The 288,358-nt window shown below is 35.7% G+C and overlaps 3 protein-coding genes across 10 annotated transcripts; all 3 read left to right on the forward strand.

The window, feature by feature from the left end:
• Window positions 1-109,130: 109,130 nt before the first annotated feature.
• On the forward strand, window positions 109,131-235,250 carry LOC149570526 (Biotin/lipoate A/B protein ligase family). 8 transcript variants are annotated; one of them, XR_016362946.1, is made up of 6 exons: window positions 109,230-109,672; window positions 109,744-109,982; window positions 163,776-163,924; window positions 201,246-201,325; window positions 203,862-204,104; window positions 234,428-235,250. XR_016362946.1 is itself a non-coding variant. In XM_089823122.1 (5 exons), exons 1-4 carry the CDS (start codon window positions 109,521-109,523, stop codon window positions 204,060-204,062), a joined length of 741 nt encoding a protein of 246 aa, XP_089679248.1. In that variant the 5' UTR covers window positions 109,131-109,520; the 3' UTR covers window positions 204,063-204,104; window positions 234,428-235,250. The 8 variants fall into 8 exon arrangements, 4 of the variants coding, with proteins under 4 accessions (XP_089679248.1, XP_089679250.1, XP_089679251.1 ...); XR_016362947.1 differs by lacking the exon at window positions 203,862-204,104 and having other exon boundaries at window positions 234,428-234,754; window positions 234,838-235,250; XR_016362945.1 differs by lacking the exon at window positions 201,246-201,325 and having other exon boundaries at window positions 109,231-109,672; window positions 234,428-234,754; window positions 234,838-235,250.
• Window positions 180,258-182,498, forward strand: LOC149570527 (uncharacterized). Its single transcript, XM_089823442.1, has 3 exons — window positions 180,258-180,470; window positions 180,748-181,289; window positions 182,424-182,498. The coding sequence occupies exons 2-3, from the start codon at window positions 180,771-180,773 to the stop codon at window positions 182,496-182,498; spliced, it is 594 nt and encodes a 197-aa protein (XP_089679568.1). The 5' UTR covers window positions 180,258-180,470; window positions 180,748-180,770.
• On the forward strand, window positions 183,061-183,778 carry LOC149570528 (uncharacterized). Its single transcript, XM_089817904.1, has 2 exons — window positions 183,061-183,117; window positions 183,212-183,778. The coding sequence occupies exons 1-2, from the start codon at window positions 183,081-183,083 to the stop codon at window positions 183,718-183,720; spliced, it is 546 nt and encodes a 181-aa protein (XP_089674030.1). The 5' UTR covers window positions 183,061-183,080; the 3' UTR covers window positions 183,721-183,778.
• Window positions 235,251-288,358: the final 53,108 nt, after the last annotated feature.

The raw sequence follows: 288,358 nt of genomic DNA on the forward strand, positions 1-288,358 counted from the left end.
CCATGACCTTTCACTCACATTATAAACTATCTGACTAGCCATTGAAATTCAACTATATGCACTGAAAAACTTAGTTTTAGCTTCGTAAAATACCTTAAAATCATGTTTTAGAACTTCTACAAATTTTCACTTCAAGAACTTCTTTTTGTACTTGAAATCACTCTTCAATTTGCTCAAGACACTTCGCATGAACAAATTCTACTCACAATATTGTCTGCAATCCTTAAATCATTTCAAATCAAATTGTTTATTAAATGTGTATCTACCACAAATTCAAATACTATCTTTCTTCACCAGTAAACTTGTTTTGTATTCTTGCTTACTATGATCATATCTAGACTTGCGCATTTGACCATATCTTCCACTCTATCTCCTCTACCTTTTGTTAACTGCACAACTTCCAACTCGCTCTCTAACATCACTTCTGACCAACCGAAGCTTAGCCTCTTTTGAAACTACTTAATTTAGGTAGGATGAGTCACAAATAATTACTAAATTCAATGTCTCCTCAAGTGCATTGAAATATTGTTCCTCCAAAATTGTATAAGAGCTTTCAAGATCTTTAGCTTTCATAAATGCTTCTTTGAATTCATCAACATGTTCCTTGATTGCTTCCTTCTAACTATTATCACTATCATTTCTATTCCTTCTATAATTTCTATTGTTGTTCCTTTTGTAGTTAGGATACCTATTGAATTTTATTTTGTCCATTCTACAATATCTCATTGTGTGTCCAAAGTTATTACATAGCTAATGTACATGTGCATTTCTTCTCTAATTGGTTCTATTCTGACTTTTAGGTGCTCTACAATTTCTTGCAATGTGTCCAGGTTTGCTACACTTGTAACAGAAAAACTAGTTATTATCTCTATTAGGTCTCTCCCCATCATTGGATATGCTCTATGATTTCCCCCTTTCATTACCTATAGGGTAAGTGTTCCTAAACATTCTACTATTTTCATTATTACCATCAAACTTAGGTTTCTTACAATCTACTACTTTATGTCCATAACCATGATAATTATAACAATAGAAAATAGTAATAGGTTTAAAAAACTTACCTCTGCAATCTCTTTTTATGTGACCAACTTCATTGCATATGAAACATCTACCTCTAAACTCGTGTCTTACTTCCTTAGGTGGTTCATCTTTCTTAGGTTTATCAATTTGCTCTATTTTCTTAGGTTCATCATGTTTCACTAATAAATCAACTAATTCAATCTCTTTTGATACTTCAGTAGTTGTGCTTGATTATACCTTACTCAAATAATATTCTTTATGGGATTTAACAACTAGATCTGGTTCTTTTCTAATTTCAACTTTCTTGGCTGATTTCTCTCCAATAAGATATCCAAGTCCTATCTTATCATAAGGTCTCTAGTGAGATATTTGTTCATCAATCTTCTAACTACTAAAATAAAGTTTCTCTAACTGTTTCTTAGCTTGTGTTAGTTCTCCTTTCATAATGATATTGTACTTTTTTAAATCTACATGCTCAATCTTGATAGTATCTAATTTAGATATAACTTGACTCGACTGGGATCTAAGATCTACATTCTCAGTTTTCAATTCAGGTTCAATCTTACTACCATCTTTCTTAAGACTCAACTTAAGTTCAACAATTTTCAATTCATGTTTCAAGATCTTATTTTCTTTCTTAAGATTTCCTAATTCATCATTGTCACTAGTCTGCACAATTGATTCCTTACTAGATTTTAGATCATCAATCTTGTCGTTCAGTTTTCCAATGTAGAATTTTGCATCTTCATACCTATCTTTTAAGTTATCTCTTTCTTTTGTAAGAAGGTCAATCTATTCAAGAGCTTCTTCAAGGTTTTTCTTTAACTATTCCATATTCATAGGGATCTTACTCAAGGTATTAAACTTCTTCAAAGTAACTATGCTTTGATCCCAATTGTTAGAAATAGATAATACTAAGAGGTGGGTTGAATCAATATTCTACAAACTTTTGTGCACAACTATATGTTGTTAATTACTTTATAACTTACATATGAAATTAAACCAACAATTCTTAATAGTAAATATAACCATGCATATAGAGAACTCATAACACCATTATTTTTTAACTAGGGAAACCTTGGCTAAGGTATAATCTCAATGGGGATGATATGCACTAGATGATCCACTAAACAAAAGAATCCTATTAAGGATATTGACTCTATTAGGAGTCTATGAAATACATATAGTGTCTTGAGTCTTTGTGAGAGGACTAGGCCTTTTTAGAAGCCTCAACCCTAGTAGGAGTTGCTTCAACCCTGTTAAGGATTTGGTAGATCAAATACAATGTATGCAAGAAGAGCCCATTGCCTTAACATGAATTTATACAATAAAGTTCTTCACAAGAATAGATATACATACAATACTTTATGACTATTGTAATTCACACTTTCTCTGATCATACATCAAATCTTGCATCACATAGTTCACATATCATCTCATCGACTTCACATCAATCACAAATATCACATGGATCACACATTTATCTGCACAAGATAAGATCTCTACTTATACTTCAAAAATTAGTAAATCTTTGCTTGGTCGGCCTTCATGTCTTCATACGTTTGACATAATATAAAATAACTTATGGAGTAACATCCACAAAGTCATCTCATCATGACTTAGTAACTATTTTTTTACCAAAATAATTCCTTTAGTCATACAACTCAATTCTCTACTATGCTTTGTTTTGCTCTATCAAATACTTGTACTAGTATTTCAATCATTACTTGCCTTGTACTATTAGTATACATCTATTCATCAGAACACATCGTCGTGACACTACCATAGAGCTTTCCTCAACTACACATAAGCTAACTCTCAATGAGTCATCCATACACATCACATATGTCTCTATACTGTTGCAAACTGTCTAATACTTAGACAATTTTGTAACTCTAAATGCATAAATGAAATGATGAATACATGTTGCCATAAATGACAACTCTCAAGATATCTATTTGACCATATTTGCAATACTTTATGTACTAAATGATTCTCTTTTTCTTTCCCTTTTATGGATTTGTTCTTAGTGCATATTTACTTACGCAAATATGAACTTTTAGCACATATATGTTAGGAAATGATGTAAAATATATCATTAAATATACAATTCTTATATATCTTCTTCATTTAGTTGGATGTATTGTGATCACCTAATCCAGTGGATTGGGTGATCTCAGCTTCATTTTCTCCACTGCTTCTACCTTTCACTATCTCTATCCATGTTTGCTTTCCCTCAACGTTTGTTTTTTCATTCCTTGGTGTTGGCACTCTGGTTCTATAGTTTTTACTGATATGTCCAACTTTGAAACAACTAAAATATACTATTTATCCATTCAACCACTTCTTGTAATTTTCTCTGAAATGTGTTTATACAATTCTCTGGTTTGTGACCATACTCTCCACAATAGTGAAAATAATACCATGTGTGTAATCCTAATTATTGGAGTTACCTTTTCTTGGTCCATGTGTTTGTTTCTCAAGTGTCCAATTGAATTTTTTCTTGAATATGTACTCATGAGCACTATGTTCATATTTCTTACAGTTATAGCAATGTACTTTAAATATAGTGAATGGATCACTTTTCTTTGATCTACATTCATGTGCTTGATGTCATATCTTCTTGCATTTAGAACAATTACCAATAGAATTAGGTTTAATATTTTGAATATCATTCTTGCTTTTGCAAATGTTTTCTATTGTCCAAGTTTTCCATAATAATGACATGTAGTTTTTCCTTTAGGTTTAGCATTTCTTTGTTCTCCACACTTTGATGACTCTCTTTCTTCACTAGCTGAAAAGTGCTTTTTGTATCCCAGTCTAGAGGTGTCTTTTGTTGATCTAGGTGATCTCATTAGCTCTTCAAATTATTTGACAACCTTACTTGCTTTATTCATTCTTTCCATAAGTTCCTTTTCATGCCTTAACTCACTTCTCAGTTGCTCATTTAGTGACCTTATGTTTGTGATGTCCAAGTCCTTTATGTTTTCTTCCTGAGTAGAAACTATCAATTGATTTATCATACCCAACTAATTGTTTGTGAGCTTTTGTACTTCAAATGATCTCTCTTCAAGTATGGTTGTCATCTCTCTTTTGTCTTCTTCAACCATGTCTTTTGTTGAAAAAATATTGATACAAGTATGATAAATGTGTTTCAATCATTGTTGTATCACTAATGTCAAACCTACTATTTTGCTACTAAGACAACTGCTTATATGATTTGAGTATTATCACTTATTTGATTGATGAAGAGGATTTTATCAAATGATGTAATAATAGCACCTAGAGGAAAGGTTGAGTTATGATATGAAAAGCAGTACAAGAATCAGTTGAGACAGTGATATCATAGTGCATTGATAATCTACTTAAGGTTGCAAAGGTTGGTTACACTAAGAAAGTTCAGAAGAACAAGTTAAGCAAAGTTTCTCTGCCAAGCTTGACCAAATGGACAGTAGGTGCCGAGAAAATTTAGTGCAAGCCGAGAAAAAAAATAGTTGGAGCCAATTAAAAGTCTATTTTAGTGTATGCCAAGAAAAACAAAGCATTATGAGTAAATTTTAGTTGATGTCGAGCATTAGTAAACTTTAGTTCGTGCTGAGTAATTTTTTAGAGGATGTCAAGCAACACAGTTTGTGTTGAGCATCAAAAGCATTTTAATTCCTAGTGTTAACATTATTAGAAAGATCATGAATTCCTTGGATTTGAGCCAACAAGTTTGTTTTCTTGGATTGTGTGAACTAGGTGGAAGATAAGATTGATGAGTTGGTGGCACAGAATTCATGGTAAACCATTTTGAGGTAAATTCAAAGAGGATTGAAGGAGAAGTTTCTAGAATTAAATGGAATGAGGGGTAGATTCATTTAATCCTACCTAATCTATCCTAACCATAAATTAGATGATGGAGAATAAACACAAAAAAATTTAATTCTCTATTTATAGGTATGGCTAGTCAAAAGCAAGGGTTGTCATGTGCGAGAACCTAAGGAAGACAAGGAGTCTAGGGTATTGCTTCATTAAGTGACCTAAGTGAAGAGTCTACATTGGAAAGTTAAGCAAGAAGGATTGAGGGTATGGATGTTTGAAGGGCGAACAAGCTATTAGACCTAAAGTGTGTAAAAGTCAAGTAGAATGGAGGACTAAAATAGAGATCTGTAATTTGCAAATGGAGTTGTACATTGTTATTAGATCAAGCCTTACTATTACTCTCAAATAATTATATCAGTCTAGGGTAAATCCTTTGGATTAAGGTTGACCTAACAGTCATTTGTATATCCTTTAACAGGCTGACATTACAAATGAATGGTCTAAAGTCCTCTAACAAGGCTCACTCCTAACAAGGTGATTGGAATCCTTTAACCGGGTTACATTTAACAGTGTACATTATAACCTTTAATAGGGTTGGCCTTTCACAAGGCATCATTTTAGAAGAGTGAGAAAGAGTAGCATGTTACTAGTGGTTTTTCCCAAATTGGGTTTCCACATAAATCATTGTGTCAGGTGTGTTTTTGAATCTGTTATGTTTCATGTTTACATTTCTGCAATTTAATTTGACAATAACCTACAAGTTTTTAAGTGATTGCATAATCTTATGGATGCATGCATGATAATAAATATTTTATGGGTTCACTAAGCTATAAAAAATTTTATTTATACATCTAGACCTTGGATAACTAATTTTCCCACACCCCTCTCTAAGTTATTCTAAAGAATTCCAATAATTGGTATCATAGCCATCTGCTTAAGAGGACTAGTTTGACGAGACTAGAAGCACAAAGATCAAGATGTCAAAAAGAAAAGTACCCAAGCTTAATAGAGATAAATTTCCTACATGGAAAATTCTAATGAAGCTACACCTTAGAGGACTTAGAGATGATGCACAATTTACCATTACTATTGAGCATGTTGATCTTGTTGGAGCCCTAATTGTCGAGGATCTGAAAAACAAGAAAGAACACAACCAAAAAATGTTGGAGATTACCTTTGCCCTAAGCTATGCTAAGTTTGATGATATCAAAAGTCTTGAAAATGAAAATAAAATGTGGGATGGTTTACACACCATCTATGGAGGAGACAAGAATGTTCTAAGAGCCAAATCTGAGAGTCTCGAAGGTAAGTTTGATGATATGAGAATTCAAGAAGGTAAAAATATTGCTCAATATTGTTCGAGGATAAAAGATGTTGTTAATGCAATAATATGATATACTAGTACAATAGATGATGATACTCTACTAAGCAAAGTTTTAAGAACACTATTGCCTATATATGCTATTAGATTTTTTGCTATACAAGAACTGAGATGAAGGTCTGGTAGGTAGACTTGCTACTTTGATAATTAAAAACTTGAAAATATTGAATCTGCTTTCAAAGCTATGCTATCATTGAAAGAACCTAGTGTTAAGAAGAAAAAGATAAAATATGTGTCTAGTGATAGTGATACAAATGAGGAAGATGTGGATCAACTTGAAGCACTACTAGCAAGGAGATTTCACAGAGGTAAAGGCAAGTTTAAAGGTAAACTACCTATCAGTTGTTTCAATTGCAATGAGGTTGCTCATATTGTTGCAAGATGTCTAGATAAGAAGAACTACAAAGGTCATGAAAAGTACAATGTAGAAGAGACAAACACAATAAAGATTACAAACACAAAGGCAAGAAGTCTTGCTACATTGCTAAAGAGGAAATAAGAGATGAATCTAATGAACATGATGATGAAGTGGTGTATGTTGCAATGAAGGATGAATCTAATGAAGATGAGGTAACTACACTTATTTCTTGTGTGAACAAGAATGACAAATGGATCATTGACAGTGGATGTTCACATCACATGACTGGAGATAAAAGTAAGTTCATTACCTTGAATTTTTATGATGGAAATAGTGTAAGATTTGGTAATGATGCACCATGTTTGATAAAAGTAAAAAGTTCTATCAAACTCATAGAAATATTTTATGTGACAATGCTTACTATGTTGAAGGACTTAACTATAATATGTTGAGTGTGTCACAATTGAATAATTCAGGATGTAAGGTTGAGTTTGAAAACAAGATTGCTAAGATATATGATATTGATGGAAAACTAATTAGAAAGGGTGATCAAACTAGGAGTAATCTATTCTACCTTGATATAGAGGATGCTACTTGTATATTTGTAAAATTTGATGATGTGTGGCTGTGGAACAAGAGGTTATGTCATGTTAATTTTGATAACTTGGTCAGTATCAGTAACATGAGAACAGTTAGAGGTTTGCCTAACTTAAGAATCTTGATAATATAATGTGCAAACAATGTCAGTTAGGCAAAATGACAAAGTCAAGTTTTAAGAGCAAAACTCATACCTTTAAAGGAATACTAGAGATTGTTCATATTGACTTGTGTAGACCAATTGAAGTGCAAAGCTGCAAAGGAGACAAGTACATTATGTTGCTTATTGATGATTATTCTAGAATGATGATAGTTATGTTTCTAAAATAGAAATTTAATGCTTTCCAAATGTTTAAGTGGTACTTAGCAAGAGTTGAAAAGGAAATAGGTAAAAGTCTAAAATGTTTGAGATCTAACAAAAGAGGAAAATTTACATCAAACAAGTTTGAGATGTTCTATAATGATAGAGGAATCAAAAGACAAACATATAGTCATAGAACGCCTCCACAAAATGGAATTGTTGACAGGAGGAACAGGTCTATAATGGATTGTGTTACGATACTCATGATGGAGAAAAATGTTTCTTTAAAATACTGGAGAGAAGTTGTATGTATAGCTATTTATACCTTGAACCATGTACAAGTCAAGAAAGGTACTCATTCAACATCTTTTGAACTATGGTATGGATACTCACCCAATGTAAAATATTTTAAGGTATTTGGAAGCAAATGTTTTTTTCTCAGAGATTTTAGGAATGGAAAACTAGATGTTAGTGCAAGAGCACCCTTCCAAGGCTCCCACCATTTCATTTTTGGTGTGATGAACTTCTTTTAATAAGTATGTGAATACAATAAGAGCATATAGCTCATGCTTATGTGTCTAAGCTAGGATAGGTTGTAGAGATTCCTCTTTGGTCTTTGATGGGAATGGTATCTTGACCTTAGGTTGGTACCATTCTAAGATCTTTATGTTTTCATGTTGGCAAAAAGGTTAAGTTAGGAGTTTTTATTACATTGTGGTCCTATTTTGGGCCTATGTGTGCATTATAAGGCCTTCCAAGGTGGATTATGTGCTTGAAAGGCCAAAATGCTTAAACAATACAATGTTTTACAAAAATTGTCACAATATGCTATAGATGACATTAAGAGCTTGGAGATCTTATATGAGGTAATTTGATGGAGTTTTAAATCCCAATAATTCCTTTGGAAGATCTATCAATGGTCTTAATACTATAGGTGCAAAACTTGTTCGAGCAGCTAAAAGTTGCTCCAAAGTTGTTAGCAACTTTCAAAGTTGCTAAGCTATTTTTTCTTTGCAAATGCCTAACTTGTTAAGTGGACTAAATAAAGCCTTAAACCCATTAGAAAACCTAAGGGGAGATTATATAATTCTGGAAAAACCCTAAGCCAAGGGTTGGTTATTGTCATGATACTGCTGCAGTATGGATTTAGCAGTCTGTGCATGTTTTTTCAGCAATAATACTGATTTTTGCTTTGTTTGGGAACAATTTTGCATTCTGACTGCACTTTGGTTGGATGATATAGTTTTCATATTGTTTTTTCTTCATTATCCATGCATTAGATCAGATCTATAACCAATTTTTATAAGGTTTTTGTAAATTTCTTTAAAGTTGACTGTGTGATGTCCATTTTGGAGTTCTCTACGATGAAAGGGTTGTAGCTCTTGTTTTCGTCGTGGGATTTTCATGACCTCTTGGATTCAAATACTATAGACCCAAAGGTGTAACATAATGCAAGCAAGTGCCTAGAAAAAAAGTGCAGCTAATTCTTTGACAAAGCCCTAGGCGAGCTAGGCAATGCTCGGCTAGGAAAAGTCAGCAAAGAAAGAGCTCTCAAGAGCAAAGAAAGAAGAATCATGACTAGCCCTTTTGAGGGAAGGAATAATATTATTTAAAGGTGTTATCTTGAATAGGATAAGTTTTTGTGAGTTTTTGAAGGTGTTTTAAAAGTGGGGACAACATGCAGCCCTTGAAACCCTCCAAAACCCACATTTTTACCATTATTGTTGTATGACTTTTTGGCATCCTAAAACCTCAAAAATATTTGAGTATGGATTGTATGGAACAAATAATCTTAAGGCTAGATATGTTGAATCTCTAAGGCAAAGGAGTTATTATCCCTATAAATTCAAGTGGAGGCCTAATTAGGGGCTCTTCTAGTAGCCTTTTTGTGAAGAAACCAAGAAATCGAGTATGAATCCATTGGTACCATCCATTCAAACATACTAAAAGTGTTCTAATAACATCTTTAAACTCATCAAAACCTTGGTTGGACTAGGTAGTTCTATAGAACCCTAGTAGACCTACATATGCCTTTTTGGAAGATAAGTGAGTCATGGAGCAAGATTTGATCATTTCACCAAGTGGGAAGGTTAGGGTAGGTTGGGGGATGTTCTAAGTAGTAGTAGGTTAGGGGATGTTCTAAGGATTAGGAGATCCTATAGACCAAGTTAGGTGTTAGTAGAACACCAAGATCCTAGTGTGGATTAGTGGCATAGACTGGTTAGTCTATCCTTAACTCTCCCCATCAGATTGGTATCAGAGCCTACAAAGGAGTGGGACAAAGCAAGGGCAAAGCAAGGTGAATGCAGTCACCTAGTGAATCCAGTGATTCCAACACAATGGTAACCAATGTTGAATTGGATAAGAAGGTAGAACAACAAGAAGAAGTGATATGATTAGGATGTAGGACTATTACAGAGGAATGTTAACTAATTACATAAAGTAAATTTTAAAGCTTTAAATGAAGCAATTAATGTAATTGAAATAAAGTAACAACAAAAATTAAACTACCAAAAGGGAAATTGAGATATAGAAGACACAAAACAATTTGATCTAAGAGTTCATCCATATGGACTACGTCTCCAGGTCTTGCTCCAATAGGGGGACTAATCCAATTAACTCCAAAATCAAGTACAAGTGTTTACAAAATCACTCCCTTCAAGTACAACATCATCACACTATTCCAGAGTATAGGATTGATCACACCTTCATAATTTGTCTCTCCTTCTCAACACTTGGACGTTCTCTCCATTTCACAATGAATCCTAAGAGCCTCCTAAACCTCCACTTTTTATACATGAAATTAGCCAAAATAAGTACATAACAAAATTTTACAAGTTTAGACACTTCAATTAATTCCACTCGCAAATTAACCCCTTAGCCATTTTTAAAAGATTTGGCTCATTTTATTTTTGTGGTTAAAAATTAGCAAATAACCTTAATTTGCTAAGGTTGGCGGATTATGGTTAAAGGTTAAATAAAATACTAGCCATATCCATTTTAAGCAGTGTTGATGGCAGAGTGGTGGCCAACATTTTGTTGGGCCAGCTAGTTGGGGATTCAAACCCTATTAGCGGCCTCCCTTCTACCACATTTGGTGGTAGTCAAGTATGACACCTTTAGTGTTCAAATAGCGACCGACAATGCAATGGCCACAAACTAGGTTTTGAGGGTTGGTGGTCAAGGGTTCGACCCCCACCAACCATCAAGCTTTCCCACCATTTTTTAAAACATTTTGTTCCCTTGCCACGTGGACTCCTGATGATGTCATCAGTCAATTAACTTTGACTATGCATAACTTTTGCATCCAGGCTCAGATTCTAACAAAATGAACATCATTGGAAAGCTCTCGACAAGACCTTTGACTTTGTGTCAACTTTGACCAATTTTGGAGAGTTCAAAATTTTTCCTTTCTAATAGCTTCTTAACTAAGGTTTGACCAACCTTTGACTAGCCATAACTTGAGCATACAAACTCCATTTTCATCTGTTCGAGTTGCATTGGATTCAAAATTTTGAGAACTTTAACATGGTGCTAAATTTTGGAGTTTTCAAGATACTTCAAATTTTGGTGAAAATATCCTCCAGATCAATCCTCCCCACTGAAGAGCTTTTAAACCTCTAAAAAATTGGATTACTTGGAAAGTAGGTGAGGGTATAGTTCCCTCATTTTTCCAATCTCCATCCATCTTGCCTTGCTTGGATGCATCCCCTTTAATCCCATTCGGAGGTATTAAACTGGTACTCTTCATAAAATTCTAAAATTCATGTCTAGGATAACATCTTCTAGAAATTGTAACATAGACTCTGGTAAAAGATCATCAATTGATGGAATCTAAATACTAATGTCTTCATCCAAGATCATTGGAGGCTCATACAACTTCATATTCTCAACATTGACAACTGAGTAAATTTTCATGTATGGAGGAAGATCAAGGTAGCAAACATCGGTACCAATCTTTTCCAAGATCTCAAAAGGACCATACCTGATAGGCTTCAGCTTCCTTCCTTCACCTTGCATTCTTTCCTTGTTGATATGTAACCAAACTCTATCACCAACTTGGAAATGGTGATTGATGTGATGCTTATCATGGTCAGCCTTGTATTTTGCTTGGCTCTACTCCAACTATGCTTCTACTACCTGGTGGATTGCTTAGACTTCTAGATGAACTTCAAAGCCCTTTCTGCATCATGGCATCCATCAATAATGTCATCCTTCCCAAAAGAAAAATCCATTGGCATCTTAGGCAAGTAACCAAAGCAAGTCTCAAAAGGATGGAAGGTTGTACTCTTCTTTAGCTTGGTATCCATGAGGCCCTACAATTTTGACCAAAATTCCCTTAAGAATTGAGAATCTCAATCTGATATAATAGAAGTGGGTAACCCAAAATGAACCCATACAAATTGAAAGTACAAATAAGCTATCAGTTTAGTAGTGACCTTCTTTTTGCAAGGATTAGAATACACATTTTGCTAAACCAATCAACGACTACATAAAAATAATCATGACCCTTCCTAGATATAGGCAAACCTCTCATAAAGTCCATAGACACACTTTCCCATGGACGGGATGGTATAGGTAATGGTGTGTACAAACCCAATTTCCTATTACTTGGTTTGTTAGTTGCACACATTACACATCCTTTTATATACTTAGTGACAGTTTCTTGCATCTGAGGCCAATAACAATATTTTTGCAATTGAGCCAATGTTTTACTTACCCTAAAATGTTCTGCAATCAAAGAGGTGTGTGCTTGTCAGATTACATGTTTGTGTTCTTACCAAGTGATACAACAAATTATCTTGCACATAGTAATTTTTCTCTTCTACATGTTTACCCTGGATTAATGCTGCATAGATATCCTTAAAGTTCTCATCATTGGCATACTATTCTTGAAAACTTTCATGAACCATAGAACTATCCTGAAGGATTATCAAAGCATTCTTAATAGGAGGCCTAGAGAGCATATCTGTGACTTTGTTATGGACACCTTTCTTGTACTTAATTACCAAATGAAACTGTTGTAGAACCCCATCCACCTAAAGTGCCTACTTTGTTGCAACTTAGATTGTGAGTGCAAATATTGAAGTGGCTAGTAATTAGTGTGGATTACAATTTCCTTTCCCATTAAGTAGGGTTTCCATTTTTTAACACTCTGAACTAAAGCATATAGTTCTTTATCATAAATGGGATAGTTACTTACTGCTCCTGAAAAAGTTTCAGAGTGATAGTAGACTAGTTTACCTCCTTGCATGAATACAGCTTCCATGGAAAACCCACTTGCATCTATCTTAATCTCAAATGGTCAATGTAAATCTGGTAAAACCAAAATTGTTGTACTGCTCAAATTTTCCTTCAAAGTGTCAAAAGCCTTTTGTTTTAGACCTCCCCACTAAAAATTTGTCTTGGTACTAGTTAATGCATGCAATGACAATGAAACATAAGAGAAGTTTGCAATGAACTTTCTCTAGTACTGAACTGCACCTAAAAAACTTCTAACTTCTATAATTGTACTTGGCTTAGGCCATTTTACAATACATTCAACCTTTGCAAGGTCTACTTTCAATTTACCACCTCCTATGACATAGCCTAAGTACACTAAGGATGTCTTAGCAAATTCACATTTTACTTCTTTACAAAAAGTTTTTCTTTTCTTAGTATATCAAATATTTTCTTTACATTAATTACATGATCATCCCAAGTCTTACTAAATACAAGAATATCATATAAATAGACTATGATAAAATCATCAATAAAAGGACGAAAGACATCATTCATGGCTCTCATGAATGTAGCTGGTACATTACAAAGCCCAAATGGCATAACCAACCACTCATAACATCCTTGTTTTTTCTTAAAATTAGTTTTCCAAATACCATTTTCTAGAATTCTTATTTGATGATATCCACTACGTAAGTCTAGCATAGTGAAATAAATTGCATTTTTCAACTAATCAAGTCAATCATCAATTCTAAGAAGAGGGTACCTATTCTTTACTGTTATCTTGTTTAGAGCCTTGTAGTCAATGCACATTCTCCTTTACCGTGAAATAAATTGCATTTTTCAACAAATCAAGTAAATCATCAATTCTAGGAAGAGGGTACCTATTCTTTACCGTTATCTTGTTTAGAGCCTTGTAGTCAATGCACATTCCATATTTCTTTGGAACCAACAAAATAGGAGAAGTACTAGGACAAATAACTCCTTTCTCAACCAGCTCCTAAACCTGCTTTTTGATCTCTTCATTTTGCAAAAGTAACAAATGATACATACCAATATTAGGAAGTGGCACATCCTGTTGTAACTAAATTTCATGTTGAATCTCTCTCTTAGGAGGTAACCCTTTTGATTCTTGAAACAAGTCATCATAAGTGGAAATAATCTTGACCATTTTAGATTTATGATTAGGATCATACCCCTTGAATGCCTTAGATGTCTCATCTTCTTTGGCTTTTGCAAGCATTAATACAAATTTCTTACTATAATTGATTAACCTTTTCATCTGACCAACATTAACTAATGCAATATTAATCTTTATCTTATGTGCTCATACAATATATTCAACCTTATCTTTAAAAGATGATATTTGTTCTCCCCCCTATAAAATATAGCTTGTTGATCATACAAATAGGGACTCCTAAGTACAAGACCGAAAATATTTAAAGGGACTACATCAGCTTCTACCTCATCTACAAAGTTTGCAGTGATAGCAAATCTTAACTTACATTGCTTAGTTACCTATAACTATGCATCATCGCAAACCCATCCAAGAGGATATGGTTTTGGATGAGGTGTTGTAGTCAAATTAAGCTTTTTAATAACTTCCTCAGATATCAAATTAACTTGAGAACCTATATCAAACAAAGTATCAACCTTAGTATGTTTAATAACAACTCGAATATGAAATAATTCATTCCTTTGCTTATCATTCTTAGAAGTAGATTCTTTACTTGTACTTGCACTTATGCTAGAAGAAGTTGTAGCTGATGAAAGAAATATACCTTTTCTTTCACCTTGGATTTTGGTAGCAACAATCTGTGTCTCATCTCCAGAGTTAGATCCAAGATCATGTTGAATTATAGTATCTATCTTTTGTTAGCATTTGTTTCCATCATATCTCTTTGGTCTTTTTTCTGGGCGCAACTTCCAACACTTAGAATCATCATGCGCTTCTTTCTTGCAATGTGAGCATGTGGGTTTTTCACCCTCTTTCTTTACTGTAGCTATCTTTTTCCCCTTCCCTTTTTCTTTGGATTTACCTTCAAATTTAGATGGTTTCTTTTCAATCCTATCAATGAAAGTACCCTTACCCCTTGACTCTAAGTGTGTCACCTATACACTTATGTCATCCAAATTACATGGATACAAAACCAAAATAGAATGTCTAAGGTAAGAATAAAGACTACCTATGTACTTGAGTAAAGTATCCTAGGAATATAATGGAACATTTAATCAGATAGCCATTTTTCAAAATTCATGGGTGTACTCCTAGATAGACTGACCTTTTCCTTGCCTAAAATGTTGCCAATTCATCATCAACTATTGCATATGGACTAGGAGATTGAATTGCTTCTTTAAAGCACTAAAAAAATTTGACCAAGACAATTTTAACTTACCATGCTGTGAAGTTTCATCTCGAGTCCTACTCTCCCACCAGGTTAGAGCTACGCCACCTAACCTAAGAGTGGCTAACTAAATTCTATCAACATCATCTACAAGGTTTTAAACTCTATAGTACACTTTTACTTGTTGAATTTAGTCATCTAATTTCTCAGCATTTAACTCCCCATAATACTTTGGCAAGTCAAACTTTACATCCAACTTGATTTGAGGCTTATGTCCACCCTTAAAAATGTTAGAAGACTCAGAATGGGTAGAAGAAGGAGAAGAGGGGGAAGAAGGAGAAGAGGGAGGTGTGTTTGGAGGATCATGATCATCTCCTTTCTTTTTCCCTTTGTCCTTTTGAGTTGCACGTCTTTGCATCTTTTCTTTTCTTTCCTATACTAAAAATTCTACCATTGTCTAAAATTTTTGAAGAGTCTTATGGATACTCTTATCTTGAAAAACTTGTCCACCACCTTTGTCTGCCATTTGTGATGATGGTTTAGTCCTTCATTTTCTGATCTCAAGATTGTATTCCTTGAGCTTTCCTTTCACCTTTCTTGATCCTAGATCTTGTTAGCATTCAAATCTGCAATACTAGTCACACAATAGCTCTGATACCAAATTTGATCTGATTAGAATCTAAGACTATTACAGAGGAATGCTAACTAATTACATAAAGTAAATTTTAAAGCTTTAAATGAATCAATTAATGTAATTCAAATAAAGGAACAACACAAATTAAACTACCAAAAGGGAAATTGAGAGATAGAAGACACAAAACAATTTGATCTCAGAGTTCATCCATATGGACTACATCTCTGGGTCCTGCTCCAATATGGGGACCAATTTGATTAACTCCAAAATTAGGTACAAGTGTTTACAAAATCACTCCCTTCAAGTACAACAACATCATGTTGTTCCAAAGTACAATACTAATCACACCTTCATAATTTCTCTCTCCTTCTTAGCACTTGGATGTTCTCTCCATTTTAGAATGAATCCTAAGAGCCTCCTATAACCCCCCTTTTTATACATAAAATTAGCCAAAATAAGGCTATAACAAAATTTTACAAGTTTAGACCCTTCAATTAATTCCCCTCCCAAATTAACCCCTTAGGCCATTTTTAAAAGATCTAGCTCATGTTATTTTTGGGGTTAAAAATTAGCAAATAAACTTAATTTGCTAAGGTTGGTAGAATATGGTTAAAGGTTAAATAAAATATTAGCCATATCCATTTTAAGTGGCACTAATGGCACAGTGATGGACAAAATTTTAAGTAGTCGAGGGTTCAAACCCCATCGGTGGCCTCCCATCTGCCACATTTGGCAATAGTCAAGCTTAAATAGGATATGACACCTTTAGTGTTCAAATAGCGACCAACAGTACAACGACCACTGGCTAGGTGTTAGGGATTGGTGGTTAGGGGTTCGACCCCCACTGACCACCAAGCTTTCCCACCATTTTTTAAAACAATTTTTTTCTTTTTCCCCCCACCACGTGGACTCCTAATGATGTCATCAATCAACTGACTTTGATTGTGCATAACATTTACATTTGGGCTCTAATTTTGACAAAACGAACATTGTTGGAAAGCTCTTGATGAGACCTTCAAGTTGGTGCTGACTTCAACCAATTTTGGAGAGTTCAAAATTTTTCCTTTTTGATGGCTTCTAAACTAGGGTTTGACCAACCTTTGATTGACCATAACATGAGCATATAGACTCTATTTTCATCCATTCAAGTTGCATTGGATTCAAATTTTTGAGAACTTTAACATGGTGCTGAATTTTGGAGTTTTCAAGATGCTTCAAATTTTGGTAAAAATATCCTTCGAATCAAGAAGACAACAGGTCTTTAAGAGAAAGATTGGCACAACTAGAATAGTTGTTGAGTGAGGTCCAAGACACTACACATAAATTCAAGGACAAGATGGAGGGCAAAGAAGAGAAGGAAGCTAAAGAGAAAGACATTGATTTGGAAGGAGAAACTCCAACACCAAACCCTTTGTTACCAGAAGAGCCTTTCCTGAAGGCAATCATAGCAATAAATAGTACAGCTTTGGAAGGCATTCCTCTATTCAGTGGCAAGATGGATCCTAATCTCATCATAGATGGATTGAAGGAATGGAGAATCATTTTGAATGTGATGGTGTCTCTGATGCTTAGAAGGTTAAGGTGGCTAGGTCAAGGTTGAGAGGCACTACTCTCACCTGGTGGAAATTTGTGCAAATAGAGAGGGAAAAAGAAGGCAAAGGTCTTATTACTTCCTGGAAAGAAATGGTGCATTCTTATACTAAAGAATTCCAAAAGCTATGCTTGAGGTCTAAAGTGGTGGAAGATGAAAGTATCAAATTAGCAAGATATATAAATGGACTCAAATGGTCTATTCAAGAAGCAATGAGCCTTGTCACTCCTAAAATATTTCATTGGTGCTATCAAATGGCCCTAAAGGTGGAAGAGAAATGAAAAAGAAATCAGGACTGTACTTCCAACAATAGAGGAAGAGGTAGAGATTCTAGAGGTGGTTCTAGCAAAGGTGGTGAACCAAGAAACCAAGGGGAAAGTAGACTCTTGGAACAAAGTTCTAAAATTAGCATAAGGGGATCTTTTGGTAGAGGAAGAGGATCTCAAGGAAATAGAGGAAAAGGAGTAGGAAGGAGCAGCTCCTACTTTTCCACCATGAAGTGTTATCAATGTGGATAGCTTGGGCATCCTGCCTATAGGTGTCCTGATAAACCATCAACCTCTAGTAATGAGAAAAGAGTGGCTTATAATCAAGAATATGGTGGTAGCTCAAACACTAATGAAGTCAGAAAACTAGAATTAGAAATGGGTGAGAACTTGATGATTAGAAAGATACTCATAAGGCAATCCAATGAGAGTGAACCTAAGCAAAGGAGGGCTCTTTTTAGAGTCAACTACAAGATTCAAGGCAAAGTTTGTAATTTTATAGTGGATTTAGGGTCTATAGATAACATTATATCAGAGGAGGAAACAAAGAAGCTGAAACTTACAAAGGTTCCCCATGCAAATCCCTACAAGGTGACTTGGTTGAATCAAGTGTAAAGTGTACTTGTTAATGAGCAGACTATTGGAGCTCATAAAGACAAAGTACTTTGTGATGTCTTACCCATGGATGCATGCTATTTTCTATTGGGAAGGCCATGGCAATTTGATAGGAAGGTGATCTATGACGGAGAAGAAAATGTGATTTCTTTCAAGAAAGATGGAAGGACTTTTAAAATTCAGTCCTTAATAGAGAATGAAGGGGAAACCTCTAAGAAACCTAGTGTGTTACTTAGTAGAGGCAAAGAGTTATTGCAAGCTTTACAAGATGAGGAGACCACAAGATATACCATTATGGTGAAACCAAAGGAGGAAGAGGTAAAATTGTAGCCAATACATCTTGAAGTGCAGCAAATTCTTGATGATTTCAAGGATATTATTTTAGATTGTACACTAGTAATACTACCACCTAAAAGATCAATTAGCCATCAAATTAATTTTGTGCCTGGTGCTTCTTTGCCTAACAAAGCATCCTATAAGCTTACTCCATATTAGAATAAAGAAGTGGTAAGACAAGTGCATGAATTGTTGGATCAAGGGTTGATTAAGAAGATCATTAGTTTATGTCTTGTCCCAGTGGTCTTAGTAGCAAAGAAAGGAGGAAAATGTAGGCTTTGTATAGATTCAAGGGCTATTAACTAGATCACCATCAGGTATAGATTCCCTATTCCAAGAATAGAAGACTAGATGGATTGTTTAGGAGGTGCTATGTACTTTACTAAGATAGATTTAAAGAGTGATTATCACCAAATTAGAATCAAGGAGGGTGATGAATGGAAGACCGCTTTTAAACCATAGATGGATTGTATGAATGGCTTGTAATGCCATATGGGCTTACAAATGCCCCAAGCACTTTCATGAGATTAATGAATGAGGTTTTGAAGGACTTCATAGGTAGATTTGTGGTAGTGTATCTACATGATATACTCATCTATAACGAGACAAAACAAGAGCACTTGGAACATGTAAGGTTGGTCCTAAAGAGACTCTAGGAAGAGCAACTAACTATTAATCTAGAAAATGGTGTATTCATGCAGCAAGAATTGGTTTATTTGGGCTTTGTAGTGTCCAAGGTTAATCTGAAAATGGATCCAAGCAAAGTGGAGGCAATCTTGGATTAGCCTACTCCTAGAATAGGGACTGAAGAAAGAAGTTTTCATGGCTTGGCAAAATTTTATTGAAAGTTTGTGAGGAATTTCAGTGTGATTTATGCACCAATACTAGACACCATTAAAGGAGGGCTGAAAACAAAGTTCAAATGGACTGAGGCAATAGAGAAGGCATTTCAAAAATTGAAACAAGAGGTAGCTACAAAACCCATTTTAATCTTACCTACTTTTGATAAATTATTCTCTCTTAAATGTGATGCAAGTAATGTAGTAGTAGGGGGTGTATTGAGTCAAGAAGGAAGACTATTGGAATTATTTAGTGAGAAACTCAATGAGGCAAAGAAGAAATATTCATCTTATTCAACTTGGAGTTGTATACATTAGTACAATCTCTCAAGAAGTGGAGACATTACATCCTACCCAAAGAATTTTTTGTCTTTACAAATAATCAGGCTTTGAGTTACATAAACACTCAAGAGAAGCTTAGTAATAGGCATTTGAAGTGGATGGAGTATCTACAATCTTTCACATTCACAATCAAACATGAGAAGGGGTAGATCAGCAAAGTAGCAGACGCCTTGAGTAGAAAGCTTTTGACTATCCAAGAAGTGCAGCTACAAAGAATTGGAATAGAAGGTTTCAAAGATTTGTATGAAGAGGATGAAGACTTCTCCCAAGCCTACAAGGTATGCCTAGAGTTTGAGAATCATTTTCATAGTGTGTTTGTAGATTATACCCTTCAAAATGGATTGTTATTTAAAGGTAATCAGCTATGTGTACCTAAGGGATCCATGAGGGAAAATCTAATTCAAGAGAAGCATAATGGAAACTTGAGTGGACATTTTGGCATAAACAAGTCATTGAGGTTAGTAAAGAGATACTACTTTTGGCCTAAGTTACCAAGGGATATATGAAGATATGTTGAGCAATGTGGAATATGTCAAAGAGCTAAAGGAGGTTCAAGAAATGTAGGACTCTATCAACCCTTGCCAATTCCAAATAGGCCTTGGGAATGTGTAAGTATGGACTTTGAGGTTGGACTCCCTAAAACCAAATCAGTTATGGACAACATTTATGTTGTAGTAGATAGGTTCTCTAAAATGAGTCATTTTATTCCATGTAAAACTACTCATGATGCAAGTTATATAGCACATCTCTTCTTCAAGGAGATAGTTTGGATTCATGGAATCCCTTTAAGTATTGTGTCTAATAGGGACAGCAAGTTCATGGGTCATTTTTGGAAAACCTTATGGAAGAGGCTAGGAAATAATCTCTCTTTCAGTTTAGCATACCATCCTCAAACTGATGGTCAAACTAAGGTCATCAATAGGGTGCTTGGGAACTTGTTAAGGTGCTTAAAAAAGGAGTATGGGCAGACTTAGGATCTTGCTATATCTTAGGCTGAATATGCTTATAATGATAGTGTTAATGGGACCACAGGATGAAGTCCTTTTCAGACAGTATATGGCAAACACCCTAGAGGAGTGAGTGAGTTAAGAGACTTAGGTCCTATGGAGTTAAAGAGTGAACAAGCTGAAGATTTTACTCAAACTAGCAAAGAGGTTCAAGAACAAGTGAAGAAAACTATGTTGGAATCCACTCAAAGACTCAAGACCAAAATGGATGAGAAGAGGAAAGAAGTATATTTTTAGATTGGGGACTATGTCATGGTCCACCTTAACAAACTAAGAATGCAGCAAGGTATACCCACTAAGCTCCAAATGAGAAGAGTTGGCCCATGCAAGATCCTAGCTAAATATAGAGAGAATACCTAAAAAGTGGACTTGCCATCAGACCTAGCCATCTCACTAATGTTTAATGTTGCAGACCTAGTTAGATTTAAGGGAGAAATTAGTCTGCAAAGTGTAGCTCCACCAAGGGTCCTACAAGACCTTGACACCAATGCAATGCCCAAGAAGAAGCCAGCCAAAGTAGAGAAGGTATTAGAATCCAAGGTGAAGAAAACTACAAGGGATCAATTTTATATGTAACATCTAATTAAATGGAAGGATCAACCTGAATTTGAAGCCACCTGGGTTGAGGAAGGACATTCAAGAAGTTTGGCATTGGTCTAGCTCTTCTTAACCCCAAAGTGCCTTAGTTTGTGTTAAGGGGGGAAGTATGGTGTAGGAGCACCCTTCCAAGGCTCCCACCATTTAATTTTTGGTGTGATGAACTTCTTTTAAGAATTATGTGACTACAATAAGAGCACATAGATCATGCTTGTGTGTCTAAGCTAGGATAGGTTTTAGAGATTCCTCTTTGGTCTTTGATGGGAATGGTATCTTGACCTTAGGTTGGTACCATTCGAAGATCTTTGTGTTTTCATGTTGGTGAAAGGTTAATTTAGTAGTTTTTATTACATTTTGGGCCTATTTTGGGCATATGCGTGCATTATAAGACCTTCTAAGGTGGATTGTGTACTTGAAAGGCCAAAATTCTTAGACAATACAATGTTTTGCAAAAATTGTCACCATATGCTATAGATGGAATTAAGATCTTGGAGTTCTTAGATGAGGTAATTTTATGGAGTTTTAAAGCCCAATAATTCCTTTGGAATACCTAGCAATGGTCTTAATACTATAGGAGCAAAACTTGTTTGGGCAACAAAAAGTTGCTCTAAAGTTGTTAGCAACTTTCAAAGTTACCAAGCATTTTTTTCTTTGCAAATACCTAACTTTTTAAATGGCTTAAATAAAACCTTAAAAAATTTAAAACACTGAAGGGGAGATTATATAAGGCTGGAAAAAACCTAAGCTAAGAGTTGGTTATTGTCTTGATACTGCTGCAGTACGGATTCAATAGTATGTGCATGTTTTTTCAGCAATATACTGCTTTAACCTCTTTTGGGAACAATTTTGCATTGTGAATATAATTTATTTGGATGATGTAGTTTGTATATTTTTTATTCTTCATTATCCATGCTTTAAATCAAATCTATAACCAAGTTTAACAAGGTCTTTGTAAATTTCTTTAAAGTTGACTGTGTGTTGTCCATTTTGGAGTTCTCTACAATGAAAGGGTTGTAGCTCTTGTTTTCACTGTGATATTTCCATGGACTCTTGTATTCCAATACTATAGACCCTAAGGTGTAACATAATGCAAGCAAGGTCCCAAAAAAAAATTGCAACTAATTCTTTGACAAAGCCCTAGGCGAGCTAGGCAATGCCCAGCTAGGAAAAGTTAGCAAAGAAAGAGCTCTCAGGAACAAAGAAAAAATAATCATGACTAGCCCTTTTGAGAGAAGGAATAATAGAATATAAAGGTTTTATATTAAATAGGATAATTTTTTTTTAGTTGGGGAAGGTGTGTTAAAAGTGGGGATAGCAGGTAGCCCTTGAAACCCTCCAAAACCCTCATTTTTACCATTATTGTTGTACAACCTTTTGGCATCCTAAAACCTCAAAAATATTTGAGTATGGACTATATGGCACAAATTATCTTAAGGCTAGATGTGTTGAATCTCTAAGGAAAAAGAGTTATGAACCCTATAAATCTGGGTGGAGACCTAATTAGGGTCTCTTCCAGTAGCCTATTTGTGAAGAAACCAAGAAATTAGGTATGAACTCATTGTTACCATCCATTCAAGAATACTAAAAGTGTTCCAATAACATCTTAAAACTCATTAAAACATCAGTTAGACTAGGGAGTACTATAGAACCCTGGTAGACCTACATATTCCTTTTTGGATGATTTGCATTCCTAGGAAGATAAGTGAATCATGAACCAAGATTTGATCATTTCACCTAGTAGGAAGGTTAGGGCAAGCCAAGGGATGTTCTAAGGAGTAGGAGATCCTATAGAAAAAGTTAGGCGTTAGTATAACACCAAGATCCTAGTGTGGATTAGTGGCATAGACTGGTTAGTCTATCCTTAACTCTCCTTATTAGATTCAAAAAGTGAAGAAGGTATATTCCTAGGTTATTCCATAAGAAGTAAAAATATAAGTGTTTAAATACTAACACTAACAAAGTTATGGAAAGAGAAAATGTGAAATTTGATGAATATACAAAAGTATATGAGGCTGAATTCATGAAGGAACCAAAATAATATAAATCATTTGTATACTTTTATGAAGGTATGACTGTTGAAGAAGATGTTGCAAATCAAGTTATAAACCAACAACAAGTTTTAGTGATTGTTGAGTCACATACTATGAATGTCAAGTTGCATTCAGGAACCAAGCTACATTCAGATGTCAAGTTACAAAATGAAGTTGAGGCACATTTTGATTATGAGATTAGTGTACATGAGAGAGATGTTGAACTACCTAACAAGGATGTACATAGTGACTCATAATTTCAAAGACCAAATGAAGAAACCAGAGCTGAACCAAGATTGTCCAAATATGTCAAGAGACATCATCCTACTGCACAAATCATTGGAGATAAAGATGCTAGATCAATAATGAGGAACAAGTTGAGAAATGATACATGTTTGTTGACCATGAAAGAACCCAAAATAGTGAAAGATCTCTTACAAGATGTGGACTGGAGTAAAGCCATGAAAGAAAAGATTTAACAAAATGAGAAAAAAAAAATAGACTCTAGTTCCTAGATCAGAAGATTAAAATGTGATTGGCACCAAGTGGGTATACAAAAACAAGCTAGATGAAAATGGTGAAGTTACAAGGAACAAGGAAAGATTAGTCTACAAAGGATATGCATAAGAAGAAGTAATTGACTATAGAGAAACATTTTCCCATGTTGCTAGATTGGAAGGAGTAAAATCTATAGTTTCTTATTCTGCATACAAAGGTTTCAAAGTGTATCAAATGGATGTTAAATCTACATTTCTGAATGGCATATTAGAGGAAGAAGTTTACATAGAATAGCCAGAAGGATTGATGTTAATAACAAAAACATGGTATGTAAATTACACAAAAATTTATAGTTTGAAGCAAGCACCAAGAGCATGGTATAAGAGACTTCATAATTATCTTGTGAAGATTAGATTTGAGAGGACTGATGATAACAACAATCTATACTTGAAGATAGAGAAAGGAAAAGGTATTTTGTTATCTAAAATTTTTGTTGTTGATATCATATTTGGAGGTAAAGATGCTTTATGTAAGGCTTTTACAAATGAAATGAAGCAATAATTTGAGATGTCTATGTTTGGAGAGATTAAGTTCTTTGTGGGTTTGAAAGTACACCAAATGAATTATGGTATATACATCATTCAAGCAAAGTATGTCGAGGAGAACTTTAGGATTGGAGGATTCTAAACCAGTAAGTACACCTATGGTGACAAGACATAAATTGTCAAAGAATGATGATTTAGCTAAGGTGAATCCAACATTATACAGGTCTATGATTGGAAAATTACATTATGTAGTACATAGTAGACCTAAATTGCATTATTAGTAGGGATAGTTGCAAGATTTTCTACTAATCCCAAGGAGAATCATTTGATGGTTGTAAAGAGAATAATGAGATATCTAAAAGGAACAAAGGAATATGGTATATACTACAAGAAAAATGAGAAATTTTAATTAATAGCCTATACTGATGTTGATTGGGCTAGAAAAATTGATGACAAAAAGAGCACCAATGGAGGAGTATTTTTCTTAGGCAAGAGGCTAGTCACATGGACTAGCAAGAAACAAAAGTGCAATTCACAATCTACTATTGAAGCTGAATATGTTGTTGCTATAGTAAATTATACAAACATTGTATGGATCAAAACCCTACTCAAAGGAATGAAGGAAGAGATCACTGAACTAATGATACTTTATTGTGATAATACAAGTGTTATAAATATATCAAAGAATCCTATGATGCACACAAAGTCTAAGCGCATTGCAATCAAGTATCATTACTTGAGAGAATTAGTTCAAGATAAAGAGGTGAAGATGGAATATGTTAACACAAAAGAACAAATGATCGATATCTTCACAAAAGCATTACCTAAGGTGATCATGAGTATCTAAGAGGTAAACTAGGGGTGATACCCCTATCAAGGGCTATCTAAGAAAAAAAGGAGTGCCCTGCATCAAACAAGTTGATTGAGATATGTAACACATTAATGCAGTGGATCTCACTTCAGGTGCTGCCTAAAGTAATCAAAATGTTGAAATTAAAAATTAGTCACAAGCAAGGTGACAAAGGGAGAAACTAAAGAAGTTCATATCTACATATAAAGATGACAAGTATTTGGCATTATTATCAAAGAGGGAGACTGGAATTGATCAAGAGAGACATATAACTCAAGGGAGATATATATATATATATATATATATAGGATAAGGGAGATTGGAACTAATCAAAAGAGATATTGAAGATAGACATAAAGGAACTAAACAAAGAGGGGGAAATCCTACAGCACAGTATGAGGGAGAAATTCTGACTATTAAGAAAGAAAGTGTATCTACCAATTACATCTACCTAGTAAGAGGAAGATAATGTAAAGGGAGATATAAGAAGTAATTCAGAGGGAGTCATAAGGATGAGTTGATTGTCTGTTGATCATAACAGAACAAACTTTCGTAACCTATCCAAAAGATGAAATTTGCTAATAGAGGGAGAGATTTAAATACAAGGAATTATTTTCTTTTTGGTATTGTGTTGTTCTTACTATTTAAATCAAGTCATTTCGGTTGATCAATTTGGTTTGTTATCAATGCCAAAGAGAGAGATTCTTGAAAATAGATTGATACAAGTATGATAAATGTGTTTCAATCATTGTTTTGTCATTGATGTCAAACTTGCTTTTTTTTTTCTGGTAAGACAACTTCTTATATGATTTGAGTACTATCACTTATTTGATTGATGAAGAGGATTTGATCAAATGATGTAACAATAGCACCTAGAGGAAAGGTTGAGTTATGATATGAAAAGCAGTACAAGAATTAGCTAAGACAATGATATCATAGCGCATTAATAATCTACTTAAGGTTGCAAAGGTTGGGTACACTAAGAAAGTTCAAAAGAACAAGTTAAATAAAATTTGTCTAGCAAGCTTGATTGAATGGACAATAGGTGCCAAAAAAAGTTAGTGCAAGCTGAGCAGAAAATTAGTTGGAGCCGAGTAAAAGTCTATTTTAGTGTATGCCAAGAAAAATAGAGGATGTTGAGTAAAGTTTAGTTGATGCTAAGCACCTATAAACTTTAGTTCATGCCGAGTGATTTATCAAAGGATGTTGAGCAATGCAGTTTGTGTCGAGCATAAGAAGCAAGTTAATGCCAAGTGTCAACATTATTAGAAATATCTTAAACTCAATGGATCTGAGCTGACAAGTTTGTTTTCTTTGATTGTGTGAACTAGGTGGAAGATAAGATTGATGAGCTGGTGGCACAAAATTCATGGTAAACCATTTTGAGGAAAATTCAAAGAGGATTGAAGTAGAAGTTTCTAGAAATGAAATGAAATGAGGGGTAGATTAATTGAATCCTACCTAATCTATCCTAATCCTAAATTGGATGATGGAGAATGGACGGAAAAATATCTTAATCCTCTATTTAAAGGGATTGCTAGTCAGAAGCAAGGGTTGCCATGTGTGAGAACCTAAGGAAGACAAGGAGTCTAGGATATTGCTTCATTAAGTGACTTAAGTGAAGAGTCTACATTGGCATGTTAAGCAAGAAGGCTTAAGGATTTGGATGCTTTAAGGTTGAAAAAGCTATCAGAGCTGAAGTGTGTGAAAGCCAAGCAGAATGGAGGATTGAAACAGAGATCTATAATCTGCAAATGGAGTTGTAATTTGTTATCAAATCAAGCCTTATTGTTAATCTTTCACAATTATATCAGTCTAGGGTAAATCCTTTGGATTAAGGTTGACCAAACAATCATTTATAAATCCTTTAACTAGGTGACATTCCAAGTGAATGGTCTAAAGTCCTCTAACAAGGCTCACTCCTAACAGGTGATTAAAATCCTTTAACTGGGTCACATTTAACAATGTGCATTGTAACCTTTAATGTTAGTTTGTGGTGATTGATAAGGAAAGTACAAAAAAAAAAGTGGGCCCTATCTTATCAAGATTTTGTGTGACATGTAATTATTAATTATAAACCTAAAGTGGTAAAAATCCTTGTATAAAAGGGCTTATAGTTAGGGATTGTTTCATAAGGTGATGTGAAAATTGGTTCTTGTTGTGGTATTGAGCTATAAGGGATTAGTGATTGTAATCAAGTTGTAATTATCGGATCATAATAATATCAGACTTGTTGTTTGGTGGATGTAGTCCAGAGATTGGGTGAACCACATTAAATCTTGGTGTCTTGTGTTCTTTCCTTTGTATTAAACTCATTTAAATGATTTGCAATAGATCCACCTTTTGCCATTTTCATATTAAATAAACACTTCATGAGAAATACCTTGTTTGAAGTGGAGGGCTTTTCATACAATGTCGCTAGAGTTTTCAACAATTCTTCTATCGTCTTCGCTTTTGTAATATTAAATGCCACTGATGGTGCCAGGTATAATCAAATGTTTCCAAATGCCTTTCTATCTAATAGATCTCATTCGTCATTTGACATAGATCCCTGATTCTTGGCTTTGGCTTCCAACGACTTTCATAAATCCTTCTAATATAGATAGTCTTCCATTTGCATCTTCCATAACTGAAAGTTCTGCTCATTGAATCTATCAACCCTCAGCTTACCCTTGTTTTCCATCACTCCCACTCAACTGTGAGACTCCCACTCAACAGTGACACTTTCCTACAGAGGATAATTGAAAAACAACCTCGCTCTAATACCAATTGTTAGGATTAAACCACAAATAGAAATAACTATTACATGTAAATATAACCAATATCATAAAATAATCATTTATTTTGATACATCATTTAAGGGAGACATAATCATAGGAATAAGACTTAGATAGATTTAGGTAAACAAGAAAGGGGACACCTTGGACCCTTTTACTTTGTGAGTTCAATGGGGGTAGAAACTGCAGAGAAACTATCAGGGGTATTAAACCTAGAAAAGGGTTGCATACCCACTATATAGTTTACACCAAACCTATTTAGAAAACAAAACCACATAGAGGCCTTAGTCCAATTCAAAAGTGATGTATGTAAGAAGTCCAAAGGCAAGGTTTCCCCTAGTATGCAATCCATCATGGATGTTGCTTTAGTAAAGTAATGTGTTAATTAAATAAAAATCTAAAATCTAAAATAAATTGATAGTGACTGGAAATAAATTATCTAATAAAAGATTACTTGATAAACCATATTCTTGGTATACTTAGAAGGAATCCTAGATGGATTGGCCTACTTCCTCAAGACTTAAGGACAAGTTATAAGGTGGGGCTCAAACTCTTTATATACATACACCTAAAGAAAATGACCTTGGTGCACTCCCCTTAGGGAGTGTAGTCTAGAGGAGCTTAAGGTGATGAACTATCCCTAAGTTTAAGTCCCTAGCCCAAGTAACGAGCTACATATCTAAGTTAAAGGGTGGTTGTCCATTGCATTGGCAACTAGAATTCATTTTTATTGATGTCAACATATTTGTAGAGGTGGTTGTGGGATGCCAACATATTTGTCTATTCGTCGTGTAATATTCTTAGTGTGATGGTGTTGAAGATTGGTGGTTTTGGATGTTAGAAAGTGAAGCTTAGTAGTTTTGGACATTTGAGATGTTGAAGTTAATTTGAAGCTTTTTTGTTAAGATATAGAGTTCTGCACAATGAATTGGAGGTCTACATGATGAGGTGTAGTGATTGGTTCTCACATTGTTCGTTAGTGCTTCCAATATTGTTAAATTATGGTGAGTATTGCTCTACACGGTGAGATTATTATTTTTGGATGTGCAAATGTGATTTGAACATTGTGATGTATTCTAAGTTTCTTTGGTTCATGGTCTACAGGGTCCAAAAGCTCTTTCTCAGGTGTATTAGTGGATGTTAACAATGTTCTTAAGGTCTAACATGAGAGATATTAGTGAATCTGAAAATTTTAATGAATTTTTGTTATTCATGATGCTTATGGATGTTCTTGGATTGTATGGTTTCTAAGTTGGTAGTCCATAACAATTAAGGTGATCAGATATGAGGGATTTCTTAGTTAGTGGTGGTTTTTCTTATGTTCTTGACCAAATTGATCTATAAAACTTGTTGCAAATGTTTGAGACATGATTTGTGGTTGTGATGTGCTTGAGGTTAATGATAATAATCCTTGTTTAGGTTGACACAAATTGATGTTTTATATTATTTTTTATTCAAGGAAATGCATTTTGAACTTGGGGTTGAGTCAACCTTTCTTATTTTTCAAGGTTGGTGAATTATATAGATTAAGAGCACTATTTTATATTTTGAAGGAGATTGTTGTGAGCGAAAGTGTGTTGGATCTATTAAGGGTTGAATCACTCATCTTTAGGAGGCGGAGGGGGTTTTAATAGAGACTTGGATTTGATTTGAATTTATAAATGGGGAAGCAACAATATCTGGTGTGAATCAACAACTTGTGATATTCATGTTCAATTTGTAAAAACTTGCAAATTTGAAAGAGATAAATGCAATCCAATATCCATCTTCTTATTCAAAATTATAATAATATATACAATCACAGACCATCAAAAGTTGTCACAACTATAAGAATTCAAACTAAATAAATTGATTCTAATAAAATAACCTTGAAAATTATTTAAATAAATTTAAAACTAGGAATTTATTTACCCAACTTGGTTAGGTCACAACTTTTGACTTGGTTCTCAAAAATCAAAACCATTTGTATCATTGGAAAGAAAAATGAGAAATCTAGTTTTAGTCTCTTAAATGGCTTTCCTTTGACAGCCCAATTTTATCATAATTTTGGGCCGACATGTAATTATCAATTATAACCCTAAAGTAGTAAAAATACTTGTATAAAAGGGCTTAGGGTTAGGGATTATATCAAACTTATTGTTTGGTGGATGTAGCCCATGGATTGGGTGAACCACATTGAATCTTGGTGTCTTGTGTTCTTTTCTGTGTGATCTTTTATTTTATGATATTGGTTATATTTGTATGTAATAGTTATTTTTGTTTATGGTTTAATCCTAACATTTAACAAGGTTGGCCTTTCACAGGGCATCACTTCAGAAGAGTGAGAAAGAGTAGCATGTTACTGGTGGTTTTTCCCAAATTGGGTTTCCACATAAATCATTGTGTCAAGTGTGTTGTTGAATCTATTATGTTTTATGTTTTCATTTCTATAAATTGATTTGATAGTAACCTACAAGTTTTTAAGTGATTGCATAATCTTATGGATGCATAAATGATGATAAATGTTTTATGGGTTCGCTAAGCTATGAAGAGTTTTATTTATACATCTGGACCTTGGATAACTGATTCACAACCCCCCCCCTACTCTTAGTTATTCTAAAGAATTCTAATAGTCTTTGTATTCTTCAAATTTATTTTTTTCTATATTACTTCACATAGTAGTATTGATTGAGTTTCCTATTCTATCTTAAGTTCTTATGCCTCTTTGCCTAGAATATTATTCTTCTCCAGTAGTTTTTTTTATCACTTCACTGCTATCACTGGTCTTTCCATTGTCAATTAGTCCTTACATGTCTACTTCCTTCTATAGAGTATCATTTTTTTGTATTTCTATCTCTTTCCTTTTTGTCAGTGATTTCCTTAACTCTTCTCTTGCTCCTTCAAGTTGTTTCAATTTGATATAGATTTCTATCATTTGGTTCTCAATGATTTTTCCCAACATGTATTCCTCCATCTCCATTACCTTATCCTCTTAAGCTCTTAGGCTTTTTTCAAGAGAAATGAGCTATGATACCAATTATTGGAAGGATTATTGGGAAACAAGATACTGAGAGAGGGGAAGGGGGGTGAATCAATACCTTAAACTTTTACTTGCAAAACCGAATTATCGAATTCATACCTAGTTCATCTCATATCTTAAATCTAACATTAAAATTGTAATGTTGAATGGTAAATGTATTCATCACATCCATGAAAGATTAAACACATAACAAAAATGATTTGGTTACCCAAAAACACTTTAATATGAAGGTAAAACTGAGGTGGGGATGAAACACACAAATCTTCATTATCGCAACAATAAAGTTAACTTGTTAGGGCTACAATGTTTGATCATTATATATGATCTACCCTATGAGGGGTCTACCTAATTAAAAGCTTTAAGACTATTAAGTACTACCCTATTAAAGGATTTCAAACTTACAATTAAGTAAGGAATCTTTTAGGAGGTTTAAATAAACCTATTAGGATCACTCGGTTAGAAGATTTTCCCTAATTCAACCTTGCTAAAAATGATTTAGTACCTAACCCTCAGTTTGCTATGCAAGCTAATTTTTTATCTCCTTTGTATGATGTCTTATCTGATATCTCCTTTTAGTCCTTCACTACTTCAATTTCCCTTGTCTGATCTTATTTGAGACTTAGCATTTTTGTTCTTCTCCTTGATTGTTTATTTACACATGCATTTTTTTACATGTGAAAATCATCTCTCTTTGTTCTCATCCTTATCTTCTCATCACACACTGATTCTAGGGTTAGGATCCTCCTTAAATAGATGTTCTTCAAAAGTTCTAGTACTCAATTAGTGGTTTATAATTCATCTTCTTTTTCCATTTATTTCTAATTTTTTGATTGGTTGAACTACATTTCTTGTGATCATTACCTTCTATAATGATGTGTAATCTCCATCCTAACTATCTCTACAAACATCAAATATCATATGAAAGTTGGCCAAAAGATTTACATAATGTTTTGTGTAATTACAAACTCATATGACAAAATTGAACTACTCAGCATCTGAATGTGTTGACACTCGATCATTGTTGACATTTATACTAGCACTCAAATTCTATATGCACATGCTTCTTTGTTTGCTCAGAAAAATTGTTATTTCAATTTACTTAGTCTCTACAAAAATAACTTGGCTTACATATGGGCTCAAACTCAACTAGGGTGCTTGACATTCATTAACTTGTTCGACATGTAATACAAAATAAATAAGTCCTTCATTATGCTCGACCTTTACTAGATGACTCGGTCGTAGTGATGACCGTTCATCTTTTCCTGGTAAATAACCAAGTGTTTGGACAATAATAAACAACATAGGCTTGGAGATCAGCAATTTACCCTGACTTAATCTATTAAAAATGATTCAGTTCATGATCCTCGATCTACATTGGTAAGCTTTTCTTGGATCTATTCTTTCCAATTTGATTTGATCTCTTGATCTTATATAGTTTTTTTGTCCTTCACTGTTTGACTAGGTTGCTTGCTCTATTCTTGAATAACATAACTCTTCTCCTCTTCTACAATGTTCAAACATTCACTTGAATCATGTGTATACCCTATTCTCTCCTTCATACCACCATACACTTCACCATACAAAACTAGGTCAAGCTTTGCCCTATTTAAATATTTCATAAAGAGTTTTCAAGATGCTTCCTTGTTTCACCTCTCTATCTGATTCATTCATCATTAAACATAGGGATCTATGATCCACATCACAAAATGCATAAAAATCTCTATAAAAAACTCTATAAGTATTAAGTATCATGTCTATGTTAGCCTTAAACAATTTACGTCAAAGTTTGTATCATTCTTGACTTGAATGTTAATTTTGCATTGCTCGACACTTACTATTTTTTATACTTCACATTCATTGTATATGTTGCTTACACTCAATCTCTACTATGCTCAGCACCTTCTGTGTAACTCAGCTTCAATGTGCTCAAACTACTTGGTTAACATTAGACTTGGCTTACATTGAAAATACTCAGCAACCATATACTTGCTCAGCTCCTATAGAGCTCTTTATATATATGTATATAGAGTAGCTTGGTCATAGTGATGACCATTTGACTCTATCCAGTACATGACTAAGTATTTGACACTAACAAACAACAACAGGTAAAGATACCAACAATCTCCCCCTTTGAAATTAGTGGAAAAAATACTTTGTCATGATTACATCATTACAATGCTAATATGAGTACTTCCCCTAAGCCTCTGACTTAGTTCATATAGAACTAAAAAAGTTTGACTTATGCCAAATAAACAAATAATGAACAATATAAATACGACTCTAAGTAGTCTGATTGTTTTAGTGCCATATCATATTTTCCTTTTGCATTATGATTGCCTTCTGACTGTGAAATCTTCTGATCATCATTACATTCCCCTTGTTCTTTTCTTGTTTTCTCCATTCAAAATATTTAATCATCATTACAATTACATTACGTTCCCCCTTATTTTTGTCACTTATTTCTGCTCTTGGGGTTGAATGGGTGGAATCAAACCATGTTGGAATTTACAATAGGAAAGGTAAACTTCTTTGGTAGGGGGGGTGAAATAGTGCTTTAAACTTTAACCCATAAAATATTCACCACTCATCCATTTCTCATATTCAATAAGTAAAGTGAAATACCATGTAAATAACATACATCTAAAGCATGTAAATAAGTAAACATTCACACATATATGACACAAGATATGATTACCCATAAATCCTCCAATGAGAACATAAAATTGGGGTGGGAATGACACCCACAAATCTTCACTACTGCAGGTAATAAAGTGTATCTAATGATGGTTACAATTTTTTATCATGAACCATGATCTACCCTGTGAAAGGTTTGCCCTGTTAAAGGCTTACAAAGACTATGAGGTCTCATCTTGTTAGAGGATTTCAACATCCCATTAGAAGTGTGCCTGGAAAAAGGACTTCAACTCACAACTAAGTAAGCACCTTGTTAAAGGATTTTAATACAGCCTGTTAGGACAAGTCTATTAAGAGATTTAACTAATTCACCTATTAGAATGTCACAGCAATGGTCCTATGATTAGCACTCTGATGCTTGATTACAGATCACCTTTAATCTATTGTGTCTTGATCCTTCTTGATCAGATGTCTCTCTATTATTCATTGCTTCCTACCTTTGTTCTCCTTTAACTGATTCTACAATTCAGATCATAATACCTTGATCACCATGAATGTTTTGTTTTCGCATGAAAAACTCTCCTTGATCATTCATTCATTCTCTTTCACTCTCCTTGGAAGTTTTATGGTTTGTCCTCCTTAAGAATACCTAGGTGACTTAGGGTTAGGTATGAATCAATGGCTATGATTCATCTATATTTCCACTTAAACCTTCCCTTTACCTGATTGGGTGCATGTTATACATAGGATTCCAACTTAAGATTCATCCTTATCACTAAAATATTGTATTTCAATCTCTAGGTTGGCTCAAAAATGGTTTACATAGTAGTTTGTGCCTATACAAAAAACTATGTCAAAACTATATTACTCGACATCTGAAGTCCCTGATGCTTGACATATACTGTGACTTCAATTTTTTCAATTAACATCTAAATGACTCGGCATGTACTACTTGCTCAACTCCTAAATCACTTGACATATATTGTTTTGCTCGGCACTTGAGTGACTTAGCACATGAATAATTTGGCACTCACTATTTACTGAGCATGCACTAAATTTACATGTTGTCTTCACCATATGTTATTTGTTTGGAATGAACTAAGTAAATTACTTAAGTGTAAGGACACTCACTTGGAAAAACTAAATTTAAGATTAACAATATCCCCCATTGACATGAGTGTCAAAAACACTTGGTCATACATTAATACTCTTATTCTTACGAGCATAACATAAACTCTTATTTGGCTTCTATACAAAATTTCAAGATATCAAAATTTTGCAACATGACTTATACCTCAAAATCTTATAACTCCCCTTGAGTTGTTTGATCTATTTTGTACTTTATTCTATATCAAAATCCATTTCTCCTACTGAGTAGGTTTGCCTCAACTGATACTATTTCTCTATTTTATGCTTGCTTTGTTTTCTCTTACTGCCCCATTCTTGCTTTTGTACTTGCTCCTTCTTAGCTCTTAGTCCCCCTTTTTGACACTAATTCCAATGGGTTATACACTAATAGTGTATTTTCCCAAAAGATATTTATGGACCTCAAGAATAATCTTAAGAGCTACATCCCAATTATCACATGCTACCTCCAAAGACTTATTTTGGATGGCCATCTTGGCAGCAAGGTGTACTAAGCCATCTAATGTAGAAAGGTTGGAGTCTCTCTTCATAAGTGTTTTTGCATAGCCTAGCTCCTTGTGTAGAATCTCCATATGAGGAGTCAATGTAGATTGGATGCTAATTAGTTTAGCCCTTATATTGGCTTAATCTACTCGTAAAGTTGCTAACTGACTTTGGGATTGCAAGATGGTCCTAAAATGTTTCTTACTTTTAGATGGATTCATGGACAATTTAGCTTTAGATGTCTGTATTTGACTTTCCAAGCTTAGGATGTGATTCCTTATCTCCTATGTGAAGAGTGTAGGGTTACACAATTTGGTGTACAAAAAGAAAATGTTCTCTAGTAGTTTCTTCACACTGTCTATCTTAGTTGCCAATGCAACTTGTGTGAGTGAAATTTTTCTAGATATCTTCTCATTTACTCTAGTTTGAAGTTTCTTCTCAAACCATTCTAACAATTTGACATTAGTATCTAGGTCTATAGTACTTACTTTTTCCACTATGTTGGTCAATTATTCAATGATTGGCTTTGATTCATCTGGAGTAGGCAAATTGAATGCATCTAAGAAAAATTATTTGATCTCAATCAAAGCTTGCTTCTGCCCATGCTTCCTTCTGAGTAGTTCTTGATGTTTCTTTCTTGTTAGGACCTCTTGAATTATATCCATCTACTCAATTTTTATTGCTACATAATCAAACTTAGGCAATACAATTTCTTCGCATAGGCTAACATTTACATAAGTTATTACTTCTTCTACCTTTTATGAACTAGGACTTGACACTGAGAATTACAAAGGTGTTGCATATGTGCTCGGCCTCTAAAGAGTTTGAATGGAAGGAGTTCCTAATATTGGTAATGTTACCAATACTTGAATTTCTTCTAGCTCCTTTGACATGGTTATCAAAGGTGTCTCTTCAGGCTTGTCCTTTTCTACCTCTTTGATTTCATTTGCACCTTGGTCTTGTGTTGGACATGCAGGTACATCTACCTGACCTATTTGACTTGGTGTCTCCATCTTATCTGCTCCAACTATCTCAACCTTGTCATTTTTAGGTTCTTGCACATTTTTTGAGACTAGAGTACTATCCATGGGTGTACTAATAGTGCATCATGTTATCTCCTTCCTTTGATAAACAACTAAATGTGGTGAAGGTTGTACACTTGTGACTTGAGGAGTGATTCTAGATGTTTCTTATATTTTCACTTCCTCCCCTGTTATCATAGACTCTACCTTCTAAATTTCATCAACACTTACCAATACAAGGTTGTTACATAATTTGGCCTGAAGTGTGGATTGGTCAAGTATTATTTTCAAATCATCCTCTATTAGGGGGTTGATGTTCTGATTAGCAGGATCAAAAAAATCCTTTACTATGATAGTTTTAGTACTTGTACTTATTACTTATGGAGGACTGATACTTGACATTTGTGTATCTTGTACACTCTAATTTGGTTGCTTGTCTTCCTCAGCTATTGCTTGATTATTAATATCCATACCAATACCTCCCTCAATTGTTTCTTTTGCATTGTCATCTTCCTCATCATCTTTCACCTCAATAGGCTCTTGTTCACCTTCTTTGGTTATGGCTAGTCCATATGTAATCTTCCACATTACTTTGGACTTTAGTACAACATTCTCTATGTTGTTTTGTAATATGTTGAATGCCCTATGTTTAAGTACAAATCTTGCAACATATTTCTTTATGGATTTAGACATTTGTGCCTTGCTAAGTTCTGTTATAACTTGAGCAAGGTTTGTCTCCCTAATTTTCTTCTTTGTGTCTAACCAATAGTGTCATTTCTACTCAACTCTATCATATAAACTCTTAGTATGGAGTTCACAATTTCTAGAGGAGTTTTCTTGAAAGTAGCCATCATGGCATATATTTCCCCCTCTAATCTATTCTTCTCAATCTTTCCAAGGTTATCAAATTCAATGTGAGAGATACTTAACAAGTCAGCATTGTTTCTAATATTCTCACATAAGTTATCTAAGTCTAAGGAGGGACTATGACTCACCACTTGGAATTGGCTCAAATTCAGTCTTCTCCTCATTAGATTTAGCCTGAGCAACATCCTTTCTTCTTAGTCTTTTCTATGGTCCACCTTCTTGCTCTTTAGGCTTGGCTACCTCTTTAGCCTTCTATGCAATGACTCTTGTACTATCCCTTGTGGTAGGTGTTGTTGGTTTAGGTTGACTTGGTTTTGCAACCTTCTTTAGTTTTGTCACTGTAGGTGTCTTTGCCTTCCTCTTCTTCTTGTTAGTAGGAGTAGGTGCTTCCTTAGCTTCTTCTCCCTTAGCACCTTTTGCAATTTCTATCTCCTCCTCTTGTTGATCCTTTCCTTGACCTTGTGTCAATGTTAGTGGTGCTTGAGCCTGTGTTTCTTCTTCTTCTTCTTCATCTTCTTCTTCTTCTTCCTCTTCCTTAGCTCCTTCACCGAATTTATCTTTCAATTTCTTCAATAATATTTTCTTCTTTTTTATTACAAAAGCAGTCTTCAACTCCATAGTAATTTTAGATTTGGCCAATTCATAGTTACTAAATGCTTTGTCTTCTTTGTCCAATTCTTCTACAACTAATGTTGTGATTGTTGCAGAGGCCTCATCAACATTTATCTCATATTCTAATGGCCTTAGCCATCTCACTCTAGGAATTGATGCTTGTACATATGTATAATCAGTGTCAACTAGGAAGTAAACATCATCATAATGTTTCACTACTAGTGAGACTAGTGTTGATATTTTGAAAAACTACTAAGCAACAAAATGCTCAATACCAAGATGATATCACTCACACAATCTAAGGATCAGCCAATTCCTATTAACAATTATGTGTGCAAACCATTTGGACCCAACTTCAACAAAACCAAAGATGGTTTTCTACTCTTAAGGCTCTGCAAAACCAAGGTGGGTATACCCAGGGATGATTCAAGACTGGGAAACATTGTATGAGAATTATTTTAGTTTCATTATGATTCTCATGTCAAATCCTCAAATACATGCATAATTCCTGACAATTTGATAAACACATCCCATATAACAGATCTGGCAAAAATTCTTCTATAGATTTGCACGTGTTCTCAGCAATAGTGGCTAATTGAAGCTAAAACATTCCATGCAAACAAGTACAGGCCAACTTTGAAAATCTTCAGGAAATAAAAGTAAAATTGCTTATAATTCTGCATTTGAAAACCATTTATGACACATTTCTCTTCTAGCTTAATCAATTTGGCCAGTGCCTAATCCATTGGGGTTCAGAGTCTACTACAAATCTTTAGATCCAATTTTTTGCCTTACAAAAAATATTATCAACAATTCTTATCAGAAATCATCTTTCAAAAATCTGTTCCACTACTACAGCAACCTTATCAAATTCATCAAAGCTTTTACTTAATCCATTGAACTAATAGCAGTGATGAACAGATATACAACCTAACTGGATTGCATTCAATTGCATAAGCCTTTACTCATACAATATCAAGATAACCAAGTAATCAAAAGGAGACAAAATTTAGAAAGAACTGATATGGGGACAGCTCATAATGTGTATTCATTTTCTTTGAAAATTGTATACATTTATAGTAAACTTAGAATGACCTTAGGAAGAAACACATATATCATTCTATTATTCATGTATTCTCTTAAACTAATAGAGAAAATACATCATAAGCTTGCTCCAAAAATTGGACCAAAAACAAACTAAGTAAATCACTTAGAAAAATAGAATTTGGACCCTTTCTCTAGCCCTGGAATCTCACTTATATAGTGTGAGATGCAACAAGCTTTAGGCTGAGAGAAATTGACATGCGTCCTTCAAAATTTTTTACATACACCCATCACAACAAGACAAAATTGCGAATAACAGAAAGACTGGTACATCGAACATTCCTTTGTGGGCCCATTTCTGTTATTCTCTTTGGAAAGAAAACATATTATGATCAGATTCCTTTAGTACTATGGTTCCTTGGGATAGGTGGTCATCAAATGTGACAGTGATGAGTCATCTCTTGCTACCTAAGGATCCTCTTTGTCTTTATCTTTAGTAGCAGAGGTGGCTTCTACTTTTGTACCCTCTTTTTTATCATCATCCTCCACCTTATCACCTCCTTGTATCTATTCTGTAGACATAAAATCTTCCTTCCACTTATTATAGGTAGTGTCCTCTAGCCAATCAAAATTCAGGGCTTCTCTTTGTACAGTTATTAGGGAATTTGCAAATGCCTCCGTATCAACCAATTCTTTTCTGATGGAGTTATAGAATATCTGCACTTTAACCAACTCCTCATTTTTCATAGCCCATAACAAGTGTCCAATTTGATTTATAACTTTATTTATCCTTTCACAAAAAATCTCATCTAACTCCCTTTTCCAATCATCTTTTTCCTTTACTTTATCAATAGTCTTTAATGCACAAGGGAATAAATCAAACATTTCTGCAATATACTTGGAAAAAAAAATAGTTAATCTTTTTTGAAAAGAATTTTGTTTATCATTGAATCCTTGCAATTTATTCAATAAGTCAAAGATTTTTTCTATTTGACGACAGGGCAGCTGGATGATAGATATACACATAGTAGTGATATCTTCATTTCTTTATGTCCACTTCTACACAAGGGATCTAAATACAACTTCATCTCTCTTTAGTTCATCCCTAATGGATGCAATCTTTTCCAATAAATCAAAACATGATGACCACTCAATTCTATCTACTAGATACATTATACCCTACCTTATTTTCTCCTCGAACTAATTATTTAGTTCTACATGCAATGCATACAACTTATTCTTTTCTTCTTCAAAATATTCTACAATGTAGAACTGTGGCCTTTCAGGAGTATCTGGTACCTCAATAATTGGAGTGGACTTGAAAGGTTCAATAGGTGGCCTAGGAGGGTATACAATCCTGGGTCTGCTAGATTCTCCTACTTTTCTTTTCCCAAGGATCTTCTCCATTTGAGATACTTTATTTTCCAATGACTGTATTTGCATACCCCTTTCCTCATATGCTTTCAAAACTTCTTCAAACCTAGCATTGAGTTGGGCAAATCTATCTTCTTCCTGGCCAGATACAACACTGCCAAATTTTAACATTTCTGAGGCCATTCCTATTATCTACTTACTGCCTACCTCACCAACCCTGAAAATTTTCAATGCACCAGTATGCTCTGTAGTGGAGATTTTGTACATTTTGGTCTTGTCTCTTTCTTCAATTGACCAAATAACAAGGGCTTGGTATTCATTACTAAATTTGACTCCTCTATGAGCTTGTAATACCTCTTCTTTAGTTTTAAATTGGATGTCCTTTTGCTTCCTAACTAAATCAAAAACCATGGCATCCACTATATCCCATTCTGGCAAAATAAGGACTCTTGAGTGTTTAATTACTTGGCTACCGGCCTTAGGGGTAAATTGAGCAAAATATTTCAAAAATTTAGACTTTACCTCCTCCTTAATAGCAGAATCTGATTTATCATGTTGTTCTGCCTTTATTTTTTCACAAGTCTTCTCAAAATTTCCTATTTTTAGTCTCCATAAAAATTGTGCAAATCTCTAGACTTCACAAAATTTTCATCATTAATAAACCTCTCAGAGGCTTGGGCAACTATAAGGTCGATTTCCCTACCTTGGTAATTAGAAATAGTTAAATCCAAGGAAGGTGTAGGTGGCTCTTGAGGCTCTCCAATCTCCAAATCTGTGGAGGCAATAATCACATCCCCTTCTCCACCAATTTGTCTAAGCTATTCTCTCAAAGATGTTTCATCATCAATTCTGATTGGAGACTGGCTTGCGGAATATTGTTTCAATTGGGAAGAAGACCCTTGCTCTAACTTTTTTCTTTTTGGAGCACTGGTTGCAGATGGGCTTCTTAGCCTTGGTCTCTGCTGAGGGGGAGCCTATTGTACATTCTAGACCATTACATATCCTACCCTTTTCTGCAAAGTGTACTGACCAGGAGCCACCACATTTCTACTGCTTATCCTTCTTTGTACCTCTACAGCCTTGTTTGGATATGTCTCAACATATATGGCTTTCTTTTCATTCATGGTTTGGATTATTATAGCAAAATTATTCATTAATTCTTGCATCTTAGCTTCCCAGTATTTCTTATCTTTCAATGGGTCATACTGGGGGTCAAAAGCATTAATGAATTCTAAAGTCTTACTGAACACTATCCATTTTTCTTTCCTCAATTCCTGTTCTTGCAAAGTAAAAACATTTCTGATTATATCCTTTGGATAATAAACTTGTTGTACCATGCGAGAAGCTTTCACCCTCTCTCTTAAGAGGTCATAGAATCCTTCAGGATCAGTAAATCTGGCATGGGATTCTACCATGTCATATCTATCTAAAAACAAATTAAGGCGCTTCCACCCTTTCCTGACAAAAACAAAATCATGCACTACAGTAACAATTGGAAAGAAGCTACCCTTCTTGGACAATTCCCTCTCATCTATAGTGCTTATCTACCATAGGAGCTCAGCTATCCCTATCTTCAAGGGCACATCGAAAGGTATCACATGAGGCTTTCCCAAAAAGCCATATACTCTTATTACTGTTGAGACATTGTAAGGGATTATATCCCCCCAGTTATGACTAACCAACAGTCCTTGTGCATGGTCCTTGGGTCTGACCAATTCTATCAATGCTTGTGGAATTTTGGGGTTGTCCCCTTTTTAAAGTAGCCTAAGCTTTGATGCAAAGTATCTATCAAATCTCACATAGCTGGCATCTGTAGCTTCTGAAGTCATATCTACACTCCACAACTACACTGGATTCCTGTCTCCATCCCTGGTTGTTTCCAACTCCATACCCTTGGAGAAGAAGGTGAATCCCTTGTACAAGCATACATGCATAAGCAATGAATACCAACATAATGATTTATTCACTTTTCCCCTTGCTATTCCCACCAAACCATTGTGAATCTCCTTTGCAAGGAAAGTAGCAAAATCTAGAATAGTACTCATTCCAAATTGAAGAGTTTGAGCCATTATGAGAACAATTGAGCCTAGAATCTGCTCAACTTCGTCCATCCTAAAAAATTTACAAAGAGAAGTATATAATGCCTAAGCCCTGGGGTTAAAATGTCTTTTTAATAATAGCTCGGGTGTGTTAGCAGTAATCACAGACAAGGTTCCAACTTTAGTAGCATGCTCCTGTAATGGCCCTATCCTCAAGTATATTCTTTGTGCATCACATCTCGCTTGTAAATCATCCATATCAATGGTTTCATGTACAGTGTGGTTAGGGTTAAGGTTGAAAACTTTACTAAACAGCTCAAGGAAAACCCTAAAAAGATTGACTCTAGAATGATTTTTCACCCATCCCTAATAGGATCATATTTCTTTGCCAAGTCAGTCAATAGATCACTATCAAAGAAAACTAAAGGGACTGTTAATTCCCCAATGTCGAATTCCCAGACATTGCTCATGGGAGTATCTAAATTTCATTCTAAGAACCATTTCTTGAACAATTGCAAACCCCCGATAGAGACTTGGGCGTGTCTTACCCTGTTTGCCCTATCATAGAAGCCCTCAACCACAACTACCCTAGGGTTCTTAGGAATGAGTTCCCTCCCTTCAGTTATTTCATTTACTGATAAGAGAAATTGTTCTAGGAAATCATAATGCACAGCCCTTTTTAAATAATCAGTTTTCCCAAAAAATTCCTTTCGTGGAGGCATTTTAAAATTTCACACTCTTACAATAACAAATTCTTGATTTTTATAGGTTACAGATTACTTACCTGCTAAATTTTCCCTTCTTTCTCTGTAATTTTCTATGCAAATTCACTGAAACCCTTGAGAAATTCTATGCCCTTGCTCTGGAAATCCTTTTCACTCTGAGAAAATCCGCGATTGTATGCTTTATTAATTGTGATTTTTCATATTATACTAGTGCATTGAGGTCACACAAAGGAAACTTTGAGTCATATTAATTCCTGTAACCGTTAGTTTCATGTTATATTTCAAATTTGAATCTGACCCGTCAATCTCTCAAAGATCAGACGGCTTCATTTCAAAAGAAAAATGCCTTTAAAATTTTCAATCCACAAGCCATGTGTCAAAAGGGCGCATGCCCGCATTACTTAAAATTCTTGCAACTTCTTATTACAGGCATGCGCTATCTGTCGATCTTTCTAGATCAATAGTGGGCCAAAACCATTTTCTCTGATAGCCCACTTGGCTGACTTAACCAATAAAATATCATCCTTTTACAATGTGCTCTGACAGATTTGACTATGGCATTTAAACTTTCAATGCCCATGACATCACTACTTTCAACTTGGCATACCTGTCTCATTCCACCAATAAGAGCACTTTACTCCATCTAACCTTCCAGTATGGCATGACTCATCATTCCCTTTAAGTCTTGGTCCCACTGTGCCCACTTGCCAGCATTATTTAACTGTCAAGCAAGTCCATATTCTGGGGAAGCACTAACCTTGGATCTTATTCAGATCAATGGCGATCACAAATCTTCTATGACTGTAACATCTAGTCAGCTAGTCAGACCGATGAGATGCTTTCTTTATACTCCAGCTCATTTAACAAGTACCACATAAGACAAGTTGTTATTACCTTCTGAGCAAGGCGGGCCCATGATGTCATACTATGCCACGCATTGCATTTACGCTTCTCCACATTACTTAAAATTCATGTACTTTAGAATTGTGGGGAAGCACGGCTTGTTGATCAAGACAAGATCAACGATCAGATCAATTCACATTTGAAAAAAAGTCCAATAAGCTATACTGACCAATAGGAAACCCTCATATGAGTTTGCATCTCTTGACAATATTCCACTCCAGCGAGTCCCATATCTTCTTCTGAGTGAGCAGGTACTTGATGTCATCTTTTCCACGTGTTAAGCTGGTGCATTCCCAATTTTCTTATCTGATGAGCATCTTCAAATTGTGGGCTTGTGCCAGTTGTCGATCTTCAAAAGATCAACGGTGGTAGTACTTATACCCTGCAAAGCTTCTAAGTAAAAATTTTAGACGTCACCATGGACACGTGTCCGCATGGTGCATTCTCGCTTTGTTTAAACTTCACTCAAGTTCTTAATGCAAGCAAGCACCCCTCGTTGATCAAGGAAAGATCGACGGTGTGAAATAATTATGCATTTTATACTTGCATCATCCACTTGGGCCAATGAAGTGACTGCTTTCAATCCGTGTGCTCTGACTCATCTGACCATTGCATTAATTTCTGAAACTTTCTATGCGCACATCATAAGTGTTTCTAGCTAAGCACAAGTGGTAGACCATATGGCATGACTAAGCATTCTCCCATACAGTGGCCCCACTCTGACACGCGTCGCAAAGGCGCATACTCGCATTTCTTATCTAACTAGTAGCTTCATAATGTGGGATTGCACTAACCCTCGATCTTTGAAAGATCTATGGCTGACAAGGCTTCACTTCCATTTGGAAAACAAACCTCTATAGTGGCACATCTGGCAGCACATGTCAGTGATCATTTTACAGTGTGGCACCTCACAGTATATAGTTAGAAATTCTCGACCCCACCTTGCCATATGTCAAAAAACTGCTTGCCCACATTATTTATCTCTCATGCAACTTCAAAATGCAGGCATGTGCTAGCCTTTGATCCTTAATAGATCAATGGTTATAAAATCATACGTTTCAAATACCATGTTAGCTAAAGTGACAAATAAAAATCTCCATCCATTCCAACTTGTCTGACACTTGCCATGAAAGACATCTCAACATCATCCTTAAGAACAGCAGGCCCATCTTGTCAGACTATGCCACTTGTCCAATTTTTGCTTCCTCGCATTATTTAATATTCGTGCATCTTATTATTGCAGGCATGCGCAAGCCTTTGATTCTTTGCAAGATCAACAATCAGGAACCCTGAGCTATAAAATAATACATTTACTAAAGAATGGGCCAATGATATCACAGGGATTTTAAAACATGCACAGGGAACACTAACAGTTTTGCAAAAGTTCTGACTAACTCTAACAGCCACGAACTTTTTTTAGCACACTGAAGTTGAAACTTCATTAGGAGCTATGTGTTGAAAAGGCGCTTCCCTGCAATGTTTAAAGACCTTGCAGCTCTGAATTGCAGGAATGTGATGGTCATTGATCTGATTAAGATCAACAGTCGCACAAGGTTTGCTGTTACATAGGACTTTTTCAAAATAAAATAATGTAGTTTAGGAAAACTTTATAGGGTTTAACAAAAGATTAAAAGGTCACTCTTTCATAAATAAACCTTTAGGATAAAAAAATTCTCGCCAAAATTTATTTGAAATAATATTCTCTAAAGTTTTCAAAGGCTAGGGCCAAACAAGGCAAAGCACAAGGTTATTTGGTGAATTTTTTGCCTAAGGTTTTTTTAACCAAATTTCAAATTTCTTGGATTGCACATTTAGGGTTTTTCACTGTTGAATACAACAAAACAAGGGTGGTGAAAAAGTAAGCCAACAACTGGTATCCTTAATCTCTTCTTCATAGATTGCTTGAAATCCGCAAAATAACTAGTCATTATTGACTTAATGTTATTTCCTAACTATTCAATAAACTCTCCTATCTATATTGCAATTGATCTATTTGTCTTCCATGCAACCTTACCAAATGTAGGAAATGTATTCTACACATAGAAGAAAATAGATCCAAATTTGCATTGAGCACTCTTTATTTTCCTTATTGCTGCTAGATTTTTAATCAATTGTTGCAACTGCAACTCGGCAAGATCATATGTATGATTCATTCTTCACAATTTTATAGCCCATGTCTATTGCAATGTAAGGTACATTTTTTAGTCTACTTGATTGATAAAACTTATGTGCTATTACCCTCACTACAAAGGCAATTAGAGGATTTTTTATTGTATCAATTGTCATTCCCCTTTTGTTTCACATAGGCCGTATATTATTTTCACTGACTTCCTTTGACTCACTTCTCATAGTCTTTGGTTGATCTAGGGTTGGATACCTTGTTACCCTATGAAAGATTTTCTTTGTAATTTTAACCGGCCCATTCTCTAGTCATACTGAGCTATCGTGAATTTTGCTTAAAACAATCCTTATCCACTCAGTTTTGAAAATATTTTTGAAATCTAGGGTACGATTTAACCTTTTCTTCTCAACAATGTTGTATTGATCCTTCAAAGATCCATTCTCACAAAGTCTTCCATACTCTTCTCTTATTTCCATGTCACCAATACTCCCAATCTTACAAGTATAATGATTTCTAACATCTTGAATCATTAAAACTCGTAGTGGTATCATAGATAACACACCAGAGGGATCCTATTTATATGCTCTATTTGGAATAGCCTTGAAGATAGGTTGCCTAATCTCATTGTTGATTAACTAAACATTTAAAACCTCCTTTCCTCTACTGCTTTCCCTTTGGAAGAACTAGACACCATCACATAAATCAAGGATTTGCAAATATGAAACAACATAGCTCGACACACGATGAATACCTTACAAATCATGATGAAATGGTATTGAACGCCCATTCAAATCTTCTACAAACTCTTCAAATGGTAATCTCTAGATCGCCTTTATCTCTTCACTTTCTTTATCAAATTTGAATGATGTTAAATGAGCAAAAATCAATCAAATAGTCTTTAAAACATTGCAATTAATTTGAAGTGCTTACATAGCTGTAAGCTCGCCATCAACTAATTTTAGTCTAACTCAGCATCCATATATCTTTCCATTCACTTGGTAATCATTATGAGCTTGGCCCAAACTAATCAATATGATTAGCTCGACATCCATAAGAGAATTTTAATGCTCAACGGTAACATGAAAAATTGACAAAGTTTAAGGATTTTTCTTTGATTTCTAATAACACTTTGCATCTCTTTTCACGCACATGTAATCTTTTCAAAACTAAATCCTTAGAACTGATGTATAGTATCTCTTTTGAATATCAGTCCCACATACCTTTTGATTGCTTAGTTTTATGAAGTGTGATCACCTAACCCATTGGGTGAAGTGATCCCTTCTGTAATCCTCCTTTCTCTTCCATATCTTGTTCATCTCATCTCTTACATTTTCAATGTCTACATTGCCTTTGCCTTTGTTGAACTCACCATTTGGTGCCTTTGACCTTGTTAGAAAATATCGACTGATGTGAGAAGTCTTCAAATAGCTAAAACATGTGGTTTGACTCAACTACCTTTTGTAGTCACTCCTAAAGTGTGTCCTCATATAGTTTTCAAGAACATGTCCATACTCTTGATAGTAGTGAAAACTATACCTTGTGTTAGAATCCTAATTATAAGCGTTGCCATTGTGCTTTAGCTTTGTCTACTTATTTGATGACCACATGGGTTTGGATTTGCACTCAAAATCTCTATGTCCATACTTCTAATAGTTATAACAATATCTTTCAAATCTTTGAGTGTGCAAGGTCTTGGTTCTGCATTCATGTGCTTGATGACCTTGTTTGTTATAGTCTTACTCCTACACACATTAGTAGTATGTCCTTTCTTACCACAATTATGGCAAGTAAGTTTTGAGTTCTCACCTTCGTTACTTATGTTAGGATTAAATCTCAGACAGAAATAACAATTACTTGCAAATATTTCCAATAATAGAAAATAATAGATCACACAGAAAAGAACACAAGACACCAAGATTTAACGTGGTTCACCCAATCCCTGGGCTACATCCACCAAATAACAAGTCCAATATTATTATGATCCAGTGATTACAACCTGATTATAATCTGTAATCCCTTACAGCTCAATACTGCTGCAAGAACCAATTTTTACATCACCTGCAATGAAATAATCCCTAACCCTAAGCCATTTTATACAAGTATTTTATGCTACTTTAGGGTTACAACATATCGGCCATATTTCAGCCATACATTGGCCACAACGTCGGCCACAGCCCAAATTTTTTTATTAGTCACCAGAAATTAACAATCTCCCACTTGGGGACTGATCAGACTCCACACTAGACAACAATCTCCCACTTGGAGGCTAATCCTATAGCAATATCGCTACTACATGGGGCTCGCACTAGATCAAACCACCCTGAACTATGTTGTTCTTTTATTCATGTGCAGTCTAGAAGACCAACCAAAGCTGAAGAGGAATGCAACTTCTCCCTTGTCCCTACTTTTGTAAACATATTTGTTGGATTATCATCTATATGTATCTTGTCTAGCTTTAATTGTCCATAATCCAAAACTGACCGAATGAAATGGTACCATAATTGTATGTGTTTGGTCTTTAAATGCAGAGCTGAATTCTTTGTAAGATGAATGGCACTCTGACTATCTATAAACAAATAATTATCCCTCTAAGGGTGTCCCAATTCTTCCAAGAAGAATTGAAGCCATATTATCTCCTTGGCTACCTCTGTAGTAGATAAAGCATTAACCTTCTATAACCTAGAAACCTAGCTCACAGCTGCCCCACTAACAGTAAAGACATAACCTATAGTACTCCACCTGGTATCGATATCCCCTGCCAAATCTAAGTCAACATCACCCTATAAGTTAGTAGTAGAGCCCCCAAAGTGTAAACACTTATAGGATGTTCCTCTCAAATATTTGAGAATCCATTTAACTGCATTCCAATGCTCAATTCTTGGATGATGCATATACCTACTAATGACTCCCACTACATATGCAATATCTAGCCTTATACATACCATAGCATACATCAAGCTTCCTATAGCTAAAGCATAGGGTACCTTGGACATCTTATCCTTCTCTTCTTATTTCTTGGGACACATCTCCTTAGTCAACTTCAAATGACCAGGTAAAGGTGTGCTAACATCTTTAACATTCTCCATAGAGAAACATTGCAATACCTTCTCAACATAATCAGCCTGAGATAGCATTAATTTCCTACTCTTCCTATCTCTACAAATCTTCATGCCAAGGATTTTTTTCTGTCCCCAAATCTTTTATAGCAAATACATATGCTAATTGGTTACCCTTTAATGTGATCCATGTTGGACCCAATTATAAGCATATCATCAACATATAAACATAAAATAATGTATCTATCATCATCCAACCTCTTAAAGTAAACACAATGATCTGAATGACACCTATTGTAGCCATGCTCATGCATAAAACTATCAAATTTTAGATACCATTGCCGAGGTGCTTGCTTCAAGCCATATACATTTTTCTTCAATCTGCACACTAAGTTCTCCTTACCTTTGACCTCAAAACCTTGTGGTTGAGAAATATATATCTCTTCATCCAAATTACCATCAAGGAAGGATATTTTAACATTAAGTTGATCTAAATACAAATCTTTAGTAGCCACAATACTTAAAATAGTATGGATAGAAATCATCTTAACAACGGGAGAAAATATCTCATCAAAATCAATGCCCTTTTTCTATGTAAATCCTTTGACAACTAACCTAGCTTTAAATCTTTTCTTACCTCCATCCTCTTCTTTTAACCTGTAAACCCACTTATTCTATAAAGCTCTTTTACCTATAGGCAACTTGCATAAATCCCATGTCTTATTCTTCAGCAAAGAGTCTGTTTTATCTTTTATTATAGACTTCCACTCAATCTTAGTATCCACCTACACAGCTTCATCATAACATTCAGGTTCACTAGCATCTGTTAATAAAATAGAATACAAAGAGGGAGAAAATCTTTCTAGAGGTCTAATTTGCCTTGTTTATTGTCTAACATTTACTGGTGTGTGTAGTATTTTTTGTTGTGGTTGTTGCACATCATGAGGAATGGTTGGAACGTCATCTTTTGGAGTATAATCTAGCACTACATAATCATCTTCTTTCTTCTCATGTTGCTTCAACAGATCTTTGTACAAAACTTTCTCATTGAATATGACATCCCTACTTCTTACAATTTTATGATTTTAAAAATTCCAAAGCCTATAACCAAATTTTTTAATGCCACATCCAACAAATACACATTTCTTTGACTTAGCTTCCAGCTTGGTTCTATTTTTAGAATCTATATGAGCAAAAACTTCACATCCGAAGGTCCTGAGAAAAGAATAACTCACCTTCTTACCAGTCCATGCTTCCTCTGGAATACCACAGCCCAAAAGAGTAGAGGAACCTCTATTAATCAAATATATAGTAGTATTGATAGCCTTTGTCCACATGTGTAAGGGCAACCTAGCATGCAACCTCATGCTTCTTGCACACTCCATTATAGTCCTATTCATAAATTCAGCCACTCAATTTTCTTGTGGAGTCCTTGGAATAGTTTTCTATCTACGAATGCCATTAGTGGAGCAATAATCTTCAAATTCATGACTGCAATACTCACCACCATTATTAGATCTGAGACATTTTAATTTCTTACCAGTCTCATTTTCAACCAAGCATTTCCATTTCTTAAAAGTTTGAAATACATCAAATTTCTATCTAAGAAAGTAAACCCAGACTTTTCCAGTTGCATCATCAATAAATGTAACATAATAATGAGAGCCACCAAGGGAAGATACCTAAGCTAGTCCCCATACATCAGTATGCACAAGCTCTAATTTCTCCTTTTTGTTTTCCTTCCTAGTCTTCACAAAACTCACTCTCTTTTGTTTTCCATACACACAACTTTCACAAAAATCCATATTAACACATTTCAAACCTGGTAAAACATTCTTTGAATGAAGTACTTTTATACCTTTCTCACTCATGTACCCAATTATATTGTGCCACAGTGTTGTATCAGAATTTACAGCAGCTATTTGTTCTCCCTGCTCAACTCTAGCAACTGTTCCTAAACATTCACTTTTCTCTGAAATAATTAAAGTAGAAGGAACAATATGACTTGTACAAAGATATAAGGTGCCTACTTTCACACCTTTTTCTACTACAAGGAAACCTTTTGAAACCTTCCAATTTTTATCATTAAAAATAACTACACAACCCTCATCACCAAGTTACCCTACTAAAATTAAATTTCTACTCAGCCTTGGAACATGTCTTACCTCATGTAGTAGCCAATGATTCCCATTCTACAACTTAATCTTAACTTTTTCCTTTCCAACAATCTAATAGGGTTCATTATCCCCCAAATAAACAAGCCCAAAATCCCCTTGGACATAATCAATGAAATAACCCCTATGAGGTGTAGCATGAAATGAAGCACCTAAATCTAAAACCCATGAATCATCAACAATTTCTAAATATAGAAGCAAAGCATCCTCTTCAGATTTGTTACCACATTTGCCTCCTTGTCTCCATCTATTTTATCTCCTTTATTTTTCTTTTGACTCCAACAATCTTTCTTTTTATGCCCTAGTTTCCCATAGTACTAGCCATCGTTTAGTCCTCTTGATTGAGACCTCCTCCCCTTTGACTTTCCTCTTGATTTTCGACAATTTCTAGAATTATTTCTTTTTTTAGTCATTTTGCCTTTGCTTTGTGCATTCAAAGCACTTCTAGATGTAGATTCACTTGAGGATTTCCTACAAGTCTCATCACTCAAAATAACACCAATCACATCATCATATTTTAGGGTACTAGATCTAGGAATAGAATTACTCACAGCCATTACCAAGCCATTCCAACTTTTAGGCAAAGAACACAAAATCAAGAGAGCTCTAATTTCTTCATCAAAGTTGATACCCACAAAAGATAACTGACTAGTAATAGTATTAAACTCATTTAAATGATCTGCAATAGATCCACCTTCTATCATTTTCATATTAAATAAACACTTCATGAGAAATACCTTGTTTGAAGTGGAGGGCTTTTCATACAGTTTCACTAGGGTTTGCGTCAACTCTTCTGTTGTCTTCACTTTTGTAATATTAAATGCCACTGATGGTGCCAGGCATAATCGAATACTTCAAAGTGACTTTCTATCCAAAAGATCCTAGTCATCATTTGACATAGATCCTTGATTCTTGGTTTTGCCTTCCAACAACTTCCATAAACCCTTTTGATAAAGATAGTCTTCCATTTGCATCTTCCATAACTGAAAGTTCTGCCCATTAAACCTATCAACCCTCAGTTTACCCTCATCTGCCATCACTCTCACTCAACCATGAGACTTTTATATAGAGGATAACTATAAAAAAACCTCACTCTGATACCACTTGTTAAGATTAAACCTCAAACAGAAATAACAATTACATGCAAATATTTCCAATAACAGAAAATAATAGATCACGGAGAAAAGAACACAAGACACCAAGATTTAATGTGATTCACCCAATACCTAGGCTACATCCACCAAATAGTAAGTCCAATATTATTATGATCCAGTGATTACAACCTAATTACAATCTATAATCCCTTATAGCTCAATATCGCCACACGAACCAATTTTTGCATCACTTACAATGAAACAATCCCTAACCTTTTATACAAGTATTTTATGCCACATTAGGGTTATAATATGTCAGCCATATGAGAATTTATGAAGTATTTATAGTACTTCCATGATCAGTCACCACAAACTAACAACTTATTTCTTCAACACTTTTGGATGATTCTCCTTCTTTAGTACTTATGCATCCTAGACCAGGTGTATCATTGTTAGATCTTGGAGACCTTATCAATTGTTTAAAGTAATTGATAGCTTCATTTGGTTTATTGAGACTTTCAAGAAACTTCATTTCCCTTTTTAGTTCATTGCTTAACTATTCATTCTACAACTTTAGTGTTGAACTATCTCAATGTCCTTGGCATTCAGTTCATGGTTTGCATTCATCATTTGACCCAAAGTTTCTAATTGCATGTTAGCAATCTTAGTTACCTCTGATGATTTCTCTTCTAGTCACCTAGTCAAAACTCTTTTGTCATCTTCAACCATGACTTTGTCTTCCATAGCTTTCTTTTTTTGTTTGGTCACCTCACATAGTAATATGGATTGTGATTCTTGCTCTATTTTAAGATTTCCAATTTCTTCAACTAGGGTTCTATTCTTTTCCATTAGATCTACAACTACTACATCAAATTCATTATAGTCTCCATTTTCATTTAGCTTAGTAGTGTCCATCTCTCAACATTGTGTGTCATTCTCCTCAATAACAATTTCCTTCCTTCTCTTCAATGATTTCTTTAAATCATCTCTTGCTTTATACAACTAATGTAGAATGAGTTGTATTTCAATTCCCTGATTCTCAATTTTTTTTTCAACTTGTAAACTTTCATTTCCAAGATCTTTCCTCAAAGTTTCAAAGCTTCACTTTCAGAGAACTGTGCTCTAATACCAATTGTTGGAATTTACATTAGGAAAGGTAAACTTCTGAAGGGGGGGGGGGGGGGGGGGGGGGGGGTGTGGGGGTGAATCAGTGCTTTAAACTTTGACCCATAAAATATTTGTCACTCATCCATTTCTCATATTCAATAAATAAATTGAAATACCATGTAAATCATATACATCTAAAGCATGTAAATACGTAAGCATTCACACATATATGACACCAAATATGATTACCCAAAAACCCTCCAATGAGAAGGTAAAACTGGGGTGGGAATGACACCTAAAAATCTTCACTACTATAGTAATAAAGTGTATCTAATGAAGGTTACAATGTTTGATCATGAACCATGATCTACCTTGTAAAATTTTTGCCCTATTAAAGGCTTACAAAGACTATTAGGTCTCACCTTGTTAGAGGATTTCAAGACCCTGTTAGAAGTGTGCCTGGTAAAAGGACTTCAACTCACAATTAAGTAAGCACCTTGTTAGAGGATTTCAATATAGCCTATTAGGACTACTCTATTAAGAGATTTATGTAATTCACCTATTAGAATGTCTTAGCAATGATCCTACAATTAGTATTCTAATACTTGATGATAGATCACCTCTAATCTGTTGTGTACTTGATCCTTCTTGATTAGATGTCTCTATGTTGTTCACTGCTTCCTTCCTTTGTTCTCCTTTAAGTGATTTTGCAATTCAGATCATAATACCTTAATCACCATGAATGTCCTAGTTTTCACGTGCAAAACTCTCCTTGATCATTCATTCATTCCCTTTCACTCTCCTTGGAAGTTTTAGGATTTTTCCTTCTTAAGAAGGCCTAGGTGACTAAGGGTTAGGTATGCATCAATGGCTATGATTCATCCATATTGCCACTTAAACCTTCCCTTTACCTAATTAGGTGCATGTTATACATAGGGATTCCAACTTAATATTTGTCCTTATCACCAAAATATCATATTTCAATCTCTAAGTGGGCTCAAAAATGGTTTACATAGTAGTTTGTACCAATACAAACAACTATGTCAAAACTGTGTTACTTGGCATCTAAAGTCCCTAATGCTCAGCACATATTGTGACTTTAATATTGTCACTCAGCATTTGAATGACTCGGTATGCACTACTTTCTTGGCTTTTGAATCACTTGACATATACTATCTTGCTCAGCACTTGAGTGACTTGGAACTCACTATTTACTCGGCATGCACTAAATTTACATGTTTTTCTTGACTAAGTAAATGACTCAAGTGTAAGGACACTCACTTGGAAAAACTAAATTTGACATTATAATTTTTAATAAAATATTTGTGTACTTGGTTGATCATAGCAAGTGCATGATCCCAAGTGGTTCTTGTTGATTCCAAAATGTGATTTTGCAACTGTAATGTAGCTACCAAATCAATCAAAGTGTCAACCATCAAAAAATTATGATCTTCATTGATAAGATCTTGTAGAATTTCTTTCTACATAACCTACAAATGAGGTATCAATTTTGATTGAATGGAGATCAATTGTGATCTCATGTTGCTATTAGTTACCTAAAGCTCAACCAATCTACCTTGAGCATTCAGTTACTTGTTATAGTGTTGGGAGCTAGATTTGACTGACTACAAAATATTGTTTCTTGCTATCTTCATTTCAGCCTAAATCTGTTGGATGTTTGCCTAAAGATAACTAGTAAATCTTAGCACATCATATTAAATATTGTACAAATGTTATACTTTCTAAATTAGTTCTATTGTGTTTTGTACAGGTTCCTGCAGGCAAACATTCTACTTGGCAATAGTTGTTAAAACTTTATCTACAACCTTATTCTCAAATTTATTTGCTAACCAATCCATCAAATTTTCATTGGATTCAATATCTCAACCATTTATTTCCTCAATAGTATTTACAAGTTGGAAAATGATTAGGGCTTGACCATGCAATACCTGCTTCTATTGATGTTCTCTTCTTATCTCTTCCTACTTTTTCTTCTTAACCACAATTTCTTGCAACAAAATTATTTGTTCAAGAGTGAGATTTTTCAAATCCAATTGTGGCTTCTCAGTAGCTTCATTTAGACTAACTTCAATATATGGAGAGAAGTCCTTTATTTATTTCCTTGTACAAGGTGTAGAAGTGTTGTTGCTCTCTACTGCTTTGGGAGATGGTGAGGGGGTATCACCACTCGGTCGTGTTTGTTCATTAGTGTTATAGACAACAATAGTAGCCCTTGGAAACACTTTTATTTTCCTCTTTATTTACCTCAATGTAAGGTTCCAATAAATTTGATCCTTCTTGACCTTTGGTAGGAATGTCTATACTAGTACCCTTATTAGTTTCTTTTACCTCTTGCTCCTCCTTATCTGCATCTAAGGGCTTCTCTGGAGTATCAGGGGTGTTGGCATGAATTGGTGACATGTTTTCTTATAGACTTGACACACCTAAACTCATTTCATCACTCTCATAATATCGAACAGTAACTGTCTCAATATCCTTTGCTTTAGTTGTGAGACCAAAAATACTTTTCTAGAGTAACTCATTTTGTTAGATTAAAACATCAGTCTTGTTTTACAATATCATATAGATTCTAAATTTAGGAAAAAATATTTTCCCATATCTCTCCAAAAATGTATCATTCTATTCTTGTGATAGATCAAGCATAACCTTGGCTAATGTGTTAGTTCTAATGTTTTTCTATTCTTCTGATGTATGTTGCCACCTTCTAACAAGTCTATTGTACAAATATATAGGTATATTCTTCTCTACTTAATTTGGATCTAACTTATGATTTTCCATCATATCTATCATGTCCTCCTCAACTTTTTTTCTATTAGTATTATCCAATGTGTCATATTTCACAAATCTAAAATTGGATAAGCCTAAAGATTTTTTTAGGTCAGCTCATACCTCATCAATAGCCTTTTTTCTCCTTGTGGGTGGTCCTATAACCAATCTTCTTCTCTTTGGTTTTGATCCACTCAACTCAATGGTCTTCACTACTCTTTGTTTTGTAGATTTCTTGGCACTAGTTGCTTCTCTGGTCCTTGGTTTGGTAGGTGGTGGAGGAGAGGGGGGTGTCACCACTAGCTTCTTTGTAGTTCCTTTAGCCTTCTTTCTAGGTGTTGTGACAAAAACTATGCCTCAATATTAACTCCTTCTTCTTCCCCTTCCTCATCACCACTACCATTTTCTTTATCTTCTCCAAGACCTTGTGTAATATAAAGGTTCCTTACTCTTGCCTTGGATGCCTAGCATTGCCTCTAGGTCTTCAATCATTTTCTTCCTTTTCTTTTACTTGGAATCTATCTTGATATCTATAATTCTTGTCTTAACTTCTTCATATTTCCCAATTATTCATCTTTAGTGTCAATATCTTCTTTCACTAATGTAACAATGTTTGCATTAACTGTATCACTATCAACCTCATAATCAAATGTTGTTAGTCATGTCTTCCTTGGCTTAACTACCTGTACAAATGTGTTATCTATGTCTAGAAAGAAACATACATTATTATAATGTTTCATTACCAATTCTTCTGGTATCCTTTGTGGAACTCAATATTTTGCAAATATTTCTTCACTTTTTTACTTTTTTTAATCATTATGCATTACTAATAATTATTTACCATTTTCATGCTTTAGGTAGATTATATGATTATGATCAAATAAAAGAATCACTTACTGTAATTGTTTGTGTTTGGTAGAATATTACAAATTACCATCTAAAGCCAAAGGTTCCTATTTCAAATTACACTCCTAGGGATTACTCATCACATGGAAATCCCAATCAACCAATCTTGGTTCTGATCTTATTTGAATTCTAAAAGATATCCTCATTTTTGTGCATATCACTATAGCTACAACAATGGAGCATTTGGTGTCGCTATATCATATAGCGATAACAACAGGGTCAGTTTCAAAAGCTTAGAAGGATATTGCTATATCATATAGCAATTAAGGTTCATTGTAATGCAGAGAAGACATAACACCAACATAATAATGAGTGATAAAATAAGGATATCACTATGATTTGCAATGATTATTGCTAATTAAAATAACAAGGTTTCGGTCTTTCTGATTAGTGATAAGATGGAGGTTATCGCTATAAGATATAGAAATTATTATTATCGAGGATCAAAGGATGACAAGTTCCATTATGGCAATGAGAGATGAAGTCAAATGATCAATGTAGTTTACAATAATGAATAGATGAATTGTTGAGAAGGCATCATTGTATATTACAATGATAGGATAAAAATGATCGTAGAACACATTTTGAGTAATGGAGATATAGCGATTACCGATGAGTTTTTTCATATCATTTTATGGTATAGCAATAAGGTAATTCTTGTATCAATGATTAAGATTCTTGATCACCATACCTAATAGTGAGAACATCTATCAAAGATCGTAGATAGAGGACTTTCAGTATAGCAATGAGTAATGGAATTATCACCATTGCTATAGCAATAAATATTAAAATAAAATCAGCTCACTATTTGTAGAATTGAGGTATAGCAATCAAAGATACACATATATTTATCACTAAGAGCTACAACGATCGAATGTTTCAATGCATTTTATAAGGTGTGGAGATGATTACACAAAGTGACTTCTAAAAGTCAGTGTAGTGTTACAATGATCAAAAAAGGCTTTATGATTTTGATTTGTGTGGAAAAATAAATGTATGAATGTTGGATGTTTTGTAATAAAAGGGTAATCATTCCTAGTTTTGTATACAAATTTGTAGAAGAAAGTTGTGAGATTTTCTATTAAACATATGAACTTTGCAGAAAATCATTGAAGAGAGAATTACAGAGAAGAGAACATGGAGAGCTCTGGTTCAACACAAAAAAGGAAAGATGAGAAGGTAAAAAAGGAAAAAGTAGAAAAGAAATAGAAGACAGATGATGAAGTCCCATCTAGGAAATTAAATGGAGATCTAATTGACCAAATGGATTTTTTTGGTCCAAAGTCTAGAAGAAGCAAGTTTGATTCTCCAGACAAAATAGAAGATAAATACAGCAAAGTTGGATATATTTGGACTAGGACTAGGGGATATGCGATTTTCCTTTATCATTATGTTAGAACAAATCATAAGGCATCTATCTATCATTCTTGGGAGATAAATTTAGGGAAGTTGACAGTGGCTAATGTATTTGTGAATGTGGAGTTTCTTAAAGTCATCATCAATAAATGCAATGCTAATGATAGATGTATATATGATAATGTCAAGGAGAAACTCATCAAGATATCAATTGAGTCTCTAAATGAGGTGTTTAGACTTATAGATGGTCTTACTAAGAAGTTATCACTCATAGAATTGAAGAATGAATATGATAGGTGAAGTATCCCATATATGTAGTGGAAACTAATGTTGCACAAAATAGTCAAAGAGCCCTTAATTGCATGGACCTCCGTTCAACATCAATATGTTTAAAAAATATTTGGACATGACATATTAATCTTTCCAACAAGTAGGAGGAATTGAAGTTCCTAATTTGATGGGGATTAGACCTATGGTGTTGGCATTTGGAATTCAAATGCTAGAGCTAAGACCTTATGATTATGCAGAGTATGTTTTTGATAACATTCATACTTCTTTTGTCAAATCTAATGATGTTGAATATCCCAATTTCAGGCATTATTCTCTTCTTATGCACATGATTTTGTACTATGGTCAATTAAAAGGATTGTGGAGTGAGAATATGAAATTAAATATGAGGGAAACTAATGGGAGAGAGAAGCCAATTCAAATGTGGACATTAATGTGGGATTATAGGTACAGTGCCTCCTGTTACCTCACCTTTGAAGATCACTTTATTCAGCCTTTGTACACTCTTTTTGGACACCAATCTTTCCCATCTCTTAGCCCTGATATGAAGAGATTTTTTAGACCAAAAGGCAATGGGCTAGGCGAGAAAATCAATAATAATTGGGGAGATTGGTATGCATATGATTACTTCACTTACTTTAGGGTTTTAAGGGAAACCATTTAGATTGACAACATCAATGCCTGACAGGGTTGCATATTTAGAGATTGTAAGGTAGATGTTTGAGTCCAATAAACAACATTTTGGAGGGAAGTAGAGAAAACAAACCTTTCTCCCAACCACTCTATCTTTTGGAGATTTTACTATCCGTGCTACCAAATATTATGATAAGATTGGAGAGAAATTTCAATATGAATATCACATGTATACTACGGATTCTTGGAGTCATGATCCAGAGGGATACATTCATCCATCTAGGAAATCACAAAAATTAGGTGATTATGTTCACTAGGGAATTGAATATGAAGAAAGTTTGAAAAAGATGGAAAGGTTGGAGGTACAACAAAGGATTCAAGATTAGAATAGAGAATTGGAAGTGAAAAGACATCAAGCTAAGAAACAATTTAAAGATGATATTCAAAAGATACCAGACTCCCCTGTTCCATTAACAAGGATTATGGATAGGCCAATACTTTAGGCCTTGGAACATGATGTTCAAGTACTTGATAGAGTGGATGTTGAAAAGGATGAGAGACTCCTTAAATCAAGTAAATTCATGAGTGATGATACTTGTATTAAGTCTATGGAATTCTTTTTTTTTTTGTATAATTATAGAGGGAAGATATTGAGGTAGAGTATCCAGAATATCTCTGTAGAAAATAAACAAGAGTTGACGGAAAATTTCAAGGGGCATATAAAGAGAGAAGTAGAGCACATGAATCTAGCTAGAGGGAGACAATTGTTGAATGAAATAGGGAATATGGTTTTTCCCAGTTAGGATTTGAGTGCTTCTTACATCTTTTATAGTTTGATTAAATCTAGGAAATAGGACATGAAGTTAGATGTGCAAGGGGTCAAAGATATAATTACTGCCCCAAGGTTTGTAGAAAATGAAAGATCAATATTACTATGGGATTTATACCCTCCACACAAAAGCCCACATATTATTGATGCGGATAAGGCTTTTGGACATCTGATGACACTAAAAGTAGGGGTGATAGACCCTAATAAAGTCACAAGTATGTAAGCTAACATGGCTTTGTTTAATCAAGCCACTATGAAGCAAGTAAAATTTGACAGAGATAATTGGAAGGTATTGTACGAGAACATGCTAACATCAGGAAACTCATAGGTAAAACCTATTATCCATTCATCTAATGATACTTTGAGGGTTGAATTGAAAAGGTTTTAAGAAGAAAATTCAAAGTTGAAGGATATGTCCTTGATTTGGAGAGAAGTGTCTCGTATGATGTTGACAAATCATTTCAAGAAATTGCTAATCAAACTAGGGTAGGTTTGGGATATATATAGTGCATATAAACCTATTGCCTCGAGACATTATGAGATAAACAGGAAGTTGGTTGAGGAGAAGACTGAACTTGAAGAAGATGAAGAAATATAAGATGCAAAAAGATTGATCAAAGATCATACTGTTTATTCACAAGAGTTCAAGGCCACTTTTCAATTGATTGAAGAATTGGTGATAGTACATGGGGATTTTTCCTAGCATGATGAAAATGGAGATACAATTGACCAAGAGAGATGGATGGGTATGTGTCATGTGATACAAGATAAAGCCCTAGGAGAAGCACAAAATGACAACCTAGAGATATCAAAGACAATCCAACAGATGGAGCAAATGTTCGAGATTGAAGTGAAAACCTAAGAGGTGATCAACGATGCATATTTTCTCAAAGATGATAAATATCAGGAACACATCAAGAAATGCAATGATTTTATTGAGAAATTATCATCAGATTCAACAAAATGAATCTCTTTTTTACAAACTTGTTTTGTCTACTTGACAGTTACCTATTAGTTAGTCAATTAGTTTAAATTTTGTAAACAAAGGGTCATAACCTTTCATTTTGTAACCAATTCGATGTCTATAATTATAAGGACCAAATTTGGAACATATATAGATTTCATTACCAAGACATTGTTCATACAGTTATATAGAGAGAATTTGATTTTGTTGTCTACTATGGATTTTGTTATCTATATGCACCAACAACACATGTAATTTGTGGTAAAATTATTTTAAGTTCAAAACAAGGATTCATGTGCTCAATTGATCTTTTAGTGATATCATTTCTATCTCTTTCATTTTGTTTCCTCTGATCAAATTTACATAGGTTTACTTTAATTGACTGTCCAATTGAGTGAATGCAATAAGGGATTTCAATATTTTGTAAATAGTAGTGTTGTATTGACTGATCAATCTACACTATTGTCTTGTTGGGCTCTTGTGGGGAGTTAAATTCAATAAGATTAAGTATTGGAATTTTCTTAAGCATTTCAAGTAGTCCATACACACATTAAGGTGATAAAAAAAATCTCAAATGGATTTATTGCTTGTCTCTGAGGGTTACACTAAATATTGTGAATGATTAATAGAAGAACGATAAGAATCCATCAGTTAAGGCATTGGTCTATTGATTATTGTTTTGAGTCTTCATGTTGATTGCCAAAAGGACATACATATAAGAGACAAAGGTCAACAAATCATATATATATATATATATATATATATATATATATATATATATATATATATATATATATATCCTATTATTACAACCACAAAAAATTTACCAACTTTTAGAGTCTTTTAAAACACTTAGATCCTCAAATTATCTACTCTAAAATGCCTCTAGGGTGTGAGGTATAGGCCTACCAGCCTTGGTTCTGCAGAGCCAAAATTGCAGAGGTTCACATTCATTTGAGTGGAACCTATCAGTTGGAAAATTTCTAGTAGGAGTTCCCATAATTGGATCATCATTCCATAGGAAACCTAATTTACTAATTTGGGAACCAACAAATTGGTGGCTCTATTGGGGAGTTGTCTACACAATCAAGGATTGTGAAGTAACCCAGAAGTTATTTGGTTCCTCAAAGTCAGAGATATTGAGCAAGGATTTTTTATGCACTCTAATGGAGAGAGAGAACCCATAAGAACAAATCTTAATTTTTCCTCTATAATAGAGGTGGTGACTCTACAATTAAAACGTATATGAATAATCATCTAGTGGTATTTAGAAAGCAGGATACTTTTAGAAGTGTGTCATTCAAGTTTATATGGGGAAGAAGATCTAAACATACCGGTGAAAACCAAGAATATACTCCTAAAGAGCGCAATAGAAGAGTAGTGAACGTATCAGACATGATATTGGGAAGTTATGAAAAAGTGGTTGAGAAATTGAGAGACCTTTATCCTCATGATAGATTTAATGGGACTCAAGCTCAAGAAGGAAATAATCTTCAGAATGAAACTCAATTTCAATAAAATGTCCCTTTTCAAAGGAGGACTAATTTCTTTCAAAGTCATGAAACTCCCTTAGAAAATCAGTCTTCAAGTGATGAATTTGAAGTTGATGAAGAAGGTGATGCTAGAGCAAGTGAAAAGATTAAAGAATTTGCAAAGTTCATGAGGACTAAGAGAGGAACAAGAGATTTAAAAAGGAAACCTAGTGAGGTCTTAGAATTGATTGGAATAACTAGGGATCAATGTGTTACTCCATCACCAGAGAGAATTAGGCTAGAGAGAGAAGAAGGAAGATTTGGAATAGGTAGGAATGGTGTCCATAGATTCCCTGATATCAACCTAGACAAAGAACACAAAATGATATGGACAATAGCGTAGATAATCATCCACATATGGCTGAAAGAAGAAGAGATGTTGATAGAAGTTTAAGACATCATACAAATAATCAAAATAACAATAATGCATACCGTAATAACAATGCATACAATGGAAATAATATGCAAAATAAAAGGCAACCTAGGGGAAGAAATATGAACCATAATCAGAACATGAAAATAAATAATAGACAACAAAATATGTTCAATCTAAATGTTAAGGCTCTTATCCCATTAAAATGATATAGACAGTTGGATTTATATGACATATTTGGATTTCCTAATCCCATATCAAATGATCTAAGAATTGCAATGCCCAAGTACTCTGGGAATGGGGTTATATCAGCAGAAACTCACTATATAAATTTGAAGGTAGTAATTGAGGAATTGAGTTAGGCTCATGAAGATGTCCTAATGAAGTTATTTGTCCAATCTTTAACTGAAGATGCAATAGAATGGTACATAAGTCTACCTAATGAGTCTTTACAAAGTTGGTAGGAATGTGTTGGTCAAGTCATTGAACACTTTGGTGACCATAATGATCCATCTTTTGCTTCACATGAATTAACCAATATAAAGAAAAATCAGAATGAAACTATACTTGAATTTAATAGGAGATTTAACAAAGTGTTAAATAAGGTCCCAAGAGATACTAGGCCACTTGACATGTTTCTTAAGGATTTTTACATATATTCTCTTGATCACAAAATGAACTATGAAATTGGGAAAGAAAAACCTGCTACATTGCAGCAAGCCTTCAAGATTTCTTTGTCCTTGGAAAACATTAGAATGGTAGCAGGCAAAGCATTGAAAGGGGATGATCCTAAGTTGTTCAATCCTAAGGCTCCTAAGAAAAATAAAGAAGAAAACAAGATTGATAAAATTCTTAACATGATGAAAGAAATGTATGTGGGTAACAGGAGGAATAATTTCCCTCCAAAGAGAAACAATCACCCTTTTATCAAAAATGAAAAATATAGGTTGCAAGACATGCCTTATAACACTAATTGGAAAGATGGTAAACTAGTGGACACCAAGGAGACTCCTGGCCCTCTCAAAAGGACTAATCACTTTGCTAATAATAGGCCTTAGTGTGATGTTTTTTTGCTACCTCATATGGCAAAGGAATGTGTCATTGCTCAAAATATTTGGGATGAGTAGAATAATAACAATAATGAAAAGCCTACGTGTAATGTTGTATCTAATGGACCATGTTGGGTTGAGGAATCATCAGAGGGTGATTGTACAACAAATTATATAGATAGAAGATATCAAATAAGTCAAGAGGTGTTTTTAGATAGTGAAGAATTCCCACGAATTAGAAAATTGTCTGAGGGAGAGAAAGAAGCTTATACAATTGCAGCAATGGAGCAGGTGAGAAGCTTCTACAAGTTGAGCAACCAAGAGGTAAATGAAGAATAGAGTAAAGGGGCAAGGATGATTTCCAAAATAGGGGCTAAACAAATCAAAAGTAAGGATCAAAATATTAATAAACAGGATGAGCAACCAAAGTTTGCAAAGACAACAAATGACAAGCAACCTATTAGTAAGAACTTTCTTGACTATAACTCCTTCATAGCTCAAGCTTTATCTTAGGTGAAATTTTTTGTTCCCGTAATTGAAATTATGAAATTCCCACATTATAGGAAAGAAGCTTTAAAATTGATATCTAAACTAGAAAGTCATAAGGAAGAAAAAGAAGATTCTCAAAAGATACCTAAAATATATCTAGGAACTATTGTTAATAAAGATCCTACTCAAATCAATCCATTTTATTTTACTCTACTCATAAATGATAAATTGGTAAAAAATTGCAAGATTGATTCAAGAGTAGCTATGAATATTATGACTATTGATGTGATGAAAAGTTTAAATATGGATGTTGATATTCCTTATGGTAAATGTTATGCAATGGATAATAGATCTATCCCTATTGTAGGAGTTATAAAAGTTATTGATTTCAAATTTTCTTCTTGTCCTTAAAAGGTTTATAAAATTGATATTATAGTAGTGGAGGTTCCTGCTATGTATGGTATGCTTTTGTCTAGACAATGGTCTAATTTAGTAGGAGGAAATATTCAATTAGATTTATCTTATGCAACTATCCCAGTGAATGGTAGGAATGTTAGGATAGAGAGGAAAACCAGGTCAAAACATTTGGTGGGAGACATCAATCCTGATCAAACGACTTGTTTTTGCCATATAGATATAGACAATTTTCAAGTAAGTACCACTAAGGAAGCTTTACAAAAGGTGGATCCCATTTATGAATGTATTTCTATAAATCATGAAAAGGTATGGAGGATGAATTTTGATGGTTCATGTTCCAAAGAAGGAAATGATGTAGGTATAGTATTTGTTTCTCTTAAAGGTAAAACTTTCAAGTATTCATTCTTATTATCTATCAAGTTTATAGCAGAATACGAGGCCTTGTTATTAGGATTAAGGATAGAAAATAAATGTGGTATTAAAATCTTCAATATCTTTAGTGATTCTGACTTAATTATATCTCAAGTCAAAAATAAATTTGCTATAAAAAAGGATAAAATGAAGCAATAAAAAAATAAGTGTGGGATACTATTGAAAAATTTTATGCATTTAATATAACTTGGATAGATAGATCTGACAATGTTTTGGCATATTTTATGGCTAATTTGGTAGTTAGACAAGGTAATATTCCTTACAAAGATATTACGCAGATAGAAGTAAAGAATAGACCGTTAGTTCCTGATAATGTGCATAATTGAAAAGTTTTTGAAGATGGCAGAGACATTATCAATTTTCTTGCATGTGAAGGAAGCTATGGAAACCAAATCATAGACTTTAATAATCTTATAGAAGAAGTTGATGGGAAAGAAATGCTATTTGGTAAAGGAGTCTTTCAGTTGAAAATCAACAAAATTCCTAAAGGATTTGTAGCATTAGAAAGGGTATTTGACAATAAAGATGTTAAGGAAAAAGATAATATTACTGTTAAGGATGAAAAGGATGTTAAAAGAATTAATTTAGGAACTAAATGCTCTCCTGAGGAAGTATTTATAGAGAAGAAACAGAGCTTTAAAATCAAGCAAGATATTACTAATTTATTGAGGAAGTATAGACATGTGTTTTCATGATCATATGATGACCTCAAAGCTTATAGAGAAGACCTCTTCCAGCATGAAGTATCATTAAAATCTGATGCTAAGCCTTTTAAGAAAGACAAAGATCTATAAACAATACCCTTGCTCCCAAGATGAAGGAGGAGCTGATCAAAATGAGGGATGTTGGGATAATTAAACCAATTAGAAACTCAACAAGGGTTTCTAATTTGGTCCTAGTAAGAAAAAAGAATGGGGATATCAGATTGTTTGTGGACTTTAGAAACCTAAATATTTCATCCCTCAAAGATAACTATACTTTCCCTAATATAGAAGCATTATTGCAAGAGGTTACATGGAATGAATTGTTATCCATGATGGATGGATTCTCAGGATACAATCAGGTCAAGGTGAAGGAGGAACAATACAAGACAACATTTACTACACCATGGGGAACCTATGTGTATGCAAGAATGCCTTTTGGATTAACAAATGCAGGAGCTACTTTCCAAAGAGCTATGGATGTGGCTTTTGATTGTTTGATTCATTTTATCATGGTAGTGTACCAAGATGATCCCACAACTTAAAAAGAAGAGGGTCATTGTAAACATTTGGAAAAAATCTTTAAAAGAGCTTTGGAATAGGGAGTGCCTCTGAACCCTAAAAAATGTCATTTTGTTGTTACAGGAGGAAAGTTGCTTGGTCATATTGTGTCCAAAGTAAGGGTAAGGATTTTCTCGGAGAGAGTTGTTGCAATAGATGAGATACAAGTTCCAAAAACTCTAAAGGAAATTCAATCATTCTTTGGAAAAATTAATTTTGTTAGGAGATTTGTTTCAAATTTTTAAGAACTAGTCAAGCCTATTTCCAAAATAACGAAGAAAAATGCAAAGATTTCCTAGAATGATGAAACTACAAAAGCATTTGGAGATATAAAGAAGGCTATTAAAGAAGCTCCTATATTAAGCTCCCCTGATTTTCCTAAACCTTTCCAATTATTTTTCTTTGCATCCTTTTATACTATAGCAGTTGTCCTATAACAAAAAAATGAGGATGGTCATGAACAACCCATTGTATTTTTTAGCAAAAGCTTACAAGCATCTGAGTTAAACTATGATATTACTGAAAAACAAGCATATGCCCTAGTAAAGGCTATAAAGTCTTTGAGGCCATACTTGGTAGGTGCTCAAATAGTAGCATATGTTCCTAATGCTAATGTTAAAGATATTTTCAATCAATCAGAAGTTACTGGTAAAAGATGTAGATGGATTAACCAAGTACAAGAATTTAATATAGATATACAAGTTACTAAACTAGTTAAATGATAGGGACTAGCTAGACTAATGGCATAATCAAACTTAGAAGCTAATTAAGTCAATCAAACATAAGTAAATCATAGTGAAAAAAGTATTGAAAGATTTCCTTGGTGTACTGATGTGGTTTTCTTCCTAAGAACTATGAGTCTTAAAGAAGGAAAAACTGATAGTCAGAAAAGAACTATAAAATTGCAATCTGAAAAATATGTTCTTGCTAAGGGTGACATTTATTGGAAAAATAGAGAGGGTATATTACTTTTTTGTGTGGATCCATATCAGTCCAAAAACATATTGTCAAAAATGCATAAAGGGGTGTGTGGAGGCCATTTCTCTGCTAAAACAGTTGCACTTAAAATTCTCTGGAAAATTAAAGTTTAATGGCTTCTTACCCATGAGACCTATGTAGTCAAAAGAACCATTTCAAATATGGGGAATTTATTTCATAGGTGAAATTACAAAAAAAATCAAGTGGAGGACATAGATGGATTCTGGTTGCAATAGATTTTTTTCAAAATGGGTTGAAGCTATTCTAGTAAGACAGTCTACTCATAAGGTAGTCATGAAATTTTTGATGGAGAATATTATTTGTAGGTTTGGAGTACCTCACAAAATTATTCTTGACAATGCTATGTGTTTTAGAGAAAAAGAACCTACTAAATTATGTAAAACCTATGGTATGACTATATCTTACTCTTCTCCTTATCATCCACAAGGGAATGGGCAGACATAATCTAGCAATAAGAACATACTTAAAATTGTCAAGAGACTTTTGGATAAGAATAAAAAGGCATGGGACTCCAAGTTGAGTTTGGCTATATGGGCAAATAGAATAATAGTTAAGAGATCTACTGGTTTTCTTCCTTTTGAAATGGAATATGGCAAGTAAGAAAGAATGGCATTACATAACTTACTACCTATTTATAATTTCATAAATCAAGAAGGTATGGAAGAATTGGATCCATTGGATGACAAATTGAATGCATTAGCTGAACTTGAAGAGAATAGGAGAACAACTCATGAACAAAATATCAGGCAACAATAGAAAGTGAAGATATTACATGATAAAAGAACAAAATGCAAAAAAATTCAAGGAGACTAGGTCTAAAAATGGAATGAAAAAGACCAAGACAAAGGAAAACATGGAAAATTTGTGGCCTTATGGCTTGGACCATATGTTATCACTGGTACGAATGGCAAGGATTCTTATTACTTGCAGGACATTGATGAATATGATCAAGAATTATCTAATCATGGTCAATACTTAAAAAGTTTTCTCTTTGAAATTTGAAAATCAGGTGTACTCCTGAACCTTTCTTCTCCATTTTGTTGTTTTGTTTTGTTTTGTTTATGTTTATGTTTTTTCTCTTTTAGTCTAATTTTTGGTCTGCTTATTCCAGAGATAATTGAACTCTCACTACACCCACAAGGGGTGCATGTCCCCAATTAGAGCCACTAGTGGAACTCAATATTTTGCAAATATTTCTTCACCTTTTACATGTTTTAATCATTCTACATTACTATTAATTATTTACCATTTTCATGCTTTAGGAAGATTATATGATTGTGATCAAACAAAAGAATCACTTACTGCATTTCTTTGTGTTTGGCAAAAAAATTACAAATTACCATCTAAAGTCGAAGGTTCCTATTTCAAATTTCACTCCTAGGGCTTACTCATCACATGGCAATCCCAATCAATCAATCTTGGTTCTGATTTTATTTGAATTCTAAAAGATATTGTCATTTTTGTGCATATTGCTATAGCTACATCAATGGAGCATTTGGTGTCGCTATATCATCTAGCGATGAAAGTGGGGTCAGTTTCAAAAGCTTAGTAGGATATCACTATATCATATAGTGATCCAAGTTCATCTCTATGTGGGGAAGACATAATGCCAATATAGCGATGTGCGATAAAAGAAAGATATCTCTATGATCTGCAATGATTATTTCTAATTGAAATAACAAGGTTTCAATCTTGATAATTAGCAATAAGATGGAGGTTATCATTGTAAGATGTAATGATTATTGTTATCAAGTATCGAAGGATGACAAGCTCCATTGTGGCAATGAGTGATGAAGTTAAATGGTCGCTGTAGTTTATAGCGAAGAATAAATGATTTTTTCAGAAGGCATCACTATATGTTACAGCGATAGGTTAAAAATGACTGCAAGTCACATTTTGATTCATGGAGATATAGTGATTACTTATGGGTTTTGGAAAATCATTGTATGTTATAGCGATAAGGTAACGCTTGTATGAATGATTAAGATTCTTGATCGCGATACCTAATAGCGAGAACATCTATTGGAGACCACAGATAGAGGACTTTCAGTATAGCAATGAGTGATGAAATTATTGCCATCACTATAGCGATAAATATTAAAATGAAAGTAGTTTGCTATTTGTAGAATTGAGGTATAGCGATCAAAGATATACATATATTTATCACTAGGAGCTACAATGATCAAATGTTTGAATGCATTTAATAAGGCACAGAGATGATTACACGAAGTGACTTCTAATAGTTAGTGTAGTGTTACAATGGTAAAAACAAGCTTTATGATTTTAATTCATGTGGGAGAGTAAATACAGGAATGTTGGATATTTTTTAATAAAAGGGTAATCATTCCTAGTTTTATATACAAATTTGTAGAAGAAAGACATGAGATTTTCTATTAAACATATGAACTTTGTAGAAAATCATTGAAGAGGAATTTCAAGGAAGAGAACCTAAAGAGCTCTAGTTCAACACAAAAGAGGAAAGATGAGAAGGTGGAAAAGAGAAAAGTAGAAAAGAAACAAAAGACGTATGATGAAGTCTCCTCCAGGAAATTTGATAAAGATCTAATTGAGAAAATGGATTTTACCAATTCAAAGTCTAGAAGAACCAAGTTTTCTACTCCAGAAAAAATAGTAGACAAATACAATGAAGTTGGAGATATTTGGACTAGGACTAGGGGATATGAGCTTTTCCTTTACCATTATGTCAAAATAAATCATAAGATGTCTATCTGTCATCCTTGGGAGATGAATTTAGGGAAGCTGACAATGGCTAATGTATTTGTGAATGTGGAGTTTCTTAAGGTCGTCATCAAAAAATACAATGCTAATGACAGGTGTATTTATGATAATGCGAAGGAGAAATTCATGGAGATATCAATTGAGTTTCTAAATGAGGTGTTCAGACTAATGTTGCAGTGGAAACTAGTGTTGCACAAAATAGTCAAAGAGCCCTTAACTATAGTAGATGGACCTCCATTCAATATCAATATGTTTAAAACACATTTGGACATGACATATCAATCTTGCGGACAAGCAGGAGGAATGGAAGTTCTTGATTTGATGGGGATTAGACCTATGGTGTTGGCATATGACATTAAAATGCTGGAGCCTAGACCTTGTGATTATGCAGAGTATGTTGTTGATAACATTCATACTTCTATCCTCAATTTTAATGATGTTGAATATCCTACTTTTAGGCATTATTCTCTGCTTATGCACATGATTTTGTACTATGGTCAATTAAGAGGATTGCAGGATGAGAATTCAAAATCAAATATGAGGGAAACAAATGGGGAAGAGAGGCCAATTCAAATGTGGACATTAGTGTGGGATTAAAGGTACAGTAGCTCCTGCTACCTCGCCTTTGAAGATCACTTTGTTCAGCCTTTGTACATTCTTTTTGTACACCAATATTTTTCATCTATTAGCCTTGATATTAAGAGATTTTTGAGACCTAAAGATAATGGGCTAGGAGAGAAAATTAAGCATAATTGGGGAGATTGGTATGCATATGATTACTTCACTTGCTTTAGGGTTTTAGGGTTTGAAGGGAAACCATTCAGATTGCTAGCATCATTGCCTGATAGGATTGCATATTAAGAGATTTTAAGGTAGATATCTGAGTCCAATAAACAACATTTTGGGATGAAGTAGAGAAAAAAAAACCTTTCTCCCAACCACTCTGTCTTTTGGAGATTTTACTATGTATGCTACCAAATCTTATGATAAGATTGGAGAGATATTGGAAAATGAATATAACATGTATATTGTGGATTCTTGGAGTCATTATGATCGAGAGGGATATATTCATGCATGTAGGAAATCAAAAAACTTAGGTGATTACATTCACCAGGGTATTGAATATGAAGAAAGTTTCAAAAACATGGAATGATTAGAGGTAACAAAAAAAGATTCAAGATCACAATAGAGAATTGGAAGAGCACAAACAACAAGCTAAGGAGAAATTTAAAGATGATATTCAAAAGATACCAAACTCCCCTATTCTAATAACAAGGACTATGGATAGGCCAATACTTCAAGCCTTGGAACATGATGTTCAAGTACTTGACAGAGTAGATGTTGAAAAGGATGAGAGATTCCTTGAATCAAGTAAATTTGTGAGTGATGATGCTTTTTATTAAATCTAAGGAATTCATTGATGTTTTGTGCAATTACAAATGGAAGATATTGAGGTAGAGTAACCAAAATACCTCTCCAAAAAATGAACAAGAGCCTATGGCAAATTTGAAGGATGATATAAAGAGAGAAGTAGAGCACATGATTCTGGTTAGAGGGAGAATATTGTCAAATGAAACAGGGATTATGGTTTTTCTTTATTGGGATATGAATGCTTCATACATTTTTAATAGTCTAATTAAATCCAGGAAACAAGACATGAAGTTAGATGTGCAAAGGGTCAAAGATGTAATTATTGGCTCAAGGTTTGTAGAAGATGAAAGATCAATGTTAGTATGGCATGTATACCCTCCACACAAAAGGCTACATATTATTGATGTGGATCGGACTTTTGGACATCTGACGACACTAAAAGTAGGGGTGATAGATCCTACTAAAGCCACATGTATGCAAGTTGACATGGATTTGTTTAATCAAGCCACTATGAAGCAAGTAACATTTGAGAGAGATAATTGGAAGGCATTATACAAGAACATGCTAAAATCAAGAAAGTCATAGGTGCAACCTATGTTCCAATCATCTAATGATTCTTTGAGGGTTGAATTGAAAAGTTTGCAAGAAGAAATTTCAAAGTTGAAGGATATGTCCATGATTCAGAGTGAAGTGTTTGGTACAATGTTGAGGAATCATTTTAGGAAATTGCTAATCAAATTAGGGTAGGTTTGGGATATATATAATGCATATAAACCTATGGCCTTACAGCATAATGAGATATATAGGAAGTTGGTTGAGGGTAAGAATGAACTTGAAGAAGATGAAGACATATAGGATGCAAAAAGATTGATCAAATATCATATTGTTTATTCACAAGAGTTCAAGGCCACTTTTCAATTGATGAAAGAATTGGTGATATACGTGAGGTTTTTTCCTAGCATGATAAAAATAGAGATACAATTAACTAGGAGAGATGGATGGGTATGTGTCATGAATTGCAGAATCAAGCCTTAGGAGCAACACAAAATGACAACATGGAGACGTGGAAGACAAGCCAATAGACGGAGTAAATATTCAAGATTGAAGTTAAAGCCCGAGAGGTGATCAACGATGAAAATTTTCTCATAGATGATAAATATCAGGAATATATAAATAAATGCAATGATTTTATTGAGGAATTATCATTAGATTTGACAAAATGAATCTCTCTTTTATAAATTTGTTTTGTCTACTTGACAGTTAACTATTAGTTTGTTGATTAGTTTAAATATGGTAAACAAATGGTCATACCCTTTCATTTTGTAACCAATTTGTTATTTATAATTATAAAGACCAAATTTAGAACATATATAGATTTCATTATTAAGAAATTGTTCATACAGTTATATAAAGAGAAGTCGATTTTGTTGTCTACTCTGGATTTTGTCATATGCATGCACTAGCAACACATGTAATTTGTGGTGAAAGTATTTCAAGTTCAATACAAGGAATCATGTGCTCAATTGGTCTTTTGGTGATATCATTTATGTCTCTTTCATTTTATTTCCTCTTATCAAATTTACATAAGTTTTCTTTAATTGACTATCCAATTGAGTGAATGCAATAAGGGATTTCAATATTTTGAAAATAGTAGTGTTGTATTGAAATTTTCTTAAGCATTTCAAGCAATTCATACATCGTTAAGGTGATAAAAAATTATTTGAATGGGATTTATTTCTTGTTTCTGAGGGTTACACTAAACATTGTGAATGATTGATAAAGAATACATTGGTTAAGGCACTGGTCTATTGATTATTGTTTTGAGTCCTCGTGTTGATTGCAGAAAGGACATACATCCAAGAGAAAAATGTCAACAAATCATATATATATATATATATATATATATATATATATATATAAAACTTTTATCAACTTTTAAAGTCTTTTAAAACACCTAGATCCTCAAATTATCTACTCTAAAAAGCCTCTAGGGTGTGAGGTATAGGCCTACTAGCCTTGGTTCTGTAGAGCTAGAATTGTAGAGGTTTGCATTCATTTGAGTGGAACCTGTCAGTTGGCAAATTTCTATTAGGAGTTCCCATAATTGATCATCATTCCATAGGAAACCTAATCTACTCATTTGGGCACCAACGATCCTCATCCTCATTCTCATTCTCTGTCTGAATTCTTCAAAATATGTATCCATGACATTTTCAAAATTCTTTCCTAATTGAGTTATATACTCATTGATTTGTCTTATTACTTATTTTCCTTGTTCCCAAAAAATGTTTCGAATACCAAGAAAATACTTTTGAATGTAAAAGAAAATACACATGATAAGTGATCTGAACTTACATATTGAGTTATTTCCCTTCTTGATGGATCTCACATTTTTTTGCTAATTGCAATCTCTAGGACTCGACAAGATCATCTTCATGATCTTTCATGATTACCTTCCATGCTTGATCCACTGCCATACATGGCACATTATTTAATCAACTAGATTGATAGAATTTGTGAGAAATAACTCTCACTACAAATTCAATCAATGGATTAGGAATGTTTGTGATGGACAACCCTCATCCATTCCACTTGGCTCCTATATTGGCTTCAACTTCTTCTTGACTCGGACTTTGTATGGCCTTCTTCTTGTCTAGTGTAGGATAACCAGTAACCTTCTTAATCATCTTCTTGGTTATTTCACCTGGTCTATTTCTATAGCCAAAACTTCATGTCATTGATCTTGCTTAGCACAACCTTGATCCATTAAATCTTAGAATTTATTGGGAACACTAGCACATGGTTTAACCCTTTCCTATCAACAATTTTGAATTCCTCCTTCAAAATTCCTTTGTGACATAATTTCTCATAAGCCTCTTGAATTTTGTAATCATCCACTTCTCCAATCTTACACATGTAACAACTTCACACATCATGTATCATGATTACCTTGGGTGGTATCAAAGATAATGCACGCATTGAGTCACCTTTCATTGTGATCTCAGGAATATCATGAAATTTGGGTGGAGGACAAGCATCACTCCTCACCAATTGAATCTTACTAACCTCTACTCCTTGAATATTTCCCATGGATGATGAAGCTACCATTTTTCTCTTTGTTAGGGTTTGTAAACTTTCTTCCTCTAGATCAATCGACACTACTCAGATCTTCACTCGATCAATCTTCTTGTCTTAGATTTTCTCTTAAATCACCATAGGATCTCTTTGTCACTCAAATCACTTTGTGCTCTCAATTTTTATATGCAATGTATGAAATAATGCCTTCAAGTTTCAATATATACTTTATTTTTCTCAATTTAGGGTCTCCATTAATGTTGTATACTCAAGTAGGTGGAAGCTAGTTGTCTTGGTCAACATTGTGCCTTTGAACTAGGTCTTCACTATATAGCTCGGTCTCTTCCATCTAACTCGGCCTATACACTAGTTTAGCTTCTGAAGTACTTGGTCCATATTACAATGCTCAGTCAATATAGACATTTTACTAATGTTCAACACTTCCTATATAAATGATTCTTTTGCATTGGTCCTTTCATAGATATGTTCTTATGCATATTTACTTATGAAAATATAAACTTTAGCATATTTTATGTTAGGAACTGATATAAGATGTTTTTTTAAATATACAGTTTCTTACATACCTTTATTGCTTAGTTTGAGATGATATGATTTCCTTCTCCATTAGATTGGCTGATCTTAACTTCATTTGTTCCACTACTTCCATCTTCTTCCTTTTTCTTCTATTTTTTATTCATCTCCTTCCTTGTTTGACTAATGTCGACTTTGCCTTTACCCTTGGTGTTTTTGTGATTTTTTGATGGTACTTGAGTCCTACAGTATTTGCTTGAGTGTCCAAACTTGTAACATTTGGAACATACATTGTTAGGTGCATGGTTTTACCTTTGATTAGTCCAATAGGGTTTTGTTTATGATATGCATTCATATGCTCTATGTCCATACTTTTGACAGTTGTAACAATAGCCTTAAAATATAGGTGTAGTAGATGCATTTTTCATTTTTGATCTACACTCATGTAGTTGATGTCCTTGCTTCTTGCAGTAAAAGAAATAATCAGCAAACTTAAGTTTAGGATTTTGCATACCATTTTTGCTTCTGCAAATGTTTGCAGTATGACCAAGTTTTCCATAGTGATAACATGTGGGTTTTCTTTTTGACTTTGAATTTCTTAGTTCTCCATTCTTGGATGATTCTCCTTGTTTAGTAGATGAATGTCCTAATCCAAAAGTACTGCTAGATGACCTCGTTATTTCTTCAAAGTATTTCATTGCTTCATTACGCTTGTTGAATCTTTCCACATATTCTTTTTTAGTTTTTAGTTCATTCTTCAATAGATCCTTTTGTGATATCATATGTGTCATATCCTTTATGTTTAACTCCTGATTTGCAAGCATTAGTTGATTCATCATGTCAAGTTGAGTGTCTGTGAGCTTATGTACATGAGATATCCTTTCTTCAAGTCTAGTTTCCATTAGTGTTTTGTCTTCCTTAATGACAACCTTGTCTTCCTCAACTTTCTTCTTTTTCTTAGTTACTTCACATATCCTTTGTGATTGAATCTCATGTTCCCTTTTTAATCCTTTAACTTCTTCACTCAAGAGTATGTTCTTATCTAGTAGTTCTACAGATGTTGTGTCATTTGAATTTATTATTTCAAATAGTCCTTCAGTTTAAACTTCTTCATAATGAAATTGTTTATCCTGAATAGCCAATTCCTTTCTCCTTTTTAGGGATTTCTTCAGTTCTTGTTTGGTTGTCTCAAGTTGTTGTAGTATGTGTTGGATGTCAATCACCTGCTTGTTAATAAATTTGTCCAATTTAATTGCCTCCATCTCCACATTTTTAAACTCCTCCAAGAGAACTTAGCTCTGATACCGATTGTTGCAAGTCTTAATTGAAAACCAAGATACTAGGGGGGTGAATCATGATCTTTAACACTTTAACCTTTTCAATAATTCTATAATACATTCATCATATTTACCATATCATATCCAATTACTTATGCATGCATAACTTATATAATCAAATTGTAATAGCGTATAAATATAATCTATTGTTCACATGCATGAAAAGTAGTCACATGACACAAAGATTTTGGTTACCTAGAAAAACTTCAAGGTGAAGGTAAAACTGGGGTGGGGATGACACCCACAAATCTTCACTACTATAGTAATAAAGTTAAATTGTTAGGGTTACAACAATTGACCATATCCAGTGATCTACCCTATGAGGGGTCTGCCTTTTTAAAATCTTTGAGACTATTAGATCTCACCCTGTTAGAGGATTTTTCATATATAACAAAGTAAGGACTCTATTATAAGATTTACAAAGTCTATTAAGACCACTCTATTAAGAGATTTACCCTAACTCAACCTATTAAAAATGATTTAGTACTTGATCCTTGATCTACTCTGATAGGTTATTCTTGGATATCATCTTTCCAATATGATTTGATCTCTCAAACTAATATAACTTTTTTGTCCTTCACTGCTTGACTAGGTCGCTTGCTATATTTTGGAATACTAGAACTCTTGCCTCTTCTACAATGTTCACACCTTCACACTTGAATCACATGAATAGCCTATTCACTCCTTCATATTACCATACACTTCACCATACAAAACTATTCAAATTTTTCCCTATTTAAATATTTCATTAAGATTTTTCTAGATGCTTCCTTCTTTCACCTCTCCATCTGATTTGTTCATCATAGAACATAGGGATCTATGATTGACGTTATAAAATATACAAAAATCTTTGTAACAAACTCTACATGTATTAAATATTGTGTGTATGTTGGCCTGAAATGGTTTACCTAAAATTTTGTATCATTCTTGACTTGAATGTTAATTCTGTGTTGCTTGACACTTATTGTTTCTGATACTCGACACTCACTGTATATACTGCTAACACTAGGTCTCTACTATGCTTGGCACCTTCTATGTAAGTTGGCTTCAATGTGATCGAACTGCTTGATTAACATTACACTCATCTTACATTGAAAATACTTGATGACCATATACTTTCTCGGCTCCTATAGAGCTCAACATATACATGTGTGTGTGTGTGTGTGTGTGTGTATATATATATATAATTTTATCTCATAACTCAATCTATATAGAGTAGCTCGATTGCAGTGATGATCGTCTGACTCTGCCTAGTATATGACTAAGTGTTTGACACTAATAGACAACAATAGTTAGAGATACCAAAAATTTATTCTCCTATTTGACCTAATTTTCTTTGGATTTATCTCTTGTACTTTTCCTATACCAATCACTTATGTTTCCTCAACACTTTCACCTTCTTCACAACTTTAGGTTGCTTCAAACTATCTTCAAAGGAGGTCCTTTTACAAGTCATTGGAGAGGAGTTATCTTACATTCAAAGGGATTTCAAAGAGCTTCAAGAATTTCATTTGGGGGCATCATCATCTCTTCATCATTTATTTTTGTACTTGATCCATTCAATTGGTAAAGTGAACTCATTGCATTTGATTTGAGAAATCCTACTATTGTAAGGTGAATTCGTGCATTTACTTTACATTTCAATTATTTAAATTTCAAAGTTAATTCATAAACTATGGTATGAACAAGGAAAACCCCCCCCCCATAAACAAAAACAAAAACCCTTTTCACAAGTTGCATATCGCAGAAGGAAAAATAGACACTACCAAGCAGGGACACACTTCGTCCCTACCAAGTTTCCCCTACTACCTAAATTCATCCTTGTTTCCTTAGGTTAACTTTGTCAGATAACCAAAAGATTTATGGGTTTCAAATATCTCAATGTTTCATGTTTAGATCCAGATTTTCTCAACTATTAGAGTTGCACAGACATCATAAAATTAAATCTAATTTCCTCTTCATTTTGAAGGTAAATCAATTTATTTCTCCATTTTAGTGCATCTACTTTCTATATCTTTAGTCTTAATTTCACTTCATAACTCTTGCTACATTTTTTTGTAATTGTATAACTATTAGATCTTTGTTTGCATTAGTGCCCCTTCACCATTCAATTGAAATTAATAATCTTAGATCTAATTACCTTAGAGTTTGAATTGAGAGGATAACTTTCCTTAACTTCCCTTCAAGGTACAAGGTTAATCTTGAAATGTGGAGTATTTGAGCTCTTTAATGATTGTTTCACACACACACACACACACACACACACAAACACACACACACAGAGAAAGAGTAATGATAATACATTGAGAAAATACCATTTTATGTTAAAATAATAACAAATGTGAGTTAACATATTAACTTTATATCATATTCATATTTATTTAAAGAGTAAATTGAAACACACAGAAATAAATAAGTGTTATTATTGTTAGAAATAGGATATACTGAGAGGGGGGGTGTGTGAATTGGTATTCTACAAACTTTTTCCCAATACTAAATATTGTTAATTACTTTATAACATGCATATGAAAGTAAGATAACTATGTTGAATACTAATAATAACCATACATAGAGAGAACTCATAACACCATATTTTGTTAACTAGGGAAACCCTTGCGAAGGGAAAACCTTGGTGGGGATGGTACCTCCAAAATAATCCACTAAACGAAAGTATCTTGTTAAGGAAGTTGACCCTATTGGGAGTCTATAAAGTACATATAGTGTCTTGGTCCTTGTAAGAGGACTAGGCCTTGTTAAAATCCTCAACCTTGTTAGGACTTGTTATATAAAATAACAAAATGTATGCAAGATGAACACACTACCCAAACATGCAATTATACAATACAATTCCTCTATACAAAAGAGATTGACACAAAAACCTATTTACTGTGGATATCTTTAATATTCAATCTTTGCTTCTCTTCGCATACCTCTGATCATACATCAGAATTTACATCAATATAGTTCACGTATACACTAAAACTTGCATATTACTTGACATGATACAATATTTCCTTTATACCTTTACATTTTATCAAAATTGCCCAATTGACCTTCAAGCTTTTACATGCTTGGAAAAATATAAAACTAACTCTTTCTCTCTTGGGGTTAACATCTAGGATGTTGTCCTTAATTAGTTAAATAATTATTTTGTACACAGAATAATTCTTTAACCTATAATTACCTAATTACTAATATGTTATGTTATGCTTTGTTCACTTCCTTTACTGGTGTTTATTCTATAACTCCTTTCATACTGTCTGTATTGACTTGCACACTTACATACATCATCCTGACATACTGTACTATATTTTTTTAATTGCACATGTGCCAATAATCACTTTGTCATCCATACACATCAAAACTGCCTCTGATCTATTGGATATCTATCTGATACTTAGACAAATTTCCGTGTCTAACTATATAAGCTTCTTCATATAGGATACATGTTTCTATAAATGACAACTCCAAAAATAACCAACTTATCTTACTTAATCATATTTCCAACATTCTCCCCCTTTTGCATTGATGGCAACATATGAAAAAATTGGCTAAGTCCCAAAATGTTGTACAAAGACTTTCTTCAAAAATCGGCCTTTACAAAACTTCAAAATTTTATGGATCATTATATTTATAACCACAATCATTATATTTATAATAGTCTTTCCTTATAACTCCTATTATAATATACTTTGCATAGATATTACTCCCCCTTTCTACATACATCATATGATATATATAGTTTTACTTATACTTCTCCCCACTTGACATCAATGACAAAGGTGTCAAAAACTATATACACGACAAAATTATAGAACTTTACCTCTGTACTTAGGTGGATAAGCATGAAATGTAGTCATCAAAACTTGCCTTTAGACTTTTCAAATTCTTCTCCCATGTAACCTTCACTCCCTCTGATATGATGAGGAGAGCACACAATCTATAGGATGAAATCTCTACTGCATTCAAGTATGAGAATACAAACTTATCAAAGGATGTCTTTTGTTTTAGACATTCTTCCACTTGATATTCAAGTGTGGTGATCTTCAATGATATATATTCTATCAAAATTGAGAACCTCTTTGCAATCCTTTATCTGTTTAGTTCTATCAGACTTATCTCATCATAAGTCTTGCTTATATGTCCTTCAATGTCTTCAATTTTGGTGCATGAATAAGATGATTTTCTAATGCTTTGACTTTGTCATGATTCCTTCTCATCTCATCATTTCTATCCTTAGTGAAATTAAAGGACATAACACATATCCATTGTATCAGTTCCAATTGAGATTTGTGGTATTGTTGTTGCTGCTACTTTGTTAAGGTCTGTCATCATCTACACAATAACCTTTTCAGGCTCATTATTAACTTCCTAATAATTTCCTCCCATTATCAGTATGGTCGTTTTCTTGTTTTTTAGATATGGATATATACTCTTCATATTCTCATCATTATCCACTTGAAATAGTTTACTAATTTGGTTTTGCCTGATGTTCTTATCTTCTTCAGCAACTCTTTTCGTTTAGTTTGTCAGCCTCTTATAGAGGTATTTGGGATTTCATCTTTTAACATCCTCAAATTTCATATTATACATAATTATGTGTCTAATAACAATATTTTCTAGATCTAATATGTAAATCCCTATATATAAATAATAATATTTATTCAATTGAACAAAGTTCCCTTCATTGATGATTGTGTTGTTTATTGATGTAGGAGCATCCTGGGGTACTTGGCTATCCTACATGATTAAGGGATTTAGTAGGATTGAGTGGACCTATTTGGATCTTGGGTAGTTAGTTTTGATGTATTTAATAAGTATTGTAAGCCTTTAAAGGCATTTGACATTTAATTTCTATTGGAGGCCGGCTTGTGGCTCTTCGAGTATTTAATGTTAGGCTTATTTAGTTCTTAGCATTCTGGCCAAATTGTGGCTTAGATTGGTATAAGTAAGGGTTGTGGTGAAGTCTTTAGTCATTTTTCATTCATCTTGGAGAAGAGGAGGTGGTAGAGGAGTGAATTTTGAGAAGGCTAGTAGCTGAGGCTTGGAAAACAAGGAGATTGCTTGGTGGGCTTGTGAGTACCAGCTAGATCTTCCTTGGAGGTTTCTACTAGAGTGTGGATTTGGACTAGCTAGGGTTTGGATTGGATCTTGAGGGATCTTTTAGAACTATTACTTGCTTTGTATTTGGTCATAACCAAGAAGGCTTTACAGCCTGGCACATTGCATGTAATTAGTTATATCTATGAATAAATTATTATGACTTGGCTTCAAATATTGCATTGGTGCTTATCTTCCATTGTGTGATTATTTGCTGGGGGCTAGGAAATCCCCTTTAGGGATGCTCCTACCTTACACTACGCCAAGTTTTATTAGAGTGAAGTTTTTTCCTGAGTGTGTAGATTGAGTGCCGAAGTTGAGGTAGTTTGCACTAGGGTCTTATGAAGTGGATTTATTAGGGTTTGTGAAAATCTTGGAAGATTCCTCCGAGAAGATTGGACCCTAGGATGATTGATGATCTTAATGATGCTATGAAAGAAAGGATCTCAAAGAGGGTTAAAGCAAATTTTAGATCTAAAATAGTGGAGGTTAAAGCCACTTTTAGATCTGAGATGGCGTTGATGAAAAGTGATACGATTGCTGAGATCATAACTGCTATAGGTGGTATACCTTGACATATGGGTATTGAAGATGGTTATGAGGAAGCAATTAAAGACTTTGAATTTTCTAGATTGAGTGGTGAGGCCATAACTGATCATGTGGAGCGACCTATGGGAAATAGGGTTGGTCAGTTTGCTAGACTTGGATCTTAGTTGAAGTTGAAGCATAAGATAGAGGTTTCTAATTTCTTACGTACTTTGAATCCTAAAGACCTGATTGATTTGATTGGTGAATCAAAAGGCTACTTTTAGCTTAAGGATATTGAGGATCCACTTAGAGCAAGGTTGGCACAGACTAAGTTGAAGGGACATGTTGCTCTTTGGTAGAAGGAACTACAAAGAGACAAAGAAGAGGAAGGTGATCACTAAATGGAGATTGATGGTGACTAAGTTGAAGGTGAAGTTCATTATTATTGATTATGAACTTGAGTTGTTAAGAGGTTGTAGAATCTAAAGCAGAAGGATATGACTGTGAAAGATTATACCGAGGATTTCTACAAGTTGACTATTCGATCTAGGCAGAGAGAATTATCAAAGGAGAAGGTAGCATGGTACATTAATGGTTTGAGATTCAATATTCAAGACAAGATTGGTATGTTGAGTATTTCATCAGTTGAGGATGCTTATCAGTATGCTTTAAGAACAGAGGAGAAGCTAAAAAGGAAGAATCAAGGTTGTTCTCGAGGGAAGGAGAAGTAGGGCTACTTGATAAAGGCTAAACTGAGTGCAGAAGATGAACCAAAACCTATTGATTAGAAGAGAAGGATAGGTAGAGGTGAGTTTAAGGGTATTTGTTTTAGATGTCATAAAGAAGGACATAGATCTTATGAGTGTCCACAAAAGATTAGTGACAAAAGAATTGTTGTTGTGAATGAAGTTGAAGACCATGAACCTAAGCAAGGGGAGAGTTTATTGGCTTGGCGAGTACTGGTTTGTCAAAGGACACTAGATTCTTGTCAAAGGACTTGGATACTATCTTTTGAGGCTCTACTTGACCTTGCATCTTCTTGTTAGACAAGCTAGGAATTATTTCCTTCTATCTCTTTCTTGGTCCTATTTCCATTACCTTCATTCTCTTCTTCCTAGGAGAATTGGGAAAATCTTGCTTCACCTCTCCCAATCTAACTAATTTCCTTTTTATCTTAACAACTTCGACTTATTTTTCTTCTGATTCCTTTGTTAGAGGAATAATAGGCATGTGTAGACACCTAAATTTGATTACACCACTTTGGTAATCCTATTTAGTTATCTCTAAAGGCATCATTAATTAAATTCCTATTTAATTAATCCTTTTGCCACCCCCTAGCTGATTAATTTAATTAATCATCTATAGTCCTAATTGATAAATCAAATAACCTATTATTTATCAATTAAATCCTATTCTTCTATCTAATTCCAAAATCCCCATTTATTAAATAAATCTATTTGATAAATAAAACCCTCAAATCTAATAACCCCTAACCTATCCTAAATCCCCCTTTTTAGCCTAATCCACCCCATCCACCCATACTAACCAAGCTTAGCCACTAACTCACCCACCCTCATGAATGCCATCCACTTGCAAATCTCTAACATCCCTAATCTAATCCTAAACCCAAGCCTAATCCACCCCCTAATGTTGTCACATTCCCTAAGCAAGCTTAAGACTTTCCTAAACCAAGGAAATTCAACAATCTCAACTCCCTCCAAAATATCCCAACCACCCAACAATGAATGCTCTTACAAAAGCCATAAAAACTCTTACAAGCTCTTACAAGCCATAATGAAGGGTCTTTATGAAGATATTATCCCTTGAGCCTCCTTTGTTGACTCATCCATCCCCTTTCTTCCATCCACTCACCTTGTGACATGTGTCACTCCCTGATTGGTGCTAAACAAGCACAATCCATGTGCTCCCCTTTGAGTGCATCCTAGCGCTTCTTAAGCTTTCATCTTTCCTTCCATCTTAGCCCTCCATCCCTCAAGCTCTTAGCCTATAAATTGAATCCCCTCCCAAGTCATTTCATCACAACCTTTGAGCTAAAGTTATAATGCTAGTTTTGAGAAGCAAAAGCCTTAACCATACCCTTATAATGCCAAATTGAGAGCTCACAAAGCTACCAATTTGTCATTACCCATCTCCACCATTGAAGCAACTTTGAGCATCTTGAGCATACATCCACATCAAAGGACGAATCTACAAAATCAAGAAAGCAATGAAGTGCTTCATCTTTTGAGGTTTGCATCTCTTGTTTGTTTTCTTTGTCTGAGCATATATGTAAACTTAGTTTTGGTTTGTGAATGCTTTCTTTAATGTTAATGTTCCTTGCACACTAAGATCTAGTTCTACAATATGATGGGTGCCTATTGTTGTGATACTATTGTATAAGGGGAAAGAGGTGTTGTAGTAGCAAGTGCTACCACTATCACTCCTTCTAATGGTCCAGCAGATGCCAAGGGTGGAATGTACATCATCCCTTGTTGACCAATTTGCTTCATCCTAGTGATGGTCTGCCTCACTGCTCTTTCTTTCTCAGTTGTCATTCCAACTTTATTTTGCTTTCTTCTTTGTTGACTTCTCCAATTAAGCTTGGATAGTTGATTGGATAAGCTCTTCATACGTTCCCAATCTATCAAACTCCTCATCATTATCTAATTCAAGGGTAGCCTTGGTATATCCTTCTATTTCTTCTTCAATGATCTCATGTCCCAAGGGTTCAACATACAAAATCCTAGGCTCTGTTGCCTCAATACATGTGAAATCCATGTCCACCATAAAGAAAATATCTTCTTTGTACTTTTCCAGTCATGGAGGGTGGAATTTTGGTTTTCTCCCTCATCTCAGTCCGATATGTCTTCGTAATCAGATTTGCACTGTCATTAACCTTCTCAATAAGGGGTTTGTTATAAACTTTAGAAATCTTTTCCATTGTGCTCCTATCACTACTTACTAAGGTTGATGCTTGCATGAATGGAAATCTCTTGATCAGATGGAAAAACATATAAATTATGAATATGAACTGACTATTCTTAACCTTCTTTATCTTCTTTAGGTTATCTGTCAATTGTGCTCTTAGGATCTCACACAAGTTGACTTTTTCTATTTCAACACAGATCTTATAAGCTACTTGTATAAAGCCAGCTGCCATATCATCTTCTCTAAAGCTTTAGAACATCCTTTCTTCTATGATTCTGCTTGAGAATCTAACATCATCCTACTTGATTTTACTTATCACTATGTCTTTGCCATTGTAAACAAACTTAGTGTTGTCAAGTACTAATTTCTTGACATTCTTCTCATTCACTGGTGTATTCTTCTCATTCACTAGTGTATTGTCTTCATTGTATAATCTAGTGACCTCATGAATAAGGTTGGCTAAGATTTCAACCACATAACCTCCTAGCCAAAACTTGCCATCATAAATTCTGCTTAATATTATCTTGGTCCACTCTTCACTATCAAACTCATAATAAAAAAAAAACTTAACTAGGTCATTATCCTTCAGATATTCAAACCCTTGTTGATAACTCATGTCTTGATTGCAAATATGATTAAATTCCTCAGAGATGTAATCTTCTTCTACATTTTCAAATTTACTTCTTAGGTAACTACCCACATCTTCTAGGTGAATGACATTCTCAAATGTTTTCAACAATGTGGTACTAGGGTCATCAATCACATATTTAATAAGATTTACCATCACCTTAGGTCTTGCTTCATCTTCCATATTATGTAACAAAGACTTGTCCATTTCTACACTTGAATTCTTAATACAATTCATAGATTAAATCCTTGCTTAAGAGTGAATTACCTCACTTTGATGCGTAATTTAGGGCTTTCTAAACTTTGTACTTGAAACACTTCAATTTTGTTGTCAAACTGCTCTTGACTGCTCCTTAACTCTTCACACGATCGAATAATAGACACAATCTTTCTTACATGACATATATCTCATAAGAATGAACTTAACATTAAATGCGCAATTTCTCAATTCATAAAAAGTTGTTTCTAATAACCAGTAAACTTGTTTTCATTCGTATACCTTTATGTGATCTTCAAATGACATGCACTCTTAACGAGAGATTCCTCACATTATCGTCTACCTCATATTAACTTCATAACTCTTAGCTCAATCTCTATCCTTAGTTATACCTTTCTGATGCTTGATCTTTAATATAAATGTGTTTAATTCAAATAAGACGAGTCACATATAATAGATGACTTCAATCTTTCATTGGGTGAATTAGAATACTGCTCTTCTAATACTACATGTGAACTTGATGGATCTTTTTCTTTGACAAATACATCTTTGAATTCTTCCACATGCTCTTTCAGTTCATCTTTCTGACTGTTGTTGCTGCTATCATTCCTTCTGACATTTTTTTTATTGTTTCTTCTGAAATTTGGATTTTTGTTAATGTTCCTCATGTCCATTATGCAAAATCTTGCTATGTGACCATAATTGTTGTATAGATGATATACTGGTGTACTTCTTCTTTGATTAGGTACATTCTAATTAGTTGGTGCTCTGCAATTTCTAGTGATGTGTCCAAAATTGTTACACTTGTAACATACAATGTTACTCCTTGTTCCATTAGATCTTTCTCCTTCATTAAATCTGTTAGAGGATCTTCTTCTTTAATTACTTGTAGGGTTAGTATCTCTAAACATTCTACTATTTCTATCATTACTACCAAACATAGATTTCCTACAATCAACTACTTTATGACCAAAACCATGACAATTATAACAATAAAAAATAGTAATAGTTTTGCATGACTTACATGTACAGTCTCTCTTCATATGAGCAACTCCATTACAAAGAAATAATCTACCTTTGAATTCATACCTTACCTCTTTATGTGGTTCAACTTGCTTAGTTTGCTTAGGTTCATCATTTTTTCCTAGGTTGACTTGCATGTTCAACTTCTTCAAGTACATCTATATATTGACCGCATTCAATCTTATCTAGATCATTCTTCTTAGGTTTAGGGGTTTCAACAACTGGATTTGGTTCCTTTCTTGCTTCAGATTTATTTGTTAATTTTTCTCCAATGAAATATCCAAGACTAGTCTTATCATAGGAAGGTCTCTAATAATATAGTTGCTCATCAATTTTCTCACTACTGGAGTATAACTTTTCTAATTGTTGCTTAGCCCGTGTTAATTATACTTTCATAGTAGTATTGTACTTCTCAAGTTCTACATGCTCTATCTTAATGGATTCAAGTTCATATGTCACTTTTACAATATGGGACGTTAGATCTGCATTTTTTAGATTTTAGATCTAACTCAACCTTGCTCTCATCTTTCTTCAAACTTAGCTCTAGTTCAACAATCTTCAAATCATGTTTCAAAATCTCATTTTCTTTCTTTAATGTTGATACCTCATGACTATCTTTTGTCTACTCTCTAGGTTCCTTTTTGTATTTGAGATGATCAATCTTATCTTTCAATTTCCCAATGAAGCCTTTTGCATCTTCATATCTTTATTTCAGGCTATCTCTTTCTTCAATAAGAAGATCAATCTACGCAAGGGCTTCTTCAAGATTCCTCTATAATTGTTCCATATTCATAGGGATATTACTCAAGCTATTAAGCCTCTTTAGAGTAACTAGGCTCTGATACCAATTGTTAGACATAAGGAATACTGGGGGGGTGAATCAGTCTCCTACAAACTTTTGCCCAAAATTGAATATTGTTAATTAGTTTATAACATGCATATGAAAGTAAGCTAACTATGTTGAACAGTAATAATAACCATACATAGAGAGAAATCATAACACCATTTTTTTTAACTATGGAAAACTTGGCCAAGGGAAAAACCCCAATGGGGATGGTACCCACAAAATGATCCACTAAAAAAGAGTATCATGTAAGGATGTTGACCCTATTAGGAGTCTATGAAGTACATATAGTGTCTCGATCCTTATTAGAGGACTAGGTCCTATTAAAAGCCCCAACCATATTAGGAGTTGTTATATACAATTACAAAATGTATGCAAGATGATCCCACTGCCCAAACATGAAATTATACAATATAGTTCCTTTATACAAAAGACACAAACCTCTTTACTATTGATATCTTCAATATCTAATTTTTTCTTCGCTACTCTTCACATTCTTCTAACCATACATCAAAATTCACATCAATATAGTTCTCATATGGGTTTGCATATACCCTACAACTTACACATTACTTCACATAATGCAATCTTTCCTTTATACCTTTACATTTTATCAAAAGTGCCTAGTTGGCCTTCAAGCATTTATATGCTTGGAAAAATATAAAACTAACTCTTGCTTTCTTAGGGTTAACATCTAGGATGTCATCCCTAATTAGTTGAATAATTATTTCATACAAAAAATAATTCTTTGACCTATAATTACCTAGTTACTGATATGCTCTGTTATGTTGTATTCACTGCCTATACTGGTGTTTATTCTATAACTCCTTCAATATTGTTTGCACTAACTTGTGCACTTACATACGTCATCCTAAAATATTGTACTATCTATCCTTAACTACACATGTGCCAATAATCATATTGTCATCCATACACATCAAAACTACCTTTGATCTACTGGATAATTGTCTGATACTTAGACAATTTTCCATGTCTAACTATATAAACTTCATATGTACATAGTGCCTTCTTCACATAGGATATATGTTGTCAGAAATGACAACTCCAACAATCTACCAACTTATCTTACTTGGCCATATTGCCAACAATTACATATTACAAAAGAGATATATCGTACCATCTCAAGTGGAAAGCATAACACTATGCATCCAGAAGACGTAAATTAAAATTAAAATTTCTTAAACCTAAATCTGTACAATATTTTAATTATGCTCAACTTCTTTAACAATGTGGTGTACTTGTCAAAGGTTGATCTAGATGGTAGATTTGCATTACATGTGGTTGTCAAAGTTAGATCTTTAAGTGGAGGTAAATGTAGATGTATAATTTAATATTGTATGTGAGGCAAGTAAGATAGTAAAATATGAAACATAAACAAATCCAAGGAAAGTCACAAAGAACAACAACTATTTCATGTGAGGCATTAAATCTTTATCAATTCATATTCATTTTCTTTCTCTATAAAAAAACTATTAGACTACAAACCACTTAGGCAATGCACATGCTCATTGTATTATTTAGTGTCATATGCATATTCGATTATTGGATAAACGCACTAGCTAGAAGTATATGACAATATACAAACTCACTTTGGATAGTTCCAACAATGCTTTTCCTAGTATTTTGAGATAATTAAAAATAATTTATTAGTTCAAGAAATCTATTAGAATGTTCAAAGTAATTAAGGAACATATACAAACTAAACCTAAATTTTGATATGCCACAATTACAACAAAGTTACCTCTATAATACCATATTCATGTAAAAAATAACATTGGGAAAATTATTTGTGTGAGTTCTAACATAATATCTTGTATGTAAAAAAACAACATGATCTCTTTCTCAATGAAGTTGTAATAATAAGCAATTTGCAGACTTGATTTTAATTTTTTCATGACAATAACATCTTTTATTATAAACTTGATCCAAACTTGAGCATGGACTACATTGTCTACATTTTATTTTATGACATAATGACAACCTTAAAAAATTAAGAAACTAATTGTGAATAGGCATTATAGAAAATTTATTTTATAGCCTTTATTGAAGATTTCATGGAATATTTCATGATTACAAATAACTGCCTAATCAAACCTAGACAAAAGAAAGTTCTTAACATTTTACTATAAAAATCATCAAGTTTTACTAATCGAGAAATGTAAGCCTTGCCCAATATACCAATACAATGGGCAAGTAAGTTGGAAAACTTCTCCAATAGGTTGAAATTGCTTAACCTAGTACTTTTATATGATGTAGTGCAAATGAATGAGTTTTGATCTTATGATATCCAACCAACAAAGCATAAATTGTAGGAACTCCACAGTGCTAAGAGTTAGATAAATTTCAGCAATATCAAAATTCAAACCTAGAAAGATGAATTAATAAAGAGATTTTATATTAAAAAACTAAAACTGGTTACACACGAATGGAATATAAGCTATGACATCGTGACACAAGATGCATTAAAGTGACACCCACAAGCCTCGCTTTTCATTTGGGCAAGCACAAATTATCTATAAGTTTGATTATACCCAATTTTTATTTTATTTTTTGGGTTTTGCTTTATTATTCAAAAAATATGGTTATTTTAATTTTTATTGGAGGCCAACAGTTGAGAGAGTATACTACAAAATTTGCAATAATTTATAACATATATCTTTAGGGCATTTGGGAGGTGGTTGTGTAATATATTGGCTCTATTCTTTTCACCTTTGCTTCTTCTTCTTTTTCCCCTAAATTTGTGCAACAAGAGATTATCCCAAGATAAAGGTCTTCCTATTAAAATCGGTCCAGGCTACTACTGAGTAAAACTAAAATAGAAGTCATGCTTGCCTTGACACAAAATTAATGCATTAGTATCTTGGCAAGCTTTTAATTTCTATTTTTTACTATATTTCCAAAGCTTTATGACACGTAGCTCAATATTCTGACATATAATTAATTCAAATTGACCAAACACTAAGCAAAAAATGAGAATATGTTTCCTATAATTAATGTTAAAATACTTATGGGAAAACTTTTACTTGTTACACTCATATTTTCTCATACAAACTAATGCTATGGAAACCATTAATTCCCTTCTTTAGGAGGGACTAATAAAAATAAATTAAATAAATTAAAAATTGAACATGTAATTATTGAAAAAAGATGACATAACATTTTCCAAAGGGTTTTGTAGTTATACAAATATGAAAAATATTAATTTTCCTATCTACAAGTTGTAAAACAAAGCCAACGCTTAAATATGAGGATATTTTAAGCATAACAAAACAAAACGGGTGTGTGCATTTAAAACAAGTGACACATAGTGACTTGTATTTACTGTGAAGCTATAATAGATTAATTACATAATAGTTTAATCATATAAAGTAGTACACTAAGCCTAATAATTAATAATTATAAGATAACCAATTTATTAGTTGGTAATGATAATGTTTAATGTAATTTAATTAAATTGTAAAACAATCAAGAAAAAGAAGAAAATGGCAACAAGAGCAGAATATTTGAAATGTGTGAAAAAAGCAGATTTTGGCAAAAAAACAATTCAGACAAACAAAATACACAAATTCAATAAGGAGACTACAATGGAAAGTTTGTGTCCTAGTAGGACAGCTATTCAAATCCCTTCTAGTCACGCCGAAGGAAACCTAGAAGGACAAAAGATGCACCTTAACATTCCAATCAACAATAGATTCATAGTACTATCAAACAAAAATTAGAAAGTAGACACCTTCAACACTATTGTCAAATTACATGAAGCAAGAGATAGGAAGATCATCACATCGCAAAGAAACCTAAACTCGACTTCCAAGGAAGATGATGGCTGGCAACAAGCAAAATTGAGAAGGAATAGGAGAAGACAGTCATATCACAAAACAAAAAACAAAAAAATGGAGATGGAAGAACACATAAATAGATAGAAGCACTTCTTTGGAAAAACAAGATATGCAAAATAACAAGCTAGGAATTTAGATCCGATTCCACTTGTAGATAAGCTTGACAGAGATAGCATTTATGAGATACCTAAACCTCTCAAAATCTTAGCTAATCGCATCCCATTAGGTCAAAACCAACAAGTATTGCCAGGAAAGGAAGTTAGGGTTTTCATAATTAAAACTCAATGTCAAAAAGTATACACTCCTCCACATAAAAGAATAGATGAAAATAAAGACAACAGAGTAAAAGGACCATCTCCTACTATGGATATGACATCTAACCATAATTTATTTTCTGAAATACTAATTATAAGTGACAAATATGTAGAAGGAAAATGGGAGGAATGCTTAGAGCTAGGCATCTATGCATACTGGAGTGGCCTAAGTAAGCATCTATCAAATTTGTTAAAAAGAATAACAAAGATCGACAAACAATAGGTAAGTATCAATACTTCTTCAAAATCGTCACTTTTCATTCAATACAAAAATAAGGAAATCATGAATAAGATTAATTTCAATTTCTAATTCTCTCTATAAAGGATGCTTAGTTAAGTGTTTAGCTTGGAAACCTAACTGAAATGATGAAAAGGTTAAGCAAGTATCCACCTGGATAGAATGTAAAAAATTTCCACTTGAAATGAAACATCTTCAAACCCTAAAAAGAATTGGTAAATCCTTAGGAAACTTTTTAGGTATTGAAGTTGAATATAATGAGACTAGTAATATAATTTTTTTAACAGAAATAGAGTACGATCAGGATGACTTAAAAATAAAAAAAATTAATAACAAATAGATCCATCTACAAGCTAGAGTTCACAAAATATGAAGGGAAAATAACAAGAATCATTAAACCCAATCTGTATATTGATTATAATACATCAAATATAAAAGAACCACTCAACAGCATAAGGATGCATAAAAAGAAGGAAAGAACAAAGAAATTAAAAGTTCGTAAGGAGAAGAAAGTAGGGGATAGCAAGGGCAAGTAGGAAGGATAAAAAATAAAAAGGGAAGACATCAATCATAATAGTCAACCAGTGGATACATAAGAGAAAAGCATAGAACAAAGAGACAAAAGGAAATAATGAGGTAATAGAAAAGAGTATAGAAGATTTGAAATATACTCATAACAAAAATTTCCAAACTAAAAGAATGTAAGGTTTTCCAAGAAGAGAACAAAGCTCTGGAAGATACAAAGGAGAGTGTTCAGGAACTAAATAAAATCACTCATGACATTCTATTACTTCAAAATGATATTGAAGACCAAATTTTGATTAGTGAACAATATCATCTTGAGTATGGGTATGGACTACTACAAGATGAGAAATAAAGTATAGAAGAAGGTCTAACAAACTCATAACTAAAAAGAAAGACCATAGAAGAAGCTTCAGAATAATAGAACCACAGTGACAGGAAGTGAATAACCAAGAGAATACAAGCAAAGAAAGAGAAATAATATTCAATCTATGAACCAACCAAGAATATAAATTTGATCAAAGTATAGTATTAAACATTAAAATCAAGAATGCAATGAAGCATAAGAGAAAAGAGAACAACCAGATGGTGGGAGCTCAATACCATCAACGGATTCAGCTCATTGGAGCAACATAAAAATTCAAAAGAAATCAAAGAAAATGAGTTGCAAATTCTAGTAGATACCGACAGATGGAAAAGACATATTTGGAGAAGAATCAAACATTGATCTAAGTGGATTAGACAGACATTTGATCCCCATAGAAGTATCAACCCTTATAGAAGATCAAGAGCAAGAGAACAAATCTACATATATAGAAGAAAATTTAGATGTGGAGTAAATTGGAAATAATCAGAACTAGGGAATAATTTAGAATAATGAATGATACATTCAACATTCAAGGAAGCGGAAGGGACATCCAAGAAAAAGAACAAGAGAATAATGAAAAGGATAATGCATTAATTGAGCAAATAATTAAAGAATTAATAGATGAGTATGAAGACCAAGAGGAAGAATCTAATCTAAATATCATTCAGAACATTATAGATAATTTGAGATTATCTATAAACTGGGAAGGTTTCAACACCCTGAAATGTGGTAAATAGAAAATAAAGAGAGGAAGGAAATCACTAAGGGGACTAAGAGAAGCCGATGGACAAGCAAAGGAATGTAGAAAAAGATATTTGAAGTTCTAAACACAGGGAAGGGAAAGAGCCTTCCCAGTGATCAATGATGATCACAACATGGAATGTTAGGGGCCTGAACGCCCCTAGCAAGCAATGATTTCTAAAACACAATCTAAGCTTATTTGAATCAGATATAATACTGATACAAGAAACTAAGTTAAATAAAGAAGAAGGAAACAAATTAGGTAAAATATTAAGTAAATGGAAAGCAGAAATGAAAGAATCAAATGGTACTTCAGGAGGTATGGAAATCATATGGAATTCACATACAACAAATATCAATATATGGAATCCAATTGCAATTGGACAGGGAGCAAGGTATCCAACAATAGACATAATCTTCGGCTAGTAGTTATTATGTATATGGACCCACACAAATAATAGATAAGAAGAAAGTATGGGATGAAATTAGTATATTCATGAGATTGTACCCTGATGTAAATATGGTAGTTGGTGAACATTTTAATGTTATTTTGGACCTTAAAGAGAAATTTGGAGGATCTCAAATGATTTATAAGGCAACTATAGAATTCAGGGACTGGGTCAAGGAAAACAAGCTATTAGAAATTCCAACTAGTAATAGAATTTTTACTTGGAATAATAGAAGGAAAGATTTTAATTATATAGCAGAGAAATTGGATTGATTTTTTGTCAAAGGAGAACTAGCATAGTTGGATTTAACTATCACAACTAATATGCAACCAATAGCAGGCTCAAATCATTATCCAGTTAAAATTAAATTCATAGAACCTAAAAAACCAATTAGGAACCCATTTAATGTGAGAAAATGTGGTTCTTAGATAAAAATATCATGGAAAACATCAAACAATCATGGGCAGAAGGCAATTTCACAGGTTCCAAGATGTATTATTTTGTATCAAAATTAAAATTGATCAAAGAAAAAATATTAAAATGGAATAAAACACACTTTAACAATATCTTCAAAGAAAATTTGGATATTGAAGAAGAACTACAAAATTTAAATAATAAAGTGATTAAAAATGACATGCATAATGAGAAATTTAACAAAGAAAAGGAACTACTAGCTAAGCAAGAAGAGAGTTTAGTAAAAGAAGAGATTTTTTGGAGGCAAAAATCTAGGGAAAAATGACTTGTAGAAGGAGATAGAAACACAAAATTCTTCCATAAGAACACTATCCACAATAGATCTATCAATACTATGACACAAATCTAGGATAGAGAAGATAACTTGGTAGATGACCCTACTAAAATAGCTAAAACTTTGGTTTCATACTATGAAAACTTACTTAATAATTATGAATTCTCTAATCAAACTATACAAGAAAAAATGCTTAAGAATATACCCAAATTGGTAGCATATGCTGGTAATATAGCTTTGAATAAACCCTTTACTAAAGAAGAAATTAGATTAGCTCTCTTCAATCTTAGCCTAGACAAATCTCCAGGGCTAGATGGTATCCAGGCTTTTTTCTTTGAAAATGTTGGGGCATTTTAGGAGAATAATTATGGAGGGCAATCGAAGCTGCTTGAAATGGAGGATCCATTCAAACCGAAATCAATCATACATTCTTAGCCTTAATTCCAAAAAAATCAGTAGCAGATTTACCTTCGAATTTTAGACCTATAGCACTTTGTAACACTATCTATAAAATATACTCTAAAGCTTTAGCAAATAGTACTAAAGCCTTGCTCCCAAGGATAATTTCAGAACAACAAACTGGATTTGTGCCAAGTAGATCTATCTTGGATGGAATATCCACTATTCAGGAAACTATCCATTCAGCTGTCAATAATAAGGAAGCATGCATGCTCATGAAACTAGACATCCAAAAAGCTTATGATGTAGTGGACTGGAGATTTCTATGCAAATGTCTAGAAGCCTTTGGTTTCTCTCATCAATGGACTAATAGAATTTTAAATTTCATATCCACACCTAAGATATCTTTGTTAATCAATGGCACCCCATAAGGATTCTTCAATATCTCAAAGGGGATTTGACAAGGTGACCCTATTTCACCATTCCTATTTATCATCATGACTGAAGCCTTTGAAAGGTCAATCCAAAAGGCCCAAGTAGAAGACAAAATTAAAGGAATCACGGTGAGAGATAATATCTCTAATATCACACACCAACAATTTGTTGATGACACCATTCTCCCTGGTGTCAAACTAAGGCAAAAACTCAAGCATTCAAACAAATCATTCTAGATTATATTGTAGCCTCTGGTTAGAAAGTGAATGCAGAAAAGTTAGAAATCTTCTTTTTAAACACATCAAGAGATATGGAAGAATATATTTGTAATTAGATGGGATATAGGAAAGGTTCCTTCCCTTGTAAATACTTAGAGATTCATCTAGAAAAATGGGCAAGGAATAAAAAAGGATGGGATAATATCCTAAAAAGAATTAAAAATTAAACAAAAACATGGAAAGGTAAATGGTTAACTAAAGCAGGTAGAGCAACTAAAATCAAATCTATACTTTTAGCCATCCCTACCTATCAACTTTCATGTCTCCCTCTACCCAAAAATATTAACAAATAATTGGAAGGAAAAATTAGGAATTTTTTTTGGAGCGGAACAAAAGATAAAAAGAAACAAGCGTTAATCAAATGGGAAAAGATTTGTCGCCCAAAAAATCAAGGGGGACTGGAAATAAAGAACTCTAGTTGGCAAAACGAAGCACTAGGAGAAAAATTAGTATGGAGAATGTATCAAGAAAGGGAAAACAAATGGGTAAAATTATTTGTAATAAGTATCTAAATCTGAATGATCCAACTTCACTATTTAGAATTAGGAATCCTCCAACAGGTTCAGAAACATGGAATTTCATGGTAAAATGTCAGTCAATGATTAGCAAGTATTTAACCTAGGATCTGGGAAGAGGAGAAGAGGATCTCTTTTGGGAAGACTCCTGGGATGGGTAGCCCCCATCTTCAATTCAAACATCCCTAGAGATGTCATTAATGAGCTTACCAATTTATGGGGCCCAAAGGTCTCAGATTACAAAATTATTAAAAAGATTGATGTGGTAGATTTATGGGAATGGAAACCCTTGGAGAATGTAGATATATCTTCTGTAGACAAAATAAACCTAGAAAACATTCTCAAAGAACGATTGGTGAACCATAAAATTTTTGAAGATAAACTTATCTGGGGTGCATCCAAAGATGGATCATACAAAGTTAAGTTAGGATACAATATAATTATTAATTCAAATAGATGGGAAAACCTTATACTTCCTTTGGATTTATGTTGGAATGTAGCTTGCCTCCCTAAGGCTAGCACCTTCCTATGGGCAACATTTCAAAATCGTATATTAGCAACGGACTGATTTACCAAAATGGGCTTTGAAGGACCATCTAGATGTTGTCTTTGTAAGATAAACTCATAGATTTCTGAGCACCTCTTCTTTAAGTGTCCTTTTGCTCAAGAAAGTTGGTATTGGCTTAAAAATAAAATCAATTGGACCTCTCCACTTCCTAAGGATTTAACCAACCACCTAAGTGGATGGCCAGCTAAGAACAAAAACAATATTTATGACAAACTGTGGAATATAACTTCAACCATCCTAATGTGGGAAATTTGGAAAGAGAGAAACAAACATATTTTCAATAACACAAAATTTAACATGAAATATTTTCAAAATAAGGTTGAAACATCTATAACAAAAGTTATGAATAACTATCTAAGGAAAATGACAAAAAATGAAGGATCCTTTTCTGAATGGGATGAGAATATGAAAAAGAATTGGAGTCACCTTATTAATCCCCCATTATTATATGAGAGAAAGGATCTTAAAGCTAGGAAAGAATGATGGATGAAATTAAACTTTGATGGAGCATCCAAAGGGAACCCAAGGAAAGCAAGAATAGGATGCATAATTAGGTCAGAATCTGGTCAATGGATCATCAAAAAAGCCAAACCCTTGGGAATTGTTTCAAACAATATAGCAAAATTAGAAGCCCTTCGAGAAGGATTACAACTAAGTTTAAAAAATAAGACAACTAGATTAATTATTGAAGGAGATTCACAAATTATTATAAATGCTATTAGGAAATGTTAGACACCAAACTGGGTGATGAATTCCAAACTTGAAACTGTCTTAAGCTTAATAGATCAATTTGTAGATACTAGATTTAAACATATCTACCGTGAAGGTAATACAGAGGCAAATAAATTAGAAAATAAAGGAGTTAAGGGAGAAGACTTCATATATCTTTCTTCTTCATTTTTCCCAGATTCCAGTTAGACTCAGTATAATATAGTCTAGGCTTTATATACTAAGTCTTTTAGAAATCTCTTTAGTAGATCAACATATGTCCTCTCTTCTCACTTGTTGAATGAAACATCACTTTTGGGAACCCCAATTTGTGAAGTATTATTTATTAATGATTTCTATAATTGAAATGGGGCATTAAACATTTGTAAATTAACATTGGGATAAGGGCTCCCTTGCAGTAAAGAACTATTATTCATGAACTTTAACTCATATTAATACATATTGTCAATCTTTAGCTAGATTCAGGTATAATTTTACAAAACACCTACATATATATCAGATGTATATTTAAATTATCAAGAATATCCAAATTAAATTTAACAAGAAAGACTCAAAATAGAATAATATAACTATCTCAAATCTACTACATATGCTGCCATGGAGGAGTGAGTGATGGTTCCATCTCAACTACAATTTTTTTGAAATTTTGACAATTTCTCGATTGGATGACTATTTTTGGTTTTGGAGGAAGTATTGGGTCTTCATTGTAATAAGGAAACATATCTCATCGATATGGTATTTTGTAAATATCAATGTTTCTTATCTTTTGTATTTAGCAAGGATTCTGGGTTTTCTTTTTTATTCTTTCCCAGCTGACCTTTGAATCAGGTTCTTTTTATAAAAAAAATATATATTCAGTGGCTTGCCCACTTTTGCCAAAAAAAAACTATCTCAAATCTGGAGATCTGTAATTTGAAATATAATCTTAGAAAGAAAATGACCATATACTTTCACTCGGTGAGGATCTAATTTGAATTAAATTTAGTATATCTTAGCAAATATGTTAGATATTTTATTAATGTTTTTCAATCCTTTCCTCTTGCCTTTTTTTTATACTAGGAAATATGAATATTACTACATAAACAGTCCTCAATTTATTTTCAATCAATACTAATTTCTAAAACAAGTTTGAAGTGGTTTTGTAGAACAATAGGCTACATGTTTTAAGCATAAAGCAAAGCAGAGATTGGAGTGGATAACCCTGAAAATGATCAAAGACCTAAATATAGTCAGAAGTAGATTTGCCTTCGAATAACATTATATTAGTAATTAAGAGATTAAATAAATCAAGGAAGAACAAATCATAGTAATATATCAAATACTAGGGTATGCCCCTTTTATATTTGTACTTTGTAAAGGACTAAGGTCTTGGGCAAGACTGAAGGTTTTCTTCTTTGTTCTTTCCTACCAGTGCTCGTTTGAACGAAGGTACTTACTATTTATAATTTTTCTATTTTAATTATATAATCCAAGGCTTTGGTTGTTTACCGATCAATTAAAAAAAAAATAGTTTAATTAAATTTAAAAATTTTTCATCAGATTTTAGATATTAAAAATTCTAATCTTCAATTTATAATTTAAAAAATTAATCATTATATTTATGAAAATTATTTCACATTTAAATATTTGGAAAAATAAAATATTTTTTAATATATAATATTTATTATTAAAATAATTTATAGATTAATGTAATGTTACCATTTAAAGTGTTAACATTTTGTTTGATTTGATTTAAATTGAAAATGTATTGAAACATGTTTTATCTATTTAATATTTTCATTTACCAAAACTAATAATAGGGATATGCTTCATGGAAATTGCCCCTATAAGACCCAAAGGTATGAGCTAATCAAATTGAAGTAAAATAATTTTGTAGATTTTAGAAATTAAAAATCTCTCATATATACATTAGAAAGAATTTTTTTTTTTTAAACTTCAAAATAAAAATAGTGAAATGTAATTGGTTGATAAGTAGAAGTGACTGTAATAGTATTAGCTTAGGACAAATTAAAACTAGCAGTTCCAAGCTTTTGTGCTTGCAACGATTAGCCGATAGGTGTTTACTAATATTTTTTAAAACTACAATTTAATGTGCATAAATTAAATTAAAACAAAATTTTAATATAAGTAAAATAAAATTTAATTCTTTTAATATACTAAATAAAAACTATTTGAAAAATATATATTTTTTGCTCTTCGCTTTGCTAGGGTTTCATGCATCACTTGAGTTTCCTTATGTATAGCTCTTTGACTAAGCTTTCCTTTTGTGTTCTCCATTTGTCATACCGCATTTAGTGTAGGAATTTTTTAGGGCTAGTTTATAATGGCTCCAACCAACTGGGACCCAGTAGTTGATAATAGTGTTCATGTTGCTGCTTCGAAAAGCCATGGTGTCTCCATTAAACAAACATCCTCGCAAGTTCATCCTGAAGGTTTTTCATGAGGTAATCCTAATATTATCCTTCCTCTACAATAATTTGACTCTGCATGTGAATGGTTAGAACATCATACTTTGATAGGGTATTTTATGGGTAGGACTCCTCCTCAAGCCATGCTCTGAGAATGGGTTAACAAGAGCTGGACTCCTCATGGAGTTCGCCTTGACATTATGCAAAACCTTACTAAATTTTTTTTTTGTTAAATTTCATTTTGCTAACCCATTTCAGGTTGATCCAGCTTTTAGCAATGACCCTTGGTCGGTTCGTTCCCCCCTGCTTGTGTTTCAATAATGGTCGCTAGACTTTATAGTCTCTAATGACAAAAAGCTAAGGGTGCCTCTCTAGGTTGAGTTCCCTAGTCTACCCTTGCCTTGTTGGAAATTTATTGAGTCCATTGCCAACACTCTTAGCAAAGTTGTTACTAAGAAGCATGAGAAGTTTTTTAATGCCCACCCTCAGTGATGCATTTGCATTGAGTTGATCTCTCCAAGGATCTCAAGGATTTTGTAGAGATTCAAGTTGGTTCCCACACCTTCTCTCAAAAGGTGCTCTATTTGAACCTACCCAACACCTGTTATAGGTGTCAGTTGGCCAAACACAAGATCAAGGATTACCCTTTGGCAATACCTAGGGTTAAACCCTCGCTCAAGGATGCTCCTACTAAGCTAGTGGACAAAAAACAAAAGGATGAATGGGCCACTATTGGGTGCAAAGGTAAGGCTTCTCTAACTCCCAATAAGACATTTGTTACTATAGTTTTCGTTCCTCCTATACAAATAGGAGTGCCAACCTCAACCACTATAGGGTTGATGATGGTTTCACCAGAGTCAAATCCTGTTGATTCAGAGGTTTCACACACTGTTGTTTCATAGGGGATCAAGGAGGTTGCGAGAGATACCACTCCTATGGTGGTTTGCACTTTGCTTGCCACATCTTCCATTGCGACACAAAATGTGTGGTGTTCTTGTAGTCCTCCCAGACGTGTTGAGAAACCAACAAAGAAGTAGCAAGCTATCATTCCAAGAGAGTTTCCTTTTGGTTTCACCCTAGTTTCTACTTTTTTACAAAATAGTTTCTCCTCTCTCGAGGAAAAAGAAGATATGGAAGAGCTTTCATGAATTTTTTTATCATGGAATGTAAGAGGTCTCACTGACTTCTCCATAAAGTATTATGTCGAGGATACCTATCATAGCCTTGGAAATTTAGATTTTCTCTATATGCAAGAGGTTAAAACCTTTGGTTTCATGCTTTATTCTGCATGTCATGTCATTTGACCGGACAACATTATGTTTTTGTCTCAGCATGAATTTGGTAGAGGTGGTGTAGTTACTCTCTTGTCATCTCGCCTTCATTCTATTATTATTTCACATGGTTCTGACCCCACACATAGAATCATTTGGATTTTGCTTTCTCTCAATAATCATTCTTTTGGTATAGTTAATGTTTATGCTTCCAATGATGTTGTGGAAAGATCTCAACTATGGTGTTGGATGGCTAACAACTTGCCTCCTGCAACTTGGGTGATATGTGGTGATTTTAATATGGTTGAGTTGGCTTTCAACAAAGAAGGCATTTTGCCTTTTCGTTGGACAATTGGGGAAAGGGAAGCCTAGTACTACATGCACAATAAATTGGGCCTATTTGATCTCAATAGTAATTCCCGTCAACAGGGAGGGGTCTGACACTCTTAGTCTAATTTTTGAGCTAACTTCGATCGTCTATTAAAATGTCTTGATCATGCTATGATTACTGCACAACCTTTTTTTGCCTTTTCTAAGGATCAAGAGCTACCTATCATTCTTCTGTCAGATGTGACATTGTCAGACCACTATCTCATTTATTTTTCTATTTTTTGGCAAACAGTTGTCCAATGAGTTGTCAAAATGCATTTTTTTCTCAACACATCGATGCTGACTCATTCTTCCACTATTTCTCACCTCCTACATGTTTGGAATTTGGAGCCATGTCCTCACTCTCAAACTAGTTGGTTTCAATGGTCGAATGATGCTATTACTAGAACTACTAGATTTCTTCGCATCTATGGGAGACAATGGTTTTCAAAAAAAGGGTCCTATAAAAACAATACCAAAGCCCTTAGGAAAGCTTCTAAAGCTCTTACCCTTAACCTGTTTGATGTTGACTTACAAATCTAGCTTGCCAAGCTTTGCCATGATAAACAAATTGCAGATAACTATGCTACTCAGGGGCCCCAAATCAAAGCTCACCTTCATTGGTTGGAGGTTGGCGATAAAGCTTCTAAAGAGTTCTTTTAGGCTCTCAAAGCCTGTCATACCAAAGTTGGGATTAAAAATATTAAATAGGGCAATACTATTCTCTCCAATCTCCCTGACATCTTGCAAGCTTTTGTGCATCATTATGAAAATATTTTTGCTTCGCAGGGAAATTTGGTTGCTCAAGAGGAAGCTCTCAAAAAGTGTATTTCTATTACTCCAAACTACTTAGTGGTCGAGCAATGGGCTTTCTGTTAACAACTTCTCACCATCAAGGACCTCAAAGAAGTTGTCTTTTCTATAGCATATGACAAGTCCCCTGGGTGCAATGGGTTCCCTTATAAATTTTACAAACACCTTTGGGAGTCTATAGGGCTAGACCTACACAAAGTCTATCTAGAAGCTTACCATTCTAAGAGCCTAGAAACCATTATTAATAAAGGAAACATTAAATTCATACCTAAAGCTAGTGACCCTGAGGATATATGTAATTGGCAGCCCATCACCTTGCTGAATGTGTCTTACAAGATCATTGCTAAGGCAATATCTCTTAAGATTCGTCATCTCCTTCCTTTACTTGTGAGGCCTGAGTAAACTAGCTTTATTAAGTCCAAGTATATTCTTGACAACATCATTGTTGTTTGGGAAGGCATGGAATGGGCTCACAAATCCAATCAGTAGACTTTGTTTTTGAAAATTGATTTTGTTAAAGCTTATGATTGCATTGAATGGGCCTTCATTTTGGCTATGCTTTAGGCATTAGGGTTTGGCCCTAACTTTCATCAGTTTGTGGAGATGCTCTTTGGAGATGCTTCTACTTGTATTATTATTAACAATTCTCAATCTGAAGCTTTCAGGCTCTTTCGATCCATCAGGTAGGGCTTCCCTTTGGCTCCAACTTTGTATGTTCTTGCTACCAAAGGGTTTATTAGCCCACTCTGTTTCCTCTAATTTGATTTGTGGCATTTCCTTACCTAAATCCTCTTCCCAACTTGTCAATGGGAATTTTGTTGACCAGTCTCTCCTCACTCTTTTGGAAGACAAGGAGAACATTGCTAATGCCTTGCAATGCTTGGACACCTTTTTGTCAAGCTTCTGGTTTGGCTATTCAATGGCACAAAATGCTCTAGTATAGGCAATATTTTCTTCCAACCCCACCCTAGCTTGCTCAATTCAAGTGGAAATGGGTCACTCACAGGGAGATTTTCTAATTTCTGGGTATTCCCTTTGCTTTCCAAGCTTCATCGGTGGACTTATGGAATGTTGTGCTTGTGAAGATTGAAAAGAAGCTTGACTAGTGGCTTACTAAATCCCTTTCTCTTGTGGGGAAATTCCAGATTTGTTCAAAGGTGCTAGCTGATACTCATGTTTATTATTCATCGTTTTGGGTTGCTTCCAAAGCCTCTTAACTTAAGTTAGAATGCTTACTCCCTGACTTTCTTTGGGCTTCTAGTTCTGATCACCATGGTTTTCACCATGTTGCCTAGGATTTTTGTTGTCTCCCCAAAGAGTCTGGAGGTCTTGACCTTCTTTCCACTTAGAAACAAGGACTCACACTCTATGCTAAGTGGATTATTTGTGCTATCACTGGTGTTGATGAAGCTTGGAAAGTGTTGGTTCGACACTGCATTACCTCTGGAATTCCTATCAACAGACCTGCATGGAAGGGGATTATATTTCAAACCCTTCTTGTCATGTGGGAACCTGTTTACATCCAGGGCTCTTTTGTTATCAAGAGCGTATGGAAGGCTTGGGAAGCTGTCAAGCCTTGGCTTCATTGGGTTGGTGATGGGTTTCGTGATGGGTTTTCTCTAAATCAATAAAACTTTTGGTGGTCCTTGTTGTTTTCCATTTAGGGCATTCCTTTGGCCTAGACTCAAGGCACTAGTGCTCTGCATTTTTTCAAACATGACATCAAGACTCCTAAATACCTCTTTTCTAGTGTCTCTATGATTCTCAAATCTTGGGAGGATATTCAAGTCCAGTTTTGTCTTGCTCGTCAAGATTGATAGACTTTTGATCTTTTGCTCTCTGCAATTCTATATCATTTAATTTACAAGGTGGGAATTTAGTTTGTTCGACCTTGGTGGAGGGATTGGAAGTGGTATCCTGCAACACCATTCACCAGTTACAAGCCATGTTTAGGATATTGATGGCTCTCTCCTCATCTTCCCATGGTGGATACACTCAACCAACGATGGCATTCACAGTCTTCCCTTTATCAATGGAGGATGTGTTTTGATACAATTTGGAGTGCTATCTTTGAGCCCAAGATTTCCCATTTTGCTTGGTTCCTACTTTTTCAAGGGCTTCCCCTTTGGCCATGACTCAAGCATATTGGGGTTCCTAATTCTCAGTGTCCTTTTTGTGGGCAACCAAAATTGTTTCTACATTTTTTTTGGTTCTGTAGGCATGCTTAAAATTATTGGCAGAGGATACATGATTTCTTTAAGCCTTATAGGTTGGAAACCTTTTCTTGGCTTATGGTTGTGTTGGGTGATTCCCCTAGGATTCCTAGGAAATTTACCCAGATCTAACATACCTTCAGGATGGAGATTTTATTTACTTTATGGAAGGATAGGAATGTTGTTCTTTTCACTCACAACTTTCTTGATATCAATGTTGCTATGTACACTAAAGCATGCATTTGTAATAATGTCATGATGCAGATTCAGGTCCAAGCTAATGAGGTGGCCCACCTTTAGGAGCTACTCAATCACTGGGATAATGTGTCCTATATGGTTGCTAGAGTGCCTCTTGACACCTCAGTTAACCATACTCCGTCCAGGGGCCGCTGTTGGGGGCGTAGCTCCTTTGCTCACCTCTCGCACACGCCACACTCCCAAGCTCCCCACCACCGCTCTCCTAGTGGTGGTGATGGTGGGTGGTAGCATCGCCGCTCGGCTTCTTTGCCTCGATGCAGTTCTGGCTAGTCTTCGGGTTTCGTGGCTTCCCTTCCTAGTGCTCCTCCTATTGCTTTTGGCAAGTGGCCTTTTCACCTAAACTTAGCTATCACTATGCCACAAGTAGAGGATAAAGATAAAGATAAGGTTCCTAATGACGCTGCCGATGGCTAGATTGTTCCTAGTCCGCCTGCTAACCCTAGGGATGATTGGGGTTTTGATGATCGAGATGAACTATCCCCCTCGGCTGGCACTGCTTTGGCGGCTTGAAGGGTTGCTATATATATATATATATATATTGATGAATAGTTGTTAATTCCGGCTATGTCGGTGTGAACTCTCGCGAGTGATCTTGTATCCCTTGACCCCTTTTTTGTGAATTTGTAACAAGTATATTAATTTATTAATAGAAAATGACTATTCATAAAAAAAAATAAAAACCATTTATTTAATTTAATTTACCATATATTAATAAATTATCATCTAAAAAACAACACTAAAATAATTATAAAAACAAAAAACTAAAATAATTTAAAGTATGTCGACTTAAATATATAAATTAATAATCATTTAAAAAAAATTTCATTAAAAAATTTATTATGAAAAATTAATATGAGAAATATAAAAAGATATTAAAAAAATAAATAAGTTTCTAAATAAATAAGAAAATAAGAGAGTTAAAATTAGAGATAAATTATAAATTAAATAAAATTTCATCTCAATAAATTAACTTACAAATAATTCATTATTTAAAATAAATTAATATTTATTTTTTAAAAATAAACAACCAATAATAACTAATTAAGTTAAATAATAAATTAAAAATAAGAATTAACAATAGAGATAATAGCTAATTAAGCTAAATAAATAGAAATATTTAAATAATATATAACATATCTTATTATTTTATATTGTTATAATTTTTAAGTTAAATAAATAATTAAAAAACAATAGATAAGATGATAACTAATTAAATTTATTTAGAAAAAATAATAGTTAAAAATGAAGTGAAATAAAAATCAGTCCTTGATCAAATAATCTTTAATCTTCAAGATTAATAATTAACAATATTATTGTACTTGCCGTAGGTTAGTACTATTGTATTCATTATGCACTTTTGCTCGATTAGTTTAAGAACTGTACACCAATCATTGTGAATTTTTTTTTGATTGATCAAATATTCATAAATTTTAATAACAATTTATTAATATAATTTATTATTAAAATTATTTCTCTCAATCATGATTGGTTCATTTGATTTTGTCTTATAAGACCCCTTTTTGCGAAGGTCTCCAACATATTGCTATATTTTCGACTATATTTTTGCTTAATTTTTTTTGTTATATTTTCACCTAATTTGTTATTCTCATGAAATTATTTATAAGTTTTTGATAATTAATTTTATCTACTTTTTTATTAGTTGATACTTACTTTCTCTCATTTCAAAATCATATATAACATTACTATTTCAAATTTATCTTTTATTAATTTTATCCTAATTTGTTTGTTGATTAAATAACATGTTATATATTATATTTTGTTTAATATTTTAGTATAAATAGTACATGATAAAAAATATTAAGATATATTCATTAACAAAATAGTCCTCTTATTTTAAAAAATGAAATCAATCAACATTAATCTATATTATTTTATTTTAGAATATATTTTATAATACTATACTACATAATTAAAAAGAATGATTTATTTATTTATCTATTTCTAAATCTTTCATCTACTATATTGATTAATTATAATGCTAATATTGAATAACTATTTCTATTACAATACATATACATTTACAACAAGTACACTACCTCACACTTGTTTTCCTTCAAAACTAATTACTAACAATTATAAATATTTTTTCCAAAGTAATTAGTCACAACTAACAAATTTGAAGTTTATCACAGACTAATTAGGGGAGAGGACCAGTTGAGCACCCTAACTTCACACTTCTCAATATCCTATGTAGAAATTTCAAATCATTTCCATTTTTTTAGAGTAGCTTACTTGGCAAGTCCCTTGCTTATAACTAAGGTTTTAGAGTCACATCATCAAATATGATGCCACATTAGCATGTTTTTTCCAAGATGTCCAAAACGACCAGAAAAAAAGTGAGACCAATCGTAGAGCATTAGAGACCCCCATACTTGTGCAGCTGATGTGACACTATTGGTTATTTTTTGGGGAAAGAGACATATTTCATTCAATTATGGGTAGTCTCATTAACAAGAACAAATTTAAAGTCACAACTATTGGTACAATCTTGTAAAAAATTTTGGATATTAAATCACTAAACGTGGATATTTAGTTAAGAACTACTATAACAACCATTGGAAGATGCTCAGGTACGATCCTCTCCCCTAACCTCAATTCTCGGCCGCCCGCCAAAAAAAACAAACCAACAAACAATTAGGGGAGAGGAACTAGTAGTTGTGAGGGCTAACTTCTTCAACATGTAGCTGCTACATGGGATGTTGTAAGACCTTCGATTTTTTTTTGAAATGTAAAATAAACATTGATCTACCTACAACTAAGGTTTGAAAGTGTGACTCATCACGAAACTGTTAAAATAGTGCACTTAGTGAAATGTGTCTAAAAAATGACTTTTTGAACATTCGACCAAAGCTTACTATAAAAATCTCTACTAATTGAATTTAAAATTATCATTTGTTGTTAATAGAATATTGTATAACTATATAAAATATAACATATATGCAACTTAAATGGACCAAATAGTTATTTTTAATTATAAATATTTGTTATATATAACTTTTATAAATAACACAAAAAGACACATACTTGAACAAAAAAAAAAAATTGTTGTTATAAAAATAACACATTATTATATAAAATACAACAAATATCCAACACAAAGGGACCATTAGTTGAACACTATTTTTTTTTTTTTTGACAATCTCGCATTTCATAAGAAAATACAAGACATTTATAGGTATTCACCTTTTATATTTGTGATGATACATATTATTGATATGGTTTACTTTATGCATATACATTGCTAACCCAATAGTTGTACACATAAGAATAGTATGTGTATACTAAGATATCAATGTTTATTCAAGTGAGCACATTATGTTTTGAGTGACACACACATATTAGATAGCTATGATATTTTGTTTGAGACAAAAAGTTATTTATTTCACTTATTAATGAGTTCATTTATTTATTTTTTCTATAACATTATAAGTTTTCATGTGTTTAAGTATTGGTATATTTTTTATCAACATTTGAATTTTTTTATATTTACAAATAGATCAACTAATTACAATATATAGTAAAAATGTGTTGAAAGATTAGATTCTATGTTGAAGATAAGGTGATCGACTATTAGACCCAGCTCAACTATTCGGTCCTCTCCCAAATTCTTTTTTTTCAAATCCAAGGGCAATAACAGTGCGACAATTGCTGTGCCCGCTTGACTTCAATTCAGTTGATTCGAGTCCTATCTTTAATTTTTTAAAAATGAAAACTATCGGGAACCTTAAATTACTAACTGCACTGAGATCGTAACAGCTATTGCTCAGTCTTTCAGCATTTTCTTATAAGAAATTTCATGGCTCAATTACATCTCGTTTTAGTCCAGGTAAAAAATTCCTCAGTAGGAACTGCAGTAACTGCCCGCGGTTGGGACGAAAAGATCGAGTGACGAGACGTCTGTCGTTCAAAATAATTTATACAATAATTTCTCATTCTCGCAGCTCGGCTATTATATCGAGCAAAAACATATATTTGGGCCAGATTAGTAGGGTTAACAATGCTGCCTCTGATACGCCTTGTTAGATTGAAAGGGTTACCCATATTGCAGCAGCTTCAGCTAGAGGAGAGATTACTTCGTACCACTTCGCACAACTGGTGCATTATAAATGACGGCACGGATGCTCCCGCCATCGTCATGGGCATTTCAGGGTACTTACACATTTTTGTCTTTTGCTCTATTGAATAATTTTCATTTTGAACTTATAACTTGAGCAATGCAGGAAACCGGAGCAATTGATTGAAGTGGAGCCTGTTTTGCGTGACCGAATTCCTGTAATTAAGCGGTTTAGCGGTGGAGGCACTGTCATCGTTGACGGAGATACAGTTTTCGTAACGTTAATATGTAATCAGGGCGCTGTTCCCAATCTGCAGCTTTATCCTCGCCCCATCATGGCCTGGACGGAGCAGTTTTACGCCCCTGCCTTTAGAAGCATACCAGATTTCCGCCTACGAGAGCACGGTATTGCATTCGAAAACCCTATACATGCCTAAAGGTTTTTGAATTAGGAAATCTTAATTGTCGTTTGGAATTTTTTTTTCTATAATTTTCTTTGAGACATTTTTGGATTACTATATCAAGAGACTATTGACCTTGATTTCTTTTGGCCTTCCATGCCTCAACCAACTCAATCCCGCAAAGACAATCTCTTTCAATCATATAAAAAATATAAAATCAAAAAGATTTGTGAGCTTAGCAATCCTAAGGACGTTCCATCTTCTTGTCTTGGATCTGGACTTCTCCCTACACCACCTACACCTCCTATATATGCTTATGTTCTACCTCCTATATCTTATAAACATTCAACTGATAGTATCTCTCAGCATAGTGAGGTTCCTTTCATTCTTCCTCCTAAAGAAGAAAAGAGCCTGACGTTGATTGATCTTGAACCAAGACCAATCTCCAGCAAAATCTTGTGGTAACAATTCAAAAATTTAAAATTTATCACAGACTAACTACGATTCTCGGCCACCCACCAAAAACAGTTAGAATAATGGACTGATAAAAAAACACCTATTCAAATCTACGTGCAAAAAGACACAGAAGAACGGCGTGACAATTTCTTTGCCCACTTGACTGCAATTCACTTTTATTGAGTGCTATCTATAATGTTTTACAATGAGAACTCTATGGAAACATTAAGTTACTGACTGTGCCAAGATCGTAATAGCTATTGCTTAGCCCTTCAACATTTTCTTGTAAGAAAATTCATGGCTCAACTACATTGCGTTTGAGTTCAGATGAATTCCTCAGTAGGAGCTGCGTAACTACTCGCGGCTGGGTTGAAAAGCTCAAGTGACAAGACGTCTTTTGTTCAGAATAATTTATTTAATAATTTCTTATTCCTGTAGCTTGGCAATTAAATTGAGCAAAAACATATATTTGGGCCAGATAGTTATGGTTAACAATGTTGCCTCTGACACACCTCATTAGATTGAAAGAGTTACCCATATTGCAGTAGCTTCAGCTGGAGGAGAGATTACTTCACACCACTTCACATAATTGGTGAATTATAAATGATGGCACATATGCTTCTGCCATTGTCATGGACATTTCAGAGTACTTCCACATCCTGGTCTTTTGCTTTATTGAATAGTTTTCATTTTGAACTTACAAATTGAACGATGCAGGACAGCAGAGCAATTGATTGAAGTGGAGCCTGTTTTGTGCGACCATTTTTCTTTAACTAAGCGGTTTAGCGATGGAGGCACTATTATCGTTGATGGAGATACAGTTTTCGTAACTTTAATATGTAATCAGGGCACTATTCTGAATCTGCTTCTTTATCCTCGCCCCATCATGACCTAGACGGAGAAGTTTTATGCACCTGCCTTTAGAAGCATCCCAGATTTCCACCTACAAGAGCACGACATTGGATTCGAAACCCACATCTGATGCAGGCAATCCTCTGACCCTTGAATTCGTAAAACTAGTCCTCTGCAATACAGTTGGAAATCATAATAGAACAAAAGATTAAGAAGAATTAAGGTTGTAATTACCTTGCAAATCGCCTATTTGTATTCATCTCCAAAACACCAAAATAACAACCTGCAAAAACTACGTCCTAAAATTACCAACCATCCCATTCTTTATTAACCAAAAGAAAACCTACCTTTTACGTGCGTATACTGCTCAACTAGTTTAGTTGACACTGATTAAAATACTACAATCACTCCTGACTTTTCTCGCATGTGGACTACAAGGTAATCAACAGATTAACTGGAAATTAGATCCTAGATTTTGAACCTCCTGGTTCAAAATTTATTACATGAGCAAACTACAACAATTTAAAACATTGCGAATCTTAACAAGTTAACTATTACAATTTTTTTTTTGTCATGTGGGATTGCTTTTTAAATCCCAAGATGCTACCACATGGAAACATACAGGAAAGAGTTTGGAATAGATGATAGAACTGTCTTTTTGACTTCAGGAATCAAGCCAGTGGTTGTTCCGTTCCACCAAATTAGATATCTCTTCAGATTGTCACATTTTTTCCTTTTTTCACTTCCGACTGCTTGCTAGAACAAAGATCCTCCTTATTTTTCAATTGGCCTTCTTCCCCTTTTCCAGCTACCAGAAGGCTTAGTTTTTCTCCTCCATTGAAAATTGTCATTACTCTTTGTATCACTCGTGCCTGGTTCTATTGCACCTGCACATAGATCATATAAAATAATAGTTAAGGGAATAAAAATCTCCCCCAATTACTTTCTCCTCTTGTGCATAAGGCATGCATTTTGTTTCATACATTGTGAGCTTGCTTTAATTTTCTAGCTCAATGTGATGTTTCTTACTAGAAAAATCCTTTTGGACATTGTCTTTTATACCATAACTATTCATATCGTTGCTCTCTCCCTCAATTATCCTTGTTTTCCCCTTAAGGATGTGATGATATTCTACTCTTTTTTCATCACCAATGGGATTCTCAAGACAATCCTTTAGCCACTTTATGTTCTCTAGAACCAACAAATCTTCATCACAAATGAGGCTCCCAAAGATCTCCATCTCTGTTGCAGCTTCCTCTCCAACATAGACCATTTCCACAGCTACAACAATTTGAAACTCCTCTTGTGACTGGCTGCATTCCCTCTCATTGTAGTCTTCTAACTCTTCTCTTTCTGCATTGTAATCTTCAATACCTTCCCCTTCTTCAGGATAACACGACTCAACAGCTCCACCAATCTTAGTTATGTCCTCATCTTCATCCCATTCATCTGTTTTTGCTTTTTGAAACTCTTTTGAGATTTCATTTAAAGGTCTTTTATTTTCTAATATTTCTGCCAATTCTTCAATGGATTCTACCTTTCCTAACAGTTGCACTCCTTGTCTATCCCTTGACTCAATGGCTTTCCTCTTTGTGGGTAGCTCTTTCCCAGAAACTGAGTATTCATCGTCAGAATTATTTCCCACATTATCTCTCTTTTGTGTTTTTGTTGTTGATTTTGTTCTCTTTGGCTTCTTATTGTTGCATCCCTCATGATCTTCCAACAATAAACCATAACTCCTCCAACTCAAACTCTAATTGTTTCAATGCCTTTTGCTGGTCTTTTGATAACTTCTTCCTTTGTCATTGTCTTACTCTTTTTCTCCAACTTGGTTCTCCTATTTTTCACATCATGATATAACTCCATAATCATATCTTCACCCCTAAGACAAAGCTTAATACAAGTGCCTTGGCCTCTGCCTATGTACCAGTTGGTTGTGGTTTGTCTCCAGGTTTTTTTCCACATTGATTTCATTAAACACCTCAGATAATCTGTAATGTCCCCTCTTTAGTTCGACATGGCATTGATCATGGATTTGCCTATTCCAAACTCTCGTAGGCAAATGGTGTGGAGAGAGAGTCAATTCTGCGGATCAGATGGTCATATCTTGCTCTTGAAGAAGTGTTAAGAGGTTATATTTTATTATTATGTGTTATTGGGGCCTACATGTTATAATTTTAAGTTGAGTTGCACTTTTTATTTTATAAAATTACTTTATTATAAAAAGTGCATTATAATGAGATTTTATAAAGGATGTTTCTAGAAGTTCTAGCAACTTCTTAGAAAAGTGAATAAATAGAGGGCTGGGCCTCTCATTTGGACATACTTGGATTTGAGATTTCTTCTACTTCTTCCATTGTGGAGCAAATTTGTAGTCTCTTGGGTCTGCAAATTATTATTTGATCTTTGGGAACGAATCATTCCCTTGGCTTGGGGACTTTGAGGGTGTGAAATATCACCTGAATTGTTGCATTTGAGGAGTTGGTAATGCAGCCATCTCATTTGGACTTCATTGAGATTCAGTTATAAGGGTTTACTTTGGTTGGAATAAGGGTTTCAGTTGTGCCCTAGCATTTGTGGATTGATTAACAGGGTTTGAAGACACAGTTGTGCATTATTTTCAGACTGCCAGTCCAAGGTTTGGACCCACGTTTTTGCTCATAACTCCTAATTGGCTTGACGGATGAATTTCATATTTTAGGGGGTTATTCAGCAACCCTAGGCGCCCAGATTTATTGCTTTTGGAGTGACAAAAAACGCTGCAATATTTTTATCTAGCAGCCGTACCAGGCCGTACCTGTACGGCCCTGTCAGTTGGGCAGCAGCAGCAATTTTGTGAGTCGGTTTGGGGCAGATTGTGAGGTCTTCGTGTGGCATTAATCCAGCATTCATATCCGGCAAAATTGGAGCTATTCCAGGTGCACAAAATATTGATTGCCAAAATATTGCATGTTAAGGATTAGAACAGTCAGCACTGTCATTGCATAAATAGTTATTTCTAGTCATTAATAAGTGTTGTAAAAGTTTCGTCATTTGCATTCCAAATCTGAACTGGGTTATTGTTCATGTCATAACATTGCATTGTCAAGAGCTTGATGTATTAGAAGTGCATAGTTGTGACAGTCTCTCATTGTAATCAGTTCTATTTGCTGTCATAAAATCAGAATTGCATTGGACTTCATATTTGAGTTTCATATTGTCATCTATCTCTTAGATTGGTAGTGTTATAATCTGGAATTGTTGTTCATACATTATTGGCATCATATATTGAGGTTTCGTTGTACAACAATTAGTAATATTGCAGCCTTATTCGGTTACATGCCAACTGTTTGACAAAATTCCTAAGTCCAGTTTGAGGGTTTCAGTGGCCTTTATAGTAAGGGTCATTACATAATCCTATGCTACTTGTGGTTGTCACAAATCTACACCCTTGTATTTTCATTCTCTTTCTAATGCACAACTCATTTGTCTCTTTCGATCCTCAACTTACCAAAATATTTTCTTCAAGGCTAGTCTTCTTCAGCCCAACCTCACACTATGTTCACAACATTTCTGCTGTTGAAGAATGACTAAATAAACTCATCAGTAATCTCTCCTTAGATTGTCTTTGTGCTCTGATACCAAATTGATGGAGGAAATACCACAGATGTGCGACTTTTACATCACATTCTAGAACAATAGAGAAATTAGTAAAAAACAAAGAATCAAGGAAATATAACACAGTACTCCAAGAAAACTGATTAATCTCTTCATCATTCTCTGGATAAAGATTGTACATTATATTCTAGAAAAAAATAAAAACTAACTCAGATAACTGATGAAGGTAATACTGTAGATCTGCAACTTTTACATCACACTCTAGAACAATATAGAACTTAGGAAAAAAACAAAGAATCAAGGAAATCAAGGAAACATAACACTTTACTCCAAAAAGACTGATTAATCTCTTTGTTATTCTCTGGCTAAAGATTGTCTATTATTTTCCAGAAAAAAATAAAAATAAACTCCTACCACAACCACCCAGCCTTTATTTCAGTTTCCCCCTAAACTAATCCCTACGGAGATTGCAATGACCAGTTAACTGAAATAAACTAAGCCTAACTCTACTCCTATTTAATTCCCCAACAAACACTAGGACTAAACAAAACTTCTCTCAACAAAAACTAAAAGAGGCCAGTCAATATCAACTGGATGGGCTGGCATGAAGTCTTAGTCAGACTCCAATTAACTTTAACAGTCATTCCTAAATAAATGCTGCTGAAACTGGGACAGATGTTACACAATGGTCTGCACCATCCTCCCCTTATCTAGAGAGGCTTGAACTTTTCAGTCCTAGGTTTGGTTCAGGAGTTGGAATAGTTTGGCTGTACTTAAACAAGTCTGCTTCAGAGACCCAAGAGTTATAAGAATTAGGAAGACCTGGCCACTTAACAAGATACAGTTTGTAAGAGCTGGATCGAGTAGTCACCAATTTGTTATCCGATACTCGTTCAGTCTGCTCTCTTTTCTTCCTTGGGAGAAGTTTGGTCCAATAGTCACTCTCTTGCTTGGTCTGCTCTCTGTTTATCTGTCCATCACAATTTCCAGCTGAATATGAAATATAAGTCAGCAACATTAAAGATAGGACGAATGTCCAAGTCTTCAGGCAATTCAATTTGATAGGGATTGTCATTTATTCTCTCAATGATTGAGCAAGGATCAATTTTCCTGGGCTTCAACTTGGTGTAGGCACCTTGCTGGTATCTTTCTTTGCGTCGATGTGCCATGGCCAACTCTCCTTCTTGAAAGACCTTTCTTCTGCAATACACATCTGCCAACTCCTAGAATTCTTCATTCATGAACTGCAATTTGAGCCTAACCTGCTGATGTATTTCTTGGATTTTTCCTAGAATATCTGCAGCTTCTTGGTTATGCTGTGGACTCATTGGCAAGTCAACTAAGTCCACAGCAAAGGAGACTTAGCTGTTGATCTATTGGTGCTAGAATTATAGGCAAACTCAGCTTGAGATATCACCATGTCCCATTGTCAAGGATGATCTCCAACTAACACTTCAGGACGTTGCCTAGACTTCTATTAACCATCTCCGTTTGTCCATTGGTTATGGTGCGTTGAGCTGAATTGCAATTTGCTATCCAGCTTCTTCCACAGTACTCACCAAAAAGTGACTTAAGAACTTAGTTTCCCCATCACTTGTTATAGCTTTTGGAGTACCAAGCAACCTAACCACAGATGTAAATATTGTCATTGATGTCAATGGATTTTACAAACAAGCCAAGATGAATAGAAAAACAATATATGATATGATCTTATTAAGAAGACAGTGACAATTATGAATACCAGCATCAATTGATGGCATTAAGAAAGCAGCAATATATACAGAAGAACATACCTAGAACATGTTAATTGAACGACTTACTTGGAACAACAACTGAGATATAAGGCAAGACAGTACAGAAGTGAAGTGGCAGTTTGTATAAGCAGTAGAAGTGGTATGCCTTCCATTAGTATGCAGTAATAAGGCTAAATGGACATCAAGTGTATAAGCAACAATTATGGATATGAAGTATGGAAGAAATATATTAATGATATATAGATATATGAAGTAACGTATTTACTTCATCTATAATCCAAGTCAAATATATATATATTGAACCGGGTACAATCAAAGATATATGAATAATAGAATAGACACATTAAAAACAACGAAGACTTATACAACAAAGAGACCTGTCTTGCAATGGCAGTATTCAGTGTTATGCAGCAGCAGTAAAACTCAAAGTATAAACAATGATGGAAATAATTGACAAGCTAGCTAAACTGCCACCGTGGAGATATATTGCAGCCCGTTGTGGATGCATCTCTGTTATCATTTAGCAACTGACATCTGAAGATTTTCGATTGCAGACATATACAGAATATTCGAACAATGATAAAATAATCAATATGAGCAACGATTGTTATCATAAGTAGTATCCGACAACATATAAATAGATTGAGGCAGCAACAATTTATATAAATATAATATGAATGGGAAGATATTACTGTTCGAACTCAGCACAATAGACAAATATGACCATACTTTTGCCAGTTGTGTAAACCAGATTTACAAGGACAGGAAGCCATGATGAACAAAATCATTGAAGAGAATAGGGCACTCCACACAGTATTAATCAATATAATACATGGTAACATCGATAATCGATGGAGTCTCAGAAGCATTATCAACAAACTCTCTATCAATTGACAATGGAATCAACATCATTAGACACAACAATTCAATCCGAATATGGATTGGTGTCATCAACGTCAAGTGATTCATGTGAATTCTGCCCTGTTTTCATGCAATTGAAGTTTGTACCACACATAGACAAGGCCATTCAAGCACTTTTGAGTTAACCTATTGTTTGCCCTATAGGGTAAACGAGTTTAGTGTACACGAGAATAGTATAAAATATAATAGAACATAGTATGTCAGAGAACTCACAGTTGATTCTGTATTAATTCATCAAATGCTTTCCAATGTATGACAACAAGTGCCCCAAATCAACATGATATTGCTAGACACTTAATAATGATATCCATCGGAAGCAAGTACAAGACATATATAAAGGTTGAAGGGGTGTGAGTGCTTACTGTCGCAACCATTCCCAACTACCTACCCTTTGACAACTAACAAGTACTAACAATACATAATTACCTAAGAAAATCATCCCACACTAAAAGAGTGTTGTCTCCTAATGATGCAAAACAAAATGGGGACAAATACACAACCAACTCTACAAAGAAAGGAATCAAGAAGGGGGTTGAGGAAGTGTCCTTGATGAGGAAGGAGGTGGTGCAGAAGCTGCAAGTTTCTCTCTCAGCCTGTACACCTGCTCAATCCAAAACTTCAAGTTGCTCTCTGCAACCATTTATCGTTCCCATGCTGACTTCACCGTGTTGCTGGGATAATGGATAGTTAGACTGTTGGCATCCGAGGGAGTTACACAGTTGCGATGGTTCGCTTTGCGACTCCTCAGACACTATATGTAAACATTATTCCCTTTCATTGAGACATGTTGGTATGGAATACTATTGTGTACGGTGACTAAGCAATGAATATAATATGATTGTTCTCTACTTCCATTTTGTGTTAAGTACCTTTCCTTCCTGTATGCATTAGTTCTATTACCCATTAGGCAAAACATTTGGCGCCGTTGTCGTTTCGAATCTGGGGAAAGCGACACGACCAATGGCATACTACATAGAGTCAATGGGAATACCTCTGGAGGCGAACATGAGAGTGAATGAAAACAAAATTCCCACGTTGTTCGAGGGAGAGCACAAATTGATGGAGAACTTACACATTTTATTTTGCTCGAGTATTGAAACCTTTGTACAGAGAGAAGCCGTACGGGAAGAGGTTTCGGAGGACATTGTGTGGGACTCCTTGAACGTGAGCCCCATCGCCAATCAATTGCTGCATCAGCTTCCCAGACTGTTTGCACAAGCCTTTCTGGCATGACAAGGATAGGGTGAGGAGATTGAACAGGAACAATGAAGGCAACACACCCTTCGGAGATTGAACAGGAACAATGAAGGCAACACACCCTTTGGAGATTGAACAGGAACAATGAAGGCAACACACCCTTCGGAGCTTCCGAGAATGCATCCGACGAGAATCGGAAGAGCGTGATGGAAGCCATTGACGACCCCACCCATGAACTCAAGGCCATGGGAATGTGAGTAAAGTGTGAGGGAAAAGAGCACTAACCTCTGTAACGGTCGCACAGACGACCATAATAATATACGAAGACTCTATATAAATAAAAGTGTTCTTTTATACATGTGTTGTTTTCAAATTCACCTATAAAAAGTACATATGTCAAACACACTAAATAAGGATAGAAATAGAAGGGAACAAATCGATATCGTACAAGCCAAACATCAAGCCTTAATTCTTGCACAACAAACCGAGTGACGATGAAGGTTGAAGCAACTCGCCAAGGGGAACCAAGAAGGTGTCACGGAGGGTGACGACGAGGGTACTGCAAGAGTAGTGACTGAAGGAGAACAGTTCGGTTCGCCAGAACATCAATGAGCGAGAAGTAGTGAGGAACTTTTGGCAGAGACACAACATGGATTGGATTTGATAGAAGAGACGAGTAAACAATTGTTAAATCTATCCATCACACCTTGGGTGGAAGAAAACCGAGACAGAAACACCTGACGAGAAGAGGAAGAGGAAGAGGAAGCGAAGGAGGCCGAAAACATTAAGGCAGCGAGAAGTGTCGGATGGACACTGCACGATAGTCAAGGAAATCCTCAACGTTCCAATCTTAGCAGTTCGGGAACACAAGTGGGTCAAATGCCGCGATGAAACATGTCCCAGAAACTGAAACTACCCATGTTTACCGATGATGCGAAGGAAGATCCTATCAGACATTACTGTACTTGCGAAACTATTTGGGCAGCAAATGGGGTTACCGATCAGCACGAATGGCTTAACCAATTTCCTGTAATTCTACAGGGTGTTGTCATTGACTGGTACTCAAACATGGACAAAACAAAAATAGGTTCATGGGCTGACCTCAAGAAGGCATTCCATGCAGAATTCAAATTGCTTTGGGACGATAATGAGATCCTCACAAAAATCTACAGTGCCAAGCAAGGGAGAAACGAAACTGTTCGAGCCTATAATAAAAGGTTGAAGGAGTTGCTCGAGAAAATGGAAATCCAACCCATGAACAAATTAAAGAAGAGATGGTTCTCGATGCACTGAATGCATTTTTGAGAAGAAAAATGAGGATAGTCCCGCCGACGTCGTATGAAGATGCGTCCGACTGGGCTATGAATTTGGAAAGTGAAAGCAAAACACTAAAGAAGAAGAAGAAAAACAAGTCATCGTCTGGAAGTGACGAATTATCTGATGAGGATAAAAGCAATAATGAGGAACCCAATAAAAAAGTGCAAGCATTGCAAAAAGATATGGAGCGTATGATACGGGAATTCAAAGCAATGAAAGGAGGTGCCGGGTGGAGTGAAGAGAGAGAATTATGGTGCACAGAGTGCAAAGGAAACGACCACACAAAAGGAGCATGTCCTAAGAAGTCAATATGTGACATTTGCCAAGTGACAAGCCACTCTACCAAAGTCTACCATATAACTTATGGACAAGAGGGCCTCAGGTACTCTTCACCCAGGAGCAACCATCTACCTCTGGGGCAGCCACCACCAATCAACAAATAAATAATGCATCATCTGGCGGGTTCCAAAATAATCGGCGTGGAGGAAGAGGAGGTAATGAAAATAGAAGTTGGATACAATATCACTCGAAGGGCTGGGCGATGATTCAGTGTTGGACGTGCAACCAGTGGGGCCACTTCGCCCGAGACTGTGAGAAGAATGACACACCACATAAACTGTGTCGATGGTGTGGTCTCGAAGATCATGACAAAGCTAATTGTCCGAAACTTCGGGTGAACTTACTCAACATTAAAGAGGAAGACGTACTGGTAGTCATTAGTAATTAGCAAAACAAATCATGCACCTTGATCCTCGTACAAAAAAGCAGAGAGTACAGGAAGCGAAGGAGGAAATAGAGAAGGCAATGAAAGCCAAGGGGGATTTGCGCGTGGCTACAAGTACATTGGAATGGACAGAGGCCAAGAACAACATACTAGGACGGATATTGCAAATGGAGGTTCCAATCAAGATACAAGACCTCCACACGATACTGTTGTTGGTAAATTCTATATTGTAGCCGACGAGTAGAATTGTATCTGAAAGGGCGCGTAATGGTTGAGTCACCCCTTCGGGAAAGTATATGTACACCATTTGGAAGGGACTTTGGAATGCATCATCAGAATCATTGTAATGAGCATAATCATATTGTAAGCATTGGAGTGCATATTGCATATATGAATAAAGTATCTGTTCTGTGTTATAGCTTGCTATACTACATGCGAGAAGTATCCTTTTACCCTCGTATGGTGAACATTTGGCGCCGTTGCTAGTCGAACCTGGAACAAAGGAGATGTTATGAAGATTAATGCTGAATCTGCTTAACAAGGATAGGAATAAGATAAAAGATAAGGATGAAATACACACAACACAAGAATTTTTAATTTTAGCACAACAGGCAAAGCGCAGACAGAAGCTTCACCAGATTATCGACAGACACCGAGGGGGTGAAGGAGCATAGATGGAGGGAGTGCATTCACCTAGTAGTTTGAGAAGTGCCGAGGAATTGCTAGAAGAGACTCGACAACAATTGAATTTGGTGAAAGAGACAAGTGAGGAGTTCCTTAACTTGTATACGCCGAGGGTAGAGCATCCGAACGGAAGGGAAGCAACTTGCACGACTCAAAGTGCCAAAGGAGCACGAGCGTGGAGTGAACTCTTCGTTCCCCATACACTTGACGAACTGATACAGGTAGAGAATCGAACAAATTTTTCTTGAGGAAGATCTTTTCTCACCAGGTAACGCGGTTGTTGGAAGTAGGACGGTTCTCCAAAGCAGTGCGGTTGTGTAGAACATGGGTGCTTAGAACAACATGGGTACTCAGAACAACGCGGGTGCTCAGAATAGCGTGGGTACATAGCAAGTACCACAGAATTAGAAGAAAGTAGCAATGGCAGGACCAAGGAGAAATTGTCGAAATTTAATAGTGACGGGACGACAAATCTGATTAGGCATTGCAAGACGTGTGAAACGATATGGACGGAAAATGGTGTAACGGATGAGGATGATTGGGTTTGGCAGTTTTTAGCGACCCTACGGGGTGTAACAATTGATTGGTTTGCGGATGCCGACCCTCAAAAATTGACTACATGGGCAGATGTCAGGAAGGAGTTCATAGCAGAGTTCCGACTGCTAAGGGATGATAACGAAATTGTAGCAGAAATATATAGCACAAAGTAGGGAAAGAACGAAACGATCTGTGTCTATGCAAGAAGGCTGAAAGAGTTGTTGAGGAAGATGGAGAGCCCACCGGCTGACGGATTAAAGAAACTATGGTTTGTTGAACGGCTACAACCGTCTTTGAAGAAGAAAATGAAGATTGTACTTCCGGCATTGTATGTAGATGCGTATACTCGGGCGATGGATCTGGAGAGTGAACAAAAAACAAATAAGAAGAAGAAGCACAAATCGTTGGACTTAAACGATTCATCGTCCTAAAGTAGCAGCGACGAAGAATCCAGCAATAAAGTGCGAGCATTGTAGAAGGATATGCTATGGATGATGAAGGAATTTAAAAATCTGAAAAAAATCTTGACTTGGTGAAGGGGGAATTGTGGTGTATGGGCTGTGAAGAGGAAGGCCACACAAAGGGCTTGTGCTCGAAAAAACAATTTTGTGATATTTGCCAGATTGCGGGACATTCCATAAAGGAATGCCCTTTCAATATGAACTGAAAAGGACACCAGCAAGTGTTATTCACGCAGGAAGTGTCCACCGGAACAAACACGAATAATGATGCAACCTCAGGGGAATATTGCAACAATAATCAACGTGGAAGGGGTGGTAACAATAATAACAATAATAATAATGGAGGCCGAAGTCGAATACAATACAACTCGAGTGGACAATAGACGATACAATGTCGTGTGTGCAACCTCTAGGGGCACTTCGCCAGAGATTGTACCCCGAAGGAGACATTGCAACTGTTATGCAGATGGTGTGGTTTGGGAGACCATGAAGATTCAAAATGCCTGAAGTAGGGGTGAATTTGTTAAGCATTGAAACATGTGATGAGAAAACACTAGCCATTACACTTGAGCAAGCTAAGAAGGCAAAGTACCCTGATGCAGAGGAAGAAAAGAAAAGATTGCAGCAAGCATGAACGGAGTTGGAAAAACAAATGAAAACAGGAAAGTTGCAAGTAAAAGACACTGCTGACACCTCGAAGAGAAACCTGGTTAAATAAAACATGATAAGGTAGGTAATGCAAATAGAAGTTCCTATAAAATTAAATGACCTTATAATGCCTCTGTTACGGACGGTAATTCTGAATATGACACCACTCTCGAAAGCAACGGAGGAAACAGGAAAGGATGGTAGTGGAACGACTGCAGCAAACCCAATGCTACTAGCACTCACAACGGGAAGGCATCAAACATTAGTTGAGATGGGTATCTTGGGAACTGTACTTACAGACACAATTGTGGACAGAGGGTCAGGCGTGAACGTGTTACCAGAGGATATATAGAAAAAGTTGGGACAACCTACGTTGTGGCCACCTACATTTCAATTAATCACGGCAGATCAGCACGAAATTATTGATGTCAATTTTCATATCACATAACATGTTAGCAATTGAGTATTTGATGCGGAGTATCAAATACACAATTCCTCTCTTGAAAAGTTAATACTTATGGGACATGAGAATAACTCCAATGTTCCTTACACTTGTGGATACTAACTCAGTATATCAATATGATTTGTAATCACGTAGGCAGCCTTTCGTAATTCATTTGAGGATGACTTGGGTTTTTGGTGAGATGGTGATGATTTTGTATGAGTGCCAGGTGATGTTGATGGTGACAGTGATGGTGGAGGGTGTAGCGCTAGATAATGTCGATTGCGCGAGGAGGCAATAATGCCTCTAATGATTTCTACCTTCCTAACTTTCTTAGAGTGAAATCCGACTACTCAACTGCTTGCTATTCTACTCCTACTCTTATGAATGGAAAGATTAGCAAATGGACGGGGATCGAATCTAATGAAAGCTAACCAACGGATCCACCTCCATAGATGCAATGATTCAAAGGAAAAGAGAACTAGTTTGCCACACAAGGCTTCCTAACCAACGACTAAGATGTTAGTGGCCTAGTTGTAGATCCCTATCAAACATTCACTAATCATCACCATACAATTAGCCATCTACTTCTACTCTAACAACATGAAATAAAATTCTACTTTAATTTGAGAGATGAGAAGAACCATGCAATACACCAAAATGATCATGTATATCCACCATGCAAGCCACAACAATGAATAGAGAACAATTTTGATAGTATCTTCGCAACAATTCTCCAACATAACTCCCTCACAAATGAGAGCAAAATGGCCTTATATAGAGGCTCCAAAATACAATGAATGGCCGAGATTAAGAGGCAAAATCAAGGGCCAAGATTATATCTTACAAACCCTAATTAGGGTTACCATGATTCAACCAATTACATGAGGGCAGGCCAATGAGAAAATTACAATAATTTGTCAACTAATGAGAACATAGGACACTCGGCATGATTTGATTGCATGCACATGAAAGTGCCACCTCATCAATCTTATCTTATAAATCTACTCAATCCTTGAGACAAGGTGAAGCCTTGGATGCTTAAGCTTGTCCTTAGAAACTTTCTCATCACCACTCGAACTTGCTTGTACTTGATGTCCCGATCCTGAAAGGATGAGGTCTTCATGCACTTGGGGTAATCTTGCCTTGGCCTCGATGGCTTTCCTGGATGTGAACTTCTTTGCAACTTGAGAGCCTTACTCTTGGCCACTACCTTGAAATCAAATTTAATCTCCCCCATTATCCTTGCCTTCTTAGTCTTCCAACCTTCCCATTCAAATTTGGTTTGTATGAATAGCCAAGCCTTGCCTAGTCTCAAATATTTTTAAACCACTTCCTCTGAATTTGCTCTTCTTTGAAATTCACTCTTCCTTGAGATTGCGGGGCTTCTTGAATCTAAATCTTCAATCAAATTTGCCCTTTACTCGATTTCGTTCTTCACCAAAGCTCGCACTTCAACCTTTGCCAGCTTGCAATCAACTACAAGGGCTAGGACCCCATGTGGAATTACTTCTAGTTTTGCACTGCCCTAAGTTGTAATTCTAGATTTTCACTTATAATTCTAGCCCAATCAAATTTGCCTCTTCCATTTGCAATTTCATCAATAAAGAAGTGCATCTAATTTTCGGATTGCATACCTTGAGCTAGGCCCATGATTCAGCTGAGAAGCACCATGAGATCGCCATATTTTGATTTGAAGTGTGCCACTGTGAGCCTCGATGATCTGGTACTCCTTTCTTTCTTTCATGTAGCCAATTCTGCTTTTGTAGATCTTTGCCATGGGAAATTGTCTTTCCTTCAGTTTGTCCTTTACCTATATCATTTTTACTGTTTTGACATTGGTATTAGTTATTTGCCTCATTTTCGAGAAGAAAGTTGTTTTGGGCATCATATCCTTTTTGTCTTTCTTAGTGTTTGTTCCCTTAGGGTTCTTGCTTGCACTAACATCTACCATCCTAAACACTTATTTATGCCCTTTCGTTCTAAATGATATGGACTACTCTTATCGATCTCCAACTCTCTTTCCTATCGATGGATTCTACACTTATTTCTACCTTGCCAAGTGCCCTATCACTACACTTATCAATCTCCAATCTTCAACCTAGGGGTGGGACTATCACTTATTTCTACCTCGCCTTTGCCTTAGGATGGACTACACTTAGATCTCCCTCTCCAATACCTAGGGTGGTCTAGCTTATTTCTGCCTCTTCAAATGTCCTATCATGGATTGTACACTTATCAATCTCCAAACTTCAACCTATGATGGGATGATGAAGTGGTGGATGATGAATGCAAAAAGAACCAAGGGAGACAATATCTAGACAAGAACGAAAGAGAGAAATCAGCTTAAGGACCCCTTTCAACTCTAAATGATTTGAAGTTACTTTTACCAATGGCGGGGACTTCTTTCGGAATTTAGGATCAGACTTGAGAATTTCAAATCCCTTGCAAATCTTGAGGCCCTAGCTGAAAAAATCAGAGTTTTGTCCACTTGAAATTGCTTATGCATGTGCCAAAAAATCAGACTTTATCACTTTTTTTTTTCACCAACAAAATCGTCCAATCTCTAGGAGAAAATCGCAGCCCCTCTTGAAAATCAGAATTTTGTCTTCCACAAAATTCGGCTCCCACAAAATTCGCCAAGCAAGAAGAGTGCAAATTTGCCCTCAATCATGGAAAATCACCAAACATAGAGATCTCTACCATGAAGAAATTTGCCAACAATAATGCCAATCTGTCCTAGCTGGAAAAATCACCCAAAGAAGATGCCAATTTGCCTTAGGAAAATTGCTCGAGGAAGAGAAAATCTGCTCCTAGCCAAAAACCGACTAAGCACCAAAGAGGAGTGAGGAACGAGGAGAAAAGGGGAAAGAGTTTCCTCTTATACCCTACTTGCTCATCCCTCTTAGCTAGCCGACTGGGACCTTGGGAGCCAAAAAAAATTAATTAGAACACAAAACTAGCCCCCAATTAAATGCTTAGCCCGAAATTAACTTTGCCAAGATGAAATTTACTTTTTTAAATTGCCAATTAGACCAAAATTGCAAAAAAAAAGTAAATAATGCCTTGGAGATGCTAAATGTTTCCATTTCATGATGATTTAGCAATTAATATGTCATTAAAATCGGATTTTGGCTAGCCAAAAGCCATTTTTTCAATATTAAATTACCAATTTTATTAAAGGCTTAAATTTTTTAAGGCAAATTGAATCCATTTAATGCCAAATTTTTGCAGTTCAATTGAAATCGATTTTGCCAAGCAATTTAAATTTTTAACAAAAATAAAATCATTTCTAGATTCTAAAATTGATTTTGCAGTTTGATTTCATTTTTCACAAAAGAAATTTTTTTTCTCACCAAAGAAATTCGAGATTTTCCAAAAACCTAATTTTAGCAAAATTTCACCTTTTGAAAATTATCTAAATTTACACAATTATATCCAAATTTTCAAAAGAAATTGTTTAAGTACAAAATCTACAATTTTATATTGCCAAGTGTTGCTCTTTGAAATTTGCCTGGCCTAAGGATGAAATTGGTTGTTCCAAAAAATCAAGTTGAAACTGGGTGAAAAAGGACATCACAGTAAATCAAATCCCTCTTGGCCTGAAGGCATCCAAGGTGTGAAATGTTCAAATTTGAAACCTCTAGACTGAAAAATTGCTAAAGGAACCAAAAAAAAAGGGGGTCCTCAAAATTTTGGGGTGACGGTGTGAAAACCTCACAACAGGAATGAAGCCGTTGGGAACCATGATGGTGTAGCTGGTAACTATTGGAACACAACCATTTTTATTAGATTTTATGGTCATTCCACTAAAAAGAAAAGGGTATGACGCTATCCTTGGATGGGGTTGGTTGGTGCAAGTGAAAGTGAAACATGATTGGAAACAAAATACTCTATCCGTGAAACGCGGATGTTACAACTGGTTTTCTTCTAACATCAACATTAAACTAACTGCAAAAATATTTTATATTCCCATGACATAGGATTCAATAACGGTTTTAAAATTGAATATTTATTTCTACATTGCTTTTCTAATCTATCAAGATTATCAACAACTAATAATTTATATAATTAGCTGAAAATAAATATTGAACTATTTACAGTTTACCGAAATGAAAATGCAGATTTAAATACTCATGATCATCTAACTATTATAAAGTAAATATCTAACTTCACAGTAAATGATTCTTAAAACTTGAAAGGAAAATACTAAACTCATAGGTTAAATAGAACATACAGTTTTTAGTTGACGGACTTTTTAAATTGGTTGTCCAAGCTTTGGCTCTAGTGAGAGGAGAAGCATTATCATAGGCTTAACCTCCCAATTGTGGACGTTTTTACTTAATCCCACAGGTTCTAAATTAATAGAATGACCCTCCCTACCACGAGGTCGGGGTTGGGATGTTCATTTGATCTAGCTATTGGAGTAATCAGGTGGGTTGAGGTCCCGACAGTTATTCAAAAGAATAATTGAAGCATCTGAACAACAACATGATCAATTTGTTGTGGCAAGTCTGCCTAATTCCACCCTGGCCAAGGATTTCGAATTGTGGGTTTATAACTCGATCTCCACCACTCAACTTGACAACTAATTTCATAAGTGGAATTTGCATGAGCTAAAATGCATTAGGTTTTATTTATGTAGTATTGGTTATTGATTTCGTTCTTGTGTTTCTTTTTAACAGGTTCATCTACATCTCCTCACCATTATTAGCCCATCGGGCCGGTGACTCCCTGGTGCCTGAACATTTATCTTTATTTATATAGCTTGCACCTTCATCACCTCATTCTAGCATTAGCTAGGTGATATCCTTGCTGCTCTCATTACTATTATCAGATATTATATCATTTCATATCTTTCAAAGAATAGAAGTAAAGCTTAAATGAAGTTCTTTAGAAACTATACATAAAGATTGGCTATCTTGAATATATTCTATCTTTTCAAGACATTCGATTGATGTGAAAGTATTACTTTGGGTAAACGACTATATCCAATTAAGGTATTTGCTTTAATAGAGTTCATGTGAGTGTAGATAGAGACTTAAAAGAAGATTATAGATTGTCCTAAATCACATTGAAGACGGCTTGCTATAACATAGTTGGGAAAAAATGGGAAAGATTCAATAAAAAGCCGACTCAACTTAAGCAAGGTAAAAGGAAACAAGAAGGAAATACAAGACACCATCTTACATGACACACTTGTTCTGCAGTTGAACTGGCTATCACAGGTCTCAAATGCCTCCTCCTCAAACTTCCACGGGAGTGCAAATGTTTATGAAATGCAAAAACGATAGAGTTTGGGTGTTGTTGGCACCGTAGCAGAACAGAGAAATTTCAAGAAAAGTTTGCAAAGAAAAAGAAAGCCAGATTTCTGTATGGTGCCAATACACGCCGAGGCTATCATATATTATTTGAAGTCCACCTTACAGCTTCTTGCCGTTACAAGATTCATACTCAAATTCTTTTAATAAATCAGTTTGAAAAGAAGAATAAAGAAAAGAGGAAAAATAAAATGAAAAGGATAGATGAAGAGTTTATTTATTAATATTATTTTATTATCTTGGTTAAGTTTATAGGTATGTATTTGCAAAGTGACATTATTGGATTAATAATTCTAATGTAATGGTGCCACTTAGCATTTATTTATCTATGATCTTAATCGAGAGAGTAAAATAATATTAAGTGATATTATTATTTGATAAGTTTAATAAAGGTAAGAACTTTGTTTATTTTTAATATTCATATTGTTTTTACTTTTAGCTCATGCGGTTCCACCAAGAAATTTATTGTCAAGTCCTAATAACCTTGCCAGGGCAATTTTTAGGTCAAACCAGTCATTCCAGATGATTGAATCTTATGACCATCTCCTTCCGATGACTTCGTTTTGTAATGCTTACCCTCTCTCTGTTGTCTTCATCCTGTAAACATTTTAAAATAACATTCTCGCCAAAAACATTAATTCAAGATTCATATTTTGTTAAACAAAATCATCAAGTGATCGATAGGAAATTTCATTATAATAACTAACTCATTCATCATAAATGTACAACAGCTAAAATTAACTAATTCCATTTCACATGAACACGACAACTAGATTTAATTGACTAGTTTCATTTGATAATCAAATCGATGCAATGACTATAATTAACTGATTCAATTTCATATGAACATGAAGAAATAAATAACGACTATAACTAATATGATATAACAACAGCTATAATGAACTAACTCGATTTCACATGAACATGAAAAATTAATTTGGTTCAACGGCTATAAATAGCTTAAAAATTTTAGGGCAAAAATTGGGATGTAACATACCCACCCCCTTAGGTTTTTCATCATCTACGATGAAATAATATCAAATTGTATTTAAGGATTAAAATAAAAGAAACAAAATATTTTTTTTGTAAATAGATAGGGATATTTCTGAAAAATATAATGATAATCTTCCCATGTAGCATTATCTTCTGAATATTGATCCCACTGGACCTTGCAGCGAGTTACCTCTCGATTTCGTAAGCGCAGCTTACGCACCTCGAGTATTCTGAGCGATTTTACCTCTACCACTCTTGGCTCTCGCACCTGCAAAAATTTTCAATCAATCATGTGCTTATGGTGACTAACAAACTTCTTAAGGTAAGACACGTGGAAGGCGTTATGCATCCTGGCAAGGGCTGGAGGTAAAGCAATCTTGCAGGCCACTGGGTTAACAACCTCTAAAACTTCGAAAGGTCCTACATATCTGGGAGCCAATTTAGCATTCTTGCCAAACTTGATAGTGCTCTTTTGAGGCTTAACTCTTAGTAACACCTTGTCCCCTACTGTGAATTCTCTGGGTGTTCTTTTAGCATCAACATAACTTTTTTGCCTGTCATTTGCTTCTTTCAACCTCTGGCGGATCTGAAGTACTTGTTCTTCCATCTCTTGAAGCATTTCCGGTCCGACAATGACCCTATCCTCAAATCAATTCCAGCTTACTGGCGTTCTACATTTACAGCCATACAAGGCTTCAAAAGGAGCCATTTTAATCAAAGACTGATATAGTTATTATATACAAATTCGACCAAAGGTAAGTATGTTTCCCATTGATATTGCCGATCCATGCAATACACCCTTAGCGGGTCTTCTAATACCTGATTCACTCGTTTTGTTTGACCATCTGTCTCAGGAGGATAGGCTGAACTTATATTTAATTTAGTGCCCAAGGCTGAAAATAGTGTCTGCCAAAATCTCGAAGTTATCCTTGTATCTCGATCTAAAATAATTTTCTCTGGAACCCTGTGTAGTCTGAAAAGTTCTTTTATGAACTAATGGGCTATCTCAGGTGCCCCATTGGATAAATTCCTTGGAATAAAATGTGCAACCTTAGTCAATCTATCAACTGCGACCAAAATAGTGTTATGTCGATTTTGGGTTGTAGGCAACCCTTGTACAAAGTCTATGGATATTACTTGCCACTTCCATTTAGGTACCTCATTTGGGTGCAACAATTCTGTTGGGTATCTATGTTCCGCTTTCACTCTTTGACACTCTAAACAACTTGCTACAAATTCAATTATCTCTCTTTTTCATTCCCTTCCAAAAGTATAAGGGTTTTATGTTAGATAAGATTTTTGTTACCCCTGGATGTCCTGAATATGGGGCTGAGTGATATTCACCTAAAATTAATCTTCGTAGCTCAGGGTGATTGGGTACATAAATTCTGTGGTGCTATCTCAACAATCCATCATCTTCTAAATTAAAATCTGAATACTTGGGGTCTTGCGGATCTCTAATAAGTGCCATGTTGATTTCTGCATAAAATTCGTCATGCTCCAAATATTGTAAAATCTGCTCTCTCAACTGAAATTTTACCTTAGTCATTGCTGAAATATGTCATCTCTGACTTAATGCATCAGCCACCTTATTTTCGTTTCCCTTAATATAGCTTATGTCAAACTCATAATCTGCTAAAAATTCTAGCCATTTTATTTGTCTAACATCCAAATTTTGCTGAGTGAAAATATATTTTAAGCTTTGATGATTAGATCGGAGCTCAAAGGGTTTTCCAATTAGATAATGCCTCCACATTTGTAAAGCATGTACTATAGCTGCTAATTCCAGGTCATGAGGTGCATAATTTTGTTCATAATTTTTCAACTTCCTAGACTCATAGGCAATGATTTGTTCTTCTTGCATTAACACACCCCCTAATCCCTCACCTGAAGCATCAATGATTACCACAAATGGTTTCTACGGATTGGGTAACTTTAAAATAGGTGCAGTAGTTAGTTTTTCCTTAACAAATTCAAAAGCTGATTGACATTTTTCTGTCCAAACAAATTTCTTTCCCTTCTTTTGGAGTTATGTGATTAGATAAGCTATTCTTGGAAAGTTCTTGACAAATTTTCTCTAGAATCCAGCTAACCTCATAAACTCCCGACTTCAGATACATTTCTAGGTATGGGCCATTCTTTAATTGCTTTAATCTTAGATGGATCTACTACTATGCTTTGTGCCGAAATTATATGCCCTAGATACTGAATTTCTTTTTGGTAAAAGGCACACTTTGATAATTTCCTATATAACTTATGTTCTCTAAGTCTCTGTAATACTATCTCTAAATGCCTCTAATGTTCTTCTTCATTTTTAGAATATATAAGAATATCATCTATAAATACCAACACAAATTTGTCCAGACAATCGTGAAATATACTGTTCATTAGGTTCATGAAGGCTGCAGGGGCAGTGAACTCATAATGTCCATACCTAGTTTTGAAAGCAGTTTTGTGTATGTCCTCTTCTTCAATTCGCAGTTGATGGTATCTTGATTTTAAGTGAATTTTTGAAAACATAGTCGCACCCTTCATTTGATCGAAGAGATCATCTATCCTGGGTAATGGGTATCGGTTTTTAATGGTGACTTTACTAAACATTCTATAGTCTATACACAGCCTCATGGTTCCTTCCTTCTTTCTTACAAATAACACAGGAGCTCCCCATGGTGAGACACGAAGTCAAATCATCTTTTTATCCAACATATCCTGCAATTGAATCTGCAATTCCATTAACTCTGTGGTGGTCATCTTGTATGGGGCTCTGGATATAGGTTCTGCTCTTGGTATTAAGTCTATAGTAAAATCAAATTTCCAGGAAGGGGGTAAACCAGGGAGATCCTCAAGAAATACATCTTGATAGTTCTTCAAATAGTGATATTTTTCTTTAAATGATTCTTTTAGTTTTTGCTTAATTTCTCCATCTTCATAGATATAATCATCCCCATAAGTGGTTTCTCTTGTATTTTCAACCTTTACTGCGAATATTTCAGAACCTTTCCTTCTGTATCTCTTAAGTTGCATTGCTGAAATCTGTTGGGCTCTAATTTCATGTTTGATCCCTGAAATACTTGTGGGTCTACCTCTATCATCCACACAATTGACGGTTTTGGCAAGGCAATCTACCTTAGCCTTATGTTCACTAAGTTAGTTTATTCCAATGATAATGTCATAAGATCCTAATGGAGCTACATATAAATTCAATTCTGTAGAGAAGTTCGAAAAATCAACTTGAGCTTCAAACAGGCATTGCTCTACCTAGCTCTTGACTGGTTTGCATATTCGACTGTCCATGGTTTTGCTATAAAATCAGTTCTTTTTGGAAATCTACTTAACAGTCTAGGTGAAATAAAACATTTAGTTGCTCCAGTATCAATGAGTATAGTCACGGGGTTTCCATAAATCTTACTCGGTGGTTCAATGAGACTTATCTGTTGCTCTGCCTGTTTGTTATCCAAGGCTGCGTGAATTCTCTGTTGAAAAACCTGCTGTTGTTGTGGCAAAGGTGAGCGTTGTGGCTGATTGAAGTTAGGGCACTGTCTCTTATAGTGGTTCCCTTTGCAAATATAACAACCCCTCGGTGGTCCTCTTCTTTCATTATTCCTGTCACTTTTGTTCACATGAAAATTTCCTTGGATGTTTCTGGTTCCACTGCTTTTGTTTTCAGGTTTGTTGTTTTTAAAGTCCCTAAACTGTTTCCTTGGTGGTCCAAATTCAGCATCTTCTAAATTCCAATTGGTCTTTCTGTTATTGTCTCGAATAGAATCATCCTTTTTAACCTTATGTTCTTGTCGAACTGCTTTTTCCAAAGCTTCTTCCATAGTTCGCGGTGCAAGGACATCTACGGCTCCCCCTATCTTGTTATTCAGTCCCATGATAAACTTTCTTACCTTTAGGTTGTTATCTTGTTGGTAGGGTGGTACGTATTTAAGCAACCTAGTAAATCTCTCCCAATATCTATGAACTGACAAATCCTCCTGTTTCAAGTTCTAAAATTCCATGAGTTTTTAGTCATAGAAAGTTTGAGGCAGTCATCGCGTCCTAAATACGTCTACGAACTTTTCCCATGTAATGTCAATAGATCTAATGTTTACTTCCACCTTGGTGTTTCCCCACCAAGTTGCTGCTTCTCCGGTGAATTGGTATATGCACCAAACTGCCTTTGAGGTCTTTGAAAAGTTTTGAATCTTGAAGTATTGTTCCATCTCTGTCAGCCATGCTTTGGCTTCTTCTTTGGACTCAGTACCAGAGAACTTAGGGGGTTTAATTTTCTTAATATCCACTGATAAGTTAGCCACTATTTCCTTTTTCTTTTGTTTATCAACTTGTTTTGGGGAGGGGGTTTTATTATGGCTTGAGACTTCTATCTTGGCTCTGGGTGTGTCTTGCATTTCCTCATGATGTTGCCCCATTTGGGCTGCCATCTCGCTCATTCTCCTCTCCATAGTTTCTAGTTTTAATTGTGTTTCTTGTAAAATTTGAAGTAGCAGTTCGTTGGAGGATTGACGGTTCTTACGAACTATCTCTCAATTTTTAGCATTCTCATTGATACTCATGTTGTATTTCAAGTCTTTCACCTGCTAGTTTACACAATTAAATTTATAGTTTTAGTTTTTCATTGCTCAAAAAGAAAATTTTCATTTCTATTGTTCAAAATTTCTCCTTGTTTGCCAAGAAAAATATTTCCAATAACAAGATTTATTTTCATTGCTTAACTAAGCAATCTTTAATTACAAATTTTCATTTATATTGCTCGACTAAGCAAATCTTTAATTACAAAATTATATCCATTGCTTAACAAAGCAAAATTTCATTTCCATTGCTCGACAAAACAATATTTATTTACAAAGTTAGATCCATTGCTCAACAAAGCAAAATTTCATTTCCATTGCTCGACAAAGCAATCTTTATTTACAAAGTTAGATCCATTGCTCAACAAAGCAAAATGTTATTTCCATTGCTCAACAAAACAATCTTTATTTACAAAATTCTCTTATTGAGGTAGTTTTACATCCATAGAATATCTTTATTCTTGTTTTACAGCTTCTGGTTCTATTTGGTACATGTTTCGTACCATCCATGATCTATGAAAATGGAGGATAGGGTTGCTCTGCCGAGCGTTCCAGTTTTTAATTAGTTTATTCTTGTATGCTGCCTTCTTGGTAGGAGTCTATTGGATTCTCTCCTTTTTCATTCGTTGAATAGCTTGGCTCAATGTTTCATAATCTTGTGGTTTAGAACAGCAAGAATAATCGTACTTAGTCATATTCTTAATGAGGTGAGGAAAAATAGGAATTCCTGTTTTCTTGCGAGGTGTTCTATGTACTAACATCCTATATTCAGTTTTCCAATTTTATTAGATTTTTAAGAAGGTGATGTGCCCTAGGTTCAGTGTTGAATCCAGTGCTCTAATACCATATGTTACAACTAGTTTTCTTCTAACTAACATCAACATTAAACTAATTGGAAAAATATTTCATATTCCCATGACATAGGATTCAATAACGGTTTTAAAACTGAATATTTAAGTCTACATTGCTTTTCTAATCTATCAAGATTATCATTAACTAATAATTTATATAATCAGCTGAAAATAAATACTAAACTATTTATAGTTTACCGAAATGAAAATGCAGATTTAAATACTCATGATCATCTAACTATTTTAAAGTAAATATATAACTTCAGAGTAAACGATTCTTAAAACTTTGAAGGAAAATACTAAACTCATAGGTTAAATAGAATATACAGTTTTTAGTTGACAGACTTTCTAAATTGGTTGTCCAAGCTCTGGCTCTAGTGAGAGGAGAAGCATTATCATAGGTTTAACCTCCCAACCGCGGACCTTTTTACTTATCCCCACAGGTTCTAAATTAATAGAACTACCCTCCCTACCTTGAGGTCGGGCTTGGGATGCTCATTGATCCAGCCATTGGAGTAATTAGGTGAGTTGAGGTCCCAGCAGTTATTCAAAAGAATAACATTCAAAAGAATAACTGAAGCGTCTGGACAACAACACGATCAATTTGTTGTGGCAAGTTTGCCTAATTCCACCCTGGCCAAGGATTTTGAACTGTGAGTTTATAACCCGATCTCCACCACTCAACTTGACAGCTAATTTCAAAAGTGGAATTTGCATGAGCTAAAATGCATTAGGTTTTATTTATGTAGTATTGGTTATTGATTTCATTCTTGTGTTTCTTTTTAACAAGTTCATCTACATCTCCTCACCATTTTCAGCCCATTAGGCCGGTGACTCCCTGGTGCTTGAACATTTATCTTTATTTATATACCTTGCACCTCCATCACCTCATTCTAGCATTAGCCAGGTAATAACCTTGTTGCTCTCATTATTGTTATCAGATATTATATCATTTCATATCTTTCAAAGAATAGAAGTAAAGCTTAAATGAAGTTCTTTAGAAATGATACATAAAGATTGGCTATGTTGAATATATTCTATCTTTTCAAGACATTCGACTGATGTGAAAGTATTACTTTGGGTAAACGACTATATCCAATTAAAGTATTTGCTTTAATACGGTTCACGTGAGTGTAGATACAGACTTAAAAGAAGATTACGGATTGTCCTAAATCATATTGAAGACGGCTTGCTATAACATAGTCTGGAAAACATGGAAAAGATTCAATAAAAAATCGACTCAGCTTAAGCAAGGTAAAAGGAAACAAGAAGGAAATACAAGACGCCATCTTACGTGACACACTTGTTTTGCAGTTGAACTGGCTATCACAGGGCTCAAATGCCTCCTCAGACTTCCACGGGAATGCAAATGTTTATGAAATGCAAAAACGATAGAGCTTGGGTGCTGTTGGCACCGTAGTAGAGCAGAGAAATTTCAAGAAAAGTTTGCAAAGAAAAAGAAAGCCAGATTTCTGTATGGTACCGATACACGACAAGGCTATCATATATTATTTAAAGTCGACCTTACAGCTTCTGGCGGTTACAAGGTTCATACTCAAATTCTTTTAATCAATTGGTTTGAAAAGAAGAATAAAGAAATGAGGAAAAATAAAATGAAAAGGATATATCAAGAGTTTATTTATTAATATTATTTTATTATTTTGGTTAAGTTTATAGGTATGTATTTGCAAGGTGACATTATTGGATTAATAATTCTAATGTAATGGTGCCACTTTGTATTTATTTATCTATGATCTTAATCGAGAGAGTAAAATAATATTAAGTGATATTATTATTTAATAAATTTAATAAAGGTAAGAACTTTGTTTATTTTTAATATTCATATTGTTTTTACTTTTAGCTCATGCGGTTCCACTAAGAAATTTATTGTCAAGTTCTAATAACCTTGCCAGGGCGATTTTTAGGTCAAACCTGTCATTCCTGATGACTGAATCTTATGACCATCCCTTTTCGATGATCTCGTTTCGTAATGCTTCCTCTCTCTCTCCGGTCTTCATCCTGTAAACATTTTAAAACAACATTTTTGCCAAAACATCAATTCAAGATTCATAATTTGTTAAACAAAATCATCAAGTGATCGTTAGGAAATTTTATTATAATAATTAACTCATTCATCATAAATGTACAACGGCTAAAATTAACTAATTCCATTTCACATGAACACAACGACTAAATTTAATTTACTAGTTTCATTTGATAATCAAATCGATGCAACGACTATAATTAACTGATTCAATTTCACATGAATATGAAGAAATAAATAATGACTATAACTAACATGATATAACAACCACTATAATGAAATAACTCGATTTCACATGAACATGAAAAATTAATTTGGTTCAACCGCTATAAACAACTTAAAAATGTTAGGGCAAAAATTGGGATGTAACAGCGGAGGCCAAAGATTTATAATTGACCTGCACACACTAAGGAGGCAGCGTCGTCGGATTCTGAAGGCGAAGGTGGAGGGGACGACGAAAGGAAGAAGAGAATGGAACCTGATGAAGAGGAAGTATTGAGACTGGAAGGAGGGTCTAACGATGACAACCTAGACTCGGTGAACGGCCTCATCCATTGGCAGATGGAGGACTACGAGCCCTTTTCGAGCTGCAAAAGAAGGAATGTAGAGAAGCAAAAGAAGGCAAGGCAGTTACAGTTGAAGTTGAAGGAAAGAACATTGCGTATGGCTAGTACAAGAGGAAGAATTTATTGTACCAACCTAGAAAAAAGGAAAGATACCACCGTACAGTACACGGTGAACGGACCGCGCGGAAAGAAAAGGTTACGACACACCACAGATTTAGTAGAAAGGTACTGGCGGCAAGGAAAACACATTGTATGGTCTGGACACGAAACAAAGAGGAAGGGCTTAATAAAAACTAAAGCAATATGGAGTGAAGGTTCTAAAATCAAGAACACAATTATTGATGGTAAGGAGTGGTAGCCAATGAAATTCATGATATGCGAAGTTGGCAATAATGGGGCAATAAAATTATGGACGCTCGATGGGAAGGAAGTAGTTAATGCAGTGAATGGGTCGAAGCTGAGAGTCTATCATGAAAGAAATAATGCACCTTCGTGGATGAGCACCTGAGAGAGTCTAAAAAATAATAAATATTGGTGTATATATGTAAAATAAGTGTAAATAATAAAAAAGGGTTAAAAATTTTCATAGTAGGCATAAGTAAGAATATGACAGAAGGCATTGTACAGTCATTGGGAGCCTTATATTACAGTACCGTATGGCCTAGAAAGATAGGGAAAGCGAGAAAACATTAATTCAGCTGTATGACAAGCAATAAACAAAGAAGAAAGTGCATCTAGTACGGTCTACAGAATAGGGAGAGAACTGTACAACAATATGCCAATACGTAGGTGAAGCAACTTGAATCACCGTACGGTCACGGAGGAAGTTGTAAGACTACCATACCGTACGACCATGTAGAAAGAAAGAAAATAAGGCACACCAAACGACTATAACATCCTGAGTTGGGGGCTATATGACTATGAATGCGCATGGGTATTCCGTACAGATATGAGGGAACACCATACAGTGCATGACTGAAAAATAGGAAACTTGCATTGTGAAAGGACCGTACAACAGTACCTGAAGGACAAAGTTGTACGAACTAAAGGAAGACGAAGACATGCTACAGATACCACCGTATGACCGTACGAACAACACCAGAAACTCGATGGTAAGGGAGGTCGCCGTACGATAGAAGAAGCAACACCGTACGACAGAAGAAGGTTGCCAAAGGGTTGTACGATAGTACTATCAAAAAGTGCAAGATTAGGTGGGACCGTACGACACAAATTTGGAACAAGAAGTACAAAGCTTCGAGAGGGAATAAGGGACAACTATACCATCGATAGGAGATATATTAGACCATTGTACAACTTTTTGAAATGCGGAGCATACTAGAGTATGGCAGAAAGGTTCTAAAAAAAAGGCGACAAATAAAAAATGTTCACAATGAATAACGTATGACACCGAAGGGAAGGGAACGACATAAACAGGTAGTAAAACATAAGCGGTTGGTAGAAAGAGTATGGGATAAGAAGAAAATCACAAAAATGGTGTGTTCCATCAACTTTTGTATGGGTTTGAGGGTGCTAATTTGGTTTTGGCAGCGGGGGTGCTGCCCCTCAACCCCGCCCTGTATCGTGACAGGGAACACTCCCTAGGACACTGCGGGGGCGCTGCCCCTCGACCCCGCTGGGGGCATTGTCCAATAGACCCCCAGTCAATTTAGTTATCAGTCAGGGGAAGTGTGACCAATTGATGAGACCTGGAGTTGCTGCAGGTATGGAGTTTCTGTCTGCCAGAGGTGGAGAGGGCACTGGAGCAAGCCTTTCGAGAGGGGTGCTACGCTTTGAGGCACTTGGAGTAGGTGTTGGATTTGACATTGTCTTGGTGGATGCATAGAGAGCTCGTAAGGAGCTGATCCTCTAGTTGGAGCCAGTAGAGTGACACTTGGGTCAGCGTACCCAGGCGTTGGAAGCAAAGAAGGCAGCACAGGTGGCTATCAAGGTCAGATTGGTTAAGGAGACAGTATTGTGTTAGCAGAGGTTACAAATGCAATGTGTTTTGGAGACTAGTTTGGTGCAAGCACGAGAGGAATGTGAATGTGATTTGATGGAAACAGATCTATATTGTTATAGTTAGTTAATATATTCTGTTTTGTTAATCTGTCTCGGATATTTTGTAATTGTTGTTTGAAGATGACTTTTCTTTTTGGGGGGAGATAATGTTGTCAGTAAATTCTATATTGTAGCTGATAGGTAGAATTGTATCCAAAAAGGCGCGTCACAGTTGAGTCACCCCCTTGGGAAAGTATATGTACATCGTCTGAAAGGGACTTTGGAAGGCATCATTAGAATCATTGTAATGAGCATAATCATATTGTAAGCATTGGAGTGCATATTGCGTATATGAATAAAGTATCTGTTTTGTGTTATATCTTGCTATACTAATGCGAGAAGTATCCTTTTACCTTGTATGGTAAATAGATAGCTACTTGCGTTGAACAATGGACGATACCCCGCGGTCGTCGAGATGGGTATCCTTGGGACAATCCTCACCGACACCATCGTTGATGGAGGGTCGGTGTAAATGTGCTTTTGGAAGAAACATGGAAGATACTTGGGAAGCCTACCCTATGGCCTCCCACCTTCAACCTACTCGGTACAGACCAGCATAGAATTAAACCCATCGGAACATTGATGGCTCAACTCGTCACGATCAAAACCCAATCTTTCATGCTGGATTTTATTTTAATTCCATTGAAAAAGAAGGGGTATGATGCCATACTAGGAAGGAGATGGTTGTTAGCAGCAAGGGCGAACCACAATTGGAAGAAAAACACGCTCTTGTAGGAGAATGATTGGAGGAAATTTGTTATTGATCTTTGTACTCAAATGGTGAGCGAGGAGATGGCTTTAGAGTCCGACTCTAACGGAGAATTTGTTGGAAGGGATGAGGGAAGGAACGACATGGAGCCTAATGATGAAGGTGTGTTGGAACTACAAAGATGTTTTGATGACGACTTAGATTCTTTAAATGGATTATTCCATTGGCAAATGAAAGATTACAAGATATTTCCGAGTTGTAATACGCTAGGAATAGAGAGAATCGATCAAGAAGAAAAAGAGGTGTTTTTGTTGGAGTACGGGGAATACAAGGAAGGAGAAGCCAAGGTGAATGAAAGACTAGCTCACAACTTTGATGCACAGAAACCAATAGAGTACAAAGAGCCATCTGTACAGGTTACGAGTCTGGGGGATGATGAAAACCCGTGCAACATACTGGTTTGTGATGACTGGGATCTTGTGTTGAAGACAACATTTAAAATCTTCATGGAATATAAAGATGTGTCCGCCTAGAGTTATAAGGACCTGAAGGGTGTCCCACCAGAATTGTGCGTACATTGTATACCCCTAGTGCCGGGAGCTGTATCTATGCGGAAGAGACCGTACAAGATAAATAAAAATTATGCAACGAGGGTAGATGAAGAGATACAACTTATGTTGGAGTTGGGAATCATATTTTGAGTAGAAACAAGTGAATGGGTCTCACTGATTGTGATATCATTGAAAAAGGAGGTAAATCAGATTAGGATGTGTTGATTTCTGCTCCTTGAATGTAGTCACTATAAAGGACCCTTTTCCTATACCATTCACAAACAATATTGGAAGAGGTTGCTGGGCATAGAATATACTCATTTATGGACGGGTTCTCTGGTTATAACTAGATATCAATCGCCGACGAGGATAAGTTGAAGACTACTTTTGTGGTGGAAGACGGTGTGTATGCATATAACCAAATGCTTTTTGGGTTGTGTAATGCACCATCAACTTTCCAAAGGTTAATCCTTCATATCTTTGATAGAATGTCTGTAGGAAATTTTTGTGCATTCTTGGACAAGTAGTCTATCTTTAGTGGACAAGACACACATTTAGTAGCACTAGGAGAATGCATGGAAAGGTGTTGTCGGGCTAGGCTAGCCCTGAACCCAAAGAAGTGTAGATTCATGGTACCTCAGGGTAAGCTGCTGGGCCACATAGTATGCAAGACTGGACTTAAAACCGATCTCGACAAGGTACGCATGATAGTAGAGAGGGAAGCGCGGACTAGTGTCAGTGGGGTAAAATCTTTTTTGGGACACATTGGGTATTATCGAAGGTTTATAAAGAACTTTGCCCAAATTTCATGCCCCCTCGATAGGCTAGTAAGAAAAGGGGAACCCTATGTTTGGGGTACGGAGCAAGAAACCTCCTTTTAAGAATTAAAAACAAGGTTGCTAGGGGCATTGATCTTGGCATACCCAAATTAGGATAAGGAGTGTCGCGTGCATGTGGATGCCTCTAACTTTGCAATTGGTGCAACACTTGCATAGACGGGTGATCATGGCTTGGATCATCCTATCTATTTTGCTAGTAGATTGTTATTAAGGGCAGAAAGGAACTATAGCACAACGAAGTGAGAGGCTCTAGGAATGGTTTACGCCATGCAAAAATTCAGACATTGTCTGTTAGCAACGCTCTTCATATTCTATGTAGGCCATCAAGCGTTGATGTACTTAGTAAACAAACCCATTATTCAGAGGAGGGTAAACCGGTGGCTATTGCTACATTAGAGAATTTACATTCACAATCGTGGTATGACCTCAGAAGAGCCATGTCATAGCTGATCAACTCTCTCAAATCAGATCAGGGGAGCCGTTGAAAGGAATCAATGATGACTTCCCAGATGCTCATCTATTTCGTATAGCCATCCTTCCAGAGTGGTACAAAAGCGTCGACAACTACCTCTTCACCTCGCAATTTCCCAGAGAGATGCCACCATGAGAATGATGGAAGCTGGTACCGAGGAGCAAAATTAATCATTAGTCTTAGTACAAAATGGGGCCAGACCAAGTATTGAGAAGATGTGTCTTGGAGGAGGTACCAAGTGTCCTTCGAGAAGCCCAGGAAGGCCTGACAAGAGGGAATATGGGACCGTACATGACGACAAGGAAGGTACTTCTTGTAGGACTATGGTGGCCTACATTATACAATGATGCCAAGGAGTGGGTGGTAAGCTGTGACACTTGCTAGCGAGTGGGTAAACCCTTGAAACTGGATTTCATGCCATTAAATCCATCACATGCCCAAGAGTTGTTTGAATAATGGGGCTTAGATTTTGTGGGGCCTCTTAAGCCAAGTAGGACTCGAAGGTGCTGCTACATCGTGGTGGCAATGAAGTATTTGACGAAGTGGGTTGAGGCACGAGCATTACAGGACAACTCGGCAGTTAGCACAACGAAGTTTATCTATGAGTAGATTCATCACTTGTTATGACATTGCTATTCAATTAACTAGTGATAGAGGAGGTCACTTCGTCAATCACGTGATTCGCTTGCTCATGATCGAGTTAAAAATTTTTCACTCCTTGTCGAGTCCGTACCACCCGAGGGCCAATGTTTAGGTCGAGGCAACAAATAAAATCCTTGTCCATCATCTATAAGTCATGTGGGGTCGAGCAAGCTGATTGGGAAGAGAAATTGCCATGAACACTTTGGACATATCGCAGAACGTATAAAGTGACCATTGGATAAACGCCCTTCCAATTAATGTTTGGACAAGAAGCAGTAGTATCGACAAAATTCATGGTGCCAAGCCTTTGGATAGCAATTGATAATAGGTTGGGCAATATGGAAAGTCTTCAAGAACAGTTGTATAGACTGAACAAGCTGGATGAAAGAACACTATTGACACAATGGGCAATCGAGGTTGCCCAAACTCGTTGTAAGGCCTAACATGATAAGCACCTTAAGTGGACAAGGTTTCAGCCTAGACAGTTGGCATTAAAATACAATGGACGCAATGAGATTAAGCTGGGGAAGTTCAAGGTTAAATGGCTACGACCCTACAAAGTATAGGAAGTTGGCGACAATAGAGCAATCAAGCTGTGGACCCTTGATGGACTGGAGATTGTCGAATCAATCAACGACTCAAAACTCAAAATTTACCACCAACAACATGAAGGGAGCTAGGTGAACCTACGAGGTCCAATAGTCACAAATTATTAAAATAATAATAATAAGAAGTCTTGTGGACAACAAGGTGTCTCGTGGATGTTGAGGTGTCCCACAGACGCTAAGGTGTCCCACGGGCACAAAAGTGTCCCGCAATTAGGGGGCCGCGTAGAAATCTCACGGACACAAATCAATATTATAACATGTGCTGACACATGCAAATGCAATCTGGAGGAAGATAAGAGTATGTGTCGAGGGAAAACATGTGGAAGGAGAACAAAAGGCCGCGTTGAGGAAAGGAGGAAATTTGCATTAATTATCATAAGTCCAAGGAGAAGTGGCAACATGTGGTCAATTCCATATTGCCGTGGGGAACAAAAGGGTGAAGCAAGACAAGCCAGCGGACAAAATACGACAAAGGAAGAAGGGCAATAGACAAGGGCCGCATATAGATTACCGTAGGAAGGAGTTGGACACTCCAGGAATCATTTACCCTAACTGTTTTGTTGCGTCACGACAAACAAGAAACAGTTAATTAGTATAAAGTATGCAATCCACAGGTAAAAGGCGACAGTGGAAGGATCAGTTGAAGGGGAATAGTTTTGAGATGGAAATAAATGCGAAAGTTTTGGCCTCAAGAGTCCGTGTTGCAGGACCAGGAGCATCCAGTAACAAGAAGCAGAAGGTGCATCCTAAAGTGCAGCAATCCTCATAGAATGTTGACATTTCTCATCTCACCGTACAGTTTGAAGGATTGAACGACATTGAATATCAGAGATGGTGGCAAGAGACACTGGAGGTAGAATTCATCAAGCAAATACTGGTCCGTGCACAGGTACATCGGGCAATCCAAATGCTTGTCTTTTCTATTCGGCTATTTGAGTAAGTGTTGCACACCATGATTGCATCATATGATAGGTACAGCCAACAGAGTTCCTTTGAGTATAGGAAACATCTCATTACGGTGTCATTCAAACCTCATGATTTACAAGAGTTTTGTATTTCGGGGCAAGGCAGATGTAAAGTGGCAACGAAAAATAACAAGCTTCCACAGGACAAGAAAGAGCATTGGATTTAGTTGGTTGGTTGTGACCTCATGCTAAAGGAATTCAATTTGGTTTTAAAAGGCATTAGAAGTCCTGGAATGTGACGGGACTTTATTAGGGAAGGACCCTAGCATTGTATCATGGATGTCATGAAAAGTCGGTTAACAAGGGCAAGCAAGCCTTCCGATATTGCTTTAACTTAGATAGTTTTCATGAATGGGATCATGAACGGGTTGGTCTATGAATGGGCATTGGTCTTGGCGGAATGCACGGAGGAGTTCATGACGTTGCAGCATCGAACTTTTTACATGCCACACCATGTGATTGGATTATTTTTGGAAGTTGTGCTTCATCAGATTCTAGCATATGTGTTAGAGGTTTCTCCAAAAGGCAAGCTGGCCAAGGATGGGCCTCCCACATTCTACTAGCGACATTTGGACACAGTTGTCACAATGGCTGGCCAGAAGAGGGTGATGCAGTAATTGGACACCTATGGTGACACTAATAGTAGTAGAGTGATGGGACTATTTCAGAGGGAGATAGTACTTCGGTTGAGGTTGGGAATGATGAGACAGATGCGGGGTCCCCACCTAGGACACTTTTCACTACTCAGCTGCCTGCTTCAGCGCATTTGATAGCCACCACTCCCATGCCGCCTATTCCACCATTTGGCCAGAGGCATGCACCGATTGTTATGACACCACCTACGACCATGACAGAGACCACAATAGTAGTAACTGCCCAAATGGAGGTTGTCGAGGAGCCATCCTAGCTAGCCACCTCTGAGGGAACTCAAGTCATGGACGTTTTCGTGGATTCAATTGCCCCAAATCCAATAGCTGCAGTTCCAGCCGAAGGGCTTGTGGAGATGCACCAGGCGCCAGAGCCAGATGAGAGTGGATTACCGGAGCCTCAAGTTCGGCTTGAGGTGATTGATACATTGGTTATCGTCGCTATAGATTCATCCTTGTTAGCTGAACCTGTGAGTGTGGCCCAGCCAACACCACTAGAGGTAGAGGGTGTTGAAGTGATAGATCAAACTAGTGTGTTTTTAAGATAACAGTTCCGACACACCGCTACGGATGTCGGTCCCTCCATCCAGTCCCCAAGACGAGGAGAGGTTTGGATTGGAGTATCTGCCATTCCAATACCACAAGAGTTGAGGGTGCTATAGTCCGAGGATGCGCCCAATGACGAGGAGGCCGTACTGAAGGTGGATGTTGCTGCCATAGAAGGGACAGAGATGGATACAGAGCAAGATGTTGATATTGAGGATGGGCTAAACTATGGGTCAGATGTGAAGAGAACCATGGCGTACATTAAGACTCTAGAGGATGTGTTTTTTGAGAGAGGTCGAATCATTAGACAATATTGCTTGATCCACTGAAAAGAATTGCAGTTGATCGGAGCTTATATCCGAGGGCTGTCCTGAGCATTTTCGCCCTTACTTTGAGGCAAGAGGGTGGCCAGCTGTGGAGATGCCAGAGATGCTGTCCGATTGGGCTACAAAACTTGAGTTGGGACCATGCAACACAACCATGGAGAAGCTTGCACATGAGATGATAGTGGCATATAAATATGCCTATTATGCTATTATGCTTAGCGGTGTGCAGAGGTAGATAGAGAGGCAAAAAGGGTTGCAGCGACAAGGTCCAACGTAGTAGAGGCCGAGGCTCGAGAGGAGCTAGCCGCTGAACTGGCTAGCCAACAGGCAACATGGGTAGTGGAGTGAGCAATGCTCTTGCAAGACAAAGAAAAGGCTGAAAAGGGATTATAGGCTACTTAGGCATAGGCCATTGAGGCAACACTTCTACTGTAGGAGGCTGTGGAGGTAACACACAGACACAGAAGGACTTACACATTTAGATGGACTAGGTCTATGAGTTGCATTGGTTGCTGGACACTCTAGGGACGCAACCTCCCCCTTAGTCTCTGTTTTGATGTATTTAGTTCATTATCTCCTACTTTGTAAAATTGTAAGTCGTTAGGAGACGACTTTTCTTTTTGGGGGGGATGATATTGCAGGGATAACGGGTAGTTAGGTCGTTGGCATCCGAGGGAGTTATACGGTCGCAACAGTTCGCCTCGCGACCCCTTCGGACACTATATGTAAACATTATTCCCTTTCATTGAGACATGGCATGGAATACTATTGTGTACGGTGACTAAGTAATGAATATAATATGATTGTTCTCTACTTCCATTCTATGTTAAGTACCTTTCCTTTTGTATTCATTAATTTTGTTATCCAGTAGGGAAAACACACCATATAGGCTACTTTCAAAATCTCCCCAGCTTTCTTGTCTGCCAACTCCATAGCACTAGGAACGTTTGTCTCCAATATTGCTCGCTTAAACCTCTCTAGAGCACACTGTGTCTCTCTCTCAACCAACTACATACTGGGCCAGATAATTCCTGTGTTGGGGTAGTTACTCCTCTATTTTCTAAAGTTGCGTGGTCAACACCTCTTGAGCTTCAATTGCTACCAACAGTTGGGCTTGAGTCCCTGGGGCTACATAGAGTCCTCCACTCATAATACTTCACGAATAACCTGCTTGGCGCCCCACAATAAGGTTTGAATGCTACTCTCTCCTATACGCTCAGGAAGGGGTCAGCACTCCCACATCTCAAGATTCTCAGCGGTAGGCCATTCCCTAGAATTGAAGCATCGAGCAAATTCTTGAATATGACCCTTGCTAATAAATGTCAACAGTTGCTCAACCTATTGGTCCACCCTCTCTCGAGCCTACAATTGAATTGAAGCTACTACTTGCTTGACATCTGCCACAACTGTTTTGCCACAGACTTGTATGTAGCGAACTTGTTCATCGTATGTGATTTGAATTCTTCAAAATCAAAATTAGCATTGACTTTGTTGGTGTACACTGAGGTCATTTCTTCTTCAGTGAACAGGTTATGATGTTCAGTAAGAACCTTGCATACCATATGCTCTTGATTGTTCATGATCTCCATTTCCACCATTTGACAACCTTCTATGGTTCCTTGTAACTTTGTCAAAAGTTGACTCAATACCTGCTCCTTATGACCCAAGAGTCCCTGATATCTGTAGGAGATATCAGGGCATGAAATGACATTGAATGAAATCAAGACATCCAGATCAACGCCTGCCATTTGATCCCAAACTCCCAATATTTCTTTCAAGGTATTGGTTTCTTGGTTGAAGGAAGCGGTCATGTCATGGAGTCTCTCCTCAACATCTCTAATACGTTCAAGAACTTTGACTGCATCTTTGATGGATTGAACTCCTTAGATAACTTCTTCGAACCAAGCCTTTGTTGCCTCAGCTCTCCAATTTATCTGGGCTGTCTAAGATGTGATGAGTGTGGGCTGCGAGGATTGTTGGCAGATGACCTCATGAAGACATGCAACATTCTACTTTAGCCGATTCTTTATCCAAAGCTCGTGATTTCTTTTTGACAAATTGGTGAGTACATCTTGGGCTTTTTGCAAACACTCCAGCTGTGATTGTTCACCTAGTTCAATTTTGGTTAACTTGTAACCTGAGTGGTTAAGCTCCTCAGTTGGTTTGTCTACCAAAGGCTCTGCAATCTCGACATATTTAGTCTTTTTAGAATCAACAATGATTCTTGAAACGACCTTGGCTGTAGAAGGTTTAGATTTATTCTTCATGAGAGGGAGATTATCTGGGGGTACTACGATCTTTCTTCTTTTCATGGTGATTTTTCGCAACCATGCAGGCAGAGTGAAACCTTCATCTGCTGAAACTAGATCAGTGGCTACAATAGACATTGATCTTGATTTTATTTCTGTTGTCACTGTGCATGCTTCAGTTTGCATAGTTTGAACCACGGGTGTCGTTTGAGATGACTTCGTCATGAACATCGCAAACCTTGCAACTAAGGTATCAAGTTTGGAAACTTGACCTTCTATGAAAATTGGAAAATCGTAAAAAAAATTTCCCAAATTGTCCCATTGCTCCATTGTGATGATAGGAGCCATCGAAGAGATGGGGAGTGCCAGCATGTTCACTTCCAAAATGGAAATGGTAGGCATGAATACAGTGGAGAATGAATCAACATCATTATCTACGACATCCAAGAAAGGTCTCTCATGAGTGGATGACTCTTGGTTATTTGTTGGCCGTAGGGGACATATGATCATTATCTCTCCCTCTTCCTCTTCAACTTCATCAGATTCTTTCTCTGATTCTTGAGCATGCATGGGAATTTAAAGGTGGTTTAGATCCTTTACCGCCTTTGAGCTTAAACTTGCGAGTTTTAGCTAGACCTGAAGAGGATGAATCATCCTTCTTTGTAATCTCCACTTGAGATTTCTTTCCAATAGGTCCAAAGTGATTGCAATCTACCCCAAGTTTTGAATGTACTCCCTTGAGACCTTTGATTTTCAGCTACTTGTAAGTATTCAGTAAGATAGATTGGAATCTATCAAAGATAGAGTTTCCTTTCTTCTGTTGCCACTGAATAGGAAAAGGGCCAAGCTAGGCCTTGTGGGGCCAAGCTAGGCCTTGTGATATTCTGAATCTAAGATCATGCCATCATCTTCAATCTCAAAACCTTCTAGGATTTCAACCATGTTGAGGTCAATGATCTACTGCAATGTAAGCTTGTAGCAGTCCATTTTCTTGATTTCTATCTCCGTGCTTAAGTCAATCCACACATCCTCCATGCGATGAACATGGGTGAATGCCCTTTTGATCTTCGAATGCATCCCTCAGTAGTCAAAGTCAAATCTAGCCTTGAACTTCTTTAGAGTAATGAGTCGAAGTTTTACTTCCATAGCTTTCGCTTTATACACTGAATTAAGCGTATATTAACCAATTACAAGGGATTTGGCAGTGGTAATGCTGAATCCTGGCTTGTGCTGATTGTGTTGGTACGATTGCACCTCCATGAGCTGTCTAACTAGTTCCACCAAAATGATCCTATTAGTAGGATATCTTCGTAAGTTATATGGTTCTCCTTGAAAATAACCAACTCTCAAATAGGTGAAAGTTGGGAATTGCAATAAAATGTAGCCGAACTAATTTACCCTTTGGCAGGCTTCATCTGATACTCTTTTGACTACCATTTCTTTGTCAAACTGACACCTAAAGTGTCCAAAGAATGCATCCTAAACCCTTCAGTAATGATACTTGCTTTGTGTCAATGTAATTTGATCATAGTGGTTATAGATAGGAACTAGAGTCCGATCTCCCTTGGTGGAAAGTCCTGAGAACATTCCCATAGCTGCAACAAATTAGATCAAGTGCGATTTGTGTACAATGGTGTTGATGTTCCCACATGAACCAACTGTTCACATAGTGTTGTGCTTATAAGCTCTCTTAGTAGATGTGCTCCTTGCTATCAAAGATCCAAAGGATAAACTTATACATCCAAGGTTCAAACTTATCAGATTCCGTTAGGCCACAGAATCTGCTAAGGAGAGTTATCAAATCATTAACTTTTGGTTTGAAGTCAAATCTATGTAGTGTTCTAGGCCATCTAGAGAAATTGGATCTCTTATTCTTCAACTATTCATTATTTGTGTGCCTTTGATAATCCAGTTTTCTCTGATTCCACAAATGTAGAGACATTTTCATAGACAAGTTTACACATTCTGAATTTTGAGGAAGTCTAAAGATTTGCTCAATAACATTGCAATCCAACTTGATAATGACCTTGGAATCCGCATTCTTAATTTTTTTTGCCTTAGGGCTGAAATGTCAAGCACATCCCAATATAGACTCAAGTTCTAGGACAGCCATAGGAAAAGTGGACACTAGATGAATATTACTCCTTTAGATGCGTTTCATTTCCCTTTTAGTAGGAGCTTCGATTCTTTGCGAGCAATCAGCCGTGTCTACATGCCCAATCTCATATTTGATACTTGATCTAGAGGAGATGAAACAAGTGAAGCAGTCGTGTAAGCCAATTCCTTATCATACTGGTATTTCATCTTCCCTTTGGATTTTGACAATGCTGACATGTCTTGTGTTGCAACATGGAAATTCTAAAGAGTAAATACATCGTCTGAAGGGGTTGGATCCATGAAGGTGATAGACTTTGATTGATAATGCAGATCTATGAAGAACAAGGTGTTCTAAGTATTGATTAGATACTCATGGAACACATGTGAATGCTCAAATTGATCTGGAAAGCACATGTATTTGGACAAAAAGGGCCAAAATTGGACTTAGAAAGATGAAATGCATGTGGGCAAAAATGGGCTTTCAGTTGTATGGCTAAGAATGCAATTTGGATGCATAGGAATGGGTGCAAAATGACACATTTGCTATTTAAAAGTGTGACCTTTTACCAAAGTCCGGTTCTCTAGAGTTAATTACATGTGGTAAAAATGAATCATTTTTACTTGAGATTTACATGTAATTGGGTTTGGAGGATGTAATTGCATGTGGACAAAGATGGATGAAGTATGGATTGACATGGAAGGTGAAAGCATGTATATGCACTCGCATTCTTAGGTGGGAATCCTCAACTTTCTTCCAAAACAAAAACAAAACAAGAAACAAACAAACAAGAAAAACTAAGAACAAAACAAAATCATACCTCTTGCTATTGACTCAAACATGACAAACTTCAAGATATACTTTACATGCAATTTCGTTTTTGGAGTGTGGGAGAATTTTACATTTGCAAATGAGAAGACTTCTCTCTTATTTAAAGACAAATTGCAAAGGACATGGGCTGTATTTGAACGCATGGACAAAAACGAGTCAAAGAATGCAATAATGTAGTAAAACAGGTAGGAAATACAAGCAAAGTTAAAATCTTCTACTTACTTGGAGCTCAATGAGCCAAAAATGGAAGAAAGAGAAGTTGAAACGAACAAGTCTTCTCCAAAATCTGACTCACCAAGTACAAACGCATGCAACAACTTAAAAGCTTTTGAAAAAATCGAAGTTGGAAACTGTGATCTCCAAGGTAAAATGCATGGGAATAAAAGACCAAAAATTTGTTGCAATCTTCCTTTTCTTCAATGCTTTGTGTAAAATCCCACTTAGAAAGCTCCAATGAATGGGTGTTTTGCCTTGGAACAGGCAAATCGTGGTCTTGGCATGTATTTGTATGCAACGTTTTTGAGTGAAATGCATGCCTTACATGCAAATTATGGTCTTGACATGCATTTGCATCCTTTGAATATGCAAGAAACTAAAATGTTTTTGCTTGGAAGGCAAAAACACACCTTCAATATGCAAAGATATGTGACGTTTTGCTTTGAAGAATTATTTATTTACATGCAAATCGTGGTCTTCAAATTCAAAGGCATGGGCATGGAGCATGGAGCATGGACACATGTATTTGTGTTTTTCATTGCAAATCACACTCTAGAGGAGTGATTACATGCAATGCCCATGTAGTTCGGAAAAAACACCTTTAAAATACTTTCATATGAGATGTTATTGCTTAAAAGAGGCAAATCACACTCTTGAGAAGCAATAACATGTAATGCCTGGGTTGCATTTGGGGAAAAATGCATTTGAAATGTGTTTTACATGCAAGTATAAGCATACAAGAGGCAAATCACACCCTATGGATGCAAAACATGTTTTATTTTTCCCTCCAACTCCAATGTTTTTGACCTCAAGAAAAATCACATCCTTGGGAGCCAAATGCATGAGCTAAATACATATGCACTCTATAAGGGTCTTTACAGATGACGGTTTCTTTGGAAATGCATGTGATGGGTGCAAATTGCACTCTCCTAGCCACATTACATATTTAAAATGTGCAATAGATGACATGCTTTGGGCATTTTTCGCTTCCTAGTGCAAAATCGGGGTGTTGGAGAGTCATTGCATATGTATGTAGTAACAAATTGCATTCTCCAAGGCACATTACATGTTTTAAAAACTTGCTTTTTATATGCTTGGAGCCTTTTTGATGCAAATCACATTCTATGAGTGCAATTGCATGTGATGTTTTTGCATGTAGAAGGGAGTTTTCATGTAAATTAGACTCTTGGAAGCCCATTACATATTTAAAATGACTTTCTTTTGTCGTTTGCCTTAGTCAATCTTTTCGTCCAAGTACAAAATCACTCTATAGATGCAGTTGCATAAAGCATATTTGAAATAAGACATGTTATTGAGTTGAACAACTTAAGTGATCTATTTAGCACATGTCTAATTGATTATTGAACAAATATTATTTAAATGGGTCAAATATAATACTTACACTATATAGTTTATATATCATGCGTAAATATTATTCAAAAAGCAACATTTTATTTAAATGTTTTAAAATAAAATATAAAGTAAATCTCAACATTAAATTAGAACTATATAGTGATAAAGTCACTTAAGTGAAAAATTTAAAAGCAACTCAATATCAACATATAACATAAAGAGCACTATAGTCACTTAAGTGATAAATATAAGTGATAAAGTAACTCAAAAACATAACAAAAAGTGAATTTATGTTATATTTATCAACAAGTGCAACTGAACATGAAAATATAACATCCATATATTAAATATGTAGTTGCACCTAGAGAGTCCATTTTCTGCCACTTAAATGGTCATATCTTTTGACTACTAAGTGCGATTACAAATTAAGTGTTAAGATATACTGAATCGAAGGGAATATTGAAAGCAAGAGATTGAACAAAACAAAAAGCTTAAAGCAAATTAAATTCGAAGATGTAAATAATGACTTTGAAGGCTTCAAAAATCAAGCATAGGAAGACAAATTGAAAAAACAAAAGCACTTGACAAAAGCCTTCAGTAAAAGGATTCATTGTGAAAATTGGGGTTGATTGGTTGATCAATGTTGGCCAATTAAATAGCGAATTATCTCAAAAAAATGCGTAGCTAAATTGAAAAAGTTTCATACTGTTACCTACATTTTGTGGTGACAAAATGTAGGACAACAATTGACTCTGTCTGGGGAATGTTACTTGTTTGTTCTTGGTAACAAAGAGTGACATAGAATCCAGTTCTCTAAGTGCCTTCATCCTCTCCATTGGGCTATAAAGGCAGGCAACCAATAAAAAAGAAGACTAGAAACAAAAATCCTAAAAAAAAAACATAAAACTATGTACATGAGGTACTTTTTGATAATTACTGGAAGTAATATTTCAGATGTTGTCCACTATGTGGCAGTGGCATTGGTGTTCTATCTCGATGTGCAAGCCAAAAATTTGTTTTCGCTTGCAATCTCGTGAATTGTGAAAGGGCCTCGCCAAAAAGAGTCAAATTTGCCTTGCAATCCTTTCCGTTCTCGCCTTTTGTCCCAAAGTAGAACAAGATTGTCAATTTGGAATTCTCCGTGTTTGGATTTTTTGTCAAAGAGAACCTTAACTTGTTGTTGGTGAGCAGCAAGTTGATGCACCACTTCATTCCTTTGCTCCTCCAATTTCTGAAGAAACATGATTCGCTTATCTAGTGACTTTGAATAAGTTTCATCTTCGATGACTCGCTTCAACTTAAGAGCTACAAGCTCTAAAGTTATCGTAATCTCAACATTGATCCCATATAACAATTGAAAAGGTGACATTCCAATTGCTTGTTTTGGAGCAATCTTGTGAGCCCACAAAGCTTCAAATAACACTTTGTGTTAGGCTCTTTGGTTTGCTTCCACAAGCTTCTTGATGATGGTCACTATATTCTTGTTGCTTGATTCCACTTGACCATTACCTTGTGGGTAATAATCTGATGCATGAGCTAGAGTTGTCCCGTGATTGAAATGAAGCTCAATTACTTCCTTGGAAGAGAAAGCAGCTGCGTTGTATGCAACAACCTTATTTGGAACACCAAAATGTGACATGATGTTTTGCTTCAGGAAATCACAAATTATTTTTGACTTAGACCCCTTGAAAGGCATTGCCTCGACCCACTTGGTAAAGTAATCCGTTGCTGCTAGGATATGAGTGTGGCCTTTGCGGGAAGGCTGATTGATGGTACCAATGAAATCAATTCCCCATTGCTGAAATAGTTCCTCAGTCATTACTAGCTTTAATGGCAGAGCAACCATCTTTTGTTTACGTACGAATTGTTGACACAATTGGCATTTTCTTACAATTGAAAAGCATCTTGAAAAAGTGTGGGCCAATAGTATAGAGCTCTTAGAATTTTATGTGCAGTGATAGGTGCCGAGAAACACATGCTTGATTATGGAAAGAATCTAGAAGTCACACGTGTTTTCTCTTGTCTACACATTAGAAGAAAATTCCGTCCATCCCATGTTTGTAAAGACCATTTCCCATAGCATGAAGCTAGAAGCTTTGAGCTTGAGAGTCCTCCATTCTTTATATGTCAAATGTAAGGGGCATTCTCCATAACTCAAGTAATGAGCCATATTGGAAAACCACTCATCTATAGTGCTGACGAACAAAATAGTACGAAGAGAATGTGTCACACCCCTTTCTTTTGATATTTCTATGCACATGTCTTTGCTATTTGGTGCCCTAGATGAATTTTCGCTATTTCGGTAATGGTTTTGTAAATGTTCCCTAAGCCAGAGAAGATCTATTCAAAACAGTGGTTTTGTTGCTCTAAATGGTATTGATTGTTACGATACATTGGTATAACTTTTTTGCCTTAAGTGGTCTATGCAGACTAACTTTGGTTTTGTAGATTGTGCCCTAGGCGGATTCTGGTTTCAGAATTCAAGGTATTGCAAATTTAAATTTCTCAATTTAATTTTATTTGAATATGCCTCAATTTGTAATTAAGGTTGTTAACAATTGATTATATGAATCAAACTAATTCTAATTAGTAATGATTTCTTAGTAATGGCAAATTTAGAGATATGATCTTATTAATCAATTAAACATCAATGTTTAACCACTCACTTTGGTTGGATGCAGGAAGTAACGCGATCAAACCCGAAGGGGGGAAAAGGTATCACCGGGAAAGGGGATGTTGGATGGTCGAGTTCTAGACAACTTGGAAGTGGTAAGATTTGACAAATTGTACTTAGGTGGCCAAGTTGACTAAGCTCTAGGGGTGCACCTCTATGTTTCCTCCTAACGCAATGTACAATTTATCATCTTAAACTTCTTCTTGACCAATCTAATTTCATGGAGACTGGCAAATAGCCTATCCTACCTTATTACCTCCACTCCTCCGATCATGATGTTTCTGTCACCTTAATAAAGTTGATATTAAATAGAAACTGGAACTTTATTATAATTACAAATGTAACAAATTTAAAATTATAATAAATTCATTTTTTACTGACCTTATATTATATTGCTTCATCCCTAAATTTAGCGGCTCCCATAGTGTGTCTCAACAAACCTTTGGAAAAATTTAAAAGAAAGGAATTGCGATTGTGATATGGGAGGAGCCTTGCACGATGGGAAGTTGGCGGAGAAGAAGGGCCACCTTAGACAATCGGACAGTGTTGATTCCAAACGATGCCATGATGCAAGTAAACACGGAATTAGAATGGGAAGAGAAACGAATTAGTTTTTTGATATATCACCCTGGGATTTCATTTTGTGTGGGAGGAAACTAACAAACTGGAGATAGCTAGTGGAAACAACAGAGGCTGAGGACAAAGTATCGGCTGTGAAACTGTGAATGCTAAAGGAAGTCCATTGTCAAGCATTCACTCTCCTTAAGCTTAACATGCATGACTCTTTCTCTGCAAACTAATATTGATTCCTTGAACAATCAATCATCTTGCACATCGTAGTGATGTTGAGTGTACTCACTGTTTTAAAAAACAATCTTCTCATGTGAAAAGTTTGGGAGAACCTTTTCTTTATGCAATCTTTGATGCCATGTAATATTATTGTCTTATTTGTTTGCTTGCTTACTCCTTAATAGAAGAAATGCGAGTGTCGTACGTTTTATTCCGAATATATATTCAACAAGAGAAATATTTTCTGAGCAATCACATAGGATGATTTCTAAGCTCTCGACCCAAGGTGTCTTGACAATGCATGGAGTAAGGAAATGACAAATTGTTTCTTAGTGGGATTCTATAAGGTCATTATTTCTTTTTAATAATGTTAGGAAATCACAGAGCTCCTTCCTGTTATCAAGAACCGAACCTTGTTCTCTTTCTATGTGAAATAAGCATTCAGAGTGACAGGTCAACTCAGCTCATTAATTACGCAAAAAATCTGATGCAGTCGGCGTGCTCGTATGAAGCCAGTTTAGTATATGAAATATCAGAAGGCATGATGAACTTAGGATAACATTAAAGTCGGTTAGAGTTGCTTGAACCATTTTATTGAATAATAATCACAATTATAATTTTATCAACAACTCTGATCCCAACTAATGTAGTTTTAATATAAGATGAACTCACATAGAGACTAGTAAATTGGGAAGAATGTAAGGTTATTAAATTAGAAGAAAAACCCAAATCAAACCATAAAAGAGTTCAATCTAGCATATCATTTCTCGGGTCTGTTAGATTAAATTTAGAGCAATTGGGTACCTGGGTTCTGGGAGTATGTCTTTTGTGGTATTCAATCAACATTCTTCTAAACAGGCCATTGAGGATTAACATTCTTAAAGTATGGTTATGTTTGTGACATCAAAGCTTAATAATTTTCCAAATAAGGAAGTGACAACTTCCAATAGGAGGAATACACTAATAAACTGCTTGCTCATGTGGAACCTTAATTGGCAAGGAAATTGTCTCTACCCGTGTCAGGAATTGCTCCATATCTAAAAGTATCCATGTAAGAAGGTTTGGTTTGTTTAACCCAAGGTTGAGGTGTACTAATGCATCAACACATAAGAATATTACCACCCACCTAGTTGAGGCCTTAGCAGACGCGAGAATTCATAATTGACTTATTAGGATAAACACCTAGAAAATTGACCAATAACCTATAGTCAAGCAGGAAGGTGAGATGTTAACTTCCAAATGGCAAATAAAATTCTTGGCCAAGGTACATAATAAGGAAAGTCAACATGGAGTCACCGGATACAACCATGTCAGGCTTCATACCAGAGTAGTAGATGACTACAGGGTATGACTGACCCTGTTCTAGGTGGCTCTACACTAGATTCCTAGGAGTCTTGACTTTACCATCTGCTGTCCCTCACTGAGAGCTGGGTCTACTTCATGTCTTGAAGCAGCCTAGGGGATCTAGTACGATTCATGGTTGGTGATTAAACACCCGAGTGATACCTTTCCCTCCCATGATCAAGACACGAGAAACATTGATCACACAGGACCTCCTTCCATCAGCTCGAGACCCTTTTCCAAAAAGAACACGGTATTTTATTTGGTTTGTTGCAAGTTCATGTTAGAATAGAATAAGTGTTTCCAATTTACTTAACCTTGTTTCAAAAAAAAAAAACATAGTTGTTCACTCTCAACTCAATAACATTAACAAGTACTTTTTTTAAAACTTAAACAAGTATATTAGAATTAGTGAACTTTGTTATCAAATTTTAGTATGTTTCTCTATTTGTAACAGTACATTTTCAGCCATAAGCTGACAAAGACCCTTACCTCGGACCAACTTGGTAGGTCTTATCTCCATATCATATTCCTGGATCTTGGCAATCTAGTTTCCTCTCATTGTACCAAATTCTTGTTGTCAAAATGGTTTTATCAGTATATTGTGGTGAATCAGTATATTAACAGATTTGTCAATTTAAAGTTTAATTCAAACAATTAATGTCAAATGCTATAATGAACAATTATGCACATAAACACAGAACACAATTTTTACATGGAAATCCAATGCAAGAGAAAGCCACGACAAATAATTGCTTTTATATAAACTTGATCTTTTACAAATTGGTTTGTTGGCTCCAACCTACTAGAGGCTACGACCTCCATGTTTGTGAGCACCAACTCACTGGAAGCTCCAATTCCCACACTTCGCAGGCTTTGACCTACTGGAAGCACCAACCCCACTAATGTCTTTGTGAGCACCAACCCACTGCACAAACACTTCTCTGCCTTGATACTGTTGCTTACTTCAACTTCAATTGATGGTGGATACTGTGAAACTACGCCAGCCAATATTTTTCTCACACTTTCAGTTATATCTTTAATAAATATATATCAGATTTATAATTTTATATATATATATATAATTATAAATCTGATATATATATTGATTGGTAAGAGGCCGAAGCCAAAATTAATTATTATTATTTGTTGTGATAAATTATTATGATTATTAATTAAGCTGGAGTAGATTTGAACCCAAGACCTCCTGGATTGGAGGCTCACAATTTACCTGTTCTAGGCTCTTGCCTATATAATATATTCTTTTATTACACATACCTTTCTTGTATTTATAAATATCAGACTAAACGTCTGAATATATTGTTTGCTTTACTTCTCTCTTTACTCTTCAATTACTGACTTCTTTTCTTACACACCACACACTACTGATTTTTAATTCACTGCTTTACATCTGCATATGCTCCCCCTTTTGTAATCTTCTTCCACTTATTATTTTGCGATCTGCACATCACCCACTTCACATATATTTCATTCTTTCACAGTTCACTTACTCCACACACTTTATTCTTCCCCTTTTCTTAATCACTTGTCTCCCTACATCTAATATATATATCAGATGAATAATATAATAATAATAATATATAGTCTGCACTTTTTACTCATGTATGCTTCATTCTCACTTATATTTTTCAACACTACTGATTGGAGATTAGCCTTTTATATATTTATATATCTCATTACCAAAGGAGCTGACTTTTCAAATACTAAAAGTCACTTTACTAAACCGCACCTCTTCATAAATAAAGTTTTCAGTAGTTGTTATAATAACCTCGCGAGTCCTCTTTTTAAACCATTTGTATATGTATATAAATATCCAGTGATGTAAGTTTTCATAGACCCAATATTTTCTGAAAGTGCAATATATACGTTTTGGTCTTTATTCTTTAAACCGAGTGATGTGGAGCAACCCATCACCGCCTGAGTATGCTGCTTACCATGATCATCGTTTCTGAATTAAAGTACATACTCCTCATATTATCACTGCACTGACTTCATATATTGTTAATTGTGATCTTCAATGATTCGAAATTAATCAATTAGGCTTCTATATGTCTTTTGCATCCAATATAGGTTTTCACTCACTGGAGTTTGTGTTTTCTGACCATGCCTTTTTATTTTATTTGTTACACTCTAACTCTCTAACGTATGGTGATTGGACATAATTGCTGTTGACTCCAACTACAATCAGTGCATCAGGAATCCCTGCTATAGCATGTCTTTGGCTCACGATGTGCATATTTTTTATTATTTCTTTGACTGTATATTTTCCACGAATTGTATCTTCCTTCAAATCGCACAGAAAATCTATAAATGACATATTTTATTTATTTATATACGTCACTGCTGGGACTATCGTCGACAGTTTATTATTGTCGTTGTTCTTCATCCTATATTCTAATTCCATTTTCTATTGTTTTATTTTTGAAATGGAGATTGATTTTATAGCATGTGGATGTCAGCGTTTAAGATAACATTTGAATATAGTGTGTAGATAAATCACTAGAACATTTGCATTCCTATCATTGGAACAACAGAGGGACATTCATACCATTTTCAGCATCTCTATTTGTTTCATATTCTAAATCAATTTAATTATTTGCGACATATTCAAATGCTTAAAAGTTATCGCTTTTAACCATTTTATCGGATTTTATAGAAATCCTATTTTAATCCATATTATTCATCATTGTTTATAACTTCGTTGTCCATGTTTTATGTATTGCTGGCTTTGTTCTTATTTTCTGGTCTATATGTTCAGATTCCTTAATTGAATATACACGAATATATATTGATTACTGAAGATTAGCTGCACACAATCCTCGTTGCTGCTACACACGTATATTGTTTAATATCTGATGCCTTGGGTTCACTGTCTTAGCCATAATAAACTCTTCATGAACCCGATGCCTTCAGAGTTTAATGACATGTATACATATGTGACTTCTTTGAAGAAATTACTTCTATTACTTATACTTTCACTGCTGCACATCTCTAGCTTTTATACAAATAATTGAGGAGTTTGTCGTACGGTTGCTACATGGTAGGATATACATCAAAACAGTCCTGAATCTAATCTCCATATTATATGATAGCTGTCAATATTGGAACTTGAGAGAATATTTAGATATCATTAGCTTGTTGGTTATGTACATGCAATTTGGCTATGTTTTGAAGAATTGTTTATAGCCATGCTTCAACCCTTTGCACCTTCATAACTGGTAAGCTTTGTTACTAATTTATATGTCTGCTCGTATGTCCTTTGTGAATCTTTATAGGTAATCTTCTTCCTTTAACTCTTTCTGTATCTTACTTCTTCTATTCAACTGTGAGACATATACAGGCCTTCAACTTAGATGTATATATTGACTGATTCTGTGCAGCACAATACTCTTTCATGTCTTCTTAACTCCTAAGAAACATCTGCATCTTCTTAATCATTGTTTTCCTTTTTATTTATAGCATTAGCAATATGATCATGTATACAAGTGTTTTGATCCTTTGACATTGATGATGGTTATGCTTATGTGTTTGTTCTATCTTATGGAACCATTTGACATCAATGACAATTCTTCCATCGGGATTTGTAGTTTGCTTCAGAGTTCAGAGCCTTTGACTACATTGATGTTCCACATGAGGATGCGATTTTGTTACTTATTACATTTATATATATCTAGATCAGCTTGTTTGGTTTGTTTACTCATTTTTTGACTCATTAGAGGCATCAACTTATTGAATTTCTTAAAAAACATGCAATTTTAATTAAATTTAAGTCATTTAAAAAAAATTCCGATATTTTCTTGAGAAGTTGCCAGTTTCTCTCTGATATTTGCTGAGAAAACTTTTGTTTGCCTCGCTGTTAAGTGGCAGAGAATGTGATTTTGAACTATGGGTGAAAAGACCTAATCCAGGAAGGCCTGTTCAAGATCACCAAGTCCAAAGACTTGCATAGCTGTAGCAGATGGCAGCCATACCTAGTAAGGGCTCCTTGATTGTCCTTTGAGATATGCTGCAAGCCTAGGGTGCTCGGATCCGATTTATCCATACAAACCAAATCTGATCTACAGTCTTGGAGGGGTGTTTGAAGGTCTTTGGTTGATCCATTAAAGTCACTCAAAGTAATGATGTCACCCATGGCAGAAAACCTGGTAATGTACTCATGTAGGTCCTCAAAAGGGTCACTGCTTTTTGTGCTATGGGCTGCATAGTACGGGGAAACCAATGGAAAGTAACACACTGTGATGAAGATGTCCCTATAATGTGCATCATCCAGCCAATGCAAATCCACATGAATTTGTCAGAATTGTCGGAATGGACCACAAAAGTCATGCCAAAAAGGCTTTTATCGACCAAACAGGCAACTCCACCAAACACCATTACCCCATCGGAGCACCTGACCTCATCCATAAACACAGAATCACTGATGACTGAAAATGCCAAGAAGAGGAAATGCCAGAAAAAACTTTTAAAACATTAATATTTTGTAGATTGCCTTTTTTATTCTTAGTCTGCCTTCTAGTTGCGCTGTTGTGCCCTAGGCTGTCTATTATGATTATCCCCTTTATTGTGTTCAATAATGCCTCAAAAAACTTTTAAACATCAATATAAGGTGGATTGCCTTTTTTATTCCAAGCCTGACTAGTTTACAGTTGACTTTTGGCTATTTTGGTGAGTTTTTCTATAAATTGCTCGAAATTTATAGGATAAGGTGGCATTGAGTTATTTTGTGAGCAGCTTATTGCACTTATGGTGTGCGAGTACTTGTGCATCCGGCAAGTAACTGTCATTTTTGTCAACTATTTATGAAGGAGACTTGTATGCATACTTTTGTCAAGTTAATCTTTGGCAGCAGGGACATACCATGTGTCAGATGTCAATGCTTGGACACATAAATCTTTACCGATCCAAATTGACATGTAGCTAATTTACTCTATCTGTAGTTGTATAACTTGTGTTTTAGCTCAATGTTTGTGATCTTATAATGGCTGAAAGATTAATCATTTTGGCTTGTTCATTCCCCGAAGTTATTCTTCACTTGAGTAACAAACAAGAACCATGGAAATAACTAGTCAATCAAAATGACAGATACCGGCTTTTGAATATGTCAGTATATAGTATACAAAGTAAGGAAAGGTCCCAAGTGAGTGACTGCAGCTTGCAAGAAAGATTCCCAGAAGGTCTAAGGGTCAAGATGGTTATAGGGCGTTTTGTAATCTGAGTTTGGATAGGTGGTAGATGTGTGGTTTGGTGATGCATTTTGCCAAACAACTGATGTGATGAAGTTGTGAGTAACCTATTAAATTTGAGAATAATGAAGTTGTGAATAACCTATCAAATTTGAGAATAAATAAGTTGTAAGTATTCTATCAATATCAAGAATCTGTTTTTATTTCAGCTAGATTTTTGTACAGATGATTTTGCAAAATCAATAAAGAACATTTTCATATACTATGACAACCACTGAGCCATCTGAGTGGTTGATAGCTGTTGATTTGACTTTCAACCTTACCATGAGTCCTAGTTTGAGTAAATGTATCTGTTTTACAACTGCTTTTGTCTACAGTTTTTATTGTACTTCTTGTTGAAAGCAATGGGATTATAAATTTTATGCCCCCATCTTTTCTTCAACTGTTGCACTGTTCATGCCTTTACCCTATTTATGATGGAATAATTTTTTGTTCGAGTTTCATGCCTTTATATTGTGGACCCCATAATTCTGCTGTGGGTAGTAAGAAATTGTTTTTGGCATTTTGGCATCTAAGATGTCATACATGAATATTATATAGAATATGTTGATATAGGGCTATCCAGTTGCAAAAGATCTAAAGAACACCATAGAGCACATCCTTTTCTTTTATATTGTCATATAATTTGTTGGTACTTATGCTCAATATTATTTAAATGCTGAAGTCTTAGTGTTGAATATCCCCAGACTATGCTCTTGGTGATCGCAAGTTTGGTGGTAATGCTCAATCTATAACAAAAGGTCGGTGGCTTCATCATACATCATTTCTGTGGGATTACAGAGCTCAAAACATGACATACTTGAAACTTCCATCTCGTGCTCCAAAATATCGTCTGGTACTTGTTTTATTTTTTTATTTCAAATTGTCATTTCTCCCTATTATGACTATTTCTTATTTATTTACATTAAATATTTGTAGAAAGTTTGAAACTATGATGTTACTCAAACCAAAAATGAAAAAGCCTCTAGTTTTAGGAGATTTTCAATCTGCTCTCATTAGTTATGATCTGCTTTGCAGGCTTCAAGTTCTCTAGCAATTGTCTTTTTAAAAAATATCTATGTGCCTCTTTTCTGATCACATCTATGTATATTTCACAGGTAATACAATGCAGTTTCACTTGTTTGGTTCTGGAAAAATATCCTTGGTTGGTTTTAATTGAAAATGAAAACTAAAACTTGGAGACGAGAAATTTAACATTCAGTGTGCTGAAAATACCCAACATGCCATCTATTTTAGAAATAACAAGAACAAGTAAGTCATTCAGTGATTACATTACAAAGTCAGTCATCATGTGATGATTTATTGGGGTTCAACTGTCTGGTTTCAAGATAAATCTAAATTACATGAGTATGGTTCACACAAACCTATCTCTTGTGCCCATGAATGGTCCAATAAGCAGTAATTGCACCTAGATGATGCTTGTAGGGGTGAGAACTTGGACTTCAAGGAGGTCATTGATCTTAAAAAGGATCTGGCCATTGTTCTTCATGGCATGGGAATTGGTATAATTTCTTTAATGCTGGAGAATGTGTAGGGTAGAATGGGACATCCATGTGTAAGCTTTGGTGTTCAAGAATATTTTCAAAACTGGAGTATTTTGCCTACTTGGCCAGAGTCACCGGTTTTAGCAGGCATCATATGCATACTTGTTGAGGTGAATGCATCATCTACCATATAAAACTTGCGTAGACTGCAAATAATACACAAATGTCTCCTTGGTAGATGCAGCAAATTTGTCACAACAGGCTGTGTGATTTTAGTGATGTTACAGTTCTCAATTTTTTCTGGTCTTGGTGTTTGCTCTATTCTCTTAGAGAGCTATAAGTTGAGTTTAAATTCAGTTGTGTGTGATGTTTCAACCTAAATGTTGAGGTGGTGCGGATTCCCTTGGCTGTGTACCCAAGACTGAGAATTGTTGTGATGTTTTCAAACCATGGCTCTGTTGCAAATGGGGACCCCCTCTTTTTGCTTTGTGGTGTAGTAGTTGTCTTAGATCATCCCAGTTTGGTAGCACCTCCTGAGGTCTCGAAGTCAATGACATGAGCTTGAGTAACTTGAGGTGCAAGTCCTTGCCTAATTATGAGGTCTGAATTATACAGGGATTAAGGTTGTCAAGCGATCCAACTCCCAGTGAAAGTCTTCACATGCCATTGAATGAAATTCCTTTGTATTTGAGCTAAGTTACCATATTCACTCGTTTAGGCTAGAAGTCGGGAGTTAATTCGGAGGTCATTCTCATTGGGTTCGAAATCGCATCAAATTTGTCTGCAATCTGAGACATTCACCCCGAAGTCGTCAAGCAAGATTGTAGATGCCTTCGTGAGTGAATTTAAAAACTTCCAAATTGCCAATGTGAGCTTGACACAAATTTTGAGCGCATGGTCAATGACTTCCAGTCACGGGCAAATATTTGACTAAAAATAATATTCTTCAACTTTTGTTTTTGCACACGACACTAATCTAAACACACGACATTAGTTTTAGCTTTTAGGTAAAAGGTTACCTAAACGCACATAATGCACACTAATCCATAGTCTTTGACGACGACACGACAACAATGAAATAGTGATGTCTGTACTAGAGAAGTTAGAACAAAAACGTGGTCGAGAGGTCTTGTTTGGTCTCAATCGACAATAGAATGCATCACATATAGTATTTGTGGTACCCACGAAAGCTGTAACTCCAACAATATTCAGTTTTGCAGCTATGTGGAAGGATCCATACTTAGAGACAATTGATCCTTGAATTTGTAGGATTGTGTTAGTTTTCCGAGATCGCTACAAATGTACCAAGCACTGCCATGTATTTGGTTTGTGTTTTCCAAATGCGACAATCATTCATTTATATGGAGAATGAGATACGAAGGGACATGTCCATTCATAATGACAATCATTATTATTACATATATACAAATTATATATATATATATATATATATATATATATATAATCTCTTGCTCAAATATATATATTATAAAAATATAGATATGTATATATATATATATATATATATATATACATCTCTTATAAATTAAATACATATACATATCTACACTAGAGATCATCAGGCTGAAGCTACAAAACTTCAACACTCCCTCTTAGCTAGGGTGGATAAACACAAGACATATATTACACCATTGGTAATATTAGTAATGGTATTTTAAGGATATATTTGATCAGAAGATATCCACCATTTTGATCACGAGTATTGGTCTTCCAAAATATCAACACATGATATTCATCAAATACTTTAAGTAATATTTTGATATCACATTTGATATCATGAATATTGGTCTCCTAGAATATTGACATTCAATATTCACCAAGTATTCAAATAAGGTTTGATATCACATTTGAAATCACAAGTATTTGCCTCCTAGAATACATGATATTCATTAATTACTCATAAATGTTTGATATCACATCAAATATCATAAGTATTGGTCTCCTAGAATATCAATGATATTCACCAAATACTATTTGAGTAATGGCCTTATAGAATGTTGAGATGTAAGATATTTATCAAGTACTGTGAGTAATGGCCTTCCAGAACATCAATTCGCATGATATTCACCAAGTACTCACATGATATTCACCAAGTACTTTGTGTAATGGCCCTCCAAAACATCAATTTGCATAACATTCACCAAGTACTCAAAAAATGTTTATAAGGTATGTGCAAATGCATTCTCATAATGCCTACCTTACAAACATCCACAATGCAAAGTATAATCTATCATCATTTGCATAGACATTGTAAGATATCCATTATAATAGAAAATTAAGCTATCGTAAGATCGTCATCTTTCAATAACTTTTGCAAATACAAGTGATAATCATTTGTAAGTTGTCACTTCCTCATGATATACACAGGGGGACAGGTCCATACACACACAACAAGTTTATATGAAGTCACCATAGATATTGTCATGACATCCTCCGTGAACCATATTAGAGAATAAGGTTTTTACCTCAAACTTATCTCTCATAGAGAGGAATGTATTACGAGGGACTGCACTTTGAGTTTCTTCTTGACAAAGAAACACTAAGCTTTTGACCTCCTTGTCAAGGGTATTTCCAGTGAAGTGTCAAAACTCCCTCTAAATCTGATATCAACTTTTGAGCTCCTTGTTCAAAGTTATCTCTAATGAAGTGTCAGATGTCAGACTCTCTTAGTTCACTTGAAACATATCTTCTATCTTCTTGCTTTCTTTGTCTAGGGTTTGCCTCTAATGAACTATCAGATTCCCTCTGAATCTGATATCAATCTCCCCTTTCTTGCAAGAACATACTCGGAGGAAAAGATCAAGGCAAATAACTTTTATAATAGAAATACAAATAAGAGAGATTTACATCATTAGGAATACAATACTTAGAAATTGTGCTTTAGAAATACTTATGTAGTTAAAGGATAATGCCCTTTAGACAATACTTGATCCACTTTGGCATTGCTGATAGATTAATGTTCTCATAGATACTTGATTAATTACATTCCTTGTGTCTTCCTTATAAAGAATGTCCAATAGAAATTATGTTATCTAATTCTTCCATTTTCTTCCTTAATTTATATATACATATTTCATTATCAAAACGATTATGATAGTGAAAGACATATATGTTCATTACTAGAGATCACAGATTTAGATTTATATTCTCACCTTTGATAGGGCTGTCCAAGGGTAGGTTGGATTCCACCCTCACCTTGAACACCCTTGTTTAAGTCCCCCTAAAATTCTGCTCTTCTTCACACTTGCAATTCAACATTGAACCTGATCCCGCCCTCCCCGAGTGCATAATTTTCTAACATGTACATGTTGAAATTGTTTAAAATTGGGTTTAAAGATACAGATTTTCATGTCAATTTCAACTATTTGATCTTAGGATTTGAGGGTGAAATTGAATTGATGATTAGAGATAATTTGGATTAGAAAATGCAAGGTTTATAAGGGGTTTTCATATATCCATTTAGGGGTTTAACACAAATTTTTCTTGTTTGCAAGGTGAAATGGAGAGGACTATGGAAGAAGATTTTCACTTCAAGATTTGAAACAAGGCAAGGATAAGGAAGGGCTGCAATGCCCAAGATAGCATGGAAACTTCAATCAACATCAAGTCGCAAGTGGTTCATCAAGAAGACAAGCAAGATGATTTTCGAGATAAAATGCTGAAGTGTAGATGCATTCCATTTTCGAATTCAAGTTATCAAGATGAAATAAAAATACTAGTTATATTGGAAGATTGAACAAGTCTACAAGTGAATCATCACAAAATTAAATTTTCTTCGGAAATCCAAGTACAATTGGAAGGATTCAATATCATGGAGCACCTACTCACTTCTACAAGACTAAGGCCAAGACATCAAGATTTTAAGTACAAGCGAGTTCAAAGGTCATATCAAGGAGAAGGTTTCAAGATGAAAGGGATAGAGAAGGTCCATGGAGATGAAGCAATTTGGGAAAATGAGCCATCACGATCAATCAAAGACTTTACAATGTAGAGTATCAAGAGATATTTCTTTATCTCCAAGGAGCTGATGAAGTCTACAAGATAGGCATGCTGAGGTGGTGCCCATTCATCTTCAACCAATTAGGACACTCCAATACAACGTGCCCAAGATCATCCAATCAATTGATTCCAAGTGTACATGTGGAGTCCACTTGATATCTCTACCTAGCCAATTTTCTCGTTGGTTCTAAAAACCAATGCAATTTACTTATTGGCCCATATGCTGATGCCTTGTAGTAATTGGAAAAGCATTTAATACTTGTAGTTGGTAGCTACGTTAGAACCTTGTTGGATGAATTTGGACCCTTGATCTTAAATTAATCTGGGCCGTTCATTGTACTTGTAGAAACTATATAAGCCTTGCTCAAGTCATTTGTAAAGAGAGACTTGAAGAGATCGTTGCTATAATATTGCCAAAATTGTCCTTAATTCATTGCTGGTTTTCATGGTGGATTACTTATATTATGTTGGAGTATTGCATGGTTTCTACATTTCCTCACTCAGATTAGGATTTATAGATTTTGAGTAGAAGTAGAAGTAGATGAATGAAAAGCACTGTTGATTAATGGTGAAGTTAGTGTTCGTACTTTTTGGTATTTTTTGATTGCAAACAACAATATAAGGCTAATTTGGGCCTAGTGGCATGCATTTAACGTGAATTGAAAATTTTCATTTGGACTGCACCATCTTTGAGTATTTGAGTGTTCACAATATGAAAATCATTCTCTCATCTTTAGAAGATTGCATCCTCCTATGCATGGTTGATTTGGTGAAGCAAGGATTGGCTGAGTTTCACCCCATCTTCAACAATCTCTTGCATTTTTGGAGTTAGATTACATTTCCTAAACCCAATCTCTTTGCATTTTGTTTTATTAGAAGTAGTTGACAAGCTTAAGTTGCCAAATTATTCAACATTTGCAAAGTTGATGGCTTATTGAATAAATAGCGTAAGTATTGAAGTGATTACCTTCAAATCGCATGACAAAACTAAGTTAAGTCCAATATTGGAAGGAAGCTTGGGTTGTCTTGGTTGATCAACATTTTCATATATCTAGCATCTAATATTCCCCATTAAAGAGAGTTTGATATTTGGTGTTCTATCCTAGGATTCTTAGTGTTTTGTCCTGCATGTTGGAGTGGTCACAAAACACACATCAATAGGACCCACTCACAATTGGGCAGCCATATGTCCACAAGGGGCCTAGCCTGTGTTGGTAGTTTGGTGGGGCAAAAAAAACACTCTTAATGTTGGTGGGTGCTATTCACCATTATTTTAGAAATTCGGCTTAGTGGTTACCTTGGTTGGTATTAGAGCTGAGGTCTCAAGGTCAATCCCAATGACGTGTGGTGGGTTATGATGTCCTAGCCTAAAAGTTGTGGATTCCTGCTCTCTCCATCCTCAACTGGCTCCTGTGGATGTGCAAACAATCCAACTTGCAAAGATTGATCCCATCTATTGCAGATGATAAATACCCATCCCACAAAGGATGGTACAACCTTGGAGCCAGTCCACACTGATGCATCACCAAACACTTTTGTGCATGGATCAAAAAAGAAGTGATTAGTATTCCTCCCTATGTAGTCATGGTGAAAAGATCCCACATTGGTCAATGGTTTACCGCCATAGTTTTGAAGATAACCCCTGTTATCCTATTCATCACCAATACTTGCTGTAGATGTAACTATAGGATAATCTGATGCAACATGTGGTTCTCAGCTTATCTCAATTGATGCACTTATCCCAATTGTATCAACTACACCTGAAACTATGATAGGAGTAGCCACCTCCTCAACCTGCTCTCAACCATAGTCGATGGATGTAAGCTCATCACCAACTGGTGCTGTAGGAAACTAAACTGTTTACAAATGGTGAAAATTGTGCCAAACTCAACTCCACGATAAGCTCCTCCAATTATGATTGTGACTCCTGAAGGGCCACTTGGGCATTCTTTAACGAATCCATAGTCACCTCTAGCTTATGGGTGAGCTTATGTACCTCCTATTAGTGTAGTTTTTTATTTTTCCTATTTTGCTAGGTTTTTCCTACACTTTTAATAATCTCACTTAGGTTAATAAAGCATGTCTTATTAGGTGAATGGGTGTGAGGTGTCACCTTCCTACATGTGAGCATCCATTAGCTATCTTTAGTCCGATAGATGGTTGCTCCTCATTGGTTGGTGTTGGCACCTCCTCCCTCTTCCTAGCCTATATAAGCATGCTACCTGGCTTATATTTGCATCTCTCTTGTTTTTGCATCCTCTTAATGCTATTTTGCTTTTAGCATTTGCATTTCTTTTTTGGAGAATAACTTTGTGTTGCTATTTTGATTTTGTATCATTTGCATTCATAGTTTAGATATTTATTCTTTGCACTAGTTTTTGGGTTATTAATCTTTTCAAATTCTAACATGGTATCGGAGCTTTTCTACATGCAAGAGTAGATTTTAGTTTCCTTATTTGAGAGATTCAGGGGGGGCTAATAAATCTTATTGTAAATTTTTGAAAAACCCAGTATGCTCTTCTCTCGCATTTTCGAATGATCTCGAGAATCAGAAAAGTTTGACAAAAACATTTTTAATCTCTAAGTGATTGCAGCATTTTTGGTTGTTCCAACGTGTCCAGCAGGCTTGAGAAAGTCAGATTTGGCTTTCATTTCACCGAGATCAAAGATCGTCATACAAGTTGCAAAACTGGCGTTTCAATCTCAAATCTAACAACCAACTTGCATATTTGGTGTTTTCAATCAATATTGCAGGTTCCAGCATGCCATTTATTGACTTAGGTAGCTCATTCAATCTTTTCATGACGTCTTTTGGTTGCTGGGGTCTTTTTTGGTTGTTGGGGGCGTTTTTTTGTTGTTAAAGGTGTCGGATTTACACTATAGCTACATCTTCTGTACATCAGCAAGAGAAATGCTTTCTGGGTTTTGTTTGCAGCCCTGAAAAACTATCTGGGTATTTTTTAGATTTTGCATGCAATCTATATATTTTGCAGGATCGAGCGCGGAAAGCTACAGCCGTACCCCTCTTCGTTGGCAGTCGCAAATTTGAACGCAGTTTTCAAATGTCTCGTTCTTGCTGATACGGACTCTGATTTTGACGATTCTTGTTATGACCTTGGCTATTTTTTTGTGCTCTATCCACTAGTGGAGTTGTTTTTTTATTTTCATGCATAAATTTCTCAGAAATTGCAGATTCTTGGCCGTAACTGTGCACAGTTCTCGTTTTGAAAACTTTGAAGGATCCTAACTTTCTCATATGATCTCGTATCGAGGCGATTCTTTTTTGAAAGTGCATGATTTTTCGAGTAGATCACAATGGTGCTATTTGTTTCCTTGATTATTGTGCCTAAGTTTCACTTTCAGCATATGCTCTTCATGAGGGTTTGTAATGCATTGAAATTAAGACCGCTAAGTATTTCTTTCTATTGGTAGTTGTAAACGCACTAAAATAAAGTGCCAAATCATATTTCTTTTGGGGGGGGGGGGGGTTTGATTGAGTAAAAAGGGGGGGGCGCATTGTCGTGGCTGGGTTCTCTTCTTTTTAGCATTTCTTCTCTGCATTTCTTCATCATGGGTCAAACAAATATGCCCATCCTAACTCCATACAATTACTTTGAGTGGAAATCACACATGAAAATTCACTTAAGGAAAGCTAGATTAAATAGGATAACTATGGCACTTGAAATTGAACCTGATAAAGATGAAGATAAACGTAAGTGGTTTAACAAATGTGATGAGGCATATGGAACATTGTGTTTTTCTGTTTCTCTTGACTTGCTATTTCACATTGAGTCTTTGGATACACCAAATGAAATATGGACAAAGCTAGAAACACTATTTGGCACACAAGATTCAATGAGGGGTCATATGTTGGAAAATGAATTAATTAGTTTAAGTCCAGGCAATTTCAAAACAATCCAAGATTTCTTCACCAAATTGAAATCACTAAGGCTACAGTTAAAACAATGTGGAATTGAAAAGAAAGATGAACAACTGATTTTTAGTATTCTCTCTAAGCTAAGTTCAGAATATTTTGTGTTTGTCTCTACCTTCTATGCTACTAAGGGTGCACTTGGTACTCAATTCACCATGCCATCTCTAGATTATTTTGCTGTCAATCTCACTCGAGAATAGGACAAGCTAATCCAGATGGGCACTCTTAAGTTCTCTAAGTCACATGCCTTAGCTGCCAACCAAGGCACAAAAGAACAAAAAGGACAAAGTAGTAACAACAATAGTAAGGATGAGAAACAAAATAATAGTGAGGAAAAGAAGGATCAGATACCAATTGCTTCAAAAGCAACTATTGATACCTCATCCTCTAAGGGCGATAAGCCTAAGAAAGAAAAGGTTAAATGTGCCTATTGTAAAAGACCCGATCATGGTGAACATAAATGTTTGAAGAAACAGATTGATCACTTGACATACATTCTTGAGAATAATAATATTAGTGTTCCTGAGTCTATCAAACAAAGTTCTAATGAAGAGTCTAACAAGGCAAAAGAAAACAACAAGGCGAAAGGAAAGGGAAAGGCTCTTGTTGCAGTTGCTTCCTCACCATCCACTTGGGTTCTTGATTCAGGTGCTTTGCACCACATGGCTTCATCTAAGGAAGAACTTGCATCCTTGGAGCCATGTACTATGCCTTCTATTTTGATGGGTGATGTCACTCCTGATGAGGTGTGTGGGAGAGGGTCTGTTGATGTGGGGGATGGCACATTCCATGATGTTCTTCCTGTACCCTCATTATCAACTAATCTCCTATCAATATACCAGATCACTCACATGGGTTCAGGCAAGCGGGTTGAGTTCACTCCTGATTCAGTGGAGATATGTGAGTTGCATAGTGATTCTTTAGTTGCAGTTGGGAGAGCAGATCATCAGTCACGACTCTATCTGTTTTCTCACTTTGTTCCTGATCCTTCTTTACCTGTTTTGCTCACTCACTCTAATGATGTGAGTAAATTATGGCATGAGCGGTTTGGCCATCTTAACTTCCGCTATTTGCATCAACTCAACCAGCAGAGCATGGTCACAGGGTTGCCTTCGGTTCAATTCTCAGGAGGTGTTTTCCAAGGTTGCATTCTTGCTAAACATCCTAAGGAAAAGTTTGACAAAAGTAAGGCATGGAGAGCTTCACAGATACTAGAGTTAGTTCACAGTGATTTGGCTGGTCCATTTCAACATCCTTCTTTCAGCAGGGCCCGATATGTCCTCACATTCATTGATGACCTTTCTCGAAATACATGGGTGTACTATCTCAAATAGAAGTCAGAGGTATTTGATCATTTTCAAGACTTCAAAATTTTTGTAGAAAAGCAATCTGGGAAAGCCATCAAGGTTTTGTGCACAGACAATGGTGGTGAGTATGTCAACCATCGGTTTGAAAGATTTTGCACTTCAGAGGGGATTGATTTACAGCATTCAGTTCCATACAATCCTCAACAAAATGGTGTTGCAGAACGGAAGAATAGATCCTTGAAGGAAATGGAAAACTGAATGATTCACTCTAGATCTCTTACACAATAGTATTGGGTAGAAGCCATTAACTGTGCTTGTTATATCCAGAACCGTGTTCCTCACCGAGCCTTGAAGGGAGTTACTCCTTTTGAAGCTTGGAGCGGTCGAAAACCATTAGTTAAGCACTTTCGAGTTTTTGGCTCCCCTGCATGGGTCCACATTCCTATAGAGAAACGTAAGGCCTTGGATTTGCAAAGCAGACCTTGCATATTTGTAGGTTATCTTGATGGTGTGAAGGGTTATTGGTTGCTCCACCCTACTACACATGAGTTATTCATTGAGAGGAGTGTTCAGTTTGAGGAGGGATCTTCAAGCTCGCTTTCTATCACTTGTCCAACTCCTTCTACCTTGACATTAGAGTCACTTGGAATACATGACAAATCTTCTGATGAGTCAGATTCACCTAAACAGTCTTCTACCTCTACTTTTGATGCAGAAAGTGATTTAGAGAACTCACCTCCTTCCTCTCCTAGTCATCATTCAGAGGTTAATGATTCCCCTCCAGATTCCCCATCTTCCTGTCCACTTTGGGCTAGACAGACCTTGCAGTCTGCAGGTGATTGGGTCGGGGATCCATTAGAGACCAGGCAAACTCGTTCACAATTCCAGGATGCTCCACATGTCTTCATTGCCACTGCCTCAGATCCATAGTCCTTTCATGAGGCTTCTGGTATTCCTGAGTGGGATACAGCTATGCAGGAAGAGTATAGTTCCTTGATGAGGAACCACACTTGGGATCTTGTCCCTCTTCCTAAAGGAAGAAAACTTGTTCGATGTAAGTGGATCCATCGGACAAAATTTGCAGCAGATAGGTCAGTTGACAAACACAAGGCTCGCTTGGTCGCCAAAGGATTCTCCTAGGTTCCTGGGATTGACTACTCTAAGACTTTTGCGCCAGTTGCCCGAATGAATTCCATTCGAATTCTTCTTGCCATTGCTGTAGCTAATCGTTGGGAAGTACATCAGATGGATCTGAAGAGTGCTTTTCTTCATGATGACCTTAATGAGGAGATCTACATGGAGCAGCCACAGGGCTTCCTTCAGGATTCTTCACTTGTGTGCCATCTTCGAAAGTCTCTCTATGGCCTCAAACAGGCTCCTCGGGCCTGGTATGCCAAGATGGACTCCTTCCTTCTATCAGTTGGGTTCACTCGGTGCCATTCTGATCCTAATGTCTACATTTTGCAATAGGGTGATTCACTTCTATTTTTGGTTTTGTATGTTGATGACTTGCTGATCACAAGAAGTTCTTCACCCACCAGTAAGGCTGTCAAAGTGGCCCTTCAGGATAGTTTTTTGATGACTGACTTGGGCTTGTTGCATTACTTTCTCGGGATTGAGATCTTTCGGTCTCCTTCTGGGATCACCATCACACAGTCCAAGTATGCTCTAGATTTACTCTCGAGGTTTCATATGGCTGATTGTAAGCCTGCTCCGACTCCCTTCCTTTTTGGAGTTAAACTTGAGGCTCAATGTTCTTCTCCACTTGTTGATGGCACTTTGTACCGCCAACTTGTTGGGAGTCTCATTTATCTGACTCATACAAGACCTGACATCTCCTATGCTGTAGGCATGGTCTCTCGATTCATGTAGGAGCCCCATGAGCTGCACTGGAAAGCAGCCAAGCGGATCCTTCACTACATTCAGGGTTCTCATAGTTGTGGGATTCACTACGCAACAAGTATTGAGCTTGATTTGGTGGGCTACACAGATTCGGATTGGGCAGGTGATTCTGAGGATCGCAAATCTACTTTAGGGTATAGCTTCTCACTTGGGTCAGGTCCTGTTTGTTGGTCGAGCAAAAAGTAGTCTGCTATTGCTCTATCTTCTACTGAGGCTGAGTATCGGGGGGCTGTAAATACCCCGCCACTGAAGCCATTTGGCTTCAACATCTTCTCACTAAGTTTGGTATCCAGATTAGACAGCCATCAGTCATATTTTGTGACAACCAGAGTGCCATTCAGATCTCACGGAATCCGGTTCATCATCAGCGGACCAAACACATAGAGGTCCACATGCACTACATCCGGGAGCTCATCCATGGTCATGTCATTGACCTTTGCTATTGTTCGACTTTCGAGCAAGTTGCTTATATCTTCACCAAACCCTTCACTGAGAGCAAGTTCCTTCATTTGCGAGCTTTGTTGGGGGTGTGGGATGCTTCATCTTTTGGGGGGGCCTCTTCCTCTCACTTATAGTCCTGACTTTTTTTTGGGGGGTCTCTTTTCTCTCTCTTTTGGGAAATTTTATGTACATGGGTACCTCATCAGGCTTGACTTGCTGGGACCCATTTCTACATCCACCTAAGCTTCGCTTATGGGGGGGTGTTAGTGTAGTTTTTTATTTTTCCTATTTTGCTAGGTTTTTCCTACACTAATAATCTCGCTTAGGTTAATAAAGCATGTCTTATTAGGTGAATGGTTGTGAGGTGTCACCTTCCTACATGTGAGCATCCATTAGCTATCTTGGAAAGATACTTTGCTATCTTTAGTCCGATAGTGGCTGCTCCTCATTGGTTGGTGTTGCCACCTCCTCCCTCTTCCTAGCCTATATAAGCATGCTACCTGGCTTGTATTTGCATCTCTCTTGTTTTTGCATCCTCTTAATGCTATTTTGCTTCTAGCATTTGCATTTCTCTCTTGGAGACAAACTCCGTGTTGCTATTTTGATTTTGTATCATTTGCATTCATAGTTTAGATATTTATTCTTTGCACTAGTTTTCTAGGTTATTAATCTTTTCAGATTCTAACACCTCCTACTCCTTTCCCCTTAGCGCATCATTGTAAGTGCAATCCCAATCGAGAAAATAGTCTTTGTTGGCCAATAACTGTAAATAGGTTTGTTTCATTATTCCAATGGCTTCTCAAAGTGCACGTAACTTTGTCAGGGAAAGGCCACAACAACCATGCTCGACTGTCACAGGAGTACCCAAACCAAATGTAGCCAACATCTGGTGAGCAACATCAAAGTGCTCTATGGCTGGGGAAATCATGTTGTCATTGACCTTAAGTTGCCCAACCAAATGGCGAGGATTCTGGAACTTGTGACTCTCATGCAAGCTCTCCAATCAAAGTCTGCACTATGACATGACATTGTAAACACTCACCTCATGATCAACAACTACTTGTAAGGTAGAAGGTGCTGATGTGACAATACTTTCCCACACTTCTTCCAAGGTAGCTGCATGTCTATCCAAAATCTAATCCTGGGACCTATTACCAACCACTCAGTTTTCTGATTTATTTGCCAAGGTTTGATTTGCAAAATCAGACTTGTTGTGGCCGACAATTGCATCACCTAACTCATCTCTAACACCCAAATCTTGAGTTTCAACACTGGGGAACTCCATACAACCATCTTTCACACATAGAATGACTGCTATCTCTTGAGTAAGCTCAACATTATGACTGCTGTCATAAAAGTCAGAGCTGACAATGTCCACCCTCTTTCCAAATTTTACCTTCCCATCACCAGACGCCATTTGCCTATCACTACGTGAAGCAACTCTTCTTGTAAATAGGTAGTGAGCTATCCTATGATATTGTTTTTTCACTGTATCAATCATACTGCATAGCCTTAGATGGGATTCCATATAATGATAGAAATATAAATCTTTCTTAACATATTGAGGAAGAGTGGTATATTCCTCAAACATGCTAAGCATTTCATTCGTTGTGTCACCCATTATAACCTGTGGTGTAACCTTTGTCCGATTTCCCTGTTAATTGCTTTCCTGAATATTTTCCATGACTGAAACAACTGTCGGATTGTTGATTACTCACATCTCATTTGTAGGATCAATATAACTTTTCTTTTCCAACCGCAACATGATGGTGATGGTAGGAAACCGCTCTGATACCATTATGAGAAGCCCTAGTAGATTCTAACCTGAAATTGCATTATAACTCTCATAATCATAGTTTTGACATTCCGCCAAATAGATAATTAGTCATCTCAGTCTGATTTTTCACGAACTCCTTATGGTCATTAATATCATTATAACAAATACTTCATGTACTATATCTTGTTAGCAAGTAAAATACTAATGTCTAATACCATTTTAATGAGCCCTGCTGGTTGAAACTTTAATTCCTTTGTCTATTGATCAATTGTTTGTAATTTTTGCGATGTTTGAATTTTCAATATACTAGGGGTTTAATACCATTTTCATGAGTTTTGAAAATGAACAACAATGCATAACAATAGACTGTCTTTTGAAATCAAAGAGGAGGTGTTTCAACTTTATTAACTATGAAATTTTATTGAAATACAATTGCAATTATTGACATCAAGAGATTAAATCATCAATATATATAAACCTTGAATGAGATGCTGCCCTGAATTCTGTTGCAAGATTGCTTTCTGTTTGTACCCAAGGAAGGGAAACCATTAGGTGTTAATGTATGAACCCAAAATGCAACCCCAATATGCCATGCAAACAGTCCTAGAAGCTTGGCATCATGCCTACGATGCTCATGTGTCTGTACGACTGCCTTCAAATTGCCTCAAACCCAGTCAATATACTGTGTTTCTTTATTGCTGGCTCTCAATCAAAAACTCTGCAAATAATACTTCTAAAAAAACTAATCCAAAATCTTCTGAATAAGCCTGAAACTCTTAATTCCTTTCACCAATTGAAGTACAAATGTAGCTTTGAGATAAGTCACTCTCTGAAAAAAATTTCAGTGATTATTTCAACACCTCAAATGCTGAATTCTGGAAGAAATCCACATTTCTCCAGCATGCAAAACCCTTGAAAAAAACTGCACCAAATCCCAAGCATTCACACCAAAAACCAAGACGAGAATAATAAGCATAATGATGATCGATTCTTGTAGTGAAACCTTATATTCTCTCACGCCAAACACTTGCAATTGTTTTTAATTCAATAAATGCATTTCTTTTTTTCCATGTGCTTTCATTGGTTTAGGATAGCTTTTAAACAATTGGCCTCCAAACTTTTAAACAATTGGCCTCCTTTAATATATGTTATTTAAAAGCACATAATTTAGTCATTTGGTCCCTTTCATTAAAATGATTTTTATAAATTAATTCTATCATTAATAAAACAACTTTATTAATAATCAGTAATACTAATGTGCTCAATAAGTCATTCCACTAAGCCAATTAACGAATGAGTCATTTGGCCCCTTTTATTAAAATAACTTTATAATTTAACTTATCATTAATAAAACTACTTTATTAATGATCAAATAATACTAATGTGTGTAAATGAACAGGATCTCTGATAGAGATAAGAAATGTTATTGTAGACTGAAACTATATTGACTTAGAATTGTTTCAGAATTACTTACCAAATTGATGTCTGATGTAACAAGTCTGATTGTATGTGCTTTGCAGATCTCCGAAACAGAACTGCAGAATGGAGAATGGACAACTTTAGATTGATCGATGTCTTCGATTGCTGGTAGAAGAGATCATATTGAGACTGAGTATTACCGTCGATTGATATCTGTCTACATCTGCGCTCTCTATATTAAATATACTAGGCATCATGTCCCCATAGAGACATGACTCTATGTGGCCAATGGTCACGTAGGGTCATGTCCCTATGTGGACATGACCTTTGATAATATCACAAACCTGATTACCATTCGGTGAACCATTATCATATAATAAACATAGTTAGATCGACTCATCTTATGATAAGAGCCCGATTAGTTAAGGAATATATATATATATAAAACTCTTATCAAGAATATAAGACATAGAACAAATGTATATGTAGAATCATGAGTACATATACTTAATATAATGTGTACTTCGCTTCTACTGAAGCTACACTTTAAAACTCCCTCTTAGCAAGGGAGAAGTGATAAAAAATCCTTCATGATATCAGTATCGATGATATCTATACACAACACTTTATTTGACTTTAACACTTTGAAATAGTGACTTGTCAAATAACTATAATCACAATGTTATGAACACTATTATAACATGTATTATGATCTCTGATAGTCCATAACATAGTTGGAAAACTCGCCGAGTTTCCTAGCTCGGCGAGTTTTTCACCAGTTAACTCGCCGATTCAAAAACTCGGCAGCCTGGTAAAAACTCGCCGAATACTTGGTGAGTAATCACGAAAAACTCGCCGAGTTTTTCAAAAAAACTCGCGATTTACTGGTGAGATTTTCGCCCGCGGCCTGTGACGGATTAAAGCAGCAGTGAATGTGTTTTTTTCTCATTTTTTCTTGTATTTGGATTGTTTAGAGCCTTGAGGAGTGAAGAGAAGAAGGTTTGGAGGCATTCTTGGCTGATTGCAAGTGATTCAAGGCGGATTTGAGTGGATTGTAGAGGATTCTAACCGATTTTAGAAGACAAATTTCTTTCCAGGTATGTTCATCTTATCATAGTTTGAAAACTTTTTAAAGTTTTATAACAAATGTTCTTTTGTTTTTGTTGTTGTTAACTTGTTTGTAAATGTTTTCAAATCATTTAAAATCATTTTGAATCATTTTGATTTGAAACCCTAGCTTCTAAGGATATGGTTGAAGTTTGTTGTTTGCTAAGGATATGGTTGAAGTTTGAAGTTTGAAACTTTGAATCATTTGAAACCCTAGCTTCTAAGTTCTAACTTTGTTTATTCATTTTTCTATATATTTATGTGTAGGGCAGCGGTCAACCATTAAAAAAATGACAAACCCACAAGAAGAGTGGCCACAAACACCATGCCCATCTGGATATATAGGCACTCGGCTTAAAAATGCAAGAGATAAGGCATGGCGGTATGCCTATGAAGCTCCAAATCGAAATGATATTGGGAAGGTGATATGCATTCCCTGTGAGAGAATTATTTCTGGAGGCATAAACCGCCTCAAATACCACCTTGCAGGCATAAAGAAACATGACTCAAATCCTTGTCTCAAGGTAACTGATGAAGAAAAAAGATTCATCCATGCCCTACTTGCAGCTGCTGAAGAGAAAAAATTGAATAGGGAGAGGGCAAAATTAGCTATGAGGGCAGCCATAGCTGAATCAGAAGGAGCTCCTTTTGATATGCAAGAGGAAGAAGAAGCACTTGAGAACATACCAGGATCTCTTCGTGGCCCACGAATCCGCAAACAAAATTTCTCATTTACCGGTTCCACTTCTTCTACATCTCCTACTTCATCATCACCATCCGGATCCCCATCACGGATAGATGGTTATTTTGTGCCCAGGAACACACCTGGAGCACAGCCATCATTAGAGGGCACTGCATGGTTTAAGGAGGTGCATGAGCAAACTGATATTGCAGCAGCTGATTTTTGGTTTTTCAACAATATCTCAATGAATGCCGCTGATAGTCCCTATTGGGTCAATATGGTGAATGCAATGACAATATCAGGCAAAGGGTACAAGCCGCCTAATCACAAGGATATGAGTGGAAGGTTAGTATTTTACTATTTAGTAATTGTAAATAATTGTGATTCACTTTAGTTCATTGTTATATTTTAAATCTTAATTGTTATAACTTATTTCCTAATTTTTTACTAACACTTACACTTAATTTAATATTACACCTAAATTTTGTAGGTTGCTTGACAAAGCGGTTGGTAGGGCAACATTGTTGATAGAAGACCAAAAGAAAGAGTGGAAGAAGTATGGCTGCACCATTTTATCTGATGGGTGGACAGATGGAAGAAGTAGAACCATTATTAACTTCTTGATTGCTTGCAAAGATGATGTGGTGTTTTGGAAATCTGTCGATGCCTCAAACAAAGTGAAAAATGCAGCCACATTGGCTTTAATGTTGGAGAATGTTGTCATGGAGGTGGGAATAGAGAATGGGGTGCAAATAATCACAGATAATGCAGCAGCATATGTGGCAGCAGGTAGATTTAATTTTTTATATTTGAATCAATATGAATCATGAATGTAATGCTATGGATAATGGTATTATTCAATTTAGACTTGATGTAATTTGTAAATACTAAATATGGAAAGTTTCTTATTGATTATTGATTTTTTGCTAATCTTTTAGGTAGAATCCTCCAAGAGAGGCATCCCACACTTTTTTGGTCACTTTGTGCAGCACACGTCCTTGACCTTCTTTTGGAGGACATAGGAAAACTTGATTGGGTGAGTCCAATTGTGGAAGATGCTAGGCGAGTCATGAAATATATCTATAATCACCCATGGGTTCTCAGTTTGATGAGAAAAGCCACTAAAGGCAAAGATTTGATGAGACCTGCTATGACAAGGTTTGCAATGGTCTTCTTGATGTTGCAAAGTATTCTTGACCACATATTGGCTTTGAAGCAAATGTTTGTGTGTGCTGATTGGGTTGCTTCACCTTACTCAAAGAAGCCCGAAGGAGAGGCTATGGCACGAATAGTGTTTGATGATAGCTTTTTTGCAAAGGCTAAGGAGATTGTGTAGGTAGCTTCATTATATTTTTAGTGTATTCAAGTTTCATTATCAATTCATAACTTACTATGTTATTAACTAATTTGTATTTTTCAAATTTCAAATGTAGATGTCTCTGCCCCTGGTTCTAGTCTTGCGCACATGTGATGGGCAGCAATCCCCAATGGGAGGTCTTAATGAGGCCATGGATAGGGCAAAAGAGGCTGTTAGAAGTTACTATCACGGGGATAGTCTCAAATTTGACTCCATTTGGGAAATAATTGATAGGAGGTGGAACAATATGCTCCACCAACCTATTCATACAGCAGGCTACTTCCTCAATCCCAAATTCAGGTACTATGATAATTGATTGTCCTTGAAGTTGGGATTTTAATAAGTCTTTATTTTGCTTTACTTTTTAAGGTTGTGTAGTAAGACTTGATATCATTTTCTATTTGTTTTAGGGCTGATGATTCCTACTCAGATCCTAATGGAGAGGTCATGGAAGGTCTCTCTAAATGCATTGAGAGAATGATATCAAGTGAAGAGGAGAGAGACCTTATTGTGACTGAATAACAAATCTATTTGGAATCAAGGGATCCTTTGTTCTCTTCTATGCTAGCAAAGAGAGCAAGATCTACTCAAGCACCAGGTAAAGCATCAAACTTAAAATTTTTTGCTAATTGATAAGTTGTGCTTCTGATTTTTTTTTATTGCTTTATAACTTTTTTAATTTTGTTTTGCAGATGCTTGGTGGGCAAGTTGGGGTGGCAATACCCCCAATTTAAGGAAATTTGCTCTCAGAGTCCTATCCCAACCTTGTAGCTCATTCCATTGTGAGTGCAATTGGAGCTTATTTGAGTCCATCCATACAAAGAAAAGAAACAGATTGACTCAAAAACAGCTTAATGACCTTGTTTATGTGCACTATAATCTTAAGTTGCGCATAAAAAAGGCACAGCTCTTAGAACTACCTGGTCCGCTTGATCTAGATGAGATAGATCCTTATTTTGATTGGACAGCACAGGAGCCAAGTCCATTGTTTACACCAGATGAGATCGCTGATTTGGAGAGGCAGGCCATGGAGGGGGAGGCTAACACTGATTTTCAGTTCACTATGGATGACATTGAGGATGAGGACGAGGATGATGATGATTCAGGCGAGGATCAGGCATTACCATTAGGAGGAGATGCATCCTCTTCTAGGACGCCGAGCCAGTCAGTAGGGACGTCGAGCGAGGGGGCACAGCCATAGAGTTCACAGTCACGCAGCTCACGCCCTATCCCAGTGCGAGGCACTTCTTCTAGGACTAGACCCCCTCGCTTTCCTGCTAGTGCAAGTGGAAAGAGGAAGATGTGATTGACATTGTCAACTTGTATTGATGTATTTAGACTTTTAGTATTTACTTCTAGTTTGACAGATTGAAACTATTTAGTAATTTACTATTTTGCTTCCTACCATGAGCATTTTGCATGAGAATGCAATTTTGTACGCATTATACATTTATATATATCTAAACTTCGTTTCTTTCTTTTGTATTGTCTTTAATTAACTTATTAGATGCATCTTCTCATTAAATTTTGCAAAATAAATGTATTTTTAATTAAATTTCAGCGGTTTTTTAGGTTCCCGAATTTTTCCCGAGTTTTTTTTTTAAATCGCCGAGTTTTTCCCGATTAAACTTTTGGGGGGCTTGGCGAGTTTTTGCATTTGGCGAGTTTTCCAACTATGGTCCATAACAATATCCAGAGTAATCATAATACTTTTGTTATCAATGACTTCCGGCATATCCAAAACAAAAACTGTGATAATAACAGGTCTATCATTTGTAAGATCGTCACCTTACAAAGATTACCTTCTAAATATATATGTCCATGAAAGATCGCCATCTTTCATTACATATCTGATGCAACTAGACAAAATTAGAAGCATAAGCACACATATACAATTGTAACTTAAGTTAAATATTCAAAATCACAATTTAACCATACCAAGTTTTCCTCTAAAGTATTCCAATTTTACTTAGGCAAGAGGTTTGGTAAAACAATTTGCAGTTTGTTCATTTGTACTTACGTAATCTAGTTTGATAACATCTCGATCTACCATATCTCTGATGTAATGATAAGGTATTTCAGTATGCTTAGATCGATTGTGGAAAACTGGATTAGCTGAAAGCTTTATACAACTCTGATTATTGCAGTGAATGATAGTTGGTTTTGAGGGCTTCTTAAACAACCCAACTAGCAATTTTCGCAACCATACTGCTTCTCTAGCTCCCATGGAGGAGGCTACATATTCTGCTTCAGTGGAGCTTAATGCAATTGAAGATTGTTTTCTACTGAACCAAGAAATCATCCCAGATCCAAGACTGAAGCAACACCCTGTAGTACTCTTACATTCAGTAGAACTGCTTGCCCAATCAAAATTTGAATATCCATGAAGATTGATTTTGACTTCATCATATCTGAGTCCCATACCAACTGTACCTTTTAGATATCTTAAGATATACTTGGCTGCATTTAGATGTATCTTCTTTGGTTCACACATGAATTGACTTAAGGTATTAGTAGCATAACATATTTCGGGATAAGTGTTCACCAATTACATTAATGATCCAATGATATGCCTATGGTAAGTAGGATCAATAGGTTTAGATTCGATCATGTCATCCTTCAGTTTATGTAAGTTGACTTCTATAGGAATAGTAACTGGTTTACAATCCATCATTCCAAATTTTGTCAAAATATCAATAGTGTATTTTCTTTGATTTAAGAAAATGTAGTTCCCCTTTTGCGAAACTTTTAGACCTAGAAAGTAGTGAAGAAGGCCTAGGTCTTTCATGTCAAATTTTGTTATTAGTTCCTGTTTGCACTTGTTTATAAGATGTTTTTCACCTGTTATTAACATATCATCAACATATAATACAAGAATAATCATATCATCACCATTTACTTTGAATTATATGTTTGGATCAACTTCATTCTTAGAATACCCTAATTTTGTTAGGTAGCTGTCTATTCTTTCATACCATGCCCTGGGTGCTTGTTTAAGGCCATATAGTGCTTTCTTTAATACACGTGAGAATTTTTGTCATGAGTGATGAACCCTTTTGGTTGCTCAATATAAACTTCTTCAATTTCGCCATTTAAGAATGTTGATTTAACATCCATTTGATGGTTTTTCCATCTTTGGATGCTACAATTGCTAAGATAGTCCTAACAGATGTGTACCTAGCAACTGGAGCAAAAGATTCTTCATAATCGATTCCTTCCTTTTGTGAGAACCCGCGTGCCACAAAACTGGCTTTGTATTTTTAAATGTTGTTGTCAAGTGCATGCTTGATTTTGTATAGCCACTTAGAAGAGACAACTGATTTGTTCTTTGGTCTGGGTACAACATCCCACACATCATTTTTTAGAATTGATTGATATTCTTCAATCATTGCATCTTTCCAGGGTTGATAAGGCTTCTTCAACATTTGAAGGTTTCCTTTTGATAAGTTCAGATAGTAGTACCACATAACATGAATATTTTTTGTTCACTTGCTTTCTCTGATTACTTCATCAGGTTCAATATGATTCTCTTCTCTCATTTTCCTAGCCCAAAGTGGTCTCTTTTTGTTATTGGAATTTTTCAGTATTCTCTGAATTTGAGATAGTAGGTGAAGAAGGTTCAGTATCATTCTCCCTCTCATTCTCTATTGAATGATCTTCATCTAGTTCAGTAGTAGGTTCTGCATATGTTTCATCAATGTTCTTAGAAAGATTAAAGGCAATGTCTTCTTCAAATTTTACATCTCTATTGATCTCAATTGTTCTTTGACCCAGAACATAGATCCTGTAACCTTTGGTTGTTTCACTGTATCCAATGAGTGTTCCCTTCTTTCTAGATGGTTCTAATTTTGTTCTCTTTAGGAATATGAATATAAACAGGACACCCAAATATTCTTAGGTGACTTAGGTCTGGTTTGATACCTGAAAATACTTTTTCAGGAGTGATGTTTTCTAATATTGAGTGAGGACATCTATTTTGAATATAAACTGCAATATTAGAAGCTTCAACCCAAAAGGAGGTATGAAGATTTTGTTCATGCATCATTGCTCTGGCTGATTCAATAATTGATCTATTTTTTCATTCTACAACTCCATTCTATTGAGGATTTTATGGTACATAAAACTCCCTCTTAATCCCAATAGTAATGCAAAAATCTTTGAAAATTCTAGAGATGTATTCACCTCCATTATCTAATCTTAGTGTTTTGATTTTCTGTCCAGACTGGTTTTCAACTAGTGCTTTGAATTCTTTGAATTTACATAATACTTCAATTGATTCCTTTTGTTTAAGGAAGTAAATTCACGTTCTTCTAGAATATTCATCTATGAAAATCACATAATAGAGGCATCCATTTAGGGAAGGTACAGTCATAGGACCACATAGATCAATGTGAATAAGTTCAAGTACAGATTTTGATTTGTGGTTAGGAAAGGATTTCTTAATGTTCTTGCCTAGGGCACATCTTTTGCAAATGCCTAAGTGATCAGATTTGAGACTAGGTAATCCTGTTACAATTTTTCCTATTGATGACAATGCACGGAAATGAAGGTGACCTAGTCTTCTATGCCAAATTTTGGTTGAGTTTGATGTTTCATGATTTAGGGCTAAATTTTGCTAGTTACAAAGTTTATATAAACTTCCATCTCTAAATCCAATAGATATAGCTTTCTTGATGTTGGAATTCTTTGGCCAAGATAGAACTCTATCCTCTTGGAATGTGATTCTGTATCCTTGATCAGCAAGACCGGAGATAGAGACCAAATTTCTTTTTATAACAAGTACGAATAACACGTTTTTAAGTTGAAGAGTAATACCTGAATTTAGTTGAATTGAACATGATTCAATATCTTTAATCAGATGTGTAGAATTGTCTCCAATGGTTACTTCTTTAGAGGAGTATTCTTTGAAGCTTTCAAATTTGTCTCTAAAACCTGTAATATGACGTGATGCTCCAATGTCTGTAATCCCGATGTTTTTGTTGGAGTTTAATTCACTTGAGAGTGCTAGATAAAATACAAGGTTTTTTTCTTTTTTCTCTTTCTCTTCTTTGATTTCTACTAGAGCTACTTGAATTTTCTTTCATTTAGGGTAGAAGTTGTGAGTGTGACCAAATTTTTCACATTTGAAACATTTTACTTTTGACCAATCTCGTTTCTTATATGATTTGTTGATTTCTTTCCTATTACGTTTGAATTTGCCTTTCTCTTCTTTATTGTTTGTATTAGCATGAAGAGCTTGAATGTCCCCCTCTTGATTTATGCTGATTCCTTTGGAAACTAATCTCGATTCTTCTTGAGTGCATTCATTTTTGAGTAATTCAAATTTAGGAAGGTCAGGTCGAGAGCTTAGACCACGAATTAAGGTTTCCCACGATAGTAGAAGTCCTTTTAATGCTATGATGCTAAGTTCTTTGTCATCAACTTGACTTCCAATTGTTGCAAGTTCATTTTTTAACTCAAAGATGCTTAGAAAATAGGATGTAATTGACTCCCCGTTGTTCATTTTTATATATAGGAGATCTTGCTTTAATGTTAGCAGTCTACTAGTGTTGTTGATTTCGAAAGTGTTCTTAATAGTAGAGAACATCTCAAAAGCAGTTTTAAGACTGGATATAGAAGGAAGAATATGATCCTTTACCGAGTCTATAATAATTTTCATGGCTTTGTTGTTGTGTCTTTTCCATGTTTTATTTGGATCATTTTTAGGTATTGATTTATTTGATTCTATGTACTCTTCTAACTCCATCTCTCTTAGTACAATCATGACTCGAATTTTCCATGATGAAAAATTTGATGCTCCTTCAAGTCTATCCTCTAATCTTATATGATTAACCATTTTGAATTTGAGGATAAAAATCTAATGTTGATAATTCTAAGATTTTAATTTAACTCTGAGAATAGGATTCTCTATCAGGATGGCTCTGATACCATGTAAATGAACAAGATCTTTGATAGAGATAAGAAATGTTATGGTAGACTGAAATTATATTGACTCAGAATTGTTTCAGAATTATGTACCAAATTGATGTCTGATGTAACAAGTCTGATTGTATGTGCTTTGTAGATCTCTGTAACAAACAATAGAATGGAGAATGGGCAACTTTAGATTGATTGATGTCTTTGATTTCTGGTAGAAGAGATCACAGCAAGACTGAATATTACTGTGATTATGTCCCCGTAGAGACAGGACTCTGTTAATTTTAAGGATCACTAATAGAGTAAACTATTATATCGGAATGTAACAACTGTAATTATCCTTACTTGATATCTTTGTACTATAGAAGGAATGATCCAAACTTGTGTCTGTGTATTTCAGATAATACAATCTTCAGATCCTACTGCTGTCTAGTAATCTTCAGAATTATTCACCAATGGAGTATCAACAATTTAATTGTTATAATTTGCAGAGAGGAGAAGTAGATCTGTAATGACCCTACTCAAATCTGACCTCAAAATGTTGATTGGAGGCTCAAGGAATTTCATCAAACAACTCACATGCAAGGGTCATATAACTGATATAGCATTTGAGTTTGCTTTAATGACTCTTTTCTTCAATTAGCATCAATGAGAATTTTTGCAAGAAGACTCAAAATTGACTAAACAATGACTTAACATGAATGTGCAACTTATTTTGACAATATGCAATGCATATATGTGACTAAAACTACATGCAATATGCAGCTACAGAAAATAGTAATTATGACAAACACTTTGAATGCAACCTATGAGGGCGTTAATGCACTTATAGCCAAGTGGCATTAATACAAACACTTGGTATGCAAAATTATAACATTATTTATGCCAAAAAGTGAACCTACAGCCAATTGACATTTTGTCAAACAATTGGCATGCAAACTAATAAGCTTATCATGAATGTTAAATACATATTCAATTACAACTATGTCAGACCAGCAACTTATGTCTCCTTTATTGCACATATAATGTTAACTACAATACTAGTATGAAATGGCCAAGACTCTTGGCTTACATCCGCAAGAATAATGCTTATATCTGATACAAACTTTCACCTACAGCCTTACCTTCTAATATGCATCTAAATGATAAGAAAAATGCATGAAATATCCAAAGGAACTTGATTGTAGATGGCTGTAATAATTTTTACCAATGCTGCCTTTTCACTTTTCTTTTTCGGATTTGCTTTTTCGGACTGCTTTTTCGGATTTGCTTTTTTTTTTTTCCCTCTTGCAACCAAAACTCAAACCCTCAGGTAAGTTTGAGGATTCCAAATAAGCTCAACTTGAAATGGCTAAGTGCCACTTCCAAAGAGCAACCCTTTAGAGGATCTTTCACCTCTTTAGTTATGAAATCACTTGGGAGGTATCGTTCCCAATGATTCAGCTGAATAATTGCAGACCTTCAGGCTCCACAAATGCTCAAGTAGACACAATTGAGAAAATAGACTTGGATGCTCAAATGAAAGACCCATAGGGTCTATTTATTCACTTTTTAGAAACTTCCTCTAGAAGCCACTTAACTTTCTAGAGACATCCAAAATATTCTTATGAAGTCCATTTGCACTTTTAGATAAAAAGGTAACTTTATAAAAATAAAAGTGCAACTCAACTGAAAAATATAACATTTTTGGCCCCATATAAAAAGTAATGATAAAAATAAAAATAAAAAATCTCCAAGAGCATAATAAGCCATCCAATCCCCAAATAAACGCCAAAATGACTCTCTCATCAAAACCATCTGCCTATGAGAGTTTGTAATAGGCAAATCCACGGAAAATATCATATTGAACTAAAGAGGGGACATGACAAGATCGTTGGGACTTGTATGCCTTAGATTGATATAGTTCCTAGTGATCTCTTGACACACACATATAACCATGAGAAGTCACGTGTAATAAAAGGTTTTTCATAACAAAAACAAAGACAATTTATAAATAGATTTTCCTAACATTCATTGAATAGGTAACTGTATTCCTTTTCATATGACATTAACTGTTTTAACTATCAACAACTAACTGAAATAACCATGTTCAACTGAGATAACCATATCAATGATCAACTGACATAACTAGTTTAACAATTAATTGAAAATAACTGTATTCATGACTATTTGAAATAGCTAGTTTAACGATTAACTGAAAATAATTGTATCTATAATCAACTGAAATAACTAGATTAACGATTAATTGAAAATAACTGTATCAATGATATACTGAAATAACTAGATTAATGATTAACTATCTTTTCTACATAAGTAAGTAAATGCTTTTCATGGAAAGAAGAAAAGAAAACATACAAGTATATCATCCGGTGGGTCTTTAGCTGGTTGTGCAAGCCTTGACTTTCGGTAAGAGGAGGAGCATTGACTTAGGCTTAACTTCCCAATCTTGGATCATACTTATCCCCACACAATCTATTGAATTAGAAAGGTCCTCCCTACCCCGAGATCGGGCTTGGGATATTCTTAGTCCAGCTACTTGAGTATTTTGATGTTTAGAATGTCCACACAGCTATGAATGGACATGTTTGCATAACTGGCACCACTGACATCAAGTGATCAATAGATGGAAAACATGCCTTAAAACTACCTTGGCCTAGGTTTTTCCAATGGGTTCAATGACTAGATCACCACCTCTCGACTTGATAACAGGAAACAATAATAGGGACTAGCATGAGCTATTTAATAGAATGTTTTTAATTCATTATATTTGACTTTTATTCTATGACATTTGCAGATTTCATTTTAACTCTTCACCTTTTCCATGGCTATACAGCCGATGAGTCCTAGGTGCCGAATCTCAGAGCAATCGGCTCTAGAAAATATTCTTAAAGATTGTAGAAATTATTGTTTAACTTAATCTCGATTGCAATAATGATTTATGGATTCATATTATGGTTACTTGGCTTTCACTTGCCATGAACAAATCTACTTTAAAGAGGATCAATTCTGTAATATCAAACAAGATATCATCATGATAAATACTGTAGCTTACTGTTATGTAATTCGATGTTATTGCACCATTTGTTCAAGGAAATTGAATTTGAAATATTGGATTCGGGTGTTACACATAACCTGTATAAATTCAGAGATGATGTCTTGCTGAACGCTCAGCTACTTGCCACACTTTTACTTGCAAAATATCTAACGCAATCCCAACATAAGAGTGCTCACGATTTCTGGTAGAATATCTGAATGGGCAAGAAATTGTGGGAATGATTAATGTAATGGTATAGACTAGTGCTAGCAGGGATATCGACACTAAGAAGCTAATTGGGTGTTGTGGAAGAAGGCAGAAATGATCACATAAAATCGTAAGCATGAACAAGGTAGTCGGGTGTTGTAGGAAAATAAGAATAGGGTGCTGCCTTTGATCTCCTTCGATTTCAAAATATAAGAAGAGTGACGTGACTCCTTGGCTTCCAAGAAGCCGTAACATAAAGGAAATGTATTGGTTCTTGGATGCCAAGTAAATGTGCCAAGTGTTCAATTGGTTTTCAAACAAGAAAAAAAAAGAATGGAAGGTTTGAAGTTTATAGTTCGAAAAAGAATATTATGATTTATATTTATCTACCTACATGTAGATAGATTATTGAGGTGGCATCATTCTATTATAAGAAAATAATATTATAGTGTCACTTCATTTTTATATCTGTGTACATACATAGGTATATATTATAATGATATGGTGAAAGATCATTTAAAATTCTTTGAAGTACGTATTATATTTTAATTAAATTATTTTATGTTTTTTAAATTATTTATTTAATAACTCATGTGGGTCCTTTAGTTGTGTCTTGAAGTTCAAGTCGCTAGATCCTTGCCAAGGCAATTTAAGGTCATACTTGTCAATCCTGATGACTGGACTAAGCTAATATCCCATTCCGTTGATCCCATTTAGCAATGCATTCCCCCCTTCATCTTCTCCTGCAATCACCCGTGAAACACTTCCACCATAATAACAAATTCCATAATAATAGATATTTAAAAGACTTTAATTATTAACCATAATTCCAAAATCAAGCAAATGCTAAACATTATATAACAATTAATGGTTAACAACCATCTTCATTAACAGTTAATACAACGAATATAAATAACTATCTACTTCACATGATCATGAAAGAAAAACCAATTAAATCCAACGGCTATGAGCAATTTAAAATTAGGTCAAAATTTGGGATGTAACATCACATCTCTGTAGAGACATGACTCTATGTGACCAAAGGTCACGTAGGGTCATGACTCTAAGTACGCATGACTAACTAAACATAAACATAACAAATCACTGCCTAATATAATTCATTGCAATTAGTAATTGTTGGTAGATACAAAGCCTCGATATTCTCCAATGCATAAGCCCAATATGAATGAAGTCCATTTTGTAAATATCTGAAAACTGAAAACATGTGTGTGCATATATATATATATATATATATATATTTCAGTGAAGAATGTACAAAATTCATTAAATCATAATTGCATGTATATAATATTACTTCAACTGATGCTATACATAAACATACTCTACGTGGCCAATGACCGTGTAGGGTCATGTCCCTACGTGGACATGACCTTTGATAATAACACAAACCCGATTACCATTCGGTGAACCATTATTATATAATAAACATATTCAGATTGACTCATCTTATGATAAGAACCCGATTAGTTAAAAAATATTATATATATATATATATATATATATATATGTTTATATATATATATATTAAAAAAAAACATATATGTATATATATACATATATATAAAACTCTTATCAAGAATATAAGACATATAGAACAAATGTATATGTAGAATCATGAGTACATATGCTTAATATCATGTGTACTTCATTTCTACTGAAGCTATGCTTTAACAACGTTCTCAATAAAGTCATTCTACTAAACCAACTGAAAAATGATTCAACCATTGTTAGACCATGAGTCAAGGTGCCTTGCCAGATATAGTAACTCCTCAACATTGACTTACTATAAATAGTAATTTCCTAAATAACTTGTTAGAAAGTAAAGTCCACCATTACAACTGGTGGGGGGGGCGGGGGGGGGGGGGGGGGGGGCAGGAGTTGTGGGGTAAATCCAACTTAACTAATCAAATCCAACTTCAATAACCAATAATAAGAACAATGCCAAGAGATAGAACATACACAATGACACAGTGATTTGTTAATTAGGGAAACCCTTGATCAGAGAGAAAATCCTAGTGGGTATGGTACCCACAAAATGATGCACTAATATAAAAGTTCCTTGTAAGAGGATATGACCCTATTAGAAGCCAATTACATACAGTTAGTACATATGAGTCTCTGTTAGAAGACTTTGAGTCCCTGTTAGAAGATTCTAACCTTGTTAGGAGCAAAAGGAAGACAACTAAATCTATTGTCCAAATTGTTTCAGAATTGTTACACAAAATAGATCTCTAGGATAACATATCCCAAGTAGTGAACTGACCAATATAACAACTTCTTTGTCAATATAATTCCTTTGAAGTTCTCAACACAATCTCAATATCATCAACTGCTCTGATATGATCAAATTCACATCCTCAGTATCAATTACACAATTACAATCAATTCCACTCTTACAACCAAGGAAATGACCTTTCCTTTATACCTTGTCCTAAAAACTAATTGGGTTGGCCTTGAGGGATTTCACAATATACAATGAATAATATAAGACCTCAATATGATATTACAATTAAGTTTCACATGCTACAATACACTTTACAACTTCCAAAATAAATCCCAATGCAAAAGTTGGTTGCCAATGAACATGTCCCACATTACGCTTTAGCGACCTCCATAGAATGATCTTCAACATCTTCTACCGCTAACATAGCATCATGAACATGTCTTCAACCACGATCTAATCTCGCTTAACCTCATTTAATCTCACTTAATAGATATACTTGAATTACCAGTAAATTGTTTCCTTTACACTAGTCTGCAACTAGTCTTCAATAAATCAATTGTAATTCATTCTAATCTGTGTACTAATTTGAGCAAATACAAATTTAGCATCTGAACACATCCATGAACACGAATCTAAGCCTGCATAGCTTCACTTGCTATATACAAACGTTGTTGATCAATTGTGCCTTTGTGATGTACTGCAATTCTGTCTATCACATACTAGAATACATATATGTTGACATCAATGACAAGCCAAGTCATGAATGCAACACATACACAATCAATCCAAGTGCCAACCACTCAACCATCTCCCCAACATGCTAACAATCTCCCCCTTTGGAATACACTCAACATTTATGCTAACATAACTGCTATAGACAATGGTTCCAAAACTCAACACTGCCACCAACCTGTTAGGCACTCTGCAAAAAATACAAATCCTGACTTTTTTGACATAGACATTTACTACAAATGGTAATTGTGCAAAACTAAACCAAATGAAGAGCAATCGTGAACTCTCCTATCTTTCGAAATGGGAATTGACCTCCAGTTCTGCAAACTGAGACACTTTAAGCAACTTACTTAGCCTACAAGGGCCACCAATAGGCTAATCCAAACCATCAATCATGGTGAGCTAAAAAGGGGACATTACAATTGAATTCAAAGCACATCCTTGAGAACTCAATTATCTAGCTAAAACCAAATTTTGTTTCAGGCATTTAGTTGAGGAAAATATCTAACATCCCTTAGCACCCAACTATTTCCTTTTTTTCTTTTACTTTTGGCGAAAAATTCCCTTTGCCAATAACATCATAAGAATTAATTTACCAAGGAAAGCCTTATTGAAGTCATTGATTTGCAAGTTTTTGAAAACCGTTTTACATGGGTTGGCATGAAATGATGCTCTTGAATCAAATACCCAAACACTGGTTGTAATTTCTTTCAATGTTGAGGGATTTTCATACCTCTCACCAAATTAACAGTTGTGGTTGCCTTGGATGTGTTAAATGCCAATTAGGGAAATATATAGTTAGAGGAATTGAGTGGTCATGCTTGCTAGACTTCACATTCACAATACTATTGCAGGGAACTAGTGTCTGTTGGTGGAGAACATAATTTGAGATTGGATTAAATGGTACAAAACCTTGATATACACCTAAATTTATAGTTAGAAGCTTAGCTCTTCCGAGCCACTTGGCCAATAAAACCACTACCCACATGTGGATCCAAAAAAAGGCCAAACTCTCTACCATAATATTTTATTCATGAGTTTTTGTCTTAGATTAGAAAATCAAAAAACTTTTGATGTGTTAGATTTTTATAAACTTGTTACAACTAAATCTGGAATTGTCTTATAAAATATTAGGCTTATCTATTATCAATTACTTTCAAATTTATAGGGGATTCTATTTAAATCACAATATGGAATTTTATTACACCTCTTAGTACAAGTACTAGTTTCATGATTAATATTGCTATTTGAGGATGCTGTACTATTTGGATGTCTGATTTTTGTCTGATTGGTGAACACTTTTGACTAGAGCTTTGAGCTAGTGGAGTCACAATGGGGCACCCCGTCCTCGCTAATTTTTTGAGGCATTAATGCCTCCCTGATTTGACTCCTGCTGGTAGTTCTCGTGCTTTCATGTTTCTTCCTGACATCTCCTTATCTATCCTCTCCATACTCCCTCTCACTTCTCCCTTTGTTTCCTTATCACTCCCGTGCATAATCCTCCCTACCTTTTTTTTCATAACATTCGTCTAACTCTAATCTTCCTCTGTTTCCTTATCACTCCTTTTGTACTTCTCCTTGCCACCAACTTATCTCTCCTCCTTGCCATCAATTCCTTATCGTCCTCCCTATCACTATCACTATCACCTTATCACTTCCATCGTTGGTGTTTCTACTCGCCTACTTAATATACTTTGTTTTTTGGCTACTTATATCTGTCACCTTTATTGTGACCTTGCATTCCTCCCCATTAAGGCAATCTGACTCTTCTTTGGGCCTCAGATGATGCAATATACAATCTCGATTTTGCGCAAACCTCGCCTAAATACTCCGTAATACATACATCATTGTGTGTATGTTCTTTGACCTTCACAACTATCTATGTGGATTGCCTTTATGCTTAGTTATTTCTTTAGAGTTTTTACTTGGGAACTTTGACCTTCTTCAAGACCAACTCCACCTTTACCATAGATAATTTTTATGAGCCAATGACACTGTCCAAGGACATGAGACTTTTGTGATTTATCTTCTCATATTCCACTATGTCAAAAATTTATCTAGTTTTCTAAGTGGAACAATTTCAACTTCAAGTTTTTCACAATTTTCTTCCTTGAGCTTAAGTTGCTTTTTGATTTCATCTTCTATTTTCTTTGCTTCTTCAACTCGAACCTTAAAATCACCTATCAATTTTTCTGCTTCTACAAGGGCTTGCACCGTCTTGGTTTTAGCATCATTATCTTCTTGTAGAAACATCTTCAATTTTTCTTTTTTCTTTCCAAGTCTTTTGATTTCATCTAGAGTACTTAGTAGCTCCTCCTCAAGATCTCTTTCTCCTTCATCATTTTGATCTTAATGTGCTTGATTTTCATCGTATATTTTGCTATGATCATAAGCAAAATTTCTTCACCTCGGGGCTCTTCATCACTAACATTGGATGAACTACTTTCTTCCTTTGAATAGACTCTTTTTTGGCTTTTTGAAACTTATTCTCTTTTCCCTTACAATTCTTTTGTTGTTGGACCCAGCCTTCTTTGCATAGTTGCTATCCTCACTTTTTGTGTAAGGACATCTAGCTTGAAAATGTCCTACTTTACCATAGTCAATGCACTTAAAAGGCAAGTTGGCTTTATATCTACTTAACCTTTCTTCAACTTTCATGAAATATATCTCTTCAAAATTTTACAATTCATCAATACTTTCACTAGATGCACACTCCTTATTTGTTGCTTTCATCAAAACTTTGAAGGTTGCCTCCTTTTTGAATGAAGAATCAGAGTTTGTCTTCATCTCATAGGCTGTTATAATGCCATGATGCTCATCAATAGTTAGCTTCTCAAGCTTTTTCATCTCTTCATTTGTTGAAACCTTTGCATTTGAGCGCAAAGGAAGATACTAAGATTTTTTGAACAATAGTGGACTCCTCAATCTTATGTCCCAAACCCTTAATAGAGTTAACAATTTAATCTACTCATAAAATAAGCAGCAATGTTTTCCTCTTTGTGCATCCTAAGGATTTCAATTTTTTTTTGAAGTTTCTCCCAGATCTCATTAGCTATATGGTAATGCATAAATTTAACAACTTTTGTCATTGACAGAACATACAAGATTGCATTCATGGCTTTTACGTTCTTTTCAAAAGCCTTCTTTCCTTCAACATCCATTGGAGGAGTTGGAGGAATTGTGTAACTAATCCTCACAATATTTGAAATGTCAAAATCAATAGAACTTTGATAAATACGTATTTGAAAACTCTAGAATGCCTAATTCACAATATCAAATAGGGATCCTCTGTTCGTAAGAAGAGCTTCATGAGAACCCATGTGTGTAATCAAGATCAACTTCCAAGATTTAAGCTCTTTCTCCAAAGGAACTCACTTCAATACCAACTAAAGAGCACATAGAAAATACTTGGGGGCGGGAGGGGGGGCGGGTGTGTGTGAATTAGTATTTTGAACTTTGTAATGGATGAAACCACATAAAACATAAAGAGAGAAACCATCAAGATGCAAACACCAAGTTTCTTCTGGCAGCCCTTTTGGGGAAACAAACAATGGGGCACAATATCTTTCATTACAAAAAAGGTAGTGACTTAGATTACATAAGTGAGCACCAACCATCCTCAAGGCACCACCTCTGATTAACTGAGGGACTAACCTTAGTTTGAGCACCAACCCAAAAGAAAACATCAATTTTAGAACAAACTTCTTCAAAATCTCCTTTTGAACACTACACTCTCAACTCAAAGGCATCAACTCTTCATACAATGTTTTCAAAATATCCAACCCAACAAAGATTTACCTCCTGCTCGACTCACAAAACCATTGGTTTAGTAACATTTTTCCACAAGAAAACATTACATCCAATACATCTTGGCGATATTTGTAACAATTTGCCTACAACAAGCGAAGATCTATAGGCCAATGGATAGCACAAAAGCAAGAGAGAACAAATTGGACATGAGCCGACTTGTAATCTCATCAAGATGCAAAATTCTGAACTAAGTACAATGTACATGTGTATACATATATAGGCAAGGCAAAAGGAGATGAGAAGACACAAGGATGACATGTGGCTCAATGGGATGCAAGGGTAGGTACGAGAAAATAATAGATAATTCTAGTAAAGGTGGATTATCCACTAAAAGTGGAATTTAAAATATGATAATAAGATAATACTATCAAAGGTGGGATTTCTTCTGCAACCATGTTCCCTAGATATGCAATTCCTTAAATGTGTCCTATGCAAATTACTATGATATGCACTATCCTTATCCTAAATGTAGTTACATGAAACATAAATTACAACAACAATATCAAATTTTATTTGAATCAAATTAGAAACACAATATTATCTCTACATATCCTTATCTATAGAAGACTATCCTTTCTTCACATACTATGTGTCATACCTTTGTATCATTCCATCTCAATAACATCCCATCTAACTTAAAAATTACATGCATAGTTTTCTTGCTTCATTTCAATAACACGCTCGACTCCAAAAGCAAAACCCTCTCAATAACATCCTCTTGACATTGAATCAATGACATGTCAACTTGACAAGGCAGAAGGAAAGATGAAGTAGACAAATGGCTAACTCAAGCAGACAACCATCCAGGTGGAGTAACAAACATCCAACTCAAGCATACAACCAACCAGCTCAAAAACACAACCAAGTAGTACAACCAAACAATCGAGTTGCTTAGCAACACAACTACATAGCTCAACCACACAACCAAGCAATTCAAGAAAACAACTAGGAAACTTGTTCTAATTCTCTATTACTTTGAGTAATCCTCTGAAATTCATGCGACCTTGATCATCAACCTTTGACAACAATAATATATTCAACAATTTTTCCTTTTAAAGCTTCATAAATTTGGTTATTCTTTATTCAAGTTTGCTCCATCCTATTTGTAAATATACTTCTTTCTTTTTAGCTAGTGGATTTCCTTCAAAGGTTCAGATCTAAAATTTGGTTATGCCCTCTTAAAGCTTACTCCATTCAGACATTGAGACCATGGTTAACTTCTTACAACATTGTGATATTGCTACGAGGATTCAATTATGTAGTTTTTGAGTCAGCCTCATTGAACCCATGTTTCATGAGTAGTGGTTCACATGAACCCATCTGTCATGAGAATGAATGGAACACTTAACACTCATTGGATTTAGATGATTCTCATAGAGGTGAAGCATCGCGACTTCCCAGGAGGTCACCCATTCCAGTACTAGTCCAACTTGAGCGTGCTTAACTTCAAAGTTTCCTTTATGGTTAAACCCACTCTACTTGCAACCCCATTTTCAAAACCTTCACCAATTCTTGTACCTTATGAACCATTCATTAGAAAGCACCTTAAGCTGATCTATTGATAAGTAGGAGATATTTTTCTACAAGAAGTCAAATTGTGATATTGCTATCAAGATTCAACTGTTTAGTTTTTGAGTCAAACTCATTGGCCCATGTTTCATGAGTAGTTGTTCACATGAACCCATCTCTCATGAGAACGAATGGATCACTTAGCATTCATTGGATCCAGGTGATGCTCATAGAAGTGATGCATTAGGACTTCCTGGGAAGTCAACCATCCCAATACTACTCTAGCTTGAGTGTGCTTAACTACGAAGTTTCCTCCATGGTTAAACCCACTCTGCTTTCAACCCCATTGCTTAATCTCCACCAATTGTTGTGCCTTATGAACCATTCCTTAAGCCCATCAATTGATAAGTAGGAGATATTTTTCCACAACAAGTCAAAGTGTGATATTGCTAGTAGAACTCAACTATGTAGTTTTTGAGTTGAAGCCATTCATGTTTCACGAGTAGTTGTTCACATGAACCCATCTCTTATGAGAATGAATGGAACACTTAGCACTCATTGGATCTGGGTGATGCTCACATAGTGAAGCACCGAGATTTCCCAACATGTCACCCATCCTAGTAGTACTCCATCATTAGTGTGCTTAACTATGGAGTTTCAGCCATGGTTAAACCCACTCTACTTGCAACCCCTCTTACAAAGCCTTCACCAAGTGTTGTGCCTTATGAACAATTCATTAGAAAGCCTCTTAAGCTCATTAGTTGATAAGTAGGAGATATTTTTCCATAGCAAGTCAAATTGTGATATTGCTATCAAGATTCAATTATGTAGTTTTTGAGTCAAACTCATTGACCTATATTTCATGACTAGTGATTCACATGAACCCATCTCTCATGACAATGAATTGGACATTTAGCACTCATTAGATCTAGGTGATGCTCGCAGAGGTGAAGCACCGGGACTGTTACATCCCAAATTTTGATCTAATTTAAATTATTATAGCTGTTGAGTTGAATGGATTTTTTTTTCCTATTCTTGTGAAAAGGGTAGTTAAATATAACCGTTGTATCCTATAGAATTGCTTGTCATCAATTATTTTGTATAACTGTTTTAATGATAATGGCCGCTATCCGTTATTTGTCATATGATGATGATAGTAGTTAGCAGTTGCTTGGTTTCAGAATTATGGTTATTAACTAACTTCTTTACTAATATCTATGTTAATTGTTATTTTGGATTTACCATGGAACTTTTTATTATTGGGTGATTGCAGGAGCAGACGAAGGGGAGAAGCATTGCTTAATGAGATCTATGGAATGAGGTACTACCTTAGTTCATTTATCTGATAGACAGGTATGACCTCTAAGGACCTAGCGACTTGAATGACAAGATACAATCATTGGACACGCATGAGCTATTGGATAAACATTAAAACATTAAATATTTAACTTAATTAAAGTACATACCTTTAATGGGTTATGGTTGACATTCTTATCACTTCAATTTAATACATATTTATGTACGTGCACATTGATATAAAAATAAGGTGACACTATAGTATTAATTTATACAAGATTATATCTATTAAATTACATATATTTAAATGTGTGTACACCATGAGAAGATAAGGTGATAAAATAATCTTCTAGGTGAAACACATATTTAGATATACATACCTTAGTAGATACAACCTTGGATAAACATTAAATATGATGCCATCATAATAAAATATATATATGTGCAAGTAAATATATGTGTATATAACTTTATAAATTATCCTTTTGATTACGTAACCTTCAAGTTCTCTTATATTTTTCTTCCTCATATAAGGCGAGAATGTACACTTGGCATTTTTATCGGTGATTCAAGTAGATGATTTTTCTTTTCTTATAATAGATCATAGAGTCACAGCTTCTTGGAAGCCTTTACTATTTCGAATGCCTCTTTTATTTATACAAGTCGGCAGACCCAAAGACATATTCGCTGTACGTTATACCTCTGCTCTCCTACGTTTTTCCTATTTCTGTTCTAGCAAACAATTAAGGACAAGTCGTATTCATTGTACCTTGAGCTTTGCATTTTGGATTGCTCACGTCAAGAGGAGTCGGCTGTATAGAGTCTAGCCAAGCTCACGTTTTCCAGACCAGGGTATGTGGTCATCCTTTCCAATCATAAATTGTTATATGTAATTGCATTCGAATTTACAGCAGTAAGAAATGTGTCCATGAATTCCACACATTAATATGCATTGCAATATTGAACAGATATTCAATGAATCCACTCTTCCCATATTGAGTCAAGATGTACATGATATGTTCAGATGTCTCTGTTTACTGATGTATTTCAGAATCAAACTATATTCCTTGCAAGTCCATTAAGATTAGTTCTCGGATCATAAAGATTGTGTTATGACATATTGAAATTATATAGTATGCTTTACACCAGCTGAGGTTCAACAAAAGAGTTCAATTACTCTAGGATTTGAACACCTAGTCACCCGACTGTATGGCCAAGGAAGAGGGTGAAGAGGTGAGATAAAAATCTGCAAGAACATGAAACAAAATTAGATGTGATACAATAAGTTTATTATTTTAAAATAATCATTTAATAGCACATGCATGTCAATTGTGTTTCTGTTGTTAAGTCGAGGAGTGGTGATTGGGTATTAGAAACCCATCCAAAAACCTTGGCCAAGGTCGTTAAAGGCGTATTTGCCTTCTTAAGATCACATGATGTCGGTAGTGCCAGTTATTTAGACATGTCCGTCCATAACTATGTGGATATTCTAAACATTGGTATTGCTTGGATGGCTGGACTAGTAGTACGCCAAGCCTAGTCCCGAGGTAGGGAGGGCCTTTCTTTTCAAAAGATTGTGTGGGGATGGATATGGTCCGCAGTTGGGAGGTTAAGCCTAAGTCAATGCTTATCTTCTTACCCGAAAGCCGAGGCTTGCACAACCAGTTAAAGACTCATCAATTATTTTTTGTATGTTCCTTCTATATCCCTGCTATGCATTTGTTTCTTTTTGTATCATAGTAAAAATGGCAGTAATTTACATTACTTGTATACAAAGAATGTTAGGAAATGGTTATTTCAGTTAATATCTCATGAAATGGATTATAAGATGTTATGTTTCGGAAGTCAGTTGAAGAATTTCTTTCATTTCTACTTGAAATCAAATATTAGTTCTTTTCTTTTCAGTTAAGAAAATTCGTTTGTTACAAGGACTTCCGAGGAGATCACCCATCTTAATACTACTCCATCTTGAGCGTGCTTTACTATGGAGTTTCCTCCATGGTTAAACCCACTCTGCTGGCAACCCCATTTGCAAAACATCTTTTACAACATTTTTTTATCATACTGCATGTTGTAGATATACTTGAACTGATTTTGTTTTGCTAGCATGGTTCCTAGAGGCATTTGTGGCATGCTAGATGCTAATTATTAAGCTTAGTTGAAATTGAGCCATGGTACTTTGGGATCTGTTGCTTAAGAAACACTGCCAACTTAATGGGGACTACTGCCTATGGCATTCGTATTTTTCTTCTTGATTCTAATTATTTGAAAAAAAAAAAAAACTATATTAAATGAAGCTTTGGTATTTTGGTTTCTGTTTCTAAATGACACATTTATACAAGTGATTTCCATATTCAAATTAGGCTGATTAGAGAAAAAATAATCCGCAAAAACTCTTTTTCATTGTTCCTTTTTTCTCTGGTTTTTAAACCTTGTCCAACTTGGTTATTTTAATTTATAAAGCTAGAATGAATTACAAACTACAAGTGTCCAAAGCAAAAAGTGTTTGTCATTATTTTGTTATATGCTAGTTCTTATTGTCACCCATGCATTTGCTTTTCTAAATCATCCTTCTTCTCTTGCTTACTTACAGGATCGGTCTCACAGTGATTTCATCTGTTCATTGAAGAATTTGTCATTTTCAAGGGAAAATTTTCTTGAAAACATAGTTTCTGCACTCACAGCTCATTTCTCTTTAGAAACAGTCAAGGTAAAAGATATTGATCTATCACTTGATGATAACTATCCACATACCACTAGGGTTCTCAGCATGGAAGAACTCACAGGGAAATAAATTCTTTACACATGGGAGATAAATTCAGGAATAAAAACTGAGGTAATTTGTTTAAGACTCTTTAGCAGCAATTTATGAAACTGTCTAATTTTAGTAAAAGAGCATCTGGATGCTGAAAGAAATGAATGTTCTGTGGACCGATAAGACTATTTTGATATTCCTTGAGAAGTGCTGCAGTTTATGAGATGATGAACTAGTTTGGCTTGAACTATTTAAATGTTTTTCCTGAATGAATCTTTCTTGCGAAAAATGTCACATCTAAATATTAACTTTTTCCTTTGCGGTGAATGACTTGGTTTTGTTTGCACATTTTCTGTGCATCCTCAGATTTATTATCTGATTTAGTATACACAAGTCACTTATCAAGGAAATTATCCTTTCCAGTCCTTGTATGAGAGGAATCTGTTTTTAGTTATATAGGTTTATTCTGTGCATGGCATTATTTCCAAATCAAAGGAGAATTTACCATAGTTATCTGGAAATGTGCGTGTGGGTACTGGGATTTGGATGGGGATACCACTGAATTAGGATATGCAAGTAAATGAGTAAGGCTATAGCTATATTATATATAATCTAAGTTGCTGACCCTGGTTCTGTTTTAGTTTCAGGTTCCTAGATTTGGCAAAAAATAATTATGGGTGTGTTACATTACCGCGGGGATATATATATTTAAATATATAATATATATGCATATATGTTTGTATATTCATAGATTCATACATGTAACCTTTTCATATTCATTTATCTTTGCTTTCTAATCAATAAGAATGAACCTAACAATTCGTGTATTTTGTGTATACTTAGTGTTTTCATGCATTAATGTGTATACTTTGTGTCTTTATGCATTAATGTGTTTACTTTGTGTCTTCATATATTCATGCATATATTTCATATTTTTGAATGTGTGTAGTTCTATTGTGGATTGATCTAGAATGATAAGAACAACTAGAGAGAGATGAAATTGAGGCATGCTATTATACAAACATGGTTCTTGCAAAATCAATTGGCACTATTATGGGATAGTCTATAAGATCATTTCTCTAGAAGATGAGAGAAAACTTAAGTTGCCAAATTTGACTATCAAATCATAAGAAGAAAATATTTATTTTCTTCAAAACAAACAAAGTTGGAAGAATTGGACTGTCATGAAGCATAATTGATATATGTACAATATCAATGTATTTTTATGCACATATATAATTCATTCAAAATACACATCTCTTTGAATATAACTATATGCTTAAATTCCTTATACCAATACATACATGAATCCACAATAATTAATTACTGATGATACTAATATTTGTTGATGGCGGTTTTGTACCACTACATAACATATAGTGATTGAATACTTGATATGGAATATCAAACACTTAATCCCTCTCTTGAAAAGTAAATACTCATGAAGACATGAGAAAAACTCCAATGTTCCTTACACCTGTGGATACTGACTCAATTATATTAATGTGATTTGCTGGTTAATCACGTAGCTGGCCTTATGTTGTTGATTCAAGGATTGTCGGACTCTCGTTGTGATGATGATGATGTTTGGCTTGGTAAAGTATACGAACGCTAAATGATGTTGATGGTGATGATGATGGAGGGTGTGTCTGCCAATGATGCTTCTCCTTTCTAACTTTCTTCTTTAGAACTTGAACTGCTAAACTACTTGCTGCTCTACTCCTACTCCTACAAATGGAAAGATTAGCAAATGGATGGGGATCAAATCCGATGAAAGCTTACCAGTGGCTCTACCTCCATAGATGCAATGATTCAAGGGAAAAAGACTAGTTTACCATGCAAAGCTTCCTAATCAGCCACTAGGATGCTAGTGGCCTAGTTTATAGATCTCTATCAAACATCCACTAATATCACCATACAACTATCCATCTACTCTTACTCTTACTCAATGACTTTCTAAAATAAAATTTACTTTAACAACTTCAATGAAATCTAACTTTAACTATTGGAAGTAGAAACCATGCAATAACACCAAGTGTTGTTAATCACCATGCAAGTCACACCAATGATAAAGAGAGGCAATTTTGGTATTATCTTAAGCAACAATTTTCTTCAACCCTTTACAAATGAGAGCAAACGGCTTTATATAGGGGCCAAATTACAACCAACGGTAGAGATTAAGAGGCAAAATCAACGATCCACATTAGATCCTAGAAACTCTAATTAGGGTTGCCACCCCATTGGCCAATGAGAAGACACCACCGCATCAATGAACCAATGAAAAACAAGGAAAAGTGGCAACCAATGAGAAGGCACCAAAATGGTAGCCAATCAGAATCAGACACCTATCCTACCCATGAAGAAGGAGAATTTGCCACATGGGCTTACATTAGATGATCTTCTAATATAATCCTACCCTTTTCTTTCATCTTTTTAGCCAAGGCAATGAACTTGGCTAGCCTGTCGTTGACTTCCTTCATGGGAGGGCAAAGCGTGTGCTTCATCTCGACCTCAGCTGAATTCATCATGTTGCTTGTTGCTTGCAATGTCTTCTTATGATCCTTATCATATTCTTATAGCATTCTCTCATATCCGTTCGAGCGGGCTCACGTTCGTTCTCCGCTTAGGACCGCAATTGACTCCCCCCTAAGTCTCTCGAGCCCGGGGTTTCTATGATTCTATGAGAGTAGGTCTCTAGGTAGGTAGATTGTAGAGTAGGCTTTGTTATGTCGCCCTACTATTATATGCGGGGGGACTTGCTTGCCATCTCAAACTAGAAACCAGCCTTACATATAGGCCTCTAATGCTAGATATGTGTTTATTAAGTCAATATCGCCTATAGCACTATGCGTGCCAAGGGAGGTTGCAATTGTCATTAGCAGAGGTTGCAATTGTAATTAGCGGAGGTTGCAATAGTCAAACAACAACATATCCGATGAAGGCATTGAGGGAGGCAAGGGTGCCTAAATGCTTCTTCTTGATGGCAACCTTCCCCAACTCATCCAATCTTGATCCAAATTCTGTCTCATTGACGTTCCCCTCTTTGATATCTTCAAAATCAAGTGCAACCCCAACATCGCTCATCATGGTTGAAATGGAAGTGTCAATGCTTGGACTGTGCTATGCAATCTCATTTCGTATCTCTTCAAGTGTCCTTAGTCTGATGGTCAAGGCAACAAACCAAGACTCCACCGTACTCATTCCTCCTTCATCTACCAACTTGGCTCTCTCCAAATATCTCTCTAGTAGCTCGATAAATGCACGTAGCCTAGGAATGGCTAAGTCCTTGACTGGAAGGAAATCCTTCCACTCCCCTTCAAATGTTTTGAATTTATCTTTAATAGCCACCAATGACCTGAATGTTGAGATAAAGGAAGACAAGAAATTTCGCCCATCTTGAATTGTATCATGGATCCAATCTTTGACTTCGCATAGCGGAGCCGATATTTCGTTTATACTGCTCCGGCTGTCTTGCAGAAGGACAACCTAGTGCAACTGTTGGATAGGGTGGCAGTCTCTCCAATACTTGTTTTCAGCCTCCAACTTTACAATCCTCTCGTTTGCCTTCCTCAACCTTTCTTTAATTGAAACCATGCCTTCCTGAATCTCCTCACGTTCCATGTCATCCGTGATTCTTCCCAAGTTATGCTCTACTATCTCATATTCCTGAGCTACTATCTCATCCACTGCCTTGCTAACCTTTGGTATAGCAATTTGAACTTTCCGGTGACCCTCATCATCGCTCTTGATTACCTTTGCAACCGTTTCTGCAATTTGTTTCTGTTTCTCGCATCCTTTAACACTAACCCTTGAATATCTTCAACTGTATGAACAGTCACCACCTTGCCTCTTGGCATAAGCATTTGCGTTAACCATAGCGGTGTAGTGCCTCTCCCCAAATTTGGATTCGGTTGGACTAGCAAAGCATCACCAACGACCTCGGTGCTTGGCGTATTTCCTCAATATCAATTCGCTTATCCTCTTCTTCACTAGTGATTGTCACATCATCTCCAAATTGGTTCCCCAAGAGAGGAGAGTACTCAGTATTGTCGTTGTAACCACTTGATTCTGAATCAGAACTCACCTCTACCGCGACCCTTTGTTCACTTGTATTATCCCCTTGGCGTCTAGCCTCAATTATGCTCTCCCATGACGGTGCTGCAGTCTATCTCTTTGCTGGAGGCTCCTGATGTTCTTTACTTTTCTCAACCTCCAAATTTCTCTTCTTGCCCTTAACTACTCTTTGTTGTTGGCCACTGCCTTCACCTTTCTGTCCAATTGACTCTGCTGGGCCTTCCTCCGGTTTCGTCTTCTCATAAGTAAGGCGTACCTTCTGACTTTGTAATTGCCTTAATTTCTCATTATACCACCATGACTCAGTGTGTAGATCAATTGCCCTTGTAACTGCCTCTAAGGAAGGATCTTGATGATCATCCCAATCTACTAGACCCAACTTTGTTCCATCCACTGTATCATAGTCCTCTCTTAGCATATTTTCATCCTCTTCTAGTTGATCAAGAATATCAAGGTCTCTCCATCTGATTGCCCTCATCATGCCCACTAACAATCTTGAGAAAGCTAGCTTTCTCTTATGAAAGTCATCTTGTGCATTGGCCCAAAAATCTTCTATAGTATGAATATGTTGAAATGTGTTTTCATGAGATGCCTTGATGAGATCATTAGGATTGAATCCCTGTCTTGCTCTATACCATCCTAGATGATACCATTCTAACTCTTTCTCTGCAGTTGCAAAGGCGACAGGATTGGGGCAAAGTATCATTGCCTATTCCAAATGAGAAGGTAATCCCTGTCTCATCTTTAAGTTTCATCATCTTGTCATAATGCTCAAGTTGCCTAGCCAACTCCATCAAAACCATCTTGTCGAGTGGGTACCTTGGAAGTCTCTTGGGACAAACTGTACTTCTTGCCACTCTAATGTATGTAAATTGCGGAAATTGGATGAATCAACTCCCAATTAACTTTTATTTCCGCTTCCGTTGAGAGCCTCTTAGTAGGTGTTCCTTGTAATATCCTTACCATTTTCATGGCAAAGACATCATAAAACATCTTATAATCTTTGATATTGTGCAAATGAAGCTATGGATAGCACTCATGCACCAAACATTGCCCCGACGCATTGCCAATCACTCCTAAGGCCTCAAGTCTAGGATTTTCATATAGTCTCGCAATTAGATAGAAAATATAGGACCCCATGTAGAATTGCTTTTGGTTTTGCACTCTCCTAAGTTGCAACTCTAAATTTTCACTTATGATTCTAGCCCAATCAAATTTTCTCTTTCCATTTTCAATTTCATCATTAAAAAAGTACATCCAATTCTTGAATTGCATACCTTGAGCCACGCCCATGAGTTGGTTGAGAAGCACAATAAGATCACCGTACTTTGATTTGAAATCTAACTTGGTGAGCCTTGACAACTTGGTGACTCCTTTCTTGCCCTCGTGTAACCAATTCTGTTTTAGATGAATGAAGTAAGCCTCCTGATTATCTTGAAATAACTTGGCCGCCTGATCCATCATTACCATTGTCATGCTTTTATGCTGGGGAATATTAAATACTTATTCAACCACTTGTCCGTTGATGTTGGCTAACACTCTTTTCCCTTCATAGAAAATGGACTTAGTAACAATATCAAACTGGGATGCACATTTTGTTACCAATTCCAGACAAGGCAAGATAGGAGGGAAAGCTGCCTCATGTACAATCCCGCTCTTATAGATCTTCTTCGCCATGGGGGATTGTCCTTCTTTTAATCTATACTTCAACTGTATCAAGTTCATTGTGCCAATATTGGTATCACTTATTCACCTCACTTTCGAGAAGAAGGTAGTTTTAGGCATCATGTCTTGTTTGTCTTTTTTGGTGTTCATTCTCTTTGGGTTCTTGTCTAAAAGTTTTCTAATCATAGTCAAAAGGTTCTTGTTTGTGGATTCTGCTAGGCTATTCCATTGGGGATAGTAACCTGGTGAAGATTTTAAAATGATCCGATGGTCGAATGCCCACTTATGAAATTTCAAAGAAATGAAATCAAAACTATTATCACAAACGAAAGCAAGACACCCAAACCTGGTAGTGATTCTTTCCTCTAAAAATTTGATGACAATCATAGTAGTGCAATTCTTGAAAGCTTGAGCTTCTGACCACTAAGTACAGTAGTCAGTTGCGGTTAGAATATACCTATGTTGTGTCGAGGAAGGTGGATTGATAGGACCAATGAAGTCAAGTCCCCACATCGCGAAAGGCCTCACCTCAATAATCAGTTGCAGAGGCATTGCTGGATTCCTCTCTCTCTTGGCCGATGTTTGACAAACATGACAAGTCTTTACGTGCTCATGAGTGTCTTTGAACAAGGTTGGCCAATAGTATCCAACTCTTAGTATCCAATGTGCTATAGCCAAACCTGACCCATGTCCAATTCTCCATTTATCATGAAAATGTTCCAAAATATTTCTAGCTTCATCTTTTCCGACACATCACAAATATATCCCCTCATGATTTTGTTTGTATAACACTGCTCCTTGCAACATGTATCTTTTGCTTTCGAATCTCAATGCTTGCTTTTGTACTAGATTCAAATGTGAAGGGCATCAGTGATTTAACAAATAATTGATTATGTCCTGGTACCATTCATCGGGGTGCACATCCTCCAATTCGTAAACTTGTTGCACAAGTCTAGGCTCCTCTAATGCCATGGTCTGCACCAATTGTTGTTCTTTGACCAATTTCATTGGTTGAATTTTTATGTCATATTCTTGGATAGTGGTGACCCACTTTACTCTTCTCTCTCCAAGTTCATTTTGCATTAAAAGAGTCTTCACTGCTAAGTTAGGTACAATTGCATGTACTTCGCTTCTCAAGATGTAATGCCTGAACTTCTTCATCGCCTTCACCAAGACATAAGCCTGTTTCTCCACATTCAGATAATTCAATTCGGCCTCTTTGAAAGGTGCACTCATGAACACTATCGGGTGCTCCTCGTCTACCTCATTTTTCTATGTTAAGATGGCCGCACACGCATGATCACAGGTGAAAGAACACATATTGAATGACCTCTCATAATTTGGGCTTACTAGAATTGGTGCGTTAACGATAGCCTGCTTTATTTCTTCAAATGCCTTCTTAGCTGCTGGAGTCCAATCCATTTTTGCATCTTTCTTTAACATGTCATTCATTAGCTTTACAATCTCTGCGAATGCGGATATGAATTTTCTCATGAAGTTGATCTTTCCAAAGAATGATTTGAACTCTTTCTTGCTAGCTGGTACGCCAAGTTTGGAAATTGCCTCCACTCTCTTTGGATCTATCATGATGCCCCTTTTTGAAATTACATGTCCCAAAAGTTTTCCCTCGGTGACTCCAAACATACATTTCTTTGGGATTCAAAGAAACTCCGAACCTTCTACACCTCATGAAAACTTTCCTCAGATCCAAAATGTGATCTTTTCTATTTTTTGAAAATACCGTGATATCATCCATGTAAATGATAATGCACTTGTCTTTTAAGTCCTTGAAAGCATAATCCATGGCCCTTTGAAATGTTGCACCTGCATTGATCAGACCAAAAGGCACCTTCCCGTATGCGAATGTTCTCCACTTCGTGGTGAAAACTATTTTCAATCTATCTTCTTCTTCAACAATCACTTGATTGTACCTCGAATATCCATCCATAAACGACATCATCTATGCTCCATTTACAACTTGCAAGACCTCATCTAGTGATGGCAATGGATAATTATCCTTTTCTGATGCTCTGTTCAAATTTTTGAAATCGACACACAACCTTATTTCTTTGTTTTTCTTCCTAATTGGGACGAGATTGGTGACCCACATTGAATGCCTAATTGGGAAGATGACCCATGCATTTAGCAGCTTCTTTACTTGTTGGAATATCAATGGTTCTAACAAAGGATTGACTGGCCTTTGTTGCTGCTTGAATGGCTCTTCCTTCCTTTAGCGGAATTGTATGTGTGATGATGGAAGGATCATATGTTTTCAAATCTTCATATCCCCAAGCAAGTACATCTGGGAATTCCCTCATCAAACTCAGTATATCTGCTTTCTCCTTAGGTGTACAAACTTTCCCAATTTGAACTATTTTGGGACAATCCTCTGTTCCCAAATTGAGCTTTTTGCATTGATCACCCCCTGTGGGTTGATATGGCACCTTGTTGAATTGGTCCATGTTGAATATTCTTTCTAACTCAATCATTCCCTTTGGAATAGTATTTTTCTTCAAGCTCATAATTCCTTCTAAATTGATTTCTGCTTCTTCATCCACTTCACCATCAATGATTTGTGCTGTGAAAACATCTGAATTGGTCAAGAAGTTGAGGATATGTCTATCATCTTCAAACACTTGGAGGTTCTTGACATTATCTAGTACTGATGGGACCGATGCTAACTCAACTCTAAATTTCTTCAAGCCTTCCAACTTAATTGGTGTTAGTGAGCTTGCAGCTTGTGCGAGGGCATTAGCCACCTGATTATTTGCTCTATAGCTAAATTTGATACTGAAGGCATCAAAGTCCTCTATCAAATCCCAAACTCTGTTTCTATATCTTTTCAATCTCTTGTCATGGCAAGCGAACTTCTGCTTTACTTGCTCAGTTACTAAATACGAATCTCCAAGCACATGAAGTACCTTGACACCTTTCTTGGTAGCGCACAACAAGCCTAAAATCAAAGCTTCATATTTTGCCATATTGTTGGCGCATGGGAATTGCAATCTATGTGCCTTCAGATATGTTTCCCTCGTTGGGCTGAATAACTCAAATCCAGCCCCAACCCCTTGCTTAGTTTTGGAACCATCGAACCTTAGAGTCCATACTCCATCACTTTCTTGATGATCCTTTTGGGAACCCTTGGATTTGTCCGATTCATCATGTTTCTTCATTTCCATGTTAGGTGTAGTTTGGTTCTTTCTTTCACCCATCATGCTACTTTTTGCTTCATCAACTTGTAAAGTTTTAACTTTTTGTTTGCCATGTTGGTCATCTTGTTTTAGTGCCCCTGGGATTCTCTTCTCTACTTGTTCTAAGGCAACTATGCACAAGGAGCAAGATAATTCCAAATGGAAAGCATTGTGGATTCTGCACCAGTTGGGCAATAATAGGTCCACCACTAATGTTCGGTTACCCAACTCTACTCCTTGTTGTACAACCTTAATCACAAAGTTCTTAAAATTCTTAAACACTCGTCGGATGAAGTGTCTGGATCCGACTCGATTAGGATCTCAGTGGAATCCCTCCCTTCACTCATGATATTCAAAGTCAACACCTCTGTCTTCTTTGGTCTATAGGTGTTCATACTTGTCTCCGCAAACAATATTTCATTTGATTCCCCATATTCAGTAACGGTCAATCTCAACCTTGGGGTGTTATCAATTATGATCCGGTTGGCACGTCCTCTCCATGGGAGCCATATGTGAGAAAAGTCAGTTGCCATGTATCCATTCAATCTTCTGGCCCAATCCCTACCTAGGATCAATCCATAGGTATCGGCCACATCTACCACTAAAATATCTACCATGTGTTCCATCCTCGGATCAGATGCCAAATGCATGTGTATGTTGTGTAGCTTACCTACCACCGACACTTCTATCTTATCTAATTGGGTAACTCTTCTGTTTGGTCCTAAAGGCGCGATTTCCAACTTTTTACAAATAGTCGAAGGCATGACATTACTTGATGCTCTTGAATCTATCAAACAATTATGAAGAAGCTTCCCAAATATCCATACTAAGAGCAGGAATAGGGCTGGCTCATCTTTCCCTTGATAATATACCACTGGTGTCTTATGTACTTGCTTCAACTTCACTCTGAAATCTGTTGGTTGAACTACTTCTTTCTTCACCATTTCCTTATTATTTGCTTGGTCTTGACTCCTTTGAGTATGTTGTTCTATCGACATTGATCCTTGAGCCAAATAAACTAGTTGAGGCCTTGGCTATCTGTTGAAATTACTAATGTTGCCGTATGCAGTCTCTTGTGTAGAGTTCTCTATCTCACCGTATGAAATCTCTTGAGATGAACTCATCATGTTCACTCCTAGAATGTCTTGGATCACATGCATTGAGTTAGGAGGAAGCCTCCCTTGAGTATGCGTTATTGCACTTTGAGTGTGAGATCCTCGTGATTTGTTATCCTTCAAACTGTTAAGGAAGGTATGTCTAATTTTCGTTACCTTCAACAATTCAAACAAAGGGAGACTGATTTTGATCTTGTTCATCTCCTCTATTACACTTTGTCCTAATCTTTTCAACTCATCATTATGCACGACGTTGTTCACTGTTCTTCCTCTATTTGCTTCTTGTGTTGACTGGACCCTCTGTGATCCTTGAACATCTTGATTGTTTTGTTGTGTACTTTGTTGAGAACTCTGTTGTCCACTTCCATTGTTATGGTTACCTTGTCTGTACTCGGGTGCATTCCTTGAAGAATTTGGTACGTTACTTGCATTGGGATGTGGAGGTGTATTGAAATTGTTCAGGGGTATGGAGAATGTGAAAGGTCCATCATTCCTCTTATTGTTTCTCTAATAAAACCTTGCACTGCTAGCCGGTTGTTGAAATGTTTGGTTCCCACCTGTTCCTTGAACTAGAACAATGCCGCCCAAAGGTGGGAAAGAAAAGTCCAACCCATTGCTATACCCATTTTGATCTATCACCTCGCTAACTGGCCTATTGGCTGACTCGGGATAAAATCTCCCTTGGTGTTCTTCATATGCTTCAAATTTTGGTGAAAATGAAATCTCCTCAAAAGTCAAGCATTGATCATATCTCGAGGATGGGACAATTTCATACCCTATGACCTTAATATCTTCCTGATTGATTGACTCATCTACTATGTTCTGAAACAGGTTAGATGCCCTCTTGAACTCAGCACACCCTAACTCCGAATGTTGATCAGTCTTATAGAATCTGCAATATTTAGACATGGTAGACTCAGCTAGAAATATCCTATCCACCGGCCTACTATCCACTAAGGCTTGATTATCCAGTGGCGACACCCCATTTCCATTGTTTGGGCTTGTGTTCCATGTCCTCTTTTGGTTAGGCTGATTGTTATATCCTTGATCTTGTGATTGGTCTCTACCTTGATGATTGTTATTTTGATAGTTCCTTTGATAGCCACTACCTTGGTTGTGTCTTTGGTAGTCTCTGTCGTGATAGTTCCTTTGGTATCGACCTTCTTGATTATTTCTCTGATACCCTCCTTGATAACTTCCACCTTGATTTTGATAATTATTTCCTTGATTACGTCCTTGATTGTTCCTCTGGAAAGCTTGGAGCTAATTGTTTTGATTTCTCAAATAAGTAACTTTTGTAGAGAACTTCTTGACTTGCTCGACCAATTCCTTCATTTCATTCTTTTCTTCTTGTGTTCTCGTGGATGAACTTGCATTTTGCAAATAAATTGGCATTGGCGGTGGCGCCTGAGAAAACGGTGGTCCCAGATGTACCACCAACTGATTTGTAGGTGTTTGGTACGTAAGTTGTGGAATTGGATTGTTCGGATACCTAGCACTTGGGGGTTCTATTTCTTGTTGGCCCAATTGCTTCCCTATTTCAATTGCTTTAGTGTAAGCTTCATTCAACGTTGTGGGAATGGGATTCGCCATCCTTGTAAGCATAGTCGTCTGACTATCTAAGGCATTGTAATATGCTTCCAAAGCACCCGCCTTCGACATTGTATAAGGGGCTTGCAATCTCGTGTAAGCCTTGTGGAAACAATTGTTGAAGGAACTTATTGATTCTTTATCGTGTCTCTTAATGTCCACAAACATCTTATGTAACTCCAATGGTGTGGTGAGCATGCCCAATTTTGTAATAAACGCTTCTCTGAGCTGAACCCATCCTGTTATAGATGACATCGACAGATTGACGAACCAGTAATAAGGTTCTTCCCCCACTGAGTAAGGGAAAAGCCTGCACGCTACATCCTCATGTAGGACCCTTCTGTTGCACAATGCATCTTCAAACATTGATATTCTCCTCTGTTGTATGGTTGGGGTCATTAACAAAAAACTTGGAGTAGAATCCCGCCGGATTCTTAGGTAAGTCATGATATTGTTGAAACGAAATGGGTGAGGCATTGTTTTGAATCCATAGTGGCTGAGCCATCGCTGCTTGAATGACTTGAGCTTGAACTGGCTGACTTGAGGAGCTAACCAAACTTGAAGTATTAGCTACCGAATGATTCCTTGCTTTCTTATGAAATTGCAACTCAACTAAATCATTGGTGTGGTGTAGATCTCAGTACCCTTTGCCTCCTATTTGATTGTAATTTCTTAAACCTTTCTTGGGAGAAAGACCGGATTATTCTATCTAGCTTGATTATAGTTCAAACTCGATTGATTTTTCTAATTTGAGTTTTCCTCAAGAATGACTTGAGCTTGTTTTCGTGCTTTCCTTTCTCTTTCACTTTCAAGCTTCCTTTCTAGTTCTCTTTGACGTTCCAAAATTTTTTGAATTCTCCTTTCAATAGCTCGTGTTTTCCTTTCCTCTTGATTCAATACATCAACAGTGTCTAGGTATTCCCTAGTATTTTCACTTTCCTCCCAAGCAATTGAGCACAAACTGGCTACAATATGATCTTGAAGCGTTCCTCAAGTTGCTCTAGGTTGATTTGATTTAGGAAGCACCATTCTTCATCATAGTTAAATACCAACAAGTCCTCAAAAGCAACACTATCAATATAATTCTAAGAATGAATTCCAATTCAACCCTCCTTCTAGTGCCAGATAATGTTGATGGCATGATGATGGAGGCAATAACGCTCCAATGACTTATACCTTTGGTGATTCTTGTTGAATGAACTTCAATTCAGCCCTCCTTCTAGTGCTAGATAATGTTGATAGTGGTTTTCTACCACTACATAACATATAGCGATTGAATACTTGATATGGAATATCAAACACTCAATCCCTCTCTTGAAAAGTAAATAGTAAATACTTATGAAGACATGAGAAATGTGGATACTAACTCAGTTATATTAATGTGATTTGTTGGTTAATCACATAGCCAACCTTACGTTGTTCATTCAAGGATTGTCGAACTCTTGTTGTGATGATGATGATGTCTGGCTTGGTAAAGTATATGAATGCTAAATGATGTTGATGGTGATGATGATGGAGGGTGTGTCTGCCAAAGATGCTTCTCCTTTCTAACTTCTTCAGAACTCCAACTACTAAACTACTTGCTGCTCTCCTCCTACTCCTATGAATGGAAAGATTAGCAAATGGACGAGGATCAAATCTGATGAAAGCTTACTAGCGGCTCTACCTGCATAGATGCAATGATTCAAGGGAAAAAGACTAGTTTACCACGCAAGGCTTCCTAACCAGCCGCTAGGATGGTAGTGGCCTAGTTTATAGATCCCTATTAAACATCCACTAATATCACCATACAACTATCCATCTACTCGCACTCTTAGTCAACGACTTTCTAAAACAAAATCTACTTTGACAACTTCAATGAAATCTAACTTTAACTATTGGAAGTAGAAACCATGCAATAACATCAAGTTTTCTTAATCACCATGCAAGTCACAACAATGATAAAGAGAGGCAATTTTGGTATTATCTTAAGCAACAATTTTCATCAACCCTTTACAAATGAGAGCAAATGGCCTTATATAGGGGCCAAAATTACAACCAATGGTAGAGGTTAAGAGGCAAAATCAACGATCCACATTAGATCTTGGAAACCCTAATTAGGGTTGCCACCCCATCATTGGCAGACACACCCTCCATCATCATCACCATCAACATCATTTGGCGTTCATATACTTTACCAAGCCAAATATCTTCATCATCACAACGAGAGTCCACCAATGCTTGAATGAACAACGTAAGGCCGCCTACGTGATTAACCAGCAAATCACATTAATATAACTGAGTTAGTATTCACAAATGTAAGGAACGGTGGAATTTTTGTCATGTCTTCATGAGTATTTACTTTTCAAGAGAGGGATTGAGTGTTTGATATTCCGTATCAAGTATTCAATTGCTATATGTTATGTAGTGGTATAAAATTGACATCAACAATATTAAGAGCATCAATTTATTAATAGACGGAAAACACTATTCAAGGAGTTCTTCGACCAACCCTTGAAAAGTATAAGATGATTGAACGAGGACATATGAAGGAGCCAAGTCATTTTCAATTACAGCAACTAATGTTCATACAAGACAGCATGCCGCATAAGAGAAATAATATAACTATAGACCATATAAAATGCAAATTAGATTATAGAGAGCACAAAGGTTGGATTCCTATTATTGGGGTACACTAATACCTGCCAAAGAAGTGACAACATCTTCAAATAATGTGATTAAACTTGCATGACATCTTGTTGAGGTGAGTTTTGTTCCATTATGACATATAATTGAAGACTTGATATTCCATGATGAAATAGAAAATTTCCAATTCTCTCTTGAATAAGAATGCTCATATGCTAACCAATGTAGAAGAATTGTGTGATCAAATGAGACAACCTCAAGGTTTCTTCTTTATCGTGGACTTACTCTCAGTTTTAATAATGTGATGTGTTGGTTTTCATAAGGGGAATTAGACTATTCATTCATTGGATATGAACTGCTTCAACTTCTTTCAAACACTTCCAACCAAATTAGCTTGCAAAATAAATAAAAGCTATCCACCTCTAGGAATTTTAGATAATGTTGATGATGGGTGAGCTTCCAACCAATCCTTGCTTTGCCAAATCAACTAGGCATAAAGGGGGTAACTAAGGATGCGAGAATGATTTTCATTGTCAATATTCATCCAAATACCCAATGAAGGTGCATTCCAAATGAACATCTCTAATATATGTTAAACACTTGCACTTTAGGCCCAAAGTAACCTAACACCTTTATTTATAATCAACAATTAAAAAGGTATGGACGGTAGCTTCGCCATTAATCACCATTGAACAATATCTTCCATTCATCTACTAATACTTCTACTTAACATGAAATAAAGTCCTAATCTAAGCAAGAGATTTAAAGAACTAGGTAATACTCCAAAATGATCATATGTATCCACCATGAAGGGCAACAATGAATAGAGAACAATTGCGGTAGTACTTTGGCAACAATTCTCCAACTCAACTCCCACAAATAATGTGAGCAAGCCTTCATATAGAAGGCTCAATTACAATGAATGACCAAGATTAATTTGAAATAAAGGGCCAAGATTAATCCACATAAGCCCTAATCAGGGCTTTCATAACCATAGCTACAAATATTAAATGCCTACCCAATTACAATCAAGCACCTTCATGTGGGCCAATTAGAATTTATATAGCCTTCTTTGGCCAACAAGAAAATAGATTAGGCTTAACCACTAGATAAGGTGCACCAACAAACAAGCCAATAAAAAAAATACCAATATTTTTTAGGCAAGAACGGCAACATGAACCATACAAGGGGTGTATGAGTGATAGGAGTGAAGGAGAGCATAGAATGCTTTCAAGAGAGAAATAGTTGTGAAAGGTACTTCCCTAGTAACAACCACAATGATACAAAAAAACCAAGGATATAGGTTCTTGTTCTAGACCAAGATGCTTCCACCAAATCACAAAGCATCGTGTAGCACCATGAAGATTGACATATAATGATGTAATAGGAATCATGTCTTGTCAGATACTTTGTTTATTTTCATCATGCATTTTGTAAATTTTTTGACAAATTACATGTAACTAGGAAATAAGTTGTAATTGCAAGTGACCTTTTCACACATAAAGTCATCACATGTAATGAAGTTGCAAGACTAGTAAACTAGGACTTGTAGTTTGAATAAATCAAAGTTAGTTAGGGAATTGATCAACCTTTGTTGAGTTTTTCCCAGCTTTCTCTCTCAACGCCTCACTTATATATAGGAGGGATACTTATTGTACTGATTGTCTTTTGGCAATGCAAGAAAACTCTGCTAGTTTGTATATGTACTCTTAGAATTTGAGCTTGGGTGTAGAATATATTGCTTTCAATAAAAAAGGTAGGTTGTGTTATGGCTTTACCACACACGCCTCATTTTTGAGTCGAAAATGGGGACCCCCTCTTCTTTTTAGGATAGAGGAACTCGCTGTCTAGAACAGGGCATCTTCGTAGGCGCTTAGGAGAATGGGCCTCCTGTTAGTCAGGTTTAGGAGTTCGGTTAGTCAACATCGTTCAAAATTTGCCAGTTGAGAAGATCAAAATTTGCAATATGACTAGAAGTGTGCACCTAACTAAATTGTTTGCCCAATAGTGCACACATGGTGCACTTGCGCATCTTTTTGAGGTGCGCTAGGTGCGCGAAGACCGAGGTGTACGCACCTATAAATATAGGTACCCCCCCATTATGCACTCATATTGCTCATGGTTCCCCACAACTATGCACAATTGCACCATTATACCTATGCAAAGTCCGTTGCTCTCCGCATGTGGTGCACTAATATATTGTTCTGCACACAGGCACACCTCCAAATGTGTGCAATGTGAACTTTCTTCCTCCTACTAAGACAAACTCACCACGTGCTGCACGTGTTGTGCACCTCGCACAAATGTGCAACAATGCCTAGTGCGCAACACCAAGCCAAACTCCTTAGGCACACCCACATAGGTGTGCTAGTGCGCCAAACTTTTTCTTTTGCCAATAATTGCTGTTTTGTCAGTTTTTTGCTATCCGACTTAGTCGTTAAGCATCATTTTGATCTCTCAGTAGCGCTATACTAATGTCTTTCTTCTGTGCAGGTTAAAATGGCGTCCTCATCTTCGTCCATGGTAGCGAAGATTGCACCAAAGCCAGTCACCTTTAAGTTTCAAGGTGTACCAAGGAAGTCCCGGTTCGTCAACAAACATTTAGAGATTTGTGATATGGAGCTAGGTTATATAGATTAAAACAAATTCTTGGTCCTTTGCAACAAGTCACATGAGAGGTCAGAGATGATATCATCACTTATCTTGATCGGCTTGGTGAACACAACATCACACCCAGTGTCAGTACAATCCTCTGAATTGGCTATGGCACTGGCCCAACGCTACATGCTCGAGGAGAAGATGTTAAAGAGTATTATTGGGAAAATTGTCCTTGATATCCCACTAGACAACATTGAAAAGGTGTTTCACCTTCCCGTTGCAAATCAGTACCAAAAGATCACCTATGACATAGTTGACAAGTGGTATTGAGAGCATGAGCAAGAAGTTAAAGAACTGGTGCAAGAAAATTACCTTCTCACTAGGACCCCTAATAGAAGATCTGGGAAAGTTGACATGACCCGTGGATACATGATAGATGATATAGGCTACTGTATAGTCCTTCTGAGCAGAGTCATGGGGCTTTCGGTGGCAAGTAATTTGGAGACTTGGATGGTCCAATTTATAGAGACCATTAAGAGTAGAGGCCTACAGATTGACTGGTGTACCATCATCAACAACTCCTTGGATGAGCAACTCATTAGTTCAATCAGACCCTTAGTTTTACATGACCTCTAACATGGTCTGCTTGTTGGCAGCTCGATCAACAAACTATCTAGGATTGGTGAAGAGGGGAAGTATGCAGGATCCTCATGCATGGCCCTATGTAGTGTACCCCCAGCTGGTACGAAAGAAGCTTCTGGATAAGAGCCCAGAATAGAAAATGGTGAATGATGCTTTTATTTTCGCTATAATCCAGTGCCTTGAAGGGGATTATGCGAAGAGGATATTGGTAGAGGCAGTGGCAAGAATAACACAAGTGGGTGCATACTTGATCAAGTTCGATACATTTACATACATCCGAGTGGTTGGGACCCTCTAGTGCCCTAAGAAACTTCTGCGCTATCCATCAGATAGACTTATACTACAGAGATTGCTAGACAATTGGTGTTGGCCTATGATAGAGTGTGGAAGATGCACAAGAAGACATGGGTATGTCCAATTAGCATAGGGCCTTTCGAGGTGAACCAGAAGCGGAACATAGCGACCTACGAGATAGAATGGGACCGATACACTTTAGATGATTATTTGGTGCCCCGCCCAAATCTTTGACAACATTGGGATGGTCCAACATCTCCTAGGAATGGAGTTCATACCTAATGTAGCTATTGAAGATCATTGGATGAATTGCGTGGATGACTTTGAAGTTCGGATTAGGAACTATTGTAGGATGAGTCTATCACTTGCAGAGAGGACAGTCAACTTGAGTATACCCCTAAAGGTATGGAACAAAGACAACTCGAAGTACTGGATCCCCTTTACATCAGGGAGTGGATCTTTGAGTGCCTCATAATGAATGCAGAGATAGGCAGAAAAGAAAATGATGACATCCAACATCGGGCTAGGCATGTCATCCAGCTCACAAAAAAATGGGTCAAGAAGCCTTTTCACTTGGAACCAATGCCCAATGTTCCAATGCTATAGGCACTTGTGAGACCCAAAAAGGGAAGAGGGACCAAGGTCATTGTCCCTACATATCAAGAGAAGTCCCCAATTAGGCCTGAGACTGTGTATAAGCATGAATGAGAGGTGGTATACTTCCATTGTGACAGTGTTAAGGGGGAAGAAGAAAAGAATGTCTATTGAGGTAGAGGAAGCTCAACCCAAAGAAACCCTAGTGTAGATAGAGGCCTCCCCATCAGTTTTAAAGAGGGTAGGATGGAAAGGGTGGTAGTTGGGGTAAAGAGAAGGAAATTAAAGAGGAAAAGCACTCCTCAGATTTTGGAGACCATATCCGAGGCAGAGAATGAAGAATGGGAGGAAGAAATTGAATATCTCCCTCTAAACAAGAGGATGCGGTTAGCAAGGGCCGTTGAGGAAGAAAGAAGCAGCTCGACACAAACTACCCTGGCCTCACGAGAACAACCAATCTAGGTTGAAGAATCCACCGAAGAACGAAGCAAATAAAAGAGTAGGAAGGGTGGACTGAGTCCATAGAAGGGGACAGGTCAGATGTGTTCGATCTTTTGGCATTCAACTTCATGCCCGCAGGGACTCATTTGGAGGGTAGAGTGTTGAAGGACACATCATGCCGGTAACCATTGGGCAAGGACTGGAATTAGTTGCCTCCACTTCCACAAGGGCCATTAGGGATACCTTGTTCACCTCCGGGAAAGCCGTCGTCACCGCCTTTGTCTCCACAAGAACAGGATGCTACTCCATTGCCTCCTTTGATCATAGAGGTTGGGAGCCAAACAGTAGAAGGAGATGACTTTGTGCAATTGTAGACTGTACGAAATTTGAGAGGAAGGGCAGATTGTTATGGGAAGATAATAGCCACCACCTACAGAAGGGTTTAGACCACCTCCTTCGAGAACTGTAACGACCACCCCAATGATGGAACAACCATGAGTGGAAAAGACCCTGGAGAGGAGCAATAAGGGAAAAGGACCAACTTTAGAGACGATCTCGTCATCTGGTTAGTATATGTCTCCTATGGGTACTACTCCGACATAGTTGAAGTCGAGAAGTATTAACTTGTCAAAGGAGGTATGTAGAATATAGTGAAGAGGAAGGATTGATTGCCTTGACGGAAGCAGTAAGATTGTCGAAACCCAATCGGAAAGATCCTAAGCAATTGGCTTTTGTGATGAAGAATAAGAATGATGATTTGATATTGCCATCCCTCCTCCTTTGACAGATGTAGAAAGCATCACCCCACAGGACTACCACAGGCAAGAAGTAGTACTGGGAAAGGCCATCAAAGACACGGCCAAAGTTTTGACCACCATGGGCCTCAAGCAAGTGTTTCAACACTTGGACCAAGATGAGGTAGAGATTTTGAAATTGAGGAAACAAAATGATTTGTTGTAGGAGTATGTGAAGAAGATAGTAGGTCCTATTGACCTTGATCATCCTAAGATCACCTTAGTCACTGCCCTCGAGAAACAAGCTTCGACCCCAGCACAAAGTGATTCATTTTTGGACGCATGTAAGAGATGGGGTCATAGTTTTGACTTTTGAGTATAGGGGTGTACAGATAATAGAGGCAAACATGAATGTATTGCTTAATATACAGAAGAATGCTGACAGTTTAGTTACAGTTGTTGATCAAGATTTTGGGATGATGGACAAAGTGTCCACTTGGACCAATGACTTGAAGCATTACAGACCATCAAGGGGTAGAGATACAGGATGTTGCTAGATGTATATACGGCTGAAGAATTTGATAAGATAGATGATTGGATAGAAAAGATAGTGGCCGATAATAGGGTCATGATTGGAGTCTATGAATATATCCAGGATATGAAGAAGAGGACTCTTGATCAGTTTTTGGAAGTAGACAAATATTACAGTGCAACCAACTTAGAGATTTTTGGAGACGACTCTGGATCGCTATTGTGCTCTATTAAAACGATTGTACAACAGTTTGGGACATCATTTGAAGTAGTGATCTCCAAAGATGACATCAGGTACATCTTCAAAATTGAGGAGACACTGAAAGAGTTGGACTCTAAGCTGGAGGACTTTGCAGAGATCAAACAAGAGGTCAGTGAGTTCCGCAGGGAGGTGAGGACTAAGTATGAATCTCTAGACATGTTGAATACTCAGGAGATCATTGTTGTCAACCAAAAGTTCAAGGATGCCCATCTAGACATCATTTTGGTAGAAGGTCAACAAGACCCAGATGCTGGAAACTAAAGATTTTGGACTTAGACAAATCCTACCAATTTTGGTCCTGTCACCTCTAAAGGTGCGCTAGAGCAATTTTGAAGTTTTGGCAGAAGTCATTGTCTCCAAAGATGTGCAATTTTGCAAGGTGTGCAAGCGCACCGACAACTTTGGATCAGTTGCGGTGGCGCCAATAGTTAGCTACTAATTCTATTTTTTGAGTGTTTCATACACCGAAAACGTGATTTGGTGACAATTTAATTGATAGAGACAAACAGTGAAGCTCAAGTTTACATCTAAAGAAGTGCTAGAGGCTCTTAGATCATCCAAAGTCATCTCTCTTCTTATCTTCTTTATGAGTTTTTGAGTCATGTAAAGGTCCATGCACCATGTAATTAATAAAATAAAGAGTACATGCCGACTTAGCACGTAGTTAGGAGTCAGTTTGTACATAATTTGCTTAAAATTAGTGTTTTTAGCATTTTTTTGCAAGGAAAAAGCCCTAGATCCGAAAATTGCATTAAGGATGGAGTATCCTATAAATAAAAAGATGTAATATGTATTCAAGGCTAGTATTTTGATGCAACAAAGTATGCTATTGGTGCTCTCATTCTGTGTAGTGTTCCTTGCTGGAATGTGCATTTCCTTTATGAATTTTATGTTCATGAATAGCAATGAAGCCAATGTTTCTATTGTATGTTAATACTCGTGCGATCAATTAGTTCTAGTGTTTGTCATATTTGCTAACAAATTCCTCTGTTGTGACGAATTGGAGAAAGGATCACCTTCGAGTTCTTGCATAACAATTTGTCTCGTGTGCGTGCACTTTCCGTGGCTATACGATTTGATGAATTGTGAAATGTCTTTCGATTCCCATTAGTTCCCTTTGACGATTGCATTAGTGGAGTTAAGGACACGCTGCTCCTAATTTCATTGGTTTTATACTTGATCTCTTTCAAAAAATTAATTCGCAGACACGTGGCTATGACTTATGTCCATTAAGAATTTTACTTTTCAGCAATTTGTTTCAATCTCTTGTTACCGTAACTCTGTTATTTTCTTTTGAACATGTAGTTAGAATAGGAATTCATATAGTTGCATTTTTAGTACTTGCATTCATTTTAAAATCTGAAATTACAAAAAACACGTTGGTTTGTGGTTGTGTTTCTTCAAAGTTTTGCAGGATTTACAAATAGAGCAAAAGCCTCCTTGTGAATATTCACATTTATCTTCAATTGAGCTACCCAACTGGTTGAAAAACAACCATTCAGAACCATGGAGTTGGTTAATTTGATGAGCTTTCCAAGAGAGAGAGTTGTAAGGATTTCTGCCATTGTCACCATGTAAAACAACCGCTCAACAAGTTGTTTTGAGACTTTGTGCCAATCCAAACTGTGATCTGATGACATTTTCTTGAGTTGATTGTGAGTTTTATGCTTCTTTTAAGAGGGATTTGAATCGAATCTTGCAGGCTTTGTGTTGTATATTGCATTCAGAGTTATAGTTCAATACGAGTTTTGGGAGTCTTTGTGCTACATAAAGGCAAATTTAAATAGTTGATAGTGGCTTCAAATACTTAAGGCTGAAAACCTTTGTGCTTCAGTGTTAAGTACTTTCATAAAAAATAGTGAATATTCGGTAAGAGACTTTGTGCCTTATTGTTTGTCCAAGTTAGTAAATCTTCATTCAGGATAAGTGTAGAAGATTTTTGGTTTCTATAGTATTCTAATCACTTGCAATTGAAGATGTACTTCTTCTGTATACCTAATTCCATCCCCTGTCAGATAGTTGGAGGGTATTGAAGGGAAGAGAGGAAGCAAGTGAAGGAAGTGTACGGTGTCTCTGAGTTGACCGGACGGTGCAAATGAGTTGGTCGTATGGTTTCCTTGGCTTAGACAGTGCAGTGTTGTATGTTGGTTGTATGATTAGTATGAAGGGTGGCCGTACAATATGGGAAGTAGGTCGTACGGTGATGGGAGGTAGGTCGTACAATGATGGAAAGGTGGCCATACGGTGAGGGGAAAGAGGTTGTACGATGTGTGGGGGTGGTCATAGGGTAATGGATTGGAGACTATATGGTGATGGTTTGATGGCCGTACGGTAATGGCATGGGACGAGGACAATTAACCACCTTCTATGCAGAAATATTTCGAGGACGATTAACCACCTTCTATGCAGAAATATTCCGAATGCAATCCTATTAATACACAAAACAATGATAGATATAAACGTAGTCCATACACAAAGATATTCCAAAATAATGTCACTCGTAAACAATAATGATGCTCCTATTTGCTAGTCTTGCGCCTGGAATCTTGAATCGTATAGGGTGAGGGTTGAGACCCAGGGAAACTGGAAAGCCAAGTAGGGAATATCTTTCACTTCTGAAATGGAAAAAAATACTGAACTCCAACAGGAATTCGCAATACGAAGAAATAATCCCAAATCGCATACCTACTACTACCTACATGCTGTGCTTAAATACCCTCCATAGAAACTTCCTGACGATTTACAAAGATAGCCAACGGCCATACCTACGGAAACAATTAAAGAAAAATGGGTATGAGATATACTAAATCAATCGGCCCATTAACAAAGGTTTGATTTATAATTATTTTATGACGGGAAGATTACAGTTCTTCTGTCCCAAAATTTGGTTGTCCTCGAGCAAATTCAAATCCGATTCTTGAAAACCTTTTGTAATCAACTTCTTTAGTTTTGAGTCGGGTACCAATTCGATTTTATCGCCGTAGTAAATGATATCATCAATAACTTGGTATCTTTTATCATGTATATAGCCATCCATCAACAAACATGCAAAAGTGTTCTTGGAGTACTCGACCAATTGATGGGCCCGCCAATTATCCAAGGAATGGGGTAAAGTGTTGACTGTCCTATTTTTACTTGCAGCGTTTGGGATCATATCATGTTTAAAAATGGCCTACACGTGCTTTCTTGTGACTTCCCTTTATCCTTTATTTGACATTCTTCTTAGCAACACCTTCTTGCCATCCAACTCGAATGAAAAGTCCATCTTTTTGAAACTTTGGGTGTACTGGTCAAGTGTCTCCATCCACTGGATGCCCAATATGATATCAGTATCAACCAAATCTATGACAAATAAATCATTTGTCAAGGTATAGTTTTCTATGGAAATTTTTAGTCATGGGATCTGTTAATAATTGGTAGCTTTAGTTAGATAAACTATAGTGCAAATATGTGTGTGTGTGTGTGTGTGTGAGATATTATATATATATACATATAATATATATATATTAATATATTAAATATATGAGATATTTATTTTTCATTATATTAATTACATTCTAATGAATAGACATATCCCGTAAAGAGACATGCCTATCCATTCTTCATCCTATATTAGAGAGATAGCTGCCATTTGGAAAGTACATACCAAAGACAATGGCAGTGCTATTACATTTGCAGCAGATTTAGAAAACTCAACATGGTATTAGAGCCTAGTTTGTAAATGTAAGTAAGGGTTACATATAAGAAATAAATAATTTGCAAAATTGGTAGAAGAAAAGATAAATAATATTCCTTCTCTGTCCTTCGGTGCTGGTGGGAATAGGTATCACATGATATTTCTTGGGTGTGAATGGATGTGTATTCAAAATTGCCTAGTTGAGAGAACACTATTCTCTCCTTAGGAAACATCTAAGGATGTCCTAAAATTGCGATTTGTAATCAAAGAAGATCCCTGAGTAGAATTCGTTGCACTGAAACTATGATGTGGTTTGCCACCTTAGACAAGAAATGAGATCTCTAGACTTGGAAACTCTTAAGAGTAGTAGAGAGGAGTTACCAAAGGAAGGGCGTAATATTGTCTTAACTGCAAATGCTAGGTGGGGAAGAGTAATGAAAGTCAACAAAAGGAAAGGGCAAGTATGAGGCATGACGGATAGACTTTCTCAAGGAATTTAACGATGATGAGAAATTGTACCCTGCAAGTGCATCTTCTTTTTCATCTTGCAAGAGTAGAGAAAAGATATGCCTTTGAGCGTCCACCGAGCATGTAGGATCCTTCTGATGCTCCTCCTCGCCCTTTTTTACAACTAAAGCATAAAGACTAACATTGTCAATAAGCCTTGCCAACTTAGTAAAATGGTTGAAGACTTGTAATATTATATTTTTTCTTATTCGTGCTCCCATTTCATATGCAAGCGAAGTATGATGACTTAGGCTGTTGATCAAATCAGTCGATGCAAATTCTGCGAGAAAAGACACTTGAGGAAATCTTGGAAGGGATAAATCACCACAACCAAAGAAATATATGGAATAGAAAAATATAAAATTTCTCTTGCGGTGGGAATAAGTGAATAGCGACTCATGATTCGAGTCACTATACCTTGCGGAGGATCAACACTAGCAGAACACGACAATCTTGAAAATGATGTGGAAGGAGATTTACGTGGATGGTTTAGACTCCATTCGAGGAGGATTGAAGTAACACCGACATCACAATTGCGGAATTACTGGAACTGTAATCACCGTTTCAACCATTCACATAGGATGCGTTTGATAAAGCAGAGGAGTATGTCCCCAACGGCAATGTGATCGCAACATTCTTTCCTAGACGGAGTGTGGTTGTTATGATTCCAACCATTCTATGTTCAACCACTTAATGAGAAGCAATAGGAATAAATTAGCAGATTTGATAGATAACGACAATTATAAGTTATCACGGTTGATAAGAAACACAATTTTTAACATCGATGAAAGTCAATCATTCACATATGAATATCGATTAATATGAAGGAAATGGATAAATGAAAGGAAGCGATCAGTGTTCGAATATGTTATTGATTACAAGGGAGACTATCATGTGCATAGGACAAACTTAGAGAATGCAGTCAACACTCTCTTCCAATTAGGAGGTTTATTATCTCTACAGTCAGCAAGCTTATGGGTTGGAGATAAATAAGAAACACATGCCCAATATCTAGTCAACGAATGGTATAGTCAAAACGATAAATATTCAATGAAGGATGAAAATTGATTCATGCGTTATATTTCCTGTATGGGCTCACCTTATGAAAGGAAATATTTGAAACACAAGGACAAAAGAATGTGGAATTCAGATTCAGAGGGAGCCCGGCATCTTCAAAGAGGTCAAAATGTTGATGAACTCAAGCTTCAGAGGGAGCTGATGGGTTTAGTCAACTTGTGTCAATCTCGGTCATAGTGATTGAGAGGGAGTCTAACTGTTGAAGGTGAAACACTTATGAGGTAAACTTGATTTAATTGTTTATTAGACTAGTGAAATCATTTAATGCCTTATGGGCCTTGCGTTAATCATGAGGAAGTGATGACTTCAAAATGATTATCACTTGTATTTGTTGATATTATTGGAAGATGACAATCTTACAATAACTTGATCTTCTATCATGATAGACATCGTGTGATGGCTGAAACAAATCATGATAGATGATTTCTTACATGGTGGAATAGATGATTTCTAGCATAGTGGATTCAATTCCTTAAATAGACCACGATCTTCTAGATTGTGATAGACATCATGTGATGGCTGAGACCAATCACAATAGATTATGAATGTTCCTATGGTAAGTGCACATTACCGTTGAAGAATTTTGAGTTATGGTGAATATCATGAGACTTTATATTCTTGGACAGACCATATCTCTGATATCATATTGAGATGTTAGGTGATATGTAAAATTGGGTATCATGTGTTAGGTGATTCCTCATATCATGTGTTAGGTGATATGTAAAACTTATATCACGTGCTAGGTGATTCCTCATATCACGTGTTAGGTGATATGTAAAACTAGGTATCACGTGTTAGGTGATTCCTCATATCACGTGTCAGGTGATATGTAAAACTAAGTATCACGTGTTAGGTGATTCCTCATATCACATGTTAGGTGATATGTAAAACTAGGTATCACATGTTAGGTGATTCTTGATATCACTTGTTAGGTGATATGTAAAACTAGGTGTTATATGTTAGATGATATTTCATATCATGTGTTATGTGATCACAAGATATGTAATATGATTATACCATTTATCTTGCCTAGCTAAGAGAGAGTGTTGATGTTTGTAGCATTGAGCAGATGTCAAATAAGCTAACATTTGCCAAATGAGTTGGCATTCAATAAACCGGGCATTCTAGAAACCATTATTTACGTTGAGGTAATATGTTATTCATATTGTGTATGAATCTTGTTTATCCTCTCTAAGCTAAGAGGAAGTGTTAATAATTGGTAGCTTTAGTTGGATAAACCATAGTACAAATGTGTGTGTGTGTGTGTGTGTGTGTGTGTGTATAAGTGTGAGATATAATATATATTTTAATATATTAAATATATGAGATATTTATTTGTCATTATATTAATTATATTCTAATGAATAGACATGTCCCGTGAAGAGACATGTCTATCCATTCTTCATCCTATATTAGAGAGATGGCTGCCATTTGGAAAGTACATACCAAAGACAATGGCAGTGTTACTGCATTTGCAGCAGATCCAAAAAACTCAACAGGATCACATGAGTGCAGGGTAACAAGGTTCCTCCAACAACCTTAACCTCAAATCCTCCATGCTCTATTGTGTGCAAGACCTTACTAGTGACCAAAGATGAATTGATGAATTGAGTGTGGCGTCACTATCAATCATGATTGTGACTTGTTTCCTAAGAAGTGTGCCACGAACCTTGAAGATACTACTTCCAACAATTGTAGCGAGGGTAGCAATGTAACCCCCTTTTTGTATCAGGGCATTTATTCTCTCCTACTGGTTAATTTCTTCACCAGTCATTGTAGGTACTTGTCCTTCGTCATCATCAGGAAACACCTCAATGTAATGAATCTTTCCCTTCCCAAGGCAGCGATGACCTAATCCCCATGGTTCCTTGCACCTGAAATAAAGCTTTTTCCACTGGAGCTCTTGCCAAGAGTCTTCATCCAACGAATGTTTTTTCTGAATTAGCTCCTTGTCTTTGTCTTCGTGTGGGGGTAGTGTTGGCGTAGCTATGTGAGTTTTGGAGGAAGATGTGGCCATGTTACACACTTTAATAGCTTCGTTGAGTGCGCACGAGATGAACCCTTTGATCCAGCCTCTCAAAGGCTCTCTCAACCCATCCATGAATAACATGATTCAACGTCTTTTAGAGATGTCTGTGACTAGTATTGGCAGCGTTTGGAATTCAGTGATGTAATTGTCTGCTGTATCTGTTTTCTTTAGCTGAGCTAGATCTTTGAAGTTTAACTTAGGATCCTTCCCATTGAAACGATCAATGAGTCTCTTAGTGAACTTGACATAAGAGGTTACTTGGTCGTGGCCGAGAGTGACCAATCCATGGTGCCACGACTCTTGCGCCACTCCTTCCAGATGGAGTGCTGTGAACTTGATTGCTTCCTCTTCGGGCATCGGGTTGAGTTGGAAATAGGTGTCTGCCTTCAAAACCCATGCCTGTGTAGTGATGGCTCCAGATCCATCAAATGGTAATAAGTTTACTTTTCCGATCTTTCTCCTGAGTTCAACGTTAAAATAACCACGATTTCCCCCACCTGAATATCTCATTCTTAGATCAACATAGTCTTTGTAAGATATATCACCTTCCATATTTGCGTTTCTCCAATCTTCCCGAAGTTTTTCTTGCATCTCCTGAAAAGTGGGCTCTCTTTCTTTGCATGGTGCTTCCATCCTTGGAAGGAAGATGGGTATCGAGGGTCTAGAGCGAGAGGGTTGAGAGTTTGTCCTTCTTGTAACAAAGTCGTTGTTGTGCCCATTTTGTTCTCTTGTTGTCTTTCCCTTGGCCAATTTTTGTAGTTTTTTCTACATAAGCCTTTGGGTTTCATTGATTTACATTTGGTTTCTGCTAAGCTCTCTTAAAAGATTCACAAGTTTTGTCATAGCATCCTGAGGATCTACGATTCTACCAACAAGATTATTTCGCCTTCTCCTTCCGGTATAAACTTGCATTCACTTCCATAGGCTGGTAGAAACTTGGCTGTGATACCACTATAGTATTCCGGTCCCCTACAGTTGAAGATGTATTTTTTCTGTATACCTAATTTCGTCCCCTGTCAGATAGTTGGAGGGTATTGAATAGAAGGGAGGAAGCAAGTGAAGGAAGTGTACGCTGTCTCTGAGTTGATTGTACGGTGCAAATGAGTTCGCCGTACAGTGTCCTTGGCTCAGACAGTGCAGTGTTGTATGTTGGTCCTATGGTTGGTATGAAGGGTGGCTGTACAGTGATGGGAAGTAGGCCATATGGTGATGGGAGGTAGGACATACAGTGAGGGGGAAAGAGGCTGTACAGTGTGTGGAGTGGCCGTAGTGTAATGGATTGGAGGCCGTACAATGATGGTTTGATGGCCGTACGATAATGGCTTGGGACGAGGACAATTAACCACCTTCAATGCAAAAATATTCCAAATGCAATCTTGTTAATACAAAGAACAATGATAGATATAAATGTAGTCTGAACAGAAGATATTCTAGAAATAATGTTATTCGTAAACAATAATGATGCTCCGATTTGCCAGTTCCAAGCCAGGAATCTTGAATAGTATAGGGTGAGGGTCGAGTCCCACAAAAACTGGAAAGCTAAGTAGGGAAGATCTTTCACTTCCGAAATGACGAACAATAGTGAACTCCAACAAGAATTCGCAATACAAAGAAATAATCCCAAATCGCATACTTACTGCTACCTACATGCCGTGCTTAAATACCCTTTGGAGAAACTTCCCGATGGTTTACAAAGATAGCTGATAGCCATACCTACAGAAACAATTAAATAAAAATGGGTCTGAGATATACTAAATCTATCGACCCATTAACAAAGGTTTGATTAATAATTATTTTATGACGGGAACATTACAGTTTCTACAATTGTTCTACTTATATAAAGTAGATTGGTGTCTTTTGTGTTGTTCATACGTCAACTCACAAGACATCAATATTATTCCAGCCATTGGTGCTTTTGGTTAAATTTTAGTGTTGTTTATAAGTTGTTTGAATTTTGTACAATCATTCCTGAAAAAAGAGGAATAGATTAAGAGAACCACCGTATTTTGTAATTTCTAGTGAAGTTTGTGTTGGAGCCACCTACTGTAAGAAGGGAGCCTTCCCTATTGCTGGGAGGAGAAAGTAATCTCATGTGCCGTTGCCTAAAGTTACAATTTCGTAAGTTGTGGTCACATTGACTCACAAAACTTTTTGCCAACAAACTGTATGTACATTATTTTGTATGAATGCTAGTGCCATACAACACTATGCATGAAGGACATTTTTGTATGAGCAACTTGCTTATCAATCTAAATCTCTCATTACCAATCGGGCAGTTATAAATGGTCAGATTTGCATTGTTTCTTCATTCTAAACTGTTGTTTATAGAAAGATATATTTTTTTTTTCTCTGCATTATTCTATAATCATGCAGCTATAAACATCAAACAGCAAACAAAAGGATTCAAACAATCAGAATAAGTGCTTTATGGTGAAAAAATTGAGAGTTTTCTGTAAGGGTTATTACATTATACTTTACAGTTTGAAACTTTAACATATTCATTTGAGTTATTAGATTTCACAGCATAATCATGGTATAAATATAGCTAGTGGAAAATTGACAGCCATACATCTCCCTCAAGAATATGCTTGTGCAGAACAGACAAATAAATAAATTCTTCTAGTTTCAAATGTAATCTTGATATATGCATCTTTCTTTGATCAACTATTATCATCTATGATTGAATGTTAATATTTATTTCACATACATTACATGCCTAAATTCTCACAGTGTTTTGTTCTTTCATGTACATCTTTTAGGATCCATATCAGTAATCAGAGTGGCTCATCCTGGGAATATATCTCTCGTTGAATGATGTTGGAGTATCTAAAGCTTGTCATCAAACAATGAGACCCCTGAAACCATCCAATATGCCATCCTATGAAAGCTTCAATGGTCAGAGAACATAAACCACAAGATGCAATGTAAGTGATTGTCGCCAGTGACATTGCAAGGGAACTTTAACAACAGATAATGTTCCTGTTCAACCAGTTCACTGAAATCCTTAGTTAGGAGGTTCCCATTGGCTCTTCTAACCTTTTGGTGCTCAAGAACTTCCAAGTGTATTTAGACTTACTGTGTTCAAGGTTCGTATTGGTGGTTAATTGGATAGATCAGTTAGAAGCATATTTTTCTATGAATTGACTTCAATGAAGGCTGTGCATTGCAGCTCATTTGCGTCAAGAGGTCCATTCTACATCCCAGATCAACTTGGACATTTGGTGGTGGATGAGTGAAGAAAATGTACAGGATGGTGTTTCTATAGATGTGTTAATAATGAATGTACAAAGAAAATAAATATAAACATAGCACAAACACTCGACATTTTAAATCATACTTTTCTAAGTAGACAGCATATTGAAAAGTCTACGAAACATTCTCTTTATAACACTTTTTACATGTGTAATATGATAAATTTATGATTCTACAATAGTATGACTACATGTTAAAGGTGGGAAAGAAGACCAGCAGGGCTGGTTGGGCTGTAGGTTCTCCCTGTTTTGAGAGGGTTAAGATTCATGGTTACTCTTTTGTAACACTATTTACAGGGATGATGCACAATTAATTTTTAATTTTTATCAAGCTTTTTGTTCCCAATATCACAATTCACCTACCAATAAATAAGGAAACTATTATTATATATGAATATAAATGATGATGTAGGTACACTATGAAACTTGAAAGAGTAAAATGCAGTGACAACAAATATAATTTAGAAGAAAGTGAATGCTAAAAAATATTACACAAATTTTGTTAATATTTTGTCCAGAAATAAAGATAAACAACAATAAACAAAATAAAGAACACTAAGACACAATACAACAATTTATCCTGGGAAAACCAAGCCACACCCAAAAATATATTGCTTTTATTCAAATAATAAAGGTCTGAGTACAATGCTTCAAACTGAAATACTCAACTCAGAACACAAAGCAATGATATGTATCTTGAATTGAGAGACTCTTCATATCATAACCGAAAGTCTTCCATTTTCCAAATGTGTGTCTCTTCATATTTCCAAATGCATGTCTCTTCATACCCTCAAACGCATGTCTGTTCATATTTCCAAATGTGAGTATATGAAAGAGCACCATGCAAGTAATCAAGATATCTCTTGCAACTACAAAAATGAACACTCCCTCTTAGCAAAGGAGATATCATTTGCAGATTTCATGCCATCATGACAAACACAATGGCTACACCAATGTGTGTGAACAAGAAAACTTTGTCATAGATTTTCTCAAAATGATATAGTCATCTCAACATGATGTTCACCATGGCTACTTCCAGAGGGTGGAACAAGGGTGTTCATGTCAAACTTCTCTTGCAGACAAGAATACATTAACAAGGGATTGCACCTCAATCTCCTGTAAAGAGGAACTTGTTAACAAGGGATTGCACCCTGAAATTCTCAACTTCTCCCTCATGGAGAAGAACTCATTAAAAACATGTATAAGAATCATTGAAGCTGAGATTCTCTCTCAACAGTGTCTTCCTCTCAGCAAGGGTAGCATTCTCATTGCTTAGATTATTACAATAAGATATAGTTGACTCCAATGACCAACAAGGAGCTTTTGAAGTCACACTTCTTCAGAAGCTTGCGGGTCCTGAAGCTTTAACTGAGGCCTTCAATTCCTGGAATTTCCCTCTGGATGCAATCTCTCATCATCCTTATGCTTCTCGATCCATCCTGGAAGCATTTTACAGAGATTGGTAATAGAATCAACCTATGTCCTCAAGAGAAATATACAGATTAAAGCTAGAAGTATACAAGATTCACTCTTCCCTATGTTATTGCATGAATTAACTGCATAAAATTCATAATAAATATTTGAAGGTATAATAAAAAAAAATACTCCTAATTGTAGTCTAAGGATAACACCCTCCAAGCGATGCTTAAAATTCGGGCCAGTCCTCTTGAGGGTTAGAGAGCAGACAATCTTCCTTGACAACTCCATCTTTGACCAAGAAAACCTCAAGCATCATCTGCCTCTACACGAGAGCACTCACAATGCTGCCACATGCACTTGTGTGAAACTCAAAACACAACTCGATGCCACATCAACAGTTGACACAGATCCTCTTGCCATTACATTTACACTTTGTTGTAAAAACCATGCGGTCATCATAATACTCTTGACGTTTAGCAAGATTCAACAAATTCTGAAAATAACGATAGATGATCACTACATGACCTCTACCAGCAAGCACACGAAACTCAAAGTCACAAATACAAGAAGAAGAGATCATTTGGTTAAGGAAAATGGATCTGATGTAGAGAGAATAATAATTAATATTTAGAATGTGTCTGAGGGACTGTATAACAGTCCAAGTATTTCGGACTTCAACTTTTATTATTACTGAGCTAACTCAGACAATATAAGTGAGGGTGTAGCAGAAAGTACGTGACTGCACTTAATATTTTATTTATCACTGCAAATTATAATTTTGTTTGACTGATGAATATCGAATGCTTGTCTTGAGTTTCAGATTGCCGTGGCAATTGGTCGTTCTCTCATGGCAAACACGAATGGTATTAATATGTTTCCAAGGGATGTAATCACGTAGGGGCATGACCCTTACGTGGCTCATGCCACATAGGTTCATATCTCTATGTGGAGTTTACTGTTTATTTAGCACAATGACACAATGTTAACTATTGTTACCATTAACATGAATTGGTACTAATACCAAGAGCAATACTAAGACATCAGGAGGATTATAAGGAAGTTTTCACTGCCGAATGCAGACATAATATGTATGTGATTACATTTAAACTTATGCAAGTATATGGTTAAGTATATATGTATATATATACATATAATATGTAATCTGTTCTATAGTTATACATATTATTAAATCAATTTTCTATATGCTTCAATCTGATTGAAGCTACTTCCTGAACACTCCCTCTTAGCAAGAGAAGATTGAACAACATCTTATAGATGTATCACATCAATAAGGTTTCCAGATTGAATACATTTTATATCAAACAAAAATGAGTTATCTGATTTCCACCATTCCGGGACAACAACAAGAGAAGTCAATCAGATATCACCTTTGGTGACAATTAAGTCTTCAATATCATAGGTATTACAATCTTGGAACCATATATAGACCATCTTGATTATCATGACATCCGACACATTTCAGGACAACAGATGTTGTAGTCAGTCGTGGTAATAGATCAAGAACCTTAAAATAACTTATCTCACTATCATGATATCCGGCATAGTCTGGGACACAACCTTTAAAGGAGTCAATCATGATATGAATGTTATCACAATCACCAACATAATTCGGAGACATGCTAAGTGATAACGATTAAACACACTATATACAATAACAAGATATCCAACACATTCTGGGACAACTTAATTTAGTCAATCTTGATACAGTAGTCATCATGAATTTTGGCACAGTCCATGCCAACGAGTTAATGTAGTGAATCATGATAACAGGTCACACTATTGTAGAGGTTGTCACCTTACAATAGCAACCTTATACAAATACTTCATTAAAGATTGTCACCTTTCATGACAGAACACATAAATGTAATATTGCAACATTTAAATATTCTTGAATATATTAATTTCATAATATAGAAATTACATCTCAGAAATCTCCATTGCAATTTAGTCCTACCAAGTTTACTTCTAAAGTACTCCACTTTCAACTTCCCAAGAGGCTTGGTAAATATGTTAGCATTCTGCTGTTCAGTGCTGATTAAGACCAATTTCATAACATCTCTGTCTACCATATCTCTTATGTAATGGTAAGGAATTTCTATATGCTTGGATCGATTATGGAAGAGTGGATTTACAGAAAGTTTGATATAGCTCTAATTATCATAGTAAATCACAGTGGGATTTAGGGGCTACCCAAATAGTCCAACTAGTAACTTCCTCAGCCACACTGCATCACGAGCGCCCATTGAGGCAGCCACATATTCAGCTTCAGTGGAACTTAAGCAACTGTTAATTGTTTTCTTCTAAACTAGGATAGGTTAGGTATGGTATGGGTATGGGGAACCCTACATTATATAGGGAATTGATGTTTACCGTACTGGTAAAGAAATCAACGCATATAGACAATGGAACAGAATAGCAGAATTATATTCACATATGCTAGACATTACATTATGCTTCATCAGATCAATGATAGTAGATGCTTTACAATGATCCCAGACGGGATATAAATACTATTCGCCGAACCTTCTCAAAGGAGTCCGTCGGCCACAAACATTATATCCGCTACAAACTATTTACCCATCGGCTACAGAATACAAAACACCGACGACAATCATTCCGTCGGCTACAGAAACACCGCCGGGACCATCCAGTCGGCTGACACCATCCCCCCCAAAAAGAAAAGTCGTCTCCTGACGACTAACAAAATATCTGAGACAAATTAACAAACAAAATACATTAACGCACTAATTACAACAAGATATATCTGCTTCTGACACATCACTGTCACTTCGTCCCGTGCCTGTAGCCTCTGCTAACACAACACTCTGCCTCCTCAATGAAGCTGACCTTGATAGCCACCTGTGCTGCTTTCTCTATTTTCAATTCCTCGGTACCCTGAGCCAAGTGTCGCTGCATTGCCTCCAACTGGATAATTAGCTCCTCCCGAGCTCTCTACGCATCCACCAAGACAGCCTCTCGGCCAACACCTACTCCCAGTGCCTCTAGTACACAGAAAGTCCATGCCTGCAGCAACTTCAACTCTTCTCAATTGGTCAGACTCCCACGACTGATATCCGCAACGACTGGGGGTCGAAGGGGCAATGCCCCCGGCGGGGTCGAGGGGCAGTGCCCCCGTGGGGTCCTGGGACATCGCAGTACAGGGCAGGGTCGAGGGGCAGCGCCCCTCGCTGCCAAGACCAAATTAGCACTTCGCAACCCACACAGAAATGCACGGAGCACACCATCTTTGTCATTTTCTGCCGATTCTACACTCTTTCTGGCAACCACGGATGCGTTCCCTTTTTTTTGGCATCATCTGTAACTCATTCTGAACAATTTGAATCTGTCGTCGTTTTTTTTTGGTTACTTCTGATTGCTTCCATTGTCTTCCCATGCGGCTTCCAGCTTGACATACACCTCTTTCCCCCTCCTGTATTCCAATCCTCCGATGCCTCCAATTAAAATTTCCCAGTTCTCCACACACCTTACTCACACCTGGCACTTTGAATCTCAATCAGCCACCATTGGATTAAAAAAAAGGTTCTCTCTTCGAAATTGCCGATTCTTAACTTTAATTCATTGCGTGATTTTTCAAGTTTGTTAGATCTGGTGCTCCCTTCTGAATAAGAAAACACAGAATTGCTGCAATACAATCTTCTGTTGGAGGAACGATATTGTCTGTATAGCCCTGCGGAAAGGAGTCAAGCCCGCGGTTGAAAAAAAGTCCGCGAAGGAATAGAAGTAGTTACAAAATACCCGCGGCCCCTTGCACAGCCCGCGGAAAGAGCGGCGAAAAAACATAAAATTTTTTTTTGTGCCCGTGGCTAAGGAAAGACACGTGCGGGGAAGTAAGAATCACTCGCGGAATACATAGTGTCCACAAAAAAATGGAAGGCCCGCGGACAAGTGGCCGCAGACAGGTGCCCATGGAGGTTGCCTGCGGCCAGATGCTCGCGGAGCACCTCCCGCGGATAGGTTCCCACGGCCAGATGCTCGCGGAGCACCTCCCACGGACAGGTGCCCGCGGAGCACCTCTCGCGGACCACCTTTTTTTCCTTTTTTTTTTTTCAAATTTATGAAGCATCTCAATTTGGCGTTGAAGTCTCGCCACTTTCGAATGACGATGACAACAGGGGCGTCCTCGACAATGACGACGACATCTTTCTAACATGGTAGAGCTTTAATTTGGATTCGTTGATTGCCTGAGGGACCTCTTCCCTGTTCAAGGTTAACAATTTGACTGCTCCATTATTGCCAACCTCTCGGATCTGGTATGGTTTGAGCCATCGTACCTTGAACTTCCCTGGTTTGATCTCATTCCGGCCGTCATACTTCAATACTAACTATCCTGATTGGAATTTGCTACGTTTCAAATGTTTATCATGCCAGACCTTGCGTCTGTTCTGTGCCGCTTCCGTCGCCCACTGTGCTAGCAATCGCTTCTCCAGCTTATTCAGATTGTTTAACCGCTCTTGTAAGCTTCCGTCGTCATCCAGCTTGTTTTTCAATGCTATTCGCAGGCTCGGGATCATATATTCTGCTGGGACTACCGCTTCTTGTCCAAACATTAACTGGAATGGTGTGTGCCCTGTCGTCACCTTGTATGCCGTGCGGTAAGCCCACAGGGCAGCGGGTAAGTTTTCTTCCCAATCAGCACCTTCAACCGCGCAGGATTTGTAGATGATGGATACCAAGATTTTATTGGTAGCCTCGGCCTGTCCGTTTGCTCTTGGATAATACGGACTTGACAATGAATGATAAATCTTGAACTGGGTGGTGAGCAAGCGGATGACATGATTAACAAAATGACTTCCCCTATCACTTGTTAATTGTAATGGGATTCCATACCTGGTAATGATCTGTTCATAAATAAATTTCGCAGTGCTGACGGCCGAGTTATCTGGTAACGCACATGCCTCCACCCACTTGGTCAGGTAGTCCGTTGCAACAATGATGTAGCGGCACCCTCAATGGTCCAATGAAATCTAATCCCCATCGCTCAAAAAGTTCGTGCGCATGTGAGGGGTGAAGTGGCATGAAATCTCTCTTCAGCAGCTTCTTAGCCCGTTGGCAAGTGTCACATCCGACGACCCATTCCCGCGCGTCATTGTACACCGTCAGCCACCAGAGACCTGCGAGCAATATCTTCCGTGCAGTGGTGTCGGGCCCCATGTGTCCTCCTGCGGGACCCTCATGTGCTTCTTTTAACACCTGCGGTATCTCCTCTTCCAACACACACCGCCGAAGAATATGATCCGACCCCATTTTGTAGAGCAATCCATTCATCAATTGAAATGTGCGACTCTTGATTATCAACTTGCGCCTATCATTTGGTGACATCCCAGTGGGAAACTGTCCTGTTGGCAGGTACTCACCAATACTCCTGTACCATTCCGGCAGTACCCCAATCTGAAACAGCTGCGCGTCAGGAAGTCGTCATTCACACCCTCCGCTAGTTCCCCTGTTTTGATCCGCGACAGGTGGTCGGCACTGACATGTTTCTTTCCTGGCCAGACAATGATTTTGAAAGTAAATTCCTGCAACAGGAGTAGCCATCTGCTGATCCTCCCTTGGATGATAGGTTTATTAATCATGTACAACAGGGCCTGGTGATCAACATAAAACAGAAACATCGCCGGGACCATCCAGTTGGCTGACAATCGAGCCTACTATTCTATTATTCGTAGGCTAGTCCCACCCTTGGCTAGTTTCTCGAAACTATTGTTTCCCTGTAGGGAACCCCCTACCCCCTATATTGAAAGGGAAGGGGAAGGGCCCCCGCATATAATAGTAGGGGATTATTGAAGGGCCTGCCTATAGTTCCCTATGAACACCCACCTGGGAATATCATAGCTGATTCAAGACTGAAACAACACCCAGTAGTACTTTTATTATCAATGGAACTGCCTACTTAGTCAAAATCTAAATACCTTTGAAGCTGTATCTCAACATTCTCATACTCCAAACCAAGTTCAATCGTGCCACGTAGTTATCTTAGAATATGCTTGGTAGCCATTAGGTGAATGATGAATCTTCTTATGTTCATACATGAATTGACTTAACACATTAGTAGCATAACAAATATCAGAGCGAGTGTTCACCAAGTGCATAAGAGATCCAATAATTTGTCTATAGTAGGTAGGGTTTGTAGGTTTTGAGTCAACAACTTCAATTTTAAGCTTATGAAGATTTGTTTCCATCGGAGTAGATGGAGCTTTACAATCCATCATGCCAAATTTGGTCAAGATATTTGGTATATTTTCCTTGATTTAGGAAAATGTAATTCTCCTTTTGCCATACTCCTAGACCCAGAAAATAGTGCAGAATCCCTAGATCCTTGATATCAAATTCAGCCACAAGTTCTTTGTTTGCATTTAGCAATAAGATGATCTTCACCTGTAATTAATAAATCATCAACATAAAGAACAAGAATTAATATGTCACCATTAGATATTTTTAAAATATATGTTAGGATCAACTTCATTTTTGGAATATCCTAGTTTGGAGAGATAGCTGTCTATCTTTTCATACCAAGCCCTGGGAGCTTGCTTAAGACCATAGAGGGCTTTCTTCAATTTTCATACATAAATTTTTTTGTCATGAGTGGCAAATCCTTCAGGTTGTTCTATATATACTTCTTCAATGACACCATTCAGAAAAGAAGACTTGACATCCACTTGGTGTATCTTCCACCCTTTGGATGTTGTAATGGCAATAGTGGCTCTTACAGAAATATATCGGGCAACTGGAGCAAAAGCCTCTTCATAATCAATTCCATCCTTTCAAGAAAACCCGTTGGCAACAAATTTGGCTTTGTGTTTTTTAATACTGCGGTCTAATGCATATTTGATTTTGAATAACCATTTTGAAAATACAATTGATTTGTTTTTATGTCTAGGTATAACATCCTAGACATCATTTTTTAGGATGGATTGGTATTCCTCAATCATTGCATCTTTCCAAGCTTGACATGTGAAAGTCTCTTCAACATTTGATGGTTCAGTTTTAGTAAGCTCAGTCATAAATGCAATATAGCATGTTGTTTCTTGTTCTCTTACTTTCATTAAATACTTCATCAGGTTCTACACTATTTACTTCAATCATCTTTCTTGCCCATAATGGTCTTTTCTTGTTGTTGGAAATTTCAGCATTTTCAAGATTAGATGAAGATGAAGGTTCATAATTTTCTATAATGTTCTCCCTTTGATTCTCAATTGTATATAATTCTGTGATTGAATCATCTTTAGTGTTTAGAGAGAGTTTGTAGGCTACATCTTCTTCAAATTTAACATCTCTATTGATTTCAACTGATCTTTGTCTTGGAATGTGGACTCTGTATCCTTTAGTGGTTTCACTATAAGCAACAAATATTCCTTTCTTCCCGGAGGGTTCTAATTTTGTTCTCTTTTCTTTGGGAACATGAATGTATATGGGGCAACCAAAGATTCTTAGATGGCTTAAGTCTGGCTTAATCCATATAAAGGCTTCTTCAGGTGTTAATTCTCTAAGATTGAAAGGGGGCATTTCTTCTGGATGTACACAGCTGTATTCAAGGCCTCAACCCAAAATGAAAAATCTAAGTTTTGATTGTGCATCATGGCTTTTGCAGCTTCAATGATGGTTCTATTTTTCCTTTTTGCGACTCCATTTTGTTGAGGATTATAAGGTACTATACTCTCCCTCTTAATCCCAATAGAAATGTAGAATTTTAAAAAAAGTTTTTAGATATATATTTCCCCCCATTATCTGACCTTAGAGTTTTAATTTTCTTCCTTGATTGATTTTCCATTAAGGCTTTAAATTCTTTGAATTTTAACAATACTTAATTTGACTCCTTAAGTTTTAGGAAATATATCCAAGTTTTCCTAGAATAGTCATCAACAAAGATTATGCAATACAAAAATTTCTCTAATGATGGTGTTGACATTGGACCACAAAAATCAGTGTGGACAAGTTCTAGTACATTTTTAGACTTGTGTTCACTTGGAGGAAAATACCTTTTAGTGTTCTTCCCTAGAGCAAACCTTTACAAATTCCAGTATGTTCAGATTTTAAGCGAGATAATCCATTAGTAATCTTTCCTATAGTAGGTAGGGCATTGCACCAAAGATGTCCTAATCTTCTATGCCAAATCTCATTATGATTTGATATTACATGGCTTAGTCGATGTTTTTTATTATTACATAGTTTGTATAAGCTACCATCTCTAGATCTTATAGGAATGACATTCTTAATGTTAGAATTTTTAGGCCAAAGTAGCACTTTATCTTCATGGAAGGTGACGTGATAGCCTTGATCAGCTAGGCCTGAAATATAAACCAAATTTCTCTTTATGCTTGGTACAAAGAGAACATCTTTTGATTTTAAAGTAACTCTGGTTCTTATATGAATTGAACATGTCCCTATTCCTTTCATTGGGTAGGTGGAATTGTCTCCAATGGTGACTTCTTCAGTTGAATGTCCTTCAAAAATTTCAAACTGGTCCCTAAACTCAGTTGTGTCTTGAAGCTCTGCTATCGATTACCTTAGTGTTTCTATTTGAGTTTAATTCACTTGATACAGCTAGGTAGAATACAAGATTCTCAATTTCTTTAAATTTGGCTATGGTTGCTCAAGCTTTCTTTCTTCCTGGGCAGAATTTTTGTGTATGTCCAAACTCCAAACTTATCACACTTGTAACACTGGACCTTAGAGAGATCTCTGTTTTCATGATTTTGGTAGTTATGTCCTCTCTTTCATTCGAATTTGTTTTTCTTCCCTTTGTTGCTTGAGTTTGCATTTAGTGCTTGAATTTCTCCCTCTTTATTTGAACCGATCCCTCTTGAAATTAGTCGAGATTCTTGTCGAGTTCAAATGTTCTTAAGTTGATCGAATTTAGGTAGAGAAGGTTGACTAATGCATCGGACAAAGGATTCCCATGAGATTGGTAATCCTTTAAGAGCTATTAAAGATAGCTCTCGATCATCAACATTATTCCCGATAGTAGAGATTTGCTCTCTTAATTCAGTGATTCTCAAGAAGTAAGATGAAATTGTCTGTCCTTCAATCATTTTGATATATAAGAGCTTCTGCCTTAAGGTGAGTAATCTGCTTGCATTGTTGATTTCAAACGTATTTTGAATGGTTTTAAACACTTCATAAGCAGATGTCAGTTTTGCTATCGATGGAAGGATGTGATCTTTGACAACATCAATGTTTATTTTCTTAGCCTTGTTGTGTCTTTTCCAGTATGTCCTATCATGTTCATTTTCAGGCATCTCAATGTCTTCTTCTATATATGAATCCATTTTAAGTTCTTGAAGTATTGCTATAATCCTGATTTTCCATGAAACAAAATTTGAGGCGCCTTCAAGTCTATCCTCTACTCTGATGCCGTTCACCATCTTGCTCACTTGTAATTCTGTTTATGAATCTGATAATTTTGACTCAAATTTTACTATGTTTATTCTTCTCTAGTTAGGCTCTGATACCATGTTAAGGAATATGGATATGATCTAGAGAGAATAATAATTAATATTCAGATGGTGTCTAAGGGACTGTATAAGATAAGATAAGATAATAATATTAATGTCCAATGAAAAACCACAAGGGTTTATGGGACTGAGTATAATAGTCCAAGTATTTCAGACTTCAACCTTTATTATTACTGAGATAAGATCTCAGATAAATCTGAGAATTTTGAGTAACTCAGACAATATAAGTGAGGATGTAGCAGAGAGTACGTAAATGTACCCAATATTTTATTTATCACTGCAAATTGTAATATTGCTTGACTGATCAAATATCGAATGCTTGTCTTGAGTTTCAGATTGCCGTGATAATTGATCTTTCTCTCAAGGCAATCACAAATGGTATTAATATGTTTCCAAGGGATGTAATCACGTAGGGGTATTACCCTTATGTTGCTCATGCTATGTAGAGTCATATCCCTACGTGGAGATTACTGTTTATTTAGGACGATAACACAGGGATAACTAATGTTACCATTAAAACGAATCGGTACTAATACCAAGAGCAATACTAAGACATTGGGAGGATTATCAGGAAGTTCTCACTGCCGAATGCAGACATAATATGTATGTGATTACATTTAAACTTATGCAAGTATATATATATATAATCTGTTCTATAGTTATACATATTATTAAATCAATTTTCTATATGCTTCAATCTGAATCAAGCTACTTCCTCAACACATTCGACTCCCCCCCTAGAGAAGAAATATATTGTAACCAAAATAGAGAGACTCTTATGTATAAACAATCTTTTTGTCTTTCAAAAGCAAGGCTTGAGAGTTACCAATTGCTTCCAATACCCAAACAACGCTTCAGCACCAAGTAATATTACAATGGTCGACGATGGTTATAGAGAGTATGATTACCCCTTTAAGACCTCTGCAATGAAGTGAAGAATATAGATGACAGAAAATGCTGGCAATGACAATGCAACTTAGAATGAGGGTCGAGTGGTTCAAGTAGCAAGTCTTCTTGCTGGTACTTGATTAAATGAAAGACATTTAGAATCTGGTGAATCCTCTGTGAACAAAGAGAATGCCACTCTCTTGAATCAAATCACAGGAATGCATACACAGTGTTGTCTCCAAATCGATCCCATCCTTCATTGGTGTAGACTTTTCAATTTACTCTTTTTGTAACATAGAATGTGAACCAAGGCTGTGAAGATCAATGTCACTTCTCTTCTCTTTCCTTTGGCTTTTGTCTGCACTTATTTTCTCTCTCTTTTGAGCTGTACAACTGGATTGAATTGTACCCAATTCTGAAAGCTACAGTTTCTGATTATGGTGAAATTGGCAAAATTATTAGAACAAAAGAAAATGGGTGGAAATCGAGCAATTCTTCTTGAGCAAAATGGAACTACACTCATTCATAGATGGCGTTATTTTACCCAGACAATGATATGCAAACACAAAACAATACTCATCATGATAAACAACACATACAAACTACCTAGAAAAAAAACATTACAGTCTGCAATGAATACTCAAACTAATAAAAGAGAGAAATTCCCTTATTTGCTGATATCCAACCCCCTCTGATACCATTTTAATGTTTTGTCCAGAAATAAAGATAAATAGAAATAAACAAATTAAAGAACACTAAGACACAGAAAGACAACAATTTATCCTGGGAAAACCCTCCAGCTCGAGGGGAAAAATCCAGCCACACCAAAAAATAATCTCTCTTTTATTAAATAATATAGGTCTGAGTACAATGCTTCTAACTGAAATACTCAGCTCAATATATCTTGAATTGCGAGATTGTTCATGTCATAACCGAAAGTCTCTTCATTTTCCAAATGTGCATGTCTTCATATTTCCAAACCTATGTCTCTTTGCATGTCTCTTCATACCCTCAAAGGCACGTCTCTTCATATTTCTAAATGCGAGTATATGAAGGAACACCATACAGGTAATCGGGATATCTCCTGCAGCTACAAACATCAATTTTTTTGCCAAACAATGAGTTAATAGTATAATACATGGTACCTATGGCTTGCAAAGGTATGTTTATATGCGTAGTTTTTTCAAATATAATTCAAAAGCTGTTTTGTTTTTGCAAGGAGTGTTTTATATGGAACTTTTTGGATACATAAATGTTGTTTATATATAGGACACTGCCAATCCTGTAGCCACACATGTTATAGAAACAAATCATTTTTGAAAGTTCTTGCCAAAACAATCAGTAGAAACTGTATCAGAAATATAGGCACAATCATGTATTTTCAAATTTACTATTAATTCTCATGGTAAGACTAACACAGATCTGTCTTAAAATGGCTCTGATATGCACCAGGAGGAATCTAGAAGATTTGAGGTGTCAATCCCAACTCTGGTGTAAGAACATAGGCATTTGCACTTTTAAGTCTGTCTGATACCTCTCAAAGAACATTAAAACTCAGATCAATGTTAAGTGTGTCTGTGCTAGTTTGTAGTCTGGGTTTCATTAATGGGTTTTCAATAGGCCATACAATAACTTTCTGTTGGTGTGTCCTAAACGTTGGTAGGTCATAGATCACCTTCTGACTGGTTGCAGATATTCCTGAGCCAGAATCAGAAGAACTATTAGGCAACTGTTGGGACATCTGTCCAACATTGCAATAGCAAGGGAAACAAGAGGCTTGTGTAGTTTTAAAAATGGTTTGTCTTCCATTAGCAGATCAAAGAGCTGAAAGAGAAGCAATCTTATATCAGTATCACCCTCGAAAGCCTCTGAGGAATGCATAGGGGATGTAACCGGAAATAAAGAAGTCTATTGTAATATTTTCTGTAAATGAGGAATTGCAATCTATTTGTTCCAAAGTGATTTTGTATCTCTACATTTCTGTTATGAAGTGTTCCAGCAGGAATAAGAGGTTTCCAAATTTTCAGGTGGAGTTTCCTACCACAATAGGGGTTTTCTACATAAAGTTTTGTCCCTAATGTGGAGATAGGCTTTCTTACATTCCTATACAATGTTTTTATGGTGGCATGCAACAAAAAACTTTAGATTTCTGTTCCATGCAATCTGTTATTTGTTTTTTCAGGTTGGGATAAAGTTTTCTATCCCTTTTCTAATTCACACATGGCTATGCTATTACAAAGGTGTGATCCATGATATAGTGGCAAACAAATTTGGATAATTTGTAAGAGGTTTACAATTTGAATCTTAGAAGGTCATTTTAGTTTTTGACAACTCCCCAAAACTAAATAAATTAGGCAACATCACATAACTATTCTAGTTTACTAACCAAAATTACAACATAAGTAATAACTAATTTTTACTTTATTCTATCTACATCACCCACCCCACCTCAAAATAAGGCAAAGTTGTCTTCCAGACAACAAAAAGTAGACAAAATCATCATTTCTGAGGGGATGGGTTAGAAGATGTCCCTGAGGGTAGATATTGAAGAGAAAGGAGTTGAGCATTGTGAAGCAGTCGTGCACAATTTGTAGACTTTCTTTTTCTCTGCTTCAAATAGTGAGCTACAAGTAATTCTTTCTCCTGAGAAATTTTAACCATTTGTATTCTCTCCATGAGTTGAGCTTTCACCTTCTCATTGGCAAGTCTTAGTCAACAATTTCCTCATCTTTGTCAACCACCTTAGCCTTTTCCAATTCTGTGACCTAGGTTTTCTATGCAAACTATGCTTGGAACCAAATACTTCGATCATCCAATTCTTCTTTTAATTTCTTGGAAATGTGCATGGAATCATCAATTTGAGTGCCAATAGTGCATTGTGCCGCTATTTTAGTCTATAAGATGAGGTACAAATAGAAAAATCTATACTAAATAGAACATAATGCTTCGAGTTCAAAAACTTTTCCATTTGAAACATCAAAAGGAGGCTTCAAAATAGGAATACGCTGATGCATCACTTCAAGAGTTGCTAATGTATGCCATCCATGAGAAATTTTTAATGGACTCTTCTTGGTGTCCACCCTCATCAGAGTGCTGAATATGCCGAGCCTCTTGTAAGGCCAGAGTCCAAATTCTATGCAATATCAACCACCTCATGGATGATGTGTGTTATTGGTTCCGAGTCTTGAATATATCACTGAATGATACTGAGGGGATCAGTGGATTTTAATTTAGAGAGTTGAATGGTGATTTCATCATAATCATTAGAATCTGGTTTTGAAAGTTAAATGACAAGCTTATTTCTTGTCTTTGTACGTCACATCTTGTTTAGCACGCAGGCTTGAAGTAATGTAACATTTTGCAAGGAGTCTTGGCATATGATTGAGGAGTGTGTTCACTTTTTCACTTTCTAGTTGGCACAAATGATGTCTTAAGGAATTTGCATACGTTCGGCTCCTTTTGCACATTTTCCTACATAATATGTCCTGCAAGTTTACCAAGTTTTCTCTGAGTTTGTTATCTTTTTGTTGATTTGATTGTACATTATTTTTAACCATCTGTCCCATTTATTTGGCCATTTTAACCAAATCCCTTTGAAGGCAGTGTGCCAAATGTTTATTTGCTATCGATTTGTGATGATTTATGGAACTGATTAATATATTCATGATTGTTTCATATTTGAATATAGTATTTCAGTAGACATAGTAGCTGTTTCATTATTCATTCAATGGTCCAATTCTCTTATACAAAAATGGGGAAGGGAATGATTTTCCAACAACTCAAGTCTCTTTTTACAACCATAGAAAAAGTGTGCACGCACATACGCTCATGATTGTTTCATATGAGAATAATGAAGTATTTCAGAAGATATAATAGTTGTTTCATTATTCATTCAAATGCTCCAACCGTCCTATAAAAAAATGGGGAAGGGATTGATTTTCCAACAACTCAGTCTCTTTTCACAACCATATTCAACCACTGCAGCTACTCAAAACTAATTCAATCGGTTGACAAGACATAACTATTCTTGCTGACCAACCAAAATCACAACATAAAATATAACTCTACACATGAAATTCCTCTCTACACTTTTCACAGTAACTTATAAAAAAGAAATTAGTTTCGAGCAACATCTACAACGAATGTTTATATTTACCCATAATACTGCACCGATTTTATTGCCAAAAGTAAAATAAAGAGTTCAACCAAATGCATTTGTTTCCTGAAATGAATAGAATGTTAAGCAACTTGCTAATTCTATACTTAACAGAGTCTATTTATCAACTTTTCATATGCATCCATCTATTTCTTTCCCAGCTGCATCAAAAAAATTTAAACTTACTTTTCAAGTTAACATGTTTACATCCAATCTATGAACAATTACATATACTTTTAGTTCATATGCCCCCTTTGTCTTTTCAACCAAACAGTATGAAGTATTTTTAAACATGCTAAACATTAAATGAAATTACTACTGTATTTTGAAAAAAGAATTCCTAATCTCCTAGTTCCTTTGTCAAGACTTAAACCTGCAGTTATTCTATAATCAGAGAAGTAATGTTAATGCCAATCAGAGTTTGCCTCCCAATTGCGGGGTTGAAAATAGCCTCACCTAGAAGCTAGGGGAAGAAGGTTCACCTAGGATATCACAAACACTGCAAAAAAAGAAGATTAATAAATTAATTCACTACAAATATACAATAATATTGCATGGTTAACTTAATACACCCATCACCTTGAGAAACCTTAGAGATTTTTCAGTTCGGAAACATTGGGGGCACAACTAAATGGATAGTATCACTACTTCCAAGTTTACAATTCACCTAGAAAATAAAAAAAAATCTCTATCCACTAATCCAATCACCATTTTCTCACAAGTTTGGGATACTTATATCCAATAATGTAAAGCGTAGGTACTCATACTATCCAACCATAAGAGTGCCTCATGACCAATCTTTATTCCGATGAATTCCTCTATTGTTGGGTCATCACTAATGATGAACCATGACCCAACATTTCCCCAAAACTCACACGTAAGTAGGATAAATGTTAAATGATAGAACCAACTCGAAGAAGTAATAAACAACATAAAAATTTACACCACATGTTGCTCGATTCCTTAGCCACAAAACATGACATATTACCTATATACATCTAACACAACAAGAGATGCATAAACTAGGTTTATGTCACATACATGGTAGAATCCTTCTTGTTGCCTTGCTACAAACTTCCTTCCTATTCCTTGCTTCCTTCCTTCTAGTCCCACCTAGCTATCTCTAATTCTCTGCTCATCATAGATGTCCTCCAAACTCACCTTGTGGCCAAGGATTTGATTTCCAACAACCTCTTGGGAGACAAGGAGATGGGATGGTATCTTATCCACCCAAACTACCTCAAATTATGTATTGCAAAACAAACTTTTTACTGTCAACAATTTATAAAATCAATGAGAAGCCCCCTCAAAACACCCTCGAGCCCAAACAAATGACTTAGGCATTGTTTTCCATTTCCAAGGAGTAATTTGATACCCAAAAACACCCTCAATAGACACAAAAGTAAAAAATAAAATACATCACATGAAATATAAGATTCATTCATATATCTCAATAACATATATGCAATCTCCATTCTAAGATCATTATATTTTAACTATAAGTCTCATCAAAATGTAGTATGATAGGCTATATCTTGAAATAATGCTACAAAATAAAGATAATACATATCACATGTTTGTCCATAATGCATTGTCAAGATACAACTCATATGATCATCAACTCGACATCATACAATAACAACCATTACATCTAAGGAAATCAGACATCCATAACCTAAGATAAAGTGGCCCATATCTCAAAACATAAATAGTAATGGATCACAATCAAAACATTAACATTATACCATGGAAAAATGCTATAGATTAGAATGTAATTAAAAGAGGGGTCTCACATCGTCACCCCTAGGAGGGAAGTCCTCAAATAGACGAGGGTATTGTGCCGTCATTCATGGTGCCTTAGTTCAAGTAGTTGATGTAAAGTTTTTTTAGATCTTCTACTTGGTGTAAATCTCAATTTCTACTAAAATGATAATAACTTGCTTGAGTTTAATTATGGTGAATTGCATTTGATAGGAACTTGGATGTACAGTTTTGTTCTTGGCATTAGAGGATGTTCATCCTCTCTTGTGACATTTTAGACGTCATTCCCTTGGGGTTTGGCCTTTGGAACCCATTGCTATCAACTCATTAAAACTTGGACACATTTCCAGCCACATGCTGATTGGATGTAATTAGTGAGTTGAACAGTTTGTTATGTATTTGATGATGCTACAGTAATTAGCAAGTTGCTATGTATTTAATTTTATTAGTTTGAGAACTAATATTATTTCAGTAGCGGTTCAATCTTCAAGTTGCATATATTTCTTCTAGCTCATGTTATGTGGATTGAAACCAATGCAAAGACATTAAAATTGTTACAAATATAAATGGCGGAAAATTTGAATGAATTAATCAGAGATCAAACTGATCTATATATACAAAGAGGAGAGTCGAATAGAATAGAAACATTCTATTCTAGACTATACTAAATATTAGAAACATTCTAATATTTACAGAGATATAATAAGATTCAATAGTGAGCATTAAAAGGAAACATGAAGGTTATTTTAATACCCCCCCTTAATGCTCAATCTATTTACTACACCAATAGATCCCCTGAATTTAACAAACTTGTCAGGACCAAGAGGTTTAGTGAAAATATCTGCTGATTGCTCTGAGGTAGGAACATAGCGTAACTGAATAGATCCATCTTCTACTAATTGTCGGATGTAATGACAATGAAGCTCGATGTGCTTGGTTCGTTCATGAAACACTGGGTTCTTGGCAAGTTTGAGTACGCCCTGATTGTCTAAAAACAAAGAAGTCGGACCTACTTGAGGAATATGCATATCTGCAAGCATCTACCGGAGCCAAACTGCTTCACAAGCTGCCTTGACAGCTCCTCTATATTCTGCTTCTATAGAGGAGAGTGCATGTGCCTATTGCTTCTTACTGGTCCAAGTAACTGCTGCAGATCCGATACTAAACACATAGCCAGAAGTAGATTTCCTATCATCAACTGAGCCGACCCAATCGGAATCAGTGAATCCACTGAGCTGAGGAGTAGTACTCCTTGTGTAAAGAAGACCATAATCTGAAGTACCATGTACATAGCGTAACACACGTTTCGTTGCAATCCAATGATCAGTCTTGGGGTTTGTCATGAACCGTGAGATGTAGCTGACTGCAAAACTGAGATCAGGTCTAGTAGTAGTAAGGTAGATGAGACTACCTACTAGCTGCCTAAAGAGTGTTTCATCTACAGGAGGAGAAACAGATTGTGCGAACAATTTCAGACCAGTCTCCATAGGAGTGGAGGCAGATTTGCAATCTTGCATTCGAAACCTATCAAGCAAACTTCTGGCATACTTGGACTGAGACAAAAAAATGTTGTTGTCAGTCTGCCAAACCTCAATACCTAAACAATAATGAAGCAATCCGAGATCTGTCATATCAAAAGTTCTGCATAGATCCTGTTTGATTTTTGAAGTCAAATGTTCTGAATTTCCAGTAATGATCAAATCATCCACATAGACAACAAGAAAAAGAATATCATTACCAGAGTGTTTAATATACAGATTACTGTCTGACGGACTACGCTGAAATCCTTGAGTAACCAAGTAATGATCAATCTTTATTTACCAAGCCCTAGGGGCCTATTTAAGACCATAAAGGGCCTTCTGGAGTCTATATACTTTGTGTTTTGACCAGCAACCTTAAAACCTGGGGGCTGCATCATGTAGACTTCTTCCTGTAATTCACCATTGAGAAAGGTGCTCTTCACATCCATCTGATGAACTTTCCAACCATACTGAGCTGCAATTGCAAGAAGAATGCGAATAGTGCTCATTTTGGCTGTCGGCGCAAATGTCTCCTCATAATCAATGCCTTCGCGCTGGGTGAATCCTCGAGCAACAAGTCTAGCTTTGTATTTGTCCAAGGTACCATCTGCATGGTACTTGACCTTATAGACCCATTTACAGCTAATGGGTTTCTTCCCAGGAGGAAGATCTGAAAGAACCCAAGTGTGGTTCTTTTGAAGACTCTGAAGCTCAGAATCCATTGCTTGTTCCCATTCTGGAATTCCTTTGGCCTCTGCATATATCTGGGGCTCAGGGATACTGTGGATGTTGGCCATAAGAGCTATATTAACTGTGTTGTGCTGAAGGCTCTTATTTCTGGAGGTTCTACCCTCAATGAGTTCATCAGGACGAAGATCACTAAGCGTTTGAGCCCACCATTTTGGCCGAAGAGTCGAGGAGCTAATATCAGATGCTGTCGGAATAGCTGGAGGAGAAGCAGGAGCAGGAGTTGTATTATCTGGAAGTGACTGAGGTGGTGTATCAGTAGCATCAGATGACTCATATAAAATAGAAGAACCTAAGTCAGAGATTGCTGAAGACTGAATCTCGGAATGTGGTGGGGAGTCAAAGAGCGAAAATGGTCCAAATTCCTCATCAAACACAACATCACGACTGAAGATTAAACGATCAGTATTTACATCAATCAGTCTGCAGGCCTTATGTGTGTGACTGTATCCTATAAACATAAGTTTCTGGCTTTTGGAATCCAACTTAGTGCGTTTGGCATCAGGAATCCATACATATGCCAGAGAGCGAAAAACTTTCAAATGGTTGATCCTAGGTTTGCGACCAGACCAAGCTTCCTCAGGAGTCTTATGATTAACTGCAAGGGTGGGTGACCGGTTAAGAAGGTAGACAGCTGTGGATACTGCTTCTGCCCAATATTTTCTGGGAACATTTCTATGTTCTAGCATAGCCCTAGCCATTTCTGTGATGGTACGGTTTCGACGCTCTACAACACCATTTTGCTGAGGGGTGTGAGGTGTGGTGAACTGACGTCTAATGCCATGAGTAGTACAGAAGACAGAGAAAGCAGAAGAACATAATTCCCCCCCATTATTAGTCCTAAGAGTACGGATGGAGGAACCAGACTCTTTTTCTACTAGAGCTTTAAACTGCTGAAATACAAGAAAGGCATCTGATTTTTGCTTAAGAAAATATACCCACATTTTGCGACTGAAATCATCCACAAAGAGTAAAAAATACCTGTTCCCAGTAATAGAAAGAGTATTCATAGGACCACATACATCAGCATGGACTAGCTAGAGTACTCTGTATGCCCGCCATGTTTCACCATTCTTAAATGGTGTCCTATGTTGCTTCCCTGCTTGGCAAGCTCCGCAAATGCGATGGTTCTGGGTCTGAATATTAGGTAGGCCATGGACTAAATTATCTCGAGCAAGTTGTGCTAGATATTGAATGTTCAGATGACCGTATCGCTGATGCCAGAGACTGCTAAGAGCGGATGATTCGGCGATGAAGGCATGCTTAAGGGAATTGCCTGAATCTACAAGCCTATAAATACCATGATCCTCAAGACCGGAAGCAAGGGTAGTGCGAGAAGCACGATCAATAATCGAACACTTATTTCCACTGAAAACGACATCCAACTGAGGGGAGTGCTTTATAATCTGACTAACAGACAGAAGATTATGTTTCATGCCAGGAACATAACATACATTGAGAAACATGAGTTTTCTTCCTCCAGTCTGAATCTGAACATTGCCCTTGCCGACAATATTGTATTCTTCACCGCCTCCAAAGATTATTGAGTCAGAATAGGGAGTGAATTCAACAAACCAATCATGCCTATGAGTGAAATGTCGGTAGGCACCCGAATCGATGTACCAGGCAGAAGATTTCACATGATTTGCAGGTATGTTGGCCACAAAGGCATGGTAGATAGATTCTTTCTGCTCTGAGTGTTGGGTAGCATTGGTGTACTGTTTAATTGAGTCCGACTTCTGATGCTGCTGATACAGATGCTTATAATATGTGAATATTTCAAATGGCACAAACTTCGAGGTGAGAAAATGAAAGACCTAGAAAAATTGGAGAAGTACCCAGAAAAGAGCTCGAAAAACCCAAAAATAAAGTGTTGTCGAAATTCGGATCCGCTGGCTCGAAAATCGAGGCACAAAAAATGAGACACCCACAAAAATATGATGAAGACCCATTTGAGATTTCAAAAAACCCACCAAGAATATGCGATCAGAAAATTTTTGGAGGTCAAAAAACTAGGGTTTTGAGCAAAAACCTAGTTGGCAGCTTCGAAGGTCAGATTTGCAGGAAAAATGGCAGATATAGGCAGATTTTGGAACAAGCGGATTTGAGATAGACGAATCCAGGCAGATAAGGGCGGATTGAACACGTTTTCACTCACAAAATGCCGAGTTGCAAAAAAACGGCAAGTTGCAGAAAAACGACGGTAGAAACCCGCGATTTGTAGAAGATCAGACGTGAGCCAAAGAAACTTGCAATTTAAAAAATGTGAACTCGGGATTTGTAGAATGAATTTCAGATTTCTCAGAACAGAAACCCTAGACGGGTTGTAGAGAAAATGGCAGAAATAATTTTGAAATTTAGAGCAGATAATTTCGAAAGAAATTATAAACTATTCAAAACCATTTGAAGCAATAGCTCTGATACCATGTTACAAATGTAAATGGCGGAAAATTTGAATGAATTAATCAGAGATCGAACTGATCTATATATACAAAGAGGAGAGTCGAATAGAATAGAAACATTCTATTCTAGACTATACTAACTATTAGAAACATTCTAATATTTACAGAGATATAATAAGATTCAATAGTGAGCATTAAAAGGAAACATGAAGGTTATTTTAATAAAAAATGCTTTCACCAATTGGTTTAGTTCTTGGGCATTTCCAGGGTGTCCATTACAGTGGTATCAGAGCTACAAGTCCTGCCATCCTGTGGAGATCTTAAGCATTTATGTTTGAGCATGCGACAAGGGCTTTATAATTTTCGCAATACCAAAGCCCATTACAGTGGTATCAAAGTCGTTTCTAGGGTGCCCATTATAGTGGTATCAGAGCTATAAGTCTTGCCATCTTGTGGAGGTCTTATAGGGAATTTGGGATAGCCGAATAGAGGAAATAGTATTTGACAAAATGTATATCGGTCCAGATCAGGAAAATGTATTGTTCAGGTTACTGTGTACATTAGAGGAGGGGCATTGTATGCAATAGGAGCAGAATAGGCAAATGGATATAATGCAATAGGAGTAGAATAGGCGAATGGATAATGCAACAGGAACATAATAGGCGAATGGATATGATGTTGCAGCTTATGGCTAGACAGATGGGCATCAATATTGAAGATTTGTATGTTGCTCCAATGCAGGAGGTAGTTGATTCCTCAGGTGGGATTGAGACATGTATAGAGCCACCCAGCTATGATGTTGGTGATGTGGGTGTTTCAACAAAGTCAATAGATGTGGGTTTACACTCTAGTATTATTGATTCACAATTTGGTGTTGAGTCATGTGTGTAGAGTCACGAGTCCACATATGCAACTTTGTCAAGGAATAATGATGCAACAATAGTGGGATTAGGAGAATGCAAAGATACTGTCATATCAGCAGCCACTTCTATGTTAGTTGAACCATCCAATGAGGAGTTTAGCAATATGCATGCAGTGGTTGATGTATGTTCTAATGATGGTGCACATGTTGTTGATTATGAGCTTTCATCAACTACAAATCTGGTTCAATTTTCTATTGCAGTAGTTAGTGTTGTTCCTATGTCCATATATTTCGATGTGGCTACACCTATTGTTGATATAGTTAGCATGAGTGCATATGGTTCGCCTGTAGCTACATCTTTTTCAATGCATGTTGGTGATGATCAAGATTCTAGTCCAATATACGTTATGTGGGTGGATATAATGAAGAAGAAATTTTATAGATCTTCTACCATGTTTCCTTCTGGTGCCATTCTGACTTCTACATCATCAGCACAAGTTTTGGGTGCTAGGTTGCAAGACATGTGGTTAGTCCTAATGATGCTGGTTTGCACTTGGTTTAATGTCCACAGGGATGTCACATACTACTTCATTTGGGATCCGGGTGGAGGTTGGAGTTCATTATGTTGTTGGATTGCTTGAGGACAAGCAATTTCAAGGAGGGCGGACTGTAATGTCCCCATCTTTTTAGCAACTAAGTGGAGTTCTTAGCCTTCACATTCTCCAAAGGCTAAGTGGAGCATAAGAGGAAATTAAATTAATTTCCTATAAAGTCATTACATAAATTAAAAATTAAAAGGTGTAATGTCCCTTTTTTGACAGGCACCAGCTACTTATTTTATTTTAGCCTTTATTTTCCTTGGAGGCTAAAAAGGAAGAAATAAGGGGAAAAAGATATATTAAATTAATTACTTATAAGGTTACTAAACAATGAAACATTAAAAAGTAACTTTATATTTAATCGATTTAATATTAAAGTGACTAACATAATAAAATATCAAAAAGTCACTTAAAAGAATAAAGTGCTGGATTCCTCTAGAAGCTTCTTGGAGTTGCTTGTGAAATATTTATAAGGAGCCTTTGGGGGTTCATTTTACACATCTTGAGTTGCATATTCATCTATTGTGCTGAGAGCCTTAGTGCTTGCATACTTGCCTGAGGGTTTGAAGACTCTAAGGTGCCAATTTCGGTTGTGAGATATCAACCCTAGTTGGGAGTGGAGGAATTGGTATTCAGCGAATTCATTTGTGATTAATTGGGAGATAATATTTAGTGATTTTTGTTAAGCTTGTGCATCTAATTTTTGACATCAGTTGGCAAAGAGAAAGGTTTCAGTTTTCGCAGCAGATTCGAAAAAGCAAAGTGAAAAAGCAGTCCGAAAAAGCAGAACTGAAAAAGTAGTTTGAAAAAACAGATCCGAAAAAGCAGTCTGAAAAAGCAAAGCAAAAAAGCATGTCATCTCAACTACTTATTCCAAGTTCTTTTGGTATTTACATTTGGCAATTGTAGATGGATACATTTGACAAGTAATATATGTCTTTTTGTTACCAAAGTATTCAGTCATTGTAAACATTGAAGTATTGAAGGAAAATCAACTTAATTCAGCTGTTCAGTTTGTATGCCAAATGTTTGTAAAAATGTCTCATTTCATAGTCATTCATAGGATGCATGCAAAGTGTTTGTGAAAATACCTCTTGGCTGTAGGTGTGCATTTTACATCAGAATTTCATGTACTTGCATTTGGAAAATAATAAAAAGAAGTTGCATATCACTTTGATTCCCAATTAGTTATTTTGCAATCATTTGTATTCATCAATATCATTGGCATTCAAAAATCATAGCAAAACAACAAACATCAGCAAACTGAGGTTGCAAGGGAAGTGTTTGACAAAATTCCTAAGGCAGAAAAATAGGGAGAAAACTTCAAAAAATTGTCAAGACACTTTACAAAAGGTGACTTTATATTTAATTAATCAAATTAATAATTGTATTACAAGGGAGAAGCTTCTAGAGTGTGTATTAATTATTGGAAAGGGGGAAGCCACTAGTAATTTAATTTTCTAGAAGCACAATTAATTATTGTATTGCAAGGGAGGAGTTTCTAGAGAGTGCATTAATTATTGGAAGGGGGAAGCTTCTAGTACTTGCAATTAATTAATGGTTGATTTTTTTCTAGAAGGGTTTAGGGAAAGTATAAATAGAGGTGGGAGCTTCATTGTTTAGCATTGGATGATGGTGAATTGCATTTGATAGGAACTTGGATGTACAATTTTGTTCTTGGCATTAGAGGACTTCATCCTCTCTTGTGTCATTCTAGATGCTATTCCCTTGGGGTTTGGCCTTTGGAATTCATTGCTATCAACTCATTAACAGGCAGCATGAACGCATTTCCAGCCACAGGTTGATTGGATGTAATTAGGGAGTTGAACAATTTGTTATGTATTTCATGATGTTGGAGTAATTAGCGAGTTGCTATGTATTTAATTTTATTAGCTTGAGAACTAATATTATTTCAACAGCAGTTCAATCTTCAATTTGCATAAATTCCTTCTTGCTCATGTAATGTGGATTGAAACCTATGCAAAGACATTAAATCACTTTCAGCAATTGGTTTAGTTCTTGGGCATTTCCAGGGTGCCCATTACAACATTGAAGTTGAAACTTGGTTTTAAGAGCTTCCCAAGAATCCAATTGATTCTCAATCACAATATCCTGCAGCAGAGAGATGCTTTATCCTTCCAGGGTTTAGCCGAGTAACATTGAGTAAGAGCCAAGGTGGCGCAAGAGGACCTAGGTAAGGCTATCTAACAACCTACACTAGTATATTTGGGCCCACTTTTTGACCTTTATTGGTCAAAATTTTGACCCAAATTTTGACCAAATTTGACCAACCCATTGGTCAAAATTTTGATCAACCTACTGGTTGATCAAAATTTTGGCCAACCTATTGGTCGAAAACCTTCCAGAGCCATGGGGCAAGTTCTACTAGGAAGTGGTCGAAATTTTGACCAATGAAGGTAGAAAATTTTGACCAATGAAGGTAGAAGTTTCGACCAATGTTGCAAGAAAATTTCAACCAATAAAGGTGGAAAATTCGACCAATGAAGGTAGAAATTTCAACTAGTGATAGTAGAAAATTTTGACTAATGAAGGTAGAAATTTTGAGCAATGAAGGTAGAAAATATTTAGGCGTTGATAGAAATTTTGACCAATGAAGGTAGAAATTTCTACCAATGCTTGGGTGTAAATTTTTTTTCCAGGCGTTCTATAAAATAGTTCACATGCCTTGTGTATGATATGACATTTTGCATGCATCCTACATTCTCTCATCCGGTTGATGATGGATTATGGAGAGTGTTATGAAACGATGATGCTAAAAAAAACACACACAATCAAATCCAAAACGAACTTGCATTATAAATGGATTGTGGAAATCTAATATTGTTAATTTTGCATGCAAGGCATGTGAATTGTTTTATAGAATGCCTGAAAAACATCTACAGTAACTAATCATACAAACTTGTGCGAGTTCTTTGTATTTTCTGTGATATGATATTCAGGAAAAGGATGAGAAACAAAACTCTAAATAAGTAGGCAAGCTCTCCATGTGCTCTACACCCCACAAGTAAATCTACTCTAATAAAAGAGGCAATCAAAAACCAGTTCACTTTGCATTTGTATAACCTTGTGCAGGCTCTTAGCAACATGCTCGCATTGAACCTTTGACGTAAAGGAGAAATTGACAAGCTCACAACCCTCAGGAAGGCTTTCTTAGATAAGAAATTTCTGAGCAAACACAAATCCTCACTAATAATGTTGCTGCGATTTTCTTATTTAAATCCAAACAAAGTTGTATTATCTTGGGCAGAGGAGACTACTGTTGTTTGTGGTGAAAGATCCTTTAGGTTAGTAGAATCACATGCAAATTGGATGTGACATTGCAGTAAGCAAACTATAATAAGAGCTAGGAGCTTGCCTAGTGATCAGGGCTTGAGACTGGACACTACATGAAGCATTTGTAGGCATTTGAGTCTCAAGCATCACCAGCTCAAAATCAAACTGAAAAGGAAACTTGGCGAATAAAACTAAATAAAAATAGTCTTCTTGAGTAAATATCAACATTGTATGAACAATACCATTACAATGCACTATACTTGGTACAAATATATTGTTGGCTGAGTCCCATGACATAATGTCAGTTCCTAGGTACGTCAATAGAACATATTGTTCTTTCTTGTTCTGTTGCATAATTTATTATTTTTAGTTTATCGATTGCTTAAATCAGACATGCTTGCAAAATGGAAGCATAGATAAGTCGCATGAACTATTTGACATGATGCCTGAATGTAATGTGGTCATCAAAAGCCATGGTTGCTAGATATGCACAAACTGGGCAATGAACATAAGCTGTAGCACATATTATACACTCCATAAAAGAAAACTTGTGTTTGGTTAGAACTCTTATTTTGGCCCTCTATAACAAGAGAGAGACTGTTATTTTACTTTATGATCATAATACGTCTGTCTATCTTCTGTCATATAAAATTAATTATCTTATTTTGTCTTCTTTTCCATAACAGATACATTCACAGTGATAACAAATACTCCCTAAAAAATCTATATTGACATAAAAAAATAAATTTATTTTTGAGCATAAAAATCCTCGCAACTATAATGAAATATGAATCTTAATATCTGTGCAGCTATTGAGAGGTGGAGCTTAGCCAATCGTCTACAACTTTCATAATACAAAGATGATATAAAACAAAAATAGATATGAGATCTTGAGAAACATTATCAAGAGCATCTTTGACAATATGCTCTGATTCAACATCTATAGATGAAGTGGTCTCAGATCAGGGACCTTCAGTAGGTAGCCAATTGAAACTTCTTTTTAACAAACCATTCAATTTAAAATAGTGGATAGACTTTTTATTGACAAAGCTTATATCTATTTTCTAATAGACGAGATAATTAACACAAAACTTAAAATTTAAACTATCTGTGTAGCATAACTAACTTAGAATTACATATATATTAGAAAAAAATTAGCAAAGACCTTGATTTCAGCCGCCTCGGCAGAAAAATCGGAATCTTTTCCTCAAAGGGGTTGCAAAGCTGCTCTAAACTCTTTCTCTTGTCCAACCTTTGTTTGCAAGTGAATTATATAATCAATTGGGATTGTAAAATGGATTCTCTAAACTAAAACCACTAAGTAGAATTGTGCTTTGGGATCATGGATTGAGTTTCTCATAGCTTCACTCACTTTGTTAACTACCTACATAAATCTAGTATGGTATTGCCAACTAATAAGCATGTAACATATCCGAAAGTTGGTTTCTTGCACTAGGCATAAGCTATAAAAAATAAATCTGATTCTAAAAGTACTAACAACTCACATAAATCACTGACCATGAGGAAATTATTAGGAAAAAAGGCTATTCAATAACCACCTAGGGGACTCTGGAATAAAGAAGAGACCTTCCTGCAAATATCATTCATGACACATATAAGTGGACCAATGTTGAGTTTCCTCAAATGCAAAATAACAATCTCAATGTTGTGATTTTTACCAAACGTCAACCTGGATGGAGACCATTTACTATTTATTGTTATATTTTATTTGATGAAAACATGTAAAGCACATTACCTATAATAGCAAGTTCGCGTCATGATACCAACATTCCAAGAAGATATGCTCTTAGTATCCCAACAGTTATTGAAAACTATAGAGGAGTCAAGTAACAATCAATCTCATATTTAATTTGCATAAAATAGGAAGGACATGAGAAATTTCAATAGTTTTCTTCAAATCTTAAATTACACCAAACAAATTTGCATAAAATGCCAAGCAACCCCACTGCTTTAATATCAATATTTTCTCAACAAAAACCCAGAAAAGCTTACCTTTGCATTCCTTATTCATGATTCTAATGATGCAAAGTAGTCTTGTTGTTGGTAGCCAGTATAAACTAAAGTCTAATACTTAAAGCACACATTACAACATCAAACACTTGAAGAAACTATCAACAATACACCATAGCTGAGGTGGAGCCCCTTTTGATGGTAGAATAAAGTAATATTAATTACCTCATGACCAACTAGAGTCAACAATATTGTTCCAAAACCTCTAGCAAAGATCCCCTTCTAAATCAAAGAGCGCAGAAGCTGAACAAACAAGGCCAATACGGCCACCCCCACTGCAGTAAAAAGAGCATTGGTGGTGAATTCAAGTCCAAGCTGCAAAAGCAAAGACATTTACATAAAAACTAAGCAACCCTGTCTGACAAGAAAAGATATATAGAGATTTCCGACTGAAATTACAAATTGATGCTAAAAAACTTAAACCATAAGAATTGTTCTGTAGAATAATAAAGAAGAAAGATGAAGAATCAAACACCTGAAGGATACAATGTTGATGTAGCTTCAGAAAGATTCTCCGAAGCACATGATATGCTCGGGCTGAAGGAGCTTTGAGATTCATTACTACAATCGAGAATGGGCTCATCTTCAATCTTCTTGAGTGTAGTAATGGATCTCATATAATGCAATCTCATCTATGAAGTGTATTAAAAGCTAACATAGCATCTTCGCTAGTTGATCTCCCTTGTGAGCTTAACTGGAAGAGAATTCCTGATTGAAGAATAACCTGCAATGCTTGAATATTCCACAAGAGCCATAGGAGAATGCTAAAGATAGTCACGATGCTAATAGGCACATTGTGACTATCTTCGACATTCTCCTATGGCTCTTGTGGTTCTAATCTTATAACATGAGGCTTCCTCTTCTTTTTTCGAGCATAATGCTGATGCGGCCCTATAGTAAGAAATAAATGGGTTTAATTTGGATTATGTACAACACAAAGAAAACCAAAATATATTAGCAATTTTTAACAGAGAAATGAACTATATAAACTTATAAAGCTCATAATAATAATAGGCCATAAACAAGAGCTAAATTCTAAGTAGACAAAGTTTGGACACATGAAGCGTACCTGATTGATCGAAACCAAATCACTGACAAGCCTTTTAACCACTCCTTAATAGCACTCTCTCTATCACCAAGTTTGCAGCAGGGTTTCTGTTTATTTTTGGATCTAATGTTAATATGGCATCTCCATCTAGAAATTTCTCCAGAGCCTGAAAGATTTATACATGAAGTGATCAAAAAATCAAAATTTGTCATGAGAAATAGAGCTCCAACATTGATAGTTTATATATTGTATTTAGATTTGGCAGAGTGGGCTAAAAGCCAATGATTCTGATTGATGGATATCTAATGCACTATCCGGTGAAACCCAAAAACACACCCTATATATAACAGTGAATCTGATTCAAGTGTGACGCAAAAGCTGTTTAGGATTTAATAAAGTTCATGTTTTTATTTGGGTGATCAATTAAGATTTGTATTTCACATTGCAACGTAACATTTCTTTATCAGTATAATTGCATGTAACACAGTAGTTGGTATATTGTGCCTAAATTTGGATGAGCAAACTACAATGATGAATATAAAGTAAAACACATTAGAGTGAAATCCAAAAACACACCAAAGGAAAATTTTAGTGAATCTGATTCAAGTGTGGCATTAGAGCTATATCTACTGTTATTTGAAACCCCAAACATAATCAAAATACATAACCCACATATATTTTAAGACAAAACAACCAATTAGAAATGTGCTAAGTGAGAGCAGATAAAAATCATGATACCCATTTCCATGATTTAAGCTGTTACCTTGTCACCTCTACAAATTTTCATATAAACCACGATTTCTTGTCACTTAATAAATAGTAATTTTGACATGCTTTAAAAGCAATTAATACAACTTGAGGAAAGCACATTTTACCCATTTTCATGATTTAAGTTGTAAGTTAGTCACTTCCATAAATTCCCACCATGATTTCTTGTCAAGAAACAGTGCCAAACACACTTTAAAATTCAAAGTTGGGGAAAAAAAAGATTGTGTTGATTGTCAAACACATTTAAATAACAAGTAGAATACTATGCCCACATTGCAAAGATTGTGCTAATTGTCAAACACATTTAAATAAAAAGTAGAACAATGTTCCCACATTGCATCATCATCCTTTAGAAAACCAAGAAAATAGAATACCTAAACCATCAATGACATGAAAGCATTTCTACTATAACCCAAACCCTAAAAACAAATCAACACTACAATGAAAGTATTCTCATTGAAAGCACTCACAAATCATGACCACCAACCTCATTATCTTCACAATCTCTAGAGAGGCCTCTAATTCCTTAATAACAGATGATAGTCTCAAGCTGCTGAGTTTCACAGGATCAGGAAATTATGGATGGAACATGAAAGCCAGAGTTGGGAAAAAGAAGGTGAGGTTGATGTTTTAGAAGAAATTTTAGTCTATTGCTTTGTATGATCTAGTTGTCCTTAACTTGATGTGGGATGTCAGGTAGTGATGGAACTTGGAGGCAATTCTCCTTGCATAGTGGAGGACCTTGTTCCTGATCTAAAGGGAACAATTGACATGCTTGTGCAAGGAGGGTTTTATCAGAGTGGTCAATCATGTATCCACATGCAACGATTGTACGTAAGAGAAGAACTTTACAGTCGAGTAAGATTCTAAATGGAGGTTAATACATCTTCAGTTGAAATATATTTACATTTTCATTGTCTCAGAGTGAATTAGGTCTTCCCACCACCTTGAAATAGTAGATAACATTTCTGATTGCTTGGGTTCAATTTTCTTAGTACTACCTCATTCTAAAATTGGAAAAACATATTTCTCTTCTTACATCTTAAAAACCAAGAGAGACATTTTAGAAAGATAAGCTTCTGTGATTAGAAATTTTAGAATTTAGGTTTAGTAGCCTATAAAATCCTCTGCTTCCTAAAAACATAAGAGATATAATTCTCTCATTTTTGAAGATATGTTTTGAAAAGGAATAAAAGGTGATTGTATCTTTGCACCAATAGTTTCCCCTTGTTGACTACAATAATATTATTGAAATTGGAAATTTCATCACTCAATTCTCTCAACTTTGTTTAAGACAGTCACTCATATTTCTCTCTCTAATTCATTACTTATAAAATCTCCCACTTTTCTGTAATTTTTTTTTCTTCAAATTATAGAACTCCATATCATCGTGAAGCAACTGGTATCAAATAAGGTCAATTACAGATTATCTTTAAAGAAAAATAGCATTTTCTTGACGTTCCTTTTTTTTTCCAGATTTTTGTGACTCCCAGCCAAATTCCTCTACCTGACCTTGAGTACATATAACCTTGAGAATTATCAAGGTTTTCTTGATCTTTCTTTTTCATCAATTTGTGTCATTTTCATTTATGGAGCCATTTGAGATCAAATGCACCAAACAGGTTGGTATGTTGCCCAAATTTATATCCAAATATACCTAAATATTAGTATGTAGTATGTACACAACATCTAACCAAGCCTACCTTAATGAGCTATGTATCTTATGATACCTAATGGCAACGAAAAAGAAAAACAGATCAATTCTAGAGGCCCTACAATTCTCAAAACAACATGGTAGTGGTACACTTCTACAAGAATGTGCAATATAATCTCTTCAAACTGGCATTTTCATGTTGCTATTCTTCATAGAGTTTGATGCTTTGGCACTATATATTTCATTAAATAATAAACTATGTTTGCAATTCAGATGGATGATTTAATAGCATTTGTTTGAAATATTTTAGATAAGGTATAATTCTCTATAAAAACATTAAATTTTTCTCATACACAATACTCAATATGTTCATAATAGTAAGGAAAAAAGAAAAGGGGACCAAGCAAAATATGGTTCAAAAGGTCCTCATAAGACTTGTCTGTATCTCATTAATTTCGTATGCACTAGCAAGCTAGATAGAAGAGTCGTATATGTCATAGGCAGGTTTTTTTTGACAGGCAAAATCTGCCCACGATAGAGAGATGATGCTTGTTTCATTTACAAATTCTATAAATAATTATGTTGATTCTTCTAATCCACTTCCACATATCCTGAAGTCAGGGATCAATGGCAGAAGGTATGCTCAGATGCCTAAGAATTAAAGTTGGGACTCACCAATTGAAATCAATGATTCTGTAGGCTACTAAACCTAAGATCTAAAATTTCCAACATTTATTTTTAACTGTCAAGAAGAGAGACATCCTTCTTTTGAAATGGAATGTTTCCCTGGAAGCTGAAGTGAGACAAGAAGAGATTTTTGGGCCAGTGGTCTTAATGTACTCCTGCAAGTTTGCTTCAAAGTTATCCCTTCTCCCTAATGATGTTTGATTATGTTTGGTGATCCTAATGTACTCTTCAAAAATACTCTTGCCCCCTCTCCTCTAGATAATATCACTGCCATGATAACAAGTGCTACTAGTAAGCCATCACGATGCAACTTTGCATCAATCGCTGGATGTTTCATTACTGAAGTTTTGACTTCTCATCAATGAAGATTTTTCGCTGCTTGTTCACTGTACTATTGCCTCACATGAACAACAACATTCATCATCAATGGGACACCAAAACTTTAGTTTGTAGCATCAGTCATAGATGCTATGGTACATCCTGATGGCTGGATAACCACTTCCCACTAGAATTACATGAAACATTGCCCTAAAATGAATTTTCAATTTGGTATTCTTTCAGCGAGAGTAATAAAAACTAATGTTTGTACTTGGAATAATTCTACTCTTTAATAAGCTCGAGGCTTCACATTCTCATAATGGAAATACTAAATAAAAATTAGAGTCATGTGCAGTAGATGAACTCTATTCTAGAGTCAAGAACAAGGGTTGATTAATATCATGCTATATAGTCAAATCTGAGCTAGGTTTCTATTTGAAACTATGTTAGAAATCATTCTGATTTGGCTCAAATTTGTTCCTTTGCAGAGATTTTATGGATGCAGTGCAAGAGGCAAATAACATGCACTATGGATTGCAAGCAGGAGTTTTCACACTAGATGCGAACAAAGAATTCTATGCTCTTGATCACATTCAGGTTGGCTTAACAAAATATGCACTTTCCTTTATTTCTTACTAAGTTTCTATTTAAATCTCAGATTTTAAAGCTTTTCCAATGAGAATTGCAATATCAAGTAATATCACATTTTAGTCTACTTGGATATCAAGTAATATCAAGAACAAACTAAAGTGTCTGTTATAGATGATTTCTTCATGAACCTTGAAAACAGGTTTCAAACAATGTAACATGTGTATGGATCTTAAATAGGTTCATCCACAAGTGAATGAATTGTTGCTAGTATATAATTGCAAAAATGAAAAGTTAAAGAAATAATGAGAAACCATGGTAAAGAATGTTGTATTTTAATCTCAAATTGAATTTAAAAGGTTATGGATATTTATATTGTTATATATGCCTAATAAATAACAATACATTATATATAAGGCGAGAGCCTACAATTCACAACGGTAAATTGTGAGTATCTTATATGAGAATTGATCACAACACATAATAATAATGGTCTTGACTTCAACCTTTTATCGATAAAATCTATATAATTAGTAAGCACTAAGATAAAGCATACCCAAGTAAAGAGAGATTGGCCTCCTTTTGGCATAGATTTGTCTACAAGCTTTCTTACAACAATTAGTTCCAATAGAACTACTCCAAATGCATAGACATCACTTTTTTCCATCAATTTCCTTGTCATTGGTTACACAAAGATAATTCTATCATTGGTTGTACAAAGAAAATTATCTAAGTAGAGGTGAATCAATATCATGGGGGCATTCGTAGCATAGAAAATTAATATTAATTATATCTATTTTTCTAGGATGTGATTTTTTTTGGGAAGCGGATATGCCATAAACATAATTTGAAAGCTCAACCTAGTATTCGAGGCATACCATCTACAAGGTATTCTGGAGCTACATATCCCAAGGTTCCCAAAACTTGAGAAAAGTTTTTGTCCACAACTGCTTGAATTGTTACAGCAAGACCAAAATCTGATAGCATCTATAATTCCAAAGAAGATTATGGCAACCATGTGCGTCACATGATAGCCTATATCTACGTGTAATGCATTCTCACAAAGTTTTTTTATTTAATGTAAACTTTTTTTATAAGTAAAAACCATCACCAAAGCCAAAATAGGGGATCATATTATCTTCGTCAAATGGAGACAGAGTTCGACCAATGATTGAAATCACTTGCTCATATGGGTTTGGTATGTTCCCAATCTCATGCAAACTTCACCTATTAAAAGAGTGCTTCCTTGCATTTATCAAAAAAATAAACGTATTGATTTTCAATGCCCAGTTTAGTTAAACTAAACAAATATGAAACTTTCTATGTGAGAGGATTTTGATACCAGTCCACTCATTACTCTTGGTGAAGTCGATTCCAAGAATCAAATTTGATGACTCGAGCCCAAATTCTCTTAGGCCAACTATCACCTATTAGTCATATTCAACAATAACAAGTTTAGTAGGACTCAAAAGTCAAAATTGCTAGACCACACTGACTTTGCCAAATCCACCTTGAGAATGTAAATATATAAAGGGAACAAAATGATCAAATATCAAACATTGTAGGTAGCCACACATAAATCCCATAACACATTTGCATTCTATGTTAAACTCACTTCACCCCTCTCCATAATGAAAACACCAAAAATCAAACATTTTGCTAACTTCAGAAAACTGCTCTAACTGAAGGAGATTTATGGAAGGTTTCTATTCTTTGGTATAAGTACAAACAATGAAGTAAAATAGGAAGCATTGGTAGAAGGATTTGGAATAATCCCAAAACTAGAGAATTCCAATAGTTGAAGGTGACTAAGGTGTTGATAATGCAATTAATAAAAGGAACAGTCTAAATTGAATGCTTAGTAAATATGTAGAATAAACATCTGGGTTAGGGAGAAATTTGATTCTATCAGCTTTTCACATTGCAAGTGACCTGCGATCATGTAACACATTATCTTGGTAATGAAGGAATCATTCAAGAATCTATAATGGCCCTCTATAGTTAGTTCAAAGGTCTTGTTGCTTGCATGGATCTTTAAAGGCACACCATTTATAGTCAGTTAAAAGTTCTTGTATTGATCTTTAAGGGCACCAGTCAGGTCAAAGCTCTTGTATTGATCTTTAAAGACACCTATGTTTTCAGGCATAGTGGTGGTGATTGGGTCAATGTCTTAGATTTGGAATACATTGCAGGTAACAAGGTAGTAGTCTATTCTTCCAAAAGTGGGCATGCTTGCTTTCCTCAGTCAGGGAACTTTCTTTAGGGTGACAAAAGATTGGGAATAGGTATAAGGAATGATGCAGCTAGATGCAGATTTTCTCTGGATACAAGCAAAAAATACCAAAGTGAGATATGGAAAAAGTTTATACTAATTTAATCTATCAATTCTTTAGTATGAAGAATAGAAAAAGTTTAAATTATATAGCAATTCTCTTTTTATTATGAAGATTAAGCATGTTTATTAAAAATGTTTCAAAAGTATTTTAAGTTAGCATTGAAGTTATATATATATATATATATATATATATATATATATATATATATATATATATATATATATATATATATATATATATATATATATATATATATATATATATATATATATATATAAGGTTTATTCTTATGGCTGGCCTCTTTCCCAAGCAAAATATCGGGGACTCATTCTTTTTGATGTCATGGGCTTTGTACTCAACAAGATTTGATTTCGAGCAAGCTCTTTGTGAACTAGTCAGCTTCACCAACCCTTTGACAATATGTTTAATATTTTAAATTTAATAGGAAAAGTAAAATATTTATATAAGATTATAAGGACAAATAATAAGGTAACAAAGTGGCAAAACTGAATCATTCTTATGTTTGTTTTTATTTGAATATTCAATTTTCCAAATAATTTAGGAATGCTAAAGTAAAAACTAATGTATATTTGAAAAAGCTCTGATTTATATTAATAGACAAATTAAATACGAGATATTTTCAACATCAAGTCAAACTTACTGACCTATGTTTCATGAATATATTTTTCCAAAGCTCACCCCTGTCAGTATTACTCCAACTTGAGCACTAAATTTCCTCCATAATTAACTAAAAAACTTTATACAATATTAATATATCTTTATCATCATCATAGACTTCTCTATCTTCTTTATTTCACATTAAGAAGAAATAAAGAACACCATCAAAGAGACCATACCATTTTTGAAATCATATAAAATAAATCTGATTTAAAATTTGTTAATGTCACAAACACTGAACTATTAAAACACAATTTAGTGAGTACATAGAAACTTCAGCATGAAAAATTTATATAGAGTACATTTTGATCAATGAATCTATTGTTTGCTGAACAAACAAAATCTTCATTATCACTATGACTATGAACTTCTCCATATTTTGCATTGTTTTAGGTAAAAGAAAAAATAACACAGATAACGTAACATTGTCTCAACATTCTAAATTAAATGCATCAGAAAAAAACATACATTTCTTCTGGAGGAAGTTGAAATCTCCAAGAGTGACGATTTCAGGCAAGGTCTAGAAAGCGCCATTTTAAAAAAAAAATTGCACAACATAAAAGTGAGATATTAGTATAAAGATTTTGATACCAGTCCACTCATTACTCTTGGTGAAGTTGATTCCAAGAATCAAGTTTGATGACTCAAGCCCAAATTCTCTCAGGCCAGCTATCACCTATTAGTCATATTCAACAATAACAAGTTTAGTAGGACTCAAAGGTCAAAATTGCTAGACCACAATGACTTTGCCAAATCTACCTTGAGAATGTAAATATATAAAGGGAACAAAATGATCAAATATCAAACATTGTAGGTAGCCACACATAAATCCCATATCACATTTTCATTCTATGTTAAACTCACTTCACCCCTCCCCATTACGAAAGCACCAAAAATTGAACGTTTTGTTGACTTCAAAAAATAGGTCTAACTGAAGGAGATTTATGGAAGGTTTCTATTCTTTGGTATAAGTACAAATAATGAAGTAAAATAGGAAGCATTGCTAGCAGGATTTGGAATAATCTCAAAACTAGAGAATTCCAATAGTTGAAGGTGACTAAGGTGTTGATAATGCAATTAATAAAAGCAATAGTCTAAATTGAATGCTTAGTAAATATGTAGAATAAGCATATGTGTTGGGGAGAAATTTGATTCTATTAGCTTTTCACATTGCAAGTGACCTGCAATCATGTAGCACATTATCTTGCTAATGAAGGAATCATTCAAGAACCTATAATGGAACTCTATAGTCAGTTCAAAGGTCTTGCTACTTGCATGGATATTTAAAGGCACACCATCTATAGTTAGTTAAGATTTCTTGTATTGATATTTAAGGACACTAGTCAGTTCAAAGCTCTCATATTGATCATTAAAGACACCTATGTTTTCAGGCACCATGAGTTTGTTAGATATGATCATGTTGATAGGTGTGTGTTAAGTCATTCTATTTTTTAAGAACCTAAAATTGTTGCCATGAGGCATGTCTAAAAATTTTACACTTCGCATGAGGCATGTCTGAAACATCAATTAAGGAGGATTGGCAGGAACATTGATGCTAAACCCATTTTCAAGGGATGGTGAGCAAGTGTATAGTTCAAGAAAGGGAAAGGAGCTAAAAACATGTGGTCATATCTCCAACATGAGACTAAAGGTCAACTTTTCTTGTGAGTCAAAAGTTGCACTAGGTTTTGTCAAAGATATGCTAGAAGACAAGATTCTCAATAAGGATTGGGATTGAGGCATTACTCAAAATTCATGCTAAGACTATAGGCCACTCCTATGCTTCGAATAGAGTGTTGAAATTGGTGATATCAGAATGTATTTCACAAATTCATGTTATGGGCAGCAGTAGCCGTGGATCATTTTAGACCTACCGCATGCAAAGTGTCCATTTTATGTTAGTTTGAGCTTCACTTGGTTTCAAGAATACTATAATATTCTCTACTTAACAAGGCCAACCACGTGAAGGTGGACTCTCATCTGGTCTCACCTCCCTCCCTCTAACATCAATCTAAAGTACCCATTATCATCTAATTACATGCTTCATTCATTCACTCATCCATTTATGAACTATAACATTCAATCAATACAATCGCATAACATTCATTAATATGATATAAAATTTATTAATACACAATACTAATCAAGACTTCATTAACACATAACAATATTCATTAACATAAAATAAAAATTGGTATCAATATGCATCATTCATACATAATTACTTAAAACAAAGTTCTTTCATTATCCAACAAGGTTTATCAAAGAAGATTTTTAAAACATCATTTCTTCTTTTTGTTTTTCTGAGCTCTCTTAAGAAAAGTGCTCATAGGAGCATCCATATTTGCATCATTCTCCTCCTCTTCTGGCACGCGTAATGTCAAATTATGATAGCTCCTTCTCTTTGGAGGAGCAGGAGGCTGCTGTACTAAAAGGGGCTCTGTTGCAAGAACAAGTAAATGGGATAAATTGGCATACTCTTTTTCTTTTTTAAACTATTACAAGTCTATAATTAAGTACTAGTAAAACATAACATGCATTTTTCTTACTTGACAATGCCACATCATGTACATTAACATTTTGATCCATCGCCATGTCAACATGTTGAACATTTGGAACATGCTCCACTCCTTCAACATGATGTTCGACATGCTCTGAAATATTCAAAAAAAGGATACACGCCAAATTGCAATTGAAGATGTCAAATTGTATTCATAATTTCATAATTAATTTCCAATAGAAAATTAATACCTCCACCACTATAATGCACATCATGGCCTTTGTCATGAGCAAGTTCTATGGAAGGATATGAAGGCTGCAGTAAAATGTTATGCACATTGTTATGTAGTTAATTTACATTCAAAACTAATACCAAAAAAGAATCTTCTCAACTATTCAATTTCATTTTCTTTTCATCTGACCAATTTACCTGTGAGATATCATTTGGTGCACTGGATTCTTGGGCAAGGCTTACAAATTCTTCATGTAGGTGTGCAACCATAACTTTATAGCCTTCCTTCAAGGCAATTTTTCTATCTTCATCTGTGACCTCCACATTGAATTCTATGCCTTGTATTTTTTGCTTAATATCATTAGTTTTCCATGTATGGTTTCATTAAAATAAATTGTTTGCAACATTATATAAAAAATATATATATATGAAATTTCATTGCTCCTACTTACAAGTTGAGATTGGAGATTCATATAGCCACCAGAGTCAAGTTAGTGTTGGCCAAACTTTTCTAGTCTAGCTTTTGTAGCCACAGATGTGTCCTACAATCTACGAACAATTTCAAACATCTTAGATTATATATTTACAAATATCAATAATTAATGCATGATTACAATGTACTTAATACAATCATGACATACCTCTTTTTGGCCTATGCTGCTTCATTATCTCTATCTTCACATAGCCTTTTCTCCTTTGCATCTTCTATTATTTCATTCCACTCCATTGATGGAATCATAGGAGGATAGTTGTACTTTGGGTTATCCTTAAGAGCCCTTCTATATTGATCTCTCATAGTCTTTATATGCTTTGTTGCTCTTTTGAGAAGTAGGCCAGTGTCAAAAATGTTTTTTCCAAATTTCTCCTTAAACGATGCAATCGGCTAATTTTTTAATTCCACAGCTTGTAAATTTCACCTTTTAAAAACAAATAGACTATTAGATCAATAACTTTAATATATTACAATAAATGGAAGAAAAGAAAAAATATGTAGCAATGATATGAAACTATGTACCTTTTATGTATGGTGGGTCCAAATACTCTCAATGTCGTATGAAAAAGATGTTCAAAGAAAGCATTATTACCTATACAAACATAAAGGATTTATCAATCCAAAACGAGTAATGTAAAAGTAAACTAAATTTTCACTTTAAATAATAACAATTTTAAAGCACCTGGAAGCTTTCGTTCTTTTAACGAAAACATAGTTTTATTATTCAGCAACAATGTCCCTTCATATGCACTAGTACTAATCACACGGACTGCTCCAAGAAATGGATGAGCTTTAGCAGTATTGCTCTCAGTTGATCTATCAACTGAAACATCATGACAATTAAAGCAGACACCAAATGAATTGAACGACAGAGAGACACCACCAGTCACACTTTGTTAATATGACCAATTAATTTGCTGCCTAGAAACAAATGTAAATTATAATACTAGAGAAGAAGACAATACCAGAGACTATGAAAGGTGTAGTCAATAATAGCCAAACAACTATTGGATTAAAGATACAACCCATTCTTGAATAATCAAGCTCAGAAAATCTTGTATATTTGCCCGTAACATATTTCAAATGCAAATACTATGCATACTTATGGATATAATCAAATTAAAGAAATTGACTGGCAAAAATGTTTTTTCCTCGCATCATTTAGAACATTGTTAGCAGTAGCTTCTAAGTTGGATCTGATTGTTCATCAACTTGATGTAAGATTAGCGTCTTGAATGTAGAAGAGTAGTTATACATGTAATAAACAAAAGTTAAGAAAAAGGACAACTAAAAATTTTGTGAATTATGCATACAATTAGATGGGTTGAAGAAAATCTATCTTGGCCATCTTTGTGGATGACACACCACAAGGCTTTATTCTTACTGGTAATTTCAACACAAAGTTAGCATCAAAATTATAAAATGAGAAGTCATGTAGAGATGATAAAATAGTATTTATATCATTTCTATATATAGATAACATATAGCATTACCATATAAAACACAAATGTGGTAAATATACAGTATGTACATGTATATCAAACTCTAGGACCATGTAACATATGGTAACTCTTATGCACGTGTACACAATTACACAATAAGCTATGTAGCATAATAATACGTGCATGTCAAACCATAGTACAATATACCATATTGTAATATACTAATTTTACACACATAAGAATATAAAGCTACACTTGACCAAAAAGAGAAATAAAATAGTACATGCAAAAACAAAGAGCTACACTTCACCAAAAAAGATTATAAAGCTTCAAAGTTAAGATGAATAATGATTTATTGGCATCCAACATACATGGCACTGTGGTAAAAATAGATTACTACAACAATGATGCCCTAGGTTTAAGTTGAGGAAACAGTTTGATTGTAACCAATCACATGTGCATATAAATGCACTTGATTGAACACCTAGGGAAAGTGACCCCGCCTCCAACATTCACAGACCATTCATAAAAAATGAATACTGACAATTAACTAACACTACAATTCACTCCACAAATGCACTTAACATAAAAAATGTGTCTACTATCAGAAATAGGCTAATTCAGTTGCAACTCATACAAATCAACCTGGCCTTTAATGACGATCAAGGTACACAAATATAGGTAAACAAGACCAACTAGTTCAAATATGCAATACCACACTTGCATCTTAGAGAACTATGGCTGCCACAATAATCAAATCAAAGGGTTAGTGCATACCATAAACCTCAAAAAAAATGTAACCTTAAGGTACAAATAACCTGTATCATTATGCTTTACAACTTGAACTATCACACTAGCTATAAATAACTTATTGTACTAGAATCTTAGAATCTATAGCAGATGATGAGCCAATTAAAGCTCCATAAATTCAATCCTCCAAAATTGACAATGTTGACGCCTATGTACTCCTGTTCTATTAGCTACAAATCACTAATAGTACTAAATTTAGACATCTATATAATCCAAATGTCATTTGCAAAACAAGAGGAATCTTTCCTTTCTTGTGCTCTGATGATCATAAGTCTTTCCTATTATCTTGTGCTCCATTGACCATAGGCCTCTATTCAGAGCCACCTTGTATATAAGAGGCCCTTTAGTAACCATAAATACCAATCTGCAAGCAACACAATCAAGATAATGCAACATCCAAAGCTACTTATATTCAACAACCTACCACCAATTTCACATCTCGTTGTTCTGTATGCCACTTCCATGGAATTTAAAGTCTACATCTATTGACCCTTTATTTAATTTCTACACCATTAGATAAATGCCATACTATACTATTATACTGAATCACATCCAAAATCCCAGCAAACAATAATTTCCCTATCACTATAGGAATTATGGTTCTAACTTAAACATATTGTATTGATGCTATCAGAAAGACATAATACCCATATTTCATACTCATCAATTGCTATTAACATCTCTTTGATCAACACTTACAAACAGGCACACCGAACTAGAATTGCTAAAAGATACAATACCTGGCAAAAAAATCAATGTCAAGACTGCCACATTGTATAGCATGTAGAAACTACAGAAAGAGATTAATGAGGAATCTTACTCGCCATTGATGGCATTCAAAGTTCAAGAGCATTATAACTCAAATTGAATTCACAATAATAACAACTAAAATGAGAAAAAAATGTCTCCAGAGTTTTAAGAGCTTCACAATACAAAGGAACTAAAATTTGCTAAAATGAATATTCATTATCATGAATGGAAATAACTTCTAGCCTAGCATGAAAGAGACGCATAACCAATGGGCTACAAAATCTAGAACATTAGTAAAGTAGTTCAAATTGGCAACTGTAATCTTATAGAATTGAGTGTGTATTTTACTTGTAAGCTTTAACCACATAATCATCTACAACACAATAGAAAACATACTTCAAAGCTTAAAGCTCCTGTGCGTAAGGATGCTATATGAAGCAAAATGCCTTAGGTGCTTGAGCTTCTTGCTTTCAATAAAATGCAGATGAGTGATTGTGCTGTTCAAGGCAATTCTAACAAGTAAATGCATCACAAAAGCATCCAGATGACCCATAAGTTTGGACTATATTTGAAGCAAGAGTATTTGACAAGCCAAAGAATTCAAGGCATATGACCTACATTAACTTATATAGAATTTCATCAACAAATGTCATTATTTTATCAATTGTATATGCCATTACTAATGTTAACAACTGTTGTGCAGTAGCTTCAGGTTTAAATAAGTGGAGACCAAATGCAACTTGCAACCAATAGTTTGGTACTTTTATAGACCTCAAGCTATTAATTTTACTTGTTCAACACTCTTCAAGCAGCTACAAAAAGGTGATAAAAAATAAATTTCATAAATGTCTATAACTAAACTAAATGTGGTGTGGATGACACACCACAAGGCTTTATTCTTATTGGTAATTTCAACACAAAGTTAGCAACAAAATTATAAAATGAGAAGTCATGTAGAGATTAAATGTTGCATGTGAAACCAACAGTTAGAGATAGGAATAGATAGTTACATCACCTAAATAATAATATGCATTCTAGCTTGTCTGTTTGGGATGAGTAAATATAAGTGTGCTCTTGTACCGACATATTAAAAGGAGAAATAGTCAAGGGTCATTAGCCCAAAAATGTCAAAAGTGAAAATAAGAAGTCATGAGGAAAAGGTATACATGACAAAACTAAAAGGCTACCTCCCTACCTATCTCCATGTCTCTCTATGTGTGGGTATAAATATATGTATGCATGTAGGTATGCATGGTGTATGTATGCATGTATTTGTGTGTATGCAAGCTTCCGTAGACATCATTTAAGCATTGCTATGCTACTTCATTGTTCATCAACTTGTAAAAACACATTACAAAATATAACACATTACAAAATATAGAAAAACAAGGTTTTACCTATTCTAGTGGGCATAGATGAGGATGTTTGCATGGTCCTTGTTGCTGACAATGCACCAGGTAATACTGGACTGCCAACCAAAGGAGGAGTTTGCACTTCATCATGAGCTGAAGAATACAATATTGTTAGTAAAGACATTTGCAATGGATAAAGATCAAATGGGATACTAGCTAGAAACATCCACAAAAAAAAGGTAAGTGTTATAATGTTGATGAAAATAAACAAAGTGTTACTTACACGAAGGTTGTGCGCGACATGTCATGCTTGACCTTTTCTTGGACTTTACTGCTTATCAGGATTTGTGGTTATAGTATCTTTCTGATGATACATTCTTTTTATCTGTTGAACTTGGTTTTAATGTCTTGGGACATGTGTTATTTCAGAACATATTGCTATCTCAGATTTCTATGTTTGATTTCACTATTTTTACAATATTGTTGTGTAAACATTTTTAATAATTCTGTTAGGAATTATGTTAGAAATTTTACTTCAGATTGTTATGGTGTGTTTAATTTGCAAACATTTCTAGGTTATTCAATTGCCAATGTCAAATCTATGATATGCAGAAAGAGTTTTTCTTGCTTAGGCATATTGTTATAAAATAGTTCGATCTGATTCAAATAAATTAAAAGAATTATATTCTGTTAAGATGATTATGTTACAGTTGTGTTAAATGATGATAAGTATTAAAAGGTTCTCTTGTTTATATATATATATATATATATATATATATATATATATATATATATATATATATATATATATATATATATTCTTTTGGTTATGTGATTAGGGTTTAAAAAAAAAAAATACCAATAGCTTCATTATGTTATGTGTTGTATTTATTTGGAATGGGCTTAAAACCTGTGGCTATACCTTTCATGAATGGATTTATGGCATCTCATATTGTTTTATTGGTTATGAAAGGAGGTTTTATTAATAAAAAACCCTAAGGGGTTTTGCTTTGCTTTTGAAGCATATCTTTTAATGGGATATCTGCATTTAATCATTGCCAAACTTATGGCAGTGGAAATGGAACTGCCATATCCACGGTGCTGTGGTGAACTTCAGTGCAATGAATCTGGCAGTTGCGTATTAATGAGATATTATGGTTTAATGGGTTTTGTTGATCTTTTCGTTGTTTGAGTGGGTTATCTTTTGAGATAGGGTCAGAAATATGGCCGCATTGCTTTGATCTTTAAGCATCTGTAGCCCTTGATGCTGGAAAATCGGCATTATGGAGGGTCTTGTGGAAAGAGATTTTGTGTTTATGAGACAGAGATTTGAGAAGTTCCTGATAGTCAGTTCATTTGATTCATGGTTCGGGTTTTGTTGTTGGAAATTGTTTCCTTTGTTGCGAGCAAGTTCTTCAATTTCTGTCTTGTGGAAGTGCGGTTTGGACTTGGGTTTTGGGCTTTGGCTTTGAGCTTTATTGCAGAAGTGTTTTCCATCTTCATTACTCACGTAGGGGCAATTCCTTACCCTACTCTCTTTCTGTTTGTAATTTTATTATGTTGTAGATTAGAATTTTGCAATGGTTATTTGATCTTATAATGTGAATATACATTCAAAGATGGATATGTACAGAGCAAGGCACTGTGTGCAATGCCCTGTAGATACCCACCTTTGGATGTGGAGTATGGGAATACCGTATTGGGTATAGTGATGAGTTTTATATTCAAGCTTTGCCCTAGCTATACTGTTCTATTCGTGTTAAACCCTGTCGGGGCCTCATTTTGAGACATTTAGCTATATGTGGTTTTGGTATTATGGCTTTGTCAGGGCCGAGTTTAGATAGAACCCATATCTCGAGTTATTGGTATGTGTGGTTCTGCCACAATCATGTGCACGTATTAGGTTGCAGTCTCATGACTGTTGGAGGGCACAGTTACTCTATTTTACAAATTAGCTAATTGGAACCGTTGTTTGAAAAGATGAGGCAAAACATAGTGAACTGTATGTGACTTTTGATGGTAATGGCATTAGGATTGATGGCATAGGAAACCATTATTCAAAATAATGGTGTTTGTTTGAGCTCAGTTGTATGTAAAAAGAGTTTTTATAAGAATATGTTAGTGTGAATTGTTTGAGCTTTTATGTGGTATCATTGAGTTAAATCAGTAGGCATTATGTGTTTACAATTTCATACTATTGCAAGGATCTAAGGTTTAAGCCGTAACATAGAGTCACCTGTATGTTGTTTAAGGTACTGTCATTGTTTATTCAGTTGTATGGGTTTGGAGGGATAAAACTTGAGTTTGACCTTCAAGATTATAGAATGGGTACTAAAAATAAAAAATAAAAAAATAAAAAAAATTGAAATGATTTTAGAGTTGTATAATGCTTAATAGCATAGTAAAGCTATCGACTGTCATTATCATGGAAATGCAATGTGGTTCGAAATCGTATTATTGTTACAAAGTATTCATTTGATAATTTGAAATTTAGATCTTGCTGTCGGTTAATATCTGACATGGCAATTCGTCAAACAGTTATTTGGGAACTTGAATTTAAAGTATAAGTTTAGTTGCGGCAGCATAAACTTCTTTTTATGGTTGTAGAAATTGATTTGTCTTGGATGCTGTATTATCAATATCTGTATGGTCGTCATGTGAATAGATGGTATGTATTTTATTATATAAGGATTATATAGCTTAATGGCTTTTGGTTAAAGGCATGCTGAAAGTTAAATTGCACTTTTGTGAATCATATTTTGGATATACCATAACATGGTAAAGGATCATTTGGCTGTATATGGATTTAATTATATTTGATTTTTTTGTGAAGTATCTTTATAGTAAACATGGATTGTTTGGGATGTTATGTTGAAACAAAATTCTTTTTAATTTATCTAGATGTATTTCAGTCCATAAATGAAATGGATAGTTGTTTTGTGAAAGGAAACTTTATGATATAAGTTAACCAATTTAAACTAGAATATCATACGGACATTATTTTATTGTTTTTTTTGGTCTTTTCAAAGGATAAATTTAGTTTACTTTGACAGTAGGAGTAAGTAGTATAGTGTTACGACTGGTAATTATCATTAAACCGGTGTAATAGTTTAGTTATAGTTACGAGAGCGTAATATTATAGTACTTATTTCTGTTGTTAAAATAATCTAAGTTTACTTTTGAATGTGGCAGTAAAAGATGAGTTTGTTTATCAAAAGATGAAGAATGTAATAACTGATTTGTTATTCATAATTGTGCACTCTTAGAATATCTGCTTGATGTGTATTATAAGGATAACTGTAATGAACGTATATCGAGGTTGCTGAATATCGCTTTATTCTAATTCAGATGATTAAATCAGTGATAACCTTAAAATAATTTGGGGTGGGTTAATTTCATATAAAATATATTTGGCCTTACTTATGACTTAAACCTGTATGGTTGAGTACAGAGAAAAAGGCATATTTCTATTCTGTCTATGATAAGTATAATAGAAATTACCGTTATGAGTTGACTATGGGCATACCATACATGGATGCAGAATCTTAGTGCCATAACGATGACACCTCAGTATATATATGATTCATTTATGGGTTATTCTTAGTGCGAGTTTAATTTTGCATTGTTAACTAAATGTTTACTTCTTGCATATTAATTTGAAACTACACTATGTTAAAATGGTTCAGATATTTGCATTATGGTTTAAATATGTTTATTCTAACATGTATGTAGGTGGATTACACTATTTTTTTTAATTAGTGTGTATTGAGGCCGTTGTTGTGTTGTGTTGCGTTGTTGTATGTTTTTCCAGGTGCTTCGAGATTGTTTAGAAAATAACCAAAGATGACTGTTGTGTACTTTTGAAACAACATTTAGGATTCCTATGTTAGACATAGGTGTTTAGAAAAGATGATGTATTACATTATTGTACTAGATTTGTATTAGCATCATTATGGAAACATATGTGGATGATATTATATTTCTTGTTGAGATTTTTAGATTAAGAATGATTCAATCTGTGTATTTGTACTTGTATTAAGATAATTTAAAATTTTTTTTTTTATTGCGGATATGGTATTTGTTCTTTGTTTCTTATCTTTCAGTTTATGTTGAATGTGGCACTACATTTGGTATCAGAGCCTAGTTTTAAATAACCGAGACTCTTGGGTTTTAGGGTTCAACCTGTTATTGTTGCGTATTTATAATTTTTGTTTGTAGGTTGCTATCATGCCTCCTGTCACTAGAGGAACTCGAGGACACGGTATTCCTGAGGATAACCTTGCTTGCAGAGGCAGAGGCAGGGGCGGGGGCCGTGGTAGAGGTCCTAGACATCAAAATTTTGCTGGGAATGATCAGTTTGATCAGAATGCTGGGGTTTGAAACAACCAGGATAACCAAGCTGACCAAGCTATAGTTCTTTAGAGGATACTGGAATGTCTTGATAATATTGAGGCTATCAACCAGATTCCGGGTGGGGGAGTGAATGATAGAAGACTGCTTGTGCAAGGCATTAACCTTCCTATAGAGGATGATCCAATGGCAAGAGCTGAGCTCAAGGATCTTTCTAAGATGAAAGGACCGTTATTCTACGATACAGAATAGGGTACAATGGCAGAAGCTTGGCTACTAAACATTGAGCGATGCTTTGTCTTACATCGTTACTTGAGTAACATGAAGGTTAGATGCACAATTATGCATTTGAGAGAATTTGATTCCTTGTGGTGGGAGCAGGAGTTGGAGAAGCTGGACATTGATATCTCTCTAGTTACTTGGGAGCTCTTTGTAGAGTGATTCAAAGAGAGGTTTATGTCTGATTATTGGCGTCAGGCTCGTGCAGAGGAGTTCTTTCAGATTGTCCAGTCTGGCTCTACAGTGGAAGCTTATGAACGTAGATTCTACGAGCTTAAGAAGTTTTCAGGGTGGGCTGAAAATGATAAGGCCATGATATAGCACTTCATCAGAGGACTTTTGCCCAAGATTGGGGAGGAAGTGAGAACTTTTCGACCTTTGACTATGCAGGAAGCTTCAGAACAAGAAAAGCTGATTGAGATGAAGTCTAGTTATCATGGGGCTTCATAAAAAACTAGCATGAGTCCACCTACTCCAGATGTCAGTAGGAATCAAAAGCCTCCTCAAGGCAATTCGAAATCAGGATTTTCAGGTGGGAGATTCACGAAGAGAAAGTTCGGTAAGAACTCCAAGAGTTTTGAACAGCCTAAACCATCTCAATCCCCTCAGAGTGTGCAGAGTAATAAGCCATTTCCTAATCTGTCTGGTCAGAATATGGGATTTAGGAAATCTGTTGAGTGCTTTCATTGTGGTCACTTGGGTCATTATCAGTCTCAGTGTCCTAACTGGGACAAGCCAAAGGTAGGACCTAAGCCAGCTAGGTCTAAAGCGATAGTTGGTGATTCTGCCATAAACCACCATATATTTGCAACCCTTGATCAGAAGCAGGCTGAACATCAGAACACGATTATTGAAGCTCAGGGTAATACTCTAGGTAAGAAAGTATCTATTTTATTTGACTCTGGAGCTACAAATTCATTTATTTCTTCTGCTTTAGTTGCAAGTAGTAGTATTCCTGTGGTAAGGGCAAGGGACAGATGGCATGTGGAGTTAGTGTCAGGATCCAAGGTGAACATTGATATTGTTGTTCCTGACTGTAAGATCCATATGAAAACTTTCATTACTTCAGAAAACCTTAGGGTTATACCTTTAGGATCGTATGATATAGTTTTGGGTATGGATTGGTTAGAACAACATCAAGCCATTTTGGATTGCAAGGATAAGTCAATCAATTGTGTAGATGATCTTGGGTTAGCTAGAGTTATTGTGGGAATCAAGAGACCCATCTCTTTGCGGACAATTTCTACCAAGCAACTGGCAAAGTGTGCTTGAAAAGGTTGTAGTTTGTTTGCCATATCGGTAAACGGCTTAATTGATTCCATGGATAAAAGTTCTTCTCTTGATCATCCGGTCTTGCAGAGTTATTCAGATGTTTTTGTTGAAGAGATTCCTGGAATACCTCCGAGGAGAGAAATTGATTTTCGAATCGATTTAGTGCTAGGAACGAAACCAATTTCCAAGACTCCTTACAAAATGACAGCTCAAGATCTGGTTGAACTCAAGTTTCAGTTGGAGGAGCTGTTGGAGAAGGGTTTAATTCGTCCAAGTGTTTTGCCTTGGGGTGCTCCAGTGATCTTTGTCAAGAAGAAAGACGGCTCCTTAAGACTTTGTGTTGATTATAGACAATTAAACAAAGTCACAATTAAGAACAGGTATCCTTTGCCTAGAATTGATGACTTGTTTGACTAGGTCAAGGGTGCCCGAATCTTTTCAAAGATTGATCTGAAGTCCAGATATCATCAACTTAGAATCCATGAAGCTGATATTTATAAAACAACTTTTCGCACCAGGTATGGGCACTACGAATTCATAGTGGTACCTTTTGGGTTAACCAATACACCTTCTGTCTTCATGAGCCTTATGAATGGTGTGTTTAGAACTTACCTTGACAAGTTCGTAGTTGTATTTTTGGATGAGATTTTGGTGTATTCTAACTCTGTTGAGGAGCATGAGCAACATTTAGGGAAAGTTTTGGGATGTCTTCATAGGAACAGACTGTATGCCAATCGTGAGAAGTGTGAATTGTTCAGATCAGAGATTTGCTAGTTAGGACATATCATTTCAAGTGATGGAATTTCTGTAGATCCATCCAAGATTTGGGCTATTGTTGATTGGCCAACACCTACAAATGTGTCCGAGGTTCAAAGTTTCATGGGTTTAGCAAGCTATTAATGTAGATTTGTGTCAAACTTCTCTAGTATAGCACATCCTATTACATCCCTTCAAAAAAAAGGGAAGAAATTTGTGTGGACAGAAGAGTGCGAGGTAGCATTTCAGAAACTTAAGGAATGTTTGACTAGTGCACCAATTCTGCCAGTTCTAGATTCTTCCAAGGAGTTCATGGTTTGCACTGATGCATCTTTGGATGGCATAGGGGCAGTGTTGTTGTAGGATGGACGTGTTATTGCTTATGAATCTAGAAAATTATAGAGTCATGAGGTGAATTACCCTACTCATGATCTCAAACTTGCTGCGATTATGCATGCTTTGATTAAGTGGCGGCATTTTCTTCTGGGTCAACATTTTGAGTTACATTCTGATCATCGAAGTCTTCAATATCTTTTCACACAACCAGACCTCAATGCTAGGCAGCGAAGATGGATGGAGTTCCTGTGTGAATACGATTTTGAGATTAAGTATGTGCTAGGAAAGGAGAACATGGTTGCTGATGCACTTAGCAGAAGGCGACATGAATTATCTTCTTTGATCTTAACAGTGGATCTTAGGGATAAGATTCTTCAAAATCTTTCTGCAGATCTTTGGTTTCAGGATGTTAAGGCTATTATTGATAGCGGTAGCATCTTAGTAGGGCATTTTGAGGGGTATTCAGTGAATCCTGATGGTTTGCTGTTGTATAGAGGGAGTGTGTATGTTCTCGAGTTGGGGGATTTGAGAAATCTAGTTATGTTGGAAGCTCACAAAGCACCATATTCAGCTTATCCGGGTGTCAAGTAAATGCTTTCTAACCTTAAGCAGCATTATTATTGGCCTAGAATGAAAAGAGACATAGCAGATTTTGTGGCTCGATGTTTGGAGTGTCAGCAAGTTAAAGCTGAACATCATCACCCTACAGGACTATTGCAGCCACATAGTATTCCAGAATGGAAATGGGACACCATTTCGATAGATTTTATTACTGGATTATCTATTACAGCTTGTAGGCATGATACTATTATGTGGTAGTGGACCGATTTTCAAAGGTTGCTCATTTTGTTTAGGTTAGATCATCCTATAATGCAGCATCGGTTGCCAAAGTATATATGGAACAGATAGTTAAGTTACACAGAATTCCAAAAAATATTATTTATGATAGGGATCCAGTGTTTACTTCATCTCTTTGGAAATCCATGCAGCGAGAATTAGGTACTCAGTTGAATTTCAGTTCAGCTTATCACCCAGAAACAAACGGACAAACTGAACGTGTCAACCAGATTCTAGAAGACATGCTTAGGATGTACGTAATGGACAAACAGAATAAGTGGGAGGAGTATCTACATTTGGTAGAATTTGCATATAATAATGGATATCACAATTCCATCGATATGGCACCATTCCAAGCATTGTATGGTAGACCTTGTAGGACACCTCTCAGTTGGGACAATTTGGATGACAGGGTTTTTTTAGGACCTGATATGTTGCAAGATTTGGAACAACAAGTGAAGAGGATCTGAGAACAGCTTATTACTGCTCAGGACTGACAAAAGAAATAAGCTGATAAGCATAGGATTGATCGTCAGTTCTTGGTTGGTGATAAATTTTTTCTCTGGATAAGGCCGCATAAAAGTCCAATTCGTTATGGAAAGGGGTCCAAGTTGGCACCATGATTTGTAGGTCCATTTGAAATTCTGGAACGGATTGGACCTATTGCCTACAAACTTGTCTTGCCACCGAGTCTTTCACACATTCATAATGTATTTCATGTTTTTGTTTTGCGTAAGTATATTCTTAATATTGCTCATGTGCTGGATTGGAAAAAATTGCA

Source organism: Cupressus sempervirens, chromosome 3 (assembly GCF_028749045.1).
Source record: "Cupressus sempervirens isolate cs-2001-9-10 chromosome 3, ASM2874904v1, whole genome shotgun sequence".
NCBI lineage: Eukaryota > Viridiplantae > Streptophyta > Pinopsida > Cupressales > Cupressaceae > Cupressus > Cupressus sempervirens.

Excerpts from the sequence above, each read along its gene's own strand:
- LOC149570526 (XM_089823122.1), top strand. The coding sequence starts at position 109,521 with ATGCTGCCTCTGATACGCCTTGTTAGATTGAAAGGGTTACCCATATTG. Across the intron at positions 109,983-163,775 it reads TTTCCGCCTACGAGAGCACG|ACTATGCTCTTGGTGATCGC; the intron begins GTATTGCATTCG and ends GAATATCCCCAG. Across the intron at positions 163,925-203,861 it reads GTGCTCCAAAATATCGTCTG|GATCGGTCTCACAGTGATTT; the intron begins GTACTTGTTTTA and ends GCTTACTTACAG.
- LOC149570527 (XM_089823442.1), top strand. The coding sequence starts at position 180,771 with ATGACAAACCCACAAGAAGAGTGGCCACAAACACCATGCCCATCTGGA. Across the intron at positions 181,290-182,423 it reads CACGGATAGATGGTTATTTT|AAGCCCGAAGGAGAGGCTAT; the intron begins GTGCCCAGGAAC and ends CCTTACTCAAAG.
- LOC149570528 (XM_089817904.1), top strand. The coding sequence starts at position 183,081 with ATGCTAGCAAAGAGAGCAAGATCTACTCAAGCACCAG. Across the intron at positions 183,118-183,211 it reads AAGATCTACTCAAGCACCAG|ATGCTTGGTGGGCAAGTTGG; the intron begins GTAAAGCATCAA and ends TTTGTTTTGCAG.